Source organism: Diadema setosum, chromosome 2, assembly GCF_964275005.1.
Source record: "Diadema setosum chromosome 2, eeDiaSeto1, whole genome shotgun sequence".
NCBI lineage: Eukaryota > Metazoa > Echinodermata > Echinoidea > Diadematoida > Diadematidae > Diadema > Diadema setosum.
The window spans coordinates 8,295,965-8,527,987 of NC_092686.1; the positions used below are offsets into that span (position 1 = coordinate 8,295,965).

The following is a 232,023-nucleotide window of genomic DNA, read 5'->3' on the forward strand; positions in this document are numbered from 1 at the left end:
CGCACATCGTGACCACGCGCACAGATCGGCCTCGATCGCGTGTCGCACCGGATCACACAGGTGTGTTTGTTGATGCTGTCTCATGCACAGGCCTCAGGCCTACGACACAATCAAGACTTGCAACAGATGGGTGATGGGATAACAATTTGGTGCGGAATGTTACAATGCCACATCAATGGACCGGAAAAAAACACTAGGCCTACGGTGTATGAATGCAGACAAGGATGGTAAATCAAATTTCATTTCATTACAATCTATTTTCATATTTCTCCAGAAAATACATCAGCTATTAAAAAAAAAAGAATATGTATATATATATATATATATATATATATATATATATAATATATATATATAGGCCCATCTTGAAATTTTCCACGTGTTAATTTTCAACTTGGTACACAATATTACCAACATGGTTGTCAGTCTAAGAGAATTTGATACTGATTAAAAACACAGGACGATTGAACCTACTTTTAAAACAGGCGTGTTAAGCAACTAGGTGTGTGAAGAATAATAAGCCAGTTCGGGGTTAGCTCATGGGCACATGGGTACAAATGACCTTTCTTCTTTCTCAGTTGATTAGGCACTCCACTAGTTTCAAGCGACAGAAGGCATGAGCTTGCCCAACGTAACAATTTATGGAATTCATCAGTCATGTTCAAATAAAGGATGAACTTGCATAGACCAGGTGACCAGAATGATCCTACCATTGGCATTTTGGAAAGCATCCATTTCATTATTTTGCATTGAATGTATCTCTTTCTATTGATATTGTCAGACACCGCTTTTGCTGTCAGGTGGATGTGCTGGCAAGCACCACTTATAGGGATCACTTGAATAATCATTACATCACAGATGCTTATCTCAGTGAATTTAAAAACCACCATGCTCTGCTGGTACAGAGGATGACCTTTTTCTGCTCATGTTCAAAGTGGAACCCCGAACTGGCTTATTCGATAAAAGTAGCATGGTGGGCACAACTTCAGACCAAACTAAAGAAGAGAGAAAGAGAGAAGAAAAAACAATAATACTCGGAGATGATAATAATAGCGAATTCTTCTCAAATAAATGCTGCAATTAACATTCATTAAACTACATTTGGGTCATTGGGGGAGTGTAATTGAGATAAGAAAAGAAAAATATTGTCTCCTTCAAATTGGTTTACTTGCATTGCACCCCCAGGGGAAAAAAATCCATAAGCAGATGATGATGGAACATTCAGATGATGACAAACTCTAATTTATTTACTTATTCATTTATTTTTTTTGCAGATGATTTTTGTCCTTCTTTTATTCTCACACTGACTCCAATATTTTGATAAAAACAATAAAATAATGATGAATTAAAAAAACAATGTTATGCCGTGGATGTATGCAAATGAGTTATCACTGAAATGCTAAGACAAAATGTATGTTTTTTAAAGTATATTAACTCTTTAGATAGCCTTCCAGCTTGAAGTGCCATTAAATCTTTATGTGTTTGTGTTGATAATGAGCTTTCATGTAAGTGTCATATCAATAGCATTTGTAAAATTAGACTTATTTCACGCAAAAAACAAAACAAAAGAAAGAGACAAATAGGCGATGCCCGTGTGGCGCATTTTTGTTTGTTTGTTTGTTTGTACTAAGCAGCTCGAGATGTCAGAACTGATTTGTAATGATTATGTATGATAATAATAAATATCACAATTGCTTTGTTTTACACAATTATACACAAAGTGACTATACGAAGTAACCTAATGTCACATTGACTCATTGGGACATTTCACAATATAACCGTACGAAGGAACGCGCGATGTCACAATTTTAGACATCGTTTCACAAAATGTATTCGAGTATGGAGTGTCAAACATGCCAAAATTCTGAAACAGTCGAAGTTACGAAGTTTTGAAAATGACGTCACTTTTTATTTGTGAAATGATGTTACAAAGCAATTATGATATCACCAGAGAGAGTTGACATTGCGCTCTGCTTCATATACGGTCGCTTTAAGAAATTTTGTGAAACAATCTTCCGTGACATCGCGCCCTGCTTCGTTCTGCCAGTGTCGAATCCCTCCACAACATCACATTCACCACCACTTCTCATTTCCCCCTACTTTTGTTATTCTTTTTTTTTTTTCAATTCAAAATACAACTCTGCCTATAATTCGAGCTTCTGGTTACAGGGGCGGATCCAGGAATTCTGTAAAGGGGGAAGGGCGCAACTATGGTGCCACTTCCGGGTTTCATTTAATTGTTCTTTTTATTTCTTTTGTTTTTAACGAAAAGTTGCGCCCCCCCCCCCCCCCCCTCTGGATCCGCCCCTGCGGGTTAAAACTATAAGTGCCTCATCACTGCCTCCCGACTATTCACTTTGAGACTCCCCCTCAATGATTGTAGGCCTACTATTTTGGAGCCACCTTTGCCGATACTCATAGTTTTAACCATAAACTCTCAAGGCAAAGTAGGCCTATAATATCGGAGTCAAAACACTTTCAACCAGAAAAGGGTCCATTTTTATCCAAAATATAACACATAGAGGAGTGTCAAACATAGGCTTAATCATCAACATTCTGAAATAGTCACAAATTCACATCATCAAGTGAAGCCTTCATTTTTAACAAATCACGAGCATTGAGGATATATTTTTGATCCAAAGTATAATGAATATCGATTCGTAACCATTAGCCACCACCTGGTGGGGGCGGCACGAAATGCAGCCACTGTCATATACAATATTATGTCCCCCCAAAAAAATTACTATTGGATTTTGCATTGATAACACCCAATATGATTAAACCATCTAAAATGCTATTTTAGGTCCTTAAAGTACAACATTTTAGCTCTATTTTTCAGAAAACCCCATTCAGTTTGGTTTAGCGGTCACATAGAAATGTGGATTGTTGTAAAGCATGACTGCGTATAAATGTGTAAACACAATAGACAGAACTTGGAGGAAAGGGATTCTTGACATGCTCTACAAAAATCCTCATTTCTCTTTGACCACTGAAGCAAATTGAATGGGGTTTCTGTAAAATGTGGGCAATGAGTTATACATGTAGTTTCATACCCTGAAATTGTGTTTGGATTGATTCACTGTTTTTAAAGTTATCGTTGCGGAGGGTAACGTATTTTTTTTTTTTTTTTTGGGGGGGGGGACATACGGTATAATCATCATCATTGTCGTCTCCTTGAGCTGAACCACTATACTGGGCATACTTGTAATACTACATGTAGTACTATACTAGAACATTATAGGGCTCACACCTGTAAATAAAATGGAATGTCCCCGACCCCTTCACAAATTCGTACCATACCAAAATAAATGAAGAGAAAAATTAATTAAAAATCAGTGATGCAGTTTGGCAAAAAAATGAATAGCTGTAGGTATTGAGTATGAATTCCTCTACAAACTGCATTTTGGTTGGAAGATGAGAGCTTTTCTGATGGAATTTGAGGGGACTATATTTCATTGGCTGCATGTACCGAAAATAGGTGATTTTTTGAGTGACAAGAACTCGTAGTCTGGCTTTGCGGACCCTTGGACAGAGTTTGAACTGAAGAACCTGCCTTGAAAATTTGATGGATGAAAGGGTATATCTCACTTATTCAGGTTAGTGAACATGAAACACCTCATTTCTCCCAGCTATTTTACAGAATTTTTTGAAATTTGAATCTTAACACACGTCTCTATGGGAATTTATTTACCCGTGTGAGCCCTATAGAGAATGCACGTAATGCACACAAGTCAATGGGAAGTACTAGTCTAGTATTCATCCAACACAAGCTGTGCTGGTTTATGTTGATCTATTGTGTCAGATCCCTTCCTCCCCCCTCCCCTCCTCCCCCACCCAACACCCTCCCCTCCCCCCTCCCCCACCCCTCCCCCAACTCTGCCCAACTACATTTTTTTTTTCTTATTATATGTTCTTGTGGTACTAGATCTTGGTAGAAACTAGTCATCAGTTTCACACACCTTTGAATGATTGTGTCATTTTAATGTATTTCTTTGTTTGGGCTACCACTGAAACTGCTCAAAACAGATCAAGTTAATCTGTTTGATAAATGAAAGTGTCTTACAGGACTTTGTAGGCAATAAGGTGATGATGACTACCATGCATCTATGTATTCATCTTATGAAAAACTAATCAAAACTGCAAGATTTTTTGGGGAAAAAACCCCAAAGACATCATTTTCAAAAGTGTCTCTTTGAGAAGCTTTATAACCCTTGAATGTGCAATTTCTCATATGATGTAGGGGCAAATATCATCAAAAACACATTTATGATGATGACCTCCACATAGTCTGTGCCTTTCGCCGCAAGATGGCGCTATCGCAAAATGAAAAATTGCAATTACACGGACACGCAAGGCTAACTGCGTACGTTACTGGTACGTACACAGCACTGTGGTACACAGCTGTGCAGTGAGTGGACCGACCGCGGACCGGACCGGACGTCGACGGTGTACTAGTACTTTGCTTGCTTGTATATAAGTACAACACGCTGCTTGTCGGAGAGGGAGGACGTGCGAGGGGTGCTCTCTGCTCTCTGCTCTGCTCTCTGCTCTGTTCTGCTCTGCTCTGTTCTGTTCTGCTCTGCTCTGCTCTGCTTTGCTCTGCTCTGCTCTGCTCTGCTCTGCTCTATATGTTTCTGCTCTGATTTTCCACCAACCGGACTGAAAGTTCACAAAACCGAAAACAGACAGGTAAGCCCACGTAGATATAGCGGGTTTCCTCTTAGAAGCACTAGGGCAGCACCCTAACAGCACCCCGAGCACATACGATTACGAACACTCAATTGTCTCTCTTCTCTCTTTTTTGGACAGTATTGATATTTGTTTTTCTTCCTTTGAAAGTGGACCAACAGGCCTGGAAAACGCCTATTTAAGGCATGTAACCCCCATCTCTGAAACTTGAAAAAGGAACAATGTCGGACTCCTCCGGAGAGGAGGCCTACGAAGAATATGCTTCTTTTATGGCCTCCCCCAATCCTGATACTCCTGTAGAAAATCTACGGCCCTCCCTCTCCATGATCCATAGACGTAAAGATAGATCTAGTGATAGTAACCAGGACGAAGATGTTGACCATTATGAAGAAGGCGTGTGGAAGACTGTTGGTAGAAAAAAGAAAGAAAGACAAAATACTGGTGGGTCAGATGACTCCCATAATACCAGGAAAAAAAGACCAAGAGGTTCGTCGTCTGTCTCCACGACAAGATCAAATACTGCAGAAAATGAAACCCACACTAACAACCAAAAACATCCGCAAAGGTCTACTCAAACTCACAACCAATCGGTAGTAATTTCTGCCCTGGAAAACAAGAACATTTGCTCCCTGAATTCCCTCAAAATTGCACGGGAAATACACTCATATGTTGGGGATGTGCAGTCTATGAAAAGATGCAAAAATCGCACACTACTCATCAAGTGTAAAACCACACAACAGGTATCTAAATTTCTCGAGCTGACGGAGTTCGGGGGAATGTCGGTTTGTGTAAAAGTCTACGAGCCTTTCGAAAACATTTCACGTGGTGTTATACATCAGGTAGATACGGAGCTAACAGACGAAGAAATCCAAGACAACCTAAAGACACAAAAGGTAGAAAGAGTGAAACGCTTCATGAAGAAAAGAAACGGGGCTTTGCAAGCCACCGGGTCGGTTCTGTTATCATTCAGTAGCAAAGAACTTCCAGAATCCATTCAACTTGGTTACGAACACCACAAGGTCTCTTCATACACCCCACCACCAATTAGATGTTTTAAATGTCAACGATTGAACCACACCCAAGACTCTTGTAATTCAAAAACGCAAGTTTGTGTCCGCTGTGGCGGCCCTCATTCCTTCGATGAATGTAAATCAAAAGAAAACCCAAAATGTGTACGATGTGGTCAGGATCATTCAGCCGCGTACAAAGGGTGCCCAAAATACAAAGAAGCGCGGGAAATACAAAACATTAGGTACCAAGAACGCGTCTCTTACGCAGACGCAGCGAAGCTATATAATCGCACCAAGCAGACTACACTTACCGAGGAAGTAGTAAAACAGGCTGAAAGCCACACTGCCAATGTTCAGAACACCATTGACCCAAACCCCCATACTCGAAATAGGAACAATGGAGAGAAGTTTAACAAAACGGCAATGCCCGCTACCCAAGAACCTACCCCAGTGGATTCTCTCTGTGAAAAGGCAAATGAAAACCATACATCAGTGAGAACAGAGAAGGTGGGAAATACAAAGCCGAACAACAACTTTATCGTCCATGTTGACTTCACTAAATTTCTGTCGTTTTTTGTCTTTATCATCAACAATTTAGATTCACACAAATCACATTCAAACAGAATCAAACTTGTGGTTGATGCAGCGATTGCGTTCCTGGATATAGATTCTGTCAAACCAGAGGATATCCATCTATTACTGTCAGACCTGAAAGTATAAACGATGACGGCCCGACTACTTCCCATAATCGCCATAATATTATTACAGTGGAACTCACAGAGTTTTAACGCTCACGGTTTTGAATTTATTCAATATTTAACAAAGTCAAATTCCCAATGTACGCCGGTACATGTTATATGTTTACAGGAAACCTGGTTCCATGATCTAAATATTGTTCATATTCCTCGCTACCACTGCATACCCCGAAACAGGGATACCCCACGGGGAGGTTGCGCTATCTATATCCATGAGTCAATCCCTTTCCAAGTTATCGACTGTAATGTGAAAGCAGAATGTCAACAAGTAGATATTTTTATTGATAAATCCATACTCTCGATAATAAATTTTTATAATCCTTGTTCGACTTTGACAGAGACCAAGTTACAGAGCCTCATAGATAAATCCAGGAGAAGATTATTCCTTTGCGGAGATTTCAATAGCCATAATGTTCTGTGGGGCAGTGATCACACTGATAAAAACGGAGATGTAGTTGAGAATTTCATAGCGAAAAATGATTTAGTGCTACTGAATGACGGCGCCCCCACGCGGTTAGATCCCCGCAGTGGAAACTTTTCTAGCCTTGATCTGACCTTAGTGTCAAAGGACCTCGGCGCACGTTGTAATTGGTTTGCTACAACACAGAATCACGGAAGTGATCATTATGTTATCCGTACCACCATCAAGATGTCAGGTACTTCCCCCGAAGTCAATGAATCTGGAAATAATGGAAGACATATTTGGTCATTCCTGAATGCTAACTGGAATTTGTACTCTGAGAAAATCTGTACTGTATTCTGTGCTGAGAACAATCCTATGTCTCGTGAAAGTACTGTTCAAGAGCAGTATGATTCGTTTATCGAGAAGGTTTTTTGTACTGCAAATGATATGTTTAAGTTACACGATATGAAAACAGTAAAAAGAAGGCCGACACCATGGTGGAATAACGAGTGTAAGAGAGCTGTGAAAACACGAAATAAAGCCAAAAATAGATTTGAGAAAACATTACTTCATTCGGATTTGCAAATATACCTTCGCAAAAAGGCAATAGCACAACGAATAATAAGACAAGCAAAACATTCCCATTGGAGAAGTTTTTGTGAAACACTAAACCGTTTCACCCCGATTGGGAAAGTATGGAATAAAATAAAGTCAATGAACGGTAATATCTCCGGGGTAAATAAAAGGACCCCTGCTTTTATTTTTGAAGACCGAGTTGTTGCTGATGATAAGGAAAAGGCAGAGGAGTTAGCAAGGATGTACACATCATTCCATCCGCCAAATGCTCAAAATTTGCAAAAGCAAATAGATACGTTGGAGTCTTATATTGACTTTAATGAATACGATAAATATGAAATTGTAAATGAAGATTTTACTATTTCTGAATTGTTTACGGCGATTAAGGCCACTAAAAATACTGCGCCAGGGCATGATTATATCTGCCAACCTTTGATTACACACCTTCCTGAGTGTGCCTTATATAATTTGTTACGAATTTTCAATCTTATTTGGAAAACATCCGTGCTGCCACAAGGATGGACCCATTCAATCATCAACCCGATTCTGAAACAAGACTCAGACCCATCAAAACCCTCGTCATACAGACCAATATCTCTGACTTCGGTGATGTGTAAGTTGATGGAACGTATGATTAATAACAGATTGTTGTGGATAATAGAGAAATATCAGTTATTATCCCCTAATCAGTTTGGTTTTAGAAGTCATAGAAGCACAATGGACGCGATCGTTAGTTTAGAAAATGATGTACATAAAGGTTTGGTAAATAAGGAATATGTTATATCTTGTTTTTTGGATTTTGAAAAAGCTTATGATGTGTTGTACAGAGAAGTAATTATTTATAAGATGCACAAGATGGGTTTCCGTGGAAGAATTATTACATGGATACATAGTTTTTTGAATAACAGAACAATTCAAGTTAAGCTTAACAATGTTTTGTCCGATACATTTGTGTCTGACTATGGTTTACCTCAAGGCAGTGTTATCAGCCCGACATTATTCAACATAATGCTGAGTGATTTGAATGATGGACTAAACAAGGTTAATGCCTCCTTGTACGCTGATGATGTAGCGATATGGTGTGTAAATAAAAATTTTGATTTTTGTGTGAAGAAAGTTCAAACAGCTCTTGATTTTATATCTGAATGGTGCCATAATTGGGGCATGATATTATCAACGAAGAAGTCATGCGCTGTTGTATTTAGCAACAGAAGAATACCAAAGGCATGTATTAGATTAGGTGCTGAGCCCATGGAAGTTAAAAAGGAGTTTAGATATCTCGGTGTGTGGTTTGATTATAAGTTAACTTGGAAGAGTAATATAGAATCAATTATAATAAGATGTAAGAAAAGAATGAATTTGCTGAGGAGTTTAGCTGGCACTGACTGGGGAGCTGATACAGCAACTCTACTTGTAGTTTACAGAGCACTTATTCGATCTATTTTGGATTATGGGTGTATTGTATATGATTCAGCCCCTAAATATCAAAAGGATAGATTACAATCAATTCAATATCAATGTTTGAAGATTATCACAGGAGCCGTTGTAACTACCTCAACTGATGCACTCCAAATAGAGTGTGGGGAGATGCCCCTGGATTTACGAAGGCAATATTTTACTGATTTATTTAAATTCCACATTCAAGCGCAAAATGCAAATCATCTTAAAATCACTCCTGTTACCTTGCTGGCAATACGAAACATGTCACTGGAAAGCTGGCAGAGAACCAGTTGCAATGAGATTCACTACTTTAGATGAAAGCATCGAACATTTTAACAGTTGTATTAGAGGTATTCCTTTTTGGCACTTGGTTGCACCACATATTTCTTATTATATTAAGAAAAGAATAGCCAATAAGAAAGATGTTAATGAGTATGATTTGCGAGAGATGATGTTAGAGTATATTAATAATGAAAGGAAAAATTTTTTAACGATTTATACAGATGGTTCTTCCAAACAAGAGAATAAAGTATCTTCTTCTGCTTTTTATGTACCACAATATAAATATGGTAAAGCGTTCCGGATCCCTCCCGTTTCAGTATACAGATCGGAACTCATAGCCATCCTAATGGCCCTGGAATGGTTAGAAGTGAACCATATAATCCAAACACCTGTGTTGATCTTAACTGATTCTTTATCTGCATTACAGGCAATAGAACATCGAGATTCTTCTTCTGTTGTTTTTGAAATTCTGTGCAAAATTACACATTTATATAGAAAAGGCACAAATTTGTTTTTTGAGTGGGTCCCCTCTCATTGTGGAATATCAGGTAATGAGAGAGCTGATACTCTTGCCAAATCAGGACTCGCACACCAAGAAGTTGATTTGCAAGTCTCTTATACGGTGACAGAATTACGTGGTTATATGTTGAATTTTTACACCGGGATCTGGTGTACGAGATGGGAAAATTCACAACATGGAAGGCATCTTTATACCATTCAGCCTACACCATATGCGAAATTTAAATCATTCTGTAAAAATAGAAAAGATGAATGTGTATTACATCGACTAAGACTTGGAAAATGTAGGCTTAATTATTATTTGTGTAAAATAGGAAAACATGATAATGGACAATGTGATACTTGTAAAGAACAAGAGACTATCTCTCATGTTCTGATGTATTGTAAAGAATACTCCAGAGAACGAAAGTTTTTATGCAAACGTCTAAAGATATCATCTGATGCTCTCACATTACAACATTTGCTCCAAAATGACGAACTCCGCCAAGAATGTGTTTTATTCTTTTTGAAATCCACGGGCATATATGCCAGAATATGATTTTTTTTTTCTTTCTTTCAAGAAACATATTTATCGGGGACTGATGTGTCAAGTCTCATTTCATCTCCTCTGTGTTCTTTTCTCTTATTTTCTTATTTCTACCTAATGAGAAGATAATCAGGAGGAATAGTATATAACGTAACATCATTGATGCACAGCACAGCACTGCACTTACCCGCTATTGGGCTTGTCTGTTTGTATTTTGTGGTTAGAATTATATAGCTAGGTAATATGTTTTGTTTAGCATGGTGTATACAAATCGGGAAACTGTATTGCAAAATAATGTGTTGGGTGGAGCGCCCTCGTTGCAAATGAGTGGTCTAGGTCATGCGCGATCGGCCGAGAAGCCTGCTCAACATTACCGAGCCGGGCTGACCAGATTTTGCGAGCCTTTTACGAGGTGTTTTTCTCTATCTCAACCTTTATGCGTACAGATTGCTCCCCGCGCTTAATTATAATAATGATTATTATTTTATTTATATTACAATGGAATTATTATTCTTTCCGTTGTCGAAAAATGAGTGTGATTCCTTTTATATATGAGATAAAAGGCGTAAATATTCAATATTGAATGACGCGCCTTTAAGCACCAACAACAACAACAAGTGGTGTCGTGTCATTTGTCGCCACGTTGGAATACCGGTCCCAGAGTTCTTCGTTTGTCGTTCGGTTGACACTTACGAGTAAGATGGTGAGTAGTTCCTTGTATTTTCTGTGTCTGTAATTTTATAAGATAATTGTCATGTTTTCATCTCATAAATCAAGGTTAATGTTCTGGTTGAATAGATTTACAATGTGTGTTGTAAATTCTGTTTTTGTTGTTGGCCATGTATCATCACTTAAACGCGACCGGCTTACGTTATCCCACATACTGAGATTTATGTAAGTGGAGTTGTACGTACCTAGCCAGGCCTCTACCTACATTAATGTGCGGTAATTTAATTGGTGATTCTGGTTCTGGTTGTATAATGCACACAACGCCCTGGTGGGCTATCACGGTACAGTGGTCAAGGACATTTGCAGCAGCTTTTTGGGTTATGTTAAACACTTCTATATTGGATAGGTCTGCTTTAAACTTGTCGAGGTTGTGGGCCATCTTCACACTATCTGGTACACAGTGGTACTAAGTGGTAGTAGGTTCCACTCTGGAATAGTGCGAGTGTAAAGGGAGTACTCGTGTTGAGACAATCTTTAACAGATTTAGGCCTCTCATAGGAAAATCCTCCATGAAGCCGACGAGTATGGTAGTTTCCTTTGTGGATGAATTTCTCTACATTGTTTGGGATCAGTCCATGGATTTCTTTAAATAGATTTTGTAAGTCTGGCTCTAGTACGACGGTCTTCAAGGGTCTCCCATCCAAGTCTTTGGACCAGGGAAGTCGAGCTGGTTTCTCTGTTGTATACTCTGTTCTATACAAACTTTGCTGTTGTATTCTCTGTTCTATACAAACTTTGCTGGGAGACTAAATTACTGAAAAAGTGTAAGTGTCAAACAAATCATTTCATGAACTTTGTGACATATTCAGCAAATTTGTGGAGAATTTTTGTCTATTGATTATTCCACTTTCTGTTAGTATAGGATCCACCATCTAACGTGTTACTGGTAACATACCGGGATTCTACTTAGAGGTCTACAGTTTGTCATAAATGTCATATTCATCTAGGCCCTACCTGTATTCATCTGTCAGTCAATTCCTATTTAGATTTCTTGGACTACCAAGATATATACAGTTGTATACTTTCAACTCTAGAAATGAAACCCCACCCACCAAAATTTTAAACCCACAGAAACAATTTTAAGATTGTATGTTCTTGTTTTTGTACCTTACCTTACAGGTGTCTGTTATCAGTACAGTGGATACTGCTCATGAAGATATGATTGTAAGTTGCTTTTTAATATTTCAGAAGTTATACTCAATGCCTTGGTTGCATTCTTATTCCCAGAATGACTTTCTTTCATCTCTGAGTTTGATCCTCACATAAACTGCATGACAGATGATGAAAGAGAAAAGGTAGTGCAAAGATATTTCTTGATTCAAGGTGAATCAAGGAATTTATTCATTTTGTTGTGTTTGCAGAGAATATACATTGTGGTATTCAGTCGTGTATCCTGTCATCTGGAATCGACTTTGAGAAGCAATTGTTTACAAAGCTGGGATTAGACATGATCATTTTTGTTTGAAATACAAATATTTCCTAGCAATATATAGTGTAGGAATGGAATTATAATTATGAGACAATGTATGTATCGAAAACTACTTTGCCATCCATTTACATTTTACTTTAGCAATATGTAATGTACTGTACAGCATAGGTCACAACAGACAGGAAACGAGAAAAAAAAAAAGTTCCTCGTGCCTCTTTTACCAGTACCTCTGTACAGGATGTAACATTTGGATGTCATTGGTGATTCTTTGAAGGAATGTAAAATTCATATTTCTATGAATGATATATATTATCTTTAACTGATAACAATCTCAGTCATAAACATTATCTCTTGCCTAGGTAAATTTCTGAAGCTGCCAAAGAATTTCTTATACAAATGATGTTATTGTCCAAAAAAACAACAACACACACATCCTGAGAACAATGCTCTTCCATGTCAAAAAGTTAATTTTCAGAATATTGATACACTTTTATGTATTTTGCTGGGTACTGTTAAATCAACAATGCTTCAGTGAGCATTAGGAACAGCAGCATCAAGCTAATTTTTATGTTTTTCCAACTAACAGCATGATGCACAAATGGACTACTATGGAATCAGATTAGCAACGTGCTCGTCAGATAGATCTGTGAAGATATTTGATGTCAAAGGTGGCCAGCAGACACTTGTTGCAAATTTAAGAGGGTAAGTAACAGAACCCAGTTGTTTGTTGTAGTTGTTGTTGTTGAAATTTAATGTGGTTATCAAAGGTTTCAGTTTGCCAGGAAGAGCACATCATGTACCAATGTTGTGTCATCAATAGAGAAATTGTGATTATTTCTAATCACGCAGTCTTGATATCATAAAAATATAATCAAAATCGGAGGTTTAAATGTATGAAAATATCTGTATTGTCTCTTTTCATGATTTGGCTGTGGAAATGATAAACACTGGCTGTTTAACCCATTGAAGACGAGTCCTAATATGGGCAGGTGTCTATGGAAATGTATGTTGTACAATAGCAAAATTAGACCGTCCTTAGCGGGTCAGTGAATTATGCTACCAGCAGCAAGCTTTATTGGTAGACCGTTTGATAACCAATTTTATGCTAAATAATCTACAATGCCTTAAGTGAATAACTGTCAAACTGTTTTTGAATATGCTATTTCACTGGTACATTTTGTGTAAGAGATGACCATGTACAAATTTGCTATAAATGGTCTTCTTGCCAAAGGATTAGAGATTCTGTATTGCAAACTTTATGGTTGTGTCCCATGAAGACAGTAGTTACTGTTTTTTTAATGAAAATTCAGATTAGTATTATTATTATTGTCATTATCATTATTTTTGTTGTTGTTGTTGTTGTTGCTGCTGCTGCTGTTGATGCCTACTGGTATGTTGTAATGTCTATTCATCTAAACTTTCAGCCATGAGGGTCCAGTGTGGCAGGTGGCGTGGGCACATCCCATGTATGGCAACATCCTGGCATCGTGCTCCTACGACAGGAAGGTCATCATCTGGAAGGAGACCAACGGTGCATGGGACAAACTCTACGAGTACAACAGCCACGACTCGTCCGGTGAGATGACGCAGAGTGCGAACAAGGGTTGGGGAGGGAAGGGGTAAAATCACAGGTAGCAGTTGGATATGGATGGAATGCTGAGGATGTTAAAAATATGGATATTGTGTGGGGTTTTCCCTCCAGGTAGATACCCATTAGACTGTCAATTCTCATTACACAAAGTTCATCAAAATGTAAACGTGTAGTTATGGAATATTTTTTTAATTCATCTTCTATTTTGTAGAATGGTAAACTTGTGTCGGTTGTAATAATAGCATCAAAAAGTTATCTCATTAATGTAATTTGAAAAGTGCGTCTAAGTTTAAATCTTATCAGTGTATACTGAATTAGAATTTATTCTAAGATATTATTCTGAAGATAATTAGCAATCATGAGATCAGCTTTCATAAAGAATGCTTGTTCTGTGGATATGCAGTTCCCTTTACTCACTGGAATGTTTAAATGGTTTGCCTTGTAAAATTTTGTATGTTTGTTTGTTTGTGTTTTTTCAGTAAACTCTGTCCAGTGGGCACCCAGCGAGTTTGGACTTGTTCTGGCAGCTGCTTCGTCCGACGGGTCAGTGTCTATCCTGGAGCATGCCAAGGGCCAGTGGGAGTCACAGAAGATCACAGAAGCCCATGCGGTGAGTTGGATGCTGCAAGAACTTATTCCAAGCCAAAGATGACATCTGTACAGCTCGTGACCCCTCCCCCACTGTGTTGAGTGCAATGCTACTGTCATTCAGTCATATTGTATCTAATAGCATTAAATCATAAGTCGTTATTTCTGTTACCTTTCCATAAGGTTTTACTAAAAAAAAAATTCTCAAACATTACTACCATTATGAAGTAAAATCTGAACATTTCCAGGAAATCTGTGTGCCATAATTATACCCCCGCCAAACGAAGTTTGAAGGGGGTATATAGGAATCAGCGGACGGTCGGGCGGTCGGGCGGGCGGTCGGTCCGTTGCAAATCTTGCGTCGCGAACTACTTCCTCAGTTTTCAACCGATTCCCATAAAACTTGGCACAGATGTGTGCCTTGGGTTGTAGATGTGCAAGACGTATTTTTTGACAGTACCCAAAAGTACGTTGCCATGGTAACGGCATATTATGGGCAAAAATGGGTACAAATCTTGCGTCGCGAACTCCTCCCACAGTTTTTGATCAATTTTTATAAAATTAGGTACAGATGTTCATCTGAATATGTTAATGTGCAGGACACATATTTCCGCAGTGGCAAAAAGTGCGTTGCCATGGTAACGGCATGTTATTGGTAAAATATAGGGCAAAATGCTTCATGGCAAAACTGCTTCATCAGTGTTCTTCCAATTCTCATGGAATTCATATTGAATGTTTGTCTTAGGATATAGGTCAGCATGACACATTTCTTGACAGTGACAAAAAGTATGTTGCCATGGTAACAGCTCACATATTATGAGCCAAAATGATGGAAAATGTTGTGTTGCAAACTACTCCCTCAGTTTTTGCCCAATTTCCATGAAACTTGGTACAGATGTGTGCCTTTGGTTGTAGATGTGCAAGACGCATTTTTCGACAGTACCCGAAAGTACGTTGCCATGGCAACGGCATATTAATGGCAGAAGATCAAGGAAAGATCTTGCAGATTTAACTACTTCCTCAGTTTTTTGACCAAAGCTTATGAAATGTTGTTTTGACCAAAGCTTATGAAATGTTGTTTGGCGGGGGTATAACCAGTCGCTGTAGCGACATTTCTAGTTTTTGTCTGTTTCTTTCAATCAAGACATCATGAATATTAGTTTGAAGTGGGATGTTTAACCATTGAGAATAGCAAGACTTTGGTTCAGTATATTCCCCTTAAAAAGTTTGTTGTTGTAGGGAAGAAATATTTAGCATTCTGTTCCCTTTATATCATCAGTGTAGATTACCCATGAGGAAGAGAGTGTCTCATCTGCAATGTAGCATGTGCTGTTGAGAAGAAAATGATTAATTTTGTGTATAAAACCATGTTTCTGTTTGATTGGAATGAGCATAGTGCATAACCAGGGCTCGACACTAACGGTGGTCCGGTGGCCCGGGGCCACCAAAATTTCACAAATGAAGAATTTGGTGGCCTGATCGGGCCCCCCAAAAAGGTCGGATGTTTGTCTTTGGGCCACCAAAAATAAAAGTTAGTGTGGAGCCCTGGCGTAACACAAATCAAGTAACTGGCAAATAGGATTTGTCCATGATGAATTCTTTTGTTGCAATCATCAGATTGGGTGCAATGCCGTGAGCTGGGCCCCTGCCGTGGAGCCGGGCTCCCTCATTGAACCCCCGACTGGTGAGAAGCCGAACTTGGTCAGGAGGCTCGTGACAGGAGGCTGCGACAACCTCGTGAAGGTCTGGAAGTAAGTGTGGCTAGCGTCTTTCTGCATCTCTGAATCACGTTCGTTTGACTTGAAACCAATTAGTGCTTGAGGGAGTACAAGTACAATGACTTCTCTTTTTTCTCAGCTCTTGATACACAATCTTAAGAATAAAAAACGAAAACATTAAGCCATACTGTCAAGGAAAACCGCTGTTATGTTGAGGTCCCCAGACCCCATGATTTTACCTCATTGTTGTAGTTGTAAAAATACCAAAATAGGCCATCTAAATGCAGGAATGGAAAACCTGGACTGCCGAATTCACCCTGTTAAAAGTGATACCTCATTGTAAGCGAGCTCATCATTACAGGGCTTCCACAGTATGAGATTCTGAAATTTCCATAAACCCTGTGGAAGATCAATCAGGTTCTGATGAGTGATGGAATGCCAGTGATAATGAGACATGTATGTATATTGTAAAACGAGGAATGTTTGCATACATTTTAATTTCGCAAATTTTGCAAGAGCCAAGATTCGCAAAATTAAAGTGCATGTGAAAGTTCTTGTCTACACTATATGCATTGAATGTTAGAGGCAACTAGTAAAAATTTCATGCCGCAAAAAAGGCTGTCGGTTCCAATTCGCGAAAATTTCATGCCGCAAAAATATCGTGTTTTACGGTATTTTCCACAGTTTGATGGTGTGCTTTATTTTGTTTTGACCTGCATTGTTGTATAGGGAGGAAGATGGCAAATGGAAAGAGGAGCATAGGTTGGAGGCGCACAATGACTGGGTGCGAGATGTGGCATGGGCGCCCTCTATAGGCCTACCTCACAGCGTCATAGCCAGCTGCTCGCAGGACTGTCGGGTGATCATCTGGACCAATGACGAGAGTACGGGAAGCACATGGACGCCAAAGGTGAGTTTAAAGCAGAATTTAACCTTAGAAAGGGCTCAAATCTCAGTTGTGTAGCACATCTACGTATCATGTGTGATAACTTTGATGTGGGAGAATACAGGCGACTCTTGATATTTTGCTATATCAAAGCCGAATACTGTACGAGCTGAAATTTTCGCGAATCGCCTTTGAACCGTGAAAATAACAACACGCGAAAATAACAATGCGCAAATAACTAAGTTCAGTTAGGCCCTCGCAACCGAGAAATTAATAACACGCGAAAATGTCCTCCAAGTAGCAATTCGCGAAAATATCTGTACGTGAAAATTTCAGCTCGTACAGTAATATAAGTATAGAAAATTATATAGATGATGATTTTGGAACCTGAATTTTTACTTTGCTGTTATGAGATTTTCATCACAACTGTGTATGGGAGTGCACTATGTCATGTGTTAGGGTGTACAAGATGCACCTATTTATTTCTTTGTTACAAACTGTGAATCTAAAGTGCTCTATGTTTGAAGTGCCCATAGTATTTCTGCCTACTAGGAAAAAAAAAAATAGTGTGGGGAAAACATGTTGATCCATTCTGGATTTCTTGCGAGATTTCACCTTTCATATCACATCTTTTCCATGCATCAAATCACCCAGATTATGAATAAATTCAGCGATGTGGTGTGGCACGTAAGCTGGTCAGTGACGGGCAACATTCTGGCCGTGTCTGGAGGAGACAACAAGGTAAGAGTTCCCTCTGGTAACTGTTACTGTGTGCTTGACCAAAGTCACTTAAAACCTTGAATTATTGTAGCTGGAAAACATGAATAAAGGAAATGAAGAAAGATTAAAAAAAGAATTGCTTCATCCCACCCCGACTGTTTCCATGGCAGCTTACACAGTGGAAACTCAGTGTAACAAGATCCTTGGGACCAAGACAATTTGTTCTTTATATCAGATTTTTTGTTATATCAGTAGTGAATAAACAATACAAAACAAAGGAAACAAATTCATTGGGACCGGAGAAATAAGTTTGTAATATCAGCTGTTTTGTTATATCACATCTCTCTGTATCGAGTTTCCACTGTATGTTAACCTCAAAGCACCAGTAGAGTGCTACCTTCCATGTTAAAGGTCCATTACCTTTGGGAGCAGTGATTTCAAAAATGTTCAAGATATCACATTTGATTCATATTATGTAGGTATGTTGTATCACCAAATATCCTACAATATAACTTTTGCAATAAAGCCTAAAATATAAGGAGGTATCCGTGTTTTTCTCAAGAAACTGTAACTGTGGACAGTTTAGTCTGGAAACATTTTTCTTATAACTATTGTTCACATTTCATGTATTTAACAACACGTAACATTGATTATAGGGCTTCAAATTTTTACAGTGATTGTTTCTATCCCTAACTCACATTTTAGAACTATTGTAAAGCACTAATGCCGGGTTTTTGTTTCATCTGCAAATCGTAAATTATGCCTTTAAGTCAAGTATTCTCTCAGCTAGATCAATGAGTGAATACATGAGTGAATGGATAGGTGATGAAGATGTAAGTGTACTCACAAATGATGTCATTTTCTACAGTGTATATCTTCCATCTCTTCAATTTTTCTTACTTTCAGGTGAGCCTATGGAAGGAGTCCCTGGAAGGCCAGTGGGTATGTGTGAGTGATGTCAACAAGGGAGAGGGCCAATCACAAACCCAGACACCACCAACCGCCACGACCACGACAGGGGATGCCCAGCCGGAACAATGAGGGTCTCCCACTTCTGTCTGTGCATGAGATCTTATATCCAGCAGTTATCATGTTTGTGTCGGACTCAATTGATGTATTTTGAAAACTCTGTCCTTGTCTTATCACACATGGCAGGTCTCATTTTGGCTAGCCATCACCTTTGATTTCGTGTAGGTCATATCTAGTTCAAAAAGCAAAAAAAAAAAAATATGCTGCATTGTGGGTAGAAAAGGAACAACACACCCTACACCCAATAGGAAGTGTACGTGCATGTTGAAGCCTTCATTCAGGTTTGGAAATTCACCCACAGAGCAAATTATCAAATTGGAAATTTTCTTTTCATGAACAGATAAAGCATTCTTAGAGGATATAAGAATGGTGGTATCTGTGACACTCCAGACTTAAAAATAATCTCTCCATCTATTGAAGTAGTAAAGGTAGGCAGTAACTACTTGGAACTCTACCCAGAATATGCAGTCCCACATATCCGTGTCTGCGCTGGTCATGCTTCGAATAGTATTGATTTCAGCAACTCTGTCCAAATTTTAATGCTGGTCCATGTGATCTGGACTATAATTGGCATTTACTCAGTAGAAATGAGTTTCACAGTAGTGTTAAAAGTTTCTCTGAGAAGACACTTCATTTATCAATACTTACCATGGACTGTAATGAAGGCTTCAAACACGTTTTTATCTGCTCTTGACCAATATGGGAAAATGGAGATAGGAAAATACCTTTGCCAGTAAATCTATTTAAATATAACATCTGAGAGATGTTTTGCTTTGAGAGATAACAGAAAGTGAAAAACTAACATAGAACTAGTTACTGTAATGTATATTTTCCCAGGTCACATGATATAATGGCCAAATTGTCCAGTGGAAATGTATATTTCCAGAAAGTAGATGAAAGCCAACAGTTATCTGAATTTAAGGCCTGTGCAACACATATAAATTCACCTCATGTGTAAATGTGTGAAGTATATTTTTGCCAGCTTTTATCACAAACACTGAAAATATAAGAAGCATGCAGGACATCACGAAAGAGAAGAGGATAGAGGTTTCAGAATACACATTAAATATTGACGGTGAGACTACAAGTGACTCAGATTTCAAAGCCAATATAAATTTTGCCATCTAGATGGAAGTGTGAATGATGAGTGATAACAAAATCTATAGGCCAGATTTCCATTTCCAATGAGTTCTGTAACAAGCAGGAAACATTCCACAGCTTTGGTGATACATTTTAGAAGAGCACGCTATTGATCACATTATTCCTGTTTTCCCTTTGGAGTTGTTTTCCTCTGAAATAAGCAATTTTCAGCTACTGTAAAACATGATACATTCGCGGCATGAAATTTTTGCAAATTGGAGCCGACGGTCTTGTTCGCGGCATGAAATTTTTGCCAATTGCCTCTGGCATTCAGTGCATATAATGTAGACAAGAACTTTCACAAGCATTTTAATTTCGCAAATCTTGGCGTGCGGGAAATTCGCGAAATTAAATTGCACGTGAACATTCCTCATTTTACAGTATATTGCCAGAAGCCAACAAATATTGGCAAAATACGACAGAGTCTTGTGATCGAATCTTTCCAGAAAAGTCAAAATTTCATACTTGGAGCGAGCGATAAGGACAATTTATTTTGATTCAATCTTTTGTGTAGTTTATTGTAAATTGGTTTGTGTTTTATTCTGCTGGTACTCCTTTGTTGTTGTTGCCATTGTTTTTGTTTCGTGGAATGTCCTCGCTATTAAACAAATGTCCACCATTTGTACTTATAGGAATGTGTAATGTAATAGAATAAAAATATGTACATAGAAATCTTACCAGCATTTTATGGTTGTTTCATCATATCATTGAGAATTTATTGGATACATGTATGTGTGCATGATTGTACGAGTCTGTGTGTGTGTTTATAGATAGATAAGTAGAGAAGTTGCTAATGATATCGACAGCCAATTTTCTATAGCTGTGAAGTTGCTAATGATATTGACAGTCAATTTTCTATAGCTGTGAAGTTGCTAACGATATTGACAGTCAATTTTCTATAGTTGCATTACATTAGTTTTTTTTTTTAAGACTTCTCACAAAATTTTGTTGTATGTTATATTTTTCCCATTGTATTGGAACCAAATAGCAGGCAGTTAAGAGTAGAAGTGATATGAATCTTGAAAATCAATGTATTGCAAGAACCACTCAAGTACAGATCTGCAGTGAATTGGCAACACTTTTGTTATCCTCTTTTGACCCGAGAGACGAGAACTGAAGCAGGCAGTACAGGAAAATGGTGTTGACAAGAATGACTGCAGTTTATTCACTTCTCCATTGTTTTTGTTTTTTTCTTACAGCTCTACAGCAAGCTAGGCAGGGGGGTAACAGATATGGTGGGAATGGTGAAAACTCCTCTCTCAAGACTCTGTCTCTATCTAATTGTCCACAGGTCTACAGACAAACTACGACACCATTCTACTCAAAATGTCCTTCCAAAGCTACTTAGGCTACAAGGGTATGCATTTAAGACACACAGTCGGTAAACTCAGTCAAGAATAAATCATAACCATTTTCTGATCAATTTTTGTCATCACAATCATATTAAGACACAATAATCAAGATTTTTTTTTTCCCTTAGATTTTTTTTTTCTTCAAAAAATTACAGAAATGTTCACAAATATCACAACTGCTTGTATGAATTGCTTTAAATGTACTTCAACTGCTTAATTCCTCTTGATTTATAACCAGTCATCCATGAGAGAAGTGGCAAATGTGGGGGAATACAGGAATTGTTTCTTAAAGAAGCTGTTTTTATAACCACCAAGCCAAACACACAATTTAAAAAAAAAATGATTATGTGATCCAAGATCACTATTGTAGTAAACCATAAAGCAATTTCATTGTCATTACAACAAGCAAAGAAGAAAAAAAGAAACACCCTACACTGAACACATTCAACACAGGTGAAGAAAGATCTCAAAAATAATACAATTGATGTGGAAGATGACTTAATCTTTCTAAATTAAACTAGAGGTGGAAGATAAGAAATATTTGCATAAATCAGGAAAACTTGAAAACAAAAACAACAGAAGCTACAACAGTGCTTTTGTCTCATTCCACTTGTGCCAAGCTTTGTTTAAAGAAGCTACAAGGAAAGTGTGAAGTGCATTTATCAACTCTTGCCTTGTCCTGAAAACCTACCAAGAACCATATCTGCAGTGAAGCCTTTTGTGTCCATACCCAGTGTCAGAAGAAGTGACTCCTGTGTTGTTGTTTTTTCCAAACACATCATATTCACAAACCTTTCATTCTTTACAACTATAAACATTTATAATGCAGCTGGTGCAATGTATATTATATCACAAATGTTCTCTTTAACATGTACAACACAAATAGTCAAACACACGTAAGTATTTACAGTAAGAATGCACCAATTAGTATTTCAAATTCGTCATATTGAGCAGAAAAAAATAACAACAACCACAAATCATTTGTGACAGTTCTTTGGATTACAATATCATGAAAGAGTGGTAAAACATTTCTGTAAACAAGAAGAAAACAGTGACAAGTCAAAGATACAACAAATGTACTCATACAGCAGTAGCAGTATGAAATCAAACAAACTGCCATAAATTATATCAAGCAGCAATGTTGTATAATTTGTTACCCTCCCCTAGGACTCTCCACATACAGTACAGGTTGAGTGTAAGAGTAACTCGGGTATGAAATACACAAACAGAATACATCTACCTTCTCTCTGAAAACACAAGGGAAAAAGATAGAATGCAATAACTTTGTACTCTAAGCTTTGATTGACCAAAAGACATCGCGAAAGTGGCGCATATAGAAAGATTCCAAAATATAGTACTAGAATCCACAGGTACAGTTAACTTCCACTGAAATACACCAGGCAAATGAAAAGAAATCAAGGTTCTATCCAAGTCATATCGATACAATGATTTCTAAAATCACACCAATCACTGTTAAACACCCACAATTTCATCATTGCATGCTTTCCTCTATCTTTACTTCATCAATTTGTCTACACTTGGGTGAAATTTCAAAGTCTTATTAAAGAAAATGGGAGTACATTGTAAATGGCACAGTACGCACACTTTGCTTCCTCGTGCAAAACAAGTTACGCGAGGAGAATCGTACATTTACATGCAAAGTTTGTAATTAAATCATCACTTTCACAACAGATGGATGTTTTGCAGGAACGGTGTTAGAGCCTACATAATTGTTTATTTTAAAAGACACACACACATACAAACAAATGTAGATCTTGTGATATTGTATCGACTGACGATAATTTGGTGTTTAATCTTTGCCACCTCATGATGTGATCTATCCAGCTGATACAGCTGAACTGCCAATAACGATTGGTCCCATTAAAAAAAAAAAAAAACAAACAACCTTTTGTTACCTCGTGAAGTTGGGTAATCAAATGCTAATTCCTATTGCATTTATTTCAAGATTGTCACATCAAGAACACACAACCCAATAAGAACCATTATTGAGCTCTAGATGTGCGACGCGAATACTAAAGACGACGCTTTTACGCGAAAAATGGCATTCTGCACGTGCACGAGACAGCCGTTTCCCTTGTTCAACCCGGGGGGATGCCTCGTCTTAGCATTCGGGTCGCAGATCTAAAGCTCGCTATTGTCAACGAAGATGCAATACTTCCCAATATACTTTCAATTCCTCACAAGGTTGAGTAGGTGAATTCTAACAACTTAATTCACATACTGTGCAGCAAGACAAGTTGGATTTTATTTTCATTTTTTGCAGTTTCTTTTTTTCCCAGGCATGCATTTCAGAGTACTGTTTATTGTTAGTGATGTAAAGAGTTCCTCCAACAGTTACAATGAACAACAGTACAATCTTATTAAAGAAAAACAACATAAAATCATGAAAAAAATCTTCACAATCTAGTACGTACCACCAGCAGTCATAGAGAAGTACTCACCAGGCAAAATGCAACCCAATGATCTCTTGCTACAAATGTGAACTCAATCACGTCATTTCCCACATCTTCAGATCTTTGGTGCATCAAGGACAAGTACTGATTTAATAAGTAGGGCCTACCATTAACTAGCATTACCTGTACATTTTCACCCAGATGCTTTCTGTATTCATAGTGCTAAAATGAACATGAAAAAGAAACATCTCCTGCCTTGCTATCAAGAAAGTGTGCATGAGGAAATCAATGTGAATTATTACAGGTTAAATTGCGTTAAATTCCTTATTGCATGGTGAAAAAAATTGTGTTTTTAAATATCTCTAGTCTTTTCCAGTTTTAACTTATGTCCATTCAGACCATCAGTATGACAACTCCTTGAAGAATTATTGTCATCATCGTTACAATTGCTTTGACATACGATGAAAAAAAAAAATGTGAATATTCAAGGTGATGGGGGGGGGGGGGGGGGTCACATGGACCAAAAATGCTAGAATTTCAATCAAAATCCCTAAAATTGCTCAACTTCAGACAAAACAGTACTTCATCTTTTGTAGAAACTGCATTCTTCTTTGGCCATACTCTCAATGTTGTTAAGAACAAATTTATACAAATCAAGCTCCTGCATCGGTATTTACTGGTACATTACATTCATAACATATGGCAAAATCGAAATGCTCAAATTTGCACTTTTGTGAAGTGCCTGTGACTGGCTTCACTGCCACGTGCCAAAACGGTTTTGTGACTCGGATGGTCAGACGATGCACATGCACATACGGTACCGAGAAATAGACCTATTAACTCATTCCCTCTGGGTGACCTGGTGGATCATGTACAAAGTCAATGGAAGGATTTCAGATTCTCACAAGACATGGGTTAACCTGCCACTGTCTTCTTATACTCTAACCTGATTCAATATAGCCCATACATTATCTAGCTATGCGAACCAAAATATACATACACTATGAACATGGCAAGGCATTTTTAAAGAGCAAAATCATTGGTTTACATCCAATCTGAAATGAAGACATAGAATAACAGCAGATTGACATTCAAATGGAAAACAACAAAAATACAAGAAGCAACAGAAAGAAAGAGAATGCTGCTTAGCAGGACTTTTTTTTTATAATACACACACACACAATGATACAAGGTAAAAAAAAAAGAATATTTACATGCATTGCAACCATAGAGTGAAATTATAAATGCTGTGGACATTTTAGCAAGAAATCCCTACAAATTTGCCATTTTGTACCTTTCCTCCACTCTCTTACAAATTCTACTCACTGACAGTGATCTCACTTACTAGAGATTTTTGTCAGGGATAACTGACAGTAACAACACCGCATAAAAAGGAAAGACTGTTGTTCATTTTTCTTTCTCTTCTTCAAAATTTTTTAGAGGCATGATATATTCTATTACTGCATGGGAAATTCAAGTGTCAGTATCCCATAGCCCCTTTAGCAAAACAAGTATTTCAAAATTGCAATAACATTAGTTTCAAATCCTCCTTTCAACATTGGACCTGTCGATTAGTTGACAATGATTTTAGTTTCTAACTAATTTCACAGATTTCAGTCAGAATGTGCTAGTACATAATCATCTACAATCAAAGTCATCATGGCATTTAGCACTTGATTTCATTTTGTAATTACAATCGATATTCTTACCTACTTATCCCCCGTAACTGAGGAATTGAATAAGTGGTAGGTTACACAGGAATTTCTTTTATTTTTGTTCAACAACAACATGAAAATCATATCCCAAAGCAAACACATATACATTATCACAATTTTGAAAAAAAAAAATCAAATAGACAATGAGACATTACACATAGGCATGCTTTGCATCGGGAAAAAAAAAATGTACTCTTTAGTTTTTGAAAATAGAATATCAGTACCAGACTTTTCAATCGACATATCTCTGGCTAGTTTTTAAGCGTAGCATAATTATTTCTTTGCTGCACAAGATGATTTGCGAAAATATTCCGATCCCCTTGCACGACAAAGTCCCTCATCCAGAACTGCGTTACTGTTTCCCCACGGCGCCATCTACTGTCATACAGAGGTTTCGTTGCTGCTACCGCCACTATACGCATCCACAAACGGGGGAATGAATGACAGTGGGTCGGGACGGTGAAGGACCATACAGAAAAGAAAGAGAGATAGCGAGGGGAAAAAAAGAAACAATCAAAATAAACGAAATGAGATAAATCATAAATTACAAAACACATCAAAGGAGTAGTGCAGGCAACCACGGTCCAAACAAAAGTGTCAGAATCATATGAACACAAACTTGGATCACAAGTTGAAAAAAAGAAAACCAGAACTTAGAGGAAATGTATCGTGAAACTGAAAACATGTGTGACCTTCTCTGAATAGACATTAAAATGACCATAATCTGAGTCATTTTTTGGTTTTAATTCGTAATCCAAAACTGGAACTTTTCAACGTGTAATACAGTTCCCATAGGAAATATGGGTCTGTCACATATGCACACAAACTCCCCACTGCAAACCAAAGGACAGCAAATGCAATGAAAGCAGGGTGAAGTGGTATTTCTTACAAAAAATTAACAGATTTTTGAACTGAGGCAAGAATAAGTAGATAAGTAACTCCCTCTTATCATAATCTGTGTTCATCTTGATGGTGCAAACTGCAGAAAATTTCACAAGAAATGTCAATACAGAAAGCAGGCTCAGCTGGGTCTAAGCAAAATGTGAAGAAAATTAAGTTCAGTGTGTTTTGAAGTTGTACAGTTAAATAGTATGATCCTGATGTCAGTAGCACCGTTAATCTATAAAAAATGGTGGTAACTGGGTTCTCTACATGCTTATGAAGTCAGATATAGCACCAGAAGGGTTATGATATGCTGTGAAATCTCTACGCTGAAGTGCATGTGAGTCCCCTTCAATAACCCTATTATGAATCAAATTACATTACAATCTAATGTATCATGAATCTCATGCAAATTACTGGGAATTGCATTAACAGGAAGACGATGCATAAAAGAGGAATGAAAAAACAAAAGTGTTTGAAATCTGTCTTGCACCTTTAAGACGCACTGCAGACATACACTACAAACAAGAGTGTGATTATAAAACATGAAAATGGAAAGAAGAAGATGCAGGCACGCCATGTATGTCTGCACTCACAGGCTCTAATAAACATACACCCATGGCTGTGATTGTTTTGATACAGCAGCCATGTAAATTATTAAGGGGGGAGAGAGAAAGAGTGAATAGAACCAGGATGCTGTCGTCATGGCAACAACAGGTCACATGCAACTGCATCCAATACTATCTGTCTCTACCTAGTTTCCTATTTCTACACAAACTTGAAAAGGAAAATGCTGGGTAAAAAAAAAAAGAAGAAGAAAAGATTTATTGATGAAGAATGGTTGGTTGAGGAAAATGTCTGTCAAATATTACTGAAGAAACAGATTGATATTACTCTATGTCATAGGAAACTAGCTCTAAGTAGATGTGAGACATAGGTAAGGATTAATAGATAATAAGAAATATTTGATTAGTAATCTAGGAGCAGAAACCATGAGCTTCCACCTTGGGGATATTAAAGTTCTACTGCATGAGGTGCTGTGCCAAATTTGCTGGAAACATGGTTTACTTACGATGCTAAATAGACATAACTGAAACAAAATGAGGTAGGGGTGAAGGAAATGAAACAAACATTACATCAAACAAACTGTGAAACTGCACAATCGTACAGAGTGAAAAAAAAGCAAGGAAACAAGCAAACATCAAAACAGCGATGAATGAAGAAAATGTCACGCATGCGTAAGTAAACATGTAAAAGTCATTCCAAAGCATCATTCTGAACGCACACGCTTACTTAACTGTAATTGGCGAGAAATTTACTCATTCCTAATTCAAAGAAAAAGAAGTCATATGGAGAATACAGTCTAGTGTTAAGCTTTCCATTTACTTTGCTCGACCGATTTCTGGCAAGACCCCTTGACTAGCATGGAAAATTGTGAGAGGAGAGCCATATCTTCTAGAACACACTTGCAAGAAAGCAAGTCACGACCACTGACTGTACCATCATCCAGCTACTACTGAATTTCATACTGTAATACAGGACAAATGATTTATGGCAATCAACCACTGCACATATAGTTTTAAACTTGGTTAATCTCTTGGTCAATTTTTCATATTATTAAAGTCAGAAATATCAAGGTTCGTTGACATTTTGGTATCATCTCTCACTCTGCTATAAACGGAGCAATTTGGCAAGCCTAGAATACCTGTCCTGGTGATGATTGCATTCCAGAAAGGTAAAAATGAGTATCATCCGTCTCAAGATTTTCTAACATCCTTTGGTTCAAGACAGATTCTTTTATTATTAGGAATAGCTATGCTATAGAAGTTGGTTTAACATGCATCATTTGATAACACAGTAGTTTAACCATCTTAATTTTGGGGGATACATTGTATGAACACAATATTTGATACAAAACGAGGCCCAACACATTGAGCTATTCCAAAGAAAGCAGAGCAGTAAGACATAAAAAAAGTCTTCCACGAACAGTGAGTCATTGAATATATTGAGGTATGATGATTGATGATTCACATTTCCACAGATAATTTGAAAGATAAAACAACGGAATAAGCACCTCACTTTATGTACAAGTTTTCCTTTAATGCTATCACTCTAGAACATGGTCACATCACTCAACACCGTATGAAAATTGACTGCAGTCACTGTGGATGACGCTAATGATAAATCACTGATAAAGGCATAGAATGTCATCACTATATCACAATTCATGCATCTTTGCTTTTGTGTGTGTTTTTTTCTCTCGTCTTTAGAGAACATAATATAGAAGATACAGATTTTTACGCTTCTCATCTAATTGCAAGATCCTTGATCCCGAATTGTTCAATCTTAGACAAGATATCGATGATAGATAAAGCATGTTATCGATGGCTTCCACATTTTCAGCAGATCAAGTTTATTCCCCCCCCCCCCCCCCAATCTTTCCGGTCACCCTAAATCAACACACATAACATTGCATCGTATGCAATTTTCGCATCGTGCCACACTTTCACTAGATCATGACACAAATGGTATTTACAGTTGCCACCACAACACAAACAAAGACAGTCTTTTCGTACAGCGACAATCCTTCTTATTTACAAGTGACACAGAGAGAAAGGTTATTTTGTTTCTGGTTTGTTTGTTGTTGTCTTTTTGTTAGACATCAAATACTGTCGACACTGCATACAGGGCGGCCTCTTGCAACAGCTTAATACTTTAAAGTGTATCCTCATACAATCCAGAATTTGCACAATACTTTTGCTTGTCTTAATACAGAATGCATGTAATTCTCTTCACATGATCACAGCGAAACTATTCTGCCATTATATTCCATTAATGAAAAAAATGTAATGTATGTTTACTTTCAATGATTTACTGCAATAATGTCATTAGCTTTAAGGTTCAACATTTTCAAGCAAAAAAAAAATACACCAAAACACCAAAAAACTTTTGATTTGTTCTGTAGAGGATGCAGATATTACAGCAGCATGGCTGAAATAGGCACATTGTTCAGAATTAAATTGCATTTAAAGGCAGAAATGCAGTTGTTTTGTCTTTTCGGATGAAAACAAAGTGGTCAAGTTAATCACTGGTAAACTGCTTTTGCTTTGAGATGACGCAGTTGCATGATGAAAGTTTAACAAATGACAGGAGTGAGTTGATGAGTTGACGAAGGAATATGAACAGTCAGATGGATGGAGGGACGGGCAATTAATCTTAATATACAAGGCAGCCTCTGGATTTCTGTTAATTTTTTTTTTTTTTGGGGGGGGGGGGTAGGTGAGTGGGTTTAGAAAAGCACACCACTAGTGTTTTCTCATTTTTTTGTGTATTAGAAATGAAATAATATTTTTGATCAAAAATCCAGACATAAGAATTCAGGGCTACCACGTGTATAACTCCATTATCAGCAAAGACATTATGAAGTTTATTACAATGCCATTTCTGTAATGATATTCTAATCTTTCAAAGACACATAATTTTTTGAAATACCACACAAACAGTACTAAAACTTTTTCGTCTTTTCACAGTCGTATGAAAGAAGAGATGAAAAAATGTATGTGAAGGTAAGGTCTAGACATGATAAAGTATCCACCTTTAGGGCAAAAATTTGGCAATTCATTTGTAAAATTTATGATTGGAACCACATACATTCTTTGTAATTTTTTTTTGTAATGTCACATGGGTAATATGGATTACTTTATGAGTTCTAAAGGAGTAAAATGGCAGATGTTGGGAAATGGGTGAAGGGGCTGAGGATGAGATGAGGGGTCTGGAAAGTGAGACTAATGTGACAAAGAAACTTGGAGGTGGAAGATAAGGGGAAGAGGAGAAGGGATTGAGTGGGGCTGTGAGGGACTGGATGGGGGCGCATTAGAGGTTAGTGACAGGCACGCACTCTGAGTCATTGTCTTGCTGGCCAGACGGGTGGACGATGGTCAGCTTCTCCTTGATGGGGTCCGTCGGGATCTTGGACAGGCTGCCATGGGAGCTGCCCGAGGCCAGCGGGGAGCCCTTGTGGGAACTGCCCGGTGTCTTCATGATGCCCTTCAATGGGAGGATGTCGGGACGCTGGGACACGGCTGGTAGATGCGTTCTACTCCCTAGTTTTGGAGCAAATGCACATAAGGCCATATGAAGAGTTTGACTACAAAACAGGTGAAGTGTCATTGTTAAACATTTTAAAGGCCAGTCATCACCAGATAAAGCAAAATAAGTGATACCTCACTTCTTACATAACTAGCAATATTCTTGAAGTTATCAATAATACTATCCCATTCTTTCTTGTTATTTTCATTGTTTCAGCAACTTTAATTGCAAATATCTCAAAAGAGTAAGAATGGAGTTAACTCATTTTGCAATCAAACTATTTATAAATAATCATTATATCATCTTCTCCAGATACAATTACCTTACAATCATGACAACCTGCAATCACAACTTTCAATATTACATGCTTTTGTGTAGACTGTGTTACAGACAACAGACTTAAAGAGATCGTATAGCTTTGGTTGAGACCTAATTTCAGGTTTCTAACATTTTTGGGTGAGATGACGAGAAACCTCTTTTGAAATATGAAAGAGCATGTAATTCTAAGAGGAATTCAATGTTTATTTGATGAAAATTGGTTTTGAAATGGCCGACATACCCAAAACAGAGCGACCCACCTTTTATTACAATCGCTTTGTTTGACTGTTTTTGGATGTCTCAACTATTCCAAAACCAGATTTTCATCAAATGAACTTTGAACCCCTCTTAGAATGATCTGCTCTGTAATACTTCATAAGTATATATCATCTCGAAAAAAGTTAAAAGCACAATCCTCAACTCCACTAATACTATACCATCCCTTTATTAAAGTAAATAGTATTCTTCGATAAGCATTTACTGCCCTCCTTCCTGGATGATTTCAGACTATCTGCGTAGTTTTGATATAGTTGTTCTTTTACGTCTTTCACCGATATTTCAGTTGTCAACGAACCTGAAACGCTTCCACTATGCTGGCTCCCTTCCTTCTCGCTCTCCGGGGGAGGGAATTTGGGATCTAAAATTTTCAGCTCTGCTCTATGCTTGGTTTCATTATCACTCGTCAGGACGTCGCCCGACCATATTTTCTTATGCATATCTGGAGAAGGTTTGGCTGTGAAGGAGAGATACATGGGATTCAATGAGACATATAAACATAATATTATATATGTAAAATATCAACATGAGTTAGGAGTAGATAGATGTTATATGTGTCCCTAATGTAGCTCTTTCTTTTACTGATGAAATGGAACACAAAAATAAGATGTTACTGTTAAACATTGTTTTTTTTCCCAGTAATCAATACACACATTCTGATGATGATGATGATGATGATGTAGTCTACAATTCACTGTTTACATATGAATATGTGAAAATTAAGGCCTGTTAATATAAATGCCTGGTTGTATTACCTGAAAAAGATAGAACATATTTGTAACCATCTATTGTCAAATATGGTCTGCAGTTTCACTATCTTTAGCCTATCAAAGCAGACAAACAACAAAACAATCTCCACATCAGCATTTGTGGCATATTTGGAGCAGATTCACACCATAACAAAAAAAAAGCAACAAAAATCAGTGTAACACTCACAAACATGCAGATTATAGTGATCCTGGTGAGTAAAATTGTGATTTACAAAACTAACAAAATGAAAGCAGAATGCAAGAAATGCTTTTCGGCTATCTAGCTACTGAAATCAAGCAGTTGAAGATTTATGAATAATTTTCCCTTGCAATAAGTCACAACTGTGTTTTGTGGTTTTTTGCCGTTTTCAAACACAAATTTACAAAATGGTGTGAGTGTCATTACCTTTTGGCGTGCTATGTACGGGTAAGATGGTTTGTGGTACAGTGTCTGGAAGTGAAAAGTGACAACGACATTGAAATGAGTATACATTTAGAGATGACTGATGAGTTATCGAACTACACATACTTTTCATATCAGTTCATGTCAATGAATCAAGCTTGCATTTTGCTTCACCAAAGATGTGATACATTGATGTCTCAATAAATATCCAGGTGAACTTTCTAGATGGGAATTAACCTTTTTGGACATTATACAAATACAGAATGACACTTGTGCCATTTTCAACTGAGCACATCCATGTCTCAGGTATAGCAAACTCATCCATATTAAACTGGAATGTCCTGGATTTACTAAAGAGTTTATGGATATAACACTACAAGGGTGGTTTGTACAACATGAAGTTCAGTGCAACTCTATTACCAGTGACTTAAAGACAGAGATCAAATTAATTATTTCATGTATGCATATCATGTTATGCATAATGCGAGTAATCTGATCTCCATGGGGAATTCTGTATATGACATATATTTTGCGAGCTTTCTTTTTTTGCAAATTTCAAGAGTCAGGCGCGATTCTCAAGTCTAACAACATGTGACACTGTCAAGAAGTTCTGATTCCTGTCAAATTAAACAAGCAAAATATATGACGTTTACATTGCATGCCCTGGAAGAAATGTACAATTGTATGTACTGTAATATGACGTACAATAGTATGAGCAGAAAAACAGAGAAAGTACATGTTGAAAACTTTTGAGTACTCAGCGCAATATGGTATGTTGTGGTGGTTACATTTAATGCACTGTGCTAAGGTGTAATGGCACTGAAATCAAAAGAATTAACATCTCTGTGGTGTGATTTGTGAACTGTAGAAAGAATTGCAAAATGCATTTTGGCACAAAACCACACACACATGCTAAAAAAAAAAAAAAAAAACTTACAAAAAACAACCTGTGAACCACACACACACACATTTTCAAACACACGCAAACGGACACCCCTAAAAACCTACCCGGCAAATTGACTTTCTTGGGGGTCGTCTTTAGCATGTCCTTGGAGACCGGTGCCGCCTCCTCCTCATCCGACGAGTGTGAAGATGCCAGGGACATGCTGTCACGCTGGCGCTGCAGCGAAACGTCGCTGTCCGAATCCGAATCTTGGTCTGCATGTGAAGGAGAGAAAGAAAAAAAAAAAAAAGACAATCAGACCATAAACTTACCCTTGGATGTCAAAGTGGTAACTAGATATAATACAGAGAGGGGACTTTGATAATACTTAACCCTTTCTGTGTCAGTGACATTGGACAGTGTGTACAATGCTGTGGGGTTTTCTGAGCCAATCAGCATTCAGAGCACACAAAGGATTAAGTAGGGGGCTTTCTAAGTAGTAATGTTCATGGCTGACAACTCAAGAGAGACTGACCGTCATGATAAAAGGTTTTTCTCTTCTTTGATGAGGAAGTCATAATGACAGCAATGCTTGAACCACACAACACTTGTGCACACATTGGACAAGTACCAATTGGTACCTTCACTTTTACTTTACATTTAACGAATTAGAAATATAACAAGCTTAGATATATCACGCACTACCATCCTGGACACTATACTGTCAGTTTGAATTGCAAATATGGAAGATCAAATGAAATATGGAATGTCATAGATCTGGTCTGACCACAAAATATTGATAAATCCTTGAAAGCTGCAGTTTTAAAAAGACTCAATAAAAATTCTGGGGCTAAGTGAGGTCTGTATATATGATGTGATTTCAAAGAAATTATGAATCTGCCTTAGGACTGGCTTGCCAGAGTAATAGAAGTTGTAACCTACGCTATCACTTGATGTTAGTCCCGATACAAGATTATAAATTGTTCCCTGACAATATTGAGCATGCATTTTACTTAACCATAGTAACAATGGTGAGGAACACCTGCGAACACATCTACGTCCAAGTTAGTTTAAAGGAGGCATATATCTGTTACAAAGAGAGCTCACAAAGTAGAAACACATGACATGAAGCGATGAAATCATGCACTGACACATGTGACCCATCACCATGACAGTGTCACCTGACATATTTCTCAAGTTTTAGAATATTTCCATTAATAAGGTTCTAGCTTTGAAACTATGTACAGTTTGTTCAATCCAAAAAAAAAAAAAAAAAAAAAATCAAAGCACTGTAGTGACATGCAGGTACTTTATTTTTTCTCTGTTTCAATGTTTTTTGACTTAATATTATGGAGCATGGTGACAGGTCAAATGTAATCACATTTCATATACAATTTTGCATGTACAGGAGTGCACAGTTTGTCAAAAGATAATGATATTTACACTTATCATACACATAAGTAATCATGTACACGAGAAGGCAGTAAAAGCAGCTTTGCCTGAATGATTTCAGTGCTATTCTTGTACTACATGAAATGCCTACTGTCTTGTGGCGATGAAGAAAAATCAAATCAAAGTAGCATAGCTCGAAAACTTTCCCTCAAGGCTTGTATGCACTTTTGACCAGGACAGAAAAGATTTGCACATTGAAGAAAAGATATTGCAAACAATTTCTCAAACTATCATGATCAATACAAAATCTTAAATATACAACTATCAATGCTATGTGTAGGCCCTATTCAGAATTGTTTTTACATTATGTACACAACTGTTCATAAAATAAACTCCGATTGCAAATTTCATATAGCTTGACTAATAAGTTGCAAATGCAATAAATGATAACAGGAAAGTAATTAATACAGACAGACAACAATTCACATAAAACAAATGTGTGACATTGAATATTGAATCAATGGAAATGAAATGACATTTCACATATCATTACTTCTGTAATGTGTGTTTTTTTAACAGTGTATAAAAATACTGTTTGTAAGACATTTAAAATCAAGTCTCATATATATATATATACTCATTCACAAGGACTTACAGAGCATACAGAATATTTCCAAAATCTTGCTGAAGTCGAAGTAAAATTTGTATGGCTCAGAAATTACCTACTTGGACGAGCATGTGTAGGAATAGTAATATCAATTTTTTCATGATTGAGAAATGAACATTTAGGAATATTATTATTGAAAATTTGTTGGTTTTCTTTTTGAAGTAATATTTCTGGGACACAATTATCTTGCATAATATTCATTAAAAAAGGAAGTACAATTTATGGAAAAAAAGTCTTAGGATTTTCAACTTCAAAACATATAGATATTCATATTCATATTTTTCCCAGTGCATCTTCAAATGCAAGTCATCTGGGACTAACATCCTTGGAAATTAATCTTATTATCCTCTAAATACTTTCAATGAAATCCTGATAACTCAGGAGATGAAACTAAGCAAAAATGAAATTGCATTCCGTATGAAATATCTCTACTGTGTAGTTTGATGACAAAATTGTTTGAAACTGGCCAAACTTGTTCCTAAAGATTGAATACTAGTACACAATATCCATGCATGCATTAACATGTAGAATATGGAGATTAACCAGAAAATAAACAAGCATGCTGAAGATTATGCAGTATATACAGTGCAAACAAGGACAGAAGTATGTAAGATGAGTAAAAAAAGCGTTCACTGAACACAAATGCTCAGTGTTTGCTGAAATTTTAAAGTTTTATTGAAGTCTTCAAGAGATTTTCATCTTAACATATGTATTTCTTGAATGTATGTCAAATGATGTCATCCGTATGACTGTGAAAGAAAAAACTGCAGTATAATTTGCTCTACCAGTTTCCAAAACTTACACCTGGGATGACGAACCAATTGCTGTATAGATCACTAGAATACATGCATATATTTATGTATAATACACATACATACATATAAGATATGACAATGCCAGTTGGTCAAGTGAAATTATAAATAGCAGAAAGTAAAAAGTGAAGGTAAATATAAACCCAAGGACTACAAAATTCTTGCAAGCAATATCATGCAAATGACGTCCGTTTGGTGAGATGAAATCATAGAAGCAAAAGGTCATCCACGATGATGACCTAAACGTAAAACATGTCGATCATACAGAACCAACTGAGAGCAGTTTTTTTTTCTTTTGCAGCAAGAGTTTCTGACAGGTTGCCACGACAACTGACTGACACGGGGTGCAACACCCGTCCTTACCGCGCCGCTTTCTTCTGCGACTGCTCGTACAACTACTGGTGTTGCACGAGGCCACGCGTCGTGTGATGTTGTAATCAAAGTCCCAGTCTGAACGGAGTGCGGGCAAGGTCCGATGCAAAATTCATGCAAATCATTTCATGGACATGTTAGGAGGATGTTCCCTTCAATCACACCATTGCAAATGCTCATGAAACACAACTTAGGGTAGAATGTTATCATGACTGTTCACAAACAAACACACAGCTGGAAATGACAAACCATGAGGATAAAGATGAGAACATGTCTAATTCTAATTCATGGTGATTTTTTTAAAATATAATATATTGACTGAGTAGAGCCAAATGAATGGTGTGATGTTTATGCATGTAAATGTTACATTGACTGATGATATTGATGATCATATTCGTTGTCAAACACTCTAGCATGTAATGAATGGTTCCTGTTCACACACAGATTTGTTTGAATTAGGTCTTTGACACACTGTAACATATGACAGCTGATTTTCTCAACGAACTCCTGTGATGGGCTACTCAAAATCTACCCAGGGTACATGCAAACACTCGCAGAACATCTCAAACGTTAATCCCATTCTTCATCAAAGTAACATCGTGCCATTCCATTAGGTGGTGCAGTTTGGATTAAGAGTGTCAAAGATTACAGGAACTTTCAATGGAATCGGGGAACTTTAGAAGCACTGTGATATGTTATTCGTCTAGTTTGGATGTGTTAATACTGCCATTTTTTGGGGAAACCACATAGCGCAGTATGACATATCCAGTACTCACATAACTTTGCCGGCCATCCTTCTCGAAATGTGTACACGGCTTCTACATGACACCAGTCAAAAAATAGCAGCCCAAATTTGTCAAACTCTTGCTTCTTCTGTTTTTTTACCTATGACACTTTTGAATTGCCAAAGTACTGTAATATTCATTATGGTAATGCAAAACTACGATTCTTTACGAAAATATTCAATAATAATACAATACCGAATTACAGAATAAATGTGAATACATATCACACTTAACAGAAACAGATAATTGTCTACAAAATATTGGTAAAAATATAAATTCAATACATAAGATACACACTGAACTAAGAAAAAAAAACACAGGACATGGACTTCACACAGATGTTTTAAAGGAGAATTCACTCAAAGGTCACAGCTGCTTTTAGGGAAAGCTATCACATAAAACTGTTAGATTCCAAGGAATCCAAGCGATTTGGAAAAACAAGGAAACGGTTTTGACTAATAAAATATCTGTGCAAAGATATAGCTCAACCACTTCAGATCAATGTATTGGTGACATCCTAGAATGGACACTTATTTTCTTCATCCACAAAAACTGCTAATGACATTTGTTTTCTTTTCATGAATTTTCTAAAGATATGTTTCCTCTGCCTTAAAATTGTTCAAGAATTAAGCAAGTCCTAACTTTCAAGGGTATCTATTAAAATTCAATACCATTTTATGCACAAAACAAACAAACAAACAAACATGTCATGTGGTTTGATTGTCAATGACTGATTTTGCTCAAATGTTCCTTGAGCCTTTTCTCTCTTTTTTTTTGACTGCTGCCTTTTACAGTGAATTCTTCTTTGTTTTTTATCCTCCATCTCAGAAAAAATAGCACTTAAAAAAAATCACAAAATATTCTAAGAAATATCTGAACAAAATGTGCACACCAGAAAAACTTGATATTTTGACATATATACCCAGAGCCCAAAGAACAATTTGCTGTTAAAATACTACCCCCTTTATGTACTTATTTTTGCTTAATGTCAAATGGCAACTAAAGTATTTAATTAGTTTCCACCACCTCAATGCTTTTGAACAAAACAACATGGCATTTTTCTGTCCCTCATCCAAGTATGTAGTATCAAAATTAACCTCTTTGAAATTTATAAATCCAACATCAAAATCTACAAGCATTTCATCAAAATAAAAGAGATATGTAATTCTTTTCCCTTCCAAATCAGGAAAATGACACAGCAAACTAACAAAAAGAAATACCACAGCATATCATAAACTATGATCAATAGGTAAATGATTATGACTGGTAATTGCTGTAGTTGATAAAAAGGAAGATCTACAATGCCATACAAAAAATCAATGAGTTTGCAGATTTATGAGAGACATCTAATCTCGACTGGAGAAATTAGCATGAATTTACCTGTTTTAGTATACAAGTGAAAAGCATACTTATAGGGTGACCATAAACTACAATTAGACAGAGGTATAGGATTGTTTTAAGCCTTCTGTATGACCACTATAAGTCCCAGTAAAAAAACATAGGTCACACAACATTAAATAGGGTGTGAATATTTGATTTGAAAACAGGTTCAAGAGATCATGTCTATCTAAGTTAAGAAAACACGAGTATAGATTGTCTGAAAGAAGTATTTTCTATATTTATATATATCCATACAGAGAGACAGATATAAATACAAACATACAATAGATGGATAGATATATAGACATAGGTATAGAGAGATTTAGATATAGATATAGATACATATAGATATAAATATAGATATAGATATAGATATAGATATAGATATAGATATAGACATAGAGAGATATAGATATAGACATAGAGAGATATAGATATAGAGAGATAGATTGGGTGATAGACGGATAGATCGATAGAGGGTAGACAGCTAGACAGATAGCTAGAAAGAGATAAATAAAGAGAGACAGAGATACACATCAAGGCATGATACATACAGAAATATATGGAGAGGGAGAGAGATGAAATATATGAATATAGAGAGAGATGAAACATATGAATATAGATATATATATCTACCACCACTTGTTACTGTGAGTGACTGGTGCACAAACACACACGCAAGCACACAATGATAGATGGGCAGTGGAGCCATCTAACTGGGGGATGCTCACCTAGGACATTAACAGGATTCGTGTGTCCCATCATACCCATATGAGGTGCTGTTAAGGAGAGAGAAAGGGAGGGAGGGATGCATGGATAGGGGGAAGCAACAAGGGTGGAAGCATGCAGTTATAAACAGGTGGCTACATCCTGACAGTGGTATGAGGAGGGCGCCCCCTATAGTTAGTAAGCATTCTTGATGCTAACATCTCCCGACAGATCATCAGGCATTCAATTGATAACTGTCTTCAAAGAGATGCCGCCTTTGACTGCATTTATATGTTGCCATACAAATGCTGTGAATAATCATCACCATCAATATCATGTCTTATGCCCTTAATGATTTCTTTAGACCTACAATTCTTTATTGACTGGTGACCCCCCCAAAAAATGCAGTTAAAAATGGTTAACAGGTGCATATGATTTCAGAAGCATTTTTAATTTTTTGGTAGGTCACTAAATAATGTGCAGGAGGTAGATCATTTCAGATTGCAAAAGCCAATTCATTTCAGAAGACAGCATTTCACTTAAATCTAGATAAGCCTATATTTCACAGAAAATTAAGTTATATCAACAGATATTTTCTTAAGGCTTTCAAAAGATAACAAGTTATGTCAGTTCAATTCAAGTTCAGGCCCATCCATCACTTGGGATATTGCCATAGAAATAAAAGTCAAAATAATATTACACTCTCTGTCAAGAAATATAGCTGTTTTGGTCAATTTGATATGCACATTAAAACCTGAGGGTGGTTATGTGCACACTTATGTAAAGCAGTTGGCAGAGGGTGAAATATTTCCGTATATTCTATATGTGTTTCTTACTTCTAAGAAACATAATTCATGGTTAACATTTTTAATCTGGTATTATCATTTACACAGGAAGGGTACTATTTTAATATAAGGTTGAGTTAGTGCATTGAAGCAGTTTAAGGGAGGCATATTCAAGGTGCGATTTCTCATCCTCTACAGCTCTTATGTTATTTCATTACAAAATCATGATCTGGAACAGAATATGTTCGAGTGAATTTATTTAACATTCCCGTTTGTTAATTTGAAAATTTTTGATTTTTTTCTTTTGTTACGGGGGAGGGGCAGGCTAAATGAAATTGGCAGAATCCTTTACATTTCTCATTGTTTGTCATATCACAACAAGAATATTGTAGAATGTTTCATTTCATTTTATTCAATGATTGTAGCTCATAAGACTAATGTTGACATCACAAGTGTAGTGTGTTTGGAATTTGCTTGTTCTGCACAGTGCTATGAAATGACTTTAAAACCATGAGAATTATATCTTGGCATCTGACAAGGACATGAAGGGGCCAAAGGTCAATTCAAATGACAAAGAGGAAGGCAGGCAGGCAAACAATTCCCATGTCACCCAAGTGACACTTCTTGACTGATATGTGAATGACACTGGCAAAATCTTTCTGTGGAGACTTTCCAAACATGTATGACTCAAGAGAAAATGTTTGCATGATATTTCACAAAATCACGCCATTGTGAGTGGAAACCATGGTATCACATACTAAATCCATGGGGAATAATCGTATCTTGGAAATGATGGGGTAAAAGTTTATGGTTCATAACATAGTCTCTCATATGTCTGTTAACATCATGCGAGATGTGTGAAAACCACGAGGCTTTAATGAAATGGTGAACACACTGGCTGAATCAGCAATCATGGTATGATATAAATCGAGCGGAACAAACTTGACGTCCAAATAAAATGATAAAATCCAAATGCTTTGCATGCAAAATGTACGCCATACTTCCCTTCATTAATGAATGGTATAATGATATATTGATATATTCTTTAAAAAAAAAAAGATGAACACTCATCTCAATTCTCAATATGATATAAAAGTGGAAGGGTATGTTCAGACATTGTATGGATGGTGGTCACTGTAATAGATAAATGAGCCTGCAGTTATGCAAATTGATACATTTATGCTGTGAGAGTCCCTCACATTATCACATAGGGTTATAGATTATTAAGAACAAATAAAATATATTAAAAATGCAGTAAAATAAGACAGATTTTCACAGATGTAACCTCTTCCCCAAGAAATTAGGAATGTAAAGATGCCAAAACCCCAAGATACTGTGGTAGTAAGCTCTTACATCTTTCTTGATGCATAACATGATTGGATAGACATTCAGTAGCAGAAGGGCACAAACACCATAGGAAATCCATGGAGTTGACACCTTTCTACTTTTGAGCTGAAAATGTCATGCCAAGTTTGCAGGCACAAAGCCATATACAGTGTACGGGAGATGGAAATTAGATATTTGTAGTAAGACATGAAAGAAGATGATATATATTTCACTTACCATCCAGATTGGTCTCCGCATTGTTCCGGTAGTACTGGGGCTTGTAGTCGAAGTGGGCGGAGGGTGAGGTGGTGGTGGTGCTCGCCGTCTTGCGGAGGTAGCCCTCGGGCCGGTACGACGGCACTTGGCTCATCTTGGAGCTGCGGCTGCTGGCGCCTATCGACCCCGTGGAGATACCGATGTTGTACCGGTTGGGTGTGCCGTATTGGTCGTTCTTGCTGTACGTCAGGGCAGATCGCTGTTGTTGGGAGAGTTGGGTAGGGGAAAAGAGAAAGGCCAAAGAGAAATTATACCAGCATGGTATTCAGAACTATTCAAATGAACAAAATAAACAAATATGCACATTGAGTCCAATCTATCACCTGTAATACAGATGTCAAGGTTCTTTCATACTGTTTTAATGCATCCTTTAAGTTTAGTTAATGCTACATATCAATTTTCACACGGAATGTGTTCTGCACAACAGACAGGTGCATGACTGTATCGAATGGGAGTTGCATACCACATATAACAGTGTGTTCTTTTCCCACAAATATGGGATATAAAGCTATGAGACAGGCAATTGACAAAGAGCACGACACAAATCCACCAACTGTCGACTATCAAAGGCAATCGTTCACCATTTCAAGCTAACCAATTTAGAAATGAGAAAGTGGGGTATGGAACTGACTGCCTAGTCATATGTGATGGCTGTTCATTACAATTTAGAGCAATATGTGTGTGGGGTTTTTAATTGTGTGATGGTGATAAAGAGTATGAACTTTATGTCATCTGTAATCTATTCAAGTTTGCAAAGTTGAGAATACGGTCATGCAACAATGGTCAACTCACCGAGTTTGTACTGGTGTTCATGTCCCCTGGCTTGTACTGCTTGCCCTGCATGCGTGCACAACAAATGCACCATTCTCTTCGCACCTGAGGCAGAAAACAGACAGGAAAAAATAGAAACACATCAAGGTTACCATAGCAACTTACTTTAATGGAGAAACAAATCAAGACAGTGGTACTTTACAGCATAAGTCTTGCTGAGAGTGAATCCGCCTTCATTTCAATTATGTCCTAAAAGACAAGAAACAATGGATCACATCCAATTATTTTTTGATGAAGTCCGTCACTAAACATTCCGATTACAGAGACCATGCAATCTACTTGTCATAGGTCATCCCACACAGTTGCAGAAAGCCATAAATACATCAGGTTTGATAATACTAGCTCTACAAAACATATATATATAAACACACACACACAGACAAACACACACACACACTGGAAACTACCACAGGTTGACAGAAGTAGATTTCTGCTAAATTCAGTACGACTCTTTATACATGCTATAAAACATCTCCACAGAAAAATTTCATCCCAGACTTATAGTAATACACTAAACTTAATATAATGCGCTAAAATCAACAGATACCAAACTTTGTGACTGCGGTAGACAAATTGAGATCAGGAAAAGAGAGTGAAATAAGAATACAAAATATATATCCATACTCCCTCTGCACAACTACAGGCGCAAAACAAGCTAACTCCATTCTTGTTAAGTTGAGATATTTGTGATTAAAGCTGCTAAGAAACAAAGAAAATAATAAGAAGAAGCAGGATATTTTCAATCATAAATTCTACAATAATCCTTGTTATGTCACAAGTGAGGCATTACTGGAAAGGTTTAATTTTTGCTCAATCTGATGATGGACTTACTTTGAAATGTTTAAAAATGGCGCTTAGCTCATTTTGCAATAAAACTCTCCAATTATTGGAGTATATTCATTTCTCACCCTGTAGTCTAGCACACAATGGAAGAGAAGAATGGCGAGACCAGTGAGCCCGTTGAAGATGGCGAAGAGGTACTGGTAGATGATCACAGTTTGGTTGACAGCAAGCAGCCCAAACACCCACGTGATCCCCAGTAATGGGAGCAGGATACCAGCCGACCTAATCCCCGACCTGTGGTGGGAATAAAAAGAAAGACACATCAGTGAACACAGAGAAGGATGGACTGGACACACGCAATCATTGGTTGGATGAGAAATTCAGCAAAGCTTCCAAGGCGAATTGCAGATATGCGAATATAGGCTGACAAGACTGACACGGGTAATTAAAAATCAGGGTATGAAAGTGAAATGAAAACGGACAGACAGAGACTGGGTGAGAGACAGAAAGAAACACAGACAGACAAACAGACAGACAAAGGGAGAAAACAGAGACAGAGACAAACAAAAAGACAAAAAAGACAAACAGACAGAGGGAGATTTTTGAAAAATACATCGAAGGACAGAGACAGAGAGATATGCGCAGAGATATAGCGTTGACAACGCAGATGGAAAGAAGAAACAATAGTCATTGATAAAATGTCGCAATATGTACAGGACCAGAGGGAAATCAAATGTACAAAATACACATAATCTTTATCAAATTGAATCCAAGCTTTTTAGATTCTGGCAGCACTATATTGTCATCTTTCAAGATATCTCTAAACATCTATACCTGAATGTATGGCAAAGTCAGAATTTCATGTACACAATAGTTATATAGATTATATTTTTCCTGTGAGTATTAGCTCTGTATGTGCCACATATGCATGCAGTGATGAAACTGATCAATAGTCAACAACAAAAGACATTACATTCTAGGTGTAAAGCTATTTCCCAACCTCTATAACTGCAGTTTGCTGTACATCTTTATAACATGTCACAAAAATTATTGTTTTAGAGAAGAAATATTTTTCAAAACATTTAGGATTTATATGTTGCTAAATATGTGGTCCCTTTGCAATTCTTTACTTGGTGAACAAATAGTTTGGAAACAATGCGGAACTAATGTAAAAACATGCAAAACCTGCATTATTGATGATGACTCACATAGACAACACAAGACCATACAAAATTACACTTTAAACAATAAAGACAAGTAAGAATAATTTAAATAACTCTACAAATAGCTTCTTGCGATCAATTAAAAAAAAAAACTATTGAGACATGTGAGAGTGCATTTTAATACAACTTTATGCATAAAAACCTTAATGATGAAATAAAAAAACAGCAAAAAATGATGCTATTGCATTTTAAGAAATGGAGAATAACTGAAATTATAACAGTCACAGAAATAAAGTTAAACAGCATAAAAAGAAAAATGCGGCTGCAAAACCAAAAATCTACATTCATCATGCACTGTGAAATTAAATGATACAATCATTCCTTTCAAATAATAATTATCGGAAGAACCCATATCACTAAACATTTACTTCACAAGCTACAAATACTGGATGATTCTGACATGAAATTTTAACCTCCCCTGCAAGGCAAAAGTAAATCACAGATCCTAACCCTTTCTGCGCCAGAGATTTTGGACAAAGTGTACAATTCTATAGGGTTTTCTGTGCCGATTGGGACTCAAAGCACACACAGGATTAAGTAGCTAGTGATACGTGAACTTACATCAGTGGTCTACAGAATGTTTGAAAATTAAGAGTGGGAAATAAAACAAATGCATTTATCATCAATCAATTAATAATTACATATTAATTGGTTATTTTCAAACTGACCACGCTGATCAATAGCAAACATTTATTCCTATTACTCAACCATAGTTTGATTTGTTTTCCCCGAAGCTTCTTTACTCTTTTACAATCTTATCAGATTAATATATCATTTTCAGCAGTATATCTAACTGGGCAGGACAAATGGGCAACATTCAAACAGAGAAAGTCACAATAATGCAATATCATCAATTTCTTCGACTTTTTCTTCAACTTGCTATGGCATCAAATCATTTCCACAAATTTTAGAAATATCTTAATCCATCAAATTATCTTTTAAACCAGATGACATGATCTTACATTTGGGAAGGTTATGAGAGTCGTACATTGTCTACTGTAAACATTCATCTTCAAGTAGGCTGGTGGACTGGTTTCAAAAATATGTATTCTTTCAGGTAAGTAAATAACATTTGCACAACCACTGACTTTGATGTAGTTTTCACAACGTAAATCACAAATGCTCTTTTCAGAGTTAAAGAAACAAATTACAAATATCTCAAATTTCTATTCAATATTTGCAAGTAGCAGAAAAGACTAAAATATCAATTTTTCAAAATGTTTGTTTTTGGTACCAATTGGGTTTTGAACATCCAAACTTCCTGGAATTAATGGAAAAAAAGGATAGGTTCATAACAAAGAGTAGGCAAATGGTTTCTAAATAAATGCATACTCAAAATGCATTTACCACAGGTCCAGAAACCTGAGTAACATGTCCTCATTAAGACAAAAGGAGTGTTAAAAAACAAAAAACAACAAAAGAATTCCATTCTGAGGATCCGCTTATCACTAGAAGTATCAACTAATTATCTAATGTTAGCATCATGTGGGAACAGCACCAGCTTGTGAGTTGCTACTCCTGTAAAATAATGATGATGATGAATGTGACTATTTGGCTGGATTCTTACCTCAGTTTTCCAAATTCGGGAGTCTTTTGTCCAGATTTGCACGATTCCACTATGGCCAGGAAAATGACAACCATATTCATCTGTGATAGGAAAAAAAAATGAGGGCTCAGAATATTATTTTCTAAAACATTGTATTTTATTATGTACATACTGCGCTTAATTGGAAATTAACCCATTGAAGATGAGTCCCGAGTATACTCGGGCAGGTGTCTATGGGAAATGCGTGTTATAGCACAATCAGTCCATCCTCAACGGGTTAAAAAGGACATAATCCCTATGTCTTGTTCTTTCTGAAGGACAATTCTGACCTCCTGACAATTTCTTTGACAAGGAACATTACACATGGATCAATTAAAAATGGTATATGCATTTGCTTCTAGAATGTTTCTGGACTAATGTTCCCTGGACAAATAGCTCTTTGTACAACTAACATGTACCCCCATGAAAATTAACCCCGAGCATCCCCCACCCCTGGTAGTTGTCACGGGGGTGGGGTACTTGTCCTGGAATTACTGTAGGATTGTACCGAGTCCACATTCAAGCCCCATAAGTAAACCCATGAACACAAAAAGGGGTGTTCACTTACAGCTACCACAGCCAGGACTGGACCCGCAAAGCTCCAAATGAGCAGATCTTCCACCGAAAACCAGCAACTGTTTATGGAAGAAGATGAGAAACGGGAAAATGGAAACATTCAATGAAAGCCAACGTTACAACCAGCATATTACAAGGATATAACATATATTTGTTGCTTGCCTGGAAAAGGGGGTCACTGGTGTGAAATTCACATTGTCGGGTACTTCAAATAGTTTGGGCACATATAATGAAGCAAATTAAACCACTGATAGAAAATATATAAAGAATATCATTTTAGGTCCTTCCCTGGAATTTGAGACAATCATTTATTTGAAGCAGAAATCATACTTCTATGTCAATCATTTTTGCCAACTCAGCAACTTCGTCCAGGCATTTTGCCAACTTCTGTCTGTTTTACAATGATCCATTACGAGACACTTTCAACAATTATGTGAAAACAATAACTACAACCACATCTTTTGCACACTGATACAAGATGGATACATTTCAAATTATGACTTGCATAGCTCCAATGGACATTGTCACACAGAGGCAACATTTTTTATATCATTAGAGTTCACACAAGAAGACCAACATCTCTGAGTAAATAAAATGACACGGTCACTTACAAGTGCTCATTGTTGCTGTTGACCTGGGTCCCGTAATTGATGTTGCTAAGCGGTACCGCCATGCCCACGATGAGGGCAGAGACGCCATACGAGATCACATAAGAGTACGTCATCGGCCCCGAGTTGATGTCGCGGATCTCCGTCATCATGCGGTAGAGATGGACGCCCTCCACGAACATCCAGCCGAAGGCACTCAGGAGGACATAGTGGAGAATGATGGCAACTGCCGTACACGCAAACTGTGGTTGTATAGAGGAGGGGATATGAGTACAAAATGTACGTCCATTTCCTTCCAACTGAAGAAATCATCTGATGATACATCCAAGATTTGATTATATTTGTTTTGATATGATTTGATTGGAATCAAACTGTTTGACATGACCACTATGGGAAGCATGGATGCTTGTAAGCAAGCAACCTTGGGAGTGATGGCTTTGGAACTACTAACAATATCTACAAGTAAGTCCTGAATACTTTTCTATGTCTTTTTCAAGAAACTGTGCACACTGCTACTCCAAGTAATCTCACTAGCAAAAAAAATCAAAAAAAATCAAAAAAAAAATCAAAGACAGCTATTCAAGAATGCTGAATTCTGACTCTGAGCTGGTTTTGAGGGTTTGAGAGTAAATCTTCTGCTCCGCAACAGACCTTGGTCACAACGAAAAGAAAAAAATCTAAATGAACCAATGACAAAAACTCTGCCGCAAACTAACTGTGTTATCGGTGTTGATCCCGACGCCGAAGGTGACCTCGGCGACGATGAGCACGAAGCAGAGGTTGACATGGATGCTGTTGAGGTTGGTGTGGAGGTTGGAGATGCCCAGGAGGGTGAGGAAGGTGATAAGGAGACAGATGATGGCGATGGCCACGCCCACGTAGACGGCGATGGAGAGCGAGATGGTGATATCTTCTGTCCACTGTGAAAAGAAATGACAACATTGCCCATTGCTCATATTACATCCCACTGTTTCTCTTGTACCTTACATTTCACCAATCATTTCAACTGCAATTCGGCTCACAGTGAAAATATTCAAACTGACATGTTGGAAATTTTCTGTCAGACCAATATGACCGCTGTTGTTTTTATTTGATTATGCAAAAAGATACAAAGGTTATACTGGAATAGTGAACTCAACAACAATCAATAGGGCATATGCATCAAGAAGGATACATCAAGAAGGATACAACATCAAGAAGGATACAACATACATACATCAAGAAGGATACAACATCGTAGCTTTATTACTTGCCATTATTTTATGTCCTTATGTCAAATAAGCCTTTTACAGCTGATTTAGTCAAGACAAATTGATATCCATCATAAAGGAATGAAAGTTGGTCTCATTTGATTAATCTTAATGATAATTTTTTTTTAATATGAGATCAGTGTGTTGCAAGCCTTGGAACAGATATATATCGTATGCTTGGCAAAGATGAAAGGATTAAGAACACTACTCACAACAACAACAACCACCACCACAACCACCACCACCACCACCAAACGATTGAACGTCCTCAGCCAACAGTTTGTGACCCCATCGGACTACTGAATACGAACCTGATAGGGTGCATTGTCCATGATGACGGCAATGTTAGTGAGATGTGAGCAGGAGCAGTTGATGTGAGTTCTGTTGTATCCTGTCAGTCTACAGCCTTCCGTTGACCAGCCTCCAGTGTCATTGTACCTGGTGGGGAAAAACAAACCTTTAAGTAAATCTTGCATCATCATTGATATTCCTATCATTTTAAGTCACACTTATATTCCAAATTTCATATATTTGTCTATTGCTGAAATATTTGAAGGTTCAAATATTACATCTTAACTCTATGGAAATGACTTGGATACTATGAAAGGAGGGATGGTACACCAATTCCCCCATTAAGATTTTGAAGTTCACTCTGCATAAGACCAGCCCAACTCCTGGTAACCAATGGGTTAACTTTTAATCAGGTTGAAAGTTCAAATAGTGAGAAGATAATCATCAAGTCCTGCCTTTAACTGTTGTAAATGTGTAGTCAAAATCAGTGATCAGTTCGCATTTTTAATAACTCAAAAACAGATCAAACCTTTATCAAAGTGTTCACCATCAGTCTTGATGCATAAAACAAATGAGTAACTAGGTCTTTTTCTGCCACTTTTTTTCTTTTTTTTTCAAGTAAGTGGCAATACTTGTCTGGTTAAATCAAAGGAATAAGATGCTGAATGTCCTATTCCTTGCAGCTGATCAGAAAAGGTTGAGAATAAAAACAGGTGATTTATTAGGGCATTCAATGATTCAAATACTTTCTAGGAGAGTTATTGTTGTAACTTACAATGCAAAGTCCCAGTAGACACACTGAGGACCACTCCTATTGACTGCATCCAGGGACTGGAACTCCAGGACAACTGGAGACAGGAGGGGGTTGGGAAGGGTGCCGTTGGCCAGACTGTCGAAGATGGAGAATGAGATGATCGGCGAGTTGATGAGCTGACCAACCTTGTTGTCCGGGTGTCTGGTGTTGGCATGGAATAAGGTTGAAGAATAGATTTATAGAGGGGTGAAATTCATCATCTCAAATCAGGGAATGAAGAAGAGTAGAGTGGAGTAGACTCAAGCCAGGTTGAGTCGAGTTGAGTAGAGTCGAGTCAAGTTGAGTCGAGTTGAGTCGAGTTGAGTCAAGTTGAGTCAAGTCGAGTCAAGTCGAGTCAAGTTGAGTCGACTTGAGTCAAGTTGAGTCAAGTTGAGTCGAGTCGAGTCGAGTTGAGTCCAGTCAAGTTGAGTCAAGTTCAGTCGGGTTGAGTTGAGTCGAGTCAAGTCAAGTTAAGTTGAGTAGTGTACATCATGCTCAGGCAAATTACAAAGAGACAGGAAGGGCAGAATACAATATAGTACAGTAGAATAGAGTGCAGTGGAGTAAGTTAGGGTGGGGAGGGCAAAGTACATTTGTAGCACCCTTTTGAAATAACTGTAACACTCAATCAGAATTCAGATTAACACACTCTGTATGTGTGAACTTTTTGATTAGAAGACAATGAATTCATAGAAAGATATAGCCCACAGATAACACAGATTGAGTCAAAATGTAACCATCAATATACATATTTTCAATACAATATATAGTCAAACTTCAGAAAAAGAAGAATGAGAATAAAGATCTGAAGATCTTCAACACACACCTGACATCATCTGCCGTGCTGTTGGGTAGTAGGTTCTGTAAGGTGGAGTAGAGGAGGAATGCAGAGACAGCAACGTTGCCGTAGATGGGGTCATTTGGGTCGTATCCCTCCGGCTCCGGGCGGGGCTTGATCAGGTCGCCGGGAATGTGCACCTGGGAGGTGTCCTCCAGGAGAATGGGTGACTCAACCTCATGGATCGGGATGGCTTTGGTGGTGAAGTTCTCCCGCACGATGATGCCAAAGTGCATGACTGTTGCCATTAGGAAAGAGAAAGAAAGTGAAGTTGATACAAGTGGGAAACAAACTAAACCTTTACAGCTTAGGCCTAATGATTCAAACAAAATGATATAAACAACAAAAACCACATTATCCTATCGACAATAATGATGAGAAATCATCGCCATGCCGACCATCATAACATACCTGCCAACATTTCAAGATGAAATATCTTACTCATGGATTGCAAAAATCTTATTTTCTATGCAAACTGAAGTTAAAAATCTTACTTTCGGTCAAATCTTCAGAAAATATACATGAAAGGTATATCTAAATATTTTTTTAAAATCTGATTTCTCTGACAGAAAATCTGATTTTGCTATTTTTAACGTAAAAAATCTTACTGAATCTGATAAAATCTTACTAGTTGGCAAGTATGTCATAATCTCTTCAAAGATGAAATCAATAACAACGATAATGATGATCAAAACAACGCAGTGCAACTGCTTAACTGCGACTGTAGAAGGGGAACATGTGAGCATCAAAGAAATTTAAGATACCGATTCAGGTAGACATGACTGTGTGCAAGCATAATCCTATATTCATCCTTAAGCAAGCAAGAACATTAACAATCTCAGATTGACTGTCATCTACTAATATTTTTCTGAAAATCTGAAACATTTCAATAAAATTCACGGCCTTGACCTCAACATGAATGTGCGATGACAAACACACCCATAACCACTCAAAGAGAGAGTCACTTGCTCAGTTGAAAGGTCTGGGTCAAAGCCAAAACTCAGCAGAACTCACCAATGTTTGGTGAGATGACAGAGAACTCGGGAGCGTAGGAGAAGGAGGTGGTGAAGCGGGCGATGTTGAGGGCAAACGCCTCCAAGTCCTCCATCAGCTCTGCCGTGCCCAGAGAGGTCTCCTGGATCATGTCCCAGTGGGCCTTGTTCCGTGGCTCGAACAGACGACTGGCAGTCTCAATGATGTTCTGACAAAAAAAGAGGGGGGAGGGGAATAAGTCAGGCTATCACTAGCTGTGCCTCAAACACATCCACGTAAAAGTATGAACACAACCTTCAAAATAGCAAATAGATTTGTCATATGTGCACAATGAACACTTCATAGTAATGAAATTTCCAACAAAACCTTTCATACCCCAAGCTTGTGACTATCATGCACAAAAAACTACCTCAAGTAAACAGCTGACATTCAGTCTCACCCATTTGCTCTCTTCTTTGAAGATGCAGTCTAGGACAATCACAATATCAAATACACTTGTCATACATGGGGATTTTGAAGGGGATTTTGAAGGGGATTTAACACTTCATTATGATAAAGCACTAACTTGTTGAAGACAAGTCCTGAGAACACTCTGGCAGGTGTCTATGGGAAATATATGTTATAGCAAAATTAGTCAGCCTCAATGGGTTAAACAAAACCTATACCATAAACTTGGAGTGAGTGATTACCTTGGTGAAAGACCGCCTGATGGTGGCTGTGACGTTCAGTCCCACCTGCTTGCTCTCGTGTTCAAGGATGTAGCACAGGACCTGATAGGCAATGTTGATGTCGTTGCCATGGAAATCGTCAGTCTCATTGGTGGCCTGTTGGAGATCCTCAGCGATGGCGAAGGAGACTTCTGGGTAAAGTTTCATTCCATTCTTCAGATCATTCAGCTGAAAGAGAAACAAGAAAAAAAAAATGTTTTTCACATCATAATATACTGACATGTAGGACAAGCAAAATTGAAGTAAAATTTCAAGTTCTCATTGATTTGTAATTTGATGCCGCTCATAAATCTGGGACATAATCTTGTTTCTAGACATCAAAATCTAAGCACTGAAAAACTGTAATACACTTAAATGTTTTCCACAGATACCCTTACTCAATTTGAAAGTATTTTGGATCCCATCAATCTTGGATAAATGACCTTGGACTCCTAAACCAAAAAAACATGGTTAAAAATTCTGCCTAGCATGTACACCATTGTACAAGATGTTTTACCAACAACATTCTTCATCAAAACCCAGGTGTGGGCATGCCTAGGCACTTGGTGAACAATGAAGTTGCAGAAATGGTGGGTTTTTCACAATAAGCCAGTTCGGGGTTCCACTTTGAGCATGAGCAGAAAAAGGTCATCAGTACCGGCAGAGCATGTTGGTTTTTTTATTCACTGAGATAAGCATCTGTGATGTAATGATTATTCAAGTGATCATTATGAGGTGGTGCTTGCCAGCACATCCACCTGACAGCAAAAGCGGTATTTGACAATGTTAATAGAAAAAGATTGTTAATACATTCAATGCGAAATAATGAAATGGATGCTTTCCAAAGTGCTAATTGATGGATCATTCTGGTCACCTGGTCTATGCAAGTTCATTCTTTCTTTGAACAAGACTGATGAATTCCATAAATTGTTACGTCGGGTAAGCTGAAATACCTTCTCTCGCTTGAAAACTCGTGGAGTGCCTAATCAACTGAGAAAGAAGAAAGGTCATTTGTACCGATGTGCCCATGAGCTAACCCCGAACTGGCTTATACCATGCTAACACAACACAGAATATCCTTGGTGGATTTACGACCGTAAGACACTAAATGTATTCCTCACTGGTAAGATACAGAAAATCTGCAGAAGTTTCACATACAGAGGAGTCGATCGTTGTGTCTCAAGTATATTTACTGCTTTTTGAGTGGCAACACAGACACACACAGACACACACAAAATACAGCAAATCATTATTAATTATATCAGGGAGACTCACTGTGTTCTGGAGAGAGGCGAAGCTGTCCGAAGTACAATTGAAAAGGTTGGGCGTCTGCCAGTTGTCCTCAAAGTCGCATGACCTTGTCGCGATGCCGTAACTTCCCGAGGGGCAGTCCAGGACAGCGGTCTTGCCAAACTTGGTCCTGGGCCACCAGAGGCTCGCGGCAAAGCGCTTCGGACAGGAGTCGTACACAACTGTGGGAAGAACACAAGGTGTAAGTAGTTACTAGGAAAGGATTGTGCTTGAAGTTTAAACCTTGCTGTTCTTCATCCATTAGCAGAGATGCCTGGAAACAAACTACCAATGAATGAAAATTACCTGAATCCCCCTATAATCCCCATTTTCTCACTATGGTTTCCCTATTGGACTGAGGCACATTGCTAGACTTCTATGGGCTTGCTAAATTTACAACTGGGTCAAGTTTGGATGGATAAATGAATGATGCTGAAAAAGTTTGTCCAGTTGCTAATTGATACATTTAATTCTGCTCTTCATAACAAAGGGCCAGTTGCATAAAAGTTACAATTATGGTAACTTTGCCATTCCATGGTAACTACCATGGCAACAATACTCAACAGCCAATCAAAATCAAGAATTCCATGGAAGTTACCATTTTATGGCAAAGTTACCATAATTGTAACTTTTATGCAACAGGCCCCAGATTAATCAAAATTCCTCCATGTTTCATCTCTTTGCTTCATAATGCTGACATAAAATAGGTCACCATTTTCTCTCTTATGTCTTAATTTTTTTCTTTATTTCACATGAATGTGTCTGTGTGTCACTGACCTTCACAGCCCCTGAGCGTGACCTCTGCGTGGGGGTCAACACAGGCATCACATCGCCGTCCGATGACGCCCCTCTTGCAGGAGCACTGACCGGTCTGTTGTTCACAGTCTTGGCTGGAGGAACCAACCTCGTAGCAGTCACACGTGAAACAGGTGTCGCTGTCCGAGGGGCGGTAAGAGTGCTCCTGTGTGGGGTAAAAATCCCAAGTCGGGAGATCTTTCATTGAGTATGTGCACCAAAAGTGAAGAAACTTCTCATATATTCCGCTAATATTTGTACATTATGAGATTGGTCGGAGAAAGAAAATTAAAAGAGCTTATATCCTCTGCTTCAGCACTATCTAGTCCTTTCTTGGCAGCGAATTCATAAGCTCAAGAACATGGACACAAAGGACTGCGCAAAATCACATATATAGAAATATGTGTTTCTCGGTTGCTTCCTTGGAGAGCTATGATTGTCTAGGGACATTTCTGTTCTGCGAATCTGGCATCACAGTATGACACATTTGGAATTCTTCACACACTAACAACTTTCCCAATAAAAACGGCAGGGATATGGTGGTCTCTAAATCTCTTGCATTAAGAACTTTGAAGATCCTTTTCATCTTTTTACTCTATCTTCAGGTCATGGTGGAGATTCGTTTCCACTTCTGTGTTGACCTTCATCATCTAGAATTGGAGTTTTCTCCATGAACCATTCATGTTAAGTTCACATTGTTCACAAATATAACTTACCTGACAGTAGCACTCGCTGGTGGTCTTGTTGCAGGCCGACTCAAAGCCCATCTCCTCATCACACTCGCAGGGGCCACAGATCTGGTAGCCCCACCAGTCATCCGGGCACTCCTCTACAAGATACTGGCAGTGGTCACCGTAGTAGAGCTCCGAGCAGGTGCAGTGGTAGCCGTGCTCCGCCCCTCTGGAGAGTGTGCAGCGTGAGCCATGCCGACACACGTTCAGGTCGCACGCGGACGAGCAGCTGGGCCCGTAGTAACCTATGGTAGAGTTAAAAAACAGTGGCACATTTGAACAGTTGAGAGATTTCTGTCTCCCGATTAACATCTGCTACAAAATGGCAGAGATGGTTGCTCAACTTTAATCACTGCTGACAGGTGATAGGCTGATTCTAGTTTCCATGAAAATCTCAACTATAATGTTAATGCTAAACTGTCACTGAAAACATATAATCTCCAGTGGTTTTGAGATAAAGCATTATAGAAAAAACACAACAGCCAAATTTCATCACAGACTCCTTGGTGCTCAAAAAAAAAAGTTATAAAACATAAAGAGAATAAAAATTTTAATCAAATGTTGACAATAACAATGGCAAACTTATCTGCGTCACAATTCTTGCAAGCAAGTGAGAAATAAAGTTGATATGCACAATATGACATATATAATATGCATATATCACAGGTTTAGGAGACTTTTAGGAGAGATTAGAAGAACCAGGAGAGAGGGAGGCCCAAGTACGGGAGCAAAGCCCACCTTTATCACATTGACACTCGTGTAGGTCCCAGAGGTCCACACACTGGCTGTGGGTGGGGCAGTCTGCATCCTGGCAAGAGTCTGGGGCATTGCATCCATCCTCCACATTGGTCCTTGCCCCCACGGCGGGGTCCAGGGGGCTACCACCAATGGACATTCCCTGTTGGTGTACGGTGAGGTAGGTAGAGTGGAGTGGGAGAAGGTTGGATTTTGGTATTGGAAAAGAGAATGAGAAAGAACATACAAATCAAGCAAAAGAATAAGAGCACTACATTATGTGCTTGACTATTACATTATGTCTGCATTAATCATAATCGGAAAACAGGCAAGCTCAATTTATTGTATTTGCCTATCCTTTTTTCACAACAAACAGATATTTCAGAGTATATGTGACATATATTTTTATTAGTTGCAGCAAATAAAAAGATATAAAGCTCAAATCAGAATTTAATTGCTCGCATATCTAAATGTGTGAACATTCCCTTTCAGATTGCTGGACAAGAAAGAGAGTGAAATTCATCATAGAAGGCCCTGTCACATCATTCCCTACAATTTTCGAAGGATGATGAGGGGAAGAGATAGATATATAAAGATAAATGGATAGATGCATGGATAAATAGATAGACAGATAGACAGGTAGATAGATAGATAGATAGATAGATAGATAGATAGATAGATAGATAGATAGATAGATAGGTAGATGGATGGATGGATGGAAGGATGGATGGACAGATTGATGGATAGATAGAAAGATGGAAGGATGGATGGATAGATAGATAGATACATAGATAAAAAGAAGGGTAGACATATGAAATCATAGATAAATAAATGGAGAGATAGAAGGATATTCAGCAGGGGGATAATTAGATTTAGATTGAGAAAGAAAGAAAGAGGAAGAATATGAACAGATGGAGAGCAGAAGACATCAATAAAGAATAAAAGCATCCTTAAAGGTATGTTCTTACCTTTAAACATCCTAGGAAGCCACTAGTGAGGGTATTACCAATCAACCTCCCACCCAGTGTCACTCTCAGAACCACTTTGCCACTGACGCTGTCTGTGGCTCGAGCAGATGTCTGCAAGGAAAAGAAACAAGTCTTCATATCAAACTCTTTATTCACAAGTGAATATCGTCGGCTGAGAACCAGAGGGGGGCCATCAGGTTCTGAGATTTGAGCCTAAATGAAAATGAAAGAATAAATCTTTATGAAATAAAGAGTTTTTCTAATCAAAACAGAGTAGCTTCATAAGCACTGTTCTAAATATGGGGTATAGTGCCCTTGTGGTTTTGATTTTTTAACATTTTAATGAAAATGAAGGGGAGCCATGATGCCCCCCCCCCCCCCCCCCGATCTTGGCCAAGGAATGTCCAATTATCGCCAATTCAGCACGCACCTAGTTTATGACATACTGTACAAGAATGCATAGTTAATGTTTTCTACTGCTTTGTTTTTTATATTCTAAACAATTAATTTCAACTTCAGATCAGATTTTAATGGCTGAAAAACAGACTGCAAGAAAAACAAAAGTAACACATTAGAATCTTGTAAAACCTCATTCATTTTACAAATAAACACATGCAAATACGCCATTTTTGACTGACATGTGACCGTAAAGTATTACATAACATCATAACCGCAGCAGGTATATATGCAATTTAGGTATCAAAAGATAGGTATCAAAAGATGGATATGACTCTAAAGAAGAAAGTAATGAAGTCTCGGGGTGAGATCTTATAAATTCTGGAAGTTATTGCAACATTTCCGGAGGGGAGGGGGGCATGATCCCCCCAGTCTTTTTAGGGTTAAAGCATGCAGCGGGTACTGCGTAACTATTCAAATTGATGAAATTCTTGCATCAAGTCATTGTTGTTTTTTTATTGTAACTGATTAACAAATTGCCCTACATTGCTGGTCATCGGTCATGACTGTGTTGCTAGGGTAGATGCCTCCATCTCAACCCACACTCACCGTGTACCGATTAAAGTCCACAGAGAGCACCATCTGGTTGTTCTTCCACTCCACCAAAAAGTCGTGCCACTCCCCGTCATTGACCGGCCGCTGGTCCAGCTGGACACTGACCGAACTGGTGACGTAGTGGATGTAACCGTCCACCAACTATGAGAAATATAAAACGAAAAGACTTTATGGTCATGATGTATCTAGTCTTCATTTATGCTTATGATGTCTCAAATGTATTTCACACACACACAAAATGTCATACTTTCACTCATCTACACATATGTGGTTTATAGGATGACACTTAACACCACCACCACCACTGAAAAAAAAGAAGTAACACCACCACCACCACCAAAAAAAGAAGTCGTCCAAGAATAATTACACAATTACATACATTACATGTTGCCATGGTTATGGTTTGTAATACATGCTGGAGAAATTTTGATTTATGTACTATTTCGCCAAACAACTTGATAACTACTTGCTAAACAGACATGAGAATTGAAAATAACTACAGAAAATATGGAAAATAAATTCAGTGCTCGTATTTGATGTAACTTTGTCATCAAGGTAGACCCCAAGTGGCTCTTCTGGTGAGATACCATTTAATGTGCTAAATTCCAAATAAATGCCCTCGCCTGACTTCAGTATCAGTGTGCTACTTCAAAATGAAAATACATGCTCTCTTCATAAAGTGTGATCTAACACTGGAAAATGTTTGATAAACATTTCTGCAAGGTCACAACAACGGGGGCACATATCCAATTTTGTGTAATATAGCTAATTATATCACTTTCCGTTTGCCCCCTTACAACATCAAATTAGTTTGGCAATGACATTTCAATAAAATAGCGCCATACCATGACCATGTTTTTCATATGAAGAAAAGGATGAGATAAATGCATCTTAAAAACATCTCAGGGCAAGGGAAAAGGTGAGGCAGATGTGTTTTGACACTTCATTTATATCTCGGCCAAACAAACCTCGATGCGGATATTGATGTTGTTTGACAGCTCCACAAACATCAGGACACCGTCGGTATCTCTGGTGCGAAAGACGATGCGATTGGTCCAGGGCAAGCTTACAGTGTTGTCAAGGTCAAAGGTCATGTAGCTTTCCTGGCCGAGGAAACGGACTGGGTCCGACAGTGCTGTGTATGAGTGGGAGAAAAGACGTGATACTGTGAGAAATGTCAGGTGGTCAAAAGTATCTTGTTTGGTCAAGTCAAGTCCAGTTTGATTGATATTGTATTGGTGATAATATCAGATGTCATTTTGGGTCAAGCTATGGGGAAACTTTGCCATCTAATAAATGTTAAATAAACATCAACAACCAGATGCAAAACACATCATTGCTAAATTACATAAGAAATCCATCATCTGGATACGCCAAACATCATGTGTGGAACACATACACAGGATACCTTAACCCACTGCATGGGACAAACCAGGTTTACCACATATCTACACTTTAGGGACTTGACATATCTCAGAGAAAATATATTACATATAAACAGATTGAAAATGGAGAATAACCCAAGAGATATCTGCTATAAAGCTGTGTCAATGAAATAATCTCTTATTCCACTTTGACTCTGTTTTATTTTGTATAACATTATTGGTAACATCTGGTATGAAAAGAACTATATATTACTCATCTAAACTGCTGACTGTTTCATATAGTTACACATCATAATTCATACAAAACAGGTGAGCAGAAAGAGAGATGCAAATTTCCCCAATGAATACAAAATCAATGTCAATGCCTCTAATTTGTTACAAAATTCTTTAAGCAATATGTCCTACAATGTAGATAGGGAAAGGGCAGTGTATGAGCAATGAAGTAAAGTGATTCTTTGACTTGTGTGTGTGTGTGTGTTGTTGGTTTTTTTTTTTTGTGGGGGGGGGGTGGCTTACGATTCAACCATATCTGAACATTTTAAAACTTTGGACTTATATTAAACCATAAAACTTATTGATGATATTTTAAATTGTAATGGCTGAATATTGATGCTTGAGCTAGTAATGATAGCTTGATCTGCAGATTGATGCATTTGCCGTTTCCTTGTATGTCTGAAACTTACATTCCTGGCAATTCACCCCTCCACTTCTGGGAGAACAGTGACAGGTGTAGCGGTCCCATCCACTCTCACACGTGGCTCCCGTGTGACAGGGGTCCGACTCGCAAAAGTCGCCCTTGTGCGGGCAGCCGGGTTGGGTGCCCACGTCCTCCACGTTGGTGGCGAGATCGAGGAGCTCGTTGTCGATGTAGACGTCCCGGATGCAACCGATGAAGTCTGTGTTCTCCACGGGAAATTCGCTAGGCAGGTCTGGAAGGCCACCCAGGATGAATGGCCCAGTCAGGTCCAGGAATCTAGAGGTTACATGAGTAGTGGGGATGTACGATGCAGCATGCATATGATTTGAAGTCACAACAGATAACAGGTAAATATATAACAGACACAAACTTATCACATGCTCAACCTGTTGCACAATATATACCTAAACTGATTTTGCGCTTAACTCACTTCATTATTTCCTACATTTGTCAATCAAGGTTTGCAATTGTGCATCTATGAGTGCAGAAATTGGCAGTAATTTCAGGAGACATAGAAGTATGCTACAAACCATACATTAAAATAAATTGTGTGTATGCCACAAAGGGAAAGTGGGTGAAACTTTTACAGCATATATTCGTATACCTCAAAACAAAATCAAAGAAGAATAAAACAACCAGATAATCCATCCTTACTTTTTAGGTGATTCTCATCCATTACTTGTAAAATGAACACTTAATGACTCTGTACCATGGGGGTCCATTGAGCAGAAAGGCTGGCCTGGCTCAGATATATTTGAGAATCACCATGCACAAACTGTGTATAGCTTTATCACTAAAGAATCTTGAAGTCGACTGTACTAATAAGCATACCTATTGATGTACATATTCGCTGATCGGTGCTATTTGTGGTTTTCGAATACACCCCAGTGGGCAGCTAATTTGTCGGGCCAACCATGAATCCCCACGCTACCTGGTCTCTAACAGTTTCGGTCATGGAGCAATATTTGTACAACCTTTCCTTTCCTTAAAAGGTTCAAATATTACCGGTACATCTTCATAGCATGTGACTTCACCTACAGGAAACACATTAAAGAAATCCAACCCTCCAGCAGCAAAAGCATTCCTATAAATCAATACTTGCTGGGCATAATATCTTTTAAATGCAGAATACCAGATAAAATGGACTCTTTCAATTTGTAGCCCATTTGGTGTATCATCCAAAAGTAGACAGACACCTATAATGTGTTAGCATTCATCAATCTCATCCTTACTTTGGCTCGCTTTGGTTTGTTTTTTCTTCATCTGCCCCTCCCCAATTCCTCCCACTCTAAACTCACTAAACAAACAAGTTTCACCTGATGTTTTTGTTCTGCTTTTGTACAATTCCTTACAGTTTTTTTTTCAACTTCTGATCAACTAATCACACCTTACTTTCGCATCCAAGATGAGACTGATGTCCCATTTTTTGTCACAAATGATTAATTTTTTAAATGCTTTACTATCATGTATTGATGTTTCAAGGAATTATTAATTCACAATGGAGCTACTGTTCTCTCCCCCATTTCTCTCTGCTTGCATGTCGGTTTATCTTCCCATGTACTTTGTTTTTTTCAATTCAATTCAAATGAAATTTTTTTTTTTCAATAACACGTTTGTTGTCATACAAATGCAATAAAAACAAAACATACAATGTATTACCAAAAAAAATGCATATATTATGGAATCAATTGTTCAAAATAATTGCGTTTTCTCTTTCTCCCTCTCTCTTCTCTTCTCTCACTGTATCTTTTTCCAATAACTTTAAAATCTCTAACTTTGAACTCTTTCTCCACCCTTGGATCCCATTAGAAAAAAAAAAATGTTAGTGCTCTTCTTCGCATCTATCTCTCTACTTGTATGTCTGTTTTATCTGTTTATGTGCCTCTGTCTTCATCTCCCTCTCTCTCACTTCTCTTCTCTCACTATGCATAAGTTTTAAATGTTTTTCTAAACTTCTATTCCATCTTCAAGCAAAATATTTTAGTTCCTCTTCCTCCCCACATCTGAGCTGTCTCTCTGCTCATATCTGTTTATCTTCCTATGTGCCTTTCTCTCTCTATCTCTTCATCTCTCTCACTTCTCTTCTTTCACTATGTATCTTTTTTTTTTCTTCTTAACTTTCAACTATTTCTCCACTCATCTTCAAACTTCCCATTCCTGCTTCTTCTCCCCTCCCCTCCCTGCCCCTCCCCGCCTCCCAACTCTGCCATGCCACGGCAGGCGGCTCAGCATTCCAAGACTTTGAAGTATAAATGGGGGAGGAAGGATACACAAAATATGAGACGTAAAATGAGACAGGCCGGGGCGGAGAAATCAATCATCTTTTCGATATTTGGCCAGAGACGAGGCGGGCAGGCCTGAGTGCCGCATTAAGCATTTTGTCGAGGAATTGTCAACCCCCGTTGTCATCGCGAGAGGGGCAGGAACGGGAGATATGTGCGTGTTTGTTCCCGCGCAGACATACGATTCAGAAGACCTGCTCCGGTGCCCCTAGCAGTCCTCCCCGAATGTAACAAACGCTAGCGCCGGGTTTGTTTTTGGTGGGATTTAAGGGTCTGCAGGTTGCTGAAATATCCGTCCGAGCAGACGGACGGAGTGTAAGTGACAAATTTACAGCTGTCTACACTGCCGAGGTGCTAAATTACGACATTCTCATGCCCAAATTTGCATACATATTCACTCACACTTTACACACATACACACTAGATAGCAGAACCAAATACTTTTCTTCACAGCATGCAATGATGCATGCATTGGTATGATTTTCCTGACTATGATGAATGTTGTCTTGAGCAGTTGCAAAGACATTTTATCCAAAAAGCCATCACAGTACATTTGAGCAAATCAAGACAACTGACAAAGAAAGGAGCAATTGCACTTTCTTGAATGTCAGAAATACATTCGACATAAAGTCATGCATACACTTTCAATGGAAGAATTTGTCGCCTGGCTATCATGTAACTTCCGAAATACTACTTCCCATCCCTTTGTGAACAAGGACACAATACAATTCTTCTAGATTTTGTCAAAAGCTTTTCATATTGATCTGTTTTGGAAGACGTGTACAAACGTATGTCTTACATGTTCATAATTATGCATAAAATGCCTAAATCTCTAATGGACGAGACACATGCTTTCATTTCCTGCCTGATGAAATGAACTCAAGTTAACTCGGTCATTACCGCAAGTAAGTTGCTTGCGTACAAAGCAATGGTACATTGTGAGTTGATGGTCCCAGAAGGGTTAGTTTCAGAGCTTGGAGAGCACCCAGTGTTGAGGAAAAGCAAAACTTATTGTAGACATTGTTTCAAACTGCTTGATAAAATTACACACGAGCATAATTCCGTTGTCACGTTACCTCAGTTCTCCGTAGTACGTTGCAGAGGCTGCACAGCTGGAGTCATCGTACTTGTTGCTGTATCTGAGGGCCACAGCCGGATCACAGTCATCTAGGATGATGGTTGCCGTCTACAAAGAAATTCAGAAATATAGAAATAAATAGTCAAATACATAGACATATAGGCCCGAATTCACGAAGGTGGTACAAATGAAACCATGGTTTAAACCATGGACAAAAACCATGGAGCGCCAAGTGTCGCATGGAATATTTCGTTACGAAATCAGTCATTTCGTCGATAAAATGATTATGTTGTAACGAAATGACAATATTTTGTAACTAAATGAACATTTCGTCCACGAAATGATGATTTCGTTAACGAAATGGTCATTTTGTACACGAAATTACCAATTTCGTAACAAAATATTCCGTGCGACACTTGGCGCTCCATGGTTTTTGTCCATGGTTTAAACCATGGTTTCATTTGTACCACCTTCGTGAATTCGGGCCAAAGGGGCCTATACATGAAAAGACATGACTGGACTTGTCATGTATCATGACATACTTTCATTTAAAGAGATGATTTAAGCTCGATTGATTGAAAGAGAATCTAGCACAAAGGTTGAATGCACAAAGGTACACTCACATACAAATGGCCAGCTTTTATTGTACTTGAAACTAATCGACGGTTCAATGTGTTCTATTTAATTTGGAAGTATTTATATGTCATTGCAATGTATTTTAGCCTTCGGGCTACAATTTTGCAAATTTTTTACCAAACAAACCATTCTAATAATAATAATTATCACAATAAAAAAGACAATTTAAAGTAGATATACAATATTGCCATTAGGAAGGACCAGGCCTATACCACAGACAGCTGTCTGTCTGATTGCATTAGCTTTAGGCACAAGCACATTATCAAACCATTCACACATACTTGTAATCCACATTTACATGACTAGTTCCGTTGTACATTCCAGAGTGTGTAGCCTTTTCATTGAAAGATAATTTAGATGTCACTATGAAGGGGGCCTCATTGTTCAGAGACAGCACATACATCTGACGGTGTCATCTGAAGAATACATTTACATTCTACAGCATGAATTTTACACCATTTCTGGTTCAGGTCTCGTGTTGACCGTCTGTCCTACGAGGACTTTGAGATTACGTATCATTAGGTCCGATACTCTTGATCATGATGAATGAGTCCCATCAATTCATGAAACGAAAACCACCGAAACAAAAAAAAAAAGTTTTAATTACGTACAATGCCTTTTAAAATTCCGCGCAGAGCTCAATATGCGCGTCTAGGCGGCATATAATCTCATTTGTCTACATCAAGGAGTGGCGGTATCCATTTGATCACGGGGGAAAAAAAAAAGCGAGAAAGACCGCATCATATCTGTGCTACCAATGATGCACACGTAATGTGATAATTGTGATGAGTCTGCTCATTGTTAAAACAGCACGCTTGCTATGAGCAAGGCCTTAACACCATTTATCCTTCTTTCCCACAAGTTTCATATTCCATTCATTATTTGCTTTGTTTCTCAGGTCTCCTCCAGTATAAAAAAAAAAAGATCAAATCAAATCAAATCAATTGAATAAAACAAAAACAACAAGATCAAAGTGCCTCCAAGAATTCAACTTGCCCTGGTTTTGGTTTCATGTGAAAATCATGACATAACTTTAAAGGTGTTACGTGCAGCTCTTGTGTGCTCCACATAATAAATAAACATTAAAGAGTTACGTGCAGCTGTTGTGTAATCTACATAAAAGCATTGTCAGTAAATGCAGTAAGCTCTATTATTTTTCCGTGTTTCACAAGCTCTCCCTTCCAATCACTTCCTTCTCCTCTAAATCCAAATAAAAAAACAAAAACAAAAAAATCCACATTTTGGAATAATTTTCAGGTTTCTCACGATGACACACTGGCATCGTGGCATTGTAGTGTGGATAATCTGCGGCTGTCATGAATCTACATAGCTGGTTCATCAGAACATAGTAGGTAGAGCCTCATATCTTCTCAATATACCGACCAGGAAATTTGCCGCAGGCCATCTCTTCCCCCAATTCCTCTTTCACAACTTAACGTGTCCCCCCTTTCCTACCCCACCCCACCCTCTTGGCGCTATCCTATTTTCTATCTCTGTTAATACGCTCTTTTTATTCTCTCTGTCTTCTTTTACAGCCTGCAGTATAATGCAAAATTCATCATAGTTTGTCAGAGCTATTAGTCTGTGGGCCGTGAAAAATTTCCCCTACAATGGGCAAACATTTGTATTAGAATATAAACTGTCGGCATATATGAAAAGGGAAGGAACGCCGCTGCAAAGGTGCCCCTGCTTCGGGCAAGTGGCATTTACAATAACCCCCTTCCCTCCACCCCCCCCTCCTCCCCACTCCTATCCCCCTTTTTCTCACTCCTCTTTCCTATCCGCATGACTTTTCATCTTTATTTCTAAAATGGGCTCATACACTATGAGCAACGGAGCAAAAATCAGCCCCCTTCATGCCTGCCTGGCTCCTGCCGATGAGAATACGGTCGGTGGAAATCAAGTCAGGTCGGTGCCGCGTGAACATTTGATGCCACCGCATTTCATGATCAATCAGACGAAATACCGATCATTTCGGCCTCTCAAAATGAGCTACTCGGAATGTTCGGGTAATTTACAGGACGGAGAGAAAAAACAGGGTTTTCTACACCTCTTTTTATAGAACTGATATTTTTCATGTAAAGCAATTCACACCAAGACAACTTTTGTCAGAATTTAAAGAGAGATAGAGAAGTATGCAAACACGTGTAAGAAATGTATATTCTTCGAAGAGCTACTTCCCACACAAGTAGCTTGCTGAGGACATACATAAGTCAATGAAAGGCAAGATGGTAGAAATAGGTGCCCCACTATGCAGCCATTTTGTCTATACAACAATTAATACACTCTCTTATCCAAAGAAGAAGACAACAACAAAAAAGGGAATGGTCTAATCTGGACAATGAAGAATACATTCGTCTCTCATTTGTCTCAACTTGTTGGCAAAAGACATCAAAAGAGCGTCTCACAACTACCGTACTAATACTGGGCCCTGTTGTGTAAAAGTTGAGATCAAACATAGAAGTCAGAAGAACTGAACGTAAGTCTCTGGATACTCAATTCTGATTGGCTATTATGCATCACTTATATCTATTTTCTGACTTACGTTTGATTGCATCATTTCATGCAACAGGGCCAACTGAATCATCTACTTTGCTTTCTGGGGACAAGCAACTCTAGTGAATAGTGAACTGAAATTTGCTATTCAGGCCACCACACAACTGGTCCAGTTTACTAATGTATCAATATCTTGTGGATATCATTGTCACAGAGGTTGTGTCTGTAAATCAAAAAGCTTGTCTGGGGATTATCTGGCAGAGTACTGAAGTAGACACACAGGAGGAGTCTTAAGTATTAAGATGTATCTAGGAGCAGATGAACTGAATAGCTTGGTACTAGGTTGTCATGGTTAAAATTATTCAAAAATTTGATTACATGAGTACTGGTAAGCTGGCATATTTGCCATAGTAAAACCAATATCTGTGACTCCTTTGCTTTATTAATGATCTACCTACCTACAAAACCAGATGCCGTGTGAACTGCATCTAAGTTTCGAAATCTATATCACAAGCTTTGACAACACCAGGTCATGCCAGTGTTTCACATTATATCGAGGAAAGCTACCATGCATCCTGCACACCTGCTACTGCACAAATTCAACTGAAAGAAAATCACGTGATCACGGTTGTGTCAGCGTCACAGTCCGATACACTTCGTTTGATTGGGTGAAACAGCAGCAAAGAACAACGGCAGCAAATTCCATCTGCATGATGAGATTCAGACTCAGACATCAAACACATGAAGACAAAATCTGCATTCATTCATCAGCAAGTACAACATCAATAAAATGGATCATTATCAAATCCACTATCTCACGCAAAGAAAGGGACAATTTGGGGCATTCATATCATGGATGAATCAGTGCATACCAGTATGATTATCCCCCAGATCTTTGCTTTTGTCCATGGTACTATAAAGAAGTAGGGATTGATATCACGTTTGATGATGCGCTATTCATAATGTGTATGTGTAGAGACTGCAACGCTCAACCGTTGGAGGTGTGTGAAACACCAGGCAATCTAAAGCCAGCCAGGCTTGGTAAACCAACTGTGACAAGTCAAACAAGAAGTTTGTTGCTTTTTTCCCCTTTTCTCATCTTTTTTTTTTTCTTCTTTAGAGGAAAATCTTCAAGAGCAAAATTAGCCCGAGTCACTCGCTGTGAGGTAGTCAAACATTCAGGTGTGACAACAAAGACAAGCTAGACTTGTGCGAAGAGGCACAACAAACAGCAGGGCATGGACTCTGCCATCGGGGTCCCGGCAAACACGGCATCAAGTCGAGAATGGACTCACGCGTGCATGAACAATGTATATGGATGATCTCACTATCTGGCGAGTTGTTCACAGGATTTTTGTTTGATTCTTGTCATCACTCCATTCCTCGTCCAGTGTGCAATCCAGGCCTGTTTAGGCCACACGGGATGTGTACAGAGTGACTAGACGCAAAGGGATTACAAGCATTTGCCGTTCCAATCTTTTGTTGTGCACCAAATTGTATCAAAAGATGTCAACTTGTCTGGTAAAACTATTTAGAGGGGAATCTTACTGCCAAGTGCCAAAAGCTCTTCATGCTTCAGCCGTAATAATATCAATAGCTGGTATCCATTCTGCGATTTTAAGAATTTCTTTCTTCAAAACGGTATGACACAAAAGGAAAACAGTTGTTGCAAGAAGTTTGCACACATTTGCATGGTAAAGGCTGCCTACAGTTGACTTGCCATTTTACTTTGTTTTGTGGGAAAGATCTTCTGGGGTTCAAAACGTATATCAAGCTCCTTATTGATAGAAAACTGAACCATGCATTAATTCCTCCAGTTAAATGTAAAGGACTAAAACAGGTATCATTGATAACTTACCTTTCATCAGATGCTGATCTGTACTGTAGGTAAACAGACAATATACTTTTATCCCAGTATACCCAAATTTGCCAGCAGAAAATTGTTGTCAATATCATGATAATAACCCCCAAAAAAGTCATGCAAGTACGGCTCCTTATTCCTTGTGTCAAGTTAGGCATTCTTTTATGTACATACTGGCTTGATGCAACAACAATATTTTCACCACTCACAATTTTCCAATATTTTCGTTCGTTTCCTTTTGAGAGGGGCTTAAATTCCCTTACTATTGTGCTTCGGTCCCTGATTCTTTGCTTTCACTCATTGTTAATCAAAAATTCAAACTTCTCATGACCGGGCGGAGACCTTGTGCAAACACATCGGACAAAGAGAACTGGAGGTACGAAAGGAGGTGGGGGGGGGGGGGGTGGAGGAAGTTGGAGGAGAGATGAGCGGGTATGGATTTACGCCCGATGGCCACTGCAGGGATGGAGCGATGAACGGAAGAACGGAGATGCGGGAGCAGACCAAAGGGGGATGTTAAGAGTGGTCTCTGTTTTTCTCGCAAGGTTGTGGAGATGCCTGTCAGAAGGGAACATGTGACAGTCCTGTCATGAAATCCTCACAAGTAGAAGAGAAGGGTATGTAAAGAGGATGGGGAGGATGAGACAGAGGCAGAGGAGGAGGAGGAGGAGGTAGGATACCATCAAGTTAGATAAAGATGCAAACTTGCATGAGGGATTCTTACACATTACAGGGGGATGAGGCGAGATAATGCCTCTAGGGGGAGGATGCTATTACCGCTGGAGTTGGGACGGAAGTGGGTTGGGGGTGATAATGGATGTTAAGGGTGGGGTAATGACCGGTGAAATGGTGCATAACATGTGCCGTTTCCTACCACAACTGTGAGTTCTGCAAGCTGGAAGAATATGTATTCTTTGCAAACAAAAAGAAAGAAAAATCAGGGAGAAAACTGATACTGTGACAAAGATAATTTCAGCTCTGGGGTACTGTCATTCAATTCATATACAAATAATGAGAATGAGCATTGACTAAAGAAAATGATATTCCTTAACAAGGCTAAAGAGTGCAAGTATTTTTTTCTAACTCCTTGCATATCAAACAGAAAATCTTTTGAGTGCTAAAGTAATCTGGTAAATGCAAAGCATCAATGAAGAGATTATGAAAATCCTTCGAAAATTACTACTCAACCCTTCTTAGCATATAAACCACAATGTTCCAAGCTCAAAAATAACCTAGCATACTGCATTTTGAGAAAGAGCTTTTCAGATACTTTAGATTAGGCAGGAGATAACTGCAAATCATTATGAACTCAAAGAGATAGAGAGTAAAAAAAAAAAAAGGGACTTAAAAAAAACCAGAATTATCAAACTATCTCCCTCAGTGGCCGAATGTTGCATTCTCTCATAGGTAAACCATGTAGTAGCATAACATAGAAGACATTCGAAAAATTATTCTGTGAATACCGGTATAGTCAACACTACAGTATGTACTGTCAACCTACAAGACCGTAATCCAAACTCACAAAAACATACATTATGTACAGAGTGATGGAGAGCATCTTGTTACACCACTCACTGACCATGGTCATCGGTGAGTCATGTTGCCACGACGACCGTCCAAGTGATGCCTTTCGGGGCCTGGTTCACACGGACAGTGGAAGACACCCTCTCCTCCATTTAGACACAACACCTTCCGCAGGTCACTGAATACATGACGTGATGGCTAAACAAATTACTGCCACTACTCAGATGTTAAATGGGAAAAAAAGGAGACTGCAAATACTTGGTTTTCTATCTCTAGTTTTTCCTGTCTTTTCTCTATCTATCTGCCTATCTGTCCATCTATCTTTCCTTCTCTCTCCATTTCGTTCCCCATTCTCTAACGGAGGCAAGACCTTAAAGCAGGATGCTGCAACCATCTAAAGTGCCTCATGTGCCCGGAGAAAGAGGGGTGAAACATTATCGTGAGGGACAACATCACTGGATGTGGATGAGAGTGGGGTGTGCCAGGGGTGGGGTGTGGGGTGGGGTGTGGTATGATGAAAAGGGAACCAGAAAGAGAGGAGGAAAGAAGGACTGAAGTGGTTATAAGCGAGGAGGCAGGAGAAAGGGGTCAATGACTCTGGATTTCTTGTTGTGCAGGAAAAACTGGGTTGGAGAGCTTTAGGATTAAAAGCCCGAAAACGGTTTTCTCAAGAATAAACAGATGGATACATTACACAAAAATCATAAAATATCATTTTAAAAAATCATAAAATACAAGACAGCTGCTAGAATATATGCAAGCAAAATTTGGACAAGACACGTACTTAATGATCTGCATTTCCCATAATAATCAAAACACCAGAGCACGAAATAATAAAACTGTGAAAGTCCCATATATACACAGTCATGCTGGTAAAGAAACTAGCACTCAAAATACTTCATAATTTGATAAATCTATGATGTGGAATTTTGTTTTGTTTTGTTTTGTTGTTGTTGTTTTTTTTTTTTTTGCTAATCAGTGAAATAAGAACCCATATGTTAAACAAATTAGAATGATACCTCAAAGAAAATTTCTCATGAAAATAAACCTTACAATTACCCACATATCTTGGCTTTAAAGGTATATGGAACATAGGAAAATTGTTGGATGAATTCTGACATTGGGGCTTATCTACCTGAGTATTACATGAAAGTTGACTGCCATGTTTGTCGTAAGTATTCTCACAGCTCCTGACAAAAAGCTCAGTTGAATACAATGGAGTTGAATACATGGGTCTTTTCAAAGCATCACATGTACACACAAAGAAATCTCACCAATGGGTATTCACAAAGTGTAAACATTTCCCTCTGCACTACAAAATTCATAAAGATACTTACCCCACTCCACTCCACCCACTCCCCCTCCCCCCAAATAAAATGAAAAAAAAAATACTGGAACATTCACATGTAGAATCTACATCCAAACATTCAGATCATCATACATCTGAATTTTTCTTTAAAAGCCAACAGGATTATCAACATCTTTTATCAGTGAGGTAACATGATCATTGTATTTCTCAATACAATGTGAGCAAAATGTAGCAGTAATCTTTATATTGACACATACTATTTTAAACAGCAATATTTTAATTTGTTTCTTCAGAAATCAAGAGTGCTCTAAAAGAGGGGATTGGTAATACATGTTTTCCATTTTTAATGTAAAATACATTATTTTCATCTATATATATATATATATATATATATATATATATATATATGCAGTTAAATGTGACTATATTGGCTCTCTCCTTTGACAAGGTTTAAAAACTCAATGCTACTTATGAGTTCTTCAAACTACACTGTAGCTTCTTACAAACTCAAGACAACAAATCAGTACCAACATAATTATTAAGATTAAGGATGAAACCCAACAGCTAAAAACTAATAAGAGACAACTACAACATCCATTGAAAAATCATCCTTTTACATGAACATTTTGTTTTATTCTTACTAATATATTCTTTTTTTTAATCTGGAGATGGAGAACACAACAGAGAATCTTACTAGAGATCTCTTCTTGCTAAGAAAAAAAAAATTGTAAAAAAAAAAAAAAATCAACCCAAAAAAACAACAAAAAAAACAAACAAACAGGTGATCATTACTGATTAGGCAAGGGAAGTGCAATTGATGTTACCATAGATTGCACATGCAATTATCTCATCATGATTGCTTTCAATATTACTACCTGAGAATTGAGAATGTTTATCAAATTTTCAGCAGTAATCTAATCCCCTAGACATCTAAACTTTTCATCCATGACTTATCCTTCAAAGAATCGCTCAACCCGAATGAAATGTCCGTTAATAATGTGACTCTACTTGGCAACGGCACAGCACGGTGCCTTTAATGACTAATTCCTTTCAAAATTGTCATGTCACCACCCACAATAGGTGGAATACATCTTGTGCTGCAAACCAGTGATCCAAATTCCTTTCCTTTCCCCCTTTCGTTTTTTTAAATGGGGTGGGGTGGGGGAGGGTGTTGGGAGATCAGGAAAACTGATTTCTCCATAAACTAAATGACTGATGGTAAAGTGAATGCGTAAACTTTATGTATGTGACATCGCTGGTATTACTTAGGCTATGTTCCACAGCGAAAAGAGACTTGTAAAAGGTCAAACAGCATCTCATGTGAATCAATGCTCGATAGGGGAACTTCAAATTTTGTAAAATAAGTTCATACATGTCTATCACACATGATAACAAAATGAGCACACTATGCTATCTTATCTATGGTCAAACAAACTTTAATCTATAAGTTACACTACTATGCTGTTGAAGGGAATTTTTTAAATCAAAAATTAACTGCCATTTTCAGGCATTATCTATCCTACTACATTTGCTGTGTGCCCAACCCACTGCAATGAGAGGCAATGGATTGGAAGGACAGGTTAATGATGCTAAAACCTGAGTTGACAAATATACTTTTAGGTTGATCATTTGCACATCATTATGGGACATTAACACTGCTTTGTGTCAATATGACCGAGAGACACAATCTTCAACCTGAAGTACCTTAAACTTTATAAAGAATGGACATGCCAAGACTGCTTTGCCACACTGTCATATAATATCTGCACCTATTACACAAGATCATAGAAATTGAATGAGTTCAGTTAAGTTAATTTGTTTTTTCTGCATTCCACTTTCAGTGCAGTAAAACCAATTTTACAAAAGTGTTGGCATGATTATATGAAATATACGCTCCAATATACATTATACGTAATACAATCGTATACATACAAAGTACTAAAAGATAAAAAATAAGCAACAACATATTATAGGTACACTAGCTGAGCAAACACTTCGAATTTAATTTTTAGAGAGAAAGTCAAGTTGGACATTACCTCATATCCTCTTATTTATCTATGACAGACAGACAGACAGACACACACACACACACACATACACACATAAAGACACATGAATGTCACATTTTTCCTCCCAAAAAATTCTCCTCTGCTCATTCAATTTTACTTCCACCTGCAGACCAACATCAACAGTGGAGATGCAAACGCCTAGAGAGATTTCTTTGAGCAAATGAAAATTTCTTCACCGACAAGATATTGCTTGACTTAATGGAAGGGCTAACTCCACAGCCCTTGGGATATTTGCGTGATATAATATTTCTCACACACCACGCCGCCATAATGGCAACCAATGCCTGTAAAGTGTGTGTGTGTGGGGGGGGGGGTATGTGCGTGTGCGTGTGGAGTGTATGTGTGACTGTGTAAGGGTTGCTACAAAGATAGCCGCATCGAGATGAAATTGAATTGGTGGTGATGAGTCCACAGCGGAATCTTCTTTGAAGAAATCAATGTCACATCAAAAGACATTGCAGAGCCCTCATTGTTGACATACCTATAACCCGCCAGCCAGGTGACAAATTATACTTGAGGAGAAAGGGATTTTTAGGGGGAATTTCTATTTTTATTAATTTTTTATTTTGTTGTTGTTGTTTTCAATGCTTCTATATATGTTATTCATGCCGGCAGATTGTGCAATTCACAGATGTAATCAATATTTGAAGGATTTATTATGCAAAACATATATCCCTTGCATCAAATAGTTAAAAAAAGGCACATAACTTTTAATCCAGAAGGAAACTTCATGTATTTGGTTCATCAAAATGTTAAGCACAAAACAATGTTTCTTTGGTTAATGCAAAAAGAAACCCTTATCTTGGGCATACAAGCAGAAGTGATGCTTTAAGATCACTGATATGAGAGAAAGTGATTTACATTCATTTTCAGTGGGAGGAAATGGTTGATGTCTTTGAACTACACAGCAACTTGACAGAACCCCAATCACATGGGAATGTACCTCCAGAGGTACACAGAAACCAGATACCCCAAGAGATTTTGAATAGCTACATACAGTATCTGCAGTGTGATAACAGAGAGAATACGTGCACAAAGTGAAACTATTCCATGGCACACAGGAGAAAGCTTGATCCACTGTCACAGAGATTGGGAGATATTTTAACATTCTGCACAGCTGCCGTCCTGATATGCTGACCTTTCCTAACACTAAGAGCCAAGAGCAACTACATTGTATTTCATCCCAGGAAAATCCTGGTGAATACAAACATGTATGCAATGTATACACACTCATGCCAACACACCTAACATCCCCACACATTCATTTATGTGCAGTTTGCTGATTTATAAACGCATGTGATGACTGAAGCTAGCTACAGATGACTCGATCGTGGGTTAAAAATCGCAGTTATGATGAAATTACCCTGGGCGTCATTTTCCTCCTTGTACGTGGGGAACTGTTGCTTACGTACATTGAAAAACTACATTGATATAATCTGGAAACTATCCAAAAATGTGCTCTCATTGTTCAAAAAGAAATGGTTGGTGCTGTGATAGGATTACACATCAAGAAACATCTAGATTTTTCTTTTTTATAAATATCTGAAGAAGAAGCATGGGCAATATTCTGCATGTACAATGACATGTATGTATTGCTGACATTCTGATTCTACACAACAAACAGACACTTCCACAAGAAATGAGTACATTTCAACTTTCCTTGAAAGATCTCATGAATACCACAGACAGATAGATCAAAAGAATATGGGAAGGTGGTATCAAATATATATAAATTTGCCACCAAATTTACCTCTGTTCTTTCTCAGTCAACATGAATGTCAGCACAGCACAAACCTGATTACAAAGACTCAAGATCTCGACACAAGATATACTACTTCTTTGAATTCAATTTTGAATTCAAAAAACAACAACATATAAATAGAAATAGCAAGAGACTCCCTTGTTTCCTGTATTGAATATTACATACAAAGAAAGAGGTTTCTGCAAATTTTCAGAACATCTGACATTTTTACAGCATATGTATGTACTCCATCTCTGTGCTCAGGGCCCCAAGAAATTGGATCAATTGCCGAATTCGGCGGAAACGATGCAGTTGCTGAAATATTGGCCTTTTAATCAGGGCAGATGGTAGAAAACAGGGATAAATTACTGGAACCTCCCTACTACTCGGCCTGGAGTGCAATTATCTTCTTCATGCTATTAATCTGTGCAATAAACCTGTCATATTAATCGTTACAGGGGTTCATGGACAGAGCTTCATCAAGAGATACATCAAAAAGGTGTGTGTGTGTGGGGGGGGGGGGAGGTGGAAAGGTGGAGAGTGGATGGAATGTTACAAAACAGTGGAACATCAACGGCAACAAAACAAAGGCAGTGACCACCATTAACAACTTTACATAAAAGCTGGTTAAGAAAAGGGTTTGTTCTGCACAAATACAGGACTGCTCTTTGGACATTCACAACACTATGCTTAATTTTCTAAAACTCTGTTTTCTAATAAAAAAAGAAGAGATTCAAAAGAGTTTTAAAATGCAATATAAACTTGGTATTTATTCTAACCTTTCTCTGAACATTCCTTTTGACTAAAACAATTCAAAATACTCAATCTAATGACAAACGACAAATCACTCAATAATGACAATATTATGCAACTTCCTTATGCTCTTTGAAGAAATATTTTGTTGGAATTGAAAAACAATGGCTTCTTATTTCCAATGAGTTCTGCCTATATAGTACAACATTTACATGAAATACACGAGTATTGATGACATTTCAAAAATCACTCGCAAAATCCTTTTGAATGTTGTGGCGCTTTGTTTGCCCGTTATGGATATGAAATATTCATTATCTGCATCTGCAAACATCATATGGGTATCATCTGAAACGTCCATCGATAATCCCTCGGCAAATACGGCGGAGGAGATTATTGCTATCTGGTTACGGCCTTAATGTGGAGAAAATCCTGTTTTCATAGTGTGTGTGTGGGGGGGGGGGGGGGTGAGAATCAACGAGCGATAATCGGATTGTTTCATGCAGTCATCCCATAAAAGATGATTTGATTTTGTGCCGTTTCAAGAGAACGAGTTCTCATTCCTTCTGGACGAGGCTTTCAAAATCTCCTGTAGGTCAAATCAAACCGCTGAAGCTGCATGGAGGCTAACTACAAGAAAGACACAAATTTCCATTTGATGCCAGTGGGGTAGGAAGTTCTTTTCTACCTAACCTGAACCCACTTTTGCAGGGAAAACAAATACATCTAAAAAGAGATAAAGTTGTTTCTGAGACTTTTATGGTGATGCAAAATCAAGAGTTATAAAGTCACAACAGATAAACTACAGATTCAAAAACATATCTTTTTTTTTTTCAGGATGAAAAGGGGCAACAAAAATAGACAAAACAAGAAAAATGAATACCAAGATCTATATCAAACTGATGCAAGGTGACATAAGAGCTGGTCAGAAACAGGCTATATGGCTCACACTTCTTGCAGTCATTCTATGTGTGTGTGGGTGTGTGGGTGTGTGGGTGTGTGTGGGTGGGTGTGTGTGTGTGTGTGTGTATTTACCAAAAAAGACATCTAATAACATATCATTTCCTTGGCAAATACTTAAATGAAATAAATGATCATATGCTGGTAATGGAGTCTGTATGAATCTCCTTCCTCCTAGCCACAGTAGACCTGCAGTCTTACCTTATCACCAGACTTTGAAATATTAATGACATTCAAGACTCAGCTCACCTATCAGATCTCTTTCTTGTAAACTGAGAACCTATAGGATGTCGAGGCAATAATTGTGATGATGACAAAGGTGATATTGATAAAATGACAACTATTATTCTGACAAAGGCGATTATGAAACCAAATATCAGCTATGTATACAATCATTCACTGCCAGTTATTTTCTATAATCAATTTCTAAGATCATTTAAATTCTTGCTGCCGAGATGCGATGACTCAAACGAATCCGTGAAATTGACCCGTGCCCGGACCTGAGCGAAAGCAATTACGAGGGGCTTAACGAGCGACCGTTCCAGCCGTGAAGCGGTCATTTCATGCCTGGTTGACCAACTAAGTTGAAGCGCCTGCCTGGTCACTCATTCTCTTTGGTGTGGAGATAACTCCAAGGCTAGCTTCACACACAATCCTTTCACATACTCAAACATCACACGTGCCAGAAGCATGTCTTCATAATTAAGATGACACTAATGACTGAAATCTACCCTTCAGCATGAATGCAGAGATTTTAAACCAGGGAATTATCACTTCCAAGGAATGAAAAAAACGCAACACAAAGGGAACAATTGAGCGACGCAGCAACTAATTATCGTCTGCCACACCGCAGGGCATCAACTTCAGATGTACCGAACATGGCAGCTCATTTCAGAGTGATGAATGTAACTCCCAAGGTTCCCATCCGGACCATTATCATGACCCAGATACATAATAATCGTGATTAATGGGAAATGCTTGAGATTACGCATTGGGATTCTATATTAGGCTAATGGAATTAAAGGTGATTGTCCATGACAGACAAAAGACAGAATGGTGGATAAAATGAAAATTTCTGACGGATTTCTTGCAAGAGTCTTTGAACGGCGCTACCAGCACATTGGTTGCTATATATTACGGATAGTGCACATTAATTTGCAACATACCGACAAGTAGTATTCGATGTGAGCTGTGTGCCACTCCCCGTCGTTGACTCCGCCCACGCGGCTGGCCGTTACCATGGTGACGGTGCTGCCAGTGGAGAAGGAGAATCGCACCTGTCCATCAGTGATCTCCAGGGCGATGAAGTCATGTTGCTGGTTGTAACGTCCGTTGTAGAAGATCAGTCCGTTTGGCTCCTGGGTAGCAAAGCTGGGTGTGGAAGCAAGGACAATGCATAGATTCCATATCAGAACAAAAGAGGTTTCCATTTCCTGCAACTTTAATTTTAATCCAATATCATCAGAAAGTGATGTGTAGTATTGTTAATTTCACAGTATTTTTCTCCATTACTACATTGAATTGATGTTGTATTATGTGTATGTAAATGTTTTGTATTGTTGGAAATGAAATAAAATGAAATGAAAACAAAAATGAGGTAATAAACATATCATTTCTAATGAATTCTCCAACATTTTGTACTAACATCTTGCTGGCAATTTCATTTGATCTTTTTATTTGTGAAGTGTGACAATATCTTCACTTTTGCAGATAAAAATATAAATTTGCATATATATCTTCAAAAGCATTCATGTGCAGCATGTAATGTAATGTAATTGATGTCTCTGTAGGCAAAAGCCACACCTTATGGCATCATAAGAAATTTTGATATTCATATCAAGAAAACACATGTACAGAAGAGGGGAAGAAAATAAATTAAAACAACTTGGAGGTCATCCTAACTTTTTAATATTCATTGATCGTTCATACCACATTATCCATTCACAATTAAATCAATTCCATTATTCAAATTAAAATAACCAGGAAAATGGAGAATAGGAGAAAAAAAAATTGAGAATAGGGGTAACAGACTATGGAACTTGATGTTGAATATTCATTTGGCTTTTCTTCCACTATTAAACATTTTCAGTCCAAAAGAAAAAAATGTTCCCCATCCAGTTTGGAATGCTAAGATTGACAATCACAGTCACGGCAATCAGAGACGGAGAGAACATACTCTGAGATTTTGGAAACAGTATCTTCAAATTTTTTCACTGGAGCATTGTTTCACTTAATTGGTGTACACTTTCAACATAATCCAGAGAATCTGGGGCTAGGATTCATTTCTCTTTCCCCTCGCCCTCCTCACCGCCCCCATCCCATCTCCTCTTGAGGGATGGATGAAGAGGTTGCTAGGGGAGAAGTTGGAGGATTTTTGCGGTCCTCGAGGGCTGGAATAATTGGTGGATGTATCACCGTTGACAGGGGCAAATTTGAACAAGGCCTGAATCATGAAAGTAAAGGTGATTCATAGGAAGACGTGAAGACAATGGAGAGACAGCCACCACTGCCAGGAGACGGTAAGTGAGAAGGGGGGGATACAATTAGGGCGAGAACTCGTAATTGGCATGACACTCTAACAGTGCAGTCAAACCAACTGGAACATCTCTAGAATGACTCCGATGCAATGTCAATCTGTGACGGATAAAAAAATCTATTCCAATTTTCATAAATGATATCAAAAGTCTTTGACAGGTCCTACTCATATCGTCACAGTTTTCCTGGAGATCAGAAAGTTTGGAATGCAAATAGCATGTCAAATAATACTTAAGAATGTAATGAATAACCATCAATTTCCTGATCATTGCATGCCTACTAACAGTATACCCTCCAGTCACCACATATAATTGGGAAACTTGTCATAAATGGTGAAAATCATGACACTAAATCTTACTCTGCTCATTTTCAACAAGACTTGTTAAATTTTCAAGCTAAGACATGACCTTTACTCTGCTACAACCTCAAATACTGACTGGTGAATATGAGTTTTATATTCATTCTAAAAGATCAATTTGATTCACTCTTGTGACCTGACACATGAAAATCATGGTATAGGAGTTTCACAAAGTACTTTGTGTTGCATCTTAACCTGTTGAGGATGAGTCCCAAGTATACTCGGGCTGGTGTCTATGGGAAATGAGTGTTATAGCAAAATCAATCCGTCTTCAACGGGTTAATATTTGAATTCAATCCTTTGCATTTCCATGAGATAAAATCAATTCATTCCTATCACACACACACACTCAAACAAACTTGAAGAAAACTTCCCCATACATGGTTATCTGAACTTTTACATTAAACCCTTTCTTTCTTGAGTTTTATGTCTCCATAGACTTTGCACAAGACAGATTGGATTCCCATGGGCAATGACATGATGCACTACCTTTTCACATGAATCGTTGCCTGTAAACCTTAAAATTGTCCACTTTTTTGGGTCAGCACTGCTTTTGATATAAATCATGGCAAATGCATATTTCTCTCTATCAGAAACAATGAATTGGAAATAGATGCATAGATTTGTATGGCATACTTCAGTTTACAATTAGACTTGGTGTATTTTGGCAGACAGTAAATCAAGCAATAGACTGATGCTTTTAAATCATTCCAAGTTACTTTTCTCTGTGAGCACAGTCCTAAGTAGTTTCTGGTAGTTAGCACATTCTCCTTTATCCTACAATAACATCATCTACAACAACAGCACAATGTTACAAAGTTCAAAGAGTTAGGATAACAGAAAAACATAAATCACCCATATGAGATGGGTGGCTGGCTGGCAAGAAATAAAATGGGCATTCCTGGGACAAAGATAATAAACAAACAAAACAAAAAGAAATACATCTGCCTCTCTACCGCCCAAACTGGTATTAGTGCCATCTCACAGTCCCAGGTCTATTAAAGCATGGCAACTTTTATATCCCTGGCTTTTCATATTGTGCTGTTCGGGCGGTATTATGCCTCCCTTAATATATTGGCTGACACAGGGGACAATGCGCGGAAGAATAGAAGCATATCAACAGGTTGATTGCATTTGATTCTGGATCACCGGTGTGATTTATCTATTGTGACCTGCAGCTACAAAACCCACGGCAAACGACACGGAATCAATGCCAGCGCTATTCAGCGTAATATGGTTAATCATCACTCGGGCTCTCCTTTGGCATCAACATGTCCCTTTCCGATGGGGGCTGGCGCCAACACGTTGTTGGCAATTCAAGCCCACACCTTACTACGTGATACAGTCAGTGATATATAAAGCAAATAACGCAGGGAGAGACACATAATGCTGGTTTTTATACCTAATGTTGAATTCGGAGAAATCCAGGGATAGCCTGTAATGCAGCTCCTATCTGATCAAAACAGCAGTTTTCAGGGCATCACAGTTTCCTATGACCCAAAATGGCTCTTTAAGCTTGAAATTGATTATTTTCTCTTCGGCGGGCTTAATAACTTAAAATTCATTGTTTTCTGACTGAATAAAAATAACATGACTTCTTTGTTTGCTTCTGTTTTTGTTGTTAAATACAGTTAATACCTACAAAAAAAGACTGGATGAAATAACACTGCTATCACTTGTGAGAAATACTTTCTGTTTGTGAGCAAAAAATAAGAAATAAGTGAATAGAAAATGAAATATGCACATCTTAAGGCAGGGGATATCAGCAATTATTCTAATAGGGGTGAAAATGGCAACAACAAAGATGATGGTAATGTTTATAACAATAACATCACTTATATTACTTGAAAGTACTTCAATAAATTGTCATTACAGGCATCATCACTAACATTATTATTATCATTACTATCAATTTGATGTTATGCAATAACTTTTTAAAATCAAAATTAAAAAAATTAAAAAATTAGGTGTTATTTCTTAAAACTTAAAAAATTAGGTGTTGCGTTGCGTATCTACAGCTGTTGATTTTTCATACATTCATTCACAATGTGGATATGAAGACAGTCTTCACATTGATAGATGTACACATACGATTCACCCACTTTGGTAGAAACCAATTTGTGCGATTTCTTACCTGACAGACAGTTGGAGCCGCACTCTCTGACTCAGCGACCAGAACATCATGAACGAATTGCGCGGAAAATTCCGAGTTCTCATCTCGCAGAAGGGGCCGCCGTGCACCTCCGGGTCTGCGCAGTTGCACTCAAAGCCGCCGTTGAGGTAGTTTCGGCAGGTACCGCCATGCTTGCAGATGGCATCTGTCGCACCCGAACAGCGCCCTTTGCCCTTGTCCATTTCACAGTTTGTACCTATTGCAACAACACAGAGAATTTTGCAACATAATTTAAAGGACATGTGAAATAGAAGTAACTAAAATTTGTAGTGAATGGAACCTTGTTTTCAATTAGATAAACCCTAGTCCATCAAAGGAATGGTATAGTTTTGGTTGAGATGGGGATTCAGGTTTTAATTTTTTCATGAAAAACCCCTTTTATGAAATATAAAAGAGCAAGCAATTCTAAGAGTGATTAAAAATTTATTAGATGAAAATCGTTTTTGAAATATTCCAAAACAAAGTAAAACAAAGTGGTCCTAATATAAGGTGGGACCCATCTTTTATTAGGACCACTTTGTATTGGATATCTCAGCCATTTCACAACTGATTTCCAAACAAATTTTTATCTTGTCATAGAATCATATGCTTTTGAATTCATATAAGTGGTTTCTAACTGTCTCACAAAAGTTAAAACCTGATTCTCTACCTCAACCAGAACTATACCATTCCTTTAAATTTCTATTACAACTTTTTTTTTTATTTTACTTACTTACCTCTACAAATAATTGCCATGGAGATACTTTATAAGCTGCATTGCATTCATCACCACAAAAGATAGATTTTAACAAATGTTTTATTAGATTATTTATTGAGTGTAAATACCTATAATGTGATAAAAGCATCATGCTGCAGCATTCTGCATAACTGCACATTTTTTGACCTTCAATCATATCAATGATTTTTTTTTCCACATAACACAATCATAGCATGCTAATGATGGATGAGTAATAGCAATGACCTCCACAATGTAAAGTTCATGTGACTCGCCAACCTTGAGTTACCCCCCAAGATTATTGCTTTGGCTAGTGGTACTAAATCCACTCCATAGACATTAGCATAATGGAATGAGGAGACGTATTTAGTGTAGTTTTGTTAATGTGACATGTATTCTTTCGAGGGAGGTATTCATCCATCTTTCCATAAGCCGCTCGATTCCAGGCAGTCGTAAAGACCATACTTGATGAGTTCATATTCCATATCTGCATGCCGTAAAGAGGCAATTATTAAAGGTTACGGGAGTTGAGACAGAGGGACAATCTGCCGTTGGACTTGAAACATCTTTGAAAACTTGAGTTCAAACATAGCCCACATGTCTGCATTTGTGTGTGTATGTGTGTCTGTCTGTCTGTGTTGTGTGTGTGTGTGTGTGTGTGTGTGTTTATGTGTGCAGAAAGTGAATTTTGAAAGAGAGGGCTGAATTCCCTCAGGATTGAGTGGAAGACTGAGGTGAGGTGAGGAAAATAAAAGTAAAAAACGGCAACACTGGGCTAGAAAACGGAGGAGGCTTCATGAAGCAGGTGACTGGAATGAATCTTTCACCCTGGTGAATGGTGACACTGAAGGCCAACTGGTCAAAGATGACCACACATCCAACCAGGCGTGCTGAACCGCCCTCCTCAAACTATATACTGCAGCTTTCAGAGATGAAATGGAGCTAGCTGTTGAGTCATTCACGTCCACAATATCAAGAGAAACCGAGGTTACCTAACAACTGCGATTGCATCTCCGAGAGAGGGCATTTTATAGGCCAGCTTCTACCAAATTGTGCTGAGACAGTTTAAAAGTTTCATTTCCAGATCCCTGTGTCAGAATTGTACTCTCATTAAACCATGCCACCTGTCCATTGGGAGTTGTTAATGTCCACTGAAATATTGATAAGTGCAAAGGGCTGAGAAGGTTTATCCCCATACAACATTTGCAGACAGAGCATTCTCTACTACATGACAAACTTCTCTTTGATATGCCAAGAAACGGGGGGGGGGGGGGGGGGGAACACGACAGATTATTTCCTCAATTCATATTTCCGTGCTTCCGCCGTATCTGCTCATCATGCACCAGAGCTTAGGGCTTTTATTCACACAGCTTCCTGTGAAATTCCTCTCCCGAATCTGTGACATTTTCCCCTCGTGTAAGCGAACCCACGAATAGCATTTCACCTCCAATTCACCTATCTACAACATGTTGATTCCCTCTCTATCTAGAGCTAGTCTCAATATTCAGCCAGACAATAGCTGGCATGGAATGTTGCACTAAGCTGATAGCAAAGCCACTTCCACTCATTGTTCCTGCATATCACCTCCACATGCAATGCAGAGTAATATATCAATATCAAAAGCCATTCCAGGATCATTGACACAGTATGCTATGCATTAACTGTGACAGCAATGTTGTAAGTACAATTGTACCACCTTGTATTAGTTCCACCAATCTCTCTAAGTCAGTATCCATTTATAAGGCAGTCAAACAGAAATAACAGGATCTGGAACACAAACAATATCTTCTTTATGCTTGTAGCCTCTTCAAGTTTCACGATACCATATCTATAACTCTTTAAGCCTGCAGTACACTATAATCTCCGATTCTGGTCTCACATTGACAATTTCCATATTGGGGCTGCAAGTGAGACTAGCAGAGATTTTCTCTAGTCATGAAGATGCTTGGCATTGTACATACCACAGCAAAGAGAGGGAGAGGAGATGCGGGCAGGGTTGAGATGCAATTTTGGCTCATTAACCATGGGGAGAGCCCACTGCTGTCTCACTATCAATCTTCCTCTCTCCCTTCATCTATCTCTTCCTCCTCCACCTTTCTCTCTCCATCTATCTATCTTTTTTGTTCATTCATTCCATCTCTTTTTTGTCCCTCCCTATAGCTCCTTATGTGAAGTTAGTTCTCAATTTTTCTGTATCTTACTTTCTTAATCTCTCCTTCTCCACTTCACCTTTTTCTCCTTCCATTCCTCTTCCATTTCTATCCCTCCCTCTCCTTCTTTCTCTCTATCTATCTCTGTCTGTTTCTCTTCATCTCCTCCCTTTCTCTCTCCATCCTTCCCAGAAGGACAGTTGGCTAATGGAGCAGGAATCCTCCACGGACATCTCACACTCCCAGGCATGGTTTCGCAAATGACCTGTGAGGATAGCGGCTCTAGCTACACCCATCGCCACGGAGACGGGATGAGGGAAGAGAGGGGAGATGGAGATGAAAGGAGAGGAAAGGGGATCAGCAAAGAAATCGGGGGTGGGGCAAGAATGTTTATGTCTCCATCGGAATACATGAGGATGATAATATAAACCAGAGGAGAAGTGATAGGGCACGGGTGGAATTATTGGCCACCTACTGCTGATGTGATTGAGATGCATCTAGACACTTTTTTTTTCTAACATTTCGGTCTGAAGACACCCCTTGATGCTTTTAAATCTATGAAAGGGAAGAAATTCAGCACTGATGCCCAAAATCTTGATCTCAGGTTGTCTGGCAAATCAGGAATACACAAACAGTGTCTTTGGTATCTTTTAAAGAAAAAAAAGACATCACATTTAAATATGCATGTGTTTGTTTGTGTTTCAGCATTTATGGCATTAGGAGTTTGGAGTGACTGAAGGGAGAAAATATGAAGGGAAGGAAAATGGAAGGTAGGAAGAAAAGGGTGGATAAATGGATGAATATTAAACAAAGAGGTGAATTTGAGTGTGGGGAGCATCTCAACTTGCTGAGGGAATAACACGTCTGCTCAGGATGTTTGTAATGACTCTCCGGCCATTAATATGAATGAAGCTGACACGTACTCATTCATTTGATCAAAGCCCGCGGCAAAACATTAGATTAATCGCTGCAACCTCCAGGGGGCAGTGCTACATTAGCAGGTTTGTAATGAATAATGTGGCAAGCACAGCCCTCCCCTCTACCCCCTCCCCCCTCATAAAGAGCCAACTGTCAGAGGAAAAACATGTTGCTGACAGGTATAAACTCTTTACACGGGGTCACTGCCTCATTACCATCATGGAATATAGATACATAACTTTTTTTTGTCTTAAGATATAAAAGAAAATATACATCTCACCTTTTTTACAGCTATATAACGTCACTGGGGTAACAAAATAATGTCCTTGGGGTGACAAGATCTTGTGTCTCAAATTTTGGCGAAAATGACTTTATTTGATTAATAATCAGATAATCAGTTAAGTGATGTCCTGTCCAAATCCTAGCTGTCTTACTCCAAAATTAAGCCATTATGGCATGTCAAAGGAAAGGCTATACCATTTGATATAGTGCTTTGGCTGTCATTTTTTTTTTGCTCTCCTGAACATTTGACATTTTGTAGATATGAGGTCTTGTCACCCCAGCAATGATAAGACATTTTTTCCAAGTGTAAACATTCCTTTCTTTGTGTTTCAATGTTAACGAGCAGACATCAGTGAGTTGGACTTTTTCACCATTTGAAATGAGGAGGGAAAATCCCTAACAGGGAGCTTTTATCTAAAGGTTAATATATGACCATGCATGCATTGCAAAATTCACATATTCATCCTCAAAATCCAATATTAGCCACTCACTTCTAACCATGTGCTATCTTGCAACTATATGCAGTGCATCATAATGAGCTAATAATGCTGCTAGATCTACACAGATAATCCATTCATCAAGTTGTATTATCTGTTTTCAAAGCACACATGTATTTGGTGAAAATGTGGGAGGGTATATCTACTGCAGATATTAAGTTTGTCGAGTGAGGCCAGCACCAGGCGATATGTGATGCTTTGCCTAGATACTATGTTGCCTAGGCAACAGGAGGAGAAGGAAAGGAGGGGTAGAGAAGAGAGGGGGAGGGGTGATGGGTTGAACAACTCTTTCAGTGAGGAGTGATGACAAAATGTGATGTCACAGACAAATGGAACGGGTCAAAAAGACGGGATCGGCCAAGACGGGGATGGATCAAGTGCAGCGCGTCGGTCTTTGTTTGCACACATGGCGCTGCAATCAGATTATAAGATTTTCAAAATGTAATTACCTCAGATTTCTCCATCCTCTTCTTATCTTACCCCACCCCCTAAAGAGAAAAGTGAGTCCATGATGTCTCATATTTTGTATGTCAGTTAATCCTTATTTGATTACCTACAGTAATGCAGACATGTTTTCATACCTTTCCTTTCTTTCTGTATCTTTCCATCCCCATTCTGTGTGTGTGTGTGTGTGTGTGTGTGTGTGTGCGCGTGTGTGTGTGTGTGTGTGTGTGTGTGTGTGTGTGTGTGGAGAGAGAGATTGCAATACTCTATATTACATACATATAATATTACATGTGGATGAGCAATCCATCTACTGTAGAACTATTTCTGAACTATTTCCAAATAGGACCTTAATCATTGTGATAAAATCTAGCTAAATATAGAATGTCCATCTTGTGATAAAACTTGACATATATATTCTATCCTGCCCTACTCAAGCTTTACAGAGGAGTACCATTATGGACTCATGAAGTATGTTCCAAGAGTATTCTCTCTCTCTCTCCCGGCATCCTTAGAGCCATTGCCGAGGCAGGAGGAGCTAATATTTTGGAGGAGGGGTAAATGTTTGTGCTTTCCACTAATAACAGGAAATTAAAGTTTGCCCTCTACGCAGGCGGAGTATCTCTCACGGGCAGCTGTTTGATCAGCGCAAGATAGGAGTGTCTCCGTGGGGAAGACGAAGACCCTGGGTTCTAGATGCACTGGATGAGTGCAAAAACATCAACACATTAGGCCAATCCCTCCTTCTATCTCTTACTATCTATCTATCTATCCATCGATTTATATATCTTTCTATCTACCAACCTATTCATCTATCTATCTGTCTATCTATCTATTTATCTATCTGTCTGTCTGTCTGTCTGTCTGTCTAGCTATCTATTTCTACATCTATCTCTTCCTCTATATCTATTCATATATCTCTCTTTCTCTATCCCTGCATCAATCTCTCTCACATTACCTATATATTTATCTATCACAAAATATATTCATGAAGCCAATCTCTCCATTTCCCTCTCAACATCTTAATATCCAGGAAAAAAAAAACCTGATTTCTATATTCAGCAATAAGCACATCTATCTCTCTTTTTCTATCTATCTATCTATATATCTATCTACCTGTTTATCTATTTATCTATCTATCTATCTATCTATCTGTCTATCTACCTGTTCATCTATTCATCTATTTATCTATCTATCTATCTATCTGTCTATCTATTTCTCAATCTATCTCTCCCTCATCATCCATCTATATATCTATTTATATATCTCTGTTTCTCTATCCCTGTATCAATCTCTCCCTTGTTACCTATTTAATATATCCATCACAAAATATATTCATCTATCACAAAATATATTTATCTATCACAAAATGTATTCATGAAGGTAATCTCTCCCTTTCCATCTTAATATCTATATATCAAGGAAAAAACCTGATTTCTATACTCAGCCACAAGCACATGAAGAATAAATCAAAACAAAATGGATTCTTGAGGCATTGTTTTATCAGGGTAAGAATCACACATGTAAAAAATGAATAAGGACCATGAGATATAGTTTAAGAATATAAAGTAAAGAGGATGACTAAAGCTATGACATGTACACACACACACACACACACACATATATACAATAAGAGTGAAGAGTATTCTGACCTCCTTATCTTAGTTCTTAGCTTCCAGTTACTAACAGCACATCAAATGGCTAACTTTGCACATATAGTTCAATGTATATATGATAACATAGGTTTTTCTTTCGTCTGTTCAATATTGTATGCTTTTTTTATTCATATTCCAAACTTCACAAGGGGCGTCTGGTACCATTTATACTACATTACCCTAAATAGTTTACGTCTCCGGATGTACAAGACAATCTATAGAGGGCTGATAATGATACACACACACAAGCCGCCGCATGCCTTCCTACCAGAATATGCACTCTACTGATGATCACATAAATTGAAGTTTTATTGCAGATGACTCAACCGCCAGGAAAACGGTGTCAATTTGCGATAAATTACGCTTGGAAATCTATTACTTACTTGGTGGATATCTTTTGTTGTGCCGACAAGACATGGTTGCAAACATAGAGTCACAGAAAAGAAAAAAAAAATAGTTTAAATGAAATTAATGTACCCAGCAACATATTAATTAACAAGTAGCCAACGTTCCTCCATGGGAGGAAAATAAATCACAGGGTGACTTTGAAAAGCTGCCCAGTGCTGCGGAAGAATTTGTTGTCATGCCAACAACTGTGACGGAACAGGTGATTAATGCCATCACAAAGAAAAGCATTAAACCTGATAAACTTATGTGGAAAACAAAGAAACAGCCAAATTCTTTCAACAACTAAAAAGGAGTAAAGATATAAATAATCACTCCAGAAATGTCATTACCTTTTATATCATTACCACAAATAAAAAAGAGCAAAAGGACTTGGATGGGCATCACTGATTCCTTGTTTGTTGGAAGAAACATTAATCAAAGTGATTGTTTGTAAAGTCTTTGGTATTCATTGTTTTTTTCCTTTTTCATACTCTCATTACAAGGGATTACCAGTAAATCTCATAGGCTGCCAAAAGTCTTCTCTGGGCTTATCCCACATAATGTGGAGTCTCACTTTCTCCACCTGACTGGCACCTATACCTTTCCTTTCTTTTTTTATCTTCTTTGCAAAGAAGAATACGGTTGCTAAGCAACAATGCATGCATACAGTCAATGTTGCGTCCATGGAGATATGAATATGTGCACTGGATTTCAATACACAAGGTCATAAGGATAGCACTGTTCAGACGTGGTAATAATAGGGGTCTCACTTAACTTTTAGGAAACACTTACAAAAAATGCTTTATTCTTTGGTATCTTATAGTGTCTATAAAAAAAATAAGGCCTAAATTTCTAAAATACTGCTTATAACTAAATCCTCTTCTTCCTCTTCCTCAAAGACATAGAAAAAGAAAGAAAGAGAGAGATGTTTGGTAGAGGGAGATAGAGAGAAGAGCAACACGTCTGTACAAAGAGCCGAGGATCATTTTGTCTCTCATCAAGACCCTCGCCTTGAACAAACCCACAGGAGCCTTGGGGGTATTAGTAGACTCTGCCCATCCATCCACATCTTCTGTTCTTCTCTTTTCCCTCCCCTTCCCTCATCCTCACACTCCCCCCCCCCCCATCTCTCTTTCAGAGATCACCTACATCATCGCTCACTATCTACACATGGCACATCCCCCCAACACCTACAAACACACGAGGCATGTTGCTTTACTGACCGACACACAGCAAACATTCCTTCTCTCTCCTATTTCATTTTCTCTCTCTCGCACTCTTTGAGAAGTTCACTTTGGCCAAATTTTGTAAAAAGTTCTCTCTCTCTCATGGTCAACTTAAAAAAGTGTTGCGACCTTTCTAGCAGTGACTGATGATAAGTGGTATCCACCAGCCACAAGATGGAATACCTGGTAAAACCGTCACCACAACCAAAGAATATTTTACAATTCATACAAAACCCAAATAGAAGAGATTATGCACTATTTCTCATAAAATGGATGCTGTAGAGAAAACCAAGTCTTACTCTTTTTTGTTGATAGTTTGTATCTCAAATAATCCTTTCTCTTCCTGGAAACGGATGCTTTTTTGATGATGAGCAGAAACTCGATCCTCCTACCCCCCCCCCCCACCCTGCTGAAAAATATATATCTCTATTTTTCTTTTGTCTATTCTTAGCAGTTGTGATTGCACAGAAACATGATGATGAATGTGGCATGGGCTGGCAGAAAATGAAGTCTTATACAGAGACTCATCTTCGTCGCACCATCCCATCCATCTTTGCTCTGGCTCACTCTCTATTTCTTCCTCTGTTTTGGCTTCTTTTTTTCCTTCCTCCTTCTTGGAGGACACCCATCGCTGCTGTCTGTCTTGTTTCTTGCCTTCCGAAACCCATCCGAAAAACAAATGCAAAACCCCGCTTTTGCCCACACCGGGCCAATCTTTGCTTTGGCTTGATAAATGAGGGGTATTTAACGGGCTGATGTGGCAGCCCATCATGGCAGAATATTGCCTCCTCCGCCGAATACTTGTTTCCAAATCGACCGACAGGCAACGGCCGGATTGAGTGTCGTCAACACGAGAGCGCAATCACTGTTGGCGATGCTGCGTGCGTCATGAATCATTCTCGCACACGAGGAGCCCAAACACATTTTGGAATGTCCAGCTTTCGAGGGGGAAAAATGACTTACTAATTCAATTTGTTGCACAAGACTCTAATTGTGTGGCAAATGAATTCTACCTCTGGGAGAGTCACTTCATATTTCATCCAGTTATTAGCGCAAATAATGCACATATCATTACACTCGTTCACATGAGTCAACCCACTGTCTCCCACAATATGGCTCCTTCCTGTATATTTGACACACAGCATACCAGGTTCCTTAATCCGAAGGGTTAGCCTTACAGTGAGGTATGTAAGAACTACTTAAAGGGAAGATAAACCCCAAGAACAATGTCGATTGAGTGAAAGCAGCAACATTAGTAGAACACATCAGTGAAAGTTTGCAGAAAATCGGACAGTCGATGCAAAAGTTATGAATTTTTAAAGTTTTGGTGTTGGAACCGCTGGACGAGGAGACTACTAGAGGTTATGACGTATGAGTGGACTACAATATCAAGAAAATATAAAGAAAATACTACAAAAATCCATTTTTCATGAAAATTACAAATTCCATCAACTTGATATTGACATATGTTAAGGGTAGCAATTATTCCCCCTGCTTTCTGAAAGCGGTTGGTCCACTGCTCTTTCATAATTCTAGAAAAGTGAATTTTTGTTGAATATCCTTTATATTTTCTTTGTATTGTTGTCCACTCATACGTCATATCCTCTAGTAGTCTCCTCATCCAGCGGTTCCGACACCAAAACTTTAAAAATTCATAACTTTTGCATCGATTGTCCGATTTTTCTCAAACTTTCACTGATGTGTTCTACTAATGTTGCTGCTTTCACTCAATCCACATTGCTCTTTGGGTTTACCTTCCCTTTAAATCAGTATCAATTGCAAGAGCTTGGGGAAATTACACACACACACACACACACACACACACACATACACACACCAAAAAAAAAAAGAAGAAGAATCCCTTCGCTAGACAAGGTTGCCTCAAAGGCAAAAGCACTTTTTTTACCATTAATGTCACAGACAGATTAGTTTTTCATTATTGTTACTGGAGATTTCTAATATTAAAATATCTCGTCCCATACATCCACATCTGTGTTGGTACACTTTAGAACATAAAGTCTTTTGGATAGTTTTGCATTTTTTCTAACATCTTTGATACTGACCCACACAAGAGCGAATGATAGCAATCCTACAGAAATGATGAACACAAAAAAAGAACTGCAAGACAATTTAAACAAACAATTTAGAATTAAAAAGAAGAGAGAAAATGTAAAAGAAAAAGAAAACATGAAGAAAAGAGCTTGTAGCATTAACCAAGTTATACTCATGTGTATGCTATATTGGTGGAAACATTTGTGTACACAGGACTGCTGTTCCTTCCCATGTAACTGAGACGTAGAAAGCATGCTGTCATTTACTTTCCAGGTCCGAGATGCTAAATTTACACATTTCCTACCTCGCCATCCAAACAACCGAGGAAACTCTAGCCTTTAATCAAGTCAAATTCTTTTTCTCTCTCCACCCCTCACCTCCGATGCGGCTCCATATTTTATTACAGTGCAGAATGCAGTCTGCCAAGCCTTCTTGGCAGGTAGAGGACTTTAGTGATTAAATTTGGGAACTCTGGGAAAGAGCATCTCTCAAACAATATGGAGGGTGCAGATAGCACAGAGAACAGGCATCAGTCACTGAACGAAATGCCCCGGTACTTGTCAATTCAAAACTACAACACTATGAAATTGAACAAAGGCTTGTGGTATTCACAGAAAAGGCAATCTAAAATGATGACTGATGCATAATTTCAGAAGAGAATGACTGTCTCAATGCAACGTCTGAATCTGGATGACTTCATCAGCAAAAAAAAAAAAAAATGTCAAACCAGACATGTTCATTCTTATTTCACACTAGGAAGGCACCATGAGTGTAGGCTGGCAAAGCCGAAATAACTAATAAATACATCAACAGTTTTTCTTACGTGACTAATTTGTTTAATAATCAGTGATCATCTCCTTAAGAATGCTTACAAATGGACTTTCTGTGACCATTTCAAAGAAACTTTCTATATCAGAGATATATTATATCTGTGGTAGAGGTTTCAGTGCACTGAGGGTAGCATCAATGTCTTCTATCTCTACTACCTGATGTTTGCAGATTGTCAATAAGGACCAATAGAAAAGCAACATCAAATAATGAAAACTCAGTCTGCTCAATACTTTGTAATCATGTTCCCCCCCCCCCCCCCCCCCCGGTACAGGAAATATTCACAGGGGTAAATAGTGGGTATGATGGATGTCCAATAGTCCCCCAATTACCATCACAAAACTGAAGGTAAGAGTTTGATACTCTAGGGGGCCAGAGTTTGCCTTTGTCATGATCCTTCTCACAATTGGATGATCTCGGCAGCGATACGACAGGTTCGCCGAGGACTCCCGTCACCCCTCGGAAAAGTGTCTCGGGCCAAACATAAACTCCGGGCCTAAAACTACTTTGAAGAAGAGCGAAAACACGATGGTAATTTGAGCAGCACCCCTCTCCCCTTTCCCCTCCTGACTTGTGGGAATTACCGAAAGTGTCAAATTTTAGCAAGGCAAACATTCGCGCTTCTCCAGTTTCGCCTCGCCTCGGTCCCCGGCACATCGCCCGCATCTTCTTTACAGAGAGGAGGGGGGAAAAGAGTCCCCTCCAGAAATGGGACGTCATGAATGGCTGGAGCAACAAAGGGGATAGTCTGAACCAACAAAGACACGGGAGCTCGGGAAACAATCTGGCTGCCCCCTTTCCCTCCTGTTTGGCCAGCACTGGTCGGACGTAATCCTCAACCCCCCGTCCCCCTGCTTCACGATAAACCGATTGGATGCAGATTTTAGGGCAATAGGCGCCACAACGGAATGAGGGAGTGGTGGGTTGTGAAGGGAATATTTTGAGCTGAAGGGTACACATTGTCAATGCCCAACATTTCCATACAGCAATACAGATGACCAGTTACGAAATCCATACAAATCATTGGTTGATAGTAGCGTAGAGAGCGTTAATGTTCTGTTTCTCACAGTTGACATAATATCAACTTCTAAGTCATACAGGGTTGATCTAATTTATGAAATCTAATTCAACGGAGCTCAATAATTTCAGTGTTTGTATTTCCTGGTTTTTATGCACTTCTACTTTTCATAAAAACAAGCAACAAACATTTACTTCTGCTTGGAAACTAGAAAGGAATGTGCCTTAAATGACTAATCATTGATTGTTTTTCTTTAAATTGACATTTTAATGTTAGATATACACATTTGAGTATCATAAATACTGAATGGCAAGTTTTCTTTTCATTGCTGACACTCAACTAAAATAATGCCGATTTGAACTGTAAATTGAAAACAAGCACAAGATATAGAGTGACATCGATGTGCTTTTCACACTTAAAATGCAAGGAAAGCTAAACGCTTTACAGAGTTCACAGACAGTGAATGAAGGGGAACGCCACACTGGCATTTTCGCAATTCTATCTATGGAAAGCAGCATATATATATATCGCACCCCGTAAAGCTGCACGCATACATTGACCACAATCCACTTCCATTTGTGATTAGGCAAGAGACAAAAGAGCAAGTTTTTTTTTTCTTTCATCCATCTCACAATTGCCTGCTGTCATTATCTCTCTCATTCATAGCTCCCAGATATTTGAGCAGATGCGGTCGTTTGTCTTGACGCATTGAAAGTGGCATGCTCTCCTTCATGGGGGAGTGTTGCACTTGAAGCCTAATTCCTTTCCTTACCTTCTTCTCTCCTTCCCTTTACTGAGAACAGATCATAATATGAATATATTTTATAGTATATATGCACATATATACGTATATATTCCTATTACTGTAAAAGTGGACATTTTGATGCAAGTAATTTTTTTGCGCTCTGCCGGGTAAGATGAATTTTGCATATTTTTAATTCTGTGGAATCAAGACATTAACTACTGGACCATATGGCATGCCAAAATCTTTGCATGCTTTTATTTTCACACTAGCTTCTGGTTGTGCCAAATTTCCACATCGCAAAAAATTTCCACATTTATAGTATTCTTTTTTAATTCCCTTTGGGACAGAAAAGATACTCTCCATACAAAATAATATCCATTTCAATATGATCACACTTGCAAAATGAAAATCAGGAGAAAATTCCCACTGTGCACAGCCTTCCAGCAGGCTGAAATGCATTTGGTAGTAATCACTGCCATAGCACAATATCTATAAAAAACAAAACAAAACAAAACAAAACAAAACCTGAAATATGCATCATTGGTCACTCTTAAAAATTAACTTGATTTTTCCAGAAATTTTATCTTTAAGTCTAGATACTGTCAAAGGAATTTAGAAGTGCACTAGACAGTGTTAGGACACTTAAAGACCACCATCACAAACATCATCCATTTATTTGGAAGAAACAATTAGAGTATATTAGAATATCACAATATGGAAAGGACAGTCGAGGGAATCATAATCATATTACATAATACTGATCAACAGCCACAGTTTATCAAATTCTTTTATCGGATAATCTGAAGAAAAAAAAATCATGGAAACATCTTATCTTTCAATTGCTGCTACCTTTCCAAAGGAAAACTGAATTGCAGTTGACATAATTCTGCAAGATACAAAAAGTGTCTTACTGTGGTAATTGTATACAACATTTGTGTAAATGCTAATTGTTGCATTCCCTTCTGAAATACTTAAAGACTTCAATTTGACCACTGTATTACATTCAGCTTTGTCATAAATTAACCTTTTGTTTACTGGATATAAGATGTATCACACATGAATTCTGCGGAAAATGACTAGTCTTCAGAGGCAAAGGGTTCATGTAAAAATGGGGCGGCGCGATAATGTTCTCATCAGATGTGGCAAGCAGTGAGCCAAAAATGGAGAGGTAAGCTCAGCATTCTCGTCACATACAGCCCAATAATTTGCTAAGTGGAGAACGCCTGGGGGCACCGCGGTTGTCATCAATGACAACAATCATCTGTAGAGTTTCATCAAGCATGCGGATCACTGCTCGTCAATTACAGATCACGGCGAAGTTTGGGCGCGACCGCATCCCTCAACTCCGGGGCTGAGATCTACCCACGAGCGACATCCTCCATCCTACATCCACCCTCTGGAAGAAGATGAATGTGCAGGGACGGCAATTGTGCTCCCTCCCAGTTGGACAGTAAGTACATTGAGCGAGATGATGTCAAACACAGAAGCTCCCCCTATTTTTGAGAGACAATTTTTTTTTTTGAGATGTCGACGTAAGGGAGGAACTTCTGCACGTAGTAGGATGAGCAAGTTACATGGAATTCCTCAACAGATGTCAACAGGCACGAATGTATTGTGAAAATAATGATAATGACGAATAATTGCAATGGACGTTCATGCGTTGCCACCCTGGCTCGGTAATCATGCTCAAAAGTGCATGAAAAATCACTGCACAGCACATGAAAGAAAGCTACCATGACAGCAAAAGCTCAATGCACTATTGAATGAGGAGGGCATTATGTATTGAGAGTACAGACAGGTGTTTTGGAGATGGAGAGGATATCTCACGTGTATTACAGACAGGAATCTCTACAAGCATGTGACCTTTTACCCCACATTATCATGGTTTGGGAATGATGGCACTGGGACAAAATTTGAAACACTGCTGGCTAGTACAGAGATTCAACTTCACTTATAAGTTATGAAACATCCATGATTTGCACTGAATACTGAATGCTAAAAGCACAAAAATGTACGAAAAATACACAGATTTATCTTTCTTACTCCACATTTTCTTATTTGAAAACTTCTAAGTGCACAAAAAAAAAAATGTGTGTAAGTCAATGTGAAACTCATGAGGTCATGACATCACCACCTTGTCTTAATTTCATTTGGGGTTGCTACTAAAATTAATGTTTTGTGAAAAAAATTGCAAAACTTTCAAATGCACTCATTTTCTTTCTAGAAATATCAAAATAGTCACTACCTCTTTGTGTGTTTGATTTTGCTCATTACACTGAAGTCAACATGGGGTGAAATTGCACATTAACGCTTGCTCTTCACTGCAGCTTATTCCACAGCATTTTTTTTTTTTACGGGAACAGGAAAAAAATTCAATGATATGGGCTTGAATGTGGGCATTACAGTGATTATTATTGGAGATATGACAAAGAGCAGCCGCCTTTGATGACAAAAGTTTTCATGAAAGCCCATTAGCAGCACACACGCATGTTGGAAAGATGAAAGGACCCGCCCCACGGAATGTGCTAAATTGCATGAAAATCTATGATACGATAGAACGCAGAAAACTGGGCCATGAATTGGCAAGGGACGGGATGGCTACTGAAAGTGGGGCAATGGGTCCGACAGCGTACACGCTGTTAGGAGTAATTAGAACAAAGCTCTCTTCAGCTTTACATGCTGTTAGAAGGAGTAATTAGAACATAGCTCTCTTGGATCTATAAGGAGAATGTTCTGCAGTGTCTTCACCTATGAGCTTTTGTGAGTCATCAACCTCTTTTGGCTCCACAACAACTGTCCCTCATACTTAAGGATGACCAACAGCTCTAGATTACTTTTTAGCTGCCGTTGTGTCAAGTTTGAAAATGGCTGATGAGGTTTTAACCCTACATTACACAGAGTTTATGTGAATCTACTTCCCCATTTGCGCTCGGCCTGAAAACAGCCATACACCATCTGTCCTTAGAAGCAATATGCAAAATTAGGTACTACTGCAGTCACTCTTTCATACAGATTTTAGAATATACTCACTCGGACTATTTGAAAATCTTTATCATGTTTTCAACATTAGTACAATGATTTCAGTGCCCATTCCACTATCTTCAATCATACACAAACACACACACAGGAATTTGACCATGATTACCTTCCACATATTTACTGACTCGTATGTTCACTAGGAAAACAACAACGTGATCCAAAGGACCCCAATTCGATTCCTGAGTCCTACTGAGCAATGTTGTGTTTAATCATACCGTCCCCTCCAGTAAGAGGCAAACACTCTGTCCCTCGGATAGGACATAAAATGGAGGTCCCGTGTGCGACAGAGTCACAACTCGTGCACGTAAAAAAAAAAAGATCCCGCTTCATCTATTCATCACAAAGAGCAGGGTGTTTAACCCGGTGAAGTGGTCCCGCCTTAAATCCAAATGGACCCCATGGAAGACCAGCTATTGCAGCTGAATATGGGCTATCCAGCCCTCTTCACAGATGGAAATGAGACAAACAAAACATCAACTCATCATCTCTGGCTAACAATTTCGTAAGACTGAAGGCATAATTGACGAGTGGGATGCCTCTTAACTTTGGAAGATCTATCTTATGCAACTATGGCATACACAAGCATGTTAGCAGAGTTTTGAGGGTGGTGCACCGTGGGCCATATCTCTCTAAACAGGGATGTACGTGATGAGCATAGCTGAGCAGTTTCTACCCTCAGTCAATGCGATTGCAAGCATCATTAAAGAGCCCTCTGGAGGGCAGCCAGAAGGGGGAAGGGAATGACGAGAGATGAAAGGGACGGGAAGGGCCCCTTCGATTTTCCCTCTTTATCCTTCTTCGAGAGGTGGGCCGGGTCGCGGGGTTCCTTGCTCCCCTTTCTTTCGGCATGCAAAAAAGTACTTCCTTTAAAAAAGACTAATAAATCAACCCCATGGAAGAGCTGAACTGGTGCTGTGTGATGGTGGTTAATATTTGATAGTCGTTGTGTGATTATAGGCCAATCAAAAGTTTGGTGCACCCACGGAAGAGGCCCTCCTCTGGAAATATAAATAATCATTTTCTTCTCCAACTCACTCTCTTTCATCTCTCCTCCCCACCTTCTCTTCCCAGTGATGATGCAGGGGAAAACATCATGGTTGCTGCAATACTGTCTGCTTTAAGGACAGAACTTACAGTAGTTGTCCCAGATTCTCATTTCCTCCAACACTGTTCCCTCCTTCGACTCCTGTCACATACAATACTCAGAAGCACAAGTGCAAATGTTGTTTAAATTGCACGGTCGGTGGGTGTGCATAATTTAATATCCCTTTTACCAAATTCTGATTGCTCTTCTGCGATAGTGCTTTACCCTTAATAAAGTTCCACACCGCCATGCTTGTTCAACATCATTCTACTTCTATGTAGATTTACCTCTCTATCAATTGCTGCACTTTTGACTTTACCTAGTAAATCTTCCCTTTTCTTGCCTTGAAAAAGAGCACCAAACTTTTTTCATCAAGTAATACAGAGCCTCCCCCTTCATCACTCCCATATTCTAATACATTTTATACAACACATGTATGGAATCTTGCCATCTGATTGGATAAATGCGGGTCACATGACATTCAGAGGAATCAGCTATCCAACGCTCACTCTCAATGGCAGTGCAATAGTCGACTATTGAACGGTACAAGCGAGCCGGCAGTGCAATAGACCCACACACTGAACTTGTGTATCGTACGCTAGCTAGCTGGCATTGATGGTATACGCGCACCCGTAGGGTTTGCACCCGTAGGGTTTGCGCTGCGCCAGCACGCAACCGGTTCACCACCACCGTACCAGTCCACCGTTATACACGCACGGCCATGCCACTACGTTATCATGGCTACAAACCTACTGTACCTCTTCTCACCCGAGCTTTGTTCTCGTCTCTGATGAGGATCTCCGCGCATTGCTAATCATGAGTGAAGTGCAGCAGCAAATACTAAGAAAGTGGTCAAATACAGTATGCTTTAAATAGTGGTAAGCAAACTCTCTAGCCCTATATATATAGGGTTTAGTTAGGCCTAGACCTTTTTTCAAGACCTACAACAGATCGAGCCATCCAGTGGCAGTACGCTACGTATAGCTATAGTAGGCATAAACGTTTAGTAGGACTAGGAGTAGGCTTTCGCATAGTTCTCGACCTACTTATTTAGGGTTAAAGCATATCTATCTTGGTCTAGACTCTAGACCATGCCTAAATATTTCGATATCATGTGTTGTATAAAACAAATATTCAATGTTTATGATTCGTGCGACGGTACCGAATATTACATTCGGTGCAAGTTTAACCGTTCTATTCAACTCCGCTTCGCGTCGTTGAATAGAACGGTTAAACTTGCACGCTCATGTAATATTCGGAACCATCGCACTCATAAACATTGAATATTTGTATATTACTTTGAGATTCACTGGAATATATTTAAGTTTCTCTCCCTCTACTGCAGTCTCCTGTTTCCTTTTGGGATGGTCCTTCATCTATATCCTGTTTCCACCTTGTTCCACATGTCTGTCTCTTCTTCTTTATAAACCTCTCTCTCCTCTCTTTCTCTACCTCTTTCTTGCTCTCTTTCCCTATCTCCCTCTCTCTCCCATCTCCCCCTTATGTTATTGCACTTGCTCGTTCTACTATGTCTCTTTTAATGTGCTGTCTTTCTCCAATTTCAATCTCTCACTTTTTTTATCTCTCTCTCTCTCTCTTACTCAAGTGCAAGTATTCTAGTATGTCTCAAAATATCTTTCTGTTCAAGTCTCTATCTCCCACCCTCTCTCTTATTCTTTGATAGTCAGTATCTCCCACTCTCTCTCTCTCATTCTCTCACAGTCTCATTTCTATCTTCCTCCTCTCCCCCGTTCTCTTCACATGTCATGTCTCCTGCGCCTGGATCACATATCTGTATATTTAGAAGATTAGATTAGAAGCACCGATATCTGGGTGCAACCACTCCCGATTATGAATCATGAGCGAGCGAAATGCAGAGCTCGGTGTGCTGGCTTTAGGTCCATTTCCCTTATCTTGTATCTATCTCCATGTGTAAGTATTAACCCCCTACTGCCTCATACATACACACAGACACACAGACATTGACAGACACACACAGACATAAACACACATCCACACACCCACACACATGCACTTACACCCGGTTCTCTGGGGGGTGGGTACAGTTAGAGTGCATCAAAACACTTGTAACTTGCGATGGGTCTTCACTGCTCCTGCATTAACATGGCGTGCACAATACAGTCAGACTACGTTTCTACGCATTCCCAGTGTCATAAATGAGCCATTTCGTCACCATGGCTTGTGGCTGTATGTTTGTATGAACAGCTTAAGGCAACATTAGAGCCAACTTTGATCACCTGAAGATTTAACATCTACCAAAGATAGCACGCCAGCAATTATCCGGCATATACAACTCTATTGCATATACATGAATAAAACATAGTTCTGCAACCCATTTTGAAATGCCTGTTTATACACATTCATTGTCAAAGCATATAATATTGGATACTATATTTGTTTCTTGAGGTCAAACTGATAAATCATTTATTGGAACATGTGTGTAAGTTGCCATATAAGCATGCTGTAAAGATTACAATTCTTTCTCATTCATATTCCATGCCTCCAGATATTGGACTCTGCCTGGATGAAATAAATACATAAATCCCTCCGACTTTTGTTATAATCTGTTACTAGATACCACAAGAGCCTCAACCTATTCCTGGTAGGGAAAGATAAATGACAAGATATACCTCATATGCATTACTCTGTGCGGTTACTTTCGCAAGCTTTCGTATATTCCTAACTGGCGTGGGCAATATACATAAGTGCACAACAACATTATACTTTAGTTGACTTTAACCAGCAATTTTTGCCTTACAGATATGTCTTGGTCTGAAGTTGCTTGGAAACATGATACACATTCATGATGTCTTCCTTATGACCACAGCAATGCAACTTTTTTTTTTCCAAGGTTGTAAAAAAGTTTCTCATTTCAATCAATCTTCCAGACACTGGTGATGTGTATCCAGTAAATTGGCTCATTTAGACATTCAAATTTTATGCATAGTTCTACAAAAACAGGATGTTCTTGATTGACGGAATGCTTACCCGGGGCTTGCCTAGAGTGGCATAGTATTTTATTCATGCAAACTGGATTTCGAGTGTTGAAAATATTTGTCAGAAGCAGATGAATTGAATAGCTCGTTACTGGGTCCCAAGGGAGAAGGGAGAAGAGAGAGAGATCTCTAAATTTAAACACACTTCAGAACAAGCCTGCAGCCCTATCGCTTCTTTCTTGGAGCGTTTCACAAACAACCGTTAAGAAAGCCCTCGCCATGATTGACGAAGCTCCAGCGGAATATGCATCAATGTGCGCGTGGTTGGAAAAGTTTCAACAGGCGATGCTTGAAATCGATTACGCATCTTGTTGCCAGCGACAGCGAGAGAAAGATATTCACCGCGGAATGGAGCATGGTTTCAACCACATTGTCTTTTCCCCATCTTTCTTTTCATCTACTGATATTCCTTAACCATGTTTCAGGAGGGTAGGGTAGGGGGGAAGTTCACCACATAATTAACCATTCATGGGTTACATGATTGAAAAGCTCTCCCCCACTTGATTTGAAATTCAAATGCCGCCTTGCTGCAGTGCCAGGGGTGAATAACTTAGAGTTACTTTTGCTTAGAGTACCCTGAAACTCATATCTGTAGACATGTTCTGACAGTAGAAGGAATGGCATTTAAAGTGCGATCTGAATCGTGATCCAAGTCTCACTTTTCAGATCACCTTTCAAATGAAGTGAACATTCTTCCGGATAATTGTGATTAAAATATCATCTCAGTTTTTTTTTTTTTTTTTTTTTTTTTTCGAGGGTTCACATGACAACCAAATATCTCACTAACCCACATGAGTGGAATGCCTGTGACCTCAGCCTGGCCCCTAGCCTGGAGACACTAAATGTGGCACGACTGTGTGTGTCGAGTGTGATTGCACATTGCAGCACACTCAATGCAGGCCCGCGGGCCTGGACACTCAAACACATACACACATCATCATCATCATCATCATCATCATCACCATCAATGTGCAGTGTATGCACTCTCTGCTGACCTGTTTGCGCGATGTGGCTCAATTGGGTTGCTGCAGTGGGCAGTGAAAAAAGCTGATGCATTATGGGCTATAACATGTTGATGTTCAAATCACGGATCATATGGGACGTGGCGCAAACAATGCAAATTATGCAATTATTTGGGAAAAATTACAAGAGAAATAAGATTTGGATCAGGATTTTTTTTTTTTTTTTTTGACTTGCTGACTTGCCAGACATTCACACAACAAATTAGTGAGATTTGGATTGAAATCTAAACATCAATGTTTGGATCATAATCCGCATGGCACTCCCAAACTGCCGTCTGAACCCCCTCTGTATTTTTCCTTCTCTGCAAGATGCATCCATATTTTTTTTCTCCATAAAACAATAGCCACAGCCTCACATTACACAACGCTTATCTCCGTCAGGGAGAAAAAAAAAATGCCTGACAAGCTGAAAGATCAAGTACATGCAGAGTTCTGCTGGATATGAAAGGTAAACGACATCAAACACAAGTTTGTTATTCTTTTACGATGTTGTTCAGTACAGACAAGTCACTGCACATACTATTAGATATCAATATCATTACATGTATGTGCTTTACATGTGTGCCATTAACTTTCGCCAATCCATCTGCATGTGGCAAATTGATGTCACCAGGGTCTAAAGGCAAATATCGTTGGCTCATTTTTGACAGATATACATACATCAAATACAGATCAACACCCACTGACAAATTTAAGATCATTATTCCGGCAGGGATATTGGTCCAGAATACTGAGCGAAATAATGATGCACACAATAACAATGTACACTCCTAGATCAATAGCTAGGAAAAACAAATGTCAAATGAAGAGAGTTCAAATCTGCTGGGGTGCCAAAGGTCTTGCAAATGCATGGTGCAGTGTGTTTTTAAGGAGTCGATTATCAAGGCATTTCAAGAAATTGGGATCAGATGCGTGCACAGCTCATGCAACATAGGAATTTTCGGCAGTGTAATTTGACTTTGTACTTGCAGTACTGTCGCACATTTCCATGAGCAACAATCTTATCAGCTGGACTTTGTAGCCAACGGTTCTGCTGCTCACCTTATTATATCACCTAAACATTGAATACCACAATGAATTATCAGAGCTTTTTATCAAGTTTTCCTAGTATGCATGAAAATGAAGAAAGGAAATGCAAATACAGTCTTCCAAAGAATCTTTATCATTTAAATGATATATCTGGCAGATTTTTTTTCTTTGTCTTTGTCTGTTTTGCTCACCATATTCTTAGTCAAGACAGGCTTTTGTAAAACGAGGGCTGTTCCTAACATCCAAAATCAAGTACTATATATGCCTCAGACTTGTCCAACATAGCAACAGCCAATGGGTGCAAAACTGGATTCCATGTAAATGAAATACATTTGACAGAAATAGATATAAGAGCTCAATGCAAGGTGGGGGTGGGGGGTTGGGGTTTGGGAAGTGGTGGCAACTTTTCCCCTCATTTGAATATAATATATTAATCCAAAAGAAGATCTTGTGGTCCAGAATATGGCCAAAAAAAAAGAAAAAAAAGATGAGCAATACAGTCGTCAGATTCAAGCAGTATAGCTCGAATCTTGCTTCGTACAACCCACACCTGCAAGGGGTGCCCCTCTTCCTCGTTAAGAATGCTGTCAATCGACTGGGAATAAGTGGGGCCTGACACTTTCTTCACCTACTCAACACTTATGTCGGGACTACCTAGTCTCATTACGTACAGACTTTTTTTCCCCAAAATATATTTGCTGTACAACAACCAAACAATTCTGAAATTCTAGGCCACCTGAAATACATGGTCTGGATGGAGTCTGGAGGGAGTTGGGTGTTTAATTTAGAAAATTAAAGTTCTGTGACAGCAGTTGCAGGCTTATGGGAAAATATGTGTATGATTGATGGTCGTTTCATTAGCATATTTAAGGTTTATGCATGCTGCCAGAAGAACACTTATTCCCAAGGATGACTAGACATCTCACTCTAAGATATGAATGGCTTCATGTAAGCATCAGCAAATAAGAATGCCACAGGAGTAGCAAATGATAATTTCGAAAGAGGACAGGCTGATCTCACAGCTCATCAGGACTTTTTTCTCTTAAGAGGCAGAGTTATGAGGGTGATTATTCATAAATGTGAATAGATTAGTAAAGACGTAAATTTGCGTAGAAATATCAACTGGTGGGAAGCTTGCCAAAGTGGCTGCACCACGACTAGGCCCATAGCCTGACACGGAATCCTTGCCAAAGTGGCTGCACCACGACTAGGCCCATAGCCTGACAGGGAATCCTAGCATCCCATACATCATTCAGAGGATGGAAATACCACCTGTAGGTCTAACCTCAGAGATTTCTTAACATCCTTCACAACACCCCGCGCATTCGGTAATGGCAGGAGAGCCTCGGAATTGCCAGCAACAGCTTTCTCGCAAACGGTACGGCTGCGTGACTTCGATCACAGACTGCAGCAGTAATTGACATCAGTGTTTGCAATGATTGCAACAAATTTGATCACTTGCAGAATGACGACTAAGACGTTATGTTTAACAGAGACATGAAGACAGACTGGTTCATCACAAAACATTTAGAGTCATTTGGACCTTTACTTCATGGAAAATCCAAAGAGACTTTGTTTGGAAAAAAATTGATACGCTTTATTACCATCTAGTAGACAATTCTCTACAATCTACATACAAACTTGTCAAACTTCCCCCCGCCAACTCTTGAACTACTCACAATTGATCATACAATTCCCCATCCCCACCCCCAAACAAAATGGCAATGTAATGATTTCAGCACAATACATTACAATGTAAAAATGGGACTATACTTATTTATTCGCTTGGGTTATGTTTTTGTTTAGTTTTTGTTTTGTTCTGCACTTCATGGGGCAATCAGCATTCTGGAAGGGGCATCCTCCAAATGGATCTAAATGTGTGGGAGCTGAAAGTATTGGTCATAAAAAACATAGAAAAAATGACAAGCAATCTTCGAGCCACCACTCCTACATACTCCGCATTGATTTTATTGATCGGTGGAGGTCAACCGCAAGCCTCGACAGAGAATTCGTAAGAAACTCTGCGTTGTCGCGGATGAGAAGAACCTCTCCAGCACGAAAGCGTGTCTGCCAAGGTTGGTAAGATGAGGAGGCGGGGCAGCTTGTGAAAGTTGAGGAGCAAAGAGGATTTGGTCCACTGGGTTTTTTTTTTATTCTCTTCTTCTTCTGTTGTTATTATCTCAATCTGAAGGACCTGTCAAACTCTTCAAATGAAACAAATCACATGCAGGGAACTCGCAGTGTGTAGGGTGGCGGAAATGGCGTGATTTGTTGACTACCATTTCCTCACGCCTCAGTGAAGACGAGTGCACAGCTCCCCATCAATGTGCGAAGCATGACTCAAAAACATAGAAAGCCAGAGTCTGCCTCTAAAAAAAAAAAAAAAAAAAGAAGCTCGAGATAAGTTCGTACCAAGCAAATGTTGATTTGCACACTTCCAAATTCCCTTGCCCCTACATTTCCTAATTTGATAAAATATTGTGACGGTTCAGCACCACAGAACGATATAAATTGTCCCCCACATCTGCATTGCCACAAAAGAGCATACAATCATGAACTTAGATTGATGCCGTTCTAACATGAGTGGTGTGGTCTGTTCCTTAAAGAGGTGGTACAGTTTTGATTGAGATAGGGCTTCAACTTTCCAATATTTTTTTATGACAATTTCTTTTTTTAGATAATGAGAAATGTATGAAATATGAAAGAGCATATCATATATAAAAGGAATTAAAAGCTTTTAAAATGGCTGAGACAAAACAAAGTGATCCTAATAAAAGATGGGAACCATTTTTTATTAGGATCACTTTGTTTTATTTTGTTTTTGGAAATCTCAGCCATTTCAAAACCAATTTTCATCAAATAAACTTTTAATTCCTCTGGAATTGTATGCTCTTTGACATTTCATAAAGTGGTTTCTAAGCATCTCACAAAAAGTTAAAAGCTGAATCCCCATCTTAACCAATACTATACCATCCCTTTAAATGCTGTTAGACCTTGGAAGGCTTGTAATAGCATTGTCTAGCAGTCTTGTCTTCTCCTTGGTTAGAAATTTATGTTCTCTACTCATTATCTGAATGCAAAAGCAATTCATCAATGAGTGTATGTCCTCCTCCTCCTCCTCATCTAAGATTGCAGCTTGAATAAATCAAATTTAAATGACTTAAGCACCAGTGCTCCATTCTATATATTTACAACCTGACTCATATCAGAGATGGTGATATATTAACCAAAGTCACAGCACACATTGAATGCATTATTTATTGCATCACAAGATCAAGGCATTAAAAGTACTCACTTATTTTCAAGATGGTTGCACTCTGTTTTCGATATGTTTTTCTTCTATACGTAAGTCTCTTTTCCTTGCTACATTAACAATCAAACAAACAAAATCTTACCCACCAAATATCATGGCTCACATTTACACACTATTTCACACACGATATAAAATCACATTCGTATGATGACTGGTCCATATTCAGAATGGTCACTCCATGGAGCTACTAACAGTAGCTCCATGGTCACTCCTTCACCTAATTTTCTCCACCATGCGCAAGTCCCTTTACCTTCCTACATTAAAGGTCCCAATAAGAATCACAGAACACTTTTACATGCCATTCACTATATTTAAAATACTGATTGATAATGAGGACTCATCTACTTTCAAGACGCTTGTTCCTTTGTGTTTTTTCTCAGCGATATACAAGTTCCTTTTCCATTCTCTACATTGAAGGAAAAGCTTAATTTTTTTTTTAAATTACAAGCTGCGTAATTGTAATGTTTATGATACTGTTACTTGTCACTGGTGAAACTGTACATAGCTACATGTATGTTTGTTTTTATAATTATGTTTTAAAATGTAATGCATTATAATTTATCCTTTGGGCTATTATTTTGCATATTTTTTGTTTTTATGTACCATTTATCAATCAATCAAACAATCAAAACAAACATCCCTCAGAATTATGGAAATTATCTTGGAAACTTGCAGATGAGAGCATCTCTTAATTTTCAATTACTGGTTCTCCTTTCTCTCTAGGATCAGAAAGTAAAGATTGCATTCCAGTGAATGGGGACAGGTGAGCTGGAAATTATGCCAACGATGGCATTACGGTGGAAACGGGAGAGCTCCAAGTTTACACAGTGCCCTCAGTGAGGAAGGCGGCAAAGGTCAGCTAACAGCGCGACCAATTAGAATTTGATTTCTCACAGGCAGCTGATCTCTTCAGATGTACTTTTGGAGAAGGGTTCAAACTTTTTTTTTTTTTTTTTTTGGGGGGGGGGGGGGCAAGGGCAGTCACCATTCAAAACAGGGCAGTTACTAGATCTTTTAGACTCCCTCCCTGCTTTTAGTGGGATAAATACCTCCATTCCACACCATGCCCTTTTCATATTTTCATTTTCAATTCTGTTTACTTTTCCAGAACCATTCATTTGTCAACCACTATTGGGAGGGAAATATTCATGGTGGCAAATTATTAACATCTGGGGCATAAAGGCTCTGCATTCAATTTGTATAAAAAGGTTGACCTCTACAGCACTAGGATTATTTTTTTTTTACGTCCACAACAGCATTCAGGCTCTCCTTAGAATGTCTATAACTGACTCTTATTTAGTCAAGCTTCAAAACATTTGTGCCACTTTTCAAAGAAACATATTTTGTACTCCATAAGCAAGAGTCTATGCCGCTAACTCATCGAAGACAGTCTGATTTTGTTCAACAACCATCAATATCAAACTTTAGACTGAATACAGCCAAGTATAGTCCTGAACAGTTAACCTCAAATGATACGTACAGGTAACATATCAAGGTCAGGTGACACAATAATAATCATAGTAATGTTAGTGATGTATGCTTCCCAGTGTCTATAATCACAAAGTAGTTCATGAGTCTCGCTAGGCACAAGAGCTTTAAAGGGATGGTACAGTATTGGTGGAGATGAGAATTTGGCTTTTAACTTTTTGCGAGATACCAAGAAAACACTTATGAAATAGTATAGAGCATACCATTCTAAGAGGAATTCAAAGTTTATTTGATAAATATCAGGTTTGGAAAAGCTGAAACATCCAAAAACAAAGTAAAACAAAACGATCGTAATAAAATGTGGGTCCCACACTTTATTAGGATTCTCTGTTTTGGATATCCCGGCCATTTAAAAACCAATTTTCATCAAATATACGTTAAATCCCTCTTGGAATTACGTGCTCTTTCATATTTCATAAGAGGTTTCTCACTATCTCACCAAAAAATTTTAGAAACCTGAAATTAGGTCTCAACCAAAACTATACGATCCCTTTAATAAAAGATGTAAAAAGCATCCCCTTCTCATGTACATAAGTATTTAAAAGATGACTCTTCCTTCTGTCTTATGGGTAAAGGAACATTCTTGAAATGGAATGATGGGAAGAAAAGAACGACCAACAAATTCTCCAGAGAAACAATCTGTTGATCGAAACAGGTTGAAATAAACCCATCCACCACCAAAAAACAACAACATGGTACTCAAATTTCATGGAGATGGCGACGGAGCAAATCCTTAACAAGACTCATCAAAGTCTCTCTTCTGTATTAAGTTTGACAGCGTCCTCCATCAGTTTCCCCGCCCGAACCATCTGGTCGGCACGGCAATCCTGGCACTGCCATCGAAGTTTCTCCCCCCAATGAACGACCCACCACGTGCGAGGCAATCAGATTCTCATCAGGCTAATTGGAAGGTGAAAGGAAGTGACAGTGAGTTAAGCTTTTCATAGCTCAAAGGTGTGACTGCCATGTGTTAGAGCAATAAGAAACCTGAAGGCCATGGTTCTGAAGGGATTAATCTGCAGGAAGCCAATGAGGAATGACAAGATAATTGTTATGTTGGTGGTCCATGTCTTCCAAGAGCCACGCCCATGATTTTCACACCGTACTTCTGACTTCATGTCAAATTTATCATCCGGAGGATGATCCGGAGGATGCGACGGCTCAAGTATCGCTTTTGTCGATAATGCAAAAACTTTCCCTGTTTCAATGCAGATCGTCAGGACCGACACTGTTTGATGAATTGGCAAATCTCTGACAATCATTTGAGGTAATTACACAGATGATCTGATGAATTTATTATCATAAAAGTTGGGTAATCATTTATTCATGATGTCAGAGGTGCAGTATTAATGTGGTATACATCATACTTTCAGTCAAGTAAGATCAATTTCACAAGACAATGAAACATCTTAAAATTGAAGCCTTGAAGATATGCTATGAATTTATTACCCATCTTTTACATTTCAGCATTTCTATTCTGTGTTTTTACGAGAGATCTAGAATATACACTAAAAATGGCAATACCCCCGTCCTGCTCTCCCTCTCTCTCTCATCCAATGAACTTCTGCAGAATTCTGCATGGGTCATTCTGCGAACATTTCCTCCCTAATGAAATTCCAAGCACTTGGTAATGGATTTTTTTTTTTTGGGGGGGGGGGGGAGGGATGGAGGGGGAGGGGTGTCTCTAGCTCTTACTCTCCATTTCTCTCTGTCTCTTTCTCTCATTCTCATTTCTTTGGCAGTCCTTCGCCGAGTCTCTGATGACTGTTATCACACCTCGCCCAAGTAGAGTATTATTCTTGCAAACCTCTTGCAATCCCAGCACAAATATCCCTCTCTCAAATTTCAATCCGAAGAAAGGCTGATCCTCCATTCTCCCGGCACTTTCCTTCTTCTTCTATACCTGTTCCCCCCCCCCCTTTCCAATTCATGTTATTCCTGGACGAAAACAAATTCTTTACAGTAGCCCCCGGTGCAGGGCTCTGAAAAATGAATGGTCGAAATTCGCGACAGCTATTGATGCTTGCCCGTTTTCTGCGTCTCTTTCGACATTTCTGCAATTCTTTGCATGGTATGTTCTGGGTAGTAATTGCATATTGGCGGGAGGCATCAGGCAGAATGATACAGAAACTATTTATAAGTGATTGAGCATATACAGGCAATTTTTGGTGACAGATACAATGGACCCTGAAAAAATATCAAGGTCTTGAACCTCAAATATTCAGATAGATGTTCCTGACTAATCTTGAGATGCCCTTTCTTATTTTCCAGAGTAATTCACAAAATTTACAAGCTTTGCTGTTCCTGTGGATTTCTTTTGTCCACATACAGTTATACAATACAATTGAAATTGCTTACTTAGTTCATTCATAGAAATATAAAGATGAAATTACTGTGACAGTATATGTATCATTGTAATTTGTGTGATTTGAATTTTTTTTATTCATGTAAGTGTAATGTATACCTTGGATTGCTTTATATATGGAAATAAGATCATATGAATTTAATTTAATTTAATTTAATTTAATTTAATTGAAATTAATTGAATTGAAATGAATTGAACTGGATTTAACTGAATTGAATTGAACTTTAAAGAACAACATATTCATGTGAGTCTTAAGTCTTGACAACATTAAAGTCCCTGTTATATGCAAAACTAGCAAAGTTGTAAAATCAACACAAATCACTGTTCTATTCTATGCACCACAGAAATGCTTGTGTGTATTTAAATAAAACACATGGTATGCATAGTGGAACCAAAAAGCATTGCCATTGTAAGTTTGCATTTCAATTTATGCTGCATTACCATTGTGACCTTGTCCTAATTACATTTCAAATATTTAATCAACACAGTCACTTGACATCCCCTTGAAATACTGTATGCATTGTCGCTCTCTTACTCTAGTTCAAACAAGGCACAATTTGCTATTTGGCCCGCAACGAAAAAAGTCTAGGTGGCTGAGGTGTTCTTCTCACACAAGAGTGACTTCCTTTTCCTGCAAATGAATGCTAACTTGACACCTTTTTCCCCCTCAATGCAGTCAATGGGCATAAGTGAGATGAGACCTATTAGTACTTGAAAGGTATTAAGTCACATATTTCACTTTAAACCTTGGGGAACACATATAAGCTCTTTCAAATGCATTTTTCTTTTGATAGCAAATTTTTAGGTAATCTGGTATAAGATATGAAATTTCAACAACCTACAGGCAACAAAAACCTTCTAAAATCACGGTACTTTCAAAATCTGCAATTCTGAATAGACAATTATACATTAATCAAGTATGAATTAATCAAGATACTTAAGAACCATGCCTCTCAGGCATACAACGGCCTTACTTCTTCTTGTTGCTGTGACAAAGCTGTGACAAAGTCTTGCCATTGATTCAATACTTACATAAAATTTAGTGTAAATGCTGTGCTTCATTCACCAAAAGAGGAAACATTCAGCAAAGCCTCCTTTTTCACTGAAGTTTGTAAATTAGAGAATACACAGTAGCTATGGTTATCCTGGCAGATGAGGTGTATGGTTTCGTAATGAACACTCAGTTGGCATCTATTCATTATATGTTCCTGTAATACAACAGAGGTTGAGACTATGTGATTCTGCAGAGCTGCAAATCACAACAAATTGTGGCTACAAAAATATTCACAAAAGCTTTCAATGCAACTGCTACTGCGAATAAACATTTTATATTACAGAGTATCTACAGAATCTCTAACTGGTCTGCAGTTCTTCTTCTTCTTCTTCTTCTGATTAAGTCTGCCTCCTTCAATAGACTGAAGATTCTTGCAGACTGGTGCTATTTACATTATATTAATACAATTTATTTACAGATATTTACAAGCACATAGAAAATTTGACGAAAAAACTAGCCACTGTGATCAACCGTTAGACGGTTTCGAAATGATCCCACAGATGGCGCTGAAACAATTTCTGACGACACTGTGGTCACTTTTGTGATTTCCTTTAATGCTGGCTGCCATCTATCGATCGACCGTCTCCAACGCTATGTTCCCCCTTCATCCCAGTTTATCCCACCTTTTCATTAGAGTGGCTTCACATTTTGCCCACTTTTATTGTCTTTCCACAAATGTCTCATGTAGACAAAAAAACAACAACAACAACACCTTTGAATTCCACAGAGTGTTTTCCCTCTTCTACGCATTCATAAAACTCGCATGGAGCTTTGAGAGTAGCCGCTTCATTTCTTCGTTCAATTCTGTTCCAGTTCGGGACATCAGATACTGGTACTTCCGTTGCACAACTTAAAAAACATATAGTATGTCAATAAGCATGCATCAAGCTCTGAAAAAAAAACATGATCATGTGAAGAGGAATTGGTCCAAAAAGTCAGACAGGGGAGTTACGCCCTACTTCTCAACCTCAGCTCACATGTCACGTAGGGATACAAATGTGCACGTATCTGGAGGGCAGAACTGCAAGCATCACATTGCGGCTGGGGGAGGGGAGGGGGAGGGGGGAAGACAGGTTTGGGAGGAAGAAGGGAGGAGGGGGACATAGCAGAAGAAAGAGTACCTTCTGGCTTAATTTATGGATGAACTAGCTGCTTAAAGTGCTAGAGAACATTCAAGAAGATACAGCCGAAGCAAGAGGATTGGGGGGACTTTTGCAGGGTTGGGGAAAACGCACTGGAGCTCTCTACCCTACGGCGGCGCAGCACGAGAATCACACGCAAAGTGGAGGAGAAGTTTCAGACTTACAACATACCTCATTTGTCATATCACATTTGTAGAACATGTAGGGTTTCGTACAAAATTTGCAGACATGGAATTGAGTCTCCCCACTGATCGCAAACTACAAATGACACTCAATACATCAGCTAGGCTACAAACGACATCAAACCATGAGCTCCTAGAGTACATGCATCCAAGAGTACAAACATAGATACAAATGTCATTGGAGGAAAACCAAATGAATGCAGGGTTTATCATGAAAGTGAATCATTATAAGACTGAGCAAGGCTTTCCCTCATCAAATGTTCTGTAAGAAGTCAAACCAGACAGCAAATGCCCTCCTCAAATTATGCTAAAACTCAATATGAAAGCTCTTCTAAACCATGCCTTGCCATGTGGATTTCATAAATGCATATTTAAAAAAAAAAAAAAAAAAAAGTGATTCTAGTCTGTACTCAAAACTTTAAAAAATAAGAAATGTAATAAGCATAAGAAATACAGTGTAGTATTTCTAAACACGTTAACAGACGAGTTCTTTGCATGTCTGAAACCCCCCCCCCCCCCTAAAATGTGGCGACCCCTGCAGAGCTAGCTCATCACAAGCTTGATTGCCTCCAGCTGATTGCGAATGGCTTGGGAGGTGGGAGACACCAAGAATATAGTTACTTCATGCGCAACACTTTCTCATGAGTGAACTGATTATATTATGTTCATTGATTTCTACCTCCCTCATGGACAAAGAAAATTACTAATGAAAAAAAAAAAAAGGCTCACAATGCAAACAAACATTTTCCTTTTATCTTAATAGTATATAATATGTAGATAAAAAAAAAAACCAAAGTGAGCAGCAAGAACTTATAATTGTATCATTTTTCTAGATCTTACCAAAACAGAAAGAGGGATAATGTTACCAATGAGATGTAAGGCTAGATGGAATAGAGACACAGTCAAACAAACATGTGTCATTAATGTCATCATTGGCAGGATAATCTCAACATAAATACCTAAAGGGATGTTTGAATACTCTTCGTCTGTTGGTACTTTTCCTTTCTATTTTACCAATGTATGATTTCTGACAATAATGGAGTGTCAATGAAAAACAACCATTCCACATCTTTCGATTTCAAATGTGGCAGTATATGGCATTGTTCCCATGAAACCCTACGAGACACACATTCTTGGAACCGGAGGATTATAGATGCACTCAAAAAAAAAAAAATCAGACTGGGCACGACAAACATGGCGCACATGACCTGCGAGTCAATCACATCTCGCTTGGAGCTGAGCAAGCCTGGCGTGTTACAAATCACAGCCAACTGGCCAAATATCCCCACATTCTTAAAATCCCCTTTTCAACCCAGTGTTTACACCTCATGAAACGGTACTGGGAGCGGAAAAAAAAATCAAGTGAGAAAAAGTGGCAATATAATGGATTTTGAACTTATTAGAGACCCTCGCTAAACCAGCGGGTAGCCTCTGTTTCCCTTTTCTTTATCACGATGACACCCAAATAGAGTAGCTGGGGAATGACGGGGTGAGGAGGGTAGATAAGCTAGTGAAGCTGAAGAACAATTCTCAAGTGCCATTCAACAAGGGTAAAGGAAACAGAAAAAAATGGCCATGTTTTAGAGATCCATGGAAGAAAGAAAGAAAAAAAATGTGCACTTTGAGGGCATGGCGGATAAAATTACAGACAGTGGGGGCATTTTGGTGCGGACGCAAAATGGCCTCGTGTTTTCTGTGCTGTAAAAGGAAAGCAGCACACTTCTAAGGCTTTATGTGCAAACAAAATCTCACAGACTTCATGCTGAGAACAGGAACTATTTCTATTTTCTCTACACTACACTTTTTGCTCATACATACAAAAAGAAATTCTACATTCCACTGCTGGAACACACCAAGCATTGAGTAATCTATCTTTTTTTTCAAGGCTACTATAAAGAGCTCTGTGAAGTCAACTGAAGCAACTTCTGCAAAAATGTAGGTAACTACATGTACATATCTATCTATATCTCATTGAATATAACACTCAGTACACAACAATCATGCAACTTCTTCATAATGTGAGAAAATCTTTTTTTTTTTTTTTTTTTTTTGGGGGGGAACAATCTTATTCCCAATTCCCTGTCTTTCATGTAAATACATATTTAGCACAACATTCAAACATAACTACTGGCATTTCCCCTTGCTTGAGGTCTTCAAGGAAAGTTTTTCTCAGCTCAAGTACCACAGTTGCCTACATTGTTATGCAATCAATTGCAAACAGAGACACACACAAAAAAATCAGAATATAATTATATTGGACAGCTCCTCACTAAGAACTTACCAATATTTTCAGGCATCTACTACAGACCCTTGCCAGACAAAATGTGATTTGTAAGAAAATTGATATACTAAACATTTATAAATCTATTTGAAAACAAAAAACACATTCAAAGCAAGCTACTACCATGAGGAACTATAACAAAGATCAGGATGTGATCTTGGATTGAAACATTTTTCAACCAGCATTCACCATATGATTCTTTTGGAGTGCTTAGAAATTGTTTTATAAATGGGAATATTGGCAAATGAAATTTTCGATTTCTCTGAATATTGGTATGTAGCTTTCTGACTCAATATCATTAGTTCAAGCAACAACTGTTCATATTACAATCATGTAAATGGCACAAGTTTCTTTATTATTAGAATGTTGAGTTCACGATTGCCACAGAAATGTTAAAATCCCTCTCAGATTCTCCCCCAATAACTGCACTTCGGGCGGCAAAATGCGACTGATCCAAAACCGATGGAATGTCCTTCCCAGCAGGCACGGAGGCAATAATCCACGAGGGACAAACTGCCCCGACATCACGGATGATGGCTTCGAAAACTGCACAAGACATCTCTCTCTCCCGGCTAAATGACACCCCAGACCTACAAGCACTCACTCACTCACTTGCTCGCTCCCCGCCGCCCCGAACTCTGGCCCGCACTTCTGCCTGGGATCCCCTTTCCAATATTGCCGTATCTCACGCTGGGCCTGTCTCGTTCCTTCCCCGAAACATGACACAACCATGTCCCAGCACCAATGAAGACTGCCTAGCCTTCTAATCAGACTCGGCCTCTCCCCTTTACAGGGATGACCTAGTATTGGTTGAGGTGAAGATTCAGGTTTTAACATTTTGTGAGATACCTAGAAACCACTTCATGAAATGTTAAAGAGCATACAAATTCTACGAGGAATTCAAAGTTTATGTGATGAAAATTGGTTGTGAAATGGCTGAGATATCCAAAACAAAGCGTTTCTAATAAAAGGTGAGACCCACCCCTTATTAGAATTACTTTGCTTTACTTTGGTTTTTTTTTTTATATCTCAGCCATTTCAAAACTGACTGTCATCAAATAAACTTTCATTATTTCATTTAACAGGTTTCTCCTTATATCACAAAATCATCATCACAAAACGTTGGAAACCTAAAGCCCCATCTCAACAGAAACTGTACCATCCCTTTAAATATGTTTTTGCAACCATGACATGATTTTCAACCATTAACTGAGATAGAGCCATCTCTGCCATAACCTGCATTACTTTCCCCTTTACTTTCCCTGCAGTAGGCAGCTCATACTTGTGTAGAGTACAGCTTGCTCACAGATTAACCTTATCATCACCAAGGGCAAGACTGTCACATGCAATAAGGAATATTGAAACAGCTATCAAGGAAAGGTTAATTGCTCACTTCAAATTTGAGATCAAACTGCCTCCATGCTCCACAATGAGGGAAAACAGAAGAGTTATCCACATACAAGGTAAGCAAATTTCATATTTGTTGTTGTCAATGGACTACTGTAAATAAAAGCAACGGAATTGATTTGAACTACCTTCATGAATATAGGCTGTTGAGTTTTTCATGTTGAATTTCATATTAAACTATGATTTTGCATCTAATGTGAAAAATTGTATTACACAGTAATCCAAAGCCATAACGATTGCACGCTCTTTTTTCAATGTAAAATACATAGCTCCATAGGCATTGAAGGATACATAAACATTCATGGGTGAAAAAAGTCCATCCATATTTTCTTGCAAATTTTAATATGATTGAGAATGTTTGGGCAATACAGTCCACACACACCTAGCTCATATCATCAGGTGCTGATAAAAGTACTTGCTGAGAAAAAGCAATCACTTAGTTTTGTGCAAGATAGCACGTCTGTGCGTTTGCAAACCCCTTAAAGAACACATCAAACCTCTCTTCTCACTTTCACACACTCTTGCATTCCTACAACTAACATACAAGTACACACTGTACGGATGATGAGTCACTTATTCCCAACTACACGAGGATGGAGTGCAATCTACGTGTGGAACAGCGTGTGGAACAGCATGAGGTCCGACGCTCTCCAGCGCGGTTAGACGGGGTCAAAGAGGGCTCCCTGCTGGTCTTCAGGAGTGTGGGTTCACTCGAAGGGTCCGACAGCGGACTATTTGTATGTTGGCATGTAAGCCAGACACGTCCCTTTCACAAACCCTGTGTCAATCACCCCTTAAATACCTTGGCTGGACCCATAAGAAAAATAATACAAACTGTGTGTATTTTGACAATTTCCCTCCAGTCCACTGGATGGAGTTACGTATTCAAAGAGTTGTGTGTGGAGGCTGCTCAGGATTCTTTTGCCATTGGTGACTTGAAGGTGTTAAACCATAGCAAGTGACTCAGATGAGTACTTTCAGAATGTTAAAACCCTTGAAGAACAAACCACAAGTAAACCTGGCAAAATGTTCGTGGGCAGTTATAGCCTAAGACAAAACCAAATGGTCCTCAATGGTATAAATTTCTGACATAGTATGTAGTAACATACTTGGTTGTTGTTGTTAATGGAATATATTCCATTTAAAGTAAACTCTTGTATCTTAAAGTTAGTACTAATGGCTGGCTTCACATGCTTGTTCCCCCAATATCTGTATCAGTGACTGGACTTTCTTTTCACGTAAGCGTACAATTGTTGTATGGTTTCTTCTAATCTTTGCTTTCCATGTGATATATATGGGAAAAGGAAATGTAACTCAAGTGTATAAACGATAGATCTACCTCTAGGTCATTAGTAAACCTTTAATGCCAGGGCATAATTCACAACACTGTGATTTAGAAATAGTATGTCATACTCATTTGTCATTCAGATATTCTTTTCAAGTATTCTGTTCAGACACTCTACTTAGAAATAAAACTAAAACAAAAACAAAAACAAAAACAAGACCTTGTTTGTTTTCATAAAAGGTTATGCAGGGCTGTTATCATCTCTACTGGCTTTTGTGCCATGCAGTCAACTTCATCGCAGGTTCTAGGCGAAAAAACTGAACTTGGGCCTCACACAAAATCAATACGAAGATTGGCCAGCGCTGGGAAACCGTCGGCACACACACCAGACCTATAATATCCAATTGGCATATAATCCCAATCCCTGTGATATGCATACGTATCCCTCCCAATCCAATATTCTGTATGATCCAGCCACAATCAATATCTGGGGATGGGGAGGGGGGGGGGGGAGATGAAGATCTTACTTCAGTCAATATTTCCCAGGATTTGGGTTACTAATATCCATAGAATATGTGCCTCCTCATCTCTGGATTTCTTTTTTTGATTAATCCTTCAGCTATCACGGCAAATCCCTTTTCCACAGGGAAATCTTGACATGAGCTCCTCAAAACTTTTGCATTTTTGTGCAACTTTAGACACTGGCTTAAGGCCTGAACTATGTCTCAGAATTGAAAGCCATCAAGATTAACATACAGTGCAGAAACAGAAATATAATCAGAGCTGTTTACTCACTGTGAACAATTGAGGAAATCTATTAATGGGACACACTATATGCAGCTTCTTTAGTTGCCTGAATACATGGTGTATATATATATATATATATATATATATATATATATATGCACATTACATATGTTTACATTAATATACATTAAAAGCTACAAACAATATTTACATGAGTTTATGAAATGTGCCACCATTTAGCTATTTTTAGCTGTCTTTTTTAGAATATACTACTCCAAGTAATCATTGGGGGTGACAAGATGGAATATATATCTGAACATATCTAAATCATTGATATTTTGCTCTTAGCTCTTTGCATACTAAACCTGGCATTTATTTCACGATGTCTATGAAATTTTTAGAAACATGTGGTTTAATGGTTAAGGGATAACGAATGAGGAAAATTCAAAATAATGCAAATTTTACAAATGTAGATTGCTGAACACATTATGAGACCAAAAATCACTTATCATAGGTGATTCAAACTGGAGAATCATTGATTTAAAGCAAAGAGAAAAGTAAAGAGAATTGATGAATCTTTCATAACTTTTGGCACGATACAACCACCTACTGTCCTCTTTATATATTTAAACCTTTGGATGGCACTTTCAGTGCACTTTCGATCACTCTCATTGGTCTCATTGCATTTCATTCATGATTCAGCTGGCAGCCAACTACGAGAATCAGATGGATCTGGGAATGGCGGAGAAAATATTACTCGAGGAGGAGGATGCCCTCGCTTGCTGATGGCGTGACTTCCAATCCGTTTTATTCGTGTGATTTGCGATGGGCTGGGGACTTGTTTATTGCATTTGACTGCCGCAGCAAGCGATCAAATCCATTTACGAGGGCGCAGGGTGGGATGCGGGCTCTGTTCAGACTGCCTGATAATCCATCCTGGGGAATAGCGCTCTCTGATTCTGGCACATTCAATTTGAGTCTTCACATTTCAAAATGCTAAAACACATACAGACATTCTTTCCTTAGCATCTTCTTTGTTTTTTAATCCAAAAATTTACTCAATAATTTTTCAAAGAGCTGAAATAAATGGAAGAGTCCACTACAGTATGAAAATATGAGCTAGATTACGACAAATATTTTGTGGGAATGTGAAAGGAGGCAATAAAGATCAGGAATTAAAAATCTGCTTGACAGAGTGGGAGAGTGCATGGAAAGTATTGATTTTTAAGTGCACGTAGAGGCTTGCATACCACTGATATATTGGTACCCTTTAGCAGGACTACTTTTTTTTTTACAGATTCCATGTATAACCATACATTATCTTGGAAACCACTTTATTGGCACTGACATCACATGTCCTTTACTGTTCTTCAGTCAACCAATAAAAGATGATGACAAGAATTTTTAGACAGAGGTTAAAAAAAAAAAATTCTACAATTAGCCATGCTGTCAAGAAGGTACACAAGCATTTTATATAAAGATGCCAGCCTCATGCTTAACTCTCATCTATACAGGACAAAGTATTTTACCAGAGCCATCAAAATTCAGGGAAACATATGGCAAACACTGCATTATGTAGATCATGAGGAAACAAGATTCGGAGCCAGTAACTGCAGTTTTACGGTCCATTTGCTCTTGTACGGTTTCGTCGCCCTCAAAGGCTTGACAAATTACTACATCACCCATTCACAGCGGTGAATTTTGTGTCAAGCACTATTACAGGTTATTAGGACTGTTCCTCACATAATGGATCCTTACAAACCAGCGTACTGACATACTGACTATACACTCAGTGGCCTAGCATTGTACAGACATCAAATCTTCGCTGGCAAACTGCTCGATACATCTATATTGACACATCAATGATGTGGACTAGTTTGAAGTCCTCATCTACATGAGAACGCAAAAATTCTTTCACCCACATTGGGGATAATGAATTCTTCATGTTGCAGCAGATACAACCATTACAAAGTTCAAAAGGTCTCCTTTTTTTCCCCCAAACTTCACAGACTTGCGATTGTGGTGTAGAATATAATGGATCACTACCCCACCTTGTACTGCACTTTAATCGGTAATGACACTTAATCTGTGATCAGCCCATTGACACTGCACTCCCCTGATGATTAAGCACTCATTAAGCCCGAACTTGAGCATACGGAGAATGCATCACTCGCCAGCATCAATGGCAAATATTGTTACGCCAGGCACGGGCCAGAGAAATTAACATGGCAGGCGAGTTGTTCACAGTGGTTGTGGGCATTCGCATATCTGATGTGAACGTGGCTCCACAGAGCCCAGGGTTTGGGTTGGATGCGCTCTAGTGCGAGCAGTTTTCCAGCCACGAGGCACGATTTGTTAAGTGAATGGGTGCGTCACGTTTTTCCCCCAGACCTGTTGGTGATTTATTGTTGTCTTACCTAATGTACAGATGCTTGGGGGATGGGGGGGGGGGGTGAGGGGAGTGGTTGAGAAAGTGACCACTGGAGCAGGGTGACTCAAATTGATTAAAACTGAATGACCAATCAGCATTTCGTCAAGCCTACAGCAATGCACATAGGTAAGAAAGCCGAGATTCTTTCAGTAATATTCCTCTATGGAACAAACCCAAGCAACTGCTGAAAATATCTAAGAGACTGTTTGGTCAAAGACATCTGATCTGCGACTTTGTTCACACAACACGGAAAAGAACAGCATGCAAAGATGAAATGAGCCACGAACTGGTGTCATTTGAATTCCTGTCAGTCAGTGACCTTACCCTTTCGTATCACAAGCTTCCGGAACTGTCTCAAGGTGGTTGTACGTGGAATGATTTTAAATCTTGGAAATGAGTAAAATCGAGGCCAAGAAACTACAGTAGAATGATCTTCTACTGATTGTCAACAACAGCACATCATGCTAACTTTCACTGCAACAACAAAATGATTCCTTCCCGCTGACACTCATTTGTTTTTGTACCTTTGGCTAATTCCTGCTGATCATACAAACACTGGCAATTCAGTCCATTGTTTCATAAACCACTGTGAGAGTCCAAGTAGATTTGCCTAAGAGGAACAAAGCACCAGTTACATCAGCATCAAGAGGTCCTAGTTAGTAGTTAACCCCAGAAGACCAGTATTCAACAGACTGATGGTCATATCTTGTCATCTGAACATGTTCATGTTTGATATCATTGGGGGAAACCAGTATCTACTTTATCACGTGGACAAGCCGCTTGGATTTTCTAGCAGCTAAGATTTCCTGTATCCACTGGAATGACATAGATATTACAATATCCCTTACCTATGAACCCCTCCTGGCACAAGCAAGTGTATCCGGCCTCTTTCTGGACGCAAACTCCGCCATTGGCACACGGGTTGGAGTAGCAGAAGTTGATCTCCGTCATGCAGTAGTTTCCGGTAAATCCTGGAGGACAGTCGCACTTGTAGATGGTCTCTGGGTGGATGGAGCGGAAGATCACCGACGTCGTGGCGATGAACCCGCCCGGCGTCCAGAACGTGAGCGGGGCGATGCAGTGGTAGAAATCGCTGCACACCTCGTTCAGGCAGAGGTTGTCGCCGAACGGCAGCACGGTGGCGCCGAGCGCCTGCGAGAGCTGGCTTCGCTTCAGGTACACCCTCTCCTGGAGGTACTGGGAGCTGAAGAAGGAGCCGTCAGGACGCTGCGCTGCAAACGTGATGTTCAGGATCGCGGTGTCCTCGTCCTTGATGCTGAAGAGGTAAACGAGGTCCTGGTTGGCCGGGATGATGGCCGCAAGGGCCTCAATGAACTGGACCAGCTTTGGGGACAGGAACTCGTTAGACTGCATGTTCTCAACCTGGACCGTCACGCTGCTAAACAACATGTCGTGGGTCACCATGATCATCCGGAATTTGCAGGTTGCTGTCGCAGGGTTCAGACCATCTGAGAGGGAGACACAGGAACAAAATAAACATAAATAAATCTCACTGAATGAACAGGGCCAATGTAAAAATGAGCTGCAAATTTGGCAATTAAATGGCTTTAACATATTCAGCAAACCAAAACGAACAATGATGTGTGAACAATACTAGGGCTAAAATGAAGGAGAACTTTTCATTTTAACAATTACAAAAAGACAAAAGCTTTGATAAAAAGACAAAAGTTTTAATAAAAAGGCAAAATGGTGAATACTGTTGGTTTTACTCCGCCATTCATATTGCTGTGAAATTTTCAAGCTACATGTATCATTTTCGAAATTTGATTGAAGCAGGACATTACCGTCCTCAGCATTATTCCCAGCTTCACTACTAGAGTTCTGATAATGATATTCAGTTCTTAGAAACACATTAATGCCATATACATATATATATATATATATATATGTGTGTGTGTGTGTGTGTGTGTGTGTGTATACGAAAACAAAAATCATACAAAAATTTTAATGTTGAAACAACACCATTCTTTGACTACCAAAACAAGCAGACAAAAAATAATAAGAATTGACTTTGGAATTGTAAACAGAACCACAACGTTCATAAATCCAAGCAATTAGAGAACATACGGATCATTTTTGTTGAGACATGCACTGTACACACTGGATAATCTAATCTTTATTTCACACCCATTCAAATAACATTTTGAATGTCACATGGATTCTATTCCAATGAGAAACTCACACCGCCCTTCGTGTCCCCATGAATAATAGAATAGCCAGTCCCATATAGCACCAGCCTATGTATCCCCTCCAGTCAAAATGTGATTCAGCCACTACTGAATAAGTGATTCGGTGGAACTTTCGCCCGATGCAGACGTGATGGGTATGTTCACAGATCTGCGTCGGGGGAGGTAACAATTCTCTAGCCAGAACGTGGCCCAATTTGCCCCAGAAGGTGTGAATTTCACAACTCCGTGAGAGGCACTGCGAATCATGAGATTAATCACTGTGTAACACAGAGACAAAATGGCTTCCACATTGGGTGAGACTATAGCATGATAGAAAAAGCTATTGCTTGTCATCTTTTAGTGGTCATTTTTTGTATTTTCAATCAAACTTTCAATAACCAGTGGCTTGTTTTGAAAGAAAAAAGAATGTCTACAAATCAAATACTTGCAAAGGTAAACAAGATCATTGCTTATATATATAAGTACATATCTGACACATAGTCTACTGCCAACAAAATGGTGACTTAGTGTGGCCAATTAAGCTTGGAGACGACAGCTTTACATTAATGCCATGATCAAGCAACTGGTATGGCAATGTGATAATAATACGACACATCTGAGTCAGATGTTCCTGATTACATTCAAGCTCAAATCTATGCCACTTTAATGGATATATGTAAGCGCGAGGCTAAGTTCGCTCCTGGAGTGCATTCCGTGCTGTACCGAATAATGAAAGATGACAGTGCCACGATGGCCACAAGAGCAGCGGAGGTACTATCAATGGCTACAGTACGGTTCCAGCTGCTGGCGCAGAGCACTCTCAATAGGGTGCCTAATATGCATGAACATTCATGGAGCGAGTGTATTGCGCCCTCGGGCACCTCCTTCAAGCCAGGGGAGGCTAAGTTCGTACACTTAACCGCATCAGAATCGACTCTGCCATTTTGGGTTAAAGATATTTCTCTTCTTATTTTTTTTTCCCTCCTCCGTCCCCTCCCTCCCCCCCCCCCCCATAAAAAAAAAAAAAAAATGTGGGTTGTAAACACAAGCCACTAGCTAAAAAAGAGGTTATGAGAGCACTTGGGATAGGATGAGGCATTGCTAGGGAAAGTTTTAAAGGAGTACACGGCAGAAAATCCCTCTGTTGGCTTGTCTGTAGTAGTTCATAGAAATGCAAAGTCAGTGTGAATGCTGTGCTCTGCCTGCTACTGCCTCGACCACTTTTAACTCTCTATGCAACACTTGCCACGCTCAATCTTTTCCGTACAGCCCACAGGCTTGAGGGGTGATAAGACAACTATAGATAGCTATGGCGAAATGCCCTACACCCTCCCCCTACTTAGCTGTAGTCATTCAAAATAAATGCCCAGTGATGCAAAAGCTGCTACCGAGCTGTGGCGTGAACTGCATATAAAACATGTCACTCGATAAGGCATGCATAGGCATATATTCTGCTTCCATCCTAGTTCTTTCAGCAGATGAATTCCACATTGAAGGAATATATGCAAATGATGGTATGGTGTGTTGTGTTCTGTTTTGTTTCTTTTTCATTTTTCAAGCGCAGGGCATATTCTGCAATCGATTCAATATGCAGTAACATGCGATATGGGAATATCAATGATGGGATTTATGGCAGCTATAAAGTGGGTGCCGAGAAGCTGCGGCCAGTAACACAGCTGAAATGATGGCTGTCCTCGCCTCACTCAATCGTGTGCGTTGTATGATTCATGACAGGAGAATTACATCCCCTTGCGCTGCTTTTACACACAGCAGAGTACATGCACAGCATGCTGATGGAACACCCATACTACAAAATCCATCAGATAGGGCGTATTGATATTAAAGATTCCCTCTGATGGAGAAGGATGATGATGCCGCAGTGATGAAGACCGTGTGAACACTTGTGATGCTGGATGAAGAGGATGAAGATGAAGATGAAGATGATGGCGATGGCGATGGTGACGATGACAGCAAGGGTGATAATAATGACAGGAGAATGAGAGGAGGATGAAGATGATGATTATTGATGATGATGATGATGATGATGATGATGATGATGATGATGATGATGATGATGATGATGGTAAGATGATGCTGATGGTGATGAGAAGGATGAGGATGATGATGATGATGATGATGAGGAGGAGGAGGAGGAGGAGGAGGAGGAGGAGGAGGAAGAGGGGAAGGAAAACCACAAGGACTAGATGGGATTGTATTTTACTTGACGTCATATGAGAATACCCCCTGGGGAGAATGTTATCTTGAAATCAAAGTAGCAAGACAATAAATCACAGAAACTTTGCTGCACAATCAGACAAATATGGGATTTATTGCCATATGATTTTCCATGAGTCATCCACCAATAATGTCCGTAGAGAAAGCTTATGAGCTGTCTTGGAAATACGACATCACTTGCATAAGGCTTCTCATCATGCCTTCAGCACACTTAGGGATGGTAATGTTTGAATTTTCTATGAACAAACACTTTGTCCATTCCTTTTATCAAAAAAAACTAGAAGAAATGTTGCAACTGATTGACAATTTGCCCTACATCGACGTAAAATAAGCACTGAATTGATCAGAAGAACTTCATAAATTTGAAAAAGAAATGTTCCTCCAAATCTTCCATTACAGGAAAATCAGATTTAGACGAGAACATGAAATTAAAGGGTGTGTACAGTTCTGGTCGAGGTGAGGATTTAGCTTTTAACGTTATGTGAGATATTCAGAAACCACTCTATGAGATGTCAAAGAGCATGCAGTTTTAAGGGGTATCAAAAGTTTATTCGATGAAAATCGGTTTTGAAATACCTGAGATATCCAAAAACAAGGTGAAACAAAGAGATCCTAATAAAGTTGTGGCATGTCGCCTTTTATTATTAGCACTTTTTTTGATATCTCAGCCATTTGAAAACCAATTTTCATCAAATAAACATTGAATCCTTCTTAAAATTACATGCTCTTTCATATTTCATAAGACGTTTTTCACTATCTCACTTAGGAATGTTCAAAACATGAATCCCCACCTCAACCAGTACTGTACAGTCCCTTTAAGAAAACTCCAGTTTCTGGGCCCTGTTTTATGAAGAGTTAAAATCAATTATAAAGTTGATTTCAACTGTAAGTCTATGGCAGACTGTGTGGTAAGGAAATTTAAAATCGATTTTATCTTTTGATAAAACGGGGCCCTGGTCTTTCTGAACTACAAGTGATGCAGAAAATCAACTCAAAACAAAAATGATGGCAGTGGCGGAGACAAGGTACCCAAGTCTTGTATATAAAGAAAATGTTGATGTACGCAATTTCTGTCAATGGTTTAAACCTACTTCACATCAGTTCCACCAACATGTCGTTGATTACTATGCACAACTGCAGGTGCTTATGCCAGCTAGCAAACTTCTGCATGCACAAGCATCAAACCAACCAAGTGCATGGGGGGGGGGGGGGAAGCAGTGTATGTCTGGCTGAATTTGACTCGCGCAAACACAAACTCAAGGAGCATTCCTCAAGCCGGAGAGCCACGAGAGGGCTGATTTATTTATCCAGCTGAATGGATCTAATATCACGCATCCAAAAGCAGAGAAATTCTGATTTTGGCAATGCCCTCTCCAAAGCTGTCCCCAGCATCAATCCCCAACCACCACCCCCACATCAGGCAGAGGGTCACAGAGGTTCACATCACTTCACATTCACTTAAGATCATATTTTGTGTGAAAAGTCATGGAAGTGGGGGGATGAGAGTGCCCCTCAGGAAAAGAACAAGAGCAAAAACAGTCACCCCACGGATTGGTAGTTGAATGTGGGATGCTCAATTTGGTATTTCGCTTCAGTCTAATAAACACACCATTAACATCAGTAACCCAATTCTTGAAGCTCTCCCTATTCTCACCACATTTCAAATGTAATAGCATTCCATATCAAAACAACATGCATCAGGCCTAACATTACCCTACAGCTTCAGCCTGTCTACAGGTGATTGAGCTATAATTCTACAGAGTTCCTGTAATCTCTTTTCCCTTTTGTCTATGAATGCTTTTTATGTCTTCCAGCTGCATTATATCAGGGAGGTGGGATCCCACTTCCCTGATTTTATCAAGAGAATTATCTATCCCTCAAACATATATGTGGCTTCAATGCCGTATTGGTTTTCAACCATTTCTGAAAATGGTCTTAACACCAATTTGTAATGGGCACCTCTACATAACTCCAGTGGTATAAGGATTATCGAAATGTCATTACGTGTATGTGACAACACCTTCCCATAATGCATTTTGTCGTGGATGTGTGGGACATGATATGCAGATATGACAACATCTGGGGTGTTGCTGAAAGTGTTTGCTTGGGCTGTTTACACCGTATGTTCATCACCCATGGGTACTAGAGGTATTTTCCAGGATTTTCTTCTCAGCACGGTGAGACGAACCTCTCGCCACTTCAGTGACAAAAATTACATCACACGTGAGGTTTACATCTAAATTTGGCAGAAAACACATCACTGACAACACTTCTGGGAGGAGGTGCACAAATAGAAATCCATTTCAGATGTACAATTTTTTTAAAGCCTGTAACATTCAATAACAACTTGCCTTGCCTTGGTCTGCAAGTATCAACCCAAATTATCATAAAGTAGGAGCAGATTGCAATAAAAAGTAATGTCTGCTGAACTTCATCTGGCACAGAATATTCTGAATGCTCGATATGCTCAGTAGCTAACTGTTGATAGATCAGTTTCAGAATTACCTATGTCGAATATTTAACCAGACAATTCTCTGCTCCTTTTCACTTTGAATCTCACTATGAAGAGAGATAAACCATTTAAAACCTATAAAAGTAACTTACTCCTGATTATACCTTGTAGAAAGGAAGTTCATCTCTCTCTATATATCTATCTATCTATCTATCTATCAGTCTATCTATCAATCTATATCTTTTTCTCTATCTTTCTATCTCTCCTGCATTGTAAGCATGCCCTTCTTAACCTTGAAAGTCGAGTAGTTAAGCCCAGGGCATTAAATGCCATTCCCGAACTTTGCTACACTGAGAAAACACTCAGAAACGGAGGGAAAAGAGCAGGGCAGACTTTTTTCTTCTTTTTTTTTCCTGGGAAAACATTATTTGTAATGAATGAAAATAGCTCTGGCACTGCCTGAATTAGTGGGTTCCATGCGAGGAGTAGTCTCGATCCTAATTCATTTCAATTCGCTCATGAAAAAAAAAAGTATAAAGAAGAAAAAAACAACCTCACTCTGAGCGAGAGCTGGGCTGATCAATTGGTCTTTTCCTGGCATGGATTCTACACACATTATCCACACAAATGTACATCCAGCAAGCCATTACATACCTCATTTACTATGCTGCGAAATCGGGGTGGGGGGGGGGTAGAAATTAGAAACAGCTACTGTAAGTATCTGTTGCTCTTTTACCATCCCAGTAAGATCTCCACCATTGCAATGACACATAGGTAGAGGACAACATTTGAGTTCCGATTGGGTGGAGAAGTAATAAAGACTTTGAGATGAAAAGAAATACCCTTACTTCATTGCACAGCCTGAGTTGCACTTGCAGTTGTGTTATGGTATTGATTTTGTTTCGAAAGAAACTAAACAGGTTTGTCTTTAATCGCTGATTTCTAGCGATAACAAAACAGAAATAACCAAAAAAAAAAAATTGAATTAATCCAAATTCATCCACACCTTGCATAAATTTCCATGACCATCACATGTGTTTTTCATATTATCTAAATAGAATATATAGCAGTCAAAAAAAATGTTTTAATCTGAACCAGAAGACACAGCTAGAATTCCTCTTACTGACCCACATCACATCTATTACTGTGAATCTGCAGTGACCCATATAAACCTAATGGGTTTTTTTTTTTAACAAGCTTAATCAGACTTGCACAACTGAAAATTGCAAACAAATGGAGGCATCTACTTACACAGATTTGAAAAGAAAAATTTTTCATACACAGAACCACTTTACTATAGCATTTGCACACCAGAGGGGAAACGGCTTTGGCACCTTGGATAATCCTCAAACCACAGCCATCATTGCATCACGAACAGCCCCTTGCAGCCCCCTTAATGCACTGCTTTTGAACCCTGGTATGTTAAATGTATTCAGAGCAAGATATGATGTTCAATATTTAATGGTAATGGTGGGACAGGGAAGAAATGGGCCCAAGTAGGCAACGTTCTCCACCCCCCCCCCCCAACCCCACTGACGGCTCCTCCAAAAACCGCCTCGGCTATCCCATGCATACTGATCAGGAAAGAGATATGTGCTGCCGAGAAGAAGCGCAAAAGGGAGGTTAACGGAGTGAGGTTTTTCCAATCAGCCAAGATGGGCTTGCCTTCCCTCCATCGTTTTCAACTCATTTCCCTATCATTCAACCCAATACGCAAATTCATTCCGATTGATGGCAACGGACCAAGAACGGTAAATACCACAGTTTGACGAAAGCGAGGATGCACTCACATTGAATAAAGTAATCATTCCTAATTTCAGCTAAGCTCGTTCCATTCATCAATCAAGGATTCAGTTTTCATTATGATCATTGTGGGGGAAAAAAGGAATAAAATGGATGCTTCAGAGTTGATTACCTCAACAGGTGAATTTTGCAAATAATGATCGGACACTTTCTGAGAGTACCTGCAGCATCTTGTAAGTGTAAAATGCTGTCATCTTTACAATGTTTACTGTTGTGTCTTGTAACCTGCAGGTGTTTAATTTTGGGGACTTATTTATTATGATGTCATGTTCTTTCTATTGTTGTTGTTCCAAAAAGGGAGAATTGAAATAATAAAAAACATCTGATGAAACTTCTGTCATTACGATAAGCATTATGCAAAGACAAAGCTTTGGCTAGGCATCAACTATTGCATTATTTCTTATGATAAATTATTTCTTATGATAAATAATGCAAATGAACAGCAGGTTCCATTTTGATTTAATTGGGCCAAAAGTCAGACAAGTTTTCTTTCTTTCTAAAGAGCTGGAACCCGGTCACATGAAAAGCAGATCAGTCTGCTGCAAGGGGACCCCCCCCCCCAAAAAAAAAAAAGAAAAAGAAAGAGAATGAGATGAGGTAATATGATCTTTACACAGATTAATTCACCAAACACTTCCCTTATTGATATTTTTGCCCTTCCAAAACAAGCCGACTTTCTTCTAATCGATATCGGACAAACATGAATTGCACGAATATGACTCACAGCCTATTCATACTCCCAGCACTCCACAATACTCTCGTCCGAATCATATTGCTGAAGTGCGAGACTGCACATGGGCAGTTGAGAGAGACTACGCTTAATTTTACTTTTCTTCTACTTTTTCATCTCTCTCGGTCAATCCGTCACTTCTTTCTTGTTTTATTCCATATCACATTACATCTTCAGTTAATGAGAAAACTGGTGGCTACAAGTCTCATACTACCAGTGATCAATAGTGCAAAGGAGAAGTGAAAGGGCACACGAAGGAGAATGACAAAGATGACTTCATGTTGGTCTATCATTTTTTTTTTTTTTGGGGGGGGGGGGGACAGCTTGCTTCTCCAATCACCCTAGAGTGACTCCGTGAAGATTCCAAGACGCTTGCTTAAAGGGGAGCATGATGTACTACAGGATTAATTATCATTTATCATGGTTTTTGTCATCCATACACACACTGATAAATACAAATATAGATACAAACACTGTATGGAATGATGAAAATCTCATCTTTTGCGCTTCATCTTCATCTTGTTCACATGGTGTGTGGTGGGAAAAGTTCGTCAAACTAAGCATATAGTATATAAAAAAGCAGCTGTAAGATCAACATCATACAAGCATATTATAGATAAGCAAGTTGCTGGTGAGATGCTTCGTACCCATCTTGCATATTACACAAGCGACAAGCATATAACAATTCTTGGATAGATTTTAATCAGAATCTTGGTATTCTCTGTCTTTCTCCACCCATGAATCAAAATATCTGTCAAGATATCGGTATATCTTACTTTTTATATTACAAACGTCTACACATATATTCATATTTAGCACAATACAAACATATGTAAATGTGAAATGAGAAATAAGTTTGGACAAGTGTTGACAATCTTTGCAACATACAAGTCCATATCTATTGAACATTTGTTAATATATCTACCTGTTTGTCCAGCTGTCTCTCCTCTCTCTCTCTCTCTCTCTGTTATCTATTCATCTATTTCATTCTATTCTATTCTATTCTATTCTATTCTATTCTATTCTATTCTATTCCATTCCATTCCATTCCATTCTCTTCCGTTTGATTCTATTCTATTCCATTCCATTCCATTCTATTGTGTCTGTTTACATATCTACTCTGAAGCCTCCAGATATTCAAATTGGCAATCTATTTCCCTTAACAGTTTTAACACTTATTCTAAAAGCAATCAAACAATTTGGGAAATACATTTGGCAATGAATTTTCAGAGTATTTTAGAGAAAAGTAAAGCTTTAAGTCTTTGTGTAGTTCATACCTGGGCTGAATAAAAAACTGTCGGCCTCTAAAGGCACAATGTCATTTTAATTGACCCAGCCGAGACCCTGGGAAACTGCTCACCATTTCTCATGCATAAGGTTGACATTGGCAATTAAAAACTCAAAAAGGGGCTGCCTTTAATGACGGTACTATGGGGACCGCGTTTCCTCTCATCAAAGGTATGTTCGCTCTCCGACGTCAAATCAATCAAACATCATCAGCTGAAATGGCATTCTAAATGAGGGGGAAAAAAACACACACAACAGATCTCCCGAGCATGCACTTCACGCTTTCCTTGAGACACCGCGTCCAAAGGCCACAGGCCAATCGCGGAGCATTTCGAAAAACTAATTCGCGAGTGTCAGAGTTGTGTCAAGAAGCTGTAAGTGGCCGAACCATCAAAGCAACGCCGCCAGCAACGTGTCACCCATTGCCCGATATTTTTCATTTATCATTATTTATCCTTCTCCGACGTGCTCTTTGGTTCTGAAGTATTACCTCGAGAGAAGAGGTGATTCATTTCACGTGGGATCCAAATCAACTTTTCATTTGGGACGGGAAACAAAGGTTTGATAAAACCCAAAAATATGGAACATACCCAACATGACCTGACACATTCATGATGAGCTATAATTAATTCATGTGCTCCACGGGATAAATGGTTTTCAATAGCCTGAATGTATTGAAAGTCATCAACCAGTTACAGCTGCAACAGCTGTTCTTGGGAAATATCATTATCCTCTAGCACACAACAGATTTCATTCATCCCCTAGATCTACTTGTTCCATTTTATAACGAATTCGTTTCCTTACAAGTTTCTGTGCATTTATATCAAAAAGTCTAGAGTGTTTGGAAAGTCACAGCAATTTCTATATGTTTACCTAATTCTAATACATTCTGGATTGTAAAGACTAGCTGAAATAAAAATTTAAAAAACTGGATCAGACACAAGAGGGAGCTCATATGTATTCTTTTTTAAATAATGAAATGTGCCAATAGTCAGTCACAATTCACTTTTTTTTTGATTATCTACTTTCACTTACACTCTATTGCAGCTGTTGTTTCATATAAATCTGCTGTCAAGAAATATGATCTTTTTCCTAGGGGTAGGAAAATCTTCCTTAATGATATGCAAAATAGGGTTATTGTTTAAACCCAAAACTGGATGACCATCCCCCATCCAGACATTCAAAGTTTTGTTTTTGTTTGTTTGTTTGTTTTTTACTTTCATATCGTATCTTCTTCTTCTTTTTTTGCCAGCCCGACAGATCTACTCTAGTTCATTGTTGCATCTCGTAAAAATTGCAGCAAAGAATTGCAACATCACTCGAGAGATGCGCAAACCTCACACACACCACATTATCTCCCTCACTCCTACAATAGCCGGAGGGACTCAAACATTCACAGGCACAGTCACTCACCGAACAAAAGCGTTCATTCATCAAAGGCCTTAAACATTCCGTGATGTTGCGTAATCCATCCCATCATGCTTTGCACTTCTCGTTCTCTCACTAAGGCAGGGGGAAGCCCTGTTCAGTCAAAAGGCAGACAAAAGAGCAACAATGCTCCCAGAGACAAATCCATCTATTTGCCTCTTACTCAGACTGCTTTCTTCTGCTGATGTCTGAACAATGCCTTTGTTCCGCAAACGTTATAGCAATATGCACTGTAGTACAGCATGACTTTACTCTGACGACCTTATTTCAACAAAGACCTGTGAATGGATGTATAACTTTCGGGAGACTACTCTCAGCACAAAAACAAGTAATGCAATTAAAAATACTTCAGAGGCAAATTTAGGGCTTTTTATCACTATCTAATTTCTTAGATATGATTTACTCATCAATCTATGTGATGATGATATTGTCTCTTCAAAAAATCCTGTACAAGCTGGATCATTTTCCCAATGAAATTACATGATAAATCTCTCAAATAGTATTGGCAGGGCCCTCTGAAAAACAAAAAACAAAAACAATTCTAATACTGTGGAAGCTTACCTAGGTATATAGAGGACTATTTTATCAATATCATCATTATTATTCATAAGCTACTCAATGCAAATGAAATAAAAATCACTTGATAAAAACAAAGCTTGCCAATTCTGTTATTCCCCATTATATGAATGTTACTGTTATTTTCAAAGACATACCACGAGAGAGGTAACACTACACACATACTCTGGAATTCATCACTACAGGCCTGTCTTTGCTATTGATGGTTCCAAGAAGTATAGCTTGTGTGTGTGTATAAGGGAGGTGGGGGGGGGGGGGTAGGGGGCTTTGAAATCTACACCAGATATCAAAGGGTGCCGAATGCCTGTGTTGGCTGGAGGTGGATGGGCTGTAATTGACCGCCCTTCATCACTGGGGAGGACATCCCGCCACACGACCATCATCATCTGTGCCAGATATTGTATATACATTCTCTTTGTCGCTAACACATCAAACCTGGTTACGTGCTTGTAGAACACCTAGCAACAGCCTACACTCACACTGAGAAAGTATCCTAAATGCCCGAGTGTATTGGTTTACTTTCAACATTCCTTTGAAGTCACGAAAGCCAATGTACACATTCATATTACTGCTAATTCCTCAGACTCTTCCAGCTCTCTACTCTGTGAAGTCATGCATGAAAGAAAGCAGAATGTACGTGCATACTTTCTGGAAATTGGGCTGACTACATTACTGAGCCTTTTGAACATGTCTCTCTTGTTAATGACACGTATTTGCAGCTCAGAATTGTTGTGAGACGTATGTGCCTGCAGCATGACTTTTTACATCATGATTCTTATCATTTTCCAAATGAGAAAGTTTATTTTAATCTTTCTCCAACTCTGCTCTTCTGCCTCAAATCTAATTCAAATATTTCCTCTCAATTCTATTCTTTTCTATATTATATTCTGCTTAAATATCACTCTACTATACCCTCTCAAGTAAACATATTGCTTTTGCAGAATGCCTTCTTTTTATCCATCAATTTTCCTCCTTCACGGAGTATACATCCTCCGTCTATATTCTCCCTGCAACATCATAGCCCTGTCCGTCTCTCTCTCTCTCCTCTCTTCTTCCCCAAGCTTCTTCTGGCGATCAGATGGGAGTGGGCAAATATCCGGAATCCACCGATCCCAGCCACTTGTCGGCCTGATTAGGAAACGGTAAGGATTGATCCTTTCGTTTCAACAGATAGAAATTCTCCGGGATGCATGAGCGAACCGTCCCTGAGAGATAGCCTGCGCTCAAGTCTTCCGGGCAGCATTTTTTTTTCTCTGACGGTAGCAAGGCTGCCAATACTGAGAGAGCAGGATCAGGGATATTCAAAAAAAGAACTCAGGGAGATTCCTGTGTATTACAATTTACATGCATCTCATTTAAGCAAAAATGATATCTGAATCAAGGACACTTTTATATTCTACTGTCAGTACATGAAGAGATCAGTTTTCAGGGATTCTCATGCACAATCAGAGATACTTGGCAGCTGTGTGACAGACATCTCATCCATTATCTCTATAGTTGACATTCAAGACATTTCATACATTTTTATGTTTTAGAAATCACCCCCACCCCCCCCCCCCCAAAAAAAAATCCACTTATATTAACACTATGGTGGGAGACACCATATCCATGTACAGGTAGCTTTTCTTTTACCTTGGACCTTGAAGATATAATCCTAATAGTAGCTTGTCCACAAAGAAGCTAAGCTGGAATCACAATTCACAAAATCACATTTAAACAATATCAGCAACATGTCTTTATTAAATTATAGAAAAAAAAAATCACTACATGGTAATCCATCATCCCAAATCAAATCTGCTTGAGTGGCTATTAAAGTACATGATGTTCACTGAAGTGTTTGTAGTCCTTTAGAGTTCAACACTAGTGCAAACTCTGATCTTAAAGTTTGTTCATGGGCAAACATACCAATGTACTGGATGTGCCACAGGCTGTATGAGACACGTCTTGCGTGCATCAGCTTGCATTCATCGAAATAAGTCTAGGAGCGAGTGAACAGAAAATTATTAAGAGCCTGGGAGACAGACTACTTCCCATGAAGATTCCTGATTTCTGCTGTCCCACAGCTCTCCCTGAAAACACAGGGGGAAAAAAATGGAAGCTTCTCTTCCCTTTTCTTGAATTCCCCCATTGCCTCAATGACCTTTAACATCGCTATAAATCAATAGTAACAGCATCTTTCTGCACTGCTGCAGGGCAAAGAATATCCAAAGTATTCCACACACACGCAAAAAGAAGAAAATGATTCCATCCATTTGGAAAAATTATAAAATCACAAATTTTGAGTGGAGCTGAGAGAGGAAATTGGGCACTTCATTCCCAAGACTTCATTCTGAGGTTACACGCTACATCCCCAAGCTCATTTCCTCACCCTTAAGGTTCGCCTGAAGCAAAGTGTTGAGTTCATAGTTACCTGATACACACAATCACAGGCAACATATTCAGTGCATATAAAAGTGATCATGCTGTTGTGTGTATAGAAAGCATTTTGTCTTTCCATCAATAGCAGGCACATAATTCACACATTTGACTCAACACAAGCAACAACAAAAAATGCATCCAAAGTGACTCAAAAGGGTCATTTTTCACACATGTAAAATTATCATATTCATAAATTCTTGCTTACAGCTCATCAGTGTGTTAGCAGTTCACTGAATATTTGATCAAAAACTGGTGAATGTTTCTTTACTAATTAGAAACACGGTAACTCTGTCATAATTTGACTTTGACCTCCAAACTTCCCAAGATCTTCCTATTTCTCATACCTGTGTCCATATTGCCATAAATTGGATTTATTTTAGAAAAAAAAAAAACTTTTACAGCACATTTCTGCAATATGGCTGTATTTCGATATCTGACCATAGGTTTGACCATAATTAGATTTATGTCAAATGCACACAACTACAGTACCTCTCTCAGAATTTGACTGCCATAAAATAAATTCAATCATGTCAGGTCACTCAGTATATCAACTCCAAGTGCCGCAATTTTTCCTCTTGCAGTTGATCTTTGACCTTTTTGACTCCAAGAACAAATATCTCATTTGTTTGCCTTTGTTCAGTCATAATATATATAAGAATTTACCAAGCTTCAAAATAATCTAAAACTTTATCTTTTTTCAAATTAACATGGCAACATGAAATAATTATTCTGGGACAAATGGCAGTGGCATGGAAGGAAGACAGATAACCTGTAGGCCTATGCAGTTGAAATCAGACAAATCAGATTACTTCTCCTACTGACCAGGAAGAGATCGTGAATCAAACAAACCCCAGACTTTATACACTATGCAGACTGGGTTTTGTTTGTTTTGTTTTTTTCTCACAGATCTACCGAGAGGTAGAATTCATGGGCACTAATTACCGCTTTCACACTTCCAATGTGAGGATTTATGCCTAAACAGACAATGAAACAAAGGTAAAAAATAAAACCCAGCTCATAAAATGATACACAAATCTTAGGGGGAAAAAAGGTTCCACAGCAGTCTTTTGTCACTGGCATGCAACTGGGTCAAAAACGGGCGGACAAAAAATAAAAAATAAACTTGGAGCCAAGACGCCTCATAAACAATGCTAATTAACCTCTCATCATGCCCTTCTTATGCATACTAGCATTGTGCTGAAAGTTGTGGATTTTTTCCTCATCTTCCTTTTTTTCCTTTCCTTTCCCACTTGCTGAGATCATTCTCCTGCACAATTTTCTCCTCTGCTTTAAAACACACAGTGGAAAGACAAGCCCTTCCACCCTGATGAACGAGCACGCATGCTTTGTATTGGTTTAATTAATCATGGGGACCGCGGCAGCGGAGGACACCCTTTCCACGACGCTTGCATCACGTTCAACGACTAGTGAGGTCTCCAACAAGTCTGGGCAAATACGGATGGGAGCTCAAGTGGTATGCTAGACTCTCCGCCAGCATTTTCCTGAACAGACACTTTTTTTTTTAATGGCGGGGAAAAAAAAAATCCCACGACTTAGCGATATCAAGCATTTTTCTCCATTTTGCTTTCACATTTTTCTGTCTTTTTCGCCATTTCTGTATTTTTTTTTTACCTCCTCAACCTCATTTTAAGAATCATGATGCATGCAGGACAAAATGAGTATGTTACCATGGCAACACACTTCTTCTACTGACGATAGCTGCTTTGTGACTGCGTCTACCCTGAATTCAATTCCCTTGCGTAAACTCCTCCTCGATATCCCCAATCAGTTGATAATCACACATACTCTGCCACTCTTCATTATAATGAATATTTCGATATATTCCATCTTCAGACAAGAAATTGCACAAATATAAAACTTTTGTGTGCTGCATTATATATTTTCTTGTATGTTCATTTACAGTAAAATTAAATATAATTCAACAGAATCAAATCAAGAGAATATAAGAAACAAAACTCATTTAATCTATGCATATTCAATAACATTCAGAATATGAATCATGCAGTATATTTCAGAACTGCCTGTACTTTATATGCAGTTGATGAATTGAGGTGCAATAATTGCCCTTCAAATAACCTCACACTTTTTTGAAGGAGATGGAAAAAAAAAATACTGAGGCGGCCTGAACAAGAGAGCGAGAAAAAGGAGGAAAAGGAGAGGGAAAAGAGAGTGAGAGAGAGAGATCTGACCTCATTAGGTCATGATTAACAATGGAGGACAAAAGGTTTTACAGAACTTCTACAAAGGGTCCACTCCTGAACCAATTTGTGCTCATTCAAGGGGTGTCGGCTACCAGTGCTTTGTGTGTGTGTGTGTGTGTGTGTGTGTGGGTGCGCGCGCTCTGCGAGTGTGTACCATAGTCAAAGATATATATATAAAGATATATATATAGTCAAAGATATATGTATATTTATATTTTTTAATTAAAAAAAATATATATATATTTTTTTTTTTTTGTACATGTCAATACTTTCTCGTGAAGAAATGGTCAGTAGGATTGATTTATAATCGAGTTGTTATGTTGAAGGGAGATGATTGGCAGTATAAGTTGGTAATTGATTTGTCTTTTGAATGGCATTTATGTTCATGTTACACCCAGAATGGGTTGATTTATGAATGATTTGAATGAAATCAATAAAATATCATTGAAAAACAACAAAAAAAAAGTGTGATGCATATGAGCATATAGATACTTATACCTCTGTCTGTGTGTTATCTGTGTGCATGTCTTATGAGGGTATTGGGTAGGCTGCCAAAAAACTTACTAACCAAAATTAGAGGTTACCAGGGATGATCAGGGAGACACTTTGTGTGTCACACTGTAACATATCCACTTGCATTTCAATGGGCTAAAAGTAAGTCCCAAATCACGAGGAGGCTAGGTTTATATTCTCTTGGCAGGACACAATGAAAAATATGCATTTTCAGGAAAGTTTCTGCAAATATCAGGAAGCCTGGCAGCTCTGTTTATGGTGTGTAATATAACAAAACCAGAAATTTTCCCATGAAAAAAAAAAAAAAAAGCTTTAGCAAGGAGCCAAGATTTGCGAAAGTAAAATGCACATGAAAGTTGGTTGTTTTTTTTTTCTACCCAATGCATTGAATGCCACAGGCAATTCGTGAATGTTTCTAGTTTTACAGTATGCGCATGTCTGTGTGTCTGTGTCTGTGAATACAATGATTGCTTCCCTGGGGAACAGTGCAGATATTTGAGCTGGACCATTTTGTTGAGACAGTTGAACAAATATGTCGTATTTCTAGCCCAGCAGTGACAGTACTAACCAAGAAAGAAAAGAGGATATTTTCTCAAGTTTTACAATTTGGAGGCACACAATTTGTAATGTACAGGACTTTCAAGAGATGCGGTACAATTTGCCCCCCTTTTAACTTAAATGATTTAAGTTTTCGATGAAATTGTAAATGCTACTGAGATCTGTTATTTTGGTAAGCTATCCATAAATATTTATTTCTATTTTATTACTTAAGCTAACAAGATCTAATACTCCAGCGTGAAAATATTATTGTCTACAAAAGAAATTTCAGCACATCCTTACAAGTTCTACAAATCAGGGTTCCATGGACACTCATTTCCCCCATACCTCTTCGATCATCATCTATTTTTCATCAAGAGCTCTCTACACGCCTTTGATGTGCATCTTACGATTTATATTTACTACTGACGCCAGCGAGTGAGAGGCATGAATATTGCATGTGGCAGCGAGCCGGCAACAGCTTCCATTTGGGAGGGGTGATGTAATGGACATAAAATTGAGACCAAAAAAGCCCTAGACATGATCAGAATGCCTATTCCCCCTCCGTCTGCTTCTTTGAGTAATATAGTGATCAGAAAGAAGGCCAGGAGCGATACTCGATGAGCATGTGACGAAAAAATGTGAAATTTTGATCAAAGAATGATGAAGAAAATGAATGATATGACAGAAAAGCTGGCAAAAATGAGAAGAAAAAACCAAGACAAACATATGACAGATCTTTGAGACAAGCTGATGCATAGGTACATTATACAGATCCATTTACTTAATTACTTGCATTACCCTGGGGACCGACAATGAAAGACAAAAGTGAGAAGAAAATTTTTTAAAAAGCCGACAAATGAGGCGGCAGATGAGGAATTTAGAGGGTAAACACCGGCAATGGGGTGAATATCCGCTGATGCTTTGAACTTTCACCAATCTAACACACCACAAGTTAGAATCCTGAGTAGGCTAAAGTCACAGAAAACGGACACAAGCATCATGGGGGTGGGGAGGGGGTAGTAACCATTCGAAATGCTATTAAATAACATGTTCAAGTTGACTTTGAGATATATATATATATATATATATATATATATATATATATATATATATATATATATATATATTTATATATGCCTACAAGTAGAAGGTGGTTCAAAATCGTTTTATTCAAAGGCTGGAGATCGTGTGAATAAGTGTAGGGATGAAGTAGGCTGGTACATCAAATGGCATTGTTTTCTAGCACACTTTTAATTGCAAGAGGCCTTTTCAATGTAAAACAGTGATTAAGTGATCACAAATTACTGCTAGCAAACACACTTGCTAGGTTTTAGACAGGTATAATGATATGCATTTTTGCTTCTCATGAACTCTTAGCTGCTGTTCGTGGTTGTGTTTTTTTTTCTACTGACTTCTGATAAATAAAGAGTATTATAAAGCAGATCAGTTGGAGTTCTTAGGAGTGTATACATTTACTTTTTATTAAATTTGTCTGTTACTCTGAAATGGTATTTTTTAAAGAAATTATGGCTGAAAATGTAGATTGATAATGCCTTAAATTTTTTCAGAAGTGGAATAATTTATAATGACCACACATATTTAGTTTCCATATATGAATCTGTTCTTGAACCTGTCAAAGCTGGAAAAAAAATCATATTTTTGTAGGGAGGGGATTCTAGGCACCCTTGCTACTAAAAATAGTCCTTCAGAGCTTAAAAAGAATCTTTTGCATGACCTTTGAACCTTTGTCCTTGGTCTTCCTATCTATCTGGTTGGTCTGTTTGTTTGTTGGCTTCCTGAAATATGATTCAGCCTTCAAATCTTATTCACAACTACAGACTATTTTGTCCTTTCTTTTAGAACAACAAAAATAGAGAAAATATGTGCCACTGTTGACAAGAAAAAGAAGAAATAACGGGCCATCATTATATCATCTGTGAATGGCCGATGAAGATTATATAAATCATGTGACAGGCCTAGACTGCAGCAGCACTGTCACAATGACCGAAAATAAATCAAACCTAAAGCTTTGGGGAGCTTACAATCCAACAAAGCCACTTCAGTATACTTGTGAGGCATCTCACACATTAAATGCACCCAGTGGTTACCTTACAAAAATTTGACAGAATTGTGCCAAAACAGCCATTTACCTCTCATAATATGAATGGAAAATAGACCACAGCTCGCCAAAAGAAGCCTCAATAATGACACTGCTTAAAAAGCATGAACAAAGCAGCTATTTTGGTTCAAAGATAAGAAAAAGTTTACCAAATGTTGCTGAAGGAAGCATTTACACTCATAAGAACCATCGGAAATACGTTCACATTAATTCTACCTGAACTTGACAGCTGATATCATTTTCCACAATATTCTTTCTTTTTTTCTTTTCTCTCTTTTTTTTTTACCGTTCACAGACTACATACAGGTAGAAGATGCAATAAAAAAAGATGGTAGTGGGGGAAAAAATGGCGAAGACAGAGACAAGATTGTTAACTTGCAAGAGTAGAACATTTCAATCAATACTCCCTACTGGGCATGCACAATCAATACATGCCTCCTCATGAAGACAGACAAGAAAAGGGAGGTAAAATTTTTATTTTTTTTTTACATTCAAGGATCTTTAAAGACACCATAAAAAGAAAAAAGAAAATCTGTTGAAAAAAGGGCAAAATCACTGCCTCTGAGGCTAAGGCATTTGAGAATGCCCCACGATACTGACCAATCACTAACCATTTAAAAAGAGGGACGGCTCCCCAAAATGGGCGAGTGTTAAGCACCCAGCTAGTGTCTGTTGTTTCCAGGTATCTATTGATCACCTGATGAATCTGTCTTCCGTATCACCACGGTGATAGCAGGGCAAATTTTCTCCTTGCCCGGCTGTTTGGTGATGAGTCATCTTTGTGCTTTTCCTCTCCTTTCTTCCTTTACCTTAATTTTTCTTAGATTTTTTTTTTTTTTTTTGTGGGTTGTCATTACAGCATGCACTGATGATGCATTAACACACACTTGAGTGAAATTTACCATGGAGAAAGACAGAGAAAGAGAGATATAATGAAGATGGAGTTAACCACACATCAATCTGGAAATTTCCTAAGTGATTTTAGCACTCCACATGATCTCATGAATTGTACTTAGATTCTGCGTCACAAGTAATAGCTAAGTGGTGTTTTTCTTTCACCCGATGACAAGAATGCATCATTGCTGTGTGGAGAAGAAAGTTTAATCAGAAAAATCAGTCTAGGACCAATATTTGAACAATTGTTGTCCCTTTGTATTTCCTTCTTCCATAGTAACCTGCATTTTGTAATATTGTTGTTCCATAGTTGCCTCTTTTTCTATCTCTCTGCTGTATCAACCCAAGTTTACAAACATTATCATGTGGTTGAAACAAAGCAAATAAGTTCTACTTTTTTATATATATATATATTTTTTTTTTTTGGGGGGGGGGGGTAGATTGTATAGTAAATGTGTATCATGAATATGATCATATCCACAATGTGCTAACTCTAATGAATTAAAAAAATACATATTATTTCTCCTGTTGTAGAAAACATTTGTCTCAGTATAATCATACTGTAACACAACACCTGGAAAGTGCACATTCTAAAGTTGATTTGGATTTTTTTTTTCTTTTATACAGGACAAGTTTTACTTTCTGGTCATATTTTTTTTGTGTGTGTAAGTGTGTGGATAAGATATCATGGCCAAAAGCTCATACTATGACACCACCACACGTTCGCTGTCAGTAAGCACCTACTTTTACATACGTATATATATTTTTTTAAATCTAAAAAACTGGAATTTTCTGTAGAGATTCCAGAACAAATGAGAGGGTGAAACAAAAGAATGAATAAAAGGAACCCAAATACATGTTAAACTTCCAGTTAAAAAAGAAATTATCTAAGTTTCAACAGCTTAACGCCAAAAGATATCTCTGTTTACCAATGCCCATATACCAACCACTGCATGTGAATCTTGACATTGCTTTGCAAAGAAAAAAAAAATCACCTCTTCATGTTCCCGAACTGAATATTTCTCTTCTTCAAAGGCGAAGCACCATCGATAATTTCAATTTCTGCCGCGCATACCTAGCTGACAAATCCATCCCAAACGATCATGAATATTGATCTTCATGCCACCGTCATCATAGTGCGCATTACATTCCTGTCATGTAATGCTTCATGTATGACACATTAGAAAAACACAAACTCAAGCCGTGAAGAAACAACACGCTCATCATCGTTTACGCCAATTTCGATGAGGGATGAGGATATTTCCTTACGATAAAAACTGGCTCCTAAAATATGGATATTTATGCAAAAAACTTGAGACATCCTGCCATTCTCGACAACAGCGACGTCACCGCGCGAAAGCCGGAGGCAATGCCCGGCGGGTTGAATCAGAGACAGCAAGGAGGGGTGGGTTGAGTTTTAAGAAAACCAGGGAGACCCACCGTCTTCCTGTCCCTCCACTTTCCACCACTCTTTCCCGCAAAAACCCGAAAACAAACAATAGACCTCGCAGACAGGAAGTGAGCATGCATGCACTCCTTCAATTACACGTTCTCTACGCAAGTTCGTCAAACGAGGGCAGTTGTCGGAGCTGTGTGGATGCAGTCTTCCAATGGAGGAGAGCAGCATCCCCTTAATTTCCTGATTACAGCCAGAGCTTTTGTGGCCACGATTCGCAGAGCACCAGACGACATCGCCACCTTCGACTCCTCGGATTGCATCGAAGAGTGTTTTTTCCTCTCATGAAAAGCCTTGTTTGAGAATCTTGTCTTAAATTTCTCCTTCTTATCTTGACATATCTTATGTTCACGTTTCTGACAAAACTAAGTTTAACATGTAATGTTAAGCCAGCATGGTAAAAACTGAAAAATCCAGACTGAAGTGTTATTGCCATTTTCTTTTATTTCCCGACAAAGAAATGGCAGATTCGTAGGTCTTTGATAAAAAGCATGTTTTCAACTTCCTTTCCTTGATGATACTGACACCAATAAGGAAAAATAAATAAATTCTATAACCATTAATTTGTTAATTCTGTTTAAAGCAGTTAATATTGCCTTTTTGCTGGATCTCTGGAGTGGGTGAGTGCTCCACAAAGGTGGTGTAACATACATGTAATGGTTTCCTTTTACAATTTGAGAGACTTTGAGATTTTTTATCCTAAAGATTGGAATTACTTTATATCTACTAATTTTTTTTTTCAAAGAATGACCATTCATGATTATCTTTTATCACATAATGGGAGTTTAAAGTAGGATTCAAAATTAAAGGTACTCCACAAACCTACTGATTCTCTTAACTAGAAAAGCCACCGCTGACAGTGTATGCCATTGCTATTCCCGTTCTGTTTGAAATATCATTGGATCATGGTCAAATACATTGTGCTTCACATTCAGTCCATTCCTTTGCAGTTTGACTGACATGCAAGTGTAAATTAAGTCATCACCGCCTCCAATTGTGGTCAGCGCTCCAAGAATGGGATATCAAACATGCAAGAGGTATGTCCTCAGGGGGACTATGTAAATGTCTTGCAGAACACACAAGCGGTTAACTGCACAAATACACATTTGCGAGACTACACCAATCGATGAGATACAGATCAAAACCGCCACATCCTTAAAAGTCACTTTTTTTTCAACAATGATGCTTACATGCTGTTAACACATAATATCTCTCACTCTGTGCAAATATATCACATATATGATCAAAATAAACAAATGTACCACACGCTGAAGGTCTTTCATTAAAATTACAGATTCCATGTTGGCAGGTATAGTACAGTATGTCCAAAAAAAAAATTACAACGGGGCCCTCCGCAATGATATCTTTAAAAATAGTGAATCAATCTAAATACAAATTCAGGGTATGAAACTATAACTCATTGTTCACATCTTACAGAAAATCCCATTCGATTTGCTTCAGTGGTCAAAGAGAAATGAGGAATTTTGTACAGGATGTCGGGAATCTCTTCTGTCCAAATTCTGTCTATTATTCACACACAAGAGCATTGAATTGCTAAAATTGGAAGAATGAGACTCATGATGTGCTTTAGAACAATCCACATTTCTCTGTGACCGCTTAACCAAATTGATTGGGGTTTTCTGCAAAATAGAGCTAAGATGTTATTATTTTAAGACCCTGAAGTAGCACTTAGACAGGTTGATCATATTGGGTGCTATCAATTCGAAAATCTGATTGTAATTTTGGGGGCGACTTACTGCAGTATGTCCCAAAAAAAATTACAATCAGATTTTTAAATTTCTAAATGCTACTTCAGGGTCATAAAATGTCACATTTTAGCTCTATTTTGCAGAAATCCCCATTCGATTTGACTAAGCGGTCACAGAGAAATGTGGATTGTTGTAAAGCATGTCATGAATCGGATTCTTCGGAGTTTAGCATTTTGATGATCTTGTGTGTTGATAATAGACAGAACTTGGAGAGAAGAGATTCCCGACATTCTCTACAAAATTCCGTATTTCTCTTTGACCACTGAAGCAAATCGAGTGGGGTTTTCTGTAAGATGTGGGCAATGAGTTATAGCTTCATACCCTGAATTTGTATTTAGATTGATTCACTATTTTTAAAGATATCATTGCGGAGGCCCCCGTTGTAATTATTTTTGGGACATACTGTATTATATTCTGAGGTGCACAGCTCCAAAGAAAACAATGCTATCTTTTCAGTGTTACTGAAAAATCCATGACAATTTCACTAGTTGATCGAAATAGTGCATGATATACTTGTTTTATCTCTCTAAAAGTTTTAAATACAAAAATGAACATTTTGTTGGAAAGTGTATTGTGGTGGATGCAGTTTAAACAGTGTTCCATATGAGGCCAATACCTGTAGCACTTTACACATGCTATTGATAAATAAATCATTTTTTGTTCCATATGTTCATAATTATTGTGTAATTTGTATTGTTTGTAATCAAGAAAATCAATAAAACATACAAATACAAAAAAAAAAATAAATCATTGATCGACTGTACATCCCCATGACAACATTCACGGCACAGTACACTCTGCAATGAAGGTCGTCACACATACCATGAATGTTGTCACGGTATAGCACAATTTACTCCATCGGAATTTTGTTTTTAACATCATCCATATCAAGCCAAAGTTATGCTTGGCACATATGATGCTATGTACATTGCACGCCAATCATTGAACAGGTACTTACTAAACAAAATTTCAAACAAGCAAATTAATGAGATGTGAGCAGGTGCAGTGTAGGTATCAATAAGTGTTGTACAGAGATATAGGCATCATCTTACAAATCTTTATGCTTACTTAAACTCAGGGCAACGAGAAAATCAATCTTGTGCAAGTGAAATGATTAGATAGTTGCCAGTTAAATATGCAGGATATTACTTTTATCCAAATGCCTACTTGGGCAACAGGAGAAAATATTTTTGTGATTCATAATGTGCCATACATCCACACTAGAACACCTGCATGTAAAACAATCTTCCTCCCTTCCAAGAATGCCCACCAAAGACCACCCTCGCCTCACCTGTAGTTATCCCTTCGGTGGCTTACAATGAGGAAAAATGATGAAATTGGCAAATCCATAAATGGTCCCTCAAAATCGCCAAGGGACTTGGTAGTCAAGATTTACTTTCATTCTTCATGAGTGAATGGAAGGGGAAAGTGAATGGGAGAGCGGTGGAGGGTGGGGTTAGAAGGGGGAGGGGGGGAGAAACAGAGGAAAAGATGACAAGAAGAGACCAGAGGAATATGAATGGCAAGACACACCAGTCCCAAGGTGTTACACTCCCCATCAGCTCTCATGATCTTGCTGAGTGCATCTTAATTGGAAATTTTCTGCTCGGTTGGCTTGTCCCCGACGAAATTTTCGCCCTCGCAAGAACGCATCCAAGGCAAAATTCCCACAATCAATCATCGCCACGGTGTGGAACCGTAAAAACAAAGCAACACAATGAAATTGACTTGGTATCTTTTGTTCCAAAGCACACTAACGCACCCCAAAATGATGCATTTATGAGGAAATCATTTGATCCTTCTGATGAATTCTTCATTACCACTTCTATCAAATGAATTCGTCATGAATTTTTCAAACATTTTGCTTTGCATACAAAAAGAGGAGGTGGTGGTCATCCTTGGGAGTTCTGCACACATCGCATTCCATGAATTTCACTCATGAACATCACACAAAAGACTCAAGGTTCAAGCCATACGATGTGTTCCTTAGGTCAATCATATATGACAACTTGCCAAGGAATAATTGACATGTCTTCGCATTGATATCCTTTGGCAGCAAGTACCAATTTTCAGCTTTTAAAAAATCATACATTGACCAAATAATTGAAGTAAAAATAATTTCTTGAGAATCCTCCAAACTTTCTTTGAATTCTTATCAAAGGTATGATAAAGCCTCCAGAAGTTGGAAAGGTAGCAAGCATCATGCATGAAATACCTCACTGACAACATGGATGTGACGGGTGGAACACGTGAGCCGCTCGCTGCTCTCTGAGGAATTTCCGGACACATTGATTCTCCACACACCACGCATCCTCCCTCGGTGTGGTAAACAAACGATGGACGTGAAATCGTGCTGATTCAACTCTGAAAACGTATTACCTCTCCACATGCTAGCTAGCTTGCTACATCTTGAAGGCATAGGTCCTAGATCTCCAGAATCGCATCTAAACACTAGCAATTACATGGATGAGCATTGAAGCACGAGATGGAGAATTCAAACAGATGAGTAATTAGGAATTGAGGTGGGACTTTAGAGTTGCAAACCTGACCTGCAAAGTTAGAAAAACAGCATCCAAAAGTTTTGAAAACTACGTAGAATCCATTAAAATAATTATGATTATGTCTGCCTGGATGAGTGCAATTTTGTAGTGTAGGTATCTTTCTCTTCAAGGCCTCAAGATTTTTTTCATAATTCTACATTTAGGAGAGAGTTAAACATCACATACACATGATATGGAATGAACAAATAATTGAAGATTCATAACTTTTGAACTGACTGCTTAATTTTCTTTCAACTTTCTCTGCTGTATTTCATAATTATTTCTACATTCACATTCAAGGAAGCTTCCCCTTAAAATCAACTTCTTCTCTTCCACCTTCAAACATCTCCCAGTCATGCCACCCTGGGACTCACAAATCACTCCCAAACAAGCTGGATGCCCAGGGCCTTCACCCAAAAAAGCATCATATTTTGACCCCGACACTGAAATCATGACATAGTAGGAGTTCCCTTCTTGCAAGTACAACTCCCAACTGTACTATGACTGAATGCTGGCACTCTCTTGCAGTTGGAAAGAGCTTGGATAAAAGGTGAAGAGGGAAAGACAGTAACTCTTATTTGGCTCCCCCTCCCATCTCCCTGAGAAAATAAACTCCTGGCACCCTTGAGCTTGAAAAGTCCTGGCTGCAAGCTCCAGTAGAACTGCGAGCCATAAATCTGCCTTTGTTAGGGTTAGCATGATGTGCCTTGCACAACACTCACGACAGAGAAAAATATATGGCAATCCAAACCCAAGAAAGAACAGGAATTTCCAGCTCTGGATCCTTGTTTTGAATGTGCCAGACATATAGCATCCCCTCTTGCCGGTTGTTGCATTGCTTGTCACTTTGAAAGGTATAAAGTTTTACAATGTTTTCTTCTTCTGGGACTTTGGTCCTGTTTGCTATTAAAAATTCATAATGCCATCACTCAGGAAAAGGTAGTCACTCAAAGGTTACAAACGGTCCAAAACAGTAGCCTTTTATTCCCAGCATATTTGCATAACCTATAACACTTTAAGCCATTATGAACCTATAACACTTTAAGCCATTATGTTTCTCTGCAAAACATACATTACATATCCGGTAATGAGGTCATTATGTTACCCTGGTAAATGTATTACATAGATTCTATCCACAACATTATACTACTAACTTGACATCTAGATACATTATATTTGAGGTAAGGATCAAAACTCCGATCTTCTTCTGCTTTTTTTCGGTAATAACAGGAGTATTTGTCATACTACAGTATGTGTTACACCTCTCTAGTTCAGGCTTACAAATATTTCAATCAGCTTTCTACTGCACCAAAAAATAAATGAATGAATGAATGAATGAATGAATGAATGAATGAATGAATGAATGAATGGATGGATGGATGGATGGATGGATGGATGGATGGATGAATGAATGAATGAATGAATGAATGAATGAATGAATGAATGAATGAATGAATGAATACACACATAAATAAATAAATAAATAAATAAATAATTAAATAAATAAAGCATGGAGATTATGGGTATGTGTGTATTCTCCCATATCATGTTTCACTTTCCAAACAGGTCCTAATATTTCTGTGCCAAATACATCAGCAGATATTCTAACTTCCATATTATTCCCTACTCTGGCCTACCAGTACCACTGCATGTAAGTATGGCACAAGACTGTTTTGAAGCGGTGTCCCACAAAGCATTCCCATCAATAATTCACACAGATTTTTTTTTCATAAGTCAACCCACCCGATAAAAGGGAAATCAATAGCCAAGAATAACACTGATCCCCACAGACACTCTTTTGAAAAGTGAACGCACCGTAAGTCGCTTAAGCCATTCAGAACCGTTCTTTCAAAATCTAATCTCCATATTACATGCTTGTCTAGCCATTGGGTAAGACAGGGGTGAAAGAAGTTCCACAGAAAGAGTACAAACGGAGGGGGGAAAGAGTACAAAGGGAAGGGGAGCTAGAAGTGTTCCTTCTCTATGCGACTACTAAAGAAAGAGCATTCATAAAGCAAAGTCAGACACGAAAGAACCTCATAAGCCACTAATTCTCTAAGTACTCTCTCAACACTATGATGGATTGGTAAAGACTTGGCTAAGGTCAGAACACAATGTGTGTGTGTGTGTGTGTGTGTGTGTATGTGTGTGTGTGTATGTGTGTGTGTGTGCTTTGTTCCCTTCTGTTTGATGTGTTTGTTCTTTTCTCTTTACCTTTTTTATCCCTATTTTATATATAAAATTCTTTCTCTTCCATTTGTAATATTGGCAATGTGGTATTTATGTTGTCATACATGAAACTTGTATTATTTTGTATAAACTAATTTGTATATTGTTTATAAATGAAAAAGAAAAAAAGAAAAGATTGACAAAAACAAAGTGTGTGTGTGTGTGTGATGGGATATAGAAATACATAAAGATATATAGATAGATAGATAGATAGATAGATAGAGATAGATAGATAGATAGATAGATAGATGGATGGATAGATAGATAGATAGATAGATAGATAGATAGATAGATAGATAGATAGATAGATAGACAGATAGATAGGTGGCATAGATAGATCAGGCAACACCATTTTCTTGTCTACCTGCCATTTTTCAGTTTTGTCAGCACATGTGAACTATCCTTGCAGCTGTAGAGTGTTGGGAGGAAAATGCACCCCAAAGGAGAAATTTACATTCCATCTACACTGGGAAACAAAAGCCACAAATCAGAGAAAATGGAGTAATATCGGACAAATGCCACGGAGGTTATGACGATTCCAGTATTGGCAAGTCATCAGGTGTGCCACTTTTCATGAGGAGCTAAGTTTCTTCGATGCCTCAAACCCCCTGTTACAAAACACAATGTTTGTGTCCCCTGTATGGCATTCCTCATTTGTGCTGTGCATGAGATCAATTTCCCATTTTCTTAGAAAAAAAAAATAATCCTTCAAAATTCTGCTAAAAATATATCAGGAATGTGATAGTATAACATATCCCAAATGGCAAATGAACATTTATTCTTGACACACAAATCATAAGACATTTACATACAAGTCTTTTTACTGTGTTCACATGAAATGTGGATTGTACTCAACAAACATCACAGTCAATTCAACATTCAGATTTGTTCATTTCATGTCTCACATTTCAAAAAGAACCTCACATCTGGCCAAACAATGATTCAAAATTTGTACTCAATACAAGATTTTGTGTCTGAGGATGAATGACAGAAAAGGTTGTTTGAGTTGAGATTGCAAGATGAAGGTCAAGACTTTCTAAGAACAGATTTTCAGCAAGACCACTGCTTTCACTTCAGGTCCCGCTGAGACAAAACTTTAGGATAACGACTTGAGAAAATCACATGAAGTTTTAGTTTCTTCTGCATGACCACATCAAAACTTTCATAACCTTCAGAGAAATAATGACAATTCATCTCAACTAACAGATAGCTGAATTTAGTACATTTCCCATCTGTCAATGGTCACTCAATCTGCTAACTATATAGTGCAACACATAATTTTCTGAACTATATAAAGGTACAGTTGTAATCAGTCCCACAAATTCCCTTCCAGCAGTGGCACAAATATCGCACGGGCTTGACAACGGGACATTTCCTCAATGGTTGACCAATGTTCTCAAAACATTTGACACCAGAACTTGCAGGGAGATCATTTCGCAGGTGACACAGTGGTATTCATTAACCAAGCCGACACCCCCTGGTGGATGTAATGTCCGTCTGTTGTGTCATCATGTTGTACTGCGAGACTGCTTGAGAGTCAACATATCGTGTCTCAGTTTTCTTCCCCGTGTTTGAGCCTGGCATAAGGATCTCTCCCCCACCCCCTAACCCCATCTCCCTAGCACACATACAAACATAGTATTAAAGGGATGAGGGCGGGCGAGGACCGGTAGGAGGGGGTAACATGATGCTGGGCAAACCAACCCTGGTTTAGTAGTCTCCATTCAAGCCTTGACATCCTCCGACAGGAAATGCAATCTCTTGATTGCCCCTCTGGGAACATTTGCCGTCGCTTCGTGATGTATTCACAGGGTAAAGTTATCATTAGAAGTAAAATCTGTTGAATCTTTCTTACTGTTCTGAATTCTTCGTTCAGTGAGGAGAGCTGATACAGAGGAATGGACCTGATAATCAAAAGTTTGTAGGGAAATCTCAAGACACACAACATAGAAATGATTCATGTCATATTGAACATGTCGTGTTCATTTACTTCATGGCCGAAAGCAGAAATTCAAATTTAACCTGGGATAATAGTAGTATGATACTGTCACAGTATTGACAAAATGTAGGATAAAATTTGATTAACATTTTCTTTCTTTCTTTTTTTATTACAGTGAGTGTTTAATCCACTACTTGACATACAATGTTCTAATGCCTAATGCAACCACCTCAAGTAAACTTACAATGTATGACTTTAAGGAAAATTGTGAGGCATGGAAAAAGAAGACATCTTCTTTTAAAGCATTTGGAGAGAAGCAAGAAAGGTCATCCTCCACGGAGAGATCATTTCAAATTCAACCATCAAACATCTCCGCCAAGTTTCATGCCCCTTTGACCTACTCACCTGAAAGCAGCCTTTACGAAAAGAACTGGATACCTGATCGCCCAGATGGGGCCAGGGTACTAGATGGGGCCTACGGTAAGTACATGCAGGCATTTCCAGTAACTGGGCCTGTACAGCCTTTGCAGAGAACCCTCAAAAAGAGTTCCTGAGACGCTCTCCTTCTGAGCCGGGATCATACCTCATCAATTTTCGACTGTCGTTTTTTCGGTCAGGTGCATGCTGTTGATCATCAGAATATCGTATCATTTCCGACAAAAACATCTCAGTTATGCACTTTCTCAACATTGCAGTCGCGGTCGCATTGGCCCTCTTTACGTAAGTCGTACTCATCGCAACCTCAGCATCACTACGTATCATGATCTCAGCAGGTGCAGAAATCGGCTCGAACATCTATTTTTGGGGGAGGATTTCATTGCGGGAGGACATGTCGGCCATACACCAGCAATGGCAAAAGCTCTCAACAATTGATGACGACACAAAGTGTACTCATCCTGACCAATCTGTCTCACAGAATTCTAATCAAATCAGATAAACACATAGATGGATTTATGAAGTCTGTCAGAGCAAGCATGAAAACTGCACCCTCTTTTTCAGGTCTAATTTGTGCTGTTTCAAGCAAAATTAAATTTAACAATCGATGCACTCAAAACATAATTTCTGGCAAATTCAACAGCACTGAATACTGTATTCACTTGAATTCTCATGTCCGCACCTGCGTTAGTGACAGTCAAGGAACATGTCTAAGAAGGTTTTTTTTTTTTTTTTTACTTTTCTTAACTTTGTTCACATTTGGATGGGTTAACTTAGAAAGCCACTTAAGATATCTACAGAAATTCATGTCTACCAATATTTCCAATACTGCGGATAAAGTTGTTAATGCCCTTAATCGAAAAGAGTTCCATCAACACGGCTTCGCAGGAGATTTCACTCAATCTTCATCTAGGATTACATGCTGGGAATCTGCTCATCTACAGAAAACGATGGTTGTTGTATACTGTGACTCATTTGCCTCACGTACAGATTGCCAAGAAAGTCATTCCTCAAAATTTACAAACAGACATATAAGAAAAAAAATTGTGTTGAAACGGGGAAATTCTGCATCTTCTGGACTCATTTCAAAGAACAGGCATGTGTTCATCTGTAATTGTTTCTTCTATTCTTTTTTTTTTCAGACCTCACGTGGAATGATTAACTGTGGGCAGCGGGGGAGGAATGTGGAAACAGACGTAAATATTATGCAGTGAGGAACGAGCCCTGTTGGAAGTAGCGTAAACATTCTGACAGTTAAACTGCTCCGATTCCATCTGCGAAAAGAGATGGAAGAGAAAGATAAAAGAGGGAGAGGGGGACAGACACTTCTCCACGACACCATCTTCTTGGATGTTAATTGTTATGTCTCACTGCACTCATCCCTCTCCATCCCGTATCTAAGCATCTGCTTTCGTAACCAACGTGCATGCATCTTGCTGGCATCCTGTCGCGAGTAAATCACCTTCATATTTTTTGTTCTCGTTGAGTATAGGGCATCAGTGGCCTCGAATTGCAGTTCTTTTGTTTTGATTCAGACGGTAATAATCCTTTGTGCAAGGGCTGTTCAATCAAAGATGAATCATGATAATGTGTTCTAATGGTAGGATGATGGGGAAATCCATTTTAAAGTTCAGGCTTTCTAAACTTTCAACACATGGGGGGAAAAGTACATGAAGTTGTGTGTGTTGTAATGTTTCACCTGCACTACAAATTGAACAATTCTGTCAGCCTAAAGACATAATGCTTTTCTTTCTCATAAAACATGAAGGTAACACACTCCACAGAAATTACATGGTATATCAATGTTATTCTTGTTCTTTTAACACTTATAACATAACTTAGATCCTCTTATTTCACTGATAAAAACCCCATTTATGATACAATATGAAAATATTGTAGTAGTGCAATTTTTCGAAGTAATTAATGAAAGGACTTCATTGTAAGTCCTGGCTAGTTGGAAAATAGATGTGTGGTTTTCTCTTTGAACAATCTTTAAAATCTGAAAACTGCATTCACACCCTTCCTCCTGTCTAGCTATCTCATATCAATAATCTGAGTTAACGAAGGCATGTTCTGTAAGGTAAAATGTAAACATGCTAGATATGGATTGTACTGCAAAAGAGACACATCAATATGTAATGTGCCTTCACAAAAGAGACCCCATGCATGTACCACACAACAACACACAGAATTTATGTTTGCATACCCTACATTGCATGTTTACTTAATCACACAATGATAGTGCAATTGCACTAGTGCAATTGCTCAATGTGACATGCGAATCACACATTCTCTCATTTCCTTGAATTCGGAAAGAAAGGGTTGGCAAAAGAAAAGAGGCGGTGAAATTGCTGATCAAGACTTGATGCGAGACTACACATAACCATTTGGCTCTGAATGGCTGTGGAACTGTGATGTTGCCTCCATACTTGTGTGGAATATGGTTAATGATTTACTAGAACTGCAAATAGATGCATCTCAAGCTGGCTATTCTTCTCTCACACATTATATCCACTCAGGCCGTGATTCATACATTACAAATTTCGGAAGTAACTATGGTCATCTGCTGCCAAAGCACTCCATATATCAGGCTCATTTCTTGTTATGCTTCTTTTCTGTCACTCGTTTATACACCATATTTTCCTTGCTCTTCTAGATCTTCCTTCCTTCCTCTTCCTTCCTTTGTGTGTCTATGAACCTGTTTACTACTTCCATTTATCTATCTGTCTTTTTCCTGTCTATATAATATTTAGCTATCTGTGTATATATCTCTCCCTCTATCTGTCTATCTATCTCTATCTCTCTCTCTCTCTCTCTCTCTCTCTCTCTCTCTATCTATCTATCTATCTATTTATCTACTTATTTATCTACTCATCTATCTATTTATCAATCTATCTATTTATCTATTTATCTATATCTATAGTTCTATCAGAGAGGTGGGGAGAGTTCTATTAAGCTTTCCCTCTGTCCATATCTAGCTACTCTGTTTCTCTTGTTTAATAACAGGAGGTTGTTCCAGTGTCAGAAATATGTCAGTCAACAAATTGTATCAGTCTTATTAAGCTTCTATTTTTTTTTTTTTTTTTTGGCTCTTCATCCTTTATTCCTTCTTCTTTTGGACCCACAACTTATTCTTGCTGCCATAATTTCTATCGCAGCAACCAATAACTCCAAGAAAATCTGGGATGACGTGTGACTGAACGCAACACTGCAATTTGACAAACAGCATACAAAAAGTAACTATCAATCCTACACAAAAATCACAAAAATTACAGCTTACACGAGTTCACTAAATTGACCCAAGCTTGCCAGAGGAAAATATTTGCCGAGATGGTAATTGAGGCCATTCATGTCAGCGACATGGACATTCAAATCATCCTCTTTCCTTTCTCTTTCAACCAGAGTGAGATACTGCACCCTTCGGGCCGTGAATCCTTTGTCCGCTACATGGCGGCTCGTAACTCGTGGGGGACATTTTCTTTTACTCCTGAAGTGTGTGACCTCCGTATGACACAATTGGGTGGTATCAACCCATCCCGCGCATTACGCACACAGACATGGAGATGATCCATCTACAACCTACCAACTCTAGCCTAGCTACTTTATTGTTGATGTGTTTATTTACACGCAGGGTCGAAGGTCAAGACTCTGCCAGAAGAAGCTCCACAAATTGCAGGTAGTTGAAGAAAACGAACACTGGCGGCTTCAAATTTGCTGGACCCGCCTTGGCCCAACCCACTGGATTGTGCCACTACCAGACCCCTACATAACTGCTTCCACATACCCTATAGAGCTCTCATATTTAGAATCAGCCAAGTAGAAAGAGATATATCGCAGCTGTCTCTATCACTGACAAGCCAATATATATTCTCCAGTTGGAAACTTGCTTTAAAGCCACACAATGCTTTTGAAAGTCTACCATAATATACAAATGGTATAATGTCATCCCTATAGCATTACAAACACAAAATACTTTCTATAAAGATATCACACAATTCTGAAATAGAAAAATATTTCTACACATGAAATCATTTCATTAATTAGTATCGTGTAATACTAGCTCTGCATTTGTCACTTTAAACAGTGCTCAAATGATTGACATTTCCTCTTAGCTGGGAAGGTGGCCAATTCTACAGGAGAACAATTTAAAGAATGCATGTTTACGAGCTCTCTGCCCGTATCCCATGGCAACTGCTAAGTATGGTGTACACAAGATTTTTAATGATGGAAGATGTTGGGCTGGTTGGTAGGAATGAACAGTGTCTGGAATAGCAAAGCACTGTCTTAATTCACATATCACACAGAATAATACATGTGTAGGCATATGATGAACCATGAGGTCATGTTGAAAACAAAATGTGGACTGCATCTGTAACTCTGGTGTTGTGTACACATTTCTGCCTTAGCAGTCTTTGTGTACACAGTCTGTTGCCTCGGCTGAGTCATGCAATCCACAATAGAAGGAAATTTGTGTGATCAACTATTTCACAAAGAATCCAGGCATATTCTCTACAAACACTGATTGAATTCCTGCACTAGCTGGGGATTTCAAGACTGTAATCAGTAGCTTTTACGACCACTGTGAAGAGCATTTGATTATCCATGCACGGCATTAATTCTCAGTCTTCCATAGTGTGGCTGTCATCATCCATTTCCCATTCTACATTTGTGAAATCTTGAATGCGACCTGATCTACAGTCCCACTAATCTTGACACGAAATCTTGAAATTTGCCAGTTCCAATTATCACGTTGGCCATGACATATCAACTTTCCTTCTACGAATACTATAGCTACCAGGATTTTTGCGAAACACTATCCATCTAAATCAGTGCGACAAATTCTTCATGAATAAAAATATTTGTCAGTGCATGTGAATTTGTTTTTTCCTGCTGGTTTTTTTTGTTTTTTTTTTGCACTCACAATGCAACATAAAAAGGAGTATTTGGTATTAAAAGTTAGATTAAACCTAGTAAGTCAACTATGACTACTTTTAAGAGGTTCAAATACAATGAAACTATCAAACCTAGTGTCTAATTGACTGAATACATTGATTTGCATTTAGAAATATTGATATCTTTTTCCATTTATGTAAATTGACACATTATCACCATTTAGAGATGCACAAAATGAAAACACTACATGAGGAGTGTTTTCAACAAACCAACAAACACATACCCAGCAGGGAAAAAAAAAAAAATTGTGTACGTCAATCTTGAAATGTCACCCATTCAAAGGATGAACAAAAGTGACATTTTAAGGACTTAACCTAAAACAAGACGAACACACAAACAAAGCTCATTACCATACATGCTATTTTTTTCTGTATAGAAAGCAATTGAGACTTTTTGTATTGAGAATTTATGTCTAAATCTGAATGATTCATTCACCTCTATGCACGTGCATGATATATATTTCTCTCTAATTCTGGTGAAGTACATTTAATCAGATCAACGAAATTTTACTTTATCAATCTTGTTGTGTCGAATGCAGCTCCACAAAGAAGCAAGAATGAGGGATCATCCTCTTTACACAGTGCATAATCAACATGTTGCATTCATCATGGCACTCTCCGGGTTCGTTGCTGAACTGCGTCGTCGTGGGAGACAGACGCAAATCAACTTGGATTCCACGTCTTCTTGCGCAATGGGCCACGTCCAAATTGCATTTGAGACTCTCTCTGGGAGCACGACCCACAGCAAATCCAGTCCATGGAGACAGGAAAAATGGGGGGGAAAATGCAAGGAAACATCACGATTCCTATATGGCCCCTCTCACAAAAAGAAAGGGGAAAAGGGCTTTCAGTCAAATTCACACCATTAGATTTGGTGGCAGAATTAGGGCAACAACAATGAGTCACATATATCTGGGGCCAATTAACCTATTTTGGAGAGCGTCTTCAGCTAGAGAGGGCAAAAAAAAAAAGAAAAAAAGGGGCATGGTTACTCACACATCAGTATCATGCACAGAAACATCTTCATCTTTTGCTTTCCTATGAGTGACCATGTGTGCAGATGGTCCACTTCTTGATTTGTCTGTACCTTTCTCCAAATGCAAGGTATAGTTCTCTTTGACCTATCCCACTGGATGTTTTTATATAATCCTCCTGGAAGTAAACATACAAATAAGTCTTTGGCCCTGAATACTGGCACAGCAGTACTAAAAATTTAGATGCCCCTTATTTAATTGGTCCAAAATTTGAGGAAGATGCGAGTTTAGGAACAATGGAAATTGAAAAGTTTAATGCTTTGTCTACTTTTTGTGCATGTAGTGACTCTTTTTCTTCCATAGGTAGCATGTAACATCTACAGCTTAAAAAAAAAAAAAAAAAAAAAACTTCCTTTCGTTTTTGAAGTCACGGTAAAGCACATACATGGGCACCTGGCTGGCCTCCAGTGTGTCAAGCACACCCTTGTGGAATTTGGGATTTGATGAGTCCAGTGGATACCCTGTACACATACTGACAGACGTATCTTCTCTCCACCACATCGGCATGTTCTCGTCACCCAGTACTCAAACTCCGTAATCAGACAGCTGGCGACAACAATGTTCAAAATGATTTCCACACATCATCTATAAGCAGATGGGGGGGGGGGGGGGGTATTCAAAGTATCAATCAGCTTTCTTGATGGGCAAATTCGATTCCCTTTCCCTGTGACACCAGACTGTCCCACAAATAAATTCTTACTCCAAGACCAAAAATAAAAAATAAAAAAATTAAAAATAGAGCAATGAAGTAGTCCCTATATGAAAACAGCATTGCAGGCTTCAAAGATATACATTTACAATCTCCCTCTACTGATCCCATTATCCAAGATTTAGGTTTCGAAAATCCTATGGGTTTACACATCTGATAATGATGAGCACATCATCGAACATCCACTGACGGTAACCAATGAATTACTTCTATACATGGACAGGAGTGATTCCATTGCTTCCACTTGAAATTTTTGTATGTGCACACACAAAAAAGGTATCGACATCTAAAACATGAAATTGGACATCATCAGCCTTATGTAGATATTATACTGATGTTCAAATGAATTCAATTTGTTCTCTTCTTGTGTACAATATGAAACTTTTTAATCAAAACCGACAGCTGAATGCGTCCCACCCAGAAAACCGAAACAAAAATGAATCCTTGAAATGAGAAAACCCATGCATGATATCAATCTTGTTATTTCCCGCATAATAGCCTTGGCTTCACACTTGCCTTGCATCATTGATTTTGAAACATTTTGTGACAACAGACGCATGCCATTCATAGAGAAAGCACAGAGCAACACCTATGAGTGAGAACTTGCATCATGAATTTTATCATAAAATGGTTCCTGTTTGATAGTCACATTCACGTCTTGAGTTTGATTCATCTCTTCATATTAAGGTTTTTGAGGTAACGTAAACTTCAACAGTTATTTTGTAGCTCATGTACATGCTTTAACCTGCCATTCGTTTTGAATGAAATGGTGGACCTGGGTTTTGTATAATGTTCTACTTGTATTGCCTTGAGCTTGAATAAAGTCATGATTAAACAAAACAACATGTGCCCCTCAGTGAGAAGTAGGAATGACCCCTCCTGCAAAGTTTTCCAGACATGTCTCATCCCTATTGAGAAAGATTTATGGTTTTAAACAAAAATTGGGTCTTCACAGATTTCTGCACATTTTAGCTACATTGCATCTACAGCAACCAATGTGACTATAGGTACCATTTCTTGACTTCACTGACCCAGTTCCTGTGATTTTCCTCTTTTTATTCTTAAATCATCTGTTTTCAGTACATTTGCACATGCAGCAAGTACACCCCGATGGCCCATCAAGAAGGCATCACGTACCTCCGTGCTGAAACACATACGGGGTAATTCCGGCTTAAACAAAAGAGCATCCCCCGGCGGCCGCCTGCCCGACACCGGTGAACTCTGGAAGCCTGTTCGAGGATCCTTGGAGAAAGATTGAACATCACGCTACACTCAGCTACATCTGTTTTGACACTGAGTGATAAGAAATGTTTCCCAGCAGATCTCTCCACTGCTCCTAACTATGGGATGCTGGCTGCCCAGCACTTCATACTAGTTGAGCCGGAGCACATGTCAGGAGGTATAAAACAATGCAGTGTGTGCCACATACACCCTACAGAGCAAGCCCTTGTTATTCTATACTAATCGAATTCATCTTTAACTTTTCCTTCCTTTCCACATTTCTCTATCTTGCCTGAAATAGTTAATCTTTCCACTATTTCTTATCTAACTTGTCTGAAGTATTTGACTGGATTAAGTGTATGCCTCAATCTCAATTTCTATCATAAAGAGTGTTTCACCCTCGTTCAACAAAGATCAGAAGCTCATCATTTTCATAAATAAGTTTGCTTTCATGTAGGTTTCACTATGTTTCTCTTGCTTTTGATCGCTTTGTTAGAATGTACATGATATTGACATTTTTTTTTTTTTTACAATTGTGTGATTATTGTGGTTACATTAATCTTTTCCTTTGAACATAATGTCATAATTGCTTGTTATTGATTACATTATTATAAATAGGGCCTATTGTTCCCATTTCGAGAAATATGAGAAACAATATCAAATTGAATTGAATGAGGTAGAATTATATTCTATTTCTTTGAATAGCCAAAATATACATACAGAAATTTTTAACCAAGGCTAGACAGACATACCATATCAGCTACATGCATCTTGGGCAATATGACTTGAATGCTGTGACTTGTGTACCTATTGAGTAATTAGGAAGCCCTGCAACCATTAGTTTTCAAGATTTCAGTCCCCTCCCCCTCCAACATTCTTCATTCATTGTTAAGAAATCAGATATCATTATCAGGGTTTCCTTCAGTAGCATCAGAACATAATTTATGATTCAAATATTAAAGCGAGGCAAACTCATTTTCGGTTACAAAGTACAAAGTGCATAGTATGAATCATCTACGGTGAATGTGTGTTCATATTTCTTCCTTGACAGTTTGAACAGATCACAAGTTTCTAAATTATTATGATACTGTTAATGGCCCTTTCATGGAATGAATATATAGGGGGACTATATATTCATCTCACTATGGTCAATGATTAACCAACTCTCGCATCCAGAGGTCTACAGAGGCACTGGAATCCGCCTTCCCCTTTGTACAGCTCTTAGGAAGGTTTATTGCCAAGTCCAGTCAAATGCTCAGTCCAAAGTGGGAAATATTTGTCATGCTAATGAGTGCAAATAGTCAAATATATGATGGCACTTCACGCAGCTGAGGCTGTGATATTGAAAACTAATTGCGTCCAATAAAATCGTAATAAGGCCAATAGATTGTCTGAATCCATCCTCAGGAGGGAGGTCTTGACGTTTTACCTCCAAATTCCCCTGATATCAGAGAACGAAATATTCTTTCTCTGACCTCCCTAGTCTGCCTACCCAGACCCACTTTTTTCAGTCTCTTTTAATTTGCCCCCATAGGGTGCCAAGGGGTCAGCAAAAGGTTTGCAGATGTTCTGACAGTTAGCAGTTCCTGATCAGCCATTCCTTAAAACAGCCACAAACAGTGGATTTACTGGTCTGTTGGCACTGTTCAAACAGTATTGAAAATTTGTAATTTTCAATCATAAATCAAAATGTTTGTGATTGTTTTCTTTTCCACAAAGGTCTAGCCTCACATGAAATCTAGTGCATGTCATCAATGGAGTAGGCCTGATGACAAAGACTAGAGATGAGAGGAATCGCCCATGCCCACTCCACTCAGGGTAAATCCAATTCACCATTTCTTTTGTCCTTGCATTAAGGTCAAGCCATCCAACCTTCTGCATACCTTCCAGGATGCAAGGGACTTGTCTTAAAACTTGAGGGTGTACAAGGGGTGCAATGTGTCACCCCCTCGGGTGCAACCACCACCAATCAGACAGGCACTACAAGATAATCAGAGATGAAATCACTGAGTCGCTGAATGTTTTATGACACCAGAAACGCCACATCCTCAACTTCCACCCTGTACAAGAGCTGTAATGGCCACCAATGATCAACATACCTTTCACGGAACCATAACTCAATGGGACAACTCTGTCACAAGGCCGTGGTTTAGATTCTTCCCCATTGCCAACCCCGTATCAAAGGAAGTTCCGCCAATTATGTTTCTCAGTGATCCCAATAACAGGTATTGTAAGGGGATTAGGAACGAAACGTATCTTCAAAGTGAATGTAGGGTGTGCGGGTGGGTGACTGCACTAAATTTACCAAAAATTTTCAAAGTGTATCACCGTAGAAGCCACTGTATATTCACACATATTCCTGGAAGAGATGTTATCGATAGAAGTCTCTCAATAATCCACCGACATTAGAGGTAGACAAGAAAATAAAGTTTAAGATCAGTCTCATGATTCATTGAATATTTTCCTTCTCTAAATAAGCAGCTGGCCTCAGTCTACTTATTTTTTTTTCTTTCTTTCTTTTTATGCTCAACAAAATACCTGGTAGAAGACTCTAGGGATTTGGCCGGCCCAGACATTCTGCTGTGTGCCATCTGTGAGAGCTCGCTCCGATACATTTCAGCTGCGCCATTGTTGACGTGTGTAGGCATGGCATCAAATAAGCTTGTCAACGACCGACAACTGCAAAATCAATCTCAAGACTTGGCCATGTTATCAAACACTGGTGAAAAATTGATCCCAACATGGTCAGGGTCGATAATAAACTGCCTCCTAGAAGAACCGACAACCCTCAAATAGTTTACTACCGCAGGTCAACCAAGCAGCAAAAGATTAGTAGACTAGCAGTAAAGTCATAATTCTCAGTTAGACTTTTACACCCTTCAGCGGAGGACAAAAATAATTTCTGTAGGAATATATTAGGTAAATTTGTTCCATAAACTAATGCAGATAACTAAATAGAGCAATGCCACTTTCATTCAAAAGTCCGGAAAGCTATTCATAAAGCAGTTAACATCTTTTCTGCATCACCTCAAAGGTACAAATCACAGTGTTGACTTTCATATATCAATATTCTTAAAACCCTTAGAGACTCTTGAGATGAAACAATTGGCTGGTATGGTAGGTAGTACTGGAATGATTTATAATGGTGTTCTACATCCAGGTTAGCCTCTTCAATGTTATCGCCATTCTTCAAGATGGTCCTGCCACTATCATCATCTCACCAAAGCCTGGTACCAGTTTTAAACTTGGGTCAAGAAGGACAAAGTGGGATAAACACTTTGTCTAAGGATATACATGTGTATGTACCAGACAAGACTTGATCCAAGGATCTCTTCTTCATAAGTCCAGAAGCATTTCCACTGCACCACACCATTCCATCTAATGTATATCAAATCTCATTTTCAGTGTGCAGAAAAATCATACACACAGAGATTAACAGGCTCCCAATCCTGCCTGGGTTATGGAAAGGAGATGGCCATGGCAACAGTAACTGAAGTGCAACATGCTGGGTCCTCTTTTCCCCTCATCCGCCCAGCAGCAGAGTGACAGGCGGGACATCTCCCCCCTCCATGCTCAGACATTCCACTCTTGTCCCCATCTTGAGGTCATGGCAGAGTGTCTGGTGTAATCACTCCGGCCCTTAACATAGCCCCAGCAGAGATCCCCCTCACTGATAAGAGGCCGTTTGATCACCCCAGGTAGGATTTTGTTTTCTCCTCTGTCTTTAGATGGGGTTTGCCTTTCTCATTCCAACCATGGAGCTACAATGGCTACCTCACTCCCTCTCTTTCTCCTACAGTGGTAACATGCACTGTCCTAAGATGTGTATCGAGACTCCCTGGTGTGATGAGTGTATGAGCACTTTGTACCACTGCCATATCTTCAGCATCCAAACTGCTGTCTCCCTGCCAATTCAAGCTCCTTTAACATGCACACACATAAACACACACTCAGATGGACTAAATGAGAATGCTACCACTACTACTACCAGTCAGGCAAGCACTATTACCTGCATCTCTCACAGGTACTTTCTACTTACTTCAGGAGGAGAGTTTCGGAATAATATATTGTGATGATATGTTCATGTATGATTTGTACCACTGAACACATTTCACTCAGATCTCTTCCATAGAAACTCATTAGACTGAAATTGAAGCGAGATATTTAATTCAATTCGACACAGCAAAAATTGAATTTGTTAAAGGCAATGGAAAATTTGGTTAGAGCACTGGTACCCTGAATGCAAGCACACACAACTATTATGTGGTGGCCTTGAATTCTAATACAAATGTCTCGGTGAAAGCAGAATTACATGTCACTGTGCTCTCATTATTGCTGTGTCTAACAAAATTCTTCTATAGAAACCAAATATTGTAAATCTGAGCTCACTTCTCTTCATAATCTCATATCATAATTTTACATCAAAATCTGACCTTTTAAAGAATTAATAATATTTTGCTAAGTCATAATACAAAGTAACTGATACTAATTAAAAAATAATCACATCATCATTTGCAGAAAATGAATTGAAAACAACTTCAAAAAAAAAAAAAACAATCGATGCTGTTAACACAGTGTATAAATGCAATTTTCAGCATTTGTTTACAAAACACATAATCAGATGGTCAAACAACTTCACACACCCATGGGGTAAATGTAAGTGGAATATCACCTAAATGCATGCAAGTAAATAAAGAGACCTTGCCATTCGGGTGTTGCCTTTGATCCTATGTCTAGTTTTACAACAGTTTGGTGGCGAGGAAATAACCTTTATAGTTCACCTCCCCCTTCATAGCCATCATGACTGCCCATCAAGTGTTCCCATCTTGTAGGTTGCATCACTTGTAAAGCCTGAGCGTGTGTGCCTTTCGCAGGGCTCAGGTGCACTACGAAATGGAAAAATTAGTCATGGGGGCACAACCTTAGTCTAAATAGAAGCATTAGCACTCAAATAGATTACGTGTCTATCATTGGAGAAAGCATGTGCGCTGCTGCCTTTCATATACAGCATGGGATGAAGTGTAAATCTTTAACTGCACGAAATGGCATGCCACTTGTGACTTAATGTCTGCCATTTTTTGATGTCATGTTTCATGTCACAGTATTTCCAAATGCTGCAAAGTGAATACTAAAGAGCATAAAAGAGCTATCTCTATAGATCCATATCTGCATATCATATATTCTGAAATGGTATCGTAAAATAAATCAGCATCTAAATCAAGTGATGGTTCTGGTGCATGTTTTTATTACATTCATTTTGAGTCAAGAAGAAAAAATTGTGCAGAATGTTTTTCCCCATCTTGACACTTGGCCTTCTAACTTCCCCTGTAGCATTTCACTGCAAAGTCATATTTGTTTAGGTTTAATCATGCTGTAGCAACAGTTCTATAGCTGTATTGAATCCATGATAAAATATCAGAGCTTGTCTTGCACCTTTGAACTCTGCAGTGTTTGCAGTGCATAAGTTTGGCCCAAAATGTTAGTCTAAATTACATTCCATCTCATGTTCCCTCTCCTACTGTAAAATTCAGGGTGGGGGGAGTTCTTTCCCTATTATCTTCTTGTCACATTTATTTGCAGAACATCTTATTCACCACACAGTTTTGCTCCATTTCCTCATGACAAATTTACCAATTAAGATTGGGTGAAGAGTATAAAATACTCAAATAGTCTGAGCTATGAAAATAGAGAGATTGTACAACACTGTATACAATCAATACCATCACACATAAATCTATCTTCTTTCTTTAAAAACAGGCAACCTAAGAAAAAAAAAAACTGGCTTCATATAATCCTTTTTGTGTCATCAGTGACTGCATGTTGAATTTTCCATAGGTCATTTCACAAATGATAATCTTACATGGATTGAACAGATTGACGACCTAGAAACAAAACTTCACAAAATGCAGCTAGCATTAATAGAAATTAATAGAGCCCTTTCACGAAAAGCACAATTTATGCAGAGTCAAGTCATCTCTGGCAATATTTCTGGTTCAGGAAAGTAAATGGCAATATCTGATAATTCCCATCAAACCTGACAGTCTGTGTCACATAATGAGTATGACGCCCCTCATGGACATAAACCGCAGACACTCGCTGAAAACCTAGCAGTCGCTGTTAATTTTTAGGCTGCCAGTTCATTGCCAAGAGGGAGCAATGTGTTTAGCATTCCGCGTGACAGATGGTTCCAATCATGACGACTTTTACCCAGAGGTGAGAACGAAGTAATGAAAGCACATCTCCAGTTAAAAACAAGAAAAAAAGGGAATAATTCAAACTTCGAGGACATAATTAAGAACAAGGATGTGTGACAGAGTGAAAGAGTTGCCTCGGGTTGTATACAACTTGTCTTTGTTTACGCAGCATTATGAAGTTATTTCTCTAATATGAAGCCATTTTATGATTTGAAGCATTAAAATTCTATGTTAAAATGCTGTCGTATTATCTGCCCGTCCTCCACCGAGTCTAGTGACTGTTTGTTTTGTTTTTTTTTTACTTTTCATATTCAACTTCAGACAGCATTTAAATGTACATTTCATTTTCATTTTCATTTAATTTATTGTTTTTTGTACTTTTTCATACACAAATTTTACAAAGAAAACATAATCAAGATAATGATGAAACTCTAAGGGCACATTTTGGCATTGAGATATTAAAACACACAGGCTTATCAAAATCAATGCACAATATAGATTTATTTTCTTTAGTGGAATGTTTGATGGGGTTGCAGGGGGTGACATACAAATTGAAACTTGAAAGTGTGACAACCTTTTCAATTTAATTTTTAAGGAAAGCTTAATCATTTCAAACAGAAGAGTGAAAGGGATGCAAGAGAATTTTAAGATCTTTCAAAAACAACATTTATGTTCTTTGTGACTTACATCACAAGCTAGAAACAATGTGAAGATTATCGAATGCCGTATTGTTGTAAAAAATACCACAGAAGAAATCCACAGGCATATCTAAAAGCCATCGTAACGCATGGCTCTTCTATTCAATCCAGCTGAATATCTGATCATATGAATGATCATTCTTGATTCTGTCTTTGACACATTGTTCTTGGATGGGGAGTCTCAGAGGGGGTTTGAGAGAAAAGAAAAATGGTCCCAAACAAAAAAAGGAAGAATCCCCATAATGGCTCAGAGGCTTCTCAAGTCAATCACTCACCACTCGTGGCCCCGGCTGCCTCCTAGGTGCAATTATGCCGAGCGCATGAATTCGTGTTTTTCGCGCCGTTTCAGTCAAATTTCACAGATCAATTTCCTGTATGCAAAGTCTTCTCCCTCCTTTCGCTTTTTCATTCTTTCTCTGCTAGCTCGCTCGCTCTTTCGTTCATTATTTTCACGTCACCTGGGACAGGCCATGATTCATCATTCAATTCTCAGCAAATTTTTCCCTCCAACATCTACAAGGCGTCTTCAAGCGAGAGCTTATACCAGAGATAAATTCTTCCGACTGCGGGGCGTTTCACACAGATGATCTCATATCTTGAGCTTCTAAAACATGCAGTCATGTGATCCGCTCTCGCACCTGTCCTCAGCTTCCAATGGTGATCAATACGTACTGATTGCGGAATCATCCAATCACAGACACTATCCATGTGAATGAATTCATCAATTCTTTGAGGAATTACATTGTGGCGGGTTACAATTATAAATCATTCCATAATGCGTTGAGGCAGGTGGTGATTTTGAGTTCAGTAACAATTTTTGGTACATTGTATGTGATAATAAATGGTTTAGGGATTAAAAAAAAGCAAAAACAGTATCACAAAATATTCCTAAGGTACCTGATGGCATTTTATTACACTTCTTTCTACTTAATTTTGGAGATTTCCATACTTAAAAACTGAAATGACATTCATCATTATATTTTTGAAGACTCCCAAATTGTCTCTGCATTCACTTGCCCCAAACACTTTCTATTGCACTAAAGTGACATGTTCATTTTTATGAAAATGACAAATTGATCTCTCCCCCCCCCCCCCTTAACACAAGTGATAATGCTGCTTTTAAAGGCCCACTAGTGATGGGAGACTACAATGTACTTGGAAGGTTTAAGTCGATCTTCATTCGCTACCCAACGGGGTACATTCGTAAAGTGCGACTAGCGCAGGCACGCTAGAACAGAACAACCTGCCAGCGAATATTCGACGTGCACCTAAGTGTATGCTCATTGGTAATGTTCAACTCACAGTCAAGATTCTTAGGTTGCTTGTGTGCTGCCTACAAAGATGTATACAATTTGTTTCAGAATTTCACAAGTACATCTGAATAGGGCCACCCTTCACAATCAAAATACACAGTCTCTCCCCTCTACCAAGTCTTTGAAGCTACAAGTACAATCTACAAATTTGGAGTTTAAATGAAGGCAGTCTCTTTGGTAAAGTCTTGCCAATTAATGATTACAAATTGTACTTTATGGAGCAAAATAGTTTAAGTGGCCACCTTTATTCTCTACATGCATTACAAAGGGAAAAAACACACAAAATTCATTTGCACAGTGCCCAAGTCCATCATCAAACTAAGTAACAGTCAACATATTTTTTTTTTCCGGGACAAGGCACACGTTCTCTGCATTCCATTCACTAAAGTGTACACACTCACACTTTGCACTGAGTGAAGCCTTGCAAGTGCCCTGCTGTTATCCAACACAGCAAAGATCAGAGGACACACTTAACTGACCACTGACCACTGCCGCGCTTGGAATCGTGCACATCATGGCTTATGCCCACCTGAAGGGATACACTGACCGATTCGCCTAATTGGTTTGACAACAGTCATTATGGGGCAAACACTCAATGGCAAAAGAAAAAGACTGAGGGGGGGGGGGGGGGGGAAGAGACCAGGGACAGAGATAGAATAAAATGTTGACAGAAGGCACAACACGATATATAAACAAGCCATGTACTTTGGTCCGCTCTGCATTAAAAGCAAAAGACATTGAGTTTCCCCTTGTAGCCAATGGATGTAACAACTCATTGGAAAACAGCCTTGGGGCAAGAAATGTAGCCTCACTGACTGCTGACTGTGTTTAAAAACAATATTTGGATGTTAAATGTGTCACAAAAAAAAAGGGATCTAGCAAACATGTCCACAAAATGTTTCAATGTGCAAAAAAAGAGAAGGATGATTGTAAATTGGCCTGTTGAACTATAAGGACTTATACGAGGATGCACGACGTTATAGTTGAATGCTTCATTACCACCATCTGAAGTGGGAATGTACGAGTATCAGAATTCCACAAGTGAAAAGAGAAACAAAAACAAAGAAAGAGTGAAACAATAAGTCCTGGATCACATTATAATTCATTCAGATTATTGAAATACTATGAGTATCTCTATTTAATACAATTTTGAAGGGTACGTAGATCATGCAGGCAATGTTAAAAAAAAAAAAAAAGATTTCTTTTTTGTGCATGTGTCTGGGAAATAAGAAATGACTTGAAGAAAATGCAGTCTTCCAAACTTTTTACTTTTGAAACTTGGCATTAGTATTAAATTATCAAGGTGGTTAACCGAAAGAAAGATGTGTTGCAACAGATTCAAATGAGTTGGAGGCATTCTACAGAGAATAACAAGATGTAATGCATTCACATGATCATCATGAAATGACACTATCGGGGATGGAACGGAGATTAAAAGCAATTTGGCTGAAGTGACTTCAGAGTCATTATGTTTAAAAGCCTCATCAACCTCAACCACCATTACGTTGAGTCATCCAAGGTGCTCGCCAAAATTTCAATTTGTTGGATGATTTTATGGCACTGTTATGTAGCAGAGTACTTTTAACCCTTTGTGTATGCTTTGAGTGTCTATTGGCACAGAAAACACCACAGTGTGGTGCACACTGTCCAATGTCCCTAGCACACAAAGAGTTAAAATATGTATGTTCTGTCCGGCATCATATTCCATGCATACCTAGACTAATACATCATATCTGGCTATATGTTCAAAATCATCATATTAAACTACACATAACACAAAGTTGATGCTTGTTTTTACCAATAATTTAGGCTAGTGAGGACGATTTTTGTCAAAACATATCAATTTTTAGATCATCAGTGTAAAAACATGCTGTACAATCAGAACAAACAAAAAATGACTAAATGACATTGAAATAGCGTTTTCCTTTCATATTTTCATATGGTACAATTTACAAGTCACCATGATGATAGCAAAACATGACCAGGATTCTTTAACCGCAGCTTGATATTGGCGACACAAAAGAACAAACAATCACAAAGAACGAGAGGGGGAAAGAGAGAGAGAGATTTGCTTGAATGATTACTGGATACAAAATTGGGTAAATGAAAAAAAAAAACACACACACAACTTGCACATAATAGTACACTCATGTTATGTACCTTTGCAGGCTAACTGTAGTCGTCAATTGAGCAACATGGAACAATGGGCGAACGATTTGGGAATCATGGCTGTGGATGGGTTGTTCTCTACAAGACATTGTATTATTGAATACTAAGTGAAGCCAAATCTACCCAAATGGAAAGGCAAACATTTATATAAATTGTAATTGTTCTGTCTGTAAATGTGGATGAAATTTTCCTGTACATCAGTATGCTTGTAGATATCATTTCCAGGAAAAAAAAAAATTACATTCTACAAACAGATTTCAACATTTTCAAAGCTACTTTATAGTTGTTTCATCATTCTGATAGAATGTTTTGATGTTAATACTCCAGAGCATCAATTATCACCAATGTAACTGGTACATATTCCCCATTTATTTGTCCCTCCTAAAGTGTGGAAATTCATAATACCCTTATACTTCCATTTCCCCTTGATAGATGTGATATGGAAATACAGTATTGTACAGCACAGGGTTCAACAGACTAGTTATCTCTCTGAGCATTGCATGACCACCAACTGGGATTCTTTTATCCCTGCAGGGTTGATATAGAACCATGCTAATTACTCTACAATAGTGGTCATTGTCAAAATCTATCCAAGAAAATCCTAACTGCTTTCCACGAAGCCCCAAGAACAATAAGCTTTTACGGAAGAATGAAAGTGTTATGAAAGACTGAGAGCATAATTTATACTGTACAACAGAACACTGACAGTGGTATGGAACCAAAAAGTATAGAGTGGATCGCAAAATGTGTTGTTGGTGAATGGAATACAGAAAGTGATATAGAAAGCAGAAAGCGTAATGGAGGCAATTTAAATGACCACCAACTGGAATTCTTTTATCCCTGCAAGGTTGATAGAACCATGCTAATTACTCTACAATAGGGGTCAATGTCAAAATTCATCCAAGTAATCCTAACTGCTTTCCATGAAGCCCCAAGAACAATAAGCTTTTACGGAAGAATGAAAGTGTCATGACAGATTGAGATCATAATTTATACTGTACAACACAACACTGACAGTGGTATGGAACAAAAAAAGTACAGAGTGGATCGCAAAATGTGTTGTAGGTGAATGAAATACAGAAAGTGACATTGAAAACAGAAAGTGTGATGGAGGCAATTTAAATGAGGCAACTGGAATTCTTTTATCCCTGCAGGGTTGATAGAACCATGCTAATTACTCTATAATAGTGGTCATTGTCAAAATTTTATCCAAGTAAATCCTAACTGCTTTCCATGAAGCCCCAAGAACAACAAGCTTTTACAAAAGAATGAAAGTGTTATGACAGATTGAGATCATAATTTATACTGTACAACAGAACACTGACAGTGGTATGGAACCAAAAAATGAAGAGTTTCACTTCGTTTCACTTCGTCACATGAAGACCTCGCTTCGTGTGACAAACGATTAACCTTATTCCTACAGTGAAGAGTTTGTTTGCAAAAACTGATAAGTCCATATTTGTCAAATGGAGGTATTTGCGATTAAAGGTCAAGAAAAATAAAGAGAATAATAAGAAAATTTCTGCAGCTTTTGACCATAACTTCAAAAATATACCTTTATATGTAGTGACCAATATATCATTTAAAAGGTATTATTTTGTACTTTATGACAGAGACCGTACTTCAAAATCTTAAAAAATGGACTTATTGGTTTTTGCAAACAAACTCTCTTCAAGTACAGAGTGGATTGCAAAATGTGTTTTTGGTGAAATGGAATACAGAAAGTGATACAGGAAGCAGAAAGTGTAATGGAGGCAGTAATAAATGAACTGAGAAAATAAAAAAGAACATACAGTCTCCCATTGAAAGATGCATACATGTAGAATTCCTGCATGTATGCGATAAAGATCCCATATAAAGCACTTTAGAACACATACAATGCTATTTTAATTGTTCCAGAGAAAGTGATACACGTACATGTAGAACACATGAAATGTTACTGAACATGGAGAGTTACGGATCCTAGAGATGGTCGTTACAGAACACATAAACTGCTCTGGATCTTACAGAATATGTTATCTAACACAGGAAATGTTAAAGTTTCAACTCAACAGGGTGGATTTTGGACAGAGACGATGAAAGGTGACATTGATTCTGGATGGCTTATTGGCCCATCAAAGGCACCCATTCGGTGGACTACACCTCACCCTATGGCTGTACAGAACAATAGGCAGATTAGTGAGATCATTTTCACGACACTCTTAACTCTCCTAATCCCCTTCCTCTCACTGCTACCCCCTCCTCTTTTTCTCCCTTCTTCCTTATCTCTTTCTTCCGCTGGAAGAAGCCTAGCTGCTGAGTTGTGTGAAAACATGAGGACAGGGGGGATTGTTTTCATCCACCAGACAGTACGTGTATTGATCGGGACTAAAGAGGATCTTTCCCCCACGCCTTTGTTACCAGTGCTCGGCATCGACCCAGGATTGGAAGCGTCCTCCGAGGGGAAAAAAAAATGGTGGGTATAGGGGGAGATGTACAGAACTTAATGCTAAGAAGTACACATTGTGCACATTGCAAAGCTACTGGAGTTCATTCTGACCGAAACACACATTATGAATAGCCCTACTCACCCATTCATAAGCGAGTCTCACCCTGAATCATACCGCCATACATTATAATCAGTCCATTTTTCCCTCATAAAACCATTTTTCTGTTACATCAATGCCTTCCCTCTTATTCTGGGCTGCTGACATTTGGAATGAGAGTGTTCAAATGTAACATGAAGTGCTTGTGAGGATTTTAGGTATTTCCTTTGTATCAAGCTTTTGTATGGGAATCAAAACACTGAATCCTAAATGACACTATTGCACCTTTTTACCCAAATGCTTTTCTGATTGTCTGGCCCATTAAAGGGTGTGTACAGTTCTGGTCGAGGTGAAGATTTAGCTTTTAACGTTTTGTGAGATATACAGAAACCACTCTATGAGATGTCAAAGAGCATGCAGTTCTAAGGGGTATCAAAAGTTTATTCGATGAAAATCGGTTTTGAAATGGCTGAGATATCCAAAAACAAAATGAAACAAAGAGATACTAATAAAGTTGGGGCATGTCGCCTTTTATTATTAGCACTTTTTGGGATATCTCAGCCATTTGAAAACCAATTTTCATCAAATAAACGTTGAATCCATCTTAAAATTACATGCTCTTTCATATTTCATAAGAGGCTTTTCATTATCTCACTTCGGAATGTTCAAAACATGAATCCCTACCTCAACCAGTACTGTACAGTCCCTTTCAGAATGAATAACAATTAGACGGTGACTATCTGTCAAATGAAAAACAGCTTTTGCCACGTTTTATCATGCTAAATACATTCTCCATCTCAATACTCATTGCAAAAAATAAGTCATACACTTATCCTTTTGTTAAAGGATTTTTTTTTTTTTTTTTTTTTTGGGGGGGGGGGTAAATATGTGCTCCACTGATAACTCAGTAACATCTGAAACATTCATGGGTGTATTCAGTGGCTGCATCCACAAACTAGCAATATCAAGTTCAGTACATATACTTTTTTCCCATTATTAACCCCTTCCTTGCCAGGGACTTCAGACAGTGCATACAATGCTATGGGGTTTTCTGTGCTAATCAGCACTTGGAGCACTCAAAGGATTAAAGACATCTAGGCACCTCAGGACATTACGCAGACACTGGAGAGGAGCCATCCAATCGTAGCATCTTCTAGCAGTGCATCAGGATCACGTTTCAAGGGACAGGTGCACTGGAAGACGAAAGTCTGAGTTTCTTTGACAGGCACACATACAAAAAAAAAAAGGAGGATTGATACGTCGCAGCTCCTCACCAGTAACTACAATCTCCCCCATCTCACCAGGATGAGCAATCTCCACTGTCTTGCTACCATCTTCCGCACACGGTGATAAAAAACAAGGATGGCTGAGGCCGGGGGAGCGTATCTGAAAGCCTCACTGACAAGTGGGTCGTGTTCCGAGATTGCCCAAGTGCCGTCTCCGTATGGGAATCACGTTCAAAATTGTGTCTGCGGCTGGGGATTTGTTTATTGGTGCAAGACCGACAAGGATATACAAGTTGCTGAGGCCTACAGACTATACTGCGACTTCCAAGCATATCATCCTCTCCTTTCTTCATTAACCCACTGGTAGCCAATTCTCAAAGTGAACCTCTCCACCATCTTGCCTGAAGTGTGTCAGACTGTCTGTGTGGTTTCACATACATGTATTTTCTTCTTGTGGTCCCTCTACAGCCCTTTTGGACAATTCAATATCTGCTTATTTTCAAATAAAATCAACAAACAAACAATCAACAAGCACTCATCCTCTGGATAATTCCTAAGCATTCACATGCAACGTCTGCTTTCTAAGGGTTCATACAGATTTTTATCCTCAATTTCACATCTGACAAAACAAAAATGAATTAAACTAACAAAAGAAATTGACATTTCTGTGGTAGTTTAAATTGGGTTGGCAAAGGATGAAAAAAGTACCTCTCCAGCTTTGATATATATATAGATATAAAGATAGACAGATCAATTGAGAGAGAGAGAGAACAAGAGGAGGAAGGAAGATGGATAGATATTCTTCATATTCTCCTCTTTAATATTCCATATTCTCCACAGCTCTCTCCTACAGGTAGCAAGTACATTTCCTGTTGCTCATTACTCTAGTTTCTCATATTATTTCTCTTAATAATACCCAAACAAAGATAAAAGATTTCTGCCTCTTTCATGTCATGTCATAATGACATTCTGTCAGGCCTGTAGTGTACCACTCTTGGGCATCCAGCGGAAGGGAGAAGGGGAAAAAAATGATGGAAAAGGAGACTGCATAATAAAGAGAATGCGGAGGATTAGCCTGATGAGACATGATTAACGACAGGTGACAAAATACCACCGCGGCTTTCGCCTCGCTAGACGCAATCTTGCCGCTCATCCGCCCGTTTCTCCACTGGCTACATGCCGGTATGCAATAGCCACAATGACTCATGGGCTTTAAGTGCTCCCAAAAAGCGAAATGCCATTCTCTAACTTCCTGTAACTCCATGTAGCATCTACCTTTAATCAACATTTGGGTATTATTACTATTGTGTGACACTGAATGGAATGTACGATGCAGGTGCATATATTCTATGACATCATTACGAAATATAAAACATTTCTGTAAAAATTCTTCTTTTTTTTTTAAATCACTTTCCATGTGGTACTGGTCACTTCTGGCCCTTTCCCTTTTTGCTTATTTGTTGAATAGTTTTTTACTTTTAAACAGAAGTTAAACCACTGAATGCTAATGCTAAATTCCATAGAACCTGGCTGCCATGATTTGATGTTTATAAGATGATCTGTCATTCCACAATACGCTTTGTCTGTTCATGTTAAGAACCACCTCCCTTGCAGTGGCACGCGATAAAGCAAGTTATAATAATTGTGGTACTCAACAAGTCCAAGATGCCATACAGCCTAGGTTTACAGTAATTGAAAGGGGCAAAAAAAAATATGTTCCCATCATACGAGATGGGTGAGCGGGAAAAACAATTCTGCTGCATTTGTAACTATGGTGATGATGAGTGATGAATTCATCCCATCTTGAATTTCACTGATGATGGGGAGATGGGCTGCCCATTGACAAGGCGGCTAATCCTTCATTCAAGCACCGAAAAATGGAATGCAGCTGCCAGTTCTTATTCCACTTTGCGGGCAAAACATGCAGCTTCTGGGGCAATGAATTGCGGCAAATCAAAAAAAAAATATTTCTGTCGGATGTCTTCCGAACAAGGAGGTTAGTAAAGACTTCAGTTTTTTTGTTTTTTTGTTTTTTTGGTCATCTCTAGTTATGATGACTTAATAGTAAGGAAGGCACTGAAAACTCCTTTGCATGGCTGCTGTCGAAGGAAATGAAACACACTTTACAAAGTATGCTAGTTCAAAAAAGTTATGGACCTTGAAGGTCATACAATAAAGCATAATTAACTCCAATTTGGCATATTATTGTTCAAATACTTGCAAAACACACATACCACTGGAATTTGCTTTACCTGAAAAAGAGGACTTTAGACAATCCTTTCAGTGTATTACGCTTTGTTGTGGGTAAAAACTTGTTGAAAAACTAGTCATTTACCATCTTGGTGAAGTGATATATCAAAAAAAGAAAATGATATTTGAAATGAAGCACGGGTCCCTTGTAAAACCCTTCATTCTGTAGGAGGTTAACTTGTATGAAGGTTGACTGCGTGGTAGGTTCAAACTAAGAATGCAGTCATCTACATGCAGTGACAATCATCAGGAGGATGAATTGGATAACAGCACCCAGCTCAAGACAGGCATGCATCAGGAAAAGAGAAAGAATCTCACCTGTGACTTTGACGGTGAACTGGATGGTTTGAGGGATGTCAGAGACTCTCAGACTGGGGTTCAGCCTAATTCCTCCAGTGGTTGTATTCAGCAGCAGGTGATCCTGATCGTTTCCGTTGATGATTTCATATTCCAGGGTGTCTGACTCATCAGGATCTGTCGCGGGTACCCTTCCAATATCTCCTTCAAGGAAGTATCCTTCATAGTTGTTGAAAAAGATCTCAAAGTCCCCAAGAATGGGCGCGTTGTCATTGACGTCCGTCACCCTGATGTAAACCGTTGCTTCTGCAAAAAACGGAACGTTGGTCGCATGGACGACCACCTCGTACTGGTTGCGGGCCTCGTAGTCAAACATCTCCAATGATGTGATCAGTCCAGAATCTGGGTTGATCTCGAAGAAATCCTGGTCGCCTCTGACGATAGTATACTGGATGAGTGAATTGAACCCGGAGTCTGGATCGGTTGCTGTCAGTTTCATCACCTGCTCTCCGGGTATGCGATTCTCTCTGATCGTGACAAAGTATTCCCGTTCAGAAAACGACGGAGGATTGTCGTTGGTGTCCGTGATTTCCACATCGACCATCACCGAGGTGCTCAGCGATGGAACGCCTTGGTCGTAGGCATAAGCCACCAGGTGGTACTCAGCCCGAGACTCGCGGTCCAGCATGGAAGCGACACGGATGACCCCAGACGTTTCATCTATGGTAAACCGCCCACCTCCATCATTCCCGCCTTCAAATGTGTACTTGACTGCACTGTTCATTCCTGTGTTCAACAAAAATAAAAACAAACATGATATAAATACTACACAAATTCTGTTAGAAATATCACACAATGAATAGAGAGCTCTGAACAACATTTAAATGACAATAACATATTACTGTCTGTTCCTACAGCTATGAAGAGCAATTTGAAGTAAACTGAAGTGGAGACAACAGTGACATGCCATTTTGCTCATTTCTGCTTCTTAAAGCTCTGAAAAGAATATGAAAAAGGGACGTAAACACACTTACAAATATATGTCAAAAAAGTGAAATATATTCATATCACTGGATCATATGTTCTCACATCTGAGTCATTTATATCTGACTTATCAAAATTATTCATCCAAACAATATGTAAAAAGGCATTTCAACCGCATGAAAAATTTGCAAATGAAAACTAAATCATCTATTAATTAGTGTACCACCCCCCCCCCCAAAAAAAAAATGGTTAAATGAAAATGATACTTCAAATCAACCATATGCAGGTCCTGGCTTAACATTCTGTCTTGTGTATGTGGTAGTCATGCCTGCATGTACGAACATATTTTTGTACTATGATCATACAATATTGACACAGTTACATGATTATGTTACTTTTGTGCATCATTAGCACTCCTACTGAGTAAACACAAGGGTGTTAAAAGAACAAAGAATGCATCTCTATGATAACATGCACTTGGCAAAGCTTCGAGTAGGTTATCATTACTCAGATATTATGGCAATCGAGTCTCTTGAAAGACATGAACATCCAAACTTTGTACCCGATAACAATAAGCTAAGAGCAGTGCTCATGTTGTATTCGGTCATCACACTGCATATTTGGGTTGATGAAAAAATTTTTTGTCCCCTTCTAAGTACCCACTGTTCCTACACTTGTTGCCTGTCTATGGTGGTGGCACCTAATGTTTGTCTACGCAAAATATTTGCTACACCTGCTCAAAGGTTAACATGACATTTTATACATGAATACATTGTGTGTCAGCATTTTGCTGTAATTTTTTCACTATCTCATGCAGAAAGTCTTCTTTATGAATTCATCACCTTTCCAAGAAAATATACACTTTACAATATAATTCTTCATCATATCCTTGTTTATTTGTCTATACCATGTGGTTATGTACAGTGTATCTATATATCTACCACATGCTGTCAATCCACAATAAATGGTTGTTGTTTATTTGCATCACGTCTAGAATTAAAATGGAAAGTGAAGATTTTATTCCACGAGTGTATGCCACACCTCCTCGTTTGTTCTTCAGATTTAAAAGCATTTTATCAATTATGCCAATTAAGTGATTAGGATCAAATATGATGTATGATGTCACTCAGATAGAGGAATCTCAGATGAATAAACAGATAAATTTGACTAAAAACAAATCATATCGATTATTTCAGTGCTGATGAATCATCTGTCATATTTCACCTGAAACTTGTTTTGATTGATAGAACTTGTATAAGTACATACAAAATAAATGTGCATGAAATCTCTCTGATATTATGTACATCACTGCATTTTTGCAATGAATTATGATAGATGACCTACTGTAGCAGTTACAATCTTCGAGTCATATCAATATTTTTGTACAGCATATTTTCTATGTGTATGTGTGGTTTTGTTTATTTGCTTACGAGTGTGTTTATTTTTGTGGGATTTTTGTTCAGGTTGTTGTTTCATTTGGAGTTTCCGCCATTATCTTTTTTTTTTTAAATGCTTTTTGGTAATGTTTTATTTTGTTTAATATCTTGCATATGCTGTGTTTATGTGTTGAGGATTTTGCACTTTTTTCTTGGCTGGTGGTCAACATAAGAGTTGGATCATTATTAAACATCATCTGAAAAATAAATGTGTGTCATCTGCACACAGGAAAAGAAAAATGTGAAGGCAATGCTATCAATGTCAAAACATCAATTGGGAAATCTCTATTATAAAGGTAAATTGTAGAAAGAGCCATTGTATGGGCACAAACATGCAAACTCCAGCACAAACATATATACTCCTTCATAGCAAGCTTATTTTTTCAAAGGCAGCATTCTACTCTAAGCATCTGTGTCATACAGTAATCTGATAATCCATGCATGGTAACAGGAATGAAAGATCATGTCCACATGCTTCTTTCCTTGGATAACACCTCTCGCAAACATAGGGACAAAAGATATGAAAACACAGAGACACTCAGACAGAGAGAAGGCGAGGGGAAAAAAAAATCTGTCTTTGCCAGGTAAAGTGAACCCTTTGCAAAGTGCACACAAAATAAACTAATTATGAATTAACCAAAGAGGGTCCATATCCAATTGTCTGTCCTCGCTCCCGTACCCCACCTACACCACGACTATTGAGCCGGTCCAAGAGAGTAGTGGGGGAAGAGGCCGCATTTGAATATCAATCGCCCCCTTTGTGAATCAGTCTACCGAGCCGGGCCGACTGTGAAACCTCACACACCGATGGATCGCTGGAGCAATCAATGGAAATTATGCGACTCCCCGAGTTAGCTGTCCTTGGTAGCATGCAAGTTATCTGTACGTGCATACACAGAGGAGCACTTCACAATTGACTCATCAGGGAGTGTGTTTAGTCACACATGTGGTGCGTTAATCCTGTTACGCAAATGACGACTCTGGACTGGTCCCCCCAAACATGGTATCCTCTTTCTTCATATTTACTCTCTTGACACATGGATGGACATTCTTTTTATCTTTTTCTTTCTTATGAAAAAAGTAGACCATTGCATGAACATCAAAATATGTCATCAACTCAACGACAGAATTGGATTATAAAAGACAACAAAATAATGGACTTGATACGAGTACAGTAAGGTGGAGAAACATGTGCACTTTTGTCAGAAGTACATTTCAAATATTTGCTATTGTACAACCATGTAATGTGAAATGGCATAGTATCTTGTTTGCTTGCATAAAGATGAATGCTTGCCCAGACTCAATAGCATGACATGTTAGGGCCAATGCCACTTTAATACATATCTTCAATCTATAATTTTGGGGGTTTTATTCAAAGATCTATATATCCTACGTCTGAGAATGTGAAGACAACAACATTTATGTTGTTTAATTGTGATTTTCATCAGCAATGCATTTCATTTTTGTTTTCTTTGTGATCAAGGAATGTGAAGATCCCCTGCAAGCACACTCAACTCTTTGTAGAAAATCACAGCTAACTAGGCAGTCATGAAGTTAATTTTGCATGATTTGCTCAATACATTGCCTTTGTATTATAAACTGTTGTCTTTTTTCCTTCTATATTTGAATTTGCACCCAAAATATGCATCAATATTTAACTTTTTCTAAGATAGTAAAACAGCACTTGACTTTATTTATAGCTGCTGCAGAAGGCAGGGGGAATAATGCTATCCATAACAACTTGTCAGTAACAATGTGTATTTTTCACTTAAAAAACGATTAAATTTTGTAGAATTCTCTATGTCTTCATTAAATCATTCCACTATTGTGACATTAATAAATTGTTGTAGCCTTCTTATCCCACATTTATGATATGGATTGAACCAACATATTAAAAAAAAAAATACTTTTTTAATGGATTGGCAAATTTTCTTTAACTTTATTAAATTTTTCTGTAATTGCCAAATTTATCTGGTAAATGTTTGGGGATGAATTAGTTTTAAAAAGATATTTGGCCATACTATCATTTTTTTTCCAATGTGGTTGATACTCTTTTTATTCATGAAATTGTATACACATACTTTTACAAATCCTAGTGGAAAAATACAAACCATAATGAAACATAGATTTGTATTATTTAGAAGTGAAATATAAGTAGGGAGGAAGAGTGTGCATCCTTCAATTCAGGCAGTAATAAAGTTCTGCTGATGCAGTGTATAATACTGTAGACTGCATTCGTATGAAATTTGATGCAGCAGTCGCTTTATTTCAAATCTCTGAGTCAGTTCACTCAAGAGTAGCATCCAGGCAGAAGTCACTCATTTCACTTTTCATCGGCCATCATTCATCCACAATCCCTTCCTTCAAGCAACTGGGATGACCACTCCAGCGCCTCCAGAGGGTCAGCCAGAGTCGACCGCACTGCTTGGTTGCCACGGCAACACATCAAGATGTGCATTCACAAGGGGAATGCGTATAGGATTTGTACGGTATCTCGTGCGAAGAGCGTGTGGATGCGTATAATTAGCATTGTATAGTATATTTAACATACAGTACCCCTATGCTACATAGCAAAATGTGGATCTTGAACAGAAATAAATGGAATCAATGGTACCAAAAGAAGTTTGATTTCTTTACTGGACATCATGCTATTGACATTCTGTGTCTGGTTGCATTGTAAGATTCGCTTGTTGACCATTTGACCAGGCTACAATTATCTCCAAGGCTCACTGGATGATTGGCCATTAATATGCATTTTTTTCTTTTTATTTGATTACAGCCAAACTTTAATTTGCTTTACAGATCTACACTGTCACATTCCTTCTTAAGATAAAGAGGCAAGTGTGGTTCAGTCAATATCATGTCTGCATTGCTATTAAACGGCTCCATGGGTTTGAGTCCAACTGAGCAATATTGTATGCTACTATGCCATCCTCTGTAGTAAAGAGGCAAGCACTCTGTCCCTAAGATACGGTATAAAAAGAGTGGAATTCTGGACCGATCAAAAGTTCGTCTGGAAAGAACTTGTAAAAACTTACAAGCACAACAGTAAAAATTTCATCAAAAGCAGGTTAAAAGTAAGGAAGTTATGACATTTCAAATATCCACTAGTTTCTGTAAAAACAGTTCTTGAACAGTTGATATGAATATGCAAATGAATGAACTGGTGAAATCATCACCTCATGATTTTTCATTAAATGTATACAAAAATATGATAAAAATTAAATTTGTATCCTATAAAAGAAAAAGCAAAACATTCACTGTTATTCCTGGCTGAACAACTTCAAATTAACGAGTAGTCAGATGTCATACTAGAATTGGAGACAATCTTAGGCATAATAGCATATGCACTAAAAACTGGAACTTTAGCATTGCGTTTAGGCCTAAATATTTTATGTACAAACTTCATGGCAAGTTGTGAGGTGATGACAATGTATCGACCCACTATTTGTGTATTGACTGTTCAAGAAAGTCCTGTGTTTATATCAATTGATTTTTTTGAACACTGGCTTTTGGTCATGAGAAAAGGACTAAATTGTATAATTTATGCCCCAGTTACGTGCGTTTTTTTCATACATAAATTGGAGAGAGGGTGAAATACAGTGTATGTATCACCATTTAATATGCAGGATGCATATTGGTCATCCAAATCCACCATTATTCACACTGGTCACTTTTCACATCACTACAAAATGGAAGAATATAAATATCTATCCAGTGTGACATGGTTAGGACTGTCACCACAGCAGAAGTACGATCACAAAAATAAATTTAAGAGGACATGATTTTAGAATGTCCCATTCATATACTGCATTTCCATTCACATTCAAATTGAATGAATCATCTCTACATATTTGAATGGACCATCTCTCCATATTTACTACACATGCTATAGATATCAAACCAACAAAGAAAAAAAAATCTCAAAGGATTTAATAAATTCAAATAATGCACATGCAAAGGCACGAGAGAGAGAGAGAGAGAGAGAAGGGAAAAAAAAGAAAGGGAGGAGATACAGTGATAACAATATGTTCTTCCCTTTTTTGTGTCTCGCACTCTCTTACCTAAATCCCCCAGAAAATGACGGGTTTCTTTCTCAACGGTTATGCCTGCACACATTCTTCTTTCTTAACTTGCGGACACTTCACTGGCGGAGTGCAAACACACACACGATTCAGAGTCCACTCCTGAGAGGGTCAACAGTGCGTGCCCTGCTTTGTCGTTTCATGCACACATTATTCAGGCAGGTCCCATTCAACGGGGGAAAAGAAGTTTTCCCCCAATTGCTCCTTCCAAGCCCACTGCACAAATAATTTTAGTAGAATTCTAAAGCCCATCAGTATGTGATTACAGTGTGTTTTGACATTCTTCTTTCTTCCTTTTTTTTTTTTTTTTTTTTGATTTAATGTTTGGGAAAATTGTTCTCATGGTGTTAATGTATTAATGCATCCAGCAGCCACACAACCTTAAACTGTAAATATATTGTTACTGATAGTATAGGGCTGTTACAGACAAAAGCATTTTGAACAGAACTTTGAATACTAGACTGCACCTGTTGTATTTGATACAATATACTTAAGTGTACAGAGAGTGTTTCCTTCCATAGTGTTGCAACAAATAGTTGAGGAATGTGGGGAATAGTGGTGGTTATTGGGAAGCAATCTTTCTTTCCTCACAAAGTGTTGTCTGAATTTTAAGATCATCTCATGAAGAATGGAGGTCACATTATAAACAGTATGTCTAGGATGTATACTTGTCTTTTTAATTTTGTTCTGTTTTGTTTTCAAGAGCAGACTTGCTTGTGCTTGACTATTGTTCTTTTCCCTGGCTTTCTTAGAAAGATTTCCTCTGGTGATAGCCATCACTGAATATAGGCTAGTAGTTATAGAGCAGTTACATATACTTTACCTTATTGTTTGCATTTAAAGAAGGCATTCCTTTTATGATAATGGCTTATTTCTTTTTTCAATATCCTTATGAGAGAAATATACTGTATTTCTTTCTGTCATGGTAGAGGCTGAAATCCAGATATACTGATAATCCCAACCACAGGGTTTTTTTTTTGTCTTGTTTTTACAAAAGTAGATATTCCTTCTTTTTTTTTTTAACTCCAACAATCAAATCTGAGGTGGTAAATGCAGGTGATGATAGTATCTTAAAACTCTAATAAATTCTTTACCCAGAACATTGGGGGAAAATCATATTTAAAACTGTCATGAGTGGGAAAAAAAGTAAGACCTTCATAAGAAGAAATATGAGAAAGGATGAATGTACTCGTTTCTCAGTATTACACTCACTCAGAAAAATAAATGGAATAAGACTTGTCATACAGTAGCTCGCTTTAACTTCACAGGGCAATGACCGCCTATCTCGCAGAAACAAAATCCCCTAAAAAAATGGTTGTTATGTGCCGCAGGCTTTTAGGACAGCTTTGGTGAACGCAACATGCCGCAGACGATACAGGCGTATGATCACATAGGCATGAGTTGTGAATCAGCCAGGCAACATCATTGGTTTACAGATTTTGCGCTGGGGCGAGATAGAATGGCAATCTGTCAGAGGGACGGAGGTGCCAACACAAGTGTGCACGATGCACACCGTGTTTCAATTACATGGACTCCATGATGGGTGCCCTGCAGCATTTATGCTGTGCACCTCCGGGGCAAGTATTTTACTCCTATAAATAATGCTAAGAGGACAATTTTGCCCACTTCACCCATCTCCCCCCCCCCCCCCAACACACACACACACACACACACACACGCCAAGATGTGAAAAAAATATATATATTCTTTCTGTTTTTCACCTAAGAAAATCCTATCAAGAGAAATGTACAATGTACATGAAGTATGCTGATGACTTACAAATGAGATGAATTTTCAACATGATAAGTTAGTCTACAGATACAAACAAAAACTGCATACTTTGGGTAGTGGATTTAATATATTTCCACATGGTGCTATTTTTATCTGATATACTTTATGGCAAATAATGTAAACTATTAAATGGACTGTATGTGTGTCTTGCATTTTTTGTGAAAACAGAACTTTTAAAGGAAAAAAGACTCTCCATTATACCTGTGATAAAGTTATAAAGAAAGTACACCTGTTTTCTTTCATATATCAATTCCAAAGCTCGCTGTCATTGTCCAAAGTATGATTTAGTACAATTACACACTTTGACTTTAAAGTTTGGCAACATACAATGTTATGTCAAATGTTACAAACTTTAATTGTAAATAATTCAATAATAAAACTATTTTTTTTTTTGTCTTTTTACTTTGTTTTTGCACTCATCTTGTAGTTTAATTTTTCATTCATTGGATCGCCGAGTGGAGAAGGGCCAATACCAAGGTGCTTCATGGTTGCTTAATATACCACCTACACTTTGAAGACATGTTGAGGAAGTATAATGTCAATTTTATGACTGTAAACAAAGAGGAAGTGGTGATATATTCACATTGGTAGTATATTCACATCATAATTTCATGCTGGCAATAATGACCAATTATTTCATGGTGCATAACACTATTATATCTTGTCAATAACCCAATAGATATATTCAGTGAGAGATACTACTATCATCAGAGAAATTGGCATGTCAAGGCTTATACTTGAATCAAATATGATGAGTTTGGTCACAAAACTCCATTCTTGCTGATTTCATTTTATATTAAAGTTGCTAAAAACAGAAAATATCAAGAAAATGTATTGGTGTTCTTCATCATAATTCAAAGAATATTCCCCATTATGTAACAAGTGAGGTATCATTGGACAGGTTTTAAATTGCTCTATTGATAGACTAACCTAAAATGCTAAAAATAATGCTTTACCCACTTTGCGATCAAAATCTTCATATGGTTCCTGGTATGTTTCCTTTTTATGCAAGACAATGAATTTACTGTTATTTATACAAACTTACCTTGATCCGCATCTGATGCAGAGATAGTGGTGATACTGGTGAGTGGAGCTGAGTTCTCTTGGATATCTGCTTCATACTTTGCTGTGGCAAAGACAGGAGCATTGTCATTGATGTCTTGTATGGTAATTTGCACAAATGCTCTGGACTGCTGGGGGATGTCGCCATGGTCACTGGCGGTCACATACAGCGTATAATGGGACGTAGCTTCACGGTCTAGCTCCACTCGGGTGCGTATCTCTCCCGATTCTGCATTGATTTCAAACTCCGGTACATTATCCATGCTGTAGCTTATTTCCGCATTGGATCCTGCATCGTTGTCGGAGGCTGAGACTTGGACAACAACGTGGCCAATGGAAACCGATTCGCTAACGTACACATTGTACGGTGAGTTCTGAAATACAGGGGCATAGTTGTTGACATCTGTAACGTTCACAAGGACTAGACAGGTGCTGTCGTACTGTCCATCAGAAGCAGTGACTGTGAGAGAGTAGAAAGATTTAGTATTGTAATTCAGCTGAGAGGTTACTTGAATAGCTCCCTCGTTGTTTTGGCTCCTGATGCCGAACGGGGTGCGTCTATTTGGGTCCTCTGAATCAGCGATCCTGTACGAAATGGTGTTCTGCTCATCAGGGTCTGTTGCCACGACAGTGAGGACTTCATAGCCACTGAACACATCCTCTCTCACTGAACCTGTATATTTCTCCTGCGGAAATGTGGGAGGGTTATCATTTACGTCGGTGACTGTGATCATGACCGAAGCCGTCGCGCTCTTTGGAATCTCCCCACCATCCACGGCAAGGACGTTAAATTCCCACTGGTGATTCAACTCACGATCAAGGTTGACAATTGTAGTGATGGCGCCCGATGTTGGTCCGATATCGAACGGAAAGTTGTTCGGAGGATTGGGGATTGAGAATGTTATCCTAGCATTATCTCCTTCATCGTCATCTCTTGCATTCACAGAAAGAATCGAGTAGTCCACACCAACATCCTCTCTCACGATTCCCTGGTACACATTCTGGGTGAATTGGGGTCCATTGTCATTAACATCAATGACAGTCACAGTGACAGTGGTAGTATTCTCCCTCGGTGGATTGCCGGAATCTTGGGCACGTATAGTCAGACGGTAGCTTCTTGCAGTTTCAAAATCGAGCGCGTTCTGAAGTGACAGGTATCCGTTGTTGGAGTCAATTCGGAAGCGCCCTTCGAAATTGCCATATGTCAGGCTATAGTGGACTTCGGCATTTGCACCTATATCGGCATCTGTGGCGATGACATGGAGGATCTGACTACCAGGGTCATGCGGACCAACATCTTCCCTGACCGACACCTCATATGATGCTTGTGAAAACTGGGGAGAGTTGTCGTTGACATCAAGAACTGTCAGGGACACTTCTGCTGTAGAATTTCTCCTCATTGGATTTGTTCCCATATCCTGCGCCATCACAATCAAGTTGTACCTTTCAATACGCTCTCTGTCAAGCCTTTCTCGTGTTTTGATTTCTCCACTAGAGGGATTGATTGTGAACACGTCGTTGGGGCTCTGGCTATTCACAATGCTGTACCGAATATTTGCATTGTCCCCGATGTCCCCGTCTGATGCCTGAACTCTGGTTATCAGTGTTCCCGGATTTTGACTTTCGCTGGTGGTAATAACATAGCTGGGCTGCTCAAATATGGGGGTGTGGTCGTTGCGATCGTCCACATAAATGGTCAGGTAGGTGGTGGCAGATTTTGGTGGTGTGCCACCGTCAGTCGCAGTGAGACGAAATGTGTGAGACTCTATCGTTTCTCTGTCAAGAGCCATTGTCGTCACTATCAGACCTGTGTCTGGATTGATGTCAAACATGGCTCCACTCCGAGCATCCGACTGAGCCGTCATGCTGTAGGTGAGTCGGCCATTGTCACCATCATCATTGTCAGTTGCCGTGATCGTTATCACCATATATCCGGGATCCTCATTCTCGGGGACTCTCTGTGTGTACACAGTACTGCTGAATGAAGGGAAGGTGTTTCGCACCTGCCGTCTAAATCGATTCAAAATCACCTTGCCATGGCCAGATTTATCTCCACGTGATTGGTCACTTCTTTGATCCTGGTCTGCTGCTTGCAGCTCAATTGATATTGGAATCACTTCATCTTCCTCATCCCCAGAACGGTAAAACTGGCCCCTCGATAAACATGACTCCGGTATGTGCATCGATCCAAGTACATTCTCTGGCTGGTGCTGCAAAACACACAAGATATCCTGCTCCATGGTCAGAATGCCGCTTTTGGGGTCAACACCAAGCTGGTTTGTGTTTGTGTCGAGAAGATCGTAGACCACCGGGCAGCCTGCTAGAGAAGATGGAAGGAAACTTCTCAACTGTAGTAGGATATCTCCAATAAACCAACATGTTCCTTCGGGATACTCAACAAGAATTTGCTGAGGCTGAGTTGCTGTTAATGGAGTATGGCCATGTTGAGAATCAAAATCTTTTTTCCTCGCTTTCCTTGGATGGCAGCCATTCCCATGAACATGAATGGCTATTGGCACCAATGTAGATGATGACAGGCCATTTTTTATTTCTGTTTGATCAGATCTAGTCCTGCTTGTTCGTGCTTGTACATACAAAGTGAAAGGATTCTCACGGAGTAAGCTACAATCTAATTCTTCACTGAGAGACACTTCCCCAGTGCTTCTGTCAATTTGAACACGTTCCTTCGCATCCTCACCAGTCAAAGTTGGATGCAACACGTATGTCCACTCACCACTTAACGAAATATTAAATATAGAAATGTCAGGTTCGAGAAATGTCGAGACGTGAACGTTGAATGCGGCTAAAGCTGAGCTGTGGAAAACAGCCGCCACCCACAAGATGCGGAGAAGGGACGCCATAGCGCCCCGCAACATCATTTCAAATACCGCTCCGCCTGTCGGTACGTTGCGACGACAAACCGCAGAATTCACTCTGGCTTCTCTGGCCACGATTTATGGTATCCGAGTCCCGATATATTCCATGAAACTAAATCACATAATGTTTATCCATCCGGAGGCATCACGTAACATACTTCCATGGTGTTTGAAAAAAGTTTTCCAAGCACTTTATTCACCTTTATGTTCTGTCTTCCGAGTTCATAAATCCGTTTCCACATAACACGACGTTCTAACTGAGTGTTATACCATGTACCAACGGACGTATTAGCAGAAGAGCAGACAGAAGCGTTCCTATTGGGAGGGCTTCGGCGCTGCGGTCGCCAGTAGAAGGGGCTGATGCATACCCCAAACGCTGGTGGTGGTAGAGCGCTCCAGTGATGCGGCACCGCAAGGAGATCCGAAAAACATCACATACTGCACAGTGTACGAAGTGGAGAAAGAAACGTATTTCACTCTCCATGTGTTGTCACAAGATGGCAGCATAGCGTATACGGTTTGTATGAAATGAAGAGCCGCGATATCTATGTTCATCTTCCTATTTTACAGTGATCTGATTGATTTTTGTTTGCCAGGAAATGAGAAGATGAATCGCAGACATTAGTTTTGGTTTGCCGAGAAGATAAAACCATAGCAAATCATCTTCTTTGCTGCTATGTCGTGATTTCAGTGTGCACTGAAACTGTCAGAACTCAAGCCCTACAATGTCAATATAGATAATAAACGCAATACAAGTAGTAGTAGTAGTAGTAGTGTAGTAGTAGTAGTAGTAGTAGTAGTAGTAGTAGTAGTAGTAGTAGTAGTAGTAGTAGTAATAGTAGTAGTAGTAGTAGTAGTAGTAGTAGTAGTAGTAGTAGTAGTAGTAGTAGTAGTAATAGTAGTAGTAGTAGTAGTAGTAGTAGTAGTAGTAGTAGTAGTAGTAGTAGTAGTAGTAGTAATAGTAGTAGTAGTAGTAGTAGTAGTAGTAGTAGTAGTAGTAGTAGTAGTAGTAGTAGTAGTAGTAGTAGTAGTAGTAGTCAGGTAGTAGCGGTGCTCATCGTGCTTCAAAGAAGAAGAGGAAAAAAATAATACACTAGTACATGCACCAACATGACAACAGGGAAGGAAAAAAGCAAATACATACTAGCTGAAGAACGCATTTTTTTTTTAAATTGTGGATTTTACATTATTGATTACAGTTATGTAATCTACAGTTATGTAATCCTCAGTGTGACAGGGACAAATTACGTTTGGTTTGACTGTTTCTGTAACTGACCGTTGGTGTACCTGAATAATGTTGATTCCACAGTCTTGATCCCATAAGGGAGAAAGCATGATCCCAATCTTTGTTTTATTCTGCGTGTTTGAACTAACAGTGCACCAGAAAAAAAAAAAAAAAGGCGGTAGAATTCAACCGTTAAAGTTTTGTGACATCTTTATTTGGAAGATTACAAAACAGCGAATTCGAAAAATCCAAATGAGAAGATACAAAGCATGAATAAATATCTCAGCTGCGGATTCACACAGAAACTTTCTTATACTGTAAACTTATTCCTATTGCACCCCTTTCATTCTCGACTGATTCCTTCCTCTTGTCAAAGTTTCTTTCATACCACCCTTTTTCACCTACACATGCACACACCTGTATTTGTTTGTGTTTGAATGGACATATACAAGTATATATATATATATATATATAATTTTACATATATCATGTATATATTCTACATATATTACATATAGTATATATGCATATGCATGCATGTCAACATAAATGCATACATCTATCCCTTTGGATTTTTTGCTTTTCTCCTTTTTGTTTCGATTCTTTCATAATTATTATTACCAATATCAAGACCAGCTTGGCGTAGCTGAATATGGGCAATCCAACCATCTTCTCAGATGAAAATGAACAAACAAACAAACTGTTATCAATATCATCATCATTGTTATTATTATTTTACATTATACTTTTATATGTTTGGTAACTTGCATTTGTTGGTTGACTCTCACTTTCATTTTGTAGCCTCTTCTTGGTACACCAGGTTAGGGCTCGCTGCTTGCTCCGCCCCAACCCCCCCCCCCCCCAAAAAAAAAAAAAAAAACTTTCCTGTTGCTATTTCACTCTTTTCCTTTCTTTATCCCTCTGTTGTTCCTTATCTTATTTGATGTTGCCTCCCTATTCATCCTTATCCTTCACAGGTTGCCCCCGTGGTCCTTGGGATCATCATTGACCCTCCTCTGCCTTTTGTCTGTCCACCCTCCTGCTTTAATCCCCCTCCCTTTACCTGTTGGGCTCCTTGCCCATGACCTCCAACCCTTCCTTTTCTTTCTTTGTTCTGTGTCCCAAGCCCTCCACTGACTGTTCTTGATGTGTGTAGTCCTTATTATGTGATTGCTTTCCCTGACAGTTTGTCATTTGCCTCTGACGAAGATTCTGCTAGGATCGAAAGCTCAGGCCCCTTTTTGACTCCATTTTTACTCCATGGCTCGCCACTATTGGATAAACAGTTATCAGCAGCTTTTTTTTTCTGCTGCAAAACTTTAATTACGCAACTGATATCTAACATTCCTGATTTTTTTTTTTTTTTTTTTTAGCACCTATGACTTTACAACTGGTACCGTCAGCAAACCTTTCAAAATAATGAAAAAGTAAAGACATGAAAGGAAATATCATTCGTGCAGAGCGGAGAAAATGCGCTGAAACCAAACAACAGAGGTAAATATTTAACTTTGGCTGTAGCCTCACAGATTTTATCAAATGTCGCCCTCTAAAGTCTAAGATCGCAACTCCTGTCGGAAAAACGGTTAAAGCTCGTTATTCCGAAGGTTCGTTATTCCGAAAATTAGTTAATCCGAAGGTTCGTTATTCCGAAGATTCGTTAGTCCGATAATAAAATAAGATTCGTTATTCCGAAGGTTCATTAATCCAAAAATGATATAAGGTTCGTTATTCTGAAGGTTCGTTAATCCGTAAATGAAATAAGGTTTGTTACAAGCAGTGAGATTCGAATCAGCGAGACATCCACAGGCTATCACTGGCTGCTGGTAGTGACTCGATGAATTTGGAACAAATGCCCATGATCTAACTTTATTCTGGTAAAATTTTGATTCAGTTCAACTTGTTACTGCCATTTGTTAAAGGGATCCTATTGTTTTGGTTGAAACCTAACTTCAGGTTTCTAACATTTTTGGGTGAATTAATGAGAAACCTCTTCTGAAATATGAAAGAGCATGTAATTCTAAGAAGAAATCAACGTTTATTTGATGAAAATTTGTTTTAGAATGGTTGAGATACGCAAAACAGAGCAATCCTATTAAAGGTGGGACCCACCTTTTATTACGATTGCTTTGTTTTACTTTGTTTTTGGATATCTCAGCCATTCCAAAACGGATTTTCATCAAATGAACTTTGAATTGCTGTTAAAATAGTTATGCTCTGTACTATTTCATTAGTGTTTTCTTGATATTTCGCAAAAAGTTAAAAGTCCAATCCTCATCTCCATCAATACTATACCATTCCTTTAAGGGTAGTATCGTTCCCCCTACCTTCAAAAGGAGGCAGGTCAAGTGCTTTTCCATTCAATTCAATTCAATTCAATTCAATAGTTTATTTATTTCCATCATCAAAAAAAGAAAAGAAAAGAAAAAGAGAACATGATTCATAGCGGTACAAGTTTTCGATTTGTCTTCCATTCGTCTGATAAGGGCATTTTTTTTTTTCAAATACAATATAAAGTATATGCACGAATGATGTCATAAAAAAGGAACAATGCACTTTGTCATGGCAACAAAAATAGTAAATAATTATAACGATGAAAAACAGTGTTCCACTAAAAATCCAAGCTTGTAAGACATGGAACACTGGAACAAAACAACGACAGCACCAATTTGTCATACCAATAAAATATATTCATATCAAATTCTTCTATATACTATTGTACATTTACTCATTGATATAATTATGATGCTGATACTATAAACAATACTTACTACGATTTTAGAATACAAACATATAAACTATATAACATATCACATTTATGGCACAGACACTATAAGGCCAGGTATGCCAGGAAAATTGATCAGAAAGGAAGATAAACACGCGGCCACACAAAACATAACGACAACAACATTAACAATAACAACACAAAACATAGAAATAATAGAAATGGAGAAATTGCACTCACACAGCTACTGGACAACGAAGAACGAGGAAAGAGGAGCAGGGAAGAATACAGAAGGAAAAGGAGAGGGAAAAGGAGAGGGATGGAAAAGGTCTCTGGACACGCTACACAATCTCAAGGACAAGTGAAACCATTATGCTGGAAAAAAAAATATATGGAATTATCTCTTTATTTTCTTTATGTAGTTCGACAACTAAACATCTCAAACTGTTGTAGTATTCTAATCCAGCTATGGATTCCACCAAAACTTTAAGAATTCATTATTTTTTTTTTTAATTAACGTACTACCTTTTGTTCCTAAAACTTCAATAATGTCTTCTCCTACAATATATTTGAAATCACTGAATCGGCATACATATACGAGGGTAAATTCCCATTTTGATATAAAGGGCACTTGGCAGGCTTTCTTGTGATTGTCAGAGATAATGGAACAGAAAAATCATCAGAATTTTTATCTTCGAGACGGCTGTATGTAGGGGCGAATCCCAAGGGGGGCGCCTTTACAAAATTAAGGGGGGCACGCCCCCTTTTTATTTCAATTGTTTTAACAACAACAAAAAAAGAAAAATAAAAAAGAAAGGAAGGGGGCTCCCGGTGTGCTCCCCCTGGATCCGCCATTGGTATAGCAACTTGTCTGCAGCCAATTAAGGTTTTGACTTGTTGATAGTTGTTTTTTTCCGTCTGTATCACATTTAATTCAATGTATATATTATTATCGTAAGGTGCTACGATCATTGTTCATTCTTTCATCCTACATACTTTTACGCACCTTGTTTTCTGTTATATAAAAAAAAGTGATGTGTATATGTTCTTGTATAGAAAAATGAAATAAAAATTGAAAATTGAATTGAAATTTACTGTGCTCTATACGACAGACGCCAAGCTGAACTCAAGCAAGCGAATTTCTCATGGATAACGGTCTCCTCTACCTGAATACGATGTTAAAGTTATATTGTACTTTCATTGTTTTGTTTTTTTAATGAAGTCCCCAAAGAAGACATCCCCACATCAAATTCCTAAGGATTACCGTTGATAATAATCGCTTGGAGATTCCATGTTGATAATATCTGCATGTAGGCCCTACAGTTATACCTCTAAACATTGGTTTTGTAAAACACAGATAGTTTTACTCCAATTACTCCGCTACCCTGATTTCACTCTATTTACTTCATGGCTTGTTGGCTTGGGCTAACATTCGTCATTTTTTCCAATGCTGCATGTTTAGTAATAGACAGATTACGCCTCTTGCAAAAACAACAACAGCAAACAAACAAACAAACAAACAAAACAAAACAAAAACACACTCCGCATTATGTTTATCTCTTTCAGATGATCTTACGCAGACTCACTTTTTTTTTCTGATTGAAAAGAAATATGTTAAAAATGACAGATTTATATTATTTCCACAAGGACCGTTTATGTCTATATCGGAGACAGCACTTCACCTGCCTTATTTACTATACGTTTCATACAAATCTGTTCATTCATAAACATCATACTAGGCGATTTGGAGAATAAAATTTACCTTTGTTAAGGGTAACTGTTAGCGTAAACACGTTTATTATACATGATTGGCCAAGATTTCGGAAAGCAGTGAGTGATGATATCAAAACTTGCTGTAAAAGCAAACTGAAGTGAACATTTTCACAATCTTATTAATAAGTAATAATTTCGTGGATATATCAGTACGACAAAGCATTATTTTGTCTATATCCCGACCATCAAGTCATTTTGTGATCTGTGCATTTGACTCATTCTACCATCGTTGACCATCTGTCTTTCCTCTCTTCTTTTTTTTTTTCTCTCTTCTCTCTTTTCTCAACTCGCCGTTTTCTTTGTACTGCTGCGTCTTATTAGGTGCATGTGTTTTTGCTCATGTACCTGTCTTGTTATATCCCGTTAGTACACACTAAGAAAAAATGATTCATTCTTGCACCTTTTAAGGGTGCAAAGTGATGTCACACTGGTGGCTCCCTATGGGTGTTATCTTGCACCCTCGAGAAATGGGTGCAAAAGTGGTACCTTGCGCAAGGGTATAACCTTGCAACCTGTGGGTGCACCTTTGCACCGCCAAAGAAGGTGCAACATTGCACCCTTTATTGAGGGTGCGAAGTGGTTCCCTTGGGTGCATATTTCCACCCACACTAAGTGGTGCTAAGTTTCACCCTTTTCTTGAGGGTGCATCTTTCCACCCACACTAATTGGTGCTGAGATGCACCTTTCTTGAGGGTGTGATCTTTCTCCCTTTAATGTTCGGCGCAACTTTGCACCCTCTCTTGCCTCTACTTTTGGTGCAACTTTACACCTTTCGTGAGGGTGCAAAGAAGCACCCTAAGTTCCAAGATTGTAGCCTCTTTTGAGGGTGCGAATTTGTGCCATATATATATAGGTATAATGTTGCACCTATGTGGTGCTTATTTGATCCATGACTGCAGCAAAATTGCTTCTTTAAAGGAGCCAGTCAGTGTCACTGTCTACGCCTTTAGAGGCGCAATGTTGCCCAGTATAACCTCAAGTGAACCTTGAGATTACTGGGCAATATTGCGTCTCTAGAGGAACAGGCAGTGATACTGATTGGCTCCTTTAAAGAAGCAATTTTGCAGCAGTTATGGATGAAATAAGCACCACATATTTGCAACATTATACCTATAAGGTAAATATACTTAATATACATAACAAGGTACAATTTGGTTACTTAACTACTTTAAACCTTGAATAGTGCGAACTAATGCAAGCCTGTTTGCTCAGTATATCAAACTTATGCTGTTGTTGCACTCTGCAATGTAAATAAGATTGGTGTAATTTGGATCCTGTGAATCATGAAATGTGTGCGTGGAATTTGTGAGTTTTGAAATGTTAATGTAGAAGTTAACTTATAGTTGTGTTTGAATGACATACTAAAACCAAATATTTACCCAATTACCTTTCCAATGAGGTGAGCACTATCACTATCTATCAAACAAACCCTCTAGGCAAGAGCATACATCTGCATGAAGGAAGAGGTAAAAATATGATATACATTTGTCTGTATACGTTTTATTCAAAACGTACTTGAATACGTACTTATTCACATAATCTATAAGAATAAGATATGCTTTTTGCCAGTACACAAAGCCTCAAAAAACAAAAGCATGCTACGTACATTTTTAAAGTATGCACCATATCTAAAAAAAAAAAAAAAAAAAAATGTAAGAGGATTTAACAAGTTGTTTGTATGCATTCAAACGAATAGGCCTACATATTTCCATGCGTACAATATTCATGTAGCAGTGACGTCATCATGAATCATCAAAAAGATATGTTTCCAGCATAGACATGAATTTATCTAAAATTTAAAACATGTCTTACAATTAGGAGTTTGTTTTATAATGACGATGCCAATTGTCTTAAAGTCCTTATCACGACATGTCTTGGTGTTCACACTTATTCAAATCATGAGATTCTTGGCACTATAGATTACGACTACAATTCATTATGGTTTAGATACTTAACTGACATACGCATACCATATTCAGGTATACGGGCATTTCGATGAAAACATCTAAATACAAGGTATAATTATAATATGAAAATCGAACTTGATACCAGCCCTTATGGGCTACCAATGGAGACTAGGCAGAATCGCAGTTATCATGGTTATGTATTCAGATTTTGTTTTGGGTGATCAATTCGAGTCCCTCGAGCTGAGATTCCGGAACTGCAATAGGCAAATCATCATAATGACTAACAAAGTGACTGAGAATAATACATGCACCAGTTTCTGTTTCGTTGTTCTATACAAAGAAAGTTGTTACGTTTTCCAATCCTCTGTAGGCACACAGGGATTTGCAGATCACCTTTGGCTATAACGCCATGGTCGCGTGCAAAATGATTGCAGCTTATCTAACTTGTAGTTTCCGAATAGGGGACTACCGTGCTTATACATATTAATCGGATGATAGACCCCGTCAAAGAGTAAATTGCGGATATCGTATACCATTGTCAAATCCACTTTTTGTTCTGTACACAGTTTCACTGGACTCTTATGAACCACTTAAGAATTACCAAATCATGGAGTATAAGAATAATCTTATGTTATTTCCTTGAAACGGCTGCATTTGTATGAGCGGGAACAGTTTGGCATCATACATGACTAAATGCATGTATTATACAAGGTTTCATGACACTTTGAACCGTGTCCCCCCCCCTCCCCCCCCAAAAAAAAAAAACCCACAAAACAAAACAAAGCAAAACAACAACAACGAGTGAAATGTTGTATACCCTAGGCCCATTAGTGTATGATCTTTGTCCTTTGAATACATTGCCCATATTTTTCAACGAATAGGCATCTGGATGCAACGTAGGTATATATAAAAAGATTTTTTTTTAAGGAAAATACATTTAACCACTTCAGAAATAACTATGGAACAAATAGCATAATATTGACACGTTCCCTTATTCCTAAATGACGTGACAGAAAACTTTCCTCACCGAAATCATTCTGTCGTTATTCAAGTACAAGACATTGGTGATCATATACCTAGTTCGATTGAAAGTATACATGGAGTCATTGCAAAAGTATCTAATGAATAGCATGCTTCAGAACTACATCATTGTCATTTTTTCTATGACGCTAATAATAGAGTAATTGTTCCGCCATACTGCCTGGCAGGTTGTAGTCCTCCTACGACGTTTTTTCAGCAAATAAGGCACAAAATAAAATTTTGCGAATTTTACACGCTGTTGCCAAAGTATCTAATCTTCTTTACCACTATTCTCAGACATAAGGTATGCTGATGCTGTATGAATTAGAAACGGAAGCTTCACAAATATTCACCATCTAACAAGGTAAAAGCGAAGTGATGTCTTGCCCACATATCGAATTTGTGATTACACTGATTTTCAAATGTAAGCTCATTGACTTTTTGACTGTTGACGGAGTCGGACTTCACCAATATCAACACTTGACAGCCATCTTTAGATGTTCTGGGGAGTGAATTTGGTGGTCATATAGCTCAAAAGTGTGGAAAGTTATTAAAAGAACACCACAATACTATGTCGACAGTGCTTACAAGGTGAGATACAAAGAAAGAGCACGAAATGACATTGTAGAATTTGACAATGACCTACAATATTTGACCTTGAACGCTGGCACCCACAAGGTGGTAGAAGTAACTTCATCCAATCGTACATACATATGCAAAGTTTCATTTGGATACCTCAAACAGTACTTAAAGGGGAATGAAACCCAAATGTACCCGTGGATTGGAGCAATATCATAAGAACACATAAGTGAACGTGGAAAATCGTATGATCCAGTGGAAGTTATGCATTTTTTAAAGTTTCAGTGTCACTTTCATGTATGGAAACGTATATGAAGAAAATATCAAGGGAATTCCATAAAATCTGATTCTACATGAAAAGTACAAATTGCCTCCACTTATTAGTCGTTGCCATAATGTTAAGGGTAATATTACCCCCACCCCCTTCTGGAAGAAGTAAATCAAGTGCTCCTTTTGTAATGCTAGAAACGTGAAACTATGCCTATTTTCTTTACATTTCTTTATATAATTTTCCATGGTTGACGTCAAAGATGTAGCTTTCTCATCTCGTAATGGCGGCACTGAAACTCTAAATATATGTGTATATATAGTTCTTCAACGGATTTTCCGATATTCCTCAATTTGTGACGATGTGTTCAACTGCTAAAGTAATCTCCATGCATTAACTTGTCCACTTGTACTTTTCGTTTCATTTCCCTTCGTGATACAACGTTGCCATAATCGATAACAGACTGATGTACGAACGGATGGACAAGCTGAACAACATCATTTCTCTGGTGACAATTCCTTGTAAAAGTATACACCATGAAAACTTTAGGCTGGTAAACTATATCAAGACAATTATTGAACAATATTGTTAATGAAATGCCGTAGGTTTTTCTTCGTGATAGTTGCCTGTTCAGATCAAGGCTTGTAATGTACTGCTGAAGTATGCATCGGGTGTTTCTGCCTTGTCTGGGATACTGAAAGCCACAGAGCACAGAAGGCCGGAAACATTGTAGCGAAGGAAGACACGATTGTATACAGGAATTCGGGCAGATTTCACAACCATCCAGTCAAATAGTGCGCAGCATTCACAGTGAAGATTGTGGGATTTAGTCCTGCCAGGTTCTGAAAGAGATTTTGGCATGAATAAATAATGACTGAATAAAATTTCGAAGGAAATAGATCGTTTACACTATAGGCGGTTTTGGCGCTTACATAAACTAACAGGTTGCAACTATGACCATTGACCAGAAAATGGAAAATTAAATTGATTGCATAGATCTACTTCAGGTTTCAAACGTCTTTTGCTGAAATAATGAGAAATGGTTTTGAAATAGCTGCGATATCCAAAACAGAGCAATAATAATATAATATAGGACTCACTTTTTATCACGATCGCTGCGTTTTATTTTGTTTTTGGATGGCTCATCCATTTCAAAACCAATTTTCATCAAACAATCTTTAGAATTCCTCTTAGAATGGCATACTCTCTATTATTTCATAAGTAGGTTCTTGGTATATCACAAAAAGTTAAAAGCCCAAATCCTCACCTCCACCAATACTATACCATCCCTTTAAGCTTTGATATTGGTTTCTAAACAAATCCGGTCGGATAGATTTATTTCAGCTCTTTGTCTTATAAGTAAAACATGATAATGTTGTAAGGAAATATTCCTCTTATATTTCTAGTCACAAAGCAGATGGAATTCCCGTCTCCCATAAAAAAAAAATAAAAGTGCAGCACTTACTTTGTCACAGACATACAGCATGTCCTCTCCGGGCAGACGGGGAATTAGGAGACAGCATGCCGACATCACTAAGTTAGAGCTGGAAAAAAAAAAAGAATAAATGTGGAATAGCCTGAGTAAAGTCATGTTGAAAAGAAAAATGTGGCGAATTTGGACTGAGATGAAAATACACAACTTTTATGTAGGCCTGCATACATTTATGACATAGGGCATATTCAAATATTCCCACATTTTTCCTGACCAAATCAAAGTCTTCATAACATAAAATAACAAAGTAAGACAACATCAAATTACATGCCAATTTAACATCAGTTTGCTGTATATTTTACACAGTTGGGAAAGGAGTAAGACTTATAGACCTCAGCCATTCAGCCGTTGCTGAGCTTGCCACAGATGATGGTCCGGGTGCTGGCCATGGCAATGGGTGTAATGATGCCCATCATGGTTGACACCTCTAATCCTGCTACCACACACACAAAAAAGAGAAAACATAGCCCCCTCTACTTATTCATAACATTGATTTGATTTACTTTGATAATACTGGTTACAGAAAAGAAGATTACCCCCCCCAAAAAAAAAAAAAAAAATAATAATAATAATAAATAAAATAAAATAAAATAAAATAAATAATATATAAATAAATAAAAAAAAATTAAAAAAAATGAAGATTCTTGCGGGGTAGTGATGCTGCCTGTATGAGTTACAATCCATCATGGAGTTTTCAGGAAAAAGTCCAAAAAAAAAAAAAAAAGCTGAGAAGACGTAGAACGGAAAAGGCAAGAATGAATGATCGCAATGGTCCACTTGAGTAACATATCTCTCGATTATAGATGGTATCAAAAATTGCACTATAGTCTTATCAAATTTTCCGCAACCCACTAAACGGTGGCTACGTTATAGTAACTGATAAAACTGCGTTCATGTGTAATAATACGCTTTAATATAATATACTTCACGGATATCACATGCTGAAAATCTAGATGAATCAATAACCTGAAAATACATATACAAGTGTACATGTATTACGGATTAATCCATTAATGAAACTTATATATTCTGTTGAGGAATCACTCTGTCCTTCAGAATTGCATATCAGTTTACGTGATCAGGAGAACGCGCGCAAATTATTGTATCTTGCTTGAATATCTGAAAAGGAAAATCAAGTGTCATGAGTTCAAGGCCACTGTTCATGCGTGTGTAATAATTTTGCAGAAGAGCTAACTTATGTAAATGTGACTACATAACTCTCTCCATGGCAGCTTAAAGGGGAAGGCTAGTAACTGATCAGTGGGAATCAGTGGAAATGCTGGGAGATGATTGTTCCAATTCTTATGGGATTCATTCAAGAGTTCATTGTATATCTATTGTTGTGTGAAAATGACTTGCTTCAGAACGGTCTCATATTCAAGTAATGTGCATATTAATGCTCCGTCACTGACCAGGGACGCTAACCTGGAAGCATTAAACTGCACATTACTTGAATATGAGACCATTCTGAAGCAAATCATTTTCACACAATAGATACACAATGAACTCTTGAATGAATCCCATAAGGATTGGAACAATCATCTCCCAGTATTTCTACTGATTCCCACTGATCAGTTACTAGCCTCCCCCTTTAATGTATAGTTCAATTTTTATGCACTGCCTTGCTGCATACAGGGTGAACTTAAGTCTACCACTAACACTACCTGACTACAGAGAATTATCCCAGCATAAAGATAAGCGTGCAATGTTTGCCATTATAAGTTTAGTTAGTACACTAGTCTATTTATCCAAAAGTTTATCAACAATTATTCATCAACTTCAGTTCCGTTCCTTTTATTCGTTATTAATCAAATGTGGTATGGCACGACGCGATGTATTATCCTTGGGGATGTGTGTTTGTGTGTGTGTGGGGGGGGGGGGTGGCGTAAAGGTTATGTTAAGGATACACTTCCTATAGGAATATCCGATTCCACGTTTTCTTAACTATTTTGTTTTGTTGTTGATCGGTAAATATAAAGAATTACTTGAAATTTGTGATTATGTATGTGTTCACTGTATTGTGAGTATAAATCATGCTTGTATAATTGTGTATGTAGTGAAAATTGTATCATTTATAATGTGTACATGTACATGAATATATGTGAGTTTATGCATGTATGTAGATATTCCTATGTGCACGCCCATGTACCAACAAAAAGAATTTCCTAAATGAACAATAAATGAATCTGAAATCTGAAATCGGAATGCCATGACGTCTTTAGGAAGACATTTTATCGCTAAAGCTGCTCTAATTCCACATAATGGTTACGAAACAAAACAAAATAGAACAGAAAACAGCACGCATAAAACTAGCCAGTTTTAACAGAACTCTAAAATGAACATTTTAATATTACTGCCTGCAAGCCTATATTATAAGACATGGCTATACAACCAAAAACATAACAGATACAAGAAATTTGATGAAGGGTAATATCGAGAGTAAGGCCTTGGTCGAGAACATTGTGGATATTTCAAATCATGCTTTACGATGATGTTTTAACTCACCATTTTCCACGTGGTAGGAATCTGCGGGGTCTTGATATTATGAAGTGGACAAAATAATTTTGAAGTCAGAGTTGCAGTAAGCCGCTACGAAAAGCCTCAGAAGAGCTGATCTGCTATGGAAATGGAATTTGCGCTAGATGCTCAGCTCAAACACGCATGAACGAGCTGTACAATGAGCCATCTGGGAGTCAACTTACGTGCACATAAGTTTGCACGACTCAACAATTCATTGAATTCATAAATCATGTTCAAGAAAAGAATGAACATGCCCACACCAGGTGACCAAACTACTGGGTCCGTGAATTGACACTCTAGGAAACATCCATGTCATTATTTTGCATCGAATGTATTCTCTGGATTAATAGGCGTTTAAAAAAAATCCACTTTTGATTCTTAATAATTCAGTAACTATATATCAGATAACACTATCATTGATATGGGAGATAGTTGTATAGTGTACAATTTCGTTGGAGGTGGTTTAAAACACAAATCAGTTTCATGAAATCCATGATCAATTTCACAGTTAGGTTACAGATTTTGCTCTATTTCCAACCCTCTGTACAAAATTTTCACTTTGCACAGGGGTCAATGGGTGTGTATGGGAGTATGTGGTTAACACCCTGACAATGGTGTTGAACAATAGCCAGGTTTAATGCTTTATTATTTATTCATGAGAAATTCCACTATCGCAGCTAGTCTTTATTCATTCTAAAATGTGGTGTTTGCAAGCACACGGAAACATGTGCTTACATTTTTCATGGGCATGCATTTTACCCTTAGGCTTTAACGTGCATGAATCCATGAAAAAAAAAAAAGGGGGAAAAAATCAACCCTTACAAATAAATCGTGTAGTTTGCACCCTTATATATCCGCGAGTTTGCTCTCTAAATGATTTTAGTTTATCATTTCCTTTACGTTCACCTAATAAAATATGCATACATAAAATGTGACAATGGTATGAATAAAATGACAATGTGACAAACAAACAAACAAAGCAAACAAACAGCAAAAGATATCAAGTGAAGGGGTGAGTGAGAAGGCAATTGGCCTTATTTAAAACTAATCCCGGAAAAGTAAATACATTGTATATACAGAGAAAAACATTGGCACACACACACACACACAAACACACACACACTCACACATACACACACATGCATACACAGACAAAAACATGGACCAGCGCATATTAGCAATACACAAGATGTCATTTTCACAAACACACCCTATCTTGCTAGTCTCTTATAAATTCGTAAAATGATATTGGTAACTTTCAGAAAACCTTTCAAGTAAGATACGTTTTAAAGCTTCCTTAAAACTTTGTACCGTTTTCTTACATTTCACATCAGAGTGGATGGAATTCCAGATTTGAGGGCCTTGAAAAAATATTGACTTTTTTTTTCTGTCCCGAGATCGAGTCGCAACGAAAATCTTTAGCGTGTTGTAGGGTTTGATTCCATCATCGCACAGTAAGCATGCAGGGAATGCTGTGACATATTCCATTTCGATTGGTCAATACCAGACGAGCAGTCAAATATTCTTCGTTAGCTTGTTCGCAGACCCTTTCATCAAAGACTCAACTTCATTTAAAAATGCTCCGATGAATGATTATGAAATTATGGGAGAACATCAAGTTTTATGATGTCTTAAAAAAAAACATGTACATAGTAGCACCACGACGGTATGCAATATTGTATTCAAGTGTCGATCAACACCATATGGGTCTTTCTTTGAGACTTGTTATGGGCTCAATATTGCACCTTAGCAAGAATGAACCACAAACAGGAAGATATGTCTTTGTAATGGTAATTACTTTCGACATCCCAACCAATAAGGGATAGGTTAGGTGAATGTTAAAGACACGGGGATACACGAATAGAAATTGCTCCAAAAAAAAAAAAAAAATGAAATAAAACGAACATTATTCTAATAGGCATGCCTGGGCAGTAATCTGATGTTTCTATTGATAGAGAATTCTATTTGAAGATTCATATCAGTTTGCTTTGTCAGAATCATGAGGAAAAGTGATAAAATAAACCGTCTATCCAGGGTACAGTTTAAGCACTTTCACATGAAACAGCTCTGATTAACACTTTTGCACAATAATATTTCTGTTCAGAATTGACTTTTGTTTTATATGTTTTTATCTTGAAGTATAGGATTTCATTTGAAGCAAAATATAGCCAAAATTACGTAAACGTCCACAATCTTCAGATTGCTCAGTGAGACGGCGGCATCGAATCCCGATCAGCGAAGGCACAAATGCACCTGTGGAATTGTTTTGTACAGCAATAGAAATCTGACGACTATTTGAATAATTACATCCAGTTGGAACTTCACCTGTTAAACCTCCTAGGTTATGTGTACAATGTGATTGGTCAATACCAGACAAGCAATCAGGTATTCTACTTTTGTTTTTTTAGTAGACCCCTTTCATCATGGACTCAACTTAATTTGAAAATATACTCTCGATGAATGATTATAGAATATGAAAGAAATTTAAGTTTCCTGATATCAAAAAATATATGTTCATAATATCAGCACAAGGATATGTAATATTGCATTTTAGTGCCGAGCAACACCATAGGATGGCCTTTGTTTTGAGACTAGTTTGGGGCGTAATATTGCACCGTCAATGACCGTGGCAAGATCGAACCCAAAATGAACCATATAAGAAGCAAAGTTCCACCATTTTCGCAAATCGTGTAGTTTGCACCCATTTTCGCGACTTCGAACCCTTCTAGCTCCCTTATTGAACCTTTTTTTCTTAGTGTGTAAGTCTCGTCTCTGCTGGATTTATACACTTTATTTAGTTTTATCGACCCTCTAAACAATTCTGGTATATTTTTGAATACATGGTTCATTAGCTCAATAATTCTGTTTCAGTTTCAATAAGTTTCATTTAGGTATGACAATGTCAAACATGTTATTCACAAGTCATGAAAATATAAACAAGAGTTCACATTACAAATATAATCATGTAAAATTATGCATATATTTCACAGCAAATCTTTAAATCTTCAAATACAGGTGGAGGAGACCGTTATCAGTAAGCGAAACGCTTGTCTTGGACAACGGTCTAAAAAAAAAAAGTAACGTACTGGATTTGGTGACCACGCAACTATTTTATTTTTTTGTATGTATATTGACTGGAGGGACTCACAATCTTCAAGCTTCATTTTTTAGTGGGTCCCCATCTCACTCCCAAATTATCCATCACTAAAATAATGTCTCACTTCTTAATTCTCATCAAAAGTGTAATATACCCTGCAATCCTATTACTCATTTTTGATTTTTCCCTTTTTTATTAACATTGTACGTTTGTGGTTGCAGATGGAGAAAAATAAATCTGAACTTGAACTTTAATTGCTGCTCACCGTGCACCTTCGGTTGGTTTTGAGTTCCTCTCTATAACATTATTTGAATTCACTTACGCGTTATGTAAGAAATTTACTATCAAACATACTCTTTTTTTGTGTTTGTTGTTGTTGTTGTTGTTGTTGTTGTTGTTTTGTTTTGTTTTCACATCTCTTGTCTGTTCAGGAAATTTCGTATACCATCACTCCTTTACCACGCAACACAAACTGCACTTGTTTGGTCGCTTCCCTGTTAATGGGACTGTATTGTTTTTAAACATATGCACGTTCTTCGTGGACCTGTATCATTTGTATTTTTGTTTGCCAGGGTGAAGTTAAACAAGGAATAGTTCGAATGTTCTCAATGACTTTTGACGAGTTTTATAGGAATTAAATCTCACACACTGTTATAGTCTTGTTACTACGTAAACCTTGATGGACCGCTTGAATGAATTTAAATGCAGACAAACAACACAAACTTACCCGCATCAACATCCAAAGCAGTTATTGTCATGAAACTGGAGGAAATAGGGCGGTTTTCTTCAATTTCTCCTTCATAATGTGATGAAGCAAAAACAGGCGGGTTATCATTGATGTCTTCAATGAAAATTTGAATGATTGCCATGGACTGCCGGGGGATATCTCCATGGTCACTGGCCGTCACAGTGAATATATAGTGGGACACTGTTTCACGGTCCAGCTGCAAGCGGGTGTGAACCTCTCCTGAATGTTCATTGATTTCAAACTCAGGTACATCATCCATGCTGTAACTTATTTCAGCATTGGACCCCGCATCACTATCGGAGGCCGAAACTCTAACAACAACATGACCAATGGGAACAGATTCACTGACGAACACAATGTAAGTCGAGTTTTGGAATACAGGTGCGCCGCTTCTTGTATCAGTAACCTGACTCGTTATATTTACAGGGACGGGCTGTTCAAATATGGGGGTGTGGTCATTGCGATCGTCCACATGAATGGTCAGGTTGGTGGTGGCAGATTTTGGTGGTGTGCCGTAGTCAGTGGCAGTGAGACGAAATGAATGGGACTCTATTGTTTCTCTGTCGAGAGCCATTGTCGTCACTATCAAACCTGTGTCTGGATTGATGTCAAACATGGCTCCACTCCGAGCATCCGATTGAGCCGTCATGCTGTAGGTGAGTCGGCCGTTGTCGCCATCATCGTTGTCGGTTGCCGTGATCGTTGTCACGATATATCTAGGATCCTCATTTTCAGGAACTCTCCGTACAAACAACATGCTGTCAAACGAGGGGTTGGTATTTTTGACCTGTCGTCTGTATCGGTACGAAACAAGTTTACTGTGACCAGACATCTCCCAAAGTGACCTCACTCTTGTTTGACTTGTACTTTGTCTAAAATGTGACACATGGACATTGAATGTGGCAAAAACTTCGCCATGTAGAATGGTAGCAGCTACCATCAAACGGAACAGGAACAACATCACGACTCCTGTTGGAAGCTCTCAACCACTAAAAATTAGTTTGTGTAACACAGTAGTTGCCTGCAACAAACGTCGCACAATTAGAATGATCGAAACAATTATGATGGTACCTTGTTTTCATACTAAACACGCACACACCAGATAAAATCAGAAAGAGATTGTGGAGAGCGCGATTGGCTATGTTCCGCGAGGAGAGGTAATCTGATAGGCAGGCTCCGCCCACAAAGTTCTTCCAAACTCGCCCATTGGCTCAAATCAAGACTGAAGTTTGTAAGAGACGGCTGTACGCTCTCCGGTGATTTGTCGGTGTCACGTTCTCTTGGCGCGCCCCATAGATTCGTCCGCAGAGCAGACCGGCGGACATACGGCGGAGGAAAGATACTTTCGCCGACCAGATACAGCTTGCACTTGCATCACCTGTGGAAAGTTTTAAAGCGGAATTTCGTGATAGCAGGCTGCTCAAAAGAACTGACTTACTTTGTCGGAACATTTCGATCAGCGAGATCACCAAATCATAATATTATGTGACGCTTGTTGGAGGCCACGGATGCTGCCGAACATCAACTGAAGTCCAGTGGAAGAAAACATATCGACAGCCGTGATGTCGTACCTGTTCAGTTTGTTGGTGGTTGCTGCCATTTTACATGGCGAAGTTTTTGCCGCCTTTAATGCTAATGCGGCAGATTTTAGACAGAGTGCAATTGGAAGTCAGAAGAAGAAAATCTTGTCTGGCAAACTTGTTTCGTACCGATACAGACGACAGATCCAAAATACCAACCCCTCGTTTGACAGCATGTTGTATGTACGAAGAGTTCCTGAAAATGAGGATCCTGGATACGTCGTGACAACGATCACGGCAACCGACAATGATGATGGCGAAAACGGCCGACTCACCTACAGCATGACGGCTCAATCGGATGCTAGGAGTGGAGCCATGTTTGACATCAATCCAGACACAGGTTTGATAGTGACAACAATGGCTTTAGACAGAGAAACGATAGAGTCTCATACATTTCGTCTCACTGCCACTGACCAAGGCACACCACCAAAATATGCCACCACCAACCTGACCATTTATGTGGACGATCGCAATGACCACACCCCCATATTTGAACAGCCCATCCCTGTAAATATAACGAGTCAGGTTACTGATACAAGAAGCGACGCACCTGTATTCCAAAACTCGACTTACATTGTGTTCGTCAGTGAATCTGTTCCCATTGGTCATGTTGTTGTTAGAGTTTCGGCCTCCGATAGTGATGCGGGGTCCAATGCTGAAATAAGTTACAGCATGGATGATGTACCTGAGTTTGAAATCAATGAACATTCAGGAGAGGTTTACACCCGCTTGCAGCTGGACCGTGAAACAGTGTCCCACTATGTATTCACTGTGACGGCCAGTGACCATGGAACTACTAGTATCCACCAGCAGTCCATGGCTATCGTTCAAATTTCCATTGAAGACATCAATGATAACCCGCCTATCTTTCCTACATCGCATTATGAAGGAGAAATTGAAGAGAACTGCCCTCTTTACTCCTCTCTGCTGACAATAACTGCTTTGGATGCTGATGCAGGTAAATTTCTGTTGTTTGCATAAGATTTTTACAATAATTTGGATTTTGACCCAGAAGATTGATTCCCATCGCTTTGAAGGCAGCTTTGTCGTATTTCTTGTTTGTTTGTTTGTTGTTATTTTTTCAAAAAAAAAAGATTTTTTTTTTAATGTACAGGTATGGGGTGGGGAAGACACATCATAGATAAAAATGATGATCCCAACTTTTTATTTGGCAATAAAAATGACCCATTTTTAAAGTCGTGATATTGGCATGCACATACAACATACAGACTGAAATAAAAAGGAAGCTAGTCATAATTATGTGGATTTACTTCACATGAAACAATACTCCAATATCTTTTTCAGTTGTAATTCCCTACAAATATATGTACTCTGCAGTGAATATATATGTATATATATATTCAGTGTTTTATGTATGTATGTATATATATATATATATATATATATATATATATATACATATATATATGTATATATATATATATATATATATATATATATATATACATATATATAAAACACTGAAATTGTTGAAGAGTGCTTCAAAAAGCTATAAGATGCACTTTACTCCTGGTGTCCACCCTACTTTTAGTGACACAATTCATGATACACTGAGGAGTTTGTTTGTTTGTTTGCTTGTTTGCTTTTATTTCTGCATTCAATCAAATGCAATTTGAATGCAAACTTCAAAAAGTACAAAGACAAAGAATAACAAGTGCAGTGAAATAAATCGATAACAGTACATAAATAGATTCACATAGGTGATTGCATTGAGCAATGATGATACACAGAAACATGAAATAAAATATACAGTATTTTTCAGTAAACAACAGAGATAATTGAATGCAGGAGACCACCATCATAAGCGATTAAGCTTGAAATGGATGGAGGCCTCATAAAATGACTATCCAACGACATAACTCTCTTGGAGGAAGGTGATCAGGTGAGTGCAGTGCAGTTGCAGGTGAGAGTGCAAGATGCAGTTGAAGGAAGAAAATAGAGATTGACAATAAGATGACAATCTATACTATAAATATTTGTTAGCTCAATTGGTTTGGAGAATATAATTGTATCAAATATCGTTTAAGTGAAGCTTTCAGAGAATAAATGCTTGAACAAGACTTTATATTATCCGGGAGATTATTCCAAATATCCGGACCCGAATATCTTATAGATTTATGTGTCACTAATAATTTGGGATTCAAAAGGTGGAAATTTCTACATATACGAGTAGGGTACGAATGGACAGAAGTATTGAACCTAAACATGTTATCAAACGATGATGGAAGTTGATGATGTATATATTTGAACATAATTACTGCTACTTGAATAATATTCAAATCAAAAACCTTCAATGTTTTAAGCTCATGAAATAAAGAATCAGTATGAGCCAGAAAATGCGATCCTGTACAAATACGTATAACTTTCTTTTGTAATTTAAATATAGAATTTATTTTGGTAGAGCCGCAAGTACCCCATACAACATTGCAATAACTTATATATGGGAGAATTAAGGAATTATATAATAGAAATAAAGTTGAACGAGGAAGAAAGAACTTCAGCTTGGAAATTATCCCTATATTTCTAGAAATTCACGTTGTAACATGATGTAAATGCTCATTCCAAGTCAAACTTTCATCTATATATACTCCTAAAAATTTTGAATTCATTTTCTTTTCTAATGGGATATCATCAATGTTAATATGTATCAACGTATCTTCATTATGAGAATGAAGTTTGAAATGAATAAAATGAGTCTTTTTTATATTCAAAGAAAGTTTATTAGACTTAAACCAATTTGATACTTTACTAATTTCAATATTTAGAGTGTCATTTAAAATCTTAAGATCTTTATGAGAATAAAATATATTCGTATCGTCAGCAAATAGAACAAAAGAGAGAAGAGAGGATGTATTTATAATATCATTAACATAAAGAAGGAATAATAATGGGCCTAGAATTGAGCCTTGAGGAACACCACATTTAATTAAAAGGGGGTCAGATTCACAACCATTAAAAATAACATATTGTCTTCTATTAGTTAGATAATCTTTAAGCCATAAATGTGCTTGTCCTCGAATACCATAATGACTAAGTTTCGTGAGTAAAATAGAATGATCAAGAGTATCGAATGCTTTACTCAAATCACAAAATATACCTGCAACATGTTCTTTGTTTGCAAAAGCACTCGTAATTTTGTCATAAATTTGTATTAGTGCTAAATCAGTTGAATAATTTTTTCTGAAACCATATTGATTGGGAATAAGTAAATCATACTTATTGATAAATTTAAGAAGTCTATTATAAACATTTTTTCTAAGATTTTGGATATACTAGGCAATAAAGAAATAGGACGATAATTGCTAATTTCATGAGGATCATCTTTTTTATGTACAGGATTAACTATCGCTATTTTCAGCAGATCAGGGAAAATACCTTGTGATAAAGAAAGATTAAATATATAACTTAACGGTTCTGCGAGTGGATAAACTATTTCTTTCAATAACATCATACTTATTTTATCAGAACCACAAGATTTAGAGCTATTTAAAGATTTAGTGATACTAATGATTTCACTGGGACTTGTTGGATTAAGATAAATAGACTCTTGATTTTGGTCAAAAAGATAATCTGTAAAATGAGCAGAAGTATTGCTAATTTTAGTAGCAAGTTCCGGACCGATATTAACGAAAAATGAGTTAAATGAATTAGCATACATATTGGGATCATTTATTTTAATACCGTTTAATGTGATATCATCCGTTGGCGGAGAATCAGGCTTTTTACCTAGGACCTCTTTAATAATTTTCCATGTTGCATTAATATTCGAAGAAACCTTTTTCATTCTGTCAGAAAAATATAGTCTGCGGGATAAACGAATCAATTTTGTCAATTTATTTCGATAAACTTTATACGTATTCAAATTAAATTCAGTTGGGTTACGAATGTGTAACTTATACAAAAAATTACGAGTTTTTAAGGATTTCAAAATACCTTTTGTAATCCAAGGATTTCTTGGTTTATTTCGGTTAATTTTTATTCTGCATAAAGGAATATTATTTTCATAATAATATAATAATTTATCATTAAAACATTTATATGCCAAATTAACATTGTTAATACTATAAATATCTGTCCATTCCTCTAAAAATAAATTCTGTTTCAATAATTCCACATTACGTTTTGACTCTTTATAATACCATATTTTATCATGTAATTTATTACGACCCACTTTACATGATTCACAAATTGAAAATATTGGTAAATGATCAGAAACTTCAGAACATAACATACCCCCATAATTGTATTATTATACACATTCGAAAATATATTATCAATCTGAGTTGACGAGTGTGGATTTATCCTGGTGAGTTTATTGATAATTGACATAAACCCATATGAATACATTAAATGCATAAAATTAAGGGAATTATTGTTATCGGATGTGGGCGAAAAGTTAATGTTGAAATCACCAAAAATAAAACCATGTTTACTTTCATTACCTATCTTATGGAGATATAAATCCAATTCATCACAAAATAATTCACAACTCAGATCAGGAGGTCGATAGACTAAACCTATAATAACATTTTTAGAGATTGGGTTCTCAATTTCAATAAATAACGTTTCTGCATATCTTAACGTGATTTCAGAACGGATTTTGAACTGTAAATTTTGCGCAATATAAAACGCAACACCGCCACCCCTTTTTCCTTGACGATCAGCCCTAACTAATTTATGATTGGGTAAATTAAAGATATCTGGGGAGTTTTGATGTAACCAAGTTTCACTTATTCCAATAACAGAAAATTCAAAATTGTTTAAAGAGTGCAAAAGATTTTCCAAATATTCAAAATTTTTATTCAAACTCCTAGAGTTTATATGAAGAAGTGAAATATTATCTGAACTATACGATACAATATCATTGAATTCAAGGGGTGTGTAATATTTACTGTCGCGCACAGGCATAACGTCATCAGGAATATCGGGGGTATTCATATGTGACGCCATTCTGTAATACAGAAATGTAAATTACCGGAGATTTGAGAGACAACAACTGCATAGGTGCTAATGTGCATTTTGCAAGTGCATACTACTGTGCAGGTGTGTGTACAAAGTGCAAATGTGTGTGGGGTTTCAATATACAATACAAAATTTGGTACAATTAGACCCATCTTGGTCACACTTACAATAATTACTAGTACGCAATTACAACAGATCACCAGGGGATAGCCGGACCACTCAGTATAAAGGTGTTGTGCTTTAAAACACGTACAGACAGAGAATTCAAGGACCGTGACAATTGCTCAGTTAAAGTTCAGGGAGACTTTCCCGTATACAGGGGGGGGGGGGGGAGGGGAGTAAAGGGGAGTAAACAGTAAAGGTTGGATTAATGCTTTACAGATGAGATGGAAGATCAAATATAGCTTTGAAGAATTCTGTGCATAATGACAGCACACAAGAGAGTACCCCAAACAGCAGAAATTCAACAGTGCTGCTGAGTACTGAAAATATTGAATGTGTGTGTGTGTGTGTGTGTGTGTGTTCATAGCAATGCATGAAGATGCTACTATATGTTGTTACCTAGTATACACAATGCACTTAACGCTTTTTTCACCTTATGCTCATTTAATGACAGTGCACTATTCTATATAGGCCTACCTGCAAAAACTGAAGACTTCTGTTTTAATGACATATTCATCTCTTGACTGTCCATAATATTACAAGGAAATGATTATTATAAGAACTACAGGTAATATAGAACTCTGTTTTATGCCTCAGTTTTGGGTAAAAGCAGAGAAATCTGTAATAATTTGATGATGGATTTTTATTCAATTTAAAGCAGTTCTAATCTCTTCTCTTATTATTATTATTATTATTATTTTCTTTTTTTGCAGGATCAAATGGTGAAGTCAGCTATACTTTTGAAGGAGGCTCTGATGCAGATGGGCGGTTCGTCATAGATGAGATGTCTGGCACTGTTCGTGTCGCCTCATTGCTGGACCGCGAGTCAGGAGCTGAGTATGACTTGGTGGCATATGCTTATGACCAAGGCATTCCTTCGTTGAGAACCGCAGTGCAAATCACTGTGGAAATCCTCGATGTCAATGACAACCCACCATCATTTACCCGGAAGGAGTACTTCTTCACAGTCAACGAGAATAATAATCCAGGGGAATGGGTGGGTGAAGTGACTGCCCTTGATCCGGATTCCCTAGATAATTACCATATCAGGTACACCATCTTGGATGAAGATCTCTTCCCTTTTGAGGTACATTATGCATCTGGGATGATCACTACACTGGAAATGCTCGACTATGAGTCTCGCACTGAGTATGAGTTTGTCATTCGTGCTATCAATGTACCATATTTTGCTGATGTGATTGTTCACGTCGATGTGATTGATTACAATGATAATATGCCTATTCTGTATGACTTTGAGATATTTTTGAATAGCTATGAAGGTATCTTTTATGAAGGTGATATCGGAAAGGTGCCTGCAACAGATCCTGACATTTCAGATGAGCTGTGGTATGCTATTATACGCGGAAACGACTACTATCATCTCATCTTGAATGAATCGACAGGTGGAATAAGGCTTAACCCGTATCTCCGCAGACGACTCCAACCGCAGACTATTGAGTTCATAGTACAAGCATCTGGTGAGGACTATCTTTAAACTGACTTTTTTGTGCTAGTGAAATTCTATGTTTAGCTGGTCACTATATTCCGCAGATTTTCTCTAAACAGGGCACTTCTATGATATAATAATTGCATGGTACATATCCATTAGATTCATACTGACAACCAATGTAGAAAAAAATAAAGCTCACATATGTTTTTCTCTGAGAACAAGATTTTGCCCATGGTTCTGTCTTAGTTCATACAATACCATTATGCAGATGTGCTATTCAACTTCCACTACTGAATCAGAGAATGCAGAAAATATTGGAAAAACTTCAGTAACACCAATATGCTTTGACGCTCTTTTCCTTTATAGTATTGAAAATGTTATCCCCATTTCATCTTTTCTTCGTTCATTTATAGACGGATTAAATGTAGTGGCAGCACTTGGCAAGTTCCACATATTCATAGTGACTGCTGACATGCTTGCCAACAGTGTGACGGTTCGCATGGAGGGCATTCAGTCCAGTGAGTTCCTGTCCTCGAAGTTGGTCCACTTCACTGAAACCATGGAGAGGATCATCCCTACACACCGGGATTTCATCCACGTCTTCGGGGTCGAGACGGAAGGCCCCAGACTCCTGAGCATCACCTTTGCAGCGCAGCGCCCCGACGGTACTTTCTTCACCTCTCAGCACCTCCAAGAAAGGATATACGTCGAACGAAGCCAGCTCTCCTCGGCGCTTGGCGCCACCGTTCTGCCGTTCAGTGACGACCTGTGTCTGCATGAGATATGCAGTGGCTTCCACCAGTGCGTGGCAACAGTCAGCTCCTGGACCCCGGGCGAGGTCATTGCCACTGCATCGGTGATCTTCCACTCCGTCCATCCCGAGATCCACTACAGCTGTGTCTGTCCTCTAGGGTATACAGGGAACTACTGTCTCAAAGAGGTTAACTACTGCTACTCGAGCCCTTGCATCAATGGAGGTGTCTGTGTCCAGAAAGAACAGGGGTATTCTTGCTTATGCCAAGATGGATTTACAGGTAGGCTACAGAATATATGCATATTCAAAATGTGTGCCATTCATTAGGAAGTCTTTTATTGTGTGTGTGGAGGGGGGGGGGGATGGGAAGTGGGGAGGGAAGATGAGAGAATAGAAAGATTTTGAACGGAAAATTAAAAAGAAATGTATTGTAAAGCATTTCATGGTCAAAAACGTTATTCATGTCTCATTCTGAAGAGCTCTTTGTTATGTCCCAGAGGTACATATAATGTACAAAAGTTGACCATTGTTGAAGTTTTGCAATGTCTACGAGGTGTCTAAATGGGAATTTGGTTTATAGCTGTTAAAAAAGATGTCTTCATATACCTGAGTATGTATGTCAGTCGCCGAATCTGCCCTTATTTATCAATGTTGTCCGAGGATGGAGGCACTCGATGGGATCCAAACCAGGGCCGGCGGAAATATCTATTTCTTTCGAGTGCCACTGATGCACTTCCCGGGTAAAGAGAAAAGGGGGGGGGGGCCAAAGTGGTAACATCTTATGTATTCCTTTGTATGGTGCCGCTGGCCATGCAAACTCGGGACCTCCATTTGAAAAATCAGGAGTCTCATCATATGCTGCAGTACCCCCACAAAATTTATTCACAAATATTAGATGGACTCCTTGTATATTTGTTATCAAAAACACACACGCACATACTCGCACACACACACACACACACACATACACACACTCATCATTTCAAAAATTTGCCTTTACCATGTATAACAAATGGTACATTTCATATGATAATTGTGGATAATTATTTTTTGTTGCAAGTGAGTAATGGGAGTGAGTATATTATCTTGTAGATTTTTATCTCATTTGGCAGACTCAGTTGAGTTACCATACTCTAGTAACATGTTGACTATTTTTTTTTTCAGACTCATTGATGAGGATGTAATTGTAGGGCCTACCTCTGATGCTGTGAATCAGGCAAAGTATATCAAGTGAAGTGTCCAAACAGCAATATATCAGATTCATATTAACTGTTTTCAGAGGCCTACTTGACTGAATTGAGAGGTCTACTGGTGTTGCTCAGCTTCAGTAAATGGATACTACAAAGATTTGATGGTACAGAGGCCTATCAACAATGAGAATTATGTTACATATGGGTCAGTTCAAAAGAAGCTGCAGTATGTTATGAGAAGACCAATTTATGTTTCCTATATCTTAAGTGGACCTCAATGAAGTGGCACATCTTATTTGTTCTAAGTTTCTTTTGTAACCACTTATCACCTGGACTGCTGGTAGCAGCCCCTCTTGAAAATCACTCCACCGCCTACACCTGCCTTGGTGTACGTGTGCTTGTGTGAGTGCATGAAAATGTTTGTGCTTCTCCATCTGGTTTTTATCACTCTTGTATTATGCTACCCTGCAATTTGATCTTTGATATAAAAACATTACAAATTCTGTTTGAACACGTACACGCAAAATATTAAAATTCACTGTTTCCTTCAGAGAGCAGAGTTTGAAACCTCTAGGTTCTTCAGGGTTTAACAGCTCTTCATTGCACTGAAAATGTGAGGGTAGGATGATGGTTTTTTACCAATTTGCCGGTACTATAGAGTTCTACCTTGAATCGAGAAGGCCAGAATGAAGTGGCATCTTTGATGAAATCGATCTCATTTCAGTGAGCTTGCAAGTTTTCATGGACAAATAATGATATTTGTGACCAGTTGAGATTATGAGAGTGCACCATATCTACACCATAGTGAAATCATTATGTTTATGTAATGTTAATTTATTTTTGCATTTTACGCTTATCTTTTTCATCAGTCTTTGACAATATATAAGTTTGATTCATTTTAATATTCCTTAATTGTGTTTGTATGTACTGATTCTTTTTTTATGTGCTGACAATGAACAGTACCCTGTGTACAACAGGTGTAGTCAAGATCTGCATATCTGATATATATCTGGATTCACTGCATATGCAGAGAAAAATTACATAGAATTGGTACATTCACTGAGTTTGCACAAAATCAAACAGGCATCTACCAAAATTTGCCAGTTTGTGATAAACACAGGAACTGTAATCTTGTATAATGTGTCGCTGATTTGAAGGACAAACAGGAACTTCATTGTCTGCTAAAATATATTGACATGTTGTAAATTAGGTGTAAATGAAGCATGTAAGGTCTTTTGAAAATTCTGCCAACGAGCATCGTTAATCCAAAACTTAAAGGTAGGGAATCCCATTTGCATGCCTTAAATGAAGAGTTGTTTAAACACAGTGGTATGTTGAAGAGAGTATCATTTTAGAAACTCCCATAAAATATTGAAAGTGGAAGGTAACATTTAGTACATTTTTATTGACCGTTAGATTATGAATTGAATTTTTTTCGGGGCTCACCATAAATTCCAGTACATTACTAGGCTACCTTTGCAGACCCATGCACTGCATGTGTGTCCATCATGTATATTTTGTGAATAAAGTTCATCAAAACTTACAAACATTTCTGTAATCTTGCCACACACTCTATATGTTATTACATCAGCTCTTATACTTTTAGATTTGTGTTTATAGATAAAAAATACAGAAGGTTGCAACAAAAAGGCTTAAGTGTGGCTGACACACAGAACTACTAAGTAGATGAGTTTTGTGCATTATTCAAATTGTAGATAACTGTTGACTTCCAAATTTCTAAGCAGTGGCCTAAACAAGTCCCCTGAGGTTCATATTTAATGTTTTGCTGCATTTTGGGAGTTCTGTAAAAGGTATCCCCTACCTTTAAAGTGATTTGTTGTTCCAAAGGTTTTGTTAATCCAGAACAGAACAAGGTTAGTAAAACACTCTGAATGTTCATTACTACACACCTTTTAAACACTTTCAGATTAACAAACCTCCAAAATATCAACCTTTGAAATAATGAATCGCATTTCATTTTTGGATTAAACCAACCTACGGAATTATCAACATCAACCAAACATTAGACCTCTAAATGGCATGATGTTGCTGTTGTTGCTATGACTTCAGGCACAAACTGTGAGACAGAAAACTATCTTGGTGGAGAGTTTGATTGGATCTGCCATGACCTTGACCTCTATGATGGACCCTACTGCCAGATGAGAACACGGAGCTTCATGCAGGATTCACTTATGATGTTCCCCTCCCTAACTCAGAGAGTGAGGTTCCAACTCTCTGTAAGGTTAGAGTTGGATCCGCTTTTCAATTAGCTTTTATATTTCATACAATTAAACAATTATTGCGTGTATAACACACATACGACAATAGCAAGCACTCTGCGTACACATTGTCTTTTATAAGTGTTTTATTTGTAAAAGAGCTTGTTAAGTAGTTGTTGTTGTTTTTTGGGGGGTGTAGTATGACAGGACTGGTTCAAGAAGACATCTAGTTGTGAATGTATTTGGAGCAACTTTTTATGCATTGATCGCATGCAGTCTTAAAGTAAGTGCATGAATCATCATAAGTAAATTGTTGGTACATTTAGTCACAATGTGTAACGTTATCAAAACATATGTATACACGTGTATTTGAGTGTGTGCATATATATATATATATATATATATATATAGCTAAAATTATGATTGTAAATATATACATATTGACATTGAATACAAAATTGAACATTTAAAAATAAGGAAAGGGTAGGTAAATGTTAGTGAAGGGGGAAAAAGAAGTCAGAATTAACTTTCTACACAGTAGGAAACTGAATAATTCATTCTCCTGTTTCAACATTAGCTTTGCTACCCACAAGCCGAGTGGAGTGATCTTCTATAATGGACGCTACAACCAGCAGCACGACTTCATCGCTCTTGAGATCATCGATGATCAGGTGCAGTTCTCCTTCTCGACCGGAAGTGATGTCACCACGGTAACGGCCAGCAGAGTGGGAGGAGTCAGCGATGGCCAGTGGCACACGGTTCTCATCGAATACTATTTGATGGTAGGTACCATGGTACTATTTGATGGTTGGTGTGTTGAGTCAATTTTTATTATGTACAACAATCTAATCCATGGATTGCGTCATCTGTGATTCCTGTCACCTGTGTATTTTTTTTTTAGTCCACAGTTGAAGGATTTCCTTCCCTTAAAAGGACTGTACAGTACTGATTGAGGGGAAGATTCAGGTTTATAACATTCCTAAGTGAGATCATGAGAAACCTCTTATGAAATATGAAAGAGCATGTAATTTTAAGAAGTATTCAACGTTTATTTGATGAAAATTGGTTTTCAAATGGCTGAGATATTAAATAAAAAAAAGCGATAATGATAAAAGGCGACAGGCCACGCCTTTTATTAGGATCTCTTTGTTTCACCTTGTTTTTGGATATCTCAGTCATTTCAAAACCGATTATCATGAAATAAACTTTTGATTCCCCTTAAAATTGCATGCTCTTTGACATCTCATAGAGTGGTTTCTGAATATCTCGCAAAACATTAAAAGTTAAATCCTCACCTCAACCAGAACTGTACAGTCCCTAGAATATTACCCTTCCACAATGACTACTTAAATATTTGTGGTAAGTCTTTTTTTTTTGTCACAATTACAAAGAATGTGATACATGAAACTCTGCATTACATTGCATTTCTGTAATATTTGTAATCTTTATCAAGTGTGTATATTTATTCTTATTGATACTAACAGACTGCTACCATCATTTTGGATGACTGCGACCCAGCCATTGCTCTCGCATATGACGGTGATCACCATGATTACCGTTGTGCTGCCTCAGCAACTGGGAGTGGGGACTACAGGTAGTGGAAATTGGGGGGGGGGGAGCATGCATCAAGCCATGTGCTACTTCTGATCTGACATCAACTGTTTATGTGCCGCGTTCTCTAAATGACAGATTTGTCTACATTTTTTGTCCGTAGCAAAGCATAGCCCAGTGTGTAGAATGTGTAGAGCAATTACTTCCACAAGGCAGACCACAGTATGGGTATGCATAGGGTTAAATCTGAGATGTATTCATAACTTTATAAAGTAAGATAAAAAAATGGTAAAATGAGAAAGTATTTTTGTCTCATACTGATTCATAATGTGGCTTGCAAGGATGTATATTACGTTTGACACTAAGCTCCACAGTTTAGACCCTTGTAAAAGTAGTTTGCTTTTGGTTTGGGTTATTGTTTAATTTCAAACAAGAACTAACTTATACACAACATGACATACTTGGATACATATCCAAAGTGCAGTATCAGATACAGAGTATACTGATAGTGACTATTTTAGCATTATTGTTTGCAGTGATGGTATATGAATCGATGTGCATGAGTAAAAGGTGAAATAATAGCTTTACAAGAGTTGTTACACACTGTACATGTCAGTGTTGTTTGAAATTTACTTCTTGTTTCATGAACCCCATTGTATACTTTGCCAAGTTTGGCTATCTCATTTTACATTTATAACATAATAATTGTGTGCTTTTGTGGTTTGAATTTGTTGATTTCATTCAGAATTAGTCCCTGTTAATGTCAAGACGCCCTCGTGCTCTTTTTAAAGAGTGATAAATTCTAATCAGGATGAAAACATTCTATATGTTTTCATTTTCACTTAAGTCAATTAAATAGAGATAGGTGGTCAACTCATTTGTGATGTTAAACACAAAAAATTAGATTTCTACATGGTTATTCTTTTGAAAAACACCATTCAAATTCATTTTTGAAGTCTATCTATTTTATTTATCAGAAGAATGTAATATAACAAAATATTTGCATTTCATATACATTTCAGTACATAGTTCAAATATAACCAAGCATGTAACAAAAATACAAAAAGATGATACCAGATTGAGAAATACAATTCCCTTTCTTTCAAGGTTAATTGACTTAAGTAGTCCTATAACATGATTGTTTGTCTTCATTGTCTGAAAAAAATGAGAGATTTTTTATTTTCTTATTTCTTTATCCTTTTGTGTTTGCAGGGCACTAAAATATCTTCCAATTTATTTTATCTCTAGGTTGTTGGACCTGACTGGACCATTCTTTCTGGGCAATCTTCCAGACATCTCCAACTCCAGCCGAGCTCAGGGGGAGGATTTGGACTTTGTCGGTTGCATCCGGGACGTCTACATCGACAATGAGATCCTCGATCTCGCCACCAACGTGGAGGATGTGGGCACCCAACCCGGCTGCCCGCACAAGGCCGACTTCTGCGAGTCGGACCCCTGTCACGTGGGAGCCACGTGTGAGAGTGGATGGGACCGCTACACCTGTCACTGTTCCTCCCAGAGTGGAGGGGTGAATTGCCAGGAAAGTAGGTTCTGTCTGTCGGCAAATTTCTCTTGTCCCTAACAATGCCCTTTTTTTTGGTGTTACACAATAATTAATGCCTTGCTCTCCAAAGTGTGACTTTTGATGCATCTGCCTGATGCACCAAGTGTGGCTTGTGGCACAAATGCAAGTGCAGTGCATGAAGCCAGTAAAATAAATAGGATATGATACATCGTGCTTTCTTCTATACCCATTTGCACAAAGATCTGACACTTCTTAGAAGACGGCAAAGACGAATTAAGTCACAACTGGTACAAACAATTTATCCTGGTCTGCACAGCTCATATTCAGTGTCTGTAAAATCAGTCGGATGGTGTGGAGTTTCGCTCACAGTGCATCAAATAAAGAATAATGAACAATGTCATGCCTGGATTGTAGGTGTATTTCTGTGGGCTCACATTTGTCTGCAGGAAATCTCAAATAATGTAAGTAATTCTATTGATAATATTCTATCCATAAAAGAAACAGAATCTTTAGTAGATAAATGTTTGAAAAAAAAAATTGATTGCAAGAACTTACCTCAAATATGACATGTAGGACATTCTTTGGAGAGACGCAGCATTAATTTATACCATTGTCAACTTTGATCTAAAACTACCACTGAGTTAAGCAATCTGGAGTGAAAGCAGTCAGCTGAATTATTCTCATCTCATTGTCTTCGTATTTAATCATATTTTTTTCCCTTTATCTGTACAAAACGGGTCAAGCAAACATATTCAACATGAATTATGCATACCACTGTGCCTAGAAATTTTACACTGTATCTTTGTTTACCATGCGCAGTCATGTTTTCTCCTTCTTTTTTCCCCACTCGTTCTTCCTTTATCTTTTCCTTTTTTCTCTTTCTCATCTTAATCCTTGTCGTAAATTGTTTGATCTTACAATAACTAGTTTTGTTTTTCTCCACATCAAAGCAATGTTAGATCCTGTTCGTGTCCACAGTGATGGCTACATGACCTTTGACACCAACGAGACAATCACCCTACCATGGACCAATCACATCGCTTTCCGTACCAGGGACCCCAGTGGTGTCTTGATGTTTCTTGAGCTGACAAACGATGCCAACATTCGAATTGAGGTTTGTTTTGGCAGATAAACAAATGAAATATCCAAGCACATCTTTTGTACTATGTCTGTCTTTGTAGGACATTCAATGTAATGCAATGCAATTGCACAATGCAATAGTGCAACAGTCTACCCTCCTTCCTAGGTAGCTGTATCTCAAATTCTTCCTCTTTTATATGCAAAGGTAGTGTGGGGTTTTTTTTCTCTCTCTCTCTCTCTCTCTGATGTGGTAGATCACGGATGGTGTGACATCATGTAAGCCTGTAAAATGTCTTCTCCTGTTTGTGGAACATTTGTTCAATATGTGAAAAGAGCAGCAAATGGTAGTTCTTGAAGTACTACAGAAAGAAAGTACTGTATATTTTACAAACTGGTTGCATACTACCGGAAATATAGGAGTTTTGTATCTTAGGAGTTTCCAAACACTCAGACCGGTGACCTAGGACAGGGCACCTTGCAGTCTAAAATGAAAGACAGAAGACATTTCTCTATTGAGATCTCAAACCCTTGTATACTTGATTGTTTTTGCTTCCATCTAGTATTGAGCTCACTCTTGCACACCTTTCTAAGTCTTAAGGTCTGATTAGGGTGCATAAAATGGATATCATTGTTTTTATGGTATACATCATAAACTTTGTCTTCTTCTCAGGATCAGTTAGAATGGAAATACTGTGGGAAGATTTTTACATTTCAAAAGTTTTTAGCAGGTGGTATATTACAATACACACTCCTCGTCATTAATGCATTTGCCCAGACCCAGAACCTTGTCTTACCAACATAATATTTGTTTTATGGGCCCCAAGAAATGGAACAATTTATCTAAAGACATAAGAAATGCACCATCTCAAAATTGTTTTAAGATAAGACTCAAGAAAAAGTTGTATTCATCCATATAAGGTAGTTTATAGTGAGGGCTGCTAAATTTCTCTTGATTCACTAAAATGCATATATACATGTACACGTATGTACAATGTTGCCTTGGTTTGTTTTAGTATTATATATTTTTGGGTTCTCTTTACCTCTCCTTAATGTTTTTTTTTTCTCCTCTTTTCTTTTCTTTCTCTTTTTCCTTCTTCCTATCTGTTTTCCTCCTGCATCCTTAGCTTTAGTCTCTTGGTTATCTGTATTTCGTCTTGTAAATGTTTATTAATGTCTTTTTAGCTATGTTTCAATCAGATTCAACTACGTTTTCAAATGTTTAAGGTGCACTCACTTCAAGCTGTGCTTACTGAGTTGTCACCTCCAGTTTATCATTACTGAATTGTTACTGTTTCTACACGAATTGATCTGGAAATAAAAAAAAATAATGTTCTATGTTCTATTGTTCTATTCAAGTTATAGCCAATTGACTTCACTGAATTTTGCAATGTAACAAATGAATGTTAGTTAATAAAGCATAATAAAATTTCATTTCATTTCATTTTATTTCAATCATTTATTGTCCATATCATGGATATTTTTGTTTTGTTTTGGTCACATTTGTTTGTTTTTTTACAAAACAAAATATACAATACAATTTCATAAACAACATTTAAATGGCATATAAAACATAAGAGAAGCATCTTTTTTGCCAACATTATAAAATATGAAAAAAAAAATGTCTATAACATATAAGAGTCTCATTATTTTATGTGTGTTAAGAGACCCCTTGTGCATAAGCAAAAGGCTGGATTCAACATGTTGTTAATAAAGAGTTTCATTGTTTGGCCCCCTCTGTAGTTGGTCGATGGCTACATCCACTACGTCACCAGCTCGGTCAGTGTCCAGCTTGACCAGCGACCGGTCAATGACGGGGAGTGGCATGATTTCTTGGCGGAGTGGGAGAATAACAGCGTGGTTCTCTCAGTGGACTTTGGTTTGGACATGGTGAGTGTCCATGAGGAGACACTTTCAGCTAAGCTTTGTACTTTTACCAGAATTTTAAATGCAAAAAGTCCTCCATTAAGTAATAGCAATCTCCGACATTCTTGACATGTTGATAAAGATAAAACAAGTTATTGTTTAGATGAACCCATATATGTTGCACATTGATAGTAGCTTCAGTATATGAAATGTAATAAGACAACGAGAACCGTGAAGTCAATGTATCTTAAAAAAATGTAAAAGTAAAGGAAGTTTAAAGGGGATGGCTAGTAACTGATCAGTGGGAATCAGTGGGAATGATGGGGGATGATTGTTCAAATTCTTGTGGGATTCATTTAAGAGTACGTTATATAGCTATTGTTGTGTGACAATTATTTGCTTCAGAATGGTCTCATGTTCAAGTAATGTGCAGTTTAATGCCCCTTCACTGTACAGGCATGATAACTTGGAAACATTAAACTGCACATTACTTGAATATGAGACCATTTTGAAGCAAATAATTTTCACACAACAATAGATATATAATGTTCTCTTAAATGAATCCCACAAGGATAGGTTGACATGTTTTCTAATGTTTTCTAAGAACAGTGATGTCTATTAATTGTTTTATTCAATGGGATGTGAATAACTGATGGTCCAATGGTCCTTTGTGCATATTGCCATGTTTGCTATCTTATGTAGATATCAACTCCTTATATTCAGAGAGGTGTGTAAACTCCAGTTTAATGAACATTTCCTGTACTAACAGAAGTCTGCTCAAGCCATGGACAGCCTTGACGGAGAGAGGGTGATCAGCGTGATGCTGGGAGGGATGTTGGTAGAGGGCACCCTCACCAGTGGCTTCGCTGGATGCCTGAAGGTATCGTTTCTGTCATCTCACCAGCGTGTTGATGACTGTGGGATAAATAGTACAGTAAAATGAGGGATATTTGCGTGCATTTTAATTTCACAAAATTTCGCGCGAGCCATCAAGATTCACGAAATTAAAATGTACATACATGAAAGTTCTTGTCTACACTATACGCATTGAATGTTAGAGGCAACTCGCGAAAATTTCATGCCGCAAAACAAAGGTTGTCGGCTCCAATTTGCGAAAATATCGTGTTTTACAGTATCTTGCTAAGGGAAATAACTGGTAGTATAAAAGTTGCATGAACATGGAGTGTGTGGGTGTAGGTTTTAGTGCATGTCATCAGGACCCATTGAATATTAATGATCTCCTTAGGAAGCCATAGGCCAGAGATGAAACATCTCAGATGAATAAATGTATCAACAACCAGCTCGTTATTTTCATTTCAGATTCAAATAAAGAATAACGAACTAAATTGAATTAACATAAACTTTTGCAATTTTGTATTCCATTATCCATGTACTTGTATTCCATTTGATCTCATTCCCTTTTGAAGTTTGAAGTTTGAAGTTTATTATTATCTATATTCACATGTTTACATGGCATAATACATAACAAAAGACACATGCATGAAATCATGATAAAAGGTACCAGAAAACGGCATGAATGCTAATCAAGTCTGACACCTGTCTAATAAAAAGGTTCTAAAAAGGTAACAAGTACAGTACAATGAATACATGTAGCTCTAGTTTGAAAATACATGAAACATGAGCATACTTACAACTTTTTGCATCATAATACATTTGAGTTGAAAACTCAACATGATAATACATCTTCTTTTGATTCCCTGTGCCCCTCCATCCTACCCCACCCTACCCCTAGGGAATGTCCATCGGTGGTAGCCCCCTGGACCCTGCTGTGGGGGCAAGGACCAATGTGGAGGATGGCTGCAATGCCCCAGACTCCTGCCTGGAAGCAGACTGCCCCACCCATAGCCAGTGTGTGGATCTCTGGGACCTACATGAGTGTCAATGTGACAAAGGTGGGCTTTTCTCCCAAACAGGTTCCATCTTGATCCTTCCATGGCATGTCATAATTCTCCAAAACCACTGTTATTGCATTTTTCACTGGCATTTTAGATCATAATGCATTGGTTATACAAATCTATAAAGTAAAATCTAGTAAAGGCTGGGGTTCTTAGTAGATCACAATAAAATTGATGGGGAAAGCAGATAAAAAGTGTTTTTTCAGTCACATTCATTATAAAGTTGCCATTTTCAGCAGCTCTCTAATATATTTCTATCTGGAGTCTGTATAATTCTGGTAAGTCTGTTTCATTTTTGTTTGTGGTAGTTTATATTTATATATATTTTTTTCATTGTTGTTGCTGATGTGTCTTTAGTCCTGGAATGGTAATCATTTGAAATAGCTCAGAGTGTGAGCTACACCTTGAAGGACAGTGTAGTGAACACTAGGTACAATGTATGTGGGATCAGAAGTGCAAGGTCATATAATAAAATGTATAGCGCTTATTCAATAATGTAATGCACAACACAGGAAAAGACAGAGCATCAACTCCTGATATTTGCAGAGACTGGATTCTTTAAATAAAACAAAATGGGGGCATTTTCAACTTATTTTTCAGGTCTTTTTGGCCCTGAATGCTTGTCGGCGTGTGAACTAGATGTATGCCAGCACGGCTCCACCTGTGACCTTTCTCCCGAGACGGATCTTGGCTACAACTGCACTTGCTCGGAGCGTTTCTATGGCAACCACTGCGAGCACACGGTGGAGGAGTGCCCAGATGACTGGTGGGGATACCCGGTCTGCGGCCCCTGCGAGTGTGATGAGGAGATGGGGTTTGACCCCGCTTGCGACAAGACCACTGGGGAGTGCCACTGCCAGGTAAGGACCAGGAGGCCGGGACTTCAAACCCTGATTATAGACTAGAATATTGGATTTTACAAAAAGGTCTTTTTTTTTCTCTCTCTCTCTCTTTTTTATCATTTGACCTACATGTTGTAGCCTGTCTAGATAGTATGATTTGGACGTTATGTCTCATTCTTGCCATTTTCTAAAGTCAAACAACAAAGTTGTTTTGTGATTTCTTTCTCCGTCCAAGAGTTTGCTACTCTCAAATGCATGGACATTTTATTGTTTATGTTTGTTAGTAGGTATAATTTTGGAAGGAGTATTATGTTATTCTGGCTATTTTTCTGATTGGTATAAGATCACAAGTGTAAAAATGTTTCTTGACAATATTTCTGAAAAGAAACGTTTCATAATTACTGTTGCTGTCCCCTAGTTCTGTAATGGCATCCTCTTATTTGATTCTTTTTTTTTTTTTTAGTCATTTGCTTGTCAAGCTAAAAATGACCTTTCTTGGATGTGAAGGCATTGACAAACCATGAGGAAGAGAAAAGATTAAAAAAATGACACAACAATACCACTCAAACTTCCTGATTTGATATTCTACAGCAATAAATATTCCCTATGTACATTCCATTATGAAGTCATATACCATTATTGTCAAATTTCATTGAAAGTGGGGTTGCATTTGACTCCTCCTACACAGGAACACTTCTACCGCCCCTCAGACAGTGACACCTGTTACCCCTGTGACTGCTATGAGGTTGGTTCCTCCAGCCAAGACTGTGACCTACAGACCGGTCAGTGCTCCTGCAGGAGGGGGGTTAGTGGCCGGCAATGCGATGCCTGTGATGACCCCCATGCGGAGGTCACAACCAGTGGATGCGAAGGTAGTAAACTTGACCAGCTAAAACTATTTCCTTCTAGTTGATGTCCAATAAATGAACAGTGACCTTATGTTAGGATTTTTTTAAAGAAATGTGCTTAGAGGTAACCCACATGGCTCATTAAATGATGTACACGTAGGAAAACATTTTTTTTTTTTTTGTTGTTGAATAGGGGTCCATTTCATGAAAGTCTTATGAGAGACTTTTGTTCACATGACACAATTATGAGACTTCATGAAATGGATTTTACTTTTCTACATAGCTACATATGAGCAACTTCTGAGATTAATGTAAAGGCCTTTTTTGTGATGACTTCATGAAACAGACCCCTGGCAGATTAAAAAGTTGGTTTTTCATACCATCATCACTCAGTACTATCTTTGAATCATGAGTACTTGGTGTAACTTTTGATATAAATCTCAAGTAAGATGAGATATACTGTCACAATTTGCTGCATAAAAAGTTTGTATGGAAATTGTTCACATGATAGATGTTTGCCCATTCTGGAAATGTTTGGGAGAATGCAGAAAGAGATATGTTTTGTAGCACTTTTTTATGAGATGTTTTCATGTTTCATGTAACAATATCGCATTTCCAGGACTCTGGCTGTGAAGCTGTAGTGTCCCATGCACACACATGCACACAAAACCACATGAAAACTTGGGAGAGAAACTTTGCTGTAGACAGAAATACACTGTATATATGTGTGTGTATATATATATATATATATATATATATATATATATATATATATATATATATATATATATATATATATATATATATCAGGCATATATATAAAAACAACCAATTGTACAATACTAGTAGACAAATATTTCCTTTTGCTACCATCAGTACAATATTATACATTAGACATTACTGGTGTACAACATAAAAGAATTGCCATGAACACATATACCACTGTAATTTTCACATTGTGTATGTTGGTGTTTTCTTATTAAAATATGTTATCCAATTATACTACATGGAATTGTATGTTTCACATAGATAACTGGTTCTCTATCTCTCTCTTCCCCTGCTCAGTTATCCATGGATTCTGTCCCAAACACTTTGATGAGGGTCTCTGGTGGCCGAGAACCCAATGGGGCGGGACGGCAACCCTAGACTGCCCACGAGGGAGCTACGGCACTGCGACGCGGTCATGTGACTTTGAAAAAAGATGGCAGATGCCAAACCTATTGAACTGCACCTTGGAATACATGTACATGTATAAGTAGGCTATGTTTGTTGAGATGCAACAGCGTGTATGGCATCTTTCAACCACAGAGAAGAAGTAAGCACTGGGATTGATCAGCACAGTGGTTGCATAAGAAAGATTCACTACACAATGTATTTGACCATGGAAAAAGAGTTAAAAAAATCACAGCCACAGTGATGATGCTCTAATACTTAGCATTGAATAGCATTACTGTTGACTTAGGCAAGGAACATTACCTTACCCCTTTTGTGGACAACAGACCTCCTGCCTGGTTACAGTGCACTCCCGTTATAACAAAATTTTGGTTACAACAATATAAAAATCCAGGTAGCAAAATTATCAGCTATGTTTTTTATTGTTTATTTGTTCAGTTGTAACCAAATTTTGGTATAACGAAAGGAAACTGCTGGTCCCGAGGACTTCGTTATAACGGGAGTCAACTGTATAATGGATGGTTTGAAAGCTCTGAGGACTATATCCTGATGCTCTTGCTCAGTAACACTAAACCATCAAAGGTGAAATGTAATTCTCAGGAGGGCTTAAACTTCATCTTCCACCATTTGGAACTTGCATGCAAAATATCGAAAGGGTGTATATCAGGAAATTTGCCAGGCTGATAAGATTTGCTGAAATAACGAATAGCTTTGGAGTATTTTGTAATCAATGTATAAAACATTTTGTAGTAGCCACGATTGGATATGCTCAGGATTTCAATCAATCATTATCAATATATATCATTATCTTTATTGATTTCTTTATTCATTTATTGATCTCTTTATGCATATGTGTGCATTTTTGTATGTACACATGTATGTACACAGAGTAGCTCATTTTCAAAGCAGCGTAAATGGATGGATTGACTGAAATCCGAAAACAGCTCCGAATATGTAAGATGGAGATTACTCATTGCAGTTTTGAACATGAAATAGTTGGTACTTGTAGTAACAGTAGTTGTAACGATAATAGTAGGTCCCTTGTGACAGTGGTAATAATGACCAGTTTCATTTATTGTCATTATGGTTTTCCTACTTATATTATCAGTAGGAAAAACATATATATATTTTTTATTAGTATTATCAATTCATTTTACCTTAAATTTGTTGATCTGAAGTTTCATTATTTTGAATAAACACACATACTGTGCATGCGAGGTATCAAATGTTCCGTCATCTCTTTTCTCGAGAAGCAGGAGTATATTGTTTTAATGGGCGACAAATGTGGCTGATGTATATGTGTGAATTACAGTCTTATTGTTTAATACCTTGAGCTAAACCTTTGTTTTTGTCAACACTGGTTTTTAATCGCACCTTTTTAAAGGGATTGTCTCGGTAAAAAACCTACAATAACACCCCAAGTCTCAAATAAACAAACCTACAAAAGCGTCATTTCCTTTACCAGCCAGTGAGTGGCATTAAACTTGTGCTAGAGCATGCACTTACCAGTGTGAATGCTTTGCTTGTTTTTCCAGATCATGTCAGGAAATTGATATTAAGCACAAAACAAATCAAGTTGACTGAGGAAGCATCAACTTTCTAACAGTTTTCACAAATAGTGTCCTTCCAAATACGGTCCCTACCTTAACAGGCTCACTCGA

At 38.2% G+C, this 232,023-nt stretch overlaps 4 protein-coding genes across 4 annotated transcripts; 2 read left to right on the forward strand and 2 right to left on the reverse strand.

Annotated features, from left to right (window-relative positions):
- The first annotated feature begins 10,821 nt into the window (after positions 1–10,821).
- LOC140239491 (protein SEC13 homolog) lies at positions 10,822–20,710 on the forward strand. The gene is made up of 9 exons (XM_072319327.1): positions 10,822–10,903; positions 12,049–12,093; positions 12,945–13,060; positions 13,783–13,934; positions 14,429–14,559; positions 16,155–16,288; positions 16,985–17,165; positions 17,796–17,882; positions 18,768–20,710. Exons 1-9 carry the CDS (start codon positions 10,901–10,903, stop codon positions 18,900–18,902), a joined length of 984 nt encoding a protein of 327 aa, XP_072175428.1. The 5' UTR covers positions 10,822–10,900; the 3' UTR covers positions 18,903–20,710.
- A 4,983-nt stretch (positions 20,711–25,693) lies between these two features.
- Positions 25,694–189,878, reverse strand: LOC140246147 (cadherin EGF LAG seven-pass G-type receptor 2-like). The gene is made up of 32 exons (XM_072325586.1): positions 186,983–189,878; positions 177,663–178,427; positions 122,128–122,748; positions 81,438–81,672; positions 77,577–77,781; positions 63,063–63,172; positions 59,691–59,980; positions 58,591–58,757; positions 57,617–57,763; positions 56,612–56,722; positions 55,647–55,806; positions 54,894–55,153; positions 54,160–54,343; positions 53,368–53,564; positions 52,075–52,281; positions 51,407–51,593; positions 50,381–50,630; positions 49,537–49,716; positions 48,782–48,908; positions 47,937–48,140; positions 47,224–47,462; positions 46,605–46,671; positions 46,019–46,098; positions 43,354–43,522; positions 42,407–42,490; positions 41,576–41,813; positions 39,251–39,298; positions 33,237–33,386; positions 32,232–32,276; positions 31,375–31,533; positions 30,292–30,496; positions 25,694–25,923 (listed from the first exon to the last, which is right to left on the reverse strand). Exons 1-32 carry the CDS (start codon positions 189,876–189,878, stop codon positions 25,893–25,895), a joined length of 9,018 nt encoding a protein of 3,005 aa, XP_072181687.1. The 3' UTR covers positions 25,694–25,892.
- An 11,324-nt stretch (positions 189,879–201,202) lies between these two features.
- Positions 201,203–208,058, reverse strand: LOC140238117 (cadherin EGF LAG seven-pass G-type receptor 2-like). The gene is made up of 2 exons (XM_072318055.1): positions 207,206–208,058; positions 201,203–201,294 (listed from the first exon to the last, which is right to left on the reverse strand). Exons 1-2 carry the CDS (start codon positions 208,056–208,058, stop codon positions 201,203–201,205), a joined length of 945 nt encoding a protein of 314 aa, XP_072174156.1.
- Positions 208,059–208,788: 730 nt separating this feature from the next.
- Positions 208,789–230,448, forward strand: LOC140238128 (cadherin EGF LAG seven-pass G-type receptor 2-like). Its single transcript, XM_072318065.1, has 14 exons — positions 208,789–209,764; positions 214,665–215,429; positions 215,815–216,435; positions 219,416–219,587; positions 220,142–220,346; positions 221,049–221,158; positions 222,364–222,659; positions 223,591–223,754; positions 225,461–225,607; positions 226,353–226,463; positions 227,337–227,496; positions 228,100–228,359; positions 229,030–229,213; positions 230,255–230,448. Exons 1-14 carry the CDS (start codon positions 208,789–208,791, stop codon positions 230,446–230,448), a joined length of 4,365 nt encoding a protein of 1,454 aa, XP_072174166.1.
- Positions 230,449–232,023: the final 1,575 nt, after the last annotated feature.

Bases quoted from the DNA above. Each gene is read 5' to 3' on its own strand.
- LOC140246147 (XM_072325586.1), bottom strand. From the start codon at position 189,878: ATGATGTTGCGGGGCGCTATGGCGTCCCTTCTCCGCATCTTGTGGGTG. The intron at 49,717-50,380 runs GTGTGTGTTGAA...TGCCAACACCAG, and splicing joins AGCACGGCAGATGATGTCAG to ACACCCGGACAACAAGGTTG. The intron at 48,909-49,536 runs GTAAGTTACAAC...TTTCCCCACCAG, and splicing joins GTCTACTGGGACTTTGCATT to GTACAATGACACTGGAGGCT.
- LOC140239491 (XM_072319327.1), top strand. The intron at 12,094-12,944 runs GTAAGTTGCTTT...TCCAACTAACAG, and splicing joins CTGCTCATGAAGATATGATT to CATGATGCACAAATGGACTA. The intron at 13,935-14,428 runs GTGAGATGACGC...GTGTTTTTTCAG, and splicing joins CAACAGCCACGACTCGTCCG to TAAACTCTGTCCAGTGGGCA.
- LOC140238128 (XM_072318065.1), top strand. From the start codon at position 208,789: ATGTCGTACCTGTTCAGTTTGTTGGTGGTTGCTGCCATTTTACATGGC. The intron at 222,660-223,590 runs GTAGGTTCTGTC...TCCACATCAAAG, and splicing joins AGGGGTGAATTGCCAGGAAA to CAATGTTAGATCCTGTTCGT. The intron at 227,497-228,099 runs GTGGGCTTTTCT...CTTATTTTTCAG, and splicing joins TGAGTGTCAATGTGACAAAG to GTCTTTTTGGCCCTGAATGC.
- LOC140238117 (XM_072318055.1), bottom strand. From the start codon at position 208,058: ATGTCTGGTCACAGTAAACTTGTTTCGTACCGATACAGACGACAGGTC. The intron at 201,295-207,205 runs GTAAGTTTGTGT...GTGTGGTAGCAG, and splicing joins TGCTTTGGATGTTGATGCGG to GATTAGAGGTGTCAACCATG.